At 43.8% G+C, this 288358-nt stretch overlaps 3 protein-coding genes across 4 annotated transcripts in view; 1 reads left to right on the top strand and 2 right to left on the bottom strand.

Annotated features, from left to right (window-relative positions):
- The window catches only part of KIAA1671 (KIAA1671 ortholog), a 195310-nt gene extending 172584 nt beyond the window's left edge, over positions 1-22726 (bottom strand). Inside the window, exon 1 of the mRNA XM_083146381.1 lies at positions 22457-22726. The gene's annotated coding sequence lies outside the window, so the exon portion shown is untranslated. The remainder of the gene's footprint in view (positions 1-22456) is intronic.
- Positions 22727-31696: 8970 nt separating this feature from the next.
- LHFPL7 (LHFPL tetraspan subfamily member 7) lies at positions 31697-47484 on the top strand. The gene is made up of 4 exons (XM_083158386.1): positions 31697-31740; positions 37876-38129; positions 40597-40735; positions 46883-47484. Exons 2-4 carry the CDS (start codon positions 37920-37922, stop codon positions 47140-47142), a joined length of 609 nt encoding a protein of 202 aa, XP_083014512.1. The 5' UTR covers positions 31697-31740; positions 37876-37919; the 3' UTR covers positions 47143-47484.
- A 21436-nt stretch (positions 47485-68920) lies between these two features.
- Positions 68921-240539, bottom strand: SGSM1 (small G protein signaling modulator 1). 2 transcript variants are annotated; one of them, XM_083146360.1, is made up of 25 exons: positions 240417-240539; positions 240268-240311; positions 202344-202419; positions 147336-147498; positions 146218-146370; positions 145355-145422; positions 140429-140574; positions 132695-132826; positions 131233-131357; positions 129352-129419; positions 125895-126058; positions 120835-120964; positions 101456-101594; positions 97441-97505; positions 95997-96142; positions 95182-95310; positions 94001-94183; positions 90701-90772; positions 84848-85441; positions 81353-81477; positions 79969-80051; positions 78246-78355; positions 74632-74728; positions 72847-73014; positions 68921-71893 (listed from the first exon to the last, which is right to left on the bottom strand). In XM_083146360.1, the coding sequence occupies exons 1-25, from the start codon at positions 240430-240432 to the stop codon at positions 71805-71807; spliced, it is 3285 nt and encodes a 1094-aa protein (XP_083002486.1). In that variant the 5' UTR covers positions 240433-240539; the 3' UTR covers positions 68921-71804. The 2 variants fall into 2 exon arrangements, with proteins under 2 accessions (XP_083002486.1, XP_083002495.1); XM_083146369.1 differs by having other exon boundaries at positions 125895-126055.
- Between the last annotated feature and the right edge of the window lie 47819 nt (positions 240540-288358).

The following is a 288358-nucleotide window of genomic DNA, read 5'->3' as shown; positions in this document are numbered from 1 at the left end:
GTTACTACAAGCATCTGAAGTGCCACATTCCAGTAAGTATTCTATCCCTATTCCTCCCCATAGTGGCTTAACACTAAGTGCCCTCAATCACCACCACAACCGCAGCCTAAAAACTAACCTTTCCCAGAGCCTAACCCCAACCCTCCTAGCACCTAACCTTGTGTGTTAACATTTCACATTGTGGTGCTGACATTAGGAATGTCGAAACGGTCAATATCCCCCTCAGACTCTCCACTTCTATACAGAACTTTAAATGGTCTCCCACTTCTTCACCAAACCCAGCAAACTGTCCTTCTAACCTTCTGTTCCTCGTCCTATCTACCCCTCCGGTGTCACCCCTGTCTGCCCCCCGCCCCCCCCCCACACACACACACACACTTTAGAATGTAAGCTCTCACGAGCAGGGACCTCTTATCTCATGTGCTTATCCTTTCTTACTTCAAGAGTCTTCGACTGCACCAAAGCATGATGTTTGCTGCCACCTTGATACTTATGTTTGGACATGCCTGACCTAGGTGCTGTGCAGCTTGGCGGCGTATATGTTCCCTGTGTGAGAACTGTACTGTCCCTGCTTATATTGTTACCTACCTGGCTGCTGCAACGACCAGTGGCGCCACTGATGGCTGCCTAGGTGCTGTGCAGCTCGGCGGGTATGTGTTAACAAATGAATGTAATGCCCCCCCATCCCTGCTCGATGCTGCACTATAATCCACAAAAAATTTCTAGTGTGTGCAAGCACACATGGCCAAAAAGGCCCATACACACTTGGCGACTGAGTTGAAAGACGCTCAAAACTGCCTGTTTGAGCGGCTTTCAGCTCAAAGCCGCCCAGTGTGTATGCTTTGGTAATACCAGATGAGTGGCGTTGAGGATGACTTTGCATAGCTCTGTGCTATGCAAAGCCGTCCTCCCCCCCTCCTTCGGTGCCGGGCAGGGGGAAAGCCACTCAGTGTGTATGCACTCAGCGGCTTTCCCCGCAGCGATGATTGACATCATCGCTGTCCATACACGCTGGGCATAGTTGCCCAGTGTGTATGGACCTATAAAGTTAATTCTGATTCTTCTGATGTTGCAACCATCGAATGATGTTCCTATAATCATCTTCAACTGTAAGTTACAGTTTTCCAGTTTGATTATGTGTAATCTGGGCACTGCGGAACCCTTGTGGCGCCGTATAAATAAAGGATAATAATATTAATAATAATAATAATAATATCAACCATGTGACTGTATTCCATGGGCATTGCTGGAGGATCATGTGGAAAACTGAAAAAAAGTGGGAGTATGTTACTGCATCACAGGGGGAATAGCCCATATTAATACCGATGGTCTAGAACAGTGATGGCTAACCTTGACACTCCAGCTGTTGTTGAACTACACATCCCAGCATGTCCTATAGCACTAATAGGTCTGCATAACTTTGGTCATGTAGAACATAGTTTAAAGATTGTAATGCAAAAATAGAAGCAAGAAAGCACCAGGCTACTATAAAGTACAATCTGTTAGTTGTAAATCCCCCCCCCCCCCCTTCCTGATGTACCACTTATCTATTATACCCCTTTCAAACCAGAAATGTGTGACCAATACGGGAATTAAATTCCCGGGACATGCAGGGTAATATCCCGGGTTGGGACCCATTCACACATGCTTTTGAACAGAGACATCCAGTGTTGGCACCTTTCACACTAAACCTGGGTTTACCCTGCATTTCTATCAGAATATCATTACAAATGGACTTTTTTTTGGGCCCACCAAGAGGTCACGAGAGAGTGAGGGGGGGAGAGAAGGAGGACTGTCTCTGCCTGTATTTCTGATTGTTTGTGCTTTACTGCTGTTTGTCCCAGCAAGTGAGAGCCTGATGCAGCGTCTGACTCTGTCCTCAATAGTGTATAACAGTTCCCTCACCTCCTCATTTGTCCAAGAAATTGCAAGCTTTCAGGGGTTAACACACACTGCTGGGGTCTGTTGTGCCACAGAGGATGCACAGTGTCTCCCTGCAATGCTGTGTGATGCCTCTGGGCATGTCTGAACATCCACAACAACAGGAAGCTGCCCTGCATAGCCAATCAGAATCAGCAGACATGAGCAGAGGCAACACGGGAAAGAAGTATATGTCCCTGCACCATTCAGACAAGCCAGTAGTCCGGGAAGGGCCCCTGCTAGCTAGCAGGGTTGAAATCCAGGCAAATTTGGCCAGGGAACCTTTCACACCAGCAGTAGTCGCAGGTTGTTCCCTTCCCAACCCGGGAATTTAGGCTGATGTGAAAGGGGTATTAGTAGACATTGGGAAATGATGATTCCCCAGTAGATAACGTATAAATGCAGGACAGACAATGACCACAAAAGATGGTGCATTTATTTGTAATGGCTGCTATGATGTTATTCTCAGTGCTAAGCAGTATATAGAATAAAGAATAGTAAACGTATGGCTGAAAAGTTTGGAAACGTGTGACAAGGGTAAAGCTATTTCCTGCAAGCATTGTAGCCTGAAGGTTGATCATACATTATGATCACAACCTCAATTTGACACAGTTTAACATATACTAAAACAGTCACTGTTCCAAATAAGCAACACATTCGTACGGGTTGGGATCATTTGGTCTATTGCATTATGGTAGAAAGTCATTAGGTCGAATCCATTAGGTCGACATGATTCTAGGTCGAAAGGTCATTAGTTCGACATTGTCTATGTCGACATTCACAAGGTCGACATGGGGTTTTTCACTGTTTTTTACCTGAATGTCAACACAGTCGACATGGACACAGTTTAAAGTGCACTGCATCCCCTCGCATCGCTCGCTGCGCTCGCTATGCGTCAGGCACGGTGCCTCGCTACGCTCGGCACACTATTTTATTCTCCCACCACGCCCTAGTGGATGGTAGGGCATGAAATACCGCCTGTCGGCACATGTTGGCTCAAAAAACAGTGAAAAACTCCATGTCGACCTTGTGAATGTCGACATAGACAATGTCGAACTAATGACCGTTTCGAACTAATGACCTGTCGAACTAATGACCTTTCGAACTAGAATCATGTCGACCTTTTCCCATGTCGACCTAGAGTCATGTCGACCTTTTAGCATGTCGACCTAATGGATTCGACCTAATGACTGTCGACCATAATGCAGTAGACCAAATGACCGCATCCCCATTCGTACACCTATAGCAAATCTCCATAGGCATCTGCTAATATTAGCTTACATAGCAGAGTCACATTTCCTCTGGTTCCAGGTCACAAAAAGGTGTGTTAATATTTTACATATACTTCTCAGGCCTGGGGACACAGCAAGCATTAAGCAGTCCCACTCACACCCAGCTGTTACAAAATAAATGGCAAGGACCAGTTGGAGCTGTTCTTGTGGAAGTGAAACACAGACGGATTAGCAGGGAATCGCAGCAACATTGTGTTTTTTAACCTCCACCTACCACCTGTGTCATCAATGGCACCACCAAGTAAAAACTATGCAGAGCAATTACATACATACTGTATTATTTATTTAACACACTTGAAAGGAGATGTGCATCAGCATCTATATCATTGGAAATGAGTTTTAGAGGCCAAAACTATGCTTCTAACCTGATATTTGTACAAATAAAAGAAAATGATAACATATACAATAAATAGGAATGACTATAAAACATTACACTGGCCTCAAATCAGAAAAAGGATCAGTGTCTACTGTACAGTACATAATTCCCATGTACCAGTATAGAGCTCTGCAATTTACCCCTATTCCTCTGCATGTTGTTTCAGATGACCTTTACTCCAATGAGATTAACTGCATTTTTAACAGCCAATGTTGCCATAAAAGTAGAATGATTGGTTTCTTTTGGGCTCACTCCCTTCACTGCACTCTAGAAATTATAATGGATTGGTCAGAAAGATCGATCACGCTCATGATGATGTACAATTTCCCTTGAAATCCCCGGCAGTCCTTGGTGGTTTTTGGACATACAATCTACTCACACTCCATCATACAATCAGTCATACAATCCATCTGCTGTATGATTGTGTACACAAGATGTGCACACAATCTGCATTCAATCCATCTTATGCTGGGCACACACCAGGACGACAAGGGTCCAATCCCATCAATCTAGATCCAATTCCGACCGATTGGATGTAGATTGTGTGGTGATTGGGCCCTTTTCTGTCCTGGTGTGGACCGATACCGATCCGATGCGCGGTCCCGCGGGTCGTTCTTCAGATCCTACCTGCTGCAGGTAGGATCTGAAGAACGACCATACTCCCAGGTGCGGGTCGCCATCGGATCAGACCCGCTCACGGTCGTGCCCCCCCGCGTCATCGTGAGCGGCTCGGAAGAAACACTAACGACCCGCTCACGATGTGCATCGTGAACAGGTCGTCCTGGTGTGTACCCCACATTACAATCAATCAGTCATACAATCCATCTGCTGCATGATTGTGTACACAAGATGTGCACACAATCTGCATACAATTCATCTTACAATCAATTGAGATTGTATGATTGGGTACAATATATCTTTCTGATGTATGGCCACCTATAAAGTAAAAAATAAAAAACCCTTCTAAAAAGTGATTGCAACCAAACATGGGCGTTACTAGAAAGGTAGTCAAAATTAGAGATCTGGGGGTTTGGTATTACTCTGATTTATTCAGTTCTTATCACCAAATGATAATATGAAGTGGTACAGTCTTGCACTATACTGGTTTAAAAATGATGGGTCGAAGTTAAAAGTCCATTACACATATATCCAACTTTATCTCCACATGGATATATGGAGTAATATGCAACAAAAATAAAAATGTGTATTCTGAATGGTGAAAGCACAAAAACTATGGCTAATAGAACAATAAAATTACATGAACAACAATCGGGCGCAATAAGACTACATATGCTCCACCAATCAATCTTTATACCAATTTGTATTGGTTATATATAAAATGTGTTATGGCTGCTCCCAAAGGCAATTCTGGAGATTGCCACTTGGAAATGGCTAATAGAACAGATGTAGACGTTCCACTAACAAGTCACTTACAGGTGTCACCAAAAACTCTCCTCAGCCCTTAATTATAACCCTTTGACATATGTCAAAATGATGAACACAATAATGCTTACATAAGGTGAGTATGTGCAATACACAAACATTTCTTAGTACTTATGTATTATCTGGGCATCAGATTATTGCATTGCATGCAATATAGTGGCATACAATGCAATGCAATGTGATTTTTCATTGTAAAGATCCAATTTTTAATTGTATAGTCAACCATGGGTGATTTCCTACCCCCACTATCCAACTACGCATGGAGTTGATTTTATATAGTGTGGCGAGCGCAGCGAGCCACAAGAGTGGCGAGCGTAGCAAGCCCCGCGAGGGGACGCAGAATACATGTAAAGTTATCCACGTGCGCTCGCCACGCTTCAGGTACGGTGGCTCGCGACGCTCGCCACACTATATAAAATCAACTCCATGCGTAGCTGGATAGTAGGGGTATGAAATCACCCATGCTTGACTATACAATTAAAAATCAGGTCTTTACAATGAAAAATCGCATTGCATTGCATGCCTTAGGTAGTGGCATGCTATGAAAAAATAGGGAGCCTAGATAATACATAAGTACCCATTTCTTTAACTGGATAATAATTTGACATCACACAGGGTACACAGGCACACCACAATAAACAAAACCAGTGATACTCACACTTGGACTTATACGACAACAGCTGATAGACACATACAGGTTTCTTAGCTTCCTATTAGTATGCAAATTCACCAGGGACTTGTGTGAACAGGAAGACATTTCCCAGGATGTAGAAGTTTCAAACCCATTTAAATGAATACCAACAATAAAAAGGGTGGTGGGGGGGGGGGGGGGGGGTGTAATCTCCGTACTATATAGATATTAAAACAGAATCAACATAACAGGAACCAGCAACAAAAAAGAAGCCAGGGCATTTTTGCTGAAATAGTTGTGGACATAACTAGTTATGGAAGGTAGGTGTCCCCCGATCACTCTTTGGACATGTTTCAACCCTATGGTATCTTTGACCTATGAAAGTGGATCAGGGGTATAGTTACTTTCCATAATCAGTTGGGTCCACTACTATTCCAGCGGCAGAAATGTCCTGGCCCCATCTTTGTTGCTGGTTCCTGTTATGTTGATTCTGTTTTAACATCTATCCTGTACAGATTTTTATATTAAGGGTATTCTTTAAAGTGTGTTTGGATCTTCTATCTACACTACGAGAAATCTTTCTCTATTCAAGTAAGTTCCTGGTGAATTTTCATACGAATACAGAACCAAGATTATGGCTAGATTTATGTAAGCCAGGGTGTGTTAATCAGTAAAGGTGCATACACACTACATGATTCACTCCCCCAGCTATATCATTAACAATATCAACGGAGCTCCCCTATATAGTGCATACACACAAAACAATATTGTTCAGTGTCGCCTGGCCGCTAAATATGGTAGGGGGGGATGCAGGGGACAGCCCTGCCAAGCGTTACTCAGAGGGCTGTCCCTAGTGCAGTTAGTTAGGTATGCTAGTAATACATTACACAAAAAAAGTAATCCCCCAGTTAACTAGCATTAAATGCAGAAATGCACTGAACACTAGTTCATACATCTGCCCCATTGTGTCTAAAAAATATATAAAATAAAAAGCAGTGGAAAATACTTTACGAGTAATACCAAGGCTAAAGGTGCCTGTAGTCTCCATTCATTGTAACCATTTTCATATTGTATAACTATGAGCAAGTCAGTGAACACATGGACTCTTAAATGTAGTATAAAGGAAAATAAATCTGTAGTTAAGTGATTCAAGTTCAGAACATGAGGGCCCCCTGAGGTTAGCGGAAGCATAAACTGCTTCAAGACATCAGTAAAATTGTTCTTCATTTTAAGTAAAACAAGTGATGCATAAGTAAGAATTCGCAGTTTACAGTGTTAAACTCATGAAGTTTGGGTAAATGTAAACCAAATCACTTTTACTAGCAATTTTACTACCCTCTCAAGTGACTTACGCCCAATTACTGTGCCGTTACTGAGAGGCAGATTGGTACTTGTGGAGTATCACGGCTCCCACGACCTGCATCGTATGCAGATCGTATGCTAAAAATCGCATCGCATGTGGCATACGATGCAATGTTTTACCGATTTTTGACCATTTTTGCTCAAAAATCGTATGCCATCGCATGGCATCGTATGCCATATGTAGTGGCATACGATGGCATACGATGGCATACGATACAATGTTTTACCGATTTTTGAGCATTTTAGCTCAAAAATCGTATGCGATCGCATCGGATGGCATGCGATGCGATCGCACCCGATTTTGCATTAAAATGCATCAGAATGCATTGACATGTGTATTAAACTTGTGAAATGCCCCCAATGCCATTTTTCATAGTGCACCACCCCCACTATCAACGTCAACCCGAAGCGTGGCGAGCGCAGCGAGCCCGCAAGGGGCGGCGGTACGCGTCCTACGACCTTTTCATACCCCCACTATCCACGTCGGCGTGGAGTTGAGAATAGAATAGTGTGGCGAGCGCAGCGAGCCCGAAGCGTGGCGAGCGGACGCGGATACCTTCACAGCTATACGCGTCCCCTCGCGGGCTTCACAGGTATCCGCGTCCGCTCGCCACACTATTCTATTCTCAACTCCACGCCGACGTGGATAGTGGGGGTATGAAAAGTTCGTAGGACGCATACCGCTGCGCTCGCCACGCTTCGGGTTGACGTTGATAGTGGGGGTGGTGCACTATGAAAAATGGCATTTGGGGCATTTCACTACTTTAATACACATTTCAATGCATTCTGATGCATTTCAGTGCAAAATCGGGTGCCATCGCATCGGATGCCATCCGATGCGATCGCATACAATTTTTGAGCTAAAATGCGCAAAAATCGGTAAAACATCGTATTGCATCGTATGCCATCGTATGCCACTACATATGGCATGCAATGGCATACGATTTTTGAGCAAAAATGCTCAAAAATCGGTAAAACATCGTATCGCTTCGTATGCCACTACATATGGCATACGATGCCATGCGATGGCATACGATTTTTGAGCAAAAATGGTCAAAAATCGGTAAAACATCGTATCGCATGCCATCGTATGCCACTACATATGGCATACGATGCCATGCGATGGCATACGATTTTTGAGCAAAAATGGTCAAAAATCGGTAAAACATCGCATCGTATGCCACTACATATGGCATACGATGCCATACGATGGGAGCCGTGATACTCCACAAGTACCGGCAGATTTATTAAGCTTTGTGAAGTGATAAAGTGACGGGTACTTTATCACCAGCCGATCAGCTCCTACCTGTCATTTTTCAGACAAGCCTGTAACTACACAGTTGAGAGCTGATTGGCCGGTGATAAAGTACCAGCCACTTTATCACTTCACAAGGCTTAATAAATTTGCCCCTGAACGCCACAACAATTTTGTACGTAACAATGCTTTCGATAAGGCATGACTAATAGTGTGTACACACGGTTAGATTTGGCTTCCGATGTTCCCGATATAGGGAACATCGGAAGGCAAACCGCATGCTTTTTTAGGGCTTCTGAGCCCGATGCGCACTCCCCTGTGAGCGCATATCGGCAGCCAGATAGAGAGGGCAGGCAACACTATATAGTGTAAATTGCGCCCCTCTGGCATGCCGTGAGATGGAGTCCCAATGCGATCTGATCGCGTCGGGACTCGCATCTCACGGCAGTATCTGCCATGTGTACACACCTTAAAAATGTACTAAAATATCAATGCAGATTACAGATATGCCCAGTGTCCATTGAAAAGAATAGGCCTTTTAATAATGTGAGTGTGGCCATACCATGACAGGGAATGGGTCATGGGGTCAACAGTAATTATGTCAGCAGTCAATAGATCGACCACTATTTGTCGACAGGCAAAATGTCCACACATGAAAAAGGACGACATGCATTAGGGTGAGGTGGTCAACAGGAGTTTTATGGGGGGGGGGGGGGGGTCTATGTTGACATAAGTCTACATGGACACCATATAAGCTTACTTCTTTGTTCGCCATGCATACCACTTGGCTAGTATAGTGTGAAAAAGAAAACATTTTTGGGTGGGAAAAAAAAAAAATGGGAAAAACCCATGTGGATCTTTTCCATGTCAACCTATCGACCGCATCCCCGTGACAAATCTCTAGTAGAAAAAAACACAAACACACACACACACACACACACACACACAACAAACCACTACTCCCTCCACTTCCAGATCTTTCGGGGCTAATAGACAATAGGTCGGCTCTCTTGCCTTCCTCAACGTATAGGATACATTCATTTGGTAAATGTTGTAGAAGTCTGTTCACTTATCACAAGCATTGTGTGATGGTAAATGCTACAAACTGTTACAGAAATCATGTGGTTATGTATTTTTCCTCACAAGACACAATATAACCCCCAATTAAATCACTGTACGGTCATAAGACTGTGTACAATGGACTAGGAGGGAAAAAACATCTGTTACTGCACACCACACACACTGACCTCTAAGTAATAATACCCAGAAGGCTTGTATATCATTTACAATAGTTCCCATTGATGTAAAAAAAATATTAATGAAAACATCAAAAATCAGGGCAGTAAAGCATTGCCGTCTGGACATGAAATGGTCACTGAAGACCAGATGGCCAGTGTATGACCTAAATAAAACATGCACACCCATGGGCCTGACGCACCCAACTGCAGGCGCTCTCTAGCAGACATTAAATACAGCAGCTGGATATGAATATTCCGTAAACAGGGCTAACCACAGTTACTACTGAGGATACAGAGTCCTGCTGCTCAGTACAATGCAGTATATTCCTTCCAGAGGTCTGTCTACTGCACCCAAATAAAATAGCTTTTATGGATCCACTCCTTAAAGTTAGCACTGGGCTTCTAGGTGTGTACTTCTTATTTGGTATGAATTAGGCCTTGTGCCAATTGACTTCATATTTGAAGCAAAAAAAAAAAAAAAAAAGACCCAGGAATCCAATGACCCCAAACACAAACTTAATGCAGCTTTCCCAACATGGGCTACAGTAAACATATTTAACTCAATTAAAAAATGCACAAGGAGCCCCTTTCACATCGCACTTTTAAAACGGTATATTGCCGTTTTTTTTTCCATTTGAAAACGTTTAAGGCTGCAAAGTGAAAGTGCCAGAGTTGATTTACCGGTTAAAGTTAACCGGTATTTCAACACGGTTAAAAAGCAGAGTCCTACACGTTTTAAAGCCGTTTTTTTGGCAGTTTGAACAGCTCTATTTCTATGGCTTGAAACGTGTCCCTTGGGGGTTAAACGTTTGAATGGTATTAAATGATTTTTAAAACGGTTTTCACCTGCAATGTGAAAGGTCTCAAGGCTCAGACCCGTTTTAAAGTCCCATTTAAGAATACCGTGTCATTACCCATTTCTGCAATGTGAAAGCAGTATTAATGTACTGCCTGCCATCAAGATTCAAAACACTAGCCACATGTCAAATGCTAGTGGCTGCTTGGCCTTACATTAACTTGTGTCCGATTATCAGCCAAGAGATGCTCATGTGGGTAAATATACAGATATAGCTGCTCGTTGCTGCACTAGGGCTGCTCGTGCCGGTTTGTATCATTAATGTCGCATGCGTTTCTACGAGCCGTTGCAGCAAATTAGACTCACGTGTATGGTGACAGAATCGTAACAAATCGACACGTATGCCGCATGTGGTGTTTGCCGCACCAATGTTGAGCGTGGCTACAACTGTATATAGAAAATAAATATTACTGCACATACATAGATAGGATGTGTCGTCATACATCCAGTGTCAATACACCATGCAGCCCAGACATTTTTACAAAAAAAATGCATTTTAGTCACAACCCAATGGTAATAGGCCGCAAGAGGAGATTGTATATTTGTGTGATTGTACATGGAGCAGAATAGAACTTGTATTGGAAAAAAGCTGTATAGACTCAGGGGTATTCAATATCTGATGCTATTTCAGACAGTCAGATATATCTGCCCACACCTATCTCGAACGTCTTTTCCCCCCCATACACGTTCAACTTTAAAAAAAAAAAGTTATATATGCATTGTCGAAAATGGCAGCATGATTATCAAATCTGTGACAGCACATACTATGCCTGTCAATAGTGACCAGCACATACTGTGCCCTGTAGTATGCCAAGCTGATGGTGACCAGAACATACTATGCCTGTCAATGGTGACCAGCGCATACCATATGCCACCGGTGACAGTGAAATGGTTGTCACTTACCTGCCAGCAAAAAGTGACCAAAACTATCTATTAACTAATTTCAAAAACAGATCATAGACAGAAAACAGACAATATTTGGCAAATGCACATTTAGCTGCATGTCTATCCACCCATCTGTGTATATATTTGCCATTAAAGAGGTATCCTTTATTCCTGGAGAACAAAACCAATGCAGAATAGCTCTGTGCATAGAAGTCGTGTATGATTTCTATAAAAGGCAATGCTAGAGGCAATCCATCCTATTATGAACAGAACAAAGTCATTGCTAAAATACACAGAACAATGAATTCTCCAATGTCAAGTTCCTTAAAAAGCAAGGCTTGGGTATAGAGGACAGCGCACTGCATTGTGGGAGCAGCGTGTTGTCTTCCAGCCATACACGAAAGATAAATACAGGGTGGAAAGAGACTGCACGGATCAGTTTCCAACTTCTAGGAATAGAGACTCATTAACCTATGATGTTTAAGATCAATTAAAAATGTCTAAACAGCAATAAAAAGGAAATGGAAACAAATCAATTACTAAATTAACTAATGAAATAAGCATCATTACCATGGAAATAAATCACAGACAGCCAGAGCACTCATCACTAGATAAATGCATTTACAGCCAGTGCAGGCTGAACACCACACATGTACTATTTCATATTTAGAACTCGGACCTGCTGAATTCTTTATGAAAGTATTGTTATTCTTACACTCCCCATTTATACACAATGAGTCCGACTGCAAAGGATTCATTTCCCACATAAACAGTGTGGTCCATACTCCACTGCACAGAGCTGGCAGGGGGAGGGATGGGAATTTCCCTTTTCTGCTGGAAGTTCTATTAAATGTAGATGTTTTTATTTGAGTGTTGTGTTTGTTGGGAGGTTAGGGTTAGGAGTCTGTTCTTATTTTATTTCTCTGTATGACAACGATTAGCTGTGAGCAGGATAGGCACAGTAGGAGTGCCCTGACCTTTGGATGCCACTGATATTTCTGTGCATGGGAATATAGTGCTAGTACTTCCCTAATAAGGGAAAAATGTACACCTTTCCTTATTAATGTTAGTTGTCCAATAGGACTCTACTAGTTGCGCCCCAGTTTCCAGAAGGAGAACGGCAAAATGCATTCACAGGGGGAAAGTTGTGTTTTAATATTTTCACACATTTAAAAACCTATCAGAAGTTGACAAATATAATTAACAAACATTTTTTTTTTACCCAGTTTTGAAATGATTAAAGTCACACAAATGCAATGGAACAAAACTTAAATGTTAAGCTCTTAAGGTTAGATACTTTTTTAAAAAAAAAGCAATATTCCATACACATACCAAGTACACTGATAAAACTATAAAAGGCAAATAAATCCTAAATAATTCATAACGCTAAAAAAATTATCCCAGTGCATTGTGTAGCGACCTTAACATCTCCCTTGGCTAAAATATATGTAGGGGGCCATGTAGTGCACTTACAGTACCTCCTGACGCACAGATTCCCGTTTGCCGCCCCATAGGGCTGTGTTCAAATATCCACAAGTCTGCTGATACCCCCAAACTGACCCGAATGGCGTGAATGGATTACTTCCACAGCTAATGAACTTGGCATTGCATAGTGCGGGAGCAGCTATGATGAGGCAGTCATGAAGCCACGCCCCATCTACAGCCGGTTCCATCTTGTCACACCCCCTTTCCATCCATTAAAACAGGCCAAGCCCCCACAGCTGCTGTGAGGACTTAACAACAACAACAACAACAAGCCATGGTAGTAGGTGAGATTTGTAACACTGGTAATGGTGTAAGGGTAGATGACAGCTAGAAGTTGCTAGGTTGGTACTTTCTCCAAGGATTAGTACATCTGGCCCTAGGAATGGCCTAGTGGAGTTACTAGGTAGTGCAGGCATGCCAAGCGTTGAAACCAAAGTGTTCCATTACTTTCTGGCACAGTGTAGAAGCCGGCACTGCAAACTGACTGGTCTTCGGGGCAGCCCACCTCTCTAAGACCCTTAGTGAAAATAGGGTTCCAGCCCACGAGCATGCTTATGATTCCTTATGTACAGCACATACATAAGGCACGAGAAGAACATGCCCTTACGCTGCGGGTGTCACCTAAGGTAGGGACTCCACTTGGATGGCCAGCTGGTGGCCTTTACATATTGTTACCATTGATGGCAGGTAACCATTCTGTGTGGTGCCATTGGTTTTACCATTGTTGTTTTTGCACACGCTCAGTGGCTGGCTCGGATTTCTTCGCGAGAGCCCGACATCTGTGTCATCAATGAGGCAGGACATTTCATTCCCTGCTCTTGCCAGAAGTGGCAGAGGGCTGTGCGTTAATAGTCTAGCAGCATCACTGTAGACATGAGTAGAAAGAAAATACAAAACCATCAGGCACGTAGCTACCATTGATGACTGGAAACCATATGGTTCTATGTAATCAATGATAAATGTATTTGCCATTGGCCATAGACCATTGATGATTTTTTAAACATTACTTGATGATGGTTCCTACTAGGGACTCGTGAAACATTCAGGTACAGCAGCCAGTGATGTGCTGTCAGGGGAGGCAGAGCCTCACGTGTCATTCTCCAAATTTAACTATAGAAATTATTACAATAATACAAAGAAGATATCTCACTTATACCGCTTTCAGACAGCACTCCGAACACGGCTTATTGCCGTGTTCGCGGGGCCTAAACACGGGTCACGGTGCGGTCTGAAAAGGCCACCACGGGTCGAGCAACACGGGTGTTCAACCCTGGTAATGACCAGGGTTGAACACGGCTATGACCCGTGTCAAGTGCAGTGTGAACGGGTGCCTGGGTCGAGCGACCCGTGTCCCGTTCACAGTATGGAGGAGGCAGCACTGTCAGCTCCAAGTACTGCCTCCTCCCGAGCCCCCGATGACGCGCCGCCGCCCAGCACCGCCCCATGTGATGTCACCGACTCTGCAATATGCCGTGTCGGTGTCGGAACTTTCAGACCGCATTGCCGTGTTGCTCAGGGGATGGGACCCGTGTCCTAATCCCGTGTGCGACACGGCATTTGCAGTCTGAAAGTAGTATTATACAGATCATCTCTGTATTATTTGAATTATTTTTATAGTCAAAACACAGCACCAAATGATATCGTGGTGTAAATCTGTCTCCGATACAAGTCAGTGCCTCCCCAGCCATTGCCCTCACCGCAATGACAGCAGCACGTACATCGGTATACACCAGTGTGGAGAGAGTATCTGGTCACCCAGCCAGCTGTATGCACTGCAGTCTCCTTATAGGGATACAGACTACATCAACATTAATAACATTTGGTTATCTATATTTCATCACATTGTAGATTAGAGGCACAGACTTTTCATTTATTACCCTTTTACACCAAAATCCCTGATCTGACCCGGAATTTGGAACATGCTTCTTATCCAGGTCAGATCTGGGATTTGCCCAATCTACACTGCGGTGTCAACCCAGAATATTCCTGAGCCGGCACCATTTACACTGTCACCTCCAAGGGGGCGGCGCTTGGAGGTGACATTATCTCGAAGCGCTGGGACTGCTGAACGACATGCTGGGACCGCCACGCTGGGGGCAAGCCCAGCAACAAAGTAAGCTGCTGGGCTACCCCCCAGCCTCCGTGGTGAATTGATGCCACTCACAAGCATCCAATCACCTCCTACCTGGCTCCACTGCTGTCTGCACAGTACAGCTGAGGAGGCTGTGTGCGCCCCCTCAGCCCAAACTCCATACTAACCGCAGAAAGCTGCAGTAGGGAGGTTGGGCTCACTCATTGGTGTAAATGGGCCGACACAAGATAACCAGTTACACTGCCCCACCACCCGGGTTTCACTCTGGTCAGGACCTGGGTAGGATTCCGGGGAAATTGGGCCTGGGTTGTTTTCCAGCTACCCCATTTATACCTCTGCTGACCTAAATCAAAGAGGCAAAAACCCAGGTTTTTACGGTGGTTTAAAAAAGGGTATTATTAATCCCCATCAGGCCAGTTCAATTTGTTCCTATTGGAATGACATTAGGCCATATCATTATATTGTACATTGAGGGCCGGAGGGATGAGTAAAATGTGTTCTGTATATCCCTCACTTTAAGGAGATATTGAGTCACAATCAAGATCCTTTTAGAATGTGGAACAGAGGTGGTAGACGCAATTACAGTAGAACAATTTAAACATGCTTGGGATAGGCCTATTGATATCCTTACAAAGAAATAAGGATCAAAGTACGGATTCTTACCCGTTAATACGCTTTCCTCTACTCCACCATGGCAGCTGTACTATGGGTTTTCCCCCTCATTAGGTAGATCTGGAAAGGAAAAAAAGACACAACACTGCCCCTATATAAGGACCGCCCCTACAGAGGCTCAGTGTCTTGATTATCAGCGAGTATGCACTCTTTATACAAATAACTTAAATTAACATCATATATTGCGTCATATATCCCAAGGGAGGGAATAATGCTGCCATGGTGGAGTAGAGGAAAGCGTATTAACGGGTAAGAATCCGTACTTTCCTCTACCTCCCCATGGCAGCTGTACTATGGGTAATACCATAGCAGTGTAGAGTAAAAATTTGGGTGGGGCCGAAATAAGAAAGTCATACCTTATACCACGTAGGTTGTAGTCACCTACATGTATGTCCCTCTAAATTAACGTTCATCCCCTTATTTGGGAGTTGTTTTTTTTTTTTTTTTTTATATTACTGCGCTCAGTATCTTCCTGCCCAGTTTCGCATCACTGGAGGACTCGATATCCAAACTGTAATGTCTAGAGAAGGTGTGGGCTGATGCCCAGCAGGCTGCTTTACATAGTTCCTCTAGAGATGCTGCTCCCTTCCTGGCCCAGGAAGACCCTACTGCTCTAGTGGAATGAGCTTTTAGGCTTTGTGGGACCTCCTTGTTGTTCAGCTTGTATGCTTCTGCTATACATGTCTTGATCCATCTAGCGATGGTTGCTTTTGAGGCTCCGAGTCCTTTATTCTTGCCTTCTGTCACAATGAAGAGCCTTTTTGTTTTCCTCCAGTTCTCAACCCTTTGTAAGTAAATGGTTAGCGCTCTTTTAACATCTAGTTTGTGTAGTCTTCGCTCTTTCTCATTAGCTGGTTTTGCGCAAAAGGACGGTAGTACTATCTCTTGGTTGATGTGAAAAGATGAAACTACCTTAGGCAGGAAGTGAGGATTTGTCCTTAGGACTACTTTGTTTTCATAAAAGTTCAGGAACGGCTCTTCTGCCCAAAGGGCCTGCAGCTCCGACACCCTTCTTGTGGATGTTACTGCCACCAGAAACGCAACTTTGGTTGTTAACCATTTAACTGGTACCTCTTCCAGAGGCTCGAAGGGGCTCTCGGTTAACGCATTTAGCACTAGATTTAGGTCCCATGGTGTAGTTGGGCTACGGAATTCTGGCCTTATCCTCTTGGATGCTTGTATGAATCTTTGTACATACTTGTCCTCTGCAATTTTCCTGTCTAGTATGGCGCCCAGTGCGGACACCTGGACTTTTAGTGTACTAACAGATAGCTTTTTGTCTAAGCCGGACTGGAGGAAGTCCAGTACTGTCGGTATGGCTCTGTGATTTTTCTTCTGGATTAAACAGAATTGTGTGTATGTTTTCCATATTCTGTAATATGTGCCTGATGTTGAGCTTTTCCTGGCCTTTAACAGAGTTCTTACCACTTTCGCTGAGAAGCCCTTGTTTACCAGGGTTCTGGTTTCAGTAACCATGCCGCTAGGTTCCAATCTCTGGGTTGGCGCTGTGTATATCTTCCCTGCCATAGTAGATCTTCTTGGTCTGGTAGTTTCCATGGCCCTGCTACTGCCATCCTGATCAGTTTCTGGAACCAGGCTCTCCTTGGCCATGTGGGCACGACGATTATTACCGTTGCCTTTTCCCTCTGAATTTTGTTCAGTATCCTTGATATGACCGGAAAGGGTGGGAAAACGTACATCAGGCCTTGCTCCCAGTGACACGTCAGTGCGTCCGTGTTCCAGGCTCCTTTTTCCCAGTGTCTGGATACGAACTTTTCCACCTTCCTGTTGTCTCTGGTCGCCATGAGATCTATCTTTGGATGCCCCCATCTCATAGCTATCTCTTCGAATATTCCTTGGGATAATTCCCACTCCCCTGGCTTTATCTGCCTCCTGCTTAGGGCATCTGCTTGCTGGTTCTTTCGTCCCGCTATGAATACTGCTGAGAGGCTGCTCGTCCAGGCTTCCGCCCAGTTCAGCACTAGTGTTGCTGCTGCCATCAATCGGTCTGCTCCTTGTACCTCCCTGCTTGTTGAGGTATGCTACTACAACCGCGTTGTCTGTCCTGATCATTATGTCTCTCTGGTACAGTTGTTGTTGGAAGTGCCGACACGCCTCCCTCACTGCATTCATTTCTCTGATGTTCGAATGAAGTGTTCTTTCTTGTCTTGACCACTCTCCTTGGGCAGCTGCCCCTTCGCATACTGCCCCCCAGCCTGACATGCTGGCATCGGTTGTTAGTAACACTTGCTGTCCTGTGGTGAAAGACTTCCCTTGTCCTAGTCTTCCTCTGGTCATCCACCAGAGCAGATCTTGTTTGGCTCCTTTTGATATTATAATTCTTTGTGTGGTCCGCTTGCTGTCCCCGTCCCACTGAGACAGAAAGCAGTTTTGTATGCCTCTTGTGTGAAGCCTTGCCCAATTTACAGCGTCTGACGCTGCCGACATTAGGCCCAGTAGTCTTAGGCAGTCTGCAGAGCTGACTGTTCTTCTTACCAAGAAGTAGTTTATCTCTTGTTTTAGCTTTGTTATTCTCTCCCGAGTTAGTATTGCCTTCATTGTTCTTGAGTCTATAATGACCCCCAGGTATTTTACCGCTGTCGTGGGCTGAAGCTGGCTTTTGTCTAGATTTATAATCCAGCCATGCTCTTGCAGAAAGTCCATAACTCTGTGAGTGTGGTTTACTGCTTGCTCCTCTGACCGTGCCATCACCAAAAGGTCGTCCAAGTATGCCCATACTGTGACGCCTTCCTCTCTTAGCTTCGCTACCAGTACTACTAGGATCTTGGTGAATGTCCTTGGGGAGGTTGACAGGCCGAATGGCAGAGCCGTGAACTGGTAGGTTACGCCTGATATACGGAATCTTAAGAATTTCTGATGTCCTGGATAGATGGGTATGTGGAGGTAGGCGTCTCTGAGGTCTATCGTGGCCAAGAATGCGTTTCTCTTTATATCTGGGAGTATCGTCCTGAGAGACTCCATCTTGAATTTTTTTGCCACTACGTATGCATTCAGTCTTCTCAGGTCCAGTATAGTCCTGAATCCTCCCGATTGTTTTTTGACCACGAAAAACCTCGATTGCCATCCTGTCATCTCTTGTCCTTTGGGGACCTCCACCACTACTCCTTGTTCTATCATGTTTTTCAGGCTTTGCTTTAGTGCCAGCCTTTCTTCCCTGTCTTTTGGTATGGGTGAGTCTTCCAGCCATACTCCAGGGTCTTGTACAAATTCTATTTTGTATCCTAGTGATACTGCTTCCATCACCCACTTGTCTTTTGTAGATTGGGCCCAAACTGAGTAAAATTTCTTCAGTCTGCCCCCTACCTTTTGCTTGGCGTCATTGTGTTTGTCTGTATCCAAACCTTCCGTCTCTGCCCCTTTGGCCACGAAAGGAGCTTCTTCCGCCGGACCAGGGTCTTCTGTACCCTCTGCCTGGCCTGTATGTTCTTGCCTCCTTGAAGTCTTGGAATTGGGATCTTTGCGATCTATTTGGTGTTTTCTTAAACCCTCTGTCCTGAGGAAGCCACACCGACTTTCCCCCCGAGGTTTTTGAGATGATGTCATCCAAGTTCTTCCCGAATAAGTAATCGCCTTGGAACGGGAGTGCAACCAGTTTGTTTTTGGACTGGGCATCCGCCGACCATGATTTGAGCCACAGTGCCCTCCTGGTTACTGCAGTACTTGCGTTTGATCTGGCTGCCAGTCTGACCGCATCTAATGATGCATCACAGATAAATTCGACGGCAATTTGCACGTTCTGTATTATTTTAAGGAGTTCTGACCTTTTCACTCCGTCCAGTAAGTCGGACTCCAGGTCCTGGCACCAGGATCTCAATACCCTCGAGGTCACTGCTATCGCCGAGGATGATTTTATGGAAGCCCCGGACGTAATGTGCTGCTTACGCAGGCTCATCTCCATCTTTCTTTCCATTGCGTCTTTAAACGCATTGGCGTCTTCAAGAGGCAGAGTGGTTTTCCTTGCCAACCTGGCAATGGCTGAGTCCACTTTGGGAGCCGTCTCCCACTTCTTTACTTGCTCCGTGTCGAAGGGGTACATTTTATTAACCCTAATTGGCACAGCTATTTTCTTGTCTGGGTTAGCCCACTCTTCTTCCACTATGTCTAATAGTGGTTTAGATAGGAGAAAAGACTTGGGTTTTTTCTTTTTATCCTTGAAAAGGAGGTCTTGTAACTTCCCTTCCTCTTGTGGATCCTCAATGCTGAGAGATTTGTTTATTAGGATAAGTAAGTTATTAAGGAGATCTGGATTAAAATCCAGCTCCATTTTCTCTTGCGTCACCTCCCCTTCTTCCACTTCATCCTGAGGGTCAATGGCGAGGCCTTCCCCTGGGTCAGAGTCCTCGGAAGTTGGTTCCCTGGGTCTTTTATGTGACCCCTTCTTCAGATCCTCCTTTGTCACAAAGGTGTCTGCTAGGGAGGTTTTTAGCATGGCGACCAAGTCCGCCATTTGCTCTGGCCTCATTATGGGGGCTTTTCTACAGTTATCACACACTGTGCCCTTGCATTTATCTGGCAGGGTAGCATCACACACCGAGCATTTGGCCACATGTAGTTTTTTATGCTTTTGTTTAAACTCCATTTTCTCCTTGCTTGATTCTGACCTGTAAGCACATAAGTCCTCCCTTAATGGCTGTCCATTTACATGAATCTACTTGCATTTTCCTCCTGGCTTACCCCGATTTTGCTTGCTGCTTTTTATCATCCTCCATAACTGCATGAAACACTGTAGCACAGATATAGTAATCAGTAATCGCCAGATAGTAAGTGCAGTATAGCGCTCCGTTAGCAAGCTAACAGTGGAGCCTTACCCGGTGTCCGTCTGGTTACAGGGATTCTCAGCAGCGTTCCCTGTCAGCTGCGGCGCCCTTTTAAGTGCTGGCGTCCCTCTCTACAGCGATGCACAGCCTGGCGCTCCTTGATGACGTCAGACGCCCCATAAGCGTCTCCGTGCGCGCGCGCGCGCGCCCTCTTATCTTTACTGACGTCAGACGCCGCGCCTGACCTCGTCCCCAGCGCCTCCTGCTCCGGAGCTTGGGAGAGGGGAACGCCGCACAGAATGGCGCTCGCTCCCTGTTTGAGGATACCGCGCTCCAGGCAGCCTACAGGTATCTCTTGCGGGAATTGACATCCATAACCCCCAGCCACGTTTAGCGGTGGGGTTCACCAGACAGGTGTCCCAACTACTCTGGGTAGCGGGTAGCCTTCCATTGCCTAAACCCCTGACTGCACTAGGCAGCGGGGAAGGTAGCAGCAGTGTGGGGTAAGCCTCCTCTACCTGGAAAGGAAAAAAAGACACTGAGCCTCTGTAGGGGCGGTCCTTATATAGGGGCAGTGTTGTGTCTTTTTTTCCTTTCCAGATCTACCTAATGAGGGGGAAAACCCATAGTACAGCTGCCATGGGGAGGTAGAGGAAATATAGTTTCCGGTAACATGTTTAAAAAAAAGGGCCAGACGAGATGGGCCAAGTGGTTCTTATCTGCCATCAAATTCTATGTTTCTATGTAATGTGGGCATGGCCAATGGTTGTAAGGGCAGCAGGTGTGCATTGTGCTCAAAGAGGGAGCATGGTTGCCCAAGCAGGTGGTATAGTCTTGCAGGCATTACTATTAGGAGCATGGAAGCCCAGGTAATACCACTAAAGGGGTTGTGCCTGGATGCTGATGTTACTGATGGGGGCCACTTACAGAGGTGCTGGGCCTCCCCTCAAGCTGTCCATTTAATGTAAATAGATGGCATACAAATGGCATCTATTAGCATCCAGCCTAGCGTGAAGACTTCAAGACATATTGTGCACTAAACTGAATTACAGAGGTGAATATTCTCTGTAAAGCGCTGCGGAATATGTATGAGCTATATAAGAAACTGTTAATTAATAAAAATTACAGATCTATTGATTTATAAATGGACTCTTTAGCAAACACAAGTGGGTTCTCTGCAGTTCTATACAGTGTTCTCAGACCTTAAATATTGTCTTGCATACAAGTACAGAAAGAACTTTTTAATATATTCTAATAAATATACTGTACATCTCACATTACATTAATAAAATTCCTCTAATAGTCTATTGTGTTTCATTTAAGGTCAAAGTGTTTTTCGTTTGATTTTTACAGTGACAACCTGTTACTAACCAGACACCATACATCTACAGGATAGCGCAGACCCCATGTATTTGTTTTATGATGCTGCTGGAGCAAGTGAGGAGGAGCAGAGGAAGCTGCCTAAGGAACAGGACAAGCAAGTAGTTACAGTACCTGCTGGGGCCAGGTAAGTTACAGTACCTGCAGGGGGCGGTGCATTATATTTTATACTATAGGGCACAAGGAGGCACATTATAGTTTATACAAAAAGAGCTGAACAATCAACTCCTTTCCCTTGGTGCTGTGTAATTAAGCTAATTAAAGAAAATATCCAGCTGCCTGCTAGTGAATAAAGCTAGCCAAGCTTAAAAAGTGCCAACCAAACTCTAAACAATCACTGCATTATGATAATCTCCAGTAAAGGTAAAAAATAAGTTACTGAAAATAAATATATTGTGTGAGTGACAACAAAGGCTCAGAAATCGTTTGTAAAAATATTCATCAATAACAAATACACATTAAGCACATAAATATAAGAATAAAATAAGTTTATATGCAATAAAATTAAAAGCTGGGTAATGAATTATGCTGAAGTAAAGCACGAGCATGCATAGGGTTACATGCAGCAAGAGCAGCTGTATTATGTGTAGTTTTGTCCAAACAAGTCTCTAGAATCTGGTTATCTACTAAATATTTGCAGTAGTAAATAACCAGCAATGGCTCCCAGTGCAGGCTAAATAAGCCCCATGCATCTCCCAGGGGCTGCAGCAGAGGTGTTAGTACAAGGAGCAACACCAATGCAAGTCACTGTATTTATCATAGGTAGCTCCCGTACAGTATCAGGTATATACCTTAAAGCGTGGCCACGCTGATGTGAAGGGTGGAATGGAATGCACTACCGAGCCATGGACATCAAAGCCGATAAGGTCAGTATAGATTAATGATCCCCAGCAAAATCCGGAGCTTGGCTGCCTCCGCCTGTAATCACAGCAGCGCTGTCTTCATAGAAGGCTGCAGACATGAGAGTGAGAAGTCCGGGCTCTCCGAGCTGCACACTCACTGGAGAGGGGATCCTGTATTGTACTCCAGAACGCTGGAGACACTGTGGGGCGGGGCTGAAGCGGCGGAAGTGATGTCAACGCGTTTAGTCTCCTAGGCAACAGGAGACTTTACCCTCCCTGCCACTAGCAGTATGGTAGTCCAGTACCATATTTATTCTAATAGCAGGTCCTTTAAACAGTTGGGTAATCCAGTACCATATTTACTCTAATAGTCTTCATTGTTACCCTAGAGGCGTAGATTATGATACCCCATTTACACCAAAGCAATAACCGAGGTTGTTGCCGAGTCAACCCGGGTCAGTGCTTGGTGTAAATGGGGGTAAAAAAAAATAACCCGGGTCCTGTTCCCCAGCAATTCAACACGGGAAATTTTCCGGGTTGAACACGGGTTCAAGGGCAGTGTAATTGGGTAACTCGGGTCATCTGACCCGGGACCCATTTACACCAATGGGGGAGCCCATACCTCCCGACTGCAGCATCCTGGGGGCGAATACAGCCTCCACTGCTGTCTGCTGCATCATGCAGATAGCAGCAGAGCCAGGGAGGAGAATAATGGATGCCTGTGTGTGGCATCCATTCACCTCATGGACGGAGGCTGGAGGCGCACAGAGGCTGGGAACAATCCAGCAGCTTTCCCGGGTTCTGGGCTTGCCCCCTGCTTATTGGTTGGCATTGCAGGTGTCCCAGCTAGCGGATTTCCCGGCATTTGGAGACTGTCATCTCCAAGCACCTGCTCAGGACCCGCCTTCATCAACATCATCTGCCTGGCATTATGTCGGGTGGGGACGCAGTGTAAAAGGCGACAAACACTGGGTCGCACCCAGGTTGGTCCAAAAATTTGGGTGCAACCTGGCATTTTGGTGTAAAAGGGGTATAATTAACCATGAGTTTTCCATTATAAATAATAAGATATGGTAAAGTTAAACCCCGTACACTTTAGATGACCTATGGCACAGTCAATATCATTAACGTTATCGGCCATTAAAATGCAGTGCATACCACAAAATGCGGTGGACTCGCCGCATTTGTAGTGAACCTTGCTGTTTAAGGGAATCCTCGCTGGCCTCTCAACGTGAGGATTTCCATAAAACAATGAATATGGTGAGGGGTTTGATGGTGAGGATGGCTTTTCTTTGGTGAGGAAAAGCCGTCCTCGTCATAAAAACCCTCTCGCCATCGCCATTGAATACCGCCCTAACACTCCATTAATTTACTTTATCTTTTTAATTTGTGTGGTGCCCTGGGATAGTTTGGAAAGGGCAGTTTGAGGGTGAACCCCCATAATGTTAGAGTCCTGTCTGACAAGGTCACCCTAACCAGCGGTGGACAGGCTCATATTATTGATCAATACTATGCCAAGAACCACATATATATTATACATTACAATTTTAATGGTGTATGGTGCACCTGCTATTCTGTTTCAGCGCCCAAGAATACACAGATGGTGCCCGGCCATTGGGAGGGAGGGAGGGACGCTGACGTCAGCAGCAGTCCTGATCTCTCCATGGCCTTCGCAGCACCGAGTAAGTCTAGCTTTACCCGGCGGGTGGGAACATAGGGAAGTTTATTAGATGTGAGTGATTGCAAAGGGATTTCCCCCTATGTGTATGGCTGCGAACAAATTTGCAACTGTGCACAGGCGTGGGAATCCACACTGGCGGGATGGCGTTTACCTGATCGCTGGGCTCCGGATATTCGCAGCCCAATGATCAGGTCCGTCTGAATCAGGCCAATCCATACTGATATTAAATCCACAGGTTTCATCAGCCCCCAATCCCCAAGCCTGTGGATGAGACAATGAGGAATCATACAAAGCAAAGCTACTGCTTATATGGCATTACACCAGGCATGTCCAAACTATGGCCCTCCATCTGTTGTGAAACTACACAACCCAGCATGCCTTGAAATCATTTTAGCTTTCCCTAATATTAGATGGGACTTGTAGTTTCACAAAAGCTGGAGGGCCATAGTTTGGACATGCCTGCATTACACATACTGGCCCTTATTCTGGTTCACTCACAAAGGCAAATTCCTTCTCAAATGGACAAAACCATGTGCACTGCAGGGGGGGCAAAGTTAATTAGATTTGGGAGAGTAATTTTGTTTCTGTGCAGGGTAAATACTGACTGCTTTACTTTTTACACTGTAATATAGATGTAACTTTGAAGTAAAACTCCACCCAAATCTAATTCTCTCTGCACATGTAACATCTGCCCCTCCCCCCCCCCCCTTGCAGTGCACATGGTTTTGACCATCTGCCCTTTGCGAGTGAACCAGAATAAGGGCCATTACCTGTTCTGACAATCCTTGTATTATTATTTTGTTTTACCACTAGATGGTGCTCTAACCTTTCTCCTGGGTAAATCATTCTTTATTGATATCTGAAATTGCAAGACTTCTGTTGTCACAGCCATCCTTATATTTTTTTATTTTTTTTATTTTTCTTGAAGCAAAGCATTGACATATACAGGTACGATGTATAAAAGTGATAAGGTGAGAAAAAAAAAAGATCAGTGAGTACATGAATCATCCATACATTTCTGTTGAAAAAAATACAATAAAAAAATAAAAAAATTTCACAATGTAACCCTGTCTCACTTTCTTGACACCTTAGATATGATTATACCATATGAATCTGAAGATGTACATAGCGCCTATAACTGATAAATTGTGTGAATTACATAAAAAAAAAAGGGAAACAAAAATGGCGCTTATTTGTTTGGCGCTCACACGGCAACACGATGGGAGGATCACCCAGCAGGATACGCATCTCGTACCATTGGGTGAGACGCATGGAATTATGAATCTGTGATTGTGTTGAGATAGGGAGGGTAGCTATGAAGCTCTCCCAGGTGTTAAAGAATGGGGCAGCCCTTTTTTCTCTTTCAAAAATGGTCTCGATCCAATCCATGCGAAAGATAAATGTTAGTTTTTCTTTATACAATTGAAAATTAACAGGAGTTGGTTGGATCCAATAATGCAAGATTTTTTTTTTTTGCTGCTGCACTAATAGCGAGGAGTAATTTTCTACATCCCGGGGCAAATCTCTGACCCCTTGGGAGGATACAGAGAATAGCCCATCAGGGTTGAATGGTATGTAAGTTATTAAATTAGTTTCCGCAGCTCTTCTAACCTGTCTCCAGAATCCTTGGACCACTGGGCACCCCCAAAGGCAGTGATATAAGACAGCCATCCTTATATAATATTGACTTCTGGTGACTTTTGTAGATGACTTTAGATGACTTTAACCCCTTACCGCCGCAGCCTGTTTTTGCCTTCCTGACAGAGCCCTTTTTTTCAAATCTGACATGTATCACTTTATGTGGGGATAACTTTTTATTGCTTTTACTTATCCCAGTGATTTTGAGATTGTTTTCTCGTGACACATTGTACTTCAAGTTAGTGGTAAATTTTGGTCGATACAGTCTGTTTTTTTTTGTGAAAAATACCAAAATGTCGTAAAAAAATTGAACATTTTGCAATTTGCAAAATGTTAAATTTTCTGCTTGTGAGACAAATAATCATACCACTCAAAATAGTTAATAACTAACAAAGACCATATGTGTACTTTATTTTACCATCATTATTTCAACCTCCTTTTAATTTTTTTGGACACTAGGGGGCAGCAGAGACAAAATTATACACAGAACACAGAAAACGCTGCAATTGGCTGTTCACATTTGAACAGCCAATCGCAGCGATCGCCGATGGGGGGGGGCATCGCTGCCCCCCCGGGCTACGAGGGAAGATGTCTGCTGTCAGGGACAGCAGCCATCGTCCCTCTGTCACCGCGTCTACAGACGCGGTGACAGTTTAAAGTCATGACGTACATTTATGCCATGCGTCGGGAAGTACATCCCGGCCATGACGTAAATGTACGTCAAATGTCGGGAAGGGGTTAAAGACCAGCAAGCCAGGTGAGATGCAGGAGATGTAAACACAGATACTGCTGATGACTCTGAATCTAATGAAACCTTTACAACAAAAACAGGTTAATAAGTTTATTGGTCCAGTTAATCTTAAGGCTCCTATACACGTTGCGATGAAAAGCCTGCAATGCGACACGATGCGATGTGCGCTCCCGTGGGCATCGCATTGTACAGTACAAAAAGTATGTGCTGCACATACTTTTTGTACTGCCCACGGATCACATCGCACATCGCATGCTAAACACATGCGTTGCGATACGATCCACCCGATAAAGCATCGCTTTGCACGCTGTTATCACAACATGTATGGGCACCTTTAAGCCACAAATGGTCTCCCTCTGTTGCCCAGGATCTGAGAATAAATATAAGATTGGTCTTAAGGGTACTCTTTACCTAGATGGGCGCCAGCGATTGAAATCGCGGGCGTCGGGGGTAAAAATCGCGGTCATCGCGGTCATCACGGGCATCGCGGGTAAATCTGGATGCCCGTGATGACCGCGATGACCGCGATTTTCCCATAGGGAACAATGTTAAAAAGGCTGATTGTCCGCGATTTTACTGTTAAATGGCTCAATGGACCCGATTTGGCCATAGGAATCAATGTTAAATGGGCCACAGAGCCCATTAACCCTTAAATGTCCCCCCCAATTTTTAACGCCACCCCACGATCCACGCCAACCCGAAGCGTGGCGAGCGCAGCGAGCCCGCGAGGGGCGGCGGTACGCGTCCTCCGACCTTTTCATGCCCTACTATCCACTAGGGCGTGGAGTGAGAATAGAATAGTGTGGCGAGCGCAGCGAGCCACCGAGCCCGAAGCGTGGCGAGCGCAGCGAGCCCCGCGAGGGGACGCGGATACCTTCACAGGTAGACGCATCCCCTCGCGGGCTTCACAGGTGTCGGCGTCGCCACGGACACCTGTGAAGCCCGCGAGGGGACGCGTATAACTGTGAAGGTATCCGCGTCCCCTCGCGGGGCTCGCTGCGCTCGCCACGCTTCGGGCTCGGTGGCTCGCTGCGCTCGCCACACTATTATATTCTCACTCCACGCCCTAGTGGATAGTAGGGCATGAAAAGGTCGGAGGACGCGTACCGCCGCCCCTCGCGGGCTCGCTGCGCTCGCCACGCTTCGGGTTGGCGTGGATCGTGGGGTGGCGTTAAAAATTGGGGGGGACATTTAAGGGTTAATGGGCTCTGTGGCCCATTTAACATTGATTCCTATGGCCAAATCGGGTCCATTGAGCCATTTAACAGTAAAATCGGGTCCATCGCGCCTTTTAACATTGATTCCTATGGTAAATCGGGAGCATCGCGTCGCGGGCATCGCGGGTACATTTATGGCCGGCCGCGACGCGACCGACACGATTTCCATGTTTAACATGGGTTTCAATGGGAAATCGCGGGCATCGCGTCGGTCGCGTCGCGGCCAGACATAAATGTACCCGCGATGACCGCGACGGGCGCCCAACTAAGTAAAGAGTACCGTCTTAAGCCCCATACACACTAGCTGATATTTTAAAAGATTTCGCTCAAAAAGGGCCTTTTGAGCGCTTTGTTTAAAATATCTAGTGTGTTCCAATAGGAAGTCACTGTGAAGCCAGAGCAGTCTCACATGCTGCATCTGTCTTCACTTAGACAGAGAACAGTGGTGGATTTTACATGGGGGGGGGGGATTTGGCCCAGCAGCCCATAGGTAAAAACCGCCACTGGTTATTACTGTATCCTATTTCATAAGTCTAAGATTTTCCCACAGTAATTACCACTGTTTATTTTACTGTTCAATAAATTACAACTTAATTTTATTTCCTGTTTCCTCCATCATTGGTCACACCTTCTGGCTCTGGACTCTGCACCCACATCTGAGGGTATCCACATATGTGGACAAAGCTCTTAAGGGAGCCTATCTTTCAATTCTCTCCAACAAATACCTCAGATGTGACAATGTAATCTTCCCAATACAAAAAAAACTTTATTTCTATTTCACTTTGCTGTCATTTTTATTAGTGGGACTTTTAACAATCCTTGTTTTCAATAATTTTCCATGTTATTGTACAGCATGCTTCTCCCACACCGTGACATCCCAACATCATGTCGAGCACACAGATAGAGGAGAAAAGAGGAAGTGCCGTGGGTGCGGGAGCTGAGTTGAGTAGCGCACAGTCAGAGGAGGTACTGTATGTGGCAATGCAGCTGGTGCGTAAGCTACATTTAATTAAGAAAAGAGCCACATGTGGCTCAAAAGCCACAGGTTGGCCAACCCTGCTCTAGGTTAGTGATGTAGTAATCCCGCCTACTTCTACGCTGGCTCCGCCAATTGTTGATTTGGTGCTGCCCACATAATGGGCAGGATGTACTAAACAAAAAATGCGGTATAAACCCAGTTTTCTGGGTTTTTACTGCATTCTGAAATGTGGGGTTTACACCAGCCCTAGCTGGCGTAAATCCATAGAAGCTTATAGCTTCTCTACTCAGCGCTGCTATGTAAGGGATCTGACACCGATCCCTCCCAGCAAACCCCTCAGCCACCAGCGTCTCTGCACATGAGCATTTGGATTTCCCAGTCAGAAACAAGGAAGTCCTGGCTGTGGCGGGGATCGCAAAGGGCAGCTCTTATCTGGAGAGCTGCCCTTTGCGTTGCTCACCGCAAATGTTAGTACATATGCGGTGATGAGCAGCACAATGGGTGGCGGGAGGTACTGCCGCTGCTTGGTACATACCACCCAAGGCCACTTTCAGAAATTTCCCGGGGCCACTGTTTTTCCCCAACCTGCCCCTGGCAGAGGCAGTCTTGGGATAGACAAAGGATCTACCTTTGAAGTAAGAATCAAATAGGGTTTGAGGTAACAATATGGTTAAAAACGGCGCAGACTAGATGGGCCAGTTTGTTCTCATCAGCACACATTGTCTATTCACAGTGGCCATGCCTCTATAGTGATAAAAATGGGGGGGTGTCTGATGGAATTCCCACAAGGCCACACTCCTCCCATAGACAGGGGCGGATCCAGGATAAAATGTCAGGGGGAGGCACCATGATAAAAGAGTGTTTGGGTGGGGGAGGGGCAGTGTTAGTGGTGCCATTGTACATGTTAAGAGAGCGGCAGAGAGAGGGTGGGTATGGGATTAAAAATAGGCCCTGGCATTTAAAGTATGCATGGCGACAAAAGTGAAGGAAGTAGTTGTGTGCACGCCAAGGGTGCGCTCCGGAAAAGGGGGTGTGGCCACTCAACAGGGTGCGTGTCCTTGAGTGTAGTGTACCATACCATATAAAACTTCAACACATTATGCAACAAAATACTAGACCCCATTATACTTGCCCCTTACACATGATGCCAAATGGATTGAGCCAAAATTCACATAATGCCACATGGATTGAGCCAAAATTCACATAATGCCACACGGATTGAGCCAGAATTCACATAATGCCACACAGATTAAGCCAAAATTCACAATACGCTTCATAAACAGGGACATTGTCTCCCAAAGGCGCGCATTAAACATTTACACCATAATGTCCATTACACGCCATTATGTCCATTACATATTATGCCAAACACCATAATGTCTATTACAAATTATGCTACATAAGTGCTGCTTATCTACATGCTCATTGCCAAGGGTTCCATGCTCATTGCCAGAGGTTCCATGCTCATTGCCATGTGGGATTACATGCTCATTGCCAAGGGGGAATACATGCTCGCGGTAAATGGGGGACAGCCACCGCCAGGCAGAAGTGATAGCCTGACAGTGGCAGAGCCTGGCTGTATTCAGGTCCCGGCTATTTGAAATAATACCCTTTTCACACCAGAAAATGCATTCCCAGGTTGGCCCCTTTTACACCAGCCTAGTCCCTGCATTTTCTGGTGTGAGGGGGAGAGAAAACAACCCCTCCCCCCCTTTAACCAGTTATATCTTCGGAACCAACTGACCCATTTACATGAGACAAGTATCATATTGAAGAACTTTTGAGTGGGCTTTGAATGATTTTGGTCCAGTGAAACTGAAACGTTTGGTTCCAGAATAATCTGCCCTCAAAGAACATGAACAGCCATGAAATTACATTTCAAAAATAAAACAATTGGTTTATCCACAATATCTCTGGAACCGATTGACTGATATGGATCAGTTATATGGATGGTATCATATTGAAGGCCCAGCGATTTGGAATTGAATGAGATCAACCACAAGCTTCTGTGATGCCAGGGGAGGAACTGGCAGCCATCGGAACCGGGTGTGGGTCGGAATTAACGGTCCCATATTATCCTATGGGGAAAAACGTTACAGGTTTGCCAGGCGATATCTCCGGTTCCCAGGGGGCTAGAGACACGGGGCTGGGCTCGTTGGAAAGCCCTGGTCCTCAGCTACAAAAATAATGACAGGGGGCACGTGCCCGGGTGCCCCCCCCTGAATCCGCTAATGCCCATAAAGGCCACTCCCCTTTCAGGAGCAAGCGGTGGTGCCGTGTGCAGTAGTCCCACTTCATGTGCTTAAAAAGATGGGAGGTATGGTGATTGTACAGTATGTTAACAATATGCACCTGCAGATACAATTGATCATTGTATCAGCTGTCACAGTTAAAGAGGTGTAAACATCAAATAATAGGGAGGGGAAAGAGGGGCAGGGAAAGCCACGATTCTTTTTGAAATCCTTTTTATCAGAGCAAACACTTGAAGGTCATTTTCCTCTGTAACAGAAAAGCTAATGGAAAATAGAAAAGTCAACAATGATAAATCAGGAACATAAGAACACTGTTTCTGGGATCAGATGTATTGAGGCATTGTTGTGAATGATACAGAGATGTACGTTGGGTGTGGAGAATTGCAGAGACAAAGCATTGATCATTCTGTAAGTAATATATAATGTGCACAGTTTACTGTATTTGTATATACAATAAATCCATTTCAATATACAAATACCATAAGTATGACTTAACTCTACAGTATAGTCATTTTCAGCTTAATGATCCCTAATGTCATAGAACAGCTGTCACTTAGATATTTGTCAGGATGTCCTGAGTCAGCTTGTAATCATGTAATCTGTAACTTTGCTTTTGTATTTTAACTTTTTCATTTTTGTTTAGTTACCATACTGAACGTACCATACTGAACGTGGAAATAATCAATGCAAATGACAGTTGATGTAACATGTACAGGTAGATGCAGTATTTTCCAATGCTAATGCCATGTGTACAGCTGATAACACATAATATATCTTGCAAAAGATGCAGCAATTTCCCTTTAACTCCTGCATGTTCAAAAGACCAGTAAAAGTGACAAACGACCAGCGTTCCGCACATCAGCATTACAATAGAGCTCACAAACTGTTTGATTTACATGGTTTGTTGTTTAGAACCCATCGTTATCGTTGACATAGTCATCTTATGTGTACTTAGCTAAGCCCTCATTACCCAGCAGGCAAATTACCCAAACCCAAGAACTGCTAATGAAAGATCGAATTATTAACCCTTTGAGTGCCAACTGAATTTGTTGAAATAGGTGTGCAAAATGCCAAGAAACATTTTTATTCATCATAATGACCTGTAATGTCTACCTTAAGTAGGAAATATAAGGTTTTTTTACACAATATTTTTTACTTGGATTTATATAACAAATGAGAGGGACGCTGGCATTTTTAGTGGATATTTTGCGCATCTCTCACACAGATGTTGGCACTCAAAGGGTTAACAAATGAAAGCAGACTGGAGGATCATTGTGGGCAACTGTCCCTAATGTACATGGAGGGTCTCATGTGCTAAGGACATGGCTTACGAAAAGTCTTAATTAACATGAGCTTCAAATGGTTTTAAGATTTAGGTCAATTCATGTTGTTATCATGTGTACATCCTCTGCCCATCTGATCAGCTGCAAATCTCCTCCTCTGAATGGGTAGTTCAGCAAAGCATTGTACTTCTATGTATGTGTGTACCCTTCATTCCATCTACATAACACTGCCGGTTACTTACACCACCTGGCTGCATGCACAACCAAGTCAAGGTATTAATAGGAAAATATATATAATTAGGTGCAGCGTTATTTGTGCGTCTGCCCAGTTTTGCCTCTGTGGTTTGGGGGACAAAAAAAGACTAAACATGTAGAAGTGAAGCTGCCACAAACCCTGAAATACAGACAGACAGTGCTATCAGGCAATTGCGCTGCGCACAGCTTATGTAGCCACAGAAAGGAGTCTCCATCTTATGGGACATTTTACATATATTTATGTCACTTGTATGCTACCCCTACCTTTCCATTACTAGTAATAAGAGGTAAAATATATGCCTTTGTGACATTCCTCTTCCATGTAGAAGAGTGACAAAGATACTATAAAATAAATTACACTAGTTGATACAGTACACTGCGACTGATTCTGTGTCTGAAGTAGCCATGTCCATGTGTTTGTGTATAATGCCTCAGTAATGTCTGTGGCTGCATGTTGGTGACGGGCTGAGTTTGCAGCCGCTTCTGTGACATGTCCATAAAATGGTGCATTTCCTGTTTTCATGAATAGTCACTAGTCATCACCCAAGAATGCCCCATTCATTTCTGAAACTGCATCTCAATCAGCACTGCGACTGCCACCTCACATGTATGCACTTTTATTTTACCAACTGAGGCACACACTTCTATTTAATAATAGAAGTTAACTTATGTATGAAGTATTTGACATTAATCAAGGGTGCTTCTATAAGTAAGGTAACAAGAACACTCCCGTGTGTAATGTTCCATCCGAATTTTTAAACCAGAACAGGTAGACAACTGCTTCCATTCATATCTGTTAGATTGCACCTCGTATCAGTCATGCTGTCTCAAAATCAGTTGGAACTTGTAAGGCTGGCAGAAGCAGAAATCTTATCATACTGCGTTCCTCCAAGTGCACAACAGTAGCTGAAATGAATTGCCAACTTCTTAAGATGTGGTGACAATGTCATGAAAACAGGTTTGGGTTTGATGCCCTGTCTTTGATAAATTAAACTGAAAATGGTTTCTGTGACATGGGGGGAAATTTACCAAAATGGATTCGTAAAAAATAGGTGTATTCGTAGGCATAAATACACCTATTTTTTACACATTTGTATTTTCGGGATTTACAATCCCGAAAATACAACAATTCGTATTCCTAATGATGGGACATTCGTATTTGTTTTTACAAATACGAATGTCTACACCATCGATAGGATACGACAGAAATCACCATTCAAAAAAATGGTGGTTCCTGATGTACTAAGCAGCCGTACTGATAATACGGCTGCTAATTGGTGTAAAACAGCCACCAAAATACGACAGGAAAATACACCTTGATGTTCCTGTCGTATTTGGCAGAAGCCTGCACGGATCAGTCAGATCCGTGCAGGCTGCAGTGTAAAAAAATAGAAAAATTTAAAAAAATAAAAAAAAAATAAAGAAAAACGGCGTGGGGTCCCCCCCACAGCTGAAACCAGCACCAGGCTGAAAGAGCTGGTAATTAAAAATCAGGGAACCCGACAAATAGGGGTTCCCCGATTTTTAACAACCAGCCCCAGGCTCCAGGTCCGGGGCTGGTTTCCAAAATACGGGGGACAAAATGACTAGGGGTCCCCCGTATTTTAAGAACCAGCCCCAGGCCAAACCAGCCAGCAGGGTAATGTCACAGCCGGGGGACACTTATGATATAAGGTCCCGCGGCCAAAACATTAACCCCCTGACCGGTCAGCCTGGCCAGGGGCCCTGGGGGAGTGGAGACCCCCCAATGAAGGGATCCCCCCCCTCCAGGACTTACCTGACCAGGCTGAAGCCTGGTGCTGTCCCCGGTGACCCTGGGCTGTGGTCACCGGGCTGATGGAATGGTGTAAAAAAAAGAATAAACTATTGTTTAATACTGGTGAACTATGAGTCCCAGCAAGCCTCCCCCGCAAGCTGGGACTTGGAGAACCACAAGTCCCAGCCTGCGGGGCATTAATGGGCCCGCTGGCACTTGTAGTTCCACAGTATTAAAAATAGTAAAATAAAACACACTGACACACACTGAAAATAAAACTTTAATACATCCAAAGCCCATACATACTAAAACTTATCTATCTTCATCCCGTGGGTAGCCATGGTCCTGATGTCCTGGTCTTCTGGTCCTGTGTCGTCTTCTGGCTCCATGTCGACCGTCGCTGTCCATGTCGACGTCGCTGTCCGGGTCCGACGAAATCCATGGTGGAAGCTGTGGAAGGAAACCATACTCACCTGTCCCAGGGCAACGTAGTCCAGGGAAGGGGTCTTTGCAAAAAAACAAACCGAGAACGCGAACCAGACCGAACAGCTGAGCCGCACGGTACTCTGTGTACATCGTGCGACTCCGCCCCCGAATTCCGCTATTGGCCGCCTTGCGGCCTAGCGGCTCTGATTGGCCGCTAGGCCGCAAGGCGGCCAATAGCGGCATTCGGGGGTGGAGCCGCACGATGTACACAAACACCGTGCGGCTCAGCTGTTCGGTCTGGTTCGCGTTCTCAGTTTGTTTTTTTGCAAAGACCCCTTCCCTGGACTACGTCGCCCTGGGACAGGTGAGTATAGTTTCCTTCCACAGCTTCCACCATGGATTTCGTCGGACCCGGACACCGACGTCGACATGGACAGCGACGGTCGACATGGAGCCAGAAGATGACACAGGACCAGAAGACCAGGACATTAGGACCAGGGCTACCTACGGGATGAAGATAGGTAAGTATTAGTATGTATGGGCTTTGGATGTATTAAAGTTTTATTTTAAGTGTGTGTCAGTGTTTTATTTTACTATTTTTAATACTGTGGAACTACAAGTGCCAGCGGGCCCTTTAATGCCCTGCAGGCTGGGACTTGTGGTTCTCCAAGTCCCAGCTTGCGGGGGAGGCTTGCTGGGACTCATAGTTCACCAGTATTAAACAATAGTTTATTCTTTTTTTTACACCATTCCATCAGCCCGGTGACCACAGCCCAGGGTCACCGGGGACAGCACCAGGCTTCAGCCTGGCCAGGTAAGTCCTGGAGGGGGGGGACCCCTTCATTGGGGGGGTCCCCACTCCCCCAGGGCCCCTGGCCAGGCTGACCGGTCAGGGGGTTAATGTTTTGGCCGCGGGACCTTATATAATAAGTGTCACCCGGCTGTGACATTACCCTGCTGGCTGGTTTGGCCTGGGGTAGGTTCTTAAAATACGGGGGACCCCTAGTCATTTTGTCCCCTGTATTTTGGGAACCAGCCCCGGACCTGGAGCCTGGGGCTGGTTGTTAAAAATCAGGGAACCCCTATTTGTCAGGTTCCCTGATTTTTAATTACCGTCCCCGGCTCTTTCAGCCTGGTGCTGGTTACAGCTGTGGGGGGGACCCCACGCTGTTTTTATTTTATTTATTTTTTCTATTTTTTTTTACACCTTGCAGTCTGCACGGATTTGACTGATCCGTGCAGACTGTCTGTACGAATTCGTATTAGCAGCCGTATATATGGCCAGCTAATACGAATGGTTACACCATCGGAGGGTTACAAAGCAGTCGTATCTGACTGCTTTGTACATTTCCCTCCGGAACACGACTTTGCATGCGACTGAAACAGTCGTATGCAGTCGTAGGGGAAATACTAATCCGAAAAACTAGGTTTTTCATATTGGTAAATTTCCCCCATGATGTTATCACTGTACTCCTCCACAAGTTGCTCACAATTTCAGCTGCTGATCACAATGTCTGACTGTGTTTCTGCCAGCCTGCCATCTTACAGCTGATGTTGGGACAGTATCCTTACATTGTATAAAGCAAAGTCATTTCTGTCTGTCTGTCCATGGGAGAATGGGAAATAGTGAGAGACAGGAGAGAGGAGGAATGGGTGCCGGACAGTTTCCCGACAGTCGGGATCCCGACAGTCATTACCCCGACATCAGGATCCCAACAGTCAAAACCCTGACACTCGGGGGCCTGACCTCCACCGGCTATTCTCCCTCGTGGGGGTCCAAGACCCCCATAGAGGGAGAATAGGTGTTGAGCCCGCAAGGGGCTTTGTTGCGCTCGCCCCGCTGTCTGAGTCCAGCCAGTCGGGATCCCGACTGTCGGGACCATATACCACACCCGGAGGAATAGTGTGAGACAAGAGAGAGGAGGAATACTGGGAGACAGGAGAGCAGGATGAATAGGGATGTGGAGCATCCGCTGAGCATTCTGAGATGCCAAGGCCACTGTCTCAGGTGCTGTAGCCAGCTAGGTGACATCTTGCAGTGCCAGTGTACTTGTTGGACTACCCCATCACAGCTGCTGTAATTTCAGTGGGCAGGGGAGGGCAAACAAATGTGCACACACACAGTGACAGATACAAACACACTGTACATGGCAAGGGACCTGTCATGCCCTTAACTGAAACCTATATAATGCTGAAGCTTCACAGTCAGGAAGGACAACGTGCAGCAGCCTGGGCAGGGAGAGTGTAGAGTGGAGTCCCCAGCCCAGGCATACCAGTGCCGAGCACATACCATCAGCTCTCTCTGCTTACAACAGCAATTTGGCTTTGGCTGCTGCGGCCGGAGCTCTGTTCTGAGAGCTGACACGGCACCTGACTGCTGTCGTTGATCCCTGGGGCTAGCTGGAATCATCGGAATCATCAGCAATGAAAGGGCCCACAGCGGTGGACATTATTAAGAATACCAGGATGGGATTCTTAAGTAATGTCCTGGGGCACGGGCCTTGGTTCAATGCACTGGCTGCACCGGCTGTAGTTCCACCCCTGTATCCCATGTAAATCTCCAGGGAGCTGTGGGGGCAGAAGCAAATCACAGGCTTTCACAGGGTGGGATTTCACTGTAGCAGGGCGGCGAAAACCTGATTGCCGGGCTCTGCAAATTAGCAGCCATGGGTGGGATTAGGTCTGAATCAGGCCCACACCCATACTTCTAAATAAAATTAAAGTCCCATACATACTGGATGGCCCTCTGGACCACCAACGTAGTGAACGATAATGGTGGTCCTTTGGGTGGGCGATACTGTGCATACACACTGAGCAATATCATTGACGATATCAGTGACATCACCGGGACCCACTGAACATGTGGGTCAATGGCTACATATCCAAAATTGATCTGCATGTCACCACGATGGGGGGGGGGGGGGGCCTTAACGATGCATGTAAGCGAGTATTGTTAACAGTATTGAGTATCCAACACTACCCATTTTTTAAGATATCGTTTCGAGGGCCCTTCAGATTGGGTAGTGTGTATTGGGCTTAATTCTTTATATTGGGAATATATTATTGCATGGGGTTTAATTCTTTATATTGGAAATATATTATTAAATCTATTGTACTTTGTATTTTGCAGGCTATGAAGAACAGTATCATACAGTATTTTGATCCACTGTCCTGATGGTGTCATGTATGGGATCTCTCTGGGCAGCCCTTTCCTTCATCTTAGCCCTCATCTTAGGATTCAGCCTGATGTCTTCTGCTTGGTTTAAAAATGACAACACATCCTTTGGTATTTTTGTTCAGTGCAGCTGGCAAACTCGGTCTCTGTGTAATCAGACCTGCATTGTTTTCAGGACCATGGAGGAAATCCCTGATCTATATTGGAAGGTAAACAGAAATACAAATAAATCAATTATGCCACAACATACTATGCAGCTAAATTGCTTTTAAACTCACCTTGAACAGTGTTTCTCATATCTCTCTTGTATACAGTATGTCTGTTTTTTAGGATGCACAAAAGCATACCTCCCAACTTTACAGCTACGGGAGGAGGGATGCTCTTGTGCGGCCAAAATTGTGGGGGTGTGGCCTATACCCGCAACGCTCCCGCTAAGCTATGTCCCTGTTTTTGCCGCTGTGGGGTCATGCCCAGAGTCTCTATGAGCTGCTAGCTATGCCCCAAGCCCCTCTGGCTGCATGCGCACAGTGTCTATTCACAGGGGACTGGGAGACTCCCAACTACTCCGCCCCCCCCCTCCCCAAATTGGGAACATCCACAAAAAAATGGGACGGCCCTGCATAAAAACGGGACAGTTGGGAGGTATGCAATAGAGCAGCAAAGAACGTTATGTTGAACATGTACTTGCAGTTCTCTACATGTAACTATTACATACAGTAGTTGTATGTACAGATGCAGTAGGTGTAGTGACCCCCTGAAAATGCATCCTTGTTACAGCAGGCCATGTCCATAGTGTGATATTAGTGTATTAGAATGCTTAATATTTGTAGACACTCCCTTACTAATATGTGTAAGCCTGAATCTTCGGTGATGGTCCCTAGGACCAGGGGAATGCTGGGAGGTGGGTGGTCCTGAGGCAGTGTGTCTGGAGGTGGATGGAATAACACAGCACAGCAGTGAACTCACATGTCTCTGTGTCCTTATGACTGGATTTACAAATATATGAACAAAACCATACCCTCCAACAGTACCGTTTTTTTACGGTCTGTACCGGCAAATTAAACATGTACCGAATGTACCGAATTGAGAGCCGGGCAGCGCACAGACCGCTGTGAACGGTCTGTGCGCTGCCCGGCTGGATCTAGTAACGTTTCTGCCCACTGCCTACACTCAATGCAGCGGCAGCATACGTCTCTCGCTGCGCTGGTATCAAGGCATTTCTCCCTAGTCTGGAGTGGACGGCCGCGAGCCAATAGGAGCTTGCGGTCTAGCAGCCGCTCATGATTGGCTGCCTGACCGGGACCTCCTATTGGCTTGCGGCCGCCTAGCGGGAGAATTGAAAATAGTGAGGGACGAGGATGCTGCCGCTGCTTACACTATACAGCCGGGCATCGCACAGACTGCTCTCGGCTGTCATTTTATTAAATTGTGTGCGTCCGGCGGCTCCCCCTTGACAAAGAGCAATTCCCTCCCCCTGCTGCCGCTGCTTTTTGACTATACAGCCGGGCAGCGCAGAGACTGCTCTCTCTGCCCGGCTGTCATTTTATTAAATTGTGTGCGTCCGGCGGCTCCCCCTTGACAACAAGCAATTCCCCCGCTTGACAACAGCATTTTCTCCCCCCTTGGCAACGAGCAATTCCCCCACCCTTTGCAATCAGCATTTAATTCCCCCTTGGCAACATGCCATGCACTCCCTCTTGGCAACAAGCATGAAGCCAAAGCCTCCTTGGCATCAAACATGAAGCCCATGGCATCAAGAAAGAACCCTCTAGCAATGAGCATGTAGGTAAGCAGCATTTATGTGCATTTATTACATAATATGTAATGGGCATTTTGGTTTGTTATTTAGTATGTAATAGGCGTAATAGGCATCATGATGTGTGGCACAATGTGTAATGGGCATTACGGTGTGTGGCCTTATGTGTAATTGGCATTACAGCGTTTACTAAAATGTGTAACGGGCATTACGATGTGTCGTGTAATGACACGCCCCTTTTGTGTGATGTCACGCCCCCTTTCATGTGGCCACGCCCCCTTTCTTAATGTGTACCAATTTCTGCCCTTCAAATGTTGGAGGGTATGCAAAACACATACTGTAGATACTGATGTATCATCATATATCTAGTAGGACTCTCGCTAGCAATGAGCTCCAGGATTTTGGCGCTGAATGTGCAGGAGCGCAGCCACATAGCAGGTACACATCAGACAATGTGTCCCATATGTCGGTCCAATCCATAGGATCAGATGACCTATCAGGGAAATTTACTAAGATCTTGAAATACGGCCGACGTCGGTACATTACTGGCATGGGGATGCCTGCTTGGAACAAAGCAGACCGATCTTCGCTGGAGGCCTTGATGAGTATAATTTCCTTCCACAGTTACCCAAACGGATACTACTGGAGAAGGGGACTGACCTGTGGTAGACCCTATAGGTGAGTATATTGTATGTGTGATTGTAGTGTGAAATAAGGTTCTACTTTACTGGTGTGTGTGTGTGTGTGTGTGTGTGTATTATTTAGCTATTTCCATTGTTGTAGACCACATTTATCTAACACATAAATAGATAAGATGGAAGCATTCGAAACAGGATCTATTCAGTTATTGCATCATGTCTGCTATCATATTATGCAGGTGACCGACACACTTTACAGGTTGATACCTCTCTTCCCTTTAGATCGCAGCTGTGGTACTATTTGCGGGATGGCTGCTGATGAGTTTTGGAGCTTTACTGGTTTTGTCATGGACTATTATACCAGCAGGGCTGTGTCAGAGGAGGGTGTGTTCTCCAGCCAGATATACACAGATCACTGCAGGTATTGACACCCAACATTTACTTTCTATACCTTTATGTCAGAAAAGAATGTGAAGAATACTGACAATACTAAAGTAGTAGGAAGTAGGCATTAGATGTGATATTTACATTGTATCCAGTGCACTTTTGGGGTATTTTTACAAAAGTGAAGATTTTGCCATAGCGGCCAATCATATTATGGCTATTATCGTCTAGAAGGTGCTAGATCAGGGCTGGGCAACACCGGCCCTCCAGATGTTGATGAACTACACATCCCAGCATGCCTTGCATCAGTTTCAGCATGGCCACATAGCAAAACTAATGCAAAGCATCCTGGGATGTGTAGTTCATTAACATCTGGAGGGCCGGTGTTGCCCAACCCTGTGCTAGATGAAGTATAATGTGATTGGTTATTATGGAAAACACCTCATTTGAAAATTCGTTTACTTGCATTAACAATGGCCATATTGTACAAATATGACTAAGGGGCCCATTTACCATGATCGCATTTTCAATGCGATCTGGGCAGAATATTACCGCCCAGGATCGCATTGTAAAATGCAATCATACCGGCGGGATGTATCAAATTTGAGGGCGCAGGGACAGGGCTGCACATGCTGAATATGCGTTGACCCCTGCCGCCGGCCAGGGCAGTGCGTTGTGTAGCCCATAGACTACAATGGGCTATCACCATCTCAGAGTGGCGATAGCCCAGGGATGCGAAGCCGGGCTGGCCGATATTGATACATCGGGCAGCTTCACATCCCCCATAGAAACCTATGGGAGATGTGGCCGGTGGCGGTGCAGGGGGGTCCCCCTTTGATACATTAGGGGTTACTTAATATTTGTGGCTATGATTGATAAATGGGTACCTTAGGCCCACATGACATTACTGAATAGGAATAAACTAACACTGATTTATCAAAGCATTAATTACTTAACTACTGTCAGCAATGCTTGCGTTACCTGGATCACCTAAACTGCAGCAGTAAATGCTAATTTTTACCTAGACACATGTTGCTATATCTGTTCATGCTGGGATGTAGTTGAAACGTGCAGACTCTGCGTCACTCAGCCATATTTGGCTATGGGAGTAATTCAGAGTCAATCGATGCTCTGCAAAATTCTGCCCTGTGCAAGGCTGCAAATGCCTATCTAAAATCACGCTGATCACACTCACCATCGAATGCTTTACCCAGTGAGTGCAGTCGGTGCATAACCCAGGACGTACTTTGCCTGTGTGATAAAGGCTGATCAAGGCTGGAGCCGACGGCTCACTCCCTCCCTGAAAATGCCTGGGCACACCTGCCTTTTTCCTGACACTCCCAAAAATTAGCCAGTTACCACCCCAAAATGCCAACTCCCTGTCAATCAACTTGCGAATGGCTTGGGATCAGAAAAGATGCTGGATTTTGGCGCTGAATGGCCTGGGGCATTCGCGCTACGATAGACATGCAGGGCTGCGATCAGATCTGAATAACCCCAAATATTATAACCTTACACCTATATTATATCTTTCACCTGATTTTAACTTTAGAGTCAGAAGAGACATTTGCAATTTGTATTAAATAATGCATATGGTTATATTTTTATATTTAACTTTTAATTTAAGCACTGCGTAGGTTCCTGATGCAGAAGATCACCATCAGTTGTTTTTGATCCTGAGGTGAAGCATGCACAAGAGATATGAAAATGTATTTTTTACATTAAGGGGATATTTATTAAACTTTCTGACCAATACCCACATGCAGATGATGATAGCCATTGTAGCCTAAAGGCTACACACTACAACATTTATAGGGAAAGGGATCTGCAGGATCCCTCCCGGCAATGGCTGCTGGTACTTGCATGGTCTGATGCAGGGCTAGCTCCGGTGTACACATTGCAGAGATGGGTTACTATTTGTGCATTTGTCCCTGTTCTTGCATTTGTTTTATAATACTGGTTGATTTATATTTTACATGAACTGATAATAAATAGGTCTCTAAAAAACAACTCTGCGTCAAGCCCAATTTTTTTATTTATTTATAGTATTACAAGGTACTGTACATACTTCTCAGGTACAAAGAAAAGAACAAGTAATGTATTAGTAATTACAACACATTCAAAATGATACCAACAATATAACATACCTTCCAATTGTCCTGCTTTAAGCCCCATACACACAAAGCGACTGCAGCCCGTGCTAATCGATGTGCTGTTTGACATGCTGAAGCATGGATTGCTCAGCACACAGCACTGCACATGCTGCTTGCTTAGCAGGGTTTTTGCCTATTGTTAATAGGCAAAACCCTGCGATCTCTGCGGGCGATAGCGACACGCGGGACCACGCATCACCGTCGCTCTGGGCCATCTGACGAAAAAAGTCCAAATCTGAGCTCCCTCAGATCAGATGTGCGGCTGAGTCTCAGATCCATCTGATGAAAAAAATCCTTGGTGCTTCACCAAAGATCCATCTGATCTGAAACTGTCAGGTGTTTATCATCGAATTTGAATCTGAAGTGAATAGAGAGAAAAATGAGTCCATGGTCAGATCAGAGGCAGTACGGATGGTGTAATGGTTAGCATTACTGCCTCACAGTGCTGAGGCCATGGGTTCAATTCCCACCATGGCTCTAACTGTGCGGAGTTTGTATATTCTCCCCATACTTGTTTGGGTTTCATCCGGGCAGCGGAAACCCGCAAACCCCCCCAATCCCCCGCAGACTTACCTATCTCGCTGTTCCCGGCGGCTCCGTTCTTCTGCGAGGACCACCACAAAATGGCCGCCCCCATATAGCACACAGTTCTCTGAAACGGTCTGCTGTATGGGGGCGGCCATTTTGTGGTGGTCCTCAGCAGAAGAACGGAGCCGCCGGGACCAGCACGATAGGTAAGGCTATGGGGGGTTTGCATGGGCGGCGGGGCGGGGGGGGTAGGGGTGCTTGGAGGGGCGGCGGGGGGGCGCCCCCCCCCCTAACGGCGGGGGGGGGGGGGGGGGGGGGCGCCCAAATCGTAGCTACGCCACTGCATCCGTGTACTCCTGTTTCCTACCACAATCCAAAAATATACTGGTAGGATAATTGGCTCCCAACAAAATTAACCCTAGAATGTCTGTGTGTGCGTGTATATGTGGTAGGGAATATAGACTGTAAGCTCCACTGGGGCAGGGACTAATATTCTCTGTAAAGCACTGAGAAATATGCATGTGTTATATAATAAACTGTTAATAATAATAATTAATCAATCAGATAACTGAGATAGTTCAAGGAAAATATAAAGAGATTTGCAGTTTCGGATATGTGAACGTAATGGATAGGGGGGCTTAAGCGATCTAGTCAGATTGCTTAGAAATAGGGTTAAAATTGCCACGTGTGTATGACCCTTTAGGCAGGACAGATTGCCATTTGGGAAAAAAATGTACCAAAAACATACTTTGTGGGTATTTTCTTAAAATATAATGTATATAGTATAAACTGTCAAGGTAAAACAATATGTAAGTGACCTTAAGTGCTGTTTCACACTCTCGGCTAATGCTGGGCGGCGAAACACTGCACGGTCAAAAGCCAAGCCGTGCAGTACGCAGTAGTTAATAATGGACAGGATTGTACCCGGCCGTCCGCTTGCAGCCGGATATCACCACTTGAAAGGACGGCTGTCGGGCTGTGGCCATACGACCATTGTAAACTTCAGTGTACGGCACGGCTTCTTGACCACCCTAAGGGGAATGTCTGCTTAATCTATGCAAGGGGATGCAGTTAAGATCCCGGCGTTCAGAATCCCGACGCCGGAATCCCGACCGCCGAAATGCCGACACATTCTCCCTCCGTGGGTGTCCACGACACCCCTGGAGGGAGAATAAATTAGTGTGCCGAGCGTAGCGAGGCACCGGGCCCGCTGCGTGGCGAGCGCAGCGAGCCCGCAAGGTGGGGCGATCCACGTCCCCCCCTTGTCGGCATTTCGGCTGTCGGGATTCCGGCGTCGGGATTCTGAACGCCGGGATCCCGACCGCCGGGATTCAATACTGAATCCCTATGCAAGTACCTGATCAATCAGCATTACCTGAATCCAACAGGCTAGTCAGGTGGGTGAGACAGGTGTGGGAGAAGTCTTGGAGATGGGAGTGAGTGTAGGCCCACAGAGAGGAGGGGTGCTGTGTGTCAGAGACAATATGCAAAGGGAAAAAGGTGTATTATTTAATTACAAGGTCGGAGATGTATAAAGAGAAGGAGTTGGATGGGGCAGTAAAATATGTGTTAGAGGCAGGGCCGTCTTGACAGCATTGTAGGCCCTGGGCAAGGCAATGCACTGGGGTTACTAAACAATCACGGGAGAAAAAACAGGATAAAATATCATTCTACCGTACAATGAATGGCTGATTGGAGAAAAGCTCCAGCCATCCACCAATCAGCATGCAGATAGCCATTCACTGTCTGGCTGCAGGCTGGGAGTGAGATAGAGAATGCTGCCTTACCCCCCTGATTGTGTGACCACCACCCATCCCTGCTCGAAGGCCCCCAGAATTGTGGGGCAATGTGCACTTACGATAAAGATGTCTCAGGTCAGAGAGAGGGACAGAGGCAGATTTCAGAAATGACATGGCAAAGGAAAAGATGGTGAATAGGTGCAATTCTGTAGGAGACAGGTCTAGCCTCCTGTAGCACTCTGTTTGGAGAAATGTTAGAAAGGCTGGGGATATCTGGGGATTTTGATTTATTTTATGGAAGAATATCAGCAGTGTGGATTGTGCAGTATCTGGATTTGGGGAAATGTCACCAGCACCCAGGTGATAGGGGTGTGTGTGAGATAATGGACAATGGAGGCAGATACTGTAAGTCGGTGAGAGGTTAGGTATAGTTAGTGTAAAGTAGGGATGTTTTAAGAGAGGAGGAGGCCCGTGTGCAGCCTCCTCTGTCCGGGCCCCCTACTCTCTGCTGGCATCAGCGCCATACTGTAGGAGTCACCCTACTGCGCATGCGCAGATCTTGTGAAAAATGGTGCAGTGGACATTTTTCCAGCAGACTCCGTAGCGGCAGCAGCGCGTTGCTGTAGGATCTGAGCACTAGAGCACTTGGACTCTACGGCACATGCGCAGATCTCCGGAAAAATGGTGCAGTGCCAATTTTCTGGGGATTTCAGCAGCACTGCAGCCAGCTATGTGGGACTCCGGAGGGTTAGTATTAAAAAAAATGAGTGTACCTAGGGCTATTTTTCAGTAGGCTCCAGCAGGAACTGAGGCCCTTATTCTAGTTCACTCTTTCTGACAAAATATTTCTTAGATGGACAAAATCATGTGCACTGCAGGTGAGGCAGGTGTTACTTGTGCAGAGATAATTAGATTTGGGTGGGGTTTTACACCTGCCTCAATGGAATGTAAAGTAATCCACGTCCGTTCGCCACACTTCGGGCTCGGTGGCTCGCCACACTATATAAAATCAACTCCACGCCGACGTGGATAGTGGGGGTATGAACTCATAGGAAAAATTAACTAATGCTGTGTACACACGGTACAATTTGACATTCGATTTTGACTATATAGTCAAAATCGAATCAGGATTGAATATACATCGTATTGTGATAGAACATGGTTTTAAGCTTTCTATCCCATGGTTTTAAGCTTTCTATCCCGATTTGTGCTCCCATTCAGCTGAAAACGCAAAATAGACAGTACAGCAATGACTATATAATGCAAAACGAATGTAGATAGCATGAATTGTATGTAAATAGTACAGAGTTAGCAAAGATTGCATAGCAATCGAATCTCACCACGAGTACACACCATAACACAACCAAGTTAACAATTTCACATACATTAAGGTCCATTGATAGAGGCAAAGGGACAGGGGGCATAGCCAGCAGCTCTCAGAGCACTGACAATGCCACCATAATGATGTGAGCATGAGGTGTGACTCGCAGGAGTGCCTTCCCCTTACCGGGAGCATGCCGTTTCGTGCCAAACAGGAACCCTGTGGCTCACCTTTTAAAAGTTAGAGGTATGCTTGGACCCAAAATTTTTCTTTTCCATTTTTAATTGAAGCAAGTGTTGGTAGATTAATCACCTTTGAATCGGGATCACATATAAAGGCAGCAGCACTTTGTTTTGCAAAGTTATCTTTATATTGCAATTGGTCCGGAATATTCCAGAGCCGCTTGTGGCTTATAATGTTGTCTCTCTGTTTACCATTTTCAGTTGCTGTAACAATCCTGGGTCTGCTCCTGTATCCTATCAGCCTGCGATGTACATTTGCAAAGCAGATCTGCGGCTCATCCTTTGAATACAAGAGCGGGGACTGTTCCCTTGGCTGGGGCTATATGATGGCCATTGTCACAGTCATGCTCTCTTGCTTCCTGCCCATCATTGGCTGTTACAATTTAAATGAAATGAAGACAAAAATATTAAGGTCCAAATTAGCCCAGCGTACATTGGCATGTGAGGATCACATGTACTAATGTTTTCATGTACAGCTGCAAGCGGATAATGCACCAGATTGGACAGAGGACAAGGATTAGAATCAGACACGTCCTGAAATTCATGGATTCATGTTGAACATATTTGCTTCCTTTTCTGTTTCCCCATTGTTTTAAATACTGTCGGTAATATTTATAAATGATCTTACACATATAATACATGTATGTATTGTGGTCCTGGTTTATAGCTATAAACACATATGCTGCCGCAACTGTGATCTCCTGGGCAAATATATGAAATTATCTCAGTCACCGGGATCTGTACTGAGCTGGACACTGGCATTGTCTGAGATCATGTGCTTGTGTACAAAAACGCAACTATTGGAAGCACATTATATTGGACCTTCTGTGTAACACCATGATCAGGCAGCATGGCCACAGAAGATAATACACGGACACATTGTAGCTGTGTAAAGAAAGCACTCGCAAGTTAAAATTAGGGATGCCAATCCCGGGGCATTTTTTCAATCCCGGATTTCGGGATTGAAAAATGCTCAATCCCGGGATTCTCGGGATCCCGGGATTGGCATCCGTAAAAGAAAAACATGCCCTGTCCACCCGTTTAATCGACATGGAAGGGGGGGAGTGGACATGGTCGGGCGGGCATCGACAAGGGGTGGGTGGGCGGGCATCGACATGGGGGGTGGGCGGGCATCGACATGGGGGGTGGGCGGGCATCGACATGGGCGGGCGGACAGAGCAGCGCTGCGGGGGGTGCCTGCTGCAGCCCTGCAGATTACCTTACATAGGCGGGCTGGAGTGGAGCACATAGCGCTGCGGACGGTGAAGCTTGCAGGAGGGGAGGTCAGTGCGGCCGGAAGCAGTCACCTGTGATAGGCTGCTGTGGCCTGCGCAGCGTGACAGTCAGAGGTCACGCTGCGCAGGCCGCACGCCGGGGTCGGGAACAGCCGGGCAGCTTCTGAGCGGGTGCTCAGAAGCTGCTCGGCATTAGACTGCGTGTGCGCAGTCTAATCCCGAAATCCCGGGATTGGATACTCCAATCCCGGGATTGAAATCCCGGACATTTTGGGGCCAAATCCCGGGATCCCGCCGATCCCGATCCCGGGATTGGCCACCCTAGTTAAAATGCATCGTTGGTGACTTGGTTTGAGTCACTACTCCTGTTACCTCAACCAATCGCCTTCTGCCTGTCACTTTGTAACTAAGGGTCTCATTCAGAGTCCTCTTACCCCCTTTCCCCATGTATCTTTATGACCCTCTATCACTACAATCTTCTGACCCTCTATCACTACAATCTTGAAATTATGCCTTGATCACAGTAATCAAGGCATAATTTCAAGATTGTAGTCCGGACCAGCCTTACAGCTCCTACCAGCGACCCTGCATGCCATCCAAAGGTCGCCTTGATTCCTTCCTTCATCAACATCTACCCTCATTGGCCATTTGGGACCTATACAACCTACTCCATTGATCCCTTTCCAGTGGACCGGTAATTTGTGCCATCTTGGGCCGACCGCTTAGACACATGGACTGTACCATCAGCATATGGGACTGATCTACCAGGAGTGGTAACTATTACACATTATCCAGTACTGTTTGGCAATAGGAAATAGGAACGGACTCTCCTTTAACTGCTGCTAGTGAGGAAGTGGAACCATCTGTTATTATCAAATTATCGTTTTAACATGTCATATTTGTTTTAGAAAATAATACATTTATTGTAAAGATCATCCAATTATTTAATTTCTCTTTTAAAAGGTACAGCACTGCTTTTCCTTTGTTCTTTTTATGTACTTACCTTACAGGAGTAACTAACCTGGTTTTTTAGCAGCTAGGAGATCACTCATCTCAAGCGCCCCTATAGTCCCAAACTTTTTTAGGTTGGTTCTAGTTCACCCCCTTTTTTTTGTGTTACTATCCCTACTGTGCCTTTGCACTCTCCTAAAGGCTGGTGGCTGCTTATCAGAAGTGAAACAAATGACCAAGAAATGGAAAATCAGGCGCAATGTATTAAATGATGAATTTAGTAAGTGTATGTATATATCTCTCTCAGTCCACAGCTTAAATGGCTGCTCCCAATTAACTAGAAGGCCTGAAATGCCTATCTAGAATTAAAGCAGAAAAGATAAATTAAAATAAAGAGAGCGCGCACTGTGTTGATCTATTAATTTTTACTCAATAAAAAATTATAAATATAATAAACAATACATAATGTTAAAAAATACACAATATTAAAAATGCATATGCAGATACAAATTGATATATAAGCAGCTGACTTGATATTAGCCTGAATATTTAAGAATAATGCCTCTGTTTAATACATGGATCCTTTGAAAAGTCAATCGCAACTTTGTGTGAGAGGATTGGAATTAGATTGATACAATTGCCTTAGTTCTTGTATAAAGACATAAATATTACCCCTTGTAGTCCTCGTCCTTGTGTGATGTTATAGAACTCGTTGAAGGAGTCCGCTACCACCGATAGTGCTCTGATGTTTGTTGAGCTGACACCGGGAGCAGACTCCGTGGCCGGGCGTTTGCTTGTCTGCTGCAACCAGCGTGGCTCCACGATGGAAAGGGGCTGGCGCTGGGAGCTGACAAGCCGCGAAGTTTACCGCTGACGACCAGCGTGGCCCCATCCGGGGCCACGCTGGTCGTCAGCGGTAAACTTCGCGGCTTGTCAGCTCCCAGCGCCAGCCCCTTTCCATCGTGGAGCCACGCTGGTTGCAGCAGACAAGCAAACGCCCGGCCACGGAGTCTGCTCCCGGTGTCAGCTCAACAAACATCAGAGCACTATCGGTGGTAGCGGACTCCTTCAACGAGTTCTATAACATCACACAAGGACGAGGACTACAAGGGGTAATATTTATGTCTTTATACAAGAACTAAGGCAATTGTATCAATCTAATTCCAATCCTCTCACACAAAGTTGCGATTGACTTTTCAAAGGATCCATGTATTAAACAGAGGCATTATTCTTAAATATTCAGGCTAATATCAAGTCAGCTGCTTATATATCAATTTGTATCTGCATATGCATTTTTAATATTGTGTATTTTTTAACATTATGTATTGTTTATTATATTTATAATTTTTTATTGAGTAAAAATTAATAGATCAACACAGTGCGCGCTCTCTTTATTTTAATTTAGCTTATCAGAAGTAGCATGGAGAATAATCTATGAAAAAAAATAGCTGAGCAGTAATGATTTTAGTGAAGAAGTATAAAAAAAAAATCTGTCTGTGTGCTGGGACGATTGATGATTGAACAAGCGTAGCCAGCCAGTGTGAGAATATATAAGAAGCTTGCCCATAGTAAATGCACAGTGCTGCAAAATAGTGCAGCACTGTGTAAGGGGAGAACCATCGGGTCTACTGCTACCATCAATGGTGGAAAGCCATTTGGATCTTCACCATTGATGGTAACACTAGATGACCTCGGCTGGAAAACATAGATGGTCAATGGCCATCACTAACTCACTTATTCTGTACCTTGAGTCAGTAAGTACCACTGTTTATTTATCCTTATTCTGTGACCAGTGATGCTGATGGCAGAGTCTTGACTGCCAGCATCCCAATATTGAGTATGCTGGGAAGGGTAAGGGTTAAGCCATGAGGAGTGGGCGTAATGAGTGTTAGCTTTATGCACTAGGGGGTGGGTTAGGGAGTGGGGTAAAGATTAGGGTTAGTCTGCAGGGAGCGAGACTTAGGGGGGTATTCAAACACAGTCGTGCTCCCGCAGCCATCTCCCGACGGGGGAGATGGCTGCGGGGCCCTATTCAATGCTGTCTTCCCCGACAGCATTGAACAGGGTTTCACCGCAGAACGAGCCCGACAGCATAAGCTGTCGGGCTCGTTCTGCCGAGAAAAGCCGGAAATAGGCGAGCTCCTGGCCGGAGCTCGTCTATTTCCGTCATCAACTCGCGGCCACGCCCCCTTCTCGCCGCTCGGCAGCCGGGACATTGAATCCCGACCGCCGAGCTCCAGTCGAGCCAAGCGAGAACGGGACAGGGGCACGGCTGTCGAGCTTGCTCGACAGCCGTTCCCCTGACATTGAATACCCCCCTTAGAGTCAACAACACTATACAGACCATTAACCCCTTCCCGACATTTGACGTACATTTACGTCATGGTCGGGATGTACTTCCCGACACATGGCATAAATGTACGTCATGACTTTAAAGTGTCACTGCGTCTAGAGACGCAGTGACAGAGGGACGATGTCTGCTGTCCCTGACAGCAGACATGTCCCTGCATGCCCAGGGGGGGCTGCGATGCCGCCCCCCCGTCGGCGATCGCTGTGATTGGCTGTTCAGTGTGAACAGCCATTCACAGCGTTTTCCTGTGTTACCAGCGAATCAGACGCTCGGTAACACAGGTGTCAATCACCGCCGGGCGTCAGGGGGCATGAGGGGGTCATCGGTGACGACGACACCTCACCCCACCTGCCCCCAAGGCTGTGATTGGTCCGTGGGACCCACGGACCAATCACAGCCAAGGCGGGACATTTAAACTAACGGTGACTGCGCTGCAGACGCCATTCCGGTCTGGAATTGCGTGCAGAGCGGTCACCGTGCCTATCTGCCGTGATACTGACCTGATCCTTGCAAATACTTACCTGATCCTTGCAAATACCTTACCTGATCACCTGATCACTGCTTGTAGCGTGCTGGATGCTTCCTGGATCTGACTTCTTGTGACTTCCTGCTGCTGCTGCTGCAGTGTGATAGAGAGATAGAGAGAGATAGAGAGAGATAGAGAGAGATAGAGAGATAGTGACAGAGAGTGCTATATTTTGTGTCTGCTACCCCCCCTTTTTGGGGGTGCAGGTTTTTTTTTTATATATATAACTGTCAGTGCTGCTGCTGCAGTGTCATAGAGTGATAGATAGTGATAGATAGTGAGAGATAGAGAGATAGAGAGATAGTGATAGAGAGTGCTATATTTTGTGTCTGCTACCCCCCCCTTTTTGGGGCTGCAGGGTTTTTTTTTATATATATAACTGTCAGTGCTGCTGCTGCAGTGTCATAGAGTGATAGATAGTGAGAGATAGAGAGATAGATAGAGAGAGATAGATAGAGATAGTGACAGAGAGTGATAGAGAGTGCTATATTTTGTGTCTGCTACCCCCCCCCCCTTTTGTGCTGATCAGTATATCTGTGCTGATCAGCAACTTTTTGGGGGTGCAGGGTTTTTTTTTTATATACAGTATACCTGTCAGTTGCTGCCAGTTGCACTGTCAGTTGCACCAAAGGTTGTGCACCTGCTGCCCCTCACTGGTAATCAGTGTCGCATCAGTGATCACCTTTTTTTTTTTTTGAGGGTGCTGTGGGGTCTTTTTTTAATTTTTTTTTACACACACTGTGATTTTGTGGGTGTCCTGTGGCCACTGTGCGCTGATCAGTGACGTACATCACTGATCAGCTTTTTCGGCACAGGGTTGATCTTTTTTTTTTTTTTTTTGATCAAATTCCTGTTGCCTTTGAGCGCTGTTCAGTGACGGACGTTACTGACCAACATCTGTGCTCAATTTTTGGCGCAGGACCTTTTTTTTTTCTGCACTACATACACACTACACACTACATACTACATTGAAATAAAGTTTGTACCCCCCCTACACTATACACGTGTTGAAACATTTCACTACCAGAAACACAAAAATAAAAATGTCATCCCAAATGTCATCCCAAATGTCATCCCAGTCATCCAGAAGAATGTATTCAGCGGAGGAGGCATATGCCATGCTTGCCTCTGACTCTGACACAGCCAGTGAGGCAAGCGGGGAATTTGAAGGATTCATCTTAAGCTCCTCTTCCTCCTCTAGTGATGAGGGACCCCCTCAAAGACGCCCCCGTAGAGCAGCTGAGACCCCCCCCCCAATAATTGATCTCGTATGGACCCCACCACCAGACAATTTTGAGCCCCAGGTTCCTGAGTTTTTGGCCATCCCAGGAATCCAATTTGATTCCACAGGTCTCAGAGAAATTGACTTTTTCAAATTATTTTTCTCTGATGATTTTATAAATTTAATGGTGGACCAAACTAATTTATATGCCCAGCAGTTTATTGCTCAAAACCCCACGTCATCATTTGCTAGGTGGACCCCTGTAGATGCAGTAGAGATGATGACGTTTTGGGGTCTGGTGTTTCATATGGGCATAGTAAAAAAGCCAGAAATTAGGCAATATTGGAGTACAGATGTTCTGTACAGCACCCCACTTTACCGTATGGCCATGACCCGGACTCGTTTTGAGTTAATCCTTAAATTTTTGCATTACAACGATAATGCACAGTGCCCACCCAGAGATGATCCCACCTTTGACCGGCTATTCAAAGTCAGGCCGGTCATTGATCACTTCAGTGCCAAATTTGAAGAGATGTACATCCCAGATAAATTCATTTGCATAGACGAGTCCCTTATACATTTTAAAGGAAGGGTTAAATTCCGCCAGTACCTTCCCAGTAAGAGGGCAAGGTATGGCATAAAAATGTATAAGCTGTGTGAAAGCACCTCAGGGTACACTCACAGGTTTAGGGTATATGAAGGGAAGGATTCAAGAATTGAACCGCCAGAATGCCCCCCCTCCCTCGTAGGTGTTAGTGGAAAAATTGTCTGGGATTTAGTGCACCCCTTCCTGGATAAAGGTTATCACCTCTATGTGGATAACTTTAACACCAGCATCCCCCTGCTTAAGGCCCTTAGTTCAAGAGGTACAGCAGCTTGCGGTACTGTGCGCAAGGAGGCCTCCCAAAAACGCACATTGCCCAAGTAATGAGAAGGGGTGAAAGCAGGGGAATATGCACCGAAAATATGTTGTTGGTCAAATATAAGGACAAGAGGGATGTCCTTATACTGACAACAATTCACGGAGACAGTACCACCTCCGTCCCTGTACGAGGTACCAGTACCCACACCTCAAAACCTAATTGTATCCTGGATTACAATAGGTACATGGGCAGAGTGGATCTTTCAGATCAGGTACTGAAGCCGTACAGTGCCCTGCGGAAAACAAAAATCTGGTACAAGAAGCTGGCCGTGTATATCATCCAGATGGCACTGTATAACGCTTACGTGCTATTCCGTTCTACCAGCCAGAGGGGGACATTTATGCACTTTCAAGAGGAAGTCATAAAGGGCCTAATATTTGGGAACCAGCAGGCAGAGGGCCCCAGTACTTCTAGTACTGGCCCCCGTATTGTACCAGGGCAGCATTTTCCTGATGAAATCCCCTCCACTGGAAAAAAGGGCAGGACACAAAAAAGGTGCAAAGTTTGCTATAAAAAGGGAATAAGAAAGCAAACTATTTTCCAGTGTGACACTTGCCCCGACAAACCCGGCCTATGTATAAAGGAGTGTTTTAAAAGATACCACACATCTATGGATTATTAGGTTCATAATTTCACCGTGCTTCGGGGGTCTTGCTAATGCCACATAGCACCCACCATTCATTCCACCAGAATCTGAGCCGCAAAATCCAAAAATCACTCCTTCCCTTCTGAGTCCTGCCATGCACCCAACTGGTATTTTTTGGTCACATGTGAGGCATTGCCGTACTCGGGAGAAATTGGGGCACAGATTTTGGGGTGCTTTTTCTCCTTCATACCTTCTGAAAATTAAAAATTTTGAGCCAGAACTGCATTTTTGTGTAAAAAAATGTAATTTTTCATTTTCACTGCCCAGTTGTATCAAAATTGGTGAAACCCCTGGGGGTTTGAAATGTACACTATACCCCTAGATGAATTCCCTCAGAGGTGTAGTTTGCACAATGGGGTCACTTGTGGGGGGGTTCCACTGTATTGGTGCTTTGGGGGTCTTGCTAATGCGACATAGCACCCACCAACATTCCACCAGAATCTGTGCTGCAAAATCCAAATATCACTCCTTCCCTTCTGAGTCCTGCCACTTTTTGGTCACACATGAGGCATTGCCGTACTCGGGAGAAATTGGGGCACAGATTTTGGGGTGCTTTTTCTCCTTCATACCTTCTGAAAATGAAAAATTTTGAGCCAGAACTGCATTTTTGTGTAAAAAAATTTAATTTTTCATTTTCACTGCCCAGTTGTATCAAAATTGGTGAAACCCCTGGGGGTTTGAAATGTACACTATACCCCTAGATGAATTCCCTGAGGGGTGTAGTTTGCACAATGGGGTCACTTGTGGGGGGCTTCCACTGTATTGGTGCTTTGGGGGTCTTGCTAATGCGACATAGCACCCATCAAAATTCCACCAGAATCTGAGCTGCAAAATACAAAAATCACTCCTTCCCTTCTGAGTCCTGCCATGCACCCAAATGGTATTTTTTGGTCACATATGAGGCATTGCCGTACTGGGGAGAAATTGGGGCACAGATTTTGGGGTGCTTTGTCTCCTTCATTCCTTGTGAAAATGAAAAATTTTGAGCCAGAACTGCATTTTTGTGTAAAAAATTAAATTTTTCATTTTCACTGCCCAGTTGTACCACAATTGGTGAAACCCCTGGGGGTTTGAAATGTACATTATACCCCTAGATGAATTCCCAGAGGGGTGTAGTTTGCAAAATGGGGTCACTTGTGGGGGGCTTCCACTGTATTGGTGCTTTGGGGGTCTTGCTAATGCGACATAGCACCCATCAAAATTCCACCAGAATCTGAGCTGCAAAATACAAAAATCACTCCTTCCCTTCTGAGTCCTGCCATGCACCCAAATGGTATTTTTTGGTCACATATGAGGCATTGCCGTACTCGGGAGAAATTGGGGCACAGATTTTGGGGTGCTTTGTCTCCTTCATTCCTTGTGAAAATGAAAAATTTTGAGCCAGAACTGCATTTTTGTGTAAAAAATTTAATTTTTCATTTTCACTGCCCAGTTGTACCACAATTGGTGAAACCCCTGGGGGTTTGAAATGTACATTATACCCCTAGATTAATTCGCAGAGGGGTGTAGTTTGCAAAATGGGGTCACTTGTGGGGGGCTTCCACTGTATTGGTGCTTTGGGGGTCTTGCTAATGCGACATAGCACCCATCAAAATTCCACCAGAATCTGAGCTGCAAAATACAAAAATCACTCCTTCCCTTCTGAGTCCTGCCATGCACCCAAATGGTATTTTTTGGTCACATATGAGGCATTGCCGTACTCGGGAGAAATTGGGGCACAGATTTTGGGGTGCTTTGTCTCCTTCATTCCTTGTGAAAATGAAAAATTTTGAGCCAGAACTGCATTTTTGTGTAAAAAATTTTATTTTTCATTTTCACTGCCCAGTTGTACCACAATTGGTGAAACCCCTGGGGGTTTGAAATGTACATTATACCCCTAGATGAATTCCCAGAGGGGTGTAGTTTGCAAAATGGGGTCACTTGTGGGGGGCTTCCACTGTATTGGTGCTTTGGGGGTCTTGCTAATGCGACATAGCACCCATCAAAATTCCACCAGAATCTGAGCTGCAAAATACAAAAATCACTCCTTCCCTTCTGAGTCCTGCCATGCACCCAAATGGTATTTTTTGGTCACATATGAGGCATTGCCGTACTCGGGAGAAATTGGGGCACAGATTTTGGGGTGCTTTGTCTCCTTCATTCCTTGTGAAAATGAAAAATTTTGAGCCAGAACTGCATTTTTGTGTAAAAAATTTAATTTTTCATTTTCACTGCCCAGTTGTACCACAATTGGTGAAACCCCTGGGGGTTTGAAATGTACATTATACCCCTAGATTAATTCGCAGAGGGGTGTAGTTTGCAAAATGGGGTCACTTGTGGGGGGCTTCCACTGTATTGGTGCTTTGGGGGTCTTGCTAATGCGACATAGCACCCATCAAAATTCCACCAGAATCTGAGCTGCAAAATACAAAAATCACTCCTTCCCTTCTGAGTCCTGCCATGCACCCAAATGGTATTTTTTGGTCACATATAAGGCATTGCCGTACTCGGGAGAAATTGGGGCACAGATTTTGGGGTGCTTTGTCTCCTTCATTCCTTGTGAAAATGAAAAATTTTGAGCCAGAACTGCATTTTTGTGTAAAAAAATGTAATTTTTCATTTGCACAGCCCAGTTGTATCAAAATTGGTGAAACCCCTGGGGGTTTGAAATGTACACTATACCCCTAGATGAATTACCTGAGGGGTGTAGTTTGCAAAATGGGGTCACTTGTGGGGGGCTTCCACTGTATTGGTGCTTTGGGGGTCTTGCTAATGCGACATAGCACCCATCAAAATTCCACCAGAATCTGAGCTGCAAAATACAAAAATCACTCCTTCCCTTCTGAGTCCTGCCATGCACCCAAATGGTATTTTTTGGTCACATATGAGGCATTGCCGTACTGGGGAGAAATTGGGGCACAGATTTTGGGGTGCTTTGTCTCCTTCATTCCTTGTGAAAATGAAAAATTTTGAGCCAGAACTGCATTTTTGTGTAAAAAATTTAATTTTTCATTTTCACTGCCCAGTTGTACCACAATTGGTGAAACCCCTGGGGGTTTGAAATGTACATTATACCCCTAGATGAATTCCCAGAGGGGTGTAGTTTGCAAAATGGGGTCACTTGTGGGGGGCTTCCACTGTATTGGTGCTTTGGGGGTCTTGCTAATGCGACATAGCACCCATCAAAATTCCACCAGAATCTGAGCTGCAAAATACAAAAATCACTCCTTCCCTTCTGAGTCCTGCCATGCACCCAAATGGTATTTTTTGGTCACATATGAGGCATTGCCGTACTGGGGAGAAATTGGGGCACAGATTTTGGGGTGCTTTGTCTCCTTCATTCCTTGTGAAAATGAAAAATTTTGAGCCAGAACTGCATTTTTGTGTAAAAAATTTCATTTTTCATTTTCACTGCCCAGTTGTACCACAATTGGTGAAACCCCTGGGGGTTTGAAATGTACATTATACCCCTAGATGAATTCCCAGAGGGGTGTAGTTTGCAAAATGGGGTCACTTGTGGGGGGCTTCCACTGTATTGGTGCTTTGGGGGTCTTGCTAATGCGACATAGCACCCATCAAAATTCCACCAGAATCTGAGCTGCAAAATACAAAAATCACTCCTTCCCTTCTGAGTCCTGCCATGCACCCAAATGGTATTTTTTGGTCACATATAAGGCATTGCCGTACTCGGGAGAAATTGGGGCACAGATTTTGGGGTGCTTTGTCTCCTTCATTCCTTGTGAAAATGAAAAATTTTGAGCCAGAACTGCAATTTTGTGTAAAAAAAATGTAATTTTTCATTTGCACAGCCCAGTTGTATCAAAATTGGTGAAACCCCTGGGGGTTTGAAATGTACACTATACCCCTAGATGAATTCCCTGAGGGGTGTAGTTTGCAAAATGGGGTCACTTGTGGGGGGGTTCCACTGTATTGGTGCTTGGGGGGTCTTGCTAATGCGACATAGCACCCACCAACATTCCACCAGAATCTGAGCTGCAAAATCCAAAAATCACTCCTTCCCTTCTGAGTCCTGCCATGCACCCAAATGGTATTTTTTGGTCACATGTGAGGCATTGCCGTACTCGGGAGAAATTGGGGCACAGATTTTGCGGTGCTTTGTCTCCTTCATTCCTTGTGAAAATGAAAAATTTTGAGCCAGAACTGCATTTTTGTGTAAAAAATTTAATTTTTCATTTGCACAGCCCAGTTGTATCAAAATTGGTGAAACCCCTGGGGGTGTGAAATGTACATTATACCCCTAGATGAATTCCCTGAGGGGTGTAGTTTGCAAAATGGGGTCACTTGTGGGGGGGTTCCACTGTATTGGTGCTTGGGGGGTCTTGCTAATGCGACATAGCACCCACCAACATTCCACCAGAATCTGAGCTGCAAAATCCAAAAATCACTCCTTCCCTTCTGAGTCCTGCCATGCACCCAAATGGTATTTTTTGGTCACATGTGAGGCATTCCCGTACTCGGGAGAAATTGGGGCACAGATTTTGGGGTGCTTTGTCTCCTTCATTCCTTGTCAAAATGAAAAATTTTGAGCCAGAACTGCATTTTTGTGTAAAAAATTTAATTTTTCATTTTCACTGCCCAGTTGTACCACAATTGGTGAAACCCCTGGGGGTTTGAAATGTACACTATACCCCTAGATGAATTCCCTGAGGGGTGTAGTTTGCAAAATGGGGTCACTTGTGGGGGGGTTCCTAAATTTTAGCATCTTATGGTGCCTAGAATCCTACATGGTGCCTAAAAAATAATCTCATAAAAAGGAGGCTCCAAAATCAAGTAGGTGCTCCTTCTATTATGAAGCCTGTGGTTTGGTCAACGTGCACACTAGGGCCACATATAGGATATTTATGAAAACAAAAGAATTGGGGGAATCAATTTTTAGTCACATTTCTCTAGTAAAATCTACTGTGTTCCTTAGAAAAATGTATTAAAATTGCAAATCTGCAAAAAAAATGAAATTTTGAAATTTCACCTACACTTTGTTTTAATTCCTGTGAAACACCTAAAGGGTTAACAAACTTCCAAAATGCTGTTTTGAATACTGTGAGGGGTGCAGTTTTTGAAATTGCATCATTTATGGGGGTGTCTCACATACAAGTCCCTCAAAGTCACATCAGAACTGAACTGGTCCCTAAAAAAATCAGTGTTTGAAATTTTCTTGAAAATTTGAAAATTTGCTATTCATATTGTAAGCCTCCTAGTGTCCAAAAAAATTAAAAGGAAGTTGAAATAATGATGGAAACATAAAGTAGACATATGGTCTATGTTAGTTATTAACTATTTTGAGTGGTATGATTATTTGTCTCATAAGCAGAAAATTTAACATTTTGCAAATTGCTAAATTTTCCATTTTTTTACGACATTTTGGTATTTTTCACAAAAAAACACAGACTGTATCGACCCAAATTTACCACTAATTTGAAGTACAATGTGTCACGAGAAAACAATCTCAAAATCACTGGGATAAGTAAAAGCAAAAAAAAGTTATCCCCACTTAAGTGATACATGTCAGATTTGAAAAAAAGGGCTCTGTCAGGAAGGCAAAAACATGCTGTGTCAGGAAGGGGTTAAGAGCTAATATTTTCAAATGCGAAAAATACAGTAATTAGAACAATGAAATGGAACCAGGGGAAAGGGAAAAAACCATGTTGGTCTTCTGACCACCGGCATTCAGTCCACTGGTCATCCGTATGCATTCCATATACTGTATATGTAGTAGGCTTGTCATAGGACACCAATGATTTATACAGGGTCTGTGGCTGGGTAAATTAAAGCATGCATTTCACCTAGTTTTAATTAGCCACAGAAACTGTGTAGATGATAGGTGTCCCAGATTCAAGTAACACTGCAGCAAGCCTATGTACAGTATGTGGGTGTATATACATGTTGATTAAATACGGGTAGGTAAAAAAAAAATTGGAGAATTACAGTACATAGCCATCAGGTTGTAGTTTGGAAATAACTAGCCTGAAATGTGTGTCATTCTTTAAGTAAATACAATGTTGGGAAACATGCTTTTAGCTAGTGTCAATTGTTTGCAACAGGTTTGGACCCCACCCATAGCTGTCATGTACATGGGAAGGAATGCAACCACACCTGGCCCAGTCTATCTGGTTACATGACGGTTTCCTGTAACAAAGGGGATACGGCTACTGTACATTGGCCCTTATTCAGATCTGATAACAGTACAAATTTGTTCTCAAAATGGGCAAAACCATGTGCACTGCAGGTGGGGCAGATGTAACATGTGCAGAGAGAGTTTAATTTGGGCGGGTGTGTTTAAACTAAAATCTAAGTTGCAGTGTAAAAATAATGCAGTCAGTATTTACCCTGCACAGAAACAAAATAACTCCCCCAAATCGAATTCTTTCTATACATGTTACATCTGCCATACCTGCAGTGCACATGGTTTTGCCCATTTTGAGAACAAATTTGTACTGCGATCAGATCTGAATAAGGGCCATTGTGTTTCTGTCCAATACTTTCTCCATAATTTTCTGTGCACTGAGGATATATTTTTTGACAAATAAATTATTTTATTTAGATTAATGATATGATTCACATTTATGATGCAGCCATTAATCAGTCACCATGGGCAATGACATCGGGTTCTGATAGCTCAGCCACACCCAGGCTTTGTTGGAATGAGAATATTACAAGCCATAATAAAGAAGCATGTGCCTGTGCCAATTAACAACAAAGAGTTTTATTAGTTTGAAAATACATATACCATGTAGAATATATTTTTTTCATTTGCCTCTCTGAACAACAGTACAGAGAAATTTACATAAAAAATAAAATGTGAATAAAAGGATATAAAAGTTTACCATTGTTGAGTTCTACAGTCACCAAATAGTAAAAGCAATATAAATAATAAATACAAGAATATATAAATACAGGCTACCACATTTTGTATACTTAGAATGCTGCATTACTACTACTATCAAACTTTCCAATTTGATTTTCCATTGGTTTCAGACTGCTGCATTGAGACTGACTGTAGCTAAGTGTCATCTAAGCAGTATACATGTAGCAATACAGATTATATCACACACATGGTAAGTATAGCATTCTTACAAGACCGAGTCAGTAACACGAGAGGTACAGTAGGAGTCACTAAAGGACACTGTACAGTAGCATCACATATCCAACTCTACTTGTGTGTCGCATCTTCCGTGAACACCACGGTATATATAAAGGATTGTGGATGTTCTAATCACAGGCCAGCCTCAGATGTGTAAGATGAACAGGTATACCAGCTGTAACAACTGAGGATCACAATTTTGGGTTTGATTCATAGGGTTGGCATTTATTAGGTCATAGTGTCTAGGGCAACTCCAAAAGGTCGAAATGGAAAAAGAACGATACAAAGAAAATGTTGATGTGAATATGGTCGACACATGAAAAGGTTGACATGACTTTTTTTTTTTTAGGTTTTCTAGGGTGTCAATATTTTTCTTGCAGCATAAGGACCTCCACTTAGTAAATCGATTAGCTTTCCATTTTTTGGGCAAGGTGCTTCTGCTATACAATTCCCAATGCTAGTCCATGTGGATGGTAAAGGATGACTAAGTTAAAAAACAAACAAAAAAAAAACGGTAACCCGTATGTTGATCTAATGCATGTGAACCAATAGTGGTCTACCTATTGGCTGTCAACCTTAACTCCAGATACCCACAATTCCTTATGCTATATGGGTTAGATTTACTAAGTGGAGGAAGTTTTTAAACATCAATCGGAATTAATGCTTAACAAGCCACGCTTTGTATTTACTCCTATTTATTAATCCTCATCTACTGCAGTAAGATAGCAGAGTGTAGACAATGTTATATGTCCTGGTATGGGTTTTCAAATAGCTAAATTATTGGATCATCATGAACTACTATAGGAATCTTGGGCCAGATTGAAATTCGATCTATGGACCAATATATGTAGCTGAAGCTACAACCAAATGGACCAATAGGAAACTGAAAGCTATCTCAGCTGGGACCATTGGCCAGCCTCACTACCTTCCCCTCCATGCTGTGGAAGAGAACACAGGCCAATGTATATTTTAATGTGAAATATTGGTCAGTGGATCACTAGGTCAACAGTCATTTGGTCAGCCATGTATGTGGACATGTGAGAAAGGATGACATGCACTAAGTCAACATGGTCAAAATGTTGACACAAACAAAAGTGCTTTACATTTGCCTTAACAGCACACAAAACAAAACAAGCATAACAGTGCACATCAGTGAAATGCTTGAGAGAACAGGAAAGTCTTTAGTCTATTTTTGAAGGAATCTAAAATGGGGGCCTCTCTCACTGTATGGGGAAGTGTTTCATAGCGTCGGAGACACAAAGCTGAAAGCTCGATCCCCAGATGAGTTCAGGTAGATTTTATGTCCATCACCTGTAGATAGCAGTAATCGAGAGAGGCAGTAAGGATCAAGAAGCTGCTTCAAGTACTTTGGGCTCTGGTCATTAAGGGCTTTGAAAGTCAGCAAGCAAATCTTAAAAACGATTTGCCATCTTGCAGGCTGCCAGTGGAGGGAGTAGGGAATTTGTGTTATGTGGCTGGACCGGGGCTGGTTGTACCATCTGCAAGCAGTGCAATTCTTTTTCTGGGAGACCAAGGTAGAGGGCATTGCAGTAGTCTAGGCATGATTAGTGCAATGCCATGCTATGTCAACCTATTGCTTGTGTCAACATTTTGTCAATGTCATCTTCTTCATGTCGTCCTTTTGACCCTGTCAGGTCAACCTATTAACCTAGACACTACCGACCTAACAACCAGAACAGACATATTAAATATTGGGTGCACCATTTATTTCTGGATTTTCTTAGTACAGTCAAAGTACTTCAATGAACAAGGCATCTCTTATAAATAAGTGTTTAAAATAATATCTAGGTGTATAAAGATTTACTGGAATGTGATGGCCACAAAAAGTTAGGAAGACATACTGTAGTCACGGGCCAGCTGCTGGATAGCCCTGTCTTAACCTTGAATAAGGTTCCTATAGAGCATATTCAAAGTGTCATGTTTACAGAACTCATATTAAGCTGATTTTCTTCTTTAGTTTAAAAAAACAAACAAAAACAAATGGTTCCATAAAAATAAGTTTATACCTAGCAATTTCTGAAGAAAACAAATGTTAAAAACCAACCTTCCAAACATAAACAGCTATCTATGAACAGACTCCCCTTGACCATCAGCAGTGTGTGCCTAGATGAGTTAGGGTGGCATACCTCCCAACAAGACCCATTCCAAGAGGGACAAAACACTTTGTTCCTGGACTTCCCCATATAATGTGTGGTTGTTGTCACCTGTGTTGAACTAGGTAATTTATAAGAAAGGTGACTGTAGTCATACATTAAACAGGAATTCCAGTAACAGAGCATCTTGCCCCTCCTGCAGTGGGTCATGTTGGGAGGGGGTGTGGATTATTAGATAGACAGTGTCCAGAAAGACCGTCAATAGGTCTACCCCAGAAGATCAATAGGGTCAAAATGTTGATATGGGTAAGGTCGACAGGGTCCAAATGTCGACATATACCAATATGGATGGTGAAGTAAAAAAAATCCTGAAAAACTCGTTAACCTTTTAATGTAACTACCTTTTTCGTGTTGACATTGTGGCATTTTGGGCTAGACCTATTGACTGTCTATCTAGACACTGTGGATCAATCAATTGGAACCAGTTGGGAGATGTGGGGTGGGGAAAAGGATTGCATGCACAGTAATATGATTATTCATCATGATGCAAAATGCTGGTGGGCTGTTCCCTCCCCTTCTCCTTGATCCTAGCTCTACACTGAAATCTGAGACAGTGGGGTCCAGGTATGCTCGGCTTTTAAATAGAAGTGCTTTACATATTGTATATGGCACTATGGGGGTTATTCTAGTCCATTCTTTCTGACAAAATCCTTCTTAGATGGACAAAACCATGTGCACTGCAGGGGAGCATATGCAAAATGTGCAGAGAGAATTAGATTTGGGTGGGGTTTTTCTTCAAAGTGAGATCTATATTGAAGTGTAAAATCATGCAGTCAGTATTTTCCCTGCACAGAAACAAAATAACTCACCCAAAGCTAATTCTCTCTGCACATGTTACATCTGCCCCCTGCAGTGCACATGGTTTTGTCCATCTAAGAAGGATTTTGTCAGAAAGAATGAACTAGAATAAACCCCTATACTATGCTGGACATTAGGTTTGTATGCTCAGGACTTTGCTTTAGCTACTGTAAAACTCAATGGGCTTCAGTTAGAAAACGTAATGTTTAAGAAAAAAACGGTACTTATGTAGTATCTGGGCTGCCGATTTCTAAATCGGGTCAGATCGGGAGATCGCATCGCATCGCATGCGACCATGCGATTCGATGCGATGCGATGCGATGACCCGATTTTTCCATAGGAATCAATGTTAAAATGGACTGAGTCCATTTTAACATGGAATTCAATGGGAAAAATGGGTCCTTTTCATACCCCTACTATCCAAGTGGGCATGGAGTTGGATATAAACCTGTGGCGAGCGTAGCGAGCCACCGAGCCCGAAGCGTGGCGAGCGAAGCGAGCCCCGCGAGGGGACGAATACCGTCCCCTCGCGGGGCTCGCTTCGCTCGCCACGCTTCGGGCTCGGTGGCTCGCTACGCTCGCCACAGGTTTATATCCAACTCCATGCCCACTTGGATAGTAGGGGTATGAAAAGGACCCATTTTTCCATAGGAATCATTTTAACATTGATTCCTATGGAAAAATCGGGTCATCGCATCCGATATCGGATGCGATGCGATGCGATGCGATATCGCATCGCATCGCATCTGATTGTATGCCTTAACTTAAGGCATACAATCAAAAAATCGGCAGCCCAGATACTACATAAGTACCAAAAAAAACAAATAAATATTGTGACTACAGCAGCACAGAAGCCTATTTCAGGGTCCTGGTATGCGGTTCGGTCTTCACTAAGTAGAACTCAACAATGGTGACATTTTATAGAAAATTATTCAGTTTCTGAACACTCTTTAAAAGAATAGCACTCTAGAAAACATTAATCATTACCACTTTGAAATGATTCACATAATACCAAGAAAGAAAGTATACAGTATTTATTTTGTTGCATCTCCATGACAGCTACTCTGAGGTATTTTACAATGCTTCTTATGGTAAGTAGGCTATTTTTCTCCTGTGTCATGCACTCTAGTTCACTGGCATTGCAGAGATGAAGCAGTGCATCTGTATGTGCAGTGATCAGTAGTCACCTGTTATTGTGGAATGCCAGAGGAAATGTGTACAACTCACATACACAACGACAGCAAATATGTTTTTGTTATTACTATTCGGGATATTTTATAAAAGTTGAGGAATCTGCAAGCTTCAGCCTAAAGTCAGTGAGCCTTAATGCACATGGCAGGTGTTGAACTTCTTAGATTCTACTTTCACCTGAGGTTCTGGAAAGTCGGGATTGGTGTGTGAGTGGTGATGGGAGGAGTGAGCTGAAGTTTTGCCTAGGTCAGTGGCCCTGACTGTAGGAGGCACGCACAAGATCCAACCGCACAACTCTCTGTGTTCAAATCTGCCATGTTCCCATTATGTCTACAGATATCCATTACTACACAATTAAGGGAATGTTAGTGTAAAGTAATACATAATACTGTGTAAAGAGCAATCTGTGTGCAGTGTGTATTTGTATGTAGGTGAATTTAAAATAATATTCTGTAGCAGACTCCATAGTGGAGAATCCAAAAATGTTTTTGGGCACCTAGAGTAATGGGCGCTCATCAAAGCAATTCAATTGTTGCTCTGAATGGGTGCCATAGCATCTAAAGTCCTGGTTAGGGTGCCCAAAGCATGGGCTTTTCCCACATTGCTTTTCACATGTTAAGATGCTATGGGAAAAAATATAACACCCCATGGCTAATTGCTCCATTTGCGCCCCCTAGTAGTAGAAATTAATCCCTTCTATATATAGTAGTTTTAACACTTGGCAAAACAGACACAAAACTGTCACATGTGAGTGATGCCATTAACATGAAGCACTCACTTTGGGACTGCTTTTATTTCATAGGCTGGACTGCTTCTGAGCTTTATCATGTTGGGATTAACGAAAGGGCACAGCATTGTGGAGGTTTGTGAAGCGGTGTCTATTAGTCATTACCTGCATGATTCATTTATTCCACAATCTCTGCTGCTAGGGTATACCACGCGCTGCAGTTAATGAGTAATCCTGACTGTACGGTCACCTGGGGAAGCTGCAATGTGGTAACTGTGAAACACAGAGAGGGAATGGGGATATACTGCATATCCGTATATCGGTCCTGTATATAAAGTAAGGCATTTCGCTCATCTTGGATGTCATAGCATAATGCAGTACTGCAGCAGCAGCACCTAATTGCTGTGCAAAACAGCAAAATGCATCGCTGTCTCCTATATGGTGCATATATAGGATATCAAGCAATGCACACATTTTACACTTGGGGATGTCTACAGGGCTGGAATGTTGAATATTCTCATGACAAACTGTAACAAGCCAAGCTTGGACTAGATGAAAACGTCCCAGATTTTGTTATGAAGGGTGAGAGTACTAACATTAATTTCAAGCAGTGTTTGCCTATTTGGTCACTTCCACAAAATGGCTTTTTTTCCATACATAAGGAAATAATTAGCCTGTCTGAATTGAATTTCAACCTACTGTAATTAATACAATTAAAATAAAAATATGTGACATCAAAGACAATTAGAATAAAATGTCCCGCCCCCCCCCCCCCCAATCTATGAGTGGGGTAATGAATGAATGAGGTTGGCACAAGCAGAGTTTTAGTAACAAAACAAGAGTGTAACATAATGAAGGCACTGGCCCTAAAGTATTACCAGGCAGAACTCCAAGTACCATGCTCATTCTTCACAACATGCATTTCAGTCAGACCCCAGATCATTCCAAATCTCTCATGCGAGTACGTTCATGTGCACCGGGCACAAAGGAGCAGAAGCAAAATAAATGATGTTGTGGCCTGCATTTTGTAAATGCTCTGTATTGCCAGACTGAAATGTGTTATAGTTACAAGTCTACATTCCCTCTGGAGGTAGAAATGGGTGTTTGGGTAATGAAAGGAACAGTGTTGGGAGAATTCAGTTGTTTCAATTGTTTGGACATAAAATAATTTTTTTTTCAGGCTATTAAAACATAATTTAACTGTTCATTTACTGAAAACAATGAACTAATGTGCTTCTTTTCCTAGCCAGGGTGATGGGAAATTGGCTGTATGTAGTCGCTTCTGTCCCACAGTGCCATGCAAAAGATTGCCCCCCTAACGCATTTTAAAGTAACAGACAGAATGTATCCACTGATGACGTTTTACAGGAAAAAAGTGACAAAAAGTTGCAAATGAAAACACCTGAAACACCTTGCCCCAATATGATTAGGAAGGGGTGAACCAATCCAATTACTGGTGGTAAGCAGAAGCTCATCATTCCCCCTCCAATTAGGCATCTTGCTTATTTTTATACCCCTTTTACACCAGCCTAAATAAATTGTGTTTTTGCATGGGAGTGCGCAGAAAAACGTATTTGCGGGCATTGTAAACACTCCCATATGAAATGTCCCGTGTTGTTAAACAAGGCATTTCAACCCGGGTAGCGAGCCGGTTTGAACACGGGTTCGCTGTGCAGTATTAACAGGTAACCACCTGCTCGCTGTAATGGAAAATGCTCTCATCTCCCAGTGCTGTCTCAGGACCCACCTTTAGTGATGTCACCCGCACAGCATTATGCCGGGTCAGGACCCTGGTGTGAAAGAGGGCATAAGCCTGGTCACACCCGGGTTGGAAACGGGTCTAAAATCCCAGGAGCGACCTGGCTTGTAGGTATAAAATGGGTATTAGTGTGCAATAAAGTGCTGAGGGGTGGGGGAGGTTAATGTCTGCATGTCACCAGAGCAAAGTGTAGGGGGAGCCCTGCAATACTTTCTCCTCTGTACTCCTTTGCGCGTTCCCACTCTGTGCTGAATTGTGATAGGTGGATCATAGCAGGAAGCTGCTTATGATGCCCACTGCAGGGTGTCCTCTATGCTGTAGTGTAGTCAGTATATAGATTAGGTTGGGCCTATGGCTGGGGGAAATTGCCAGTTCAAACATTTTTCAAAATTAGGTAGTGCAGCTTTTCGAGTGAGAAATCGGTGTTGCATGCTAATAGAGTGGGCATCTGTAATCATGGACAAATGTAGCAATATAGCAATGACATTTCACACAAGCAGATGGCAGCATTTATACCTTCTATATTTTATACAGGATTTGAAAATGATAAAGCCATCATTTAAAATGTATATAAAAATATGGGCTCCAATATGGCCTTTATAATGTAACAGCTGTGTGAGAATCCAGCATTGCTCTATTTTACTATGCTGGATTCTCACACAGCTGTACACACAGAACTGCACCTTCCATTGTGTGACCTGTGAGCAGCGCTATCCCCACTCTAGAGAACATTCCGCCATATTGCATAGTTGCCCTAATCCTCAGTGTTTAGGTTTGGCATGTAATATATGGTCATAAAGTTTTACCGTTTTGGCAAAACAATGACCAAAAAAATTGTGCAGAATCTCTGTAGATGCAACAAAATAAATACCTAAAATGATTAAACATAGATAAAGGCAATATATTGAATATATGTTTTGTGATCCAGTCATAAAAACACAGATTTCCTTGGAAAAATAACACCACTTTGTGTTTTCTTCTCTCCACACAAACAAATTTCTCAGAGCACATTTACAAGATATGTCTGCAACAATTAGGAGATAAAATGATTCACGCACTGTTTTTTTACACGGACACACGGAAATGTACAGGAAATAGAATAAATAAATAAATACTTTTAATCCTTGCCATAAGTTATTCAAAAAACACTGATATTTGTGGACACAAAAATGTACGTATCAAACAGCATAGGATAATTATTATGTGGTAGCGTTAGAGCCATGGTTACATTGCTTAACACCTATGACACTAAGCTGCTTTGCTTATAGGACCCTGAAGTCAAAATCCAAAAATTCATACTCCACGGAATTGTCAGTAAAATGAAGAATTAGCCAAGAAATACTTACTGCAGCTACTGAACAAGTTAGCAGACATAGCAAACCAGTCTGTGGGCTGTATATAGTAGTGATGAGAGTGTCAGTGCCTCTTGTGCACATTCACATTACACCTACGCTTTTTTTTGCGAGCATACGTCACATTCAGAACAGAAAAATGAAAACAATGTAAGACAAATTGGTGTGACTGTTCCCATGCCAGGCTTACTATCAATCAGTTAATGGCCATAAATCCTCACTTGGAACAACTCCTGCACATTTTTGTGTTGGAAGATATAACCTAGAACTGATTTTCCGATGACTGAGGAACATAAACTTCGCTGTACAAAAAAACAAACTCACTGACATGTGTAGCATGGTGTTCTGGCTGAAAGCATACTGCGGGACATGAAAGAAGAAAACGGATTTTCACAAATATACAAGGGAAGCTACCATAAAAAAAATCTGTTCACGGTTGTTTTGACTCAGCTGAGTAGTTTGCGGTGTTGCCACATACACATAGCTCTAGTCTATTTACTCTCACTACTACACGGACTCATTTCATTTTGTAAATACATATGTTCTGAGCTTCATTAAATGTGGATCGATACATTAAGAACAGATGCTTTCAGTGGGCAGTATGCTCCATAGGCAAACTGGGGCAGAGGATATAGTGTTTTGAATGCTACATAAATTGAGTCTTCTTCATTACAACTAGTGTGATCCTGGCATTCTGCTTCCTGAGGACGCCGAACAGGATGCCCATTTCATCCGCCACACAAAGTTACCAACATGTCATGTAAACAATTAATTACAAATAGAATGACTTAAATCATTGTTATTACTCTATTTTAGTTATTTATGTACACTTTGCTCTTCAACAGGCTGCTGCCTCAGCATAGGGCCAAATAGGCAAACGCAGGGGATTATGGGTGCCAGGACTTCCCTGCCTGGACCGGACCTCCTGATGAAGGAAGCTGGTGGCAATGCCCTTTCTAATATATCTATTTATAATGTATTCAATGTCTATTGGGTATATATACAAGATACAGTATGTGATATTTTTAGGTGAAAAGCAAGGCTGAAATTGCAATTACCTCTCTTCCACCAAACTAAATGTACAGTAAAAGCATTTTGATCTAGGACCTCTAAAATGAAGCATTGTTTTTAAGGTTTGTCATACGTGTGGATTGCCACCATAAAATAAAAATGCTTGTTTTACTGAAGCCACACTGCAGCTGCTGTTCTGTTGTAGCATAAACAGGAAGAGAATGGATAAGGTCAGGCATGTTATCTTATCCACATAACCGTGAATAACATTGCCCGTTGTATTGTAACCTAACTACACCCTTCCTGCCAAACGGCATCTCGTATAGCTAAGATCTATAGGGCGCTGGTGATATAAGTGTAAACTGTTTGGCAACAGGCTCCCTAAATTTTAGCAACAACTTAATGTATTTTGATGACGCAATCATTCTCAAACTGTATATTCAGAAACATAAGTCAATGTAAAACAATAAATTCGATAAAAAATAAATAATTTCTCTATATATATATTAATATGTTCCTATTCTAAACTCCAATAGATTGTGCCTATAAATCTTCCCTGCAATGATAAAGCTGTGGACAGGCAACACAGAAGCCCCTCCTGGGGGCTTTGCATACATCAATAAGCAGCTGGTCCCTGCAGATAGGGGACTCATCATAATATGGCAATCATTATCATCAGTGAGGGGAAAACAATACAGTGTGCTCTCTTTGTGCGAATGTGCGTTTTGTAAGGAGTTTTGTATCTATGGCCTTTGCAGATCCCTTGCTTGTAGTGTGTTTAATGACAGCACTCAGATGTAACCTCATTACCTCTATGTAAGGTTCGCTAGTGAGCTTACACTCACCAACATTTGCCAGCAGAATACACAATTAGCAAGAAAAAGCAATCTTGTGTTGAGGTCTTTGGTTTACAATAAAGTAACAAGGCCAATGGAAAATAAGGAAACATAAGGATAATTACGGGAAACCCTTTCTTGCTGTAGCTGTTTCCTCTGCTGCTAGAACTGGCTTCAGTTTCTGGCACTTACTTATGTAAATAATCTGGAGATTGAGATATGTTATAACCCTTTCACTGTGGGGACCTGATTGCATTGCTGACAAAATGATTTCCAGGGGTCCATGGCAGTGGAAGTTTTCAGGTATGGTGGATGCGGCTGTGCTTCTCTCCCCAATGGACACTTCATTTGTTCTCAATCAGCGTCTGGACCTTATAGACAAGATCCCGGGCAAGCTTCTGGATATGCTTTATGTTGTGCCTCTCTGCCATCTCTGAAACACAGGCGATAAATAGAAGCGACAGCAAATGCTGATAGACCAAAACATACATGAAAATGACATTTCCTTGGAAATTAATTAAAACTAAACAATGTGAAAAAGGAGTCATCCAATTAAACAAAATACTTCTCAGTTAAGACAACTTTCCCCACATAGTAGAACTGTCAGGGATGTGCATTACGGGTGAGGTATGACTGTCCGACAAGGGGATCCCGATGGTCAGTATCCCGACGTCAGACTCCCGACTGCCGGTGCTCCAACGGGAGCGAGCGCAAAGAAGCCCATTCCAGGCTTGCTCGCCACAGGTTCTGTTCTCCCACTATGAGGTCGTGGACCCCCACAAAGGAGAATAACCCCCATCAGTCGGGATCCCCCCTGTCGGAGCACCGGCAGTTGGGATACTGACCACCTGCATCCCCACTGTTGGGCAGTCATCCTTCACCCGTGCATAACCATATATATATAAAAGGCTAAATCCTCATCCCTTTTTTGAGGTGAAGTACTGCCAGTGACCACTAGAGGCCACTCGACAGACCAAATGACTCCACAGAAAGTGAAACCAAAATGATGTGTTTCAAACTTGCTGGATATGGAGAGAGGCCAGGAGCTGTGAAGAAAGAGATTGGAGATAGGAGCAGATAGGGACTAAGCAGTCATTTTGATGGGATTTCAACTAGTGTTTTAAATAACCCTTCCTTAAACTGGTACTCAGTACAGCTGCAGTTTCCTACAGAAACTAAAAATCTGAACTGACTGTATACCATTTGTGAGCATCAGGAAGAGTCTAGTGTAATATGGCTCTCATAACTCCACTGTCAATAGCTGTAAGGGTGTATTCCATAAATAAGGTGTACCTTGTATTTGAAAAAGCTAATAAACAATAATTAATTTCCCCTTTTAGCCGGATAAAAAAAATAGCCAGAAATAGCCTCATGAAGAACACTTACCATTAAAGAACTTTATTATATCTGTAAAATCCATGTTATTTTCCAGGATAATGTCACGATAAACTTCCACCAGTGCCAAGGCAATGAAGAGGACAAAGTGAGAGGATGACACTTGCTTAGCAGCCCAGATGGTTTCCCATACTGAGAACACATCATCGTACACAAGTTCTGTTAAACAGAGTGATGGGGTTATAAAAAGCAACAAAAACATTATTACCTTATTCTCTAACTTTTATTACATACACAAAACACTTTAAGATTGCCACATATAGTATACAGCATGGGTCTGAGAACTGAGATCTATATGCATTCAGTTTATATGTATCTGGTGTAACCTACTAGCCAAGAAGCCACAACTGGTCAGGAACACTAAACTAATGGGAGGATAACTGCCATGCCTGACAATAAGCCAACCGTTTCCCACTGCATTATTATTATCAGACTGTTTAGTGGCCATACTGCATGTGGGATACAGATGCAGATGGACATAGCATCAGCTCTGCTGCTTCCAATACCAATATATTAATGCAGCAATCAGCATCTGGTATAAGTAGATGCCTCCTGCATGCATGTGTGATATTCTGCAGCATCAGAGGACCTGCAACACCATTGATCGGCTGAGTAACCCATGAGGTTATGAAAATCATCTGCCTCAGCACCATCACTGAGGCCAGGAAATCTCTATTGGAATACGAAGACCATGGCCTCAGGTCTGACAGACGCGCAAAGTACCATACCAAAGATCAGTACAAAGCCATTCTACATAAAATAATGGCAATTTATACACAAATATTTGGCTTTATGGTCCTATTTTGAATATGTTTCTCCTTTAACTGCCCATATTTTATATATTTATAACGTAACAAGGATTAAAAGTATGGGAATGCCATGAACACAGACCTTCGCTTCAGTTACATTTGTTTCTTTTCATCATGCAGAAGTGTTGCAGCGCCATCAAATACTGCACCAGAGACCTATCACTAAAGCGATCATTATATGGTTGCCGATGCATCAATGCATGTGTGAGTGTCATGTCAGGGCCATCACATATTGCACTAGAGATCTAACACTAATGCTATTGTCACATTATTGCCCATGCAGCCTATCCTCAGGAAGTCTTTGCTTAAAGAATCTACTCACAAAGCTGAAGCTAGAACTTTGGGAGCTTCATAACATTTTGAAGGGCCCCAAGCTTTCGATCACTCACATTACCTCCACTTCCTCTGCTGCTGCCCATGGAACAAAACAGTGGAATTCAATTTTGCATATTCAACATTCTAAAGGCTACTATTTCATTGTAGTGACGGCAGTCACCCAACAGGGATGGAGCCTGTTATAATATCTGCTGATGGCGGACAGAAGACAGGGCTCCTGGACAGCAAATACCTGGGGGACCAGACAGGTCTCTTCAGCTGCTGACCGTTACTTACCCTGTAAGGTATAACCGGGTCCATTTATGTGCCAATGGCTGGAAGTGTAATTGATAATTCCCTGTCATATTGATTGGCTGAGTTTGATAGATGGTGAAAAGATAAAGCTTAAAACCTGACTTTGCCTAATTTGTAATTGTCAAAAGAGAATGAATGATTTCAGAGTAATCAACCAACCAGCAATCCTGAGAGCATTTGTTTGAAATAACCAATGTCAAATATGAATAAGAAGGACTAAGATACAACTATGACATGGCCTTGGCAACTTATAGCTGACATAAAACAATGACATAATTATATAATTAAATATATTTACAACCCTACATTTTATACAAATCTCTTGATCACTGCTCACCTCTTTTGAAGTCTAAAAGGAACCAGCGATAACAGAAGTAGAAGTGAGTGTAGTCACCATTTTGGTGCATGAGCTCAAAAAGCTCAGAATCCAAAATCTCATAGGAGAAAATAGAGAAGAAAAAAAAAACAAGTTATAGCCAGCACAATGCCATACTTTACTATTCAAATAACCTTTCAATCTTAAGACGCGTGAGTGCTGATTCTGAGTTGTACACAAAGTAGCTACAGTTGTGGGCAGATGCGGAAGTCTGATTTACTAACTTAAACCAATGTGAGTGCTCATTCAGTTATGTCACACTGAGTGCAAAAGATCCTTGAGAAGCAGGCTTCCCTTCCCCATGCACAACGTCAGAATCACATTGAGCTTTTCATACATGTCTAGGACACATCCATAAGTCAGTGTGGTTATGTGCGATCGCATTCTCACCACCCAGTTACTGCCGTAACTGGTGTAAAAATAAAGCAGTCAGTATTTTCCCTGCACAGAAACAAAATAACTCACCCAAATCTAATTATCTCTGCACATTTTACATCTGCCCCCCTGCAGTGCACATGGTTTTGTCCATCTAAGAAGGATTTTGTCAGAAAGGCCCTGTGTTTGAAAACGGATTGATTGGTTTGATAAATGTCCCCCATGTTCTATAACTGTATGAAATACAGATGCCCAATCAGCCCACGTAATAGTGTGCACAGTACAGATTTCCTTTTGTGGAATCAAATGTAAATGATGCATTTCTAGGACATAATTCTGTGTGCTCCCTCTTTATACTGCCAGCTGTTTTGCAGAATATGTAAAAAAAAAAAACCTGTCAAATTAGTGATTTATGAATCCTGACATTCATTTTTGTTACATATACGAGAAATAATTACAAGTGTTCTTGCACTCACAATTCCGACAAAATGGACCTGATTCAGATGTTGGCACACAAGTGGTGGCATCTATTGACAGTAACTCATCTGCGACTTTATGCAAATGTCCTTCCCTGCTGTACATCTGTATGTCCAAAAGTGCAAGGCCAAAGTATACACCTACAATGTCTATACAGCCTGTACTAATTCATGCTTGTACGCAAATGAAATTTTCAAGGCTAAAGAGCTGCTAATGTTAGGAAGTGAAGCTGGCGGCCAGAAATAAAAAGAGATTTCCAGTGGAGCCATCGCAAACTCATTGGGAACTGCATTCATATTCACAAAAAATCATTGGGGCTAAGGGGTGGTCTATGGCTACGAAGACTGGACAAAGCAGTAGCAATTAATATGCCATGTTTCTGTGCACACAATTTCGCAGCCAGCAGCCGATACAAGTCTTCAAAACGTCCATAACACGCTTGCATTTTCCCTACAACTCCATTAACACTTCCAAAGGTCACTTCCTGTCAATCACTTTTGAAATCCTCATTGCAAACAAGGTCACAGCGGCACCCTCAGGCACGTGCATTGTGATCACAGCACATGTACAGTCTGCCAATACGCCCCATTGTGTGATAATCAGCCATTTCACGCAAACATGAATTAAGCCCACAGTCGACATGGTGAGACGGTTGACAGGTAGAATTTATGCAATACCTTTTCCATGCCACCCTTTTGAATACTGACTTAATGCATGTTCACATTATAGGTCGATCTAATGACGGTCTACCTTTTTCTTCCATCCATTTTGGTGCATCTTTAGAAGCACCATAGAAACTTGTATCTTCCCTATAGCAGACGAAGTTTGTACTCCCATGTGAGATGGCATTATGGGTGAAATTAACTAAGATCAAATGGTAACGAATGCACCTACCTACCGATGTTAAATACAGCCGAAACATGGTGCCCGGCTAGTTTACAATCAGCCCAATTCGGCTGAATTGCCGTTTTTATGAATGGAAACTTCAGCCGAATTCGATACCATCAACAGCATCGACAGAACTCTGACGTACAGATGGAGCCCCTCTCATTGAGGCAGGGGCAGGCGGTAGATTCGCCAGCCACCAGCCCCCGCAAGGGGATGTACGCGCACAAGAAGCACATGCATCCCCTTCAACCGGAGCCCCCCTCCCCCCCCCCCCCCGGGTCTCCGCCGCCTCGTCGCCAGCCCCCACCTCCCCTCTCCCCCCCTAACCCTGCCCGTCTCCCTGAAGGGGAGTTGGGCAGGGTTCCTGTCCCCAGGCAACGGGAAACTGGGACGCGCGTCCCAGTCAGACGTAGCGTCCGCTTATCAGTGGGGGTGGTCTGGCGAGCCCCAGCACTGGATGAGCGGAGCTACATCTGTATATGGCCATAGAGTTCTATCTGATTGGCTAATTTACAATCATTTGTATTGCTGAATTCGGCTACGAATCCTGCAGTAAATACGACGTAAAATAGACCTAATTTTCTAGGTGTATTTAGCTAAAGCCTGCATGGATCAGTCAGAACCATGCAGGCTTCTCTGTGTAAAAATAAGAAAAATAAATAAATAAGAAAAAAACTGCATGAGGTCTCCCCCCACAAGCATAACAAGACCCAGGCTCTTTGAACCGGTCCTGGTTGCAGAAATACAGGGGAAAACAATTGCTGAGGTCCCCCTGTATGTCTATAACCAGCACCAGGCTCTTGGCTCGGTCTAGGTCCCCAAAATATGGGGGGGGGGCAAAAGTAGTAGGTGTCCCTCGTATTTCAGAAACCAGCATCGGGCTCAAACAGCCAGCGGGGTCATGCCACACTTTTTACATTAGGTCCCCTGGCCGATGCTTGAGCAAGCTTACCGTTATGCTGAGACTAGGAGAACCACAAGTCCCAGCATGCAGAAAATGAATGAGCCCGCTGGGACTTGTAGTCCTACTATAGAACCAATACCCCAAGAACATACGCACACACATGCCTGTAAAAATAAAACTTTTATACATACTACATACATTCATTCATACATACTTACCTATAGGGTCCAACATAGGCCTGTCCTCTTGTCCAGTACAATTCAGATCAGTACCTGTGAATAAAAATCATTCTCACCATCCCATCCGGCGACAATTGCGTCCTCATCAGTCAACGTAGCATCCACAGATAAAACAAACAAACCAATACCCGGCTCCAGCGGACTGAGAAGCTGCTTGTTTACACACGCCCATTCCCTAGAATGAGGGAATTGTCTTCCAGGGGAGCTCCACGCCCAATAGGCTTTGCATGGCTCTATAGAAGCCCATGTTATCAATTTAACTGCAGATATATGCAACCAAGATCTCTGTATTATCTGATTATTATGTAGTTATTTTCTCACTCAGTGTGCAATTGGGATACAACATGTTTTTTTTCCTAGATAGAACTACCCCTCCCTTTTGGCACCTGAGTGACACACCTCTGATTGAGCAGCTTACCAACAAAAGTGTTGTGCTACTATGGTGGGAACTGGCAACTCAGGCTGACCACAAGTGCCCTCACTGGAGCGGAATTCAGGCCTGTGTGAACAGGTCTGAATCGCCTTCTTTGTTCCCATTAAGCTGTACCCTTTATACACAATATTGTTGTTGTTTTCTACTTCTTCTTCGCAGAAATAGGTTGTGAAACGGTTGCCCTGGATAATAATGCACTGTAACTCTGTAATGTAAACCACATACTTTCTGTGAGAGCTTGACATAAAAATTCCAGTACCTGTATAAGAGATCGCATGTTGGCAAAGTGTGTATCCATGGCACCTCCGTGAGGGAAGTTCTGGTTCATTCTTTTCATAAGTTCAGTGAAGCAGCTGAATGCCAGGGCCTCTGGGGATGAGATAACAGAGGACATATAAGAAATACATTGGCAATGTGTCTGACTTTCCTATATACAGTAGTAAGGAAATTACCAAGTCTGCACTATAGTATAGAACATTATTACCCAGATCTACATGTAGAGAACATTTAAAGAAGATGAAGCCCGATCATTAGCCAGTAGTCCTCTTTTCACCTGAATTATCAGCCCGATCTGTCGGAAATGGGTGAAAAGGGCCAAATCGGACTAGTATAACCATGGTCCTAAAATAGATTTATTCCAAAATCTAAAGGCCCAAATACAACTCATGCATAAACCAGGTGTGGCACAGAAGATCTACAATGTCTAAGCAGACAGTCATTAGGTCAACACGGTTGACATTCATTAGGTCAACAGGGTGAAAAGTTTGACAGTTGAAATGTAGACAGTTGGTAAGGTCGAAAGGGTCAAACTGTTGACATCACAATGTCAATGCGGAAATGGACGACACATTTTTTGAGGGGAATGTAATTTTGTATGTTTCATCCTGTGTGACCACAATTAGTGGAAAAGTGTTTGCTCAACACGCTTCAGGCAAGGACACTCGCTTCACTACCACATGGATGCCACAGGTTACAATTCCAAGTCATAGTTGGCATGGATCTCAAATCAAGTAAAAGTTGTGAAAACATGTAATAAAAACAAAAAAGTTTGGTTTGAGTAGCTGTGTGTGAACCATTGTCATATTGGCCTTTTGTAACTGTCAAACTAATTCCTGTCGACCACATGGTGTTGAACTTTGAACCGTCAACCTAGACTCGGTTAACTTATCACTGAGATACCACACAAACAGAGTATGCACTTTTGGATGTTTTTCAGACATATTGGAATTTAGGCTAAATGTGTATGTTTGATGGACACTTGAAAGGGCTTTATTGCTCACAATGAAGACTGGGAATAGAATGTCTTATGTATTTAACCCAGGTAATGCAAGAGGTACTTGAAACATTTCATTAACATACAGTAGTTTCCTCTCCCAAACAAGGACACCAATGAATTTGTTACTCTAGCTGTAGGTTTCCGAATGGCTGACAGATATATTTAGGCCAACAGTTAATAAGCTGAAACCATAAGGTCGACATGCACAAGGTTGTCAATGACAAAATGATGATGTGTACAAGGTTGCCATGACAATGGCCGACATATGAAAAGGTGGACATATTCATGTTTTTTCCCAATTTGTTTGTCCATTTTCATAGTTTGCTATGCACGTGGATTCCAATGAGGAATTGTAAAGCTCCTGGCCCGAAGCAAGGCAAACAAAGCGAGCCATGAGCGCGTAAGCAATACACTATTTGGGGTTCCATGTGCTCAGGTGTCGACACAGACACTAAAAAACAAACAAAAAACACATGAAATAGGCATGCCGACCTTTTCATGTATCGACCATTTGACGCTGACAATCTTGTCAACATTTTGACTGTCACCCTAGACATGGTCTGTGAGCTGACCCACACCCTTAGCTGTAAGTAAATGTACATGCTGAGAATAGAAGTAAACTACATTTATGCTGATAATATTCTATTGTTATTTAAGCTCTACATCAGTATATACAGCAGAAAGACCTGATAGAGATATACCATACCATCATCTAGTATCACCAAGAGAGGAGCCAGCAGGTCACACATCCCTTGTACATAACCGATCTCAATGTGCTGCCACACATAGCTGAAACATATGCACAGAGAGTATCAGTACCACAAATGACAGTATTCAGTAGCCAATGGCTGGACAGATAAACAGACATACGGAAAACAACATATAAACATATAGAAGATTTTATGGAAATGTTATTTTAGAAATATATTGTTCAAATGAAGTATTGTATGATAATACAGCTGTATATATTTTGGATTATTACAGTAGGCCAGACAGTGTAACATAGGGGGGTTATTCAGACCTGATCGCACGGCTGCGAATGCACGGAACTCGCTATAATCGAACAACTGCACATGTGTACGGCTCATAGTGCGCATGCGCGAGGCCATTCTGCAAAAAAATACTACAACTAATTCTTTTTTTATCGATGACTGTACGCTGATGGACAGTAAGCCGGCATTTGTGGGTGTTAACCGGCCATTTTCTGGGAGTGTCAGGGAAAACGAAGGCACGCCCAGGCGTTTAAATGGAAGTTGTATCAATGTCACCTCCGACCTCCGGGAGGCAGATGTAACAGGTGCAGAGAGAATTAACTTTGGGTTATTTTGTTTCTGTGCAGGGAAAATACTGACTGCTTTATTTTTACACTGCAATATAGATCTCACTTTGAAGAAAAACCCCACACCCAAATCTAACTCTCTCTGCACATGTTATATCTGTCCCACCTGCAGTGCACATGGTTTTGTCCATTTGAGAAGGCATTTGCCTCTAAGAGTGAACTAGAATAAGGCCCATAGTGCCGCAGAACACTGTGTGCTGTGCGAATTGTCAGTGTTCTCCTGCGTGTGGGTTATTAATCGCAGCCATTCATACCAGAAAGGCCGCACATTTAAACCGCTTAGTGATCTACACACATAAAGCAATTTACATGCGTTTTCAGGCATTTTCTTAGCAATTTAGTAAAATCACTCAAACAATGCCTGAAAGTCGGCCCATTTGTAGGGCCCATAAGTAGTATAGTACTGCATGGTGCCCTAGACGATCAACATTATTTTCACAGCACTAGTAGGACAAAAAAATTCTTATGAATTAATCTGGAACACAATAAAATTAAGTAAACCGTGCCTAACAGTCATCGTTAGGTTCAGTTATGTGGTGGAGGACAGAGTTGTGTGTCTGATTGTCTACATGTTTCATAATTATCACCCACCAGTACTGGTTTTGCCTATTACTTTGACCATAAATAGTCTTATTTTGCCCTGGACCACAAACCTGAGGCACCCCTACAAGAGACTTGGACACCATAACCTGCCTAGGCACAGTTTGGGAACCACTGAGAAAGGCAGAGACTACCTGTATGTAATTCTTACCTGCACATGACATTACGAAGCTTCTCCAGGTTGGTAGGTGTGAAATACCAATAGTTACGGTCACACCTCTGAACATCTTTCTCTATACGGTGCAAGTTGATAGTATACAGGTCCAGTACTTCTTGCTTTATATATATATATATATATAGTTAAGGGGGAAAAAATAAACTTGTTAAAAGAATTATAGTAATGCCAGTAAAACAAAACCTGCATGTAGAGTATAATTAAATGTAAATTCATATGTCCAGAAAACAGTGACATATTTACAGAAATTTGCTCATGCTACTTGTGTACTAAACAGGTCTCACAATGGATTACTGTAGTTTGGGAAGGGTTGGGCAGATGTTTTTGCTCCTGTTGTGACACTTCAATAGGTTACACAACATTTATGAAACCTATGGCAGCATAGCAAAAGACTCATGCAACACCTCCTAATGGAGTGTACAGGTACAATAAGATGGTTAGACTGTCATGTCATTATAAACATGTCACTCCATAAACATGTTGTAAATAAGAGATAAGTTGAATGGGCTGACACCTAAATGCAGCATAAATGACCGTGGACCCTCTGCCCAGACCACACTGTGTCATACTGTAGGTGTGTTATTATCTCCTGTGGGAATCCTGCAGTAAGTCCTTCATAGCAATGTGCATTTTATTTGGAGATTCTACAAATCCAGGATATAGGTTTGGATTGCACTACACTTTAATGGATTTATAAGATATGAATTCGTCCAGGTCCAACCAAACCATTCCAGAATTTTCTGTAAGCAGTAAGAAATAAAGCTGGCAATGGGAATGACATGGTGGAGAGTCACTCGCAAATGACATGGTAGGAGAATGCTCAATGTACTTATCTGTGACATAAGTCAGCAGCCTGCTTATAACACATTGGGGCAGACGTATTAACATTCCTTTAATGTTTGTTATTTTTTTGTTTCCCACTTCTCCTGCCATAACGTGGAGAAGTGGGAACCCTTTTTCCCTTAAGGTATAAACCTCTAGTTAGTGATTAACGCTAATTGTTGTCACCTCTGTTCTGAAGTTCTTGCATGTCTATTTTTAAATCCCCCTTAAGGTCCCCATACACTAGTCCGACTTGTCCTAAGCACAATTCGCACCAGTTTGCCCTTTAGAGACATACGTATGGCAGCTCCCTGGGAGGCTGCTTACGATTTGCCACTTGATGTGCCAAATTATACATGCAATAAATCACATGCGATTTATTGCACGCATAACCCCGGGGAGCTGGCAGGAGCGGGCAGGGGGGGTCCGTGCGACGCGGGGGTACCTGCGGCGCTGTATGTAAGCTGCAGTCTGAGGGGTCCATGCAGTGACGGGGGAAGAGCCAGGGCTATTTTTGTGCAGGCTCCAGCAGGAACTGAGGCCCTTATTCTAGTTCACTCTTTGAGACAAAATATTTCTTAGATGGACAAAACCATGTGCACTGCAGGTGAGGCAGGTGTAAAACCCCACCCAAATCTAATTATCTCTGCACAAGTAACACCTGCCTCACCTGCAGTGCACATGGTTTTGTCCATCTAAGAAATATTTTGTCTGAAAGAGTGAACTAGAATAAGGGCCTCAGTTCCTGCTGGAGCCTGCACAAAAATAGCCCTGGGAAGAGCTGCTGGGTTTGAAAACACTTGCCGCACGCTGATTGGCTGAACTTCAACCAATCAGCGTGTGGCCAGTGTTTTCAAAATCAGAAGCACTTCCCGAGCCGCTGCCCGGCGGATAGCGCTAGTTATTTCTAAGTCACTGCAGGGACCCTGCCAACTTAATACACAGCGCCGCAGGGACCCCTCTGACCACAGCTTGCAGACAGCGCCGCAGGTACCCCTCAGACCGCATGGACCCCCCTGCTGCATATAGGTGTGTGACAGCGGTGCTTCACCGCTGTCATACACCTGGATCAGACCAACACACGTGATGTAGCTGCCACTGATCCCGCTGATGGAGCTGCCGCCACGGGTCCCGCTGATGGAGCTGCCACCGCAGGGCCCCCTTATAGCCCAGCCACCGCTGATGTAGCTGCCGCTGATCCTGCTGATGGAGCTGCCGCCGTGAGTCCCGCTGATAAAGCTGCCACCGCTAGTCCCTCTTATGGAGCAGCCACCACTGGTCCTGCTGATGAAGCCGCCGAAGGTCCCCTTCCTTCTATCTGGAGCAGGGGACCTTCGGCGGCTCCATCAGGGGGACCAGCGGCGGCAGCTCCATCAGTGAGATATGCTGCAACTGCTTCGACCTCCGCCCCGGCAGCTGTTCCCCTGTCCCTCCTGGCTGCTGTAGCTGCTTTCCCTACCCTCCTGGCCGCGTCAGGTGCTTGCTCTCCCCTCTGCCCGCAGCAGCTGTCCCCCGTCCCCCTGCATATAAATCTTTAAGAAAAAAAAAAAAAACGCAACGCCAGCACGGGGCTGGGGAACAGGACAGAGCAGGCTTTATGTCTGGGAAAGCAATACATTGCCGGAGACGTAAAAAATAATATCTAAAAATCAAGAGGACAGCACCTGAACGTGAAGCTCAGGGCTGCCTCAGGGGGACGTTAAAAGCCCCTTTCATACATTTGACTAAAACAAAGAAAAAAAAAACACCTTTTACTGGCGTAAGTGCTGAAAAAGCACATAACGCAGCTTCGTACATCTGCCCCATTGTCCCTGAATAACATTAGCTGTGTCACTGGAACAACTGTACATTTAGTGTGGAACTTCCAGTCATTCCAGTAATACAGAGCCAACATTAGCACTTCTATACTTCACTTTAATAACCACTGCTGATACTTGAGCTACTAAAGATTTATTTCCAAAGGAAAATATGGTACTTACTGTATGTATTATCTGGGCGCCCGATTTTTTCATTGCATCGCATGCAATATAGTGGCATACAATTCATGCGATGCGATTTTTCATTGTAAAGACCCAATTTTTAATTGTATAGTCACCCATGGGTGATTTCATACCCCCACTATCCAACTACGCATGGAGTTGATTTTATATAGTGTGGCGAGCGCAGCGAGCCACCGAGCCCGAAGCGTGGCGAGCGCAGTGAGCCCCGCGAGGGGACGCAGAATACATGTAAAGTTATCCACGTGCGCTTGCCACGCTTCGGGCTCGCTGCGCTCGCCACACTATATAAGATCAGCTCCATGTGTAGTTGGATAGTGGGGGTATGAAATCACCCATGGTTGACTATACAATTAAAAATCAGGTCTTTACAATGAAAAATCGCATTGCATTGCATTGCATGCCTTAAGTAGTGGCATGCAATGAAAAAATCGGGAGCCCAGATAATACATAAGTACCGAAAATATACATGATTATATGTAGTATTTGCATTTAGATAAATCTGGAGAACTGGCTGAGATTGTCAATAAATATAGATATTCTGGTGAAGCAGGACTCTGCAAGCCAATTACAGTATATATGAAATGCTTATTTATAATAAATCCCCATACGGGAGGTAAAATGGAGAACAAAACATTTGTAAGGTACTCACAGAGTATGTCACTCCCGTTGAAGAGACAGGAGACACTTCAGACACAGTTGCATCAATGACAATCAATGAATCATGTTGTGGATAAAGACTTTCCATCTCCGGTTCCTCTGACAAGTTGTCCTCACTCCCCACCAGACTTTCTTTCTCAGCTTCACTGTCTGGCCAAGCTTCCACAGAGAGCACTGCAGTCTCCTTATCAAGCAAAATGTCCTCAGTGCTTTCATTAATTGATAAAAAGTCATCCAAGCTTTCATTGGCTGTTGCTTCTGTGTCCAAGCTATCCTGAATTTTAAGTTCTTCTTCCATTTTTTTGTTATCCACCATACTGTCCAAGCTATTCTGTTTCTTTACACTTGCAGCTCCTGGTTTCATGTGCAGGTAAAGTGCATTTTTATTGGTCTCTATTGAGGCATTGTCATCTGTGCTGAAACTATGTTCTGAATACCCAGAAGTGATAGAAAAGTTCCTGGAGGATGGATGGCCTGAATCTGGAGAACATGTCCCATTAAGTACTGTTCCATTGGGTATCTTTGTTGGTTTATTGTCCTCACTTCTAGTGTCTGCTTGATCTGTTTCTTCCACTGACTCAAAGACCTGCATAGTGAAAATGATGGCATGTTTATCTACTGGATACTTGGTTTAAGGCAGTGGTCAGGGAACAACGGGAAATAACCCCAAATGGGGTAAAAATGAAATTTCTGGGGATAATGGATGGTTGCACTGCTGTGTCTCGGCAGCATGACCGTCCATTACCCCCAGGAATTTCATTTAATTGCATATAGAAACTATCTATAGATTCTATATGCATGCCCGGCTGTGTGTGTTACAGTACTGTAGTGTACACGGATCTGATGCAGTGCATCAGGCCCTTGTGTATAACGCGCTAGTCTGTGTGATGCCCCCGGCCCTGCTTCCAAGCCAACCTACTTTTTCAGTAGAGTTGACTAGTTGCTGCACCATCTCGACAGCGCACAGTGTGTACTGACACTGCGGAGACGAGTTTCTTTGCCTGGTTATGGGCTCCTGTCAAGGTAACCCATCTCTAGTCTAGGGCAGTGGTTCCCAACCCTGGTCCTCAAGTACCCCCAATAGTGCACGTTTTCCAGAGCTCCACACAGAATCACAGGTGACATAATTAGCTACACCTGTGGATCTTTTAAAATGTGTCTGAATAATGAGTGCACCTGCCGGGTGACCTGGAAAACGTGCACTGTTGGGGGTACTTGAGGACCAGGGTTGGGAACCACTGGTCTAGGCACAGACCGTCCCTATATCATCTTGAAATACTGACACATATAATTTCCTGGATGCCAAATTATCAATGGCTATATCCAACACAGCCTGGAAGCCATTGAGGATGATTATGATTACCAAGTATGGCTCTGTGTGATACAAATTTTGTATTGCATACACATACATGGTAATCATCATCATCAATTGCTGCCAGGCTCTGTACCATACTAGCAGGATATATCATCAATTTCTGGGGGTACAGTGTGTATTAAAGTAAAAGTTCCCTGACCCCTGGTTTAAGGTATGTCATGAAGAAATAGAATCGGATCCTTGCAGTTGACAAAAATTGGACTGAACGTTCCATTCCGTTTCAACACATTCCATTGTTTGGGATTTTGTCTTCATAACTACACAATTCAGACTCCAGACTAAAACTGTAACTGTATACTGTGCGCATATAGTGGAGATTAAGGAGGTAAACTAGTGGCTGAGAAGTTGTGTTTACCAGGGTCAATTTGACTCTTGGATATAGGGCCTACAGTCAGGATGGCCAACAATTTAATGCAGTGGAGACAAAGGAAATTTATTAAATAACTTGTGGAAATTGTACAGTAAATAATGGCCACTAAACACAGGGCAATTTCAGGGCAATTAAGATCCAGCATGCTGGATAAATCTGGTTAATCACTAGTCAGGGCCAGTGTTCTCATCGGAGAACACTGGCCCTGATAAAGCACACATCGCTGATGTATCACTGGGCAGCGCTAAGTGATCTTGCTGAGCGATCCTACACTCAGAGCTGGCACCATGCCTGCAAGGCTTGTCTGCTGACTGCTAACGCAGCTCACCCGCCGCTCGCCTGTGCCACTGAGCAGAGCCGTTGCAGTGCAGGTAGGTGCCGGGCTGAAGAAGCTCTCTCCCTCCTCTGCTAGCTCGCTGTCGCCGGCTGCCATCTGTACTCTACTGCCTGTCTCACAGGCAATAGCGTCATGAGCAGAAGCAGCCCCAGCGGTGCCTGAGGCATGGGCAGATTGGGGCAGGAAAGTTTACCTGTGACCCGGCCCTCGTGCAAACTTCAGTGGCTGCCCCCCCACACAATGTGCTGATTCATTTCTATGCAGCTGATCAGCAGCAGCCATAGCAGGGAGAGGCCTGTCATACAGTGCCTGCAGAGATGGCGCACAGTGAGAGAGCCCGCAGTTCTCTCTGCTTCTCTTCTACACTGCTCAGTGTGTCCCAGCTTGGGTGAGCAAGCTCCACCCCTTACTCCCCTCAGGCAGCCGAGTCCCAACATTCCCTGTACCCTACCCTGTCCCAGCCGCATCGGATAGAAAACAATGCCCCCCTTCCCCTCAAGCAACCAACTCTCTCAGCTTTCTCTGTACCCTGCTAGGTCGGAGGAGCAAGCCCCTTCCCCTTCCCCCCTCAGGCAGCTGCCCCAGCTTTCCCTGTGCCCTGTCCTGTCTGTCCCAGTAAAGTCAGGGTAGCAAGCCCTGCCCCCTTCTTCTGCTCAGCCAGTCCCCACTTCCCATCTCCCATGCCCTGTCTAGACCTGAGGATCAAACCCTGCTCTACCCAGCTCTCTCCTGGGTGCCCTGCCTTCTCCTTCCCCTTGTTCTGTTTTGAAGCTCCTTAGGATAGATAGAAAACTTCACCATGGTAAGTTCATGTGGAGGGTTACACAAGAATGTGTGGTACTTATATGTTAGTTAAGCGCCCACTATAGTTAATACGCTCATACCCCCACTATCCATGTCGGCATGGAGTTGATTTGATAAAAGTGTGGCGAGCGCAGTGAGCCACGGAGCCCGAAGCGTGTCGAGCCCCGCGAGGGGATGTGGAAAACTAAGCAAATAGCTTAGTGGGCGCCCAACTAACATAAAAATATCGAATGTGTTATTGTGATGAATGTAGTGCAGTCATGTAATTCAACATATAGGTGGGATGTAGTGTTGTAGTGCAGAGTATATAGTGGATGTAGTGTAATGTAGTGCAGAGTTATAGGGTGGATGTAGTGTAGTGATGTAGTGCGGAGTATAGGGTGGATGTAGTGTAGTGATGTAGTGCGGAGTATAGGGTGGATGTAGTGTAGTAAAGGAGGGCCTACAGTACATCTACAAGGACACCAAGGAATTAGGGCAGCGGGAGTCTTATGAGTACTGATGCTGCAAATGCTACTAATGATTAGTGCTGCTAATAACATTTATATGCTCTGCCAGCCATTGTAGCATTCTCCAGATGAAGTCTATGATATACATAGAATTAGACTCTAATCCTATGTATATCACAGAATTAATCTGGAGCATGCTATTGAGCATGTAGCAGACAACTATTTGCATCAAAAATGAAAGTACCTAGGACAGCATCGGATGGAGGAGCAGTGGCAGGCGGATGAAGGAGCAGGCAGGAGCTGATAGAGGAGCAGCGGCAGGCAGATGAAGGAATAGGCAGGAGCGGACAGAAGAGCAGGGGGCCAGCAGCGGTGCACGGGTAGGGTAGCAGCTGGAACCTGCCGTACTCCAGCGGGAAGACAATGTGACCTATAAATCAGCACAGGCCACACCACATGCTGGACGCAATTTATCTGCGCATTTCTCACGGCACACCAGAGCACAGCTGACGGCACAGCAGTTGGGAACCGCTGCCATATGCTAACAACACTTCTAAAACCAAATTACAATCAAAATATATTGCAAAAATGTGTCCATTTAAAAACAGGTTAGTGAAGATTGAAGATGACAAATATATTTTTAAAAGTTAAAAAAAACGAATCGCATACGTACATTCAAGTACTTTGCTGCCGATTTTCGACCGCTTTTTCACTTTTTCCGGCCGATTTGCATGCTGTTCCATCATTGCACACCCCCGATTTCCATCGTAGTGCATCGCATGCAATATAGTGGCATGTGATGCATGCCATGTGATGCATGTGAAGCGATTTGATTTGTAATTGTACAATCACCCTGATGGGTGCTTACAATGTTAAATGCACCCCCACTATCAACGCCAAACCGAACCGTGGCGAGCGCAGCGAGCCCGCGAGGGGCAGCGGTACGCGTCCTTTCGACCTTTTCATACCCCCACTATCCACGTCGGCGTGGAGTACATCTTAGATAGTGTGGCGAGCGCAGCGAGCCACCGAGCCCGAAGCGTGGCGAGCGCAGCGAGCCCCGCGAGGGGAAGCGGAATACATGTAAAGTAATCCGCGTGCGCTCGCCACGCTTCGGGCACTATCTAGAATCAACTCCACGCCGACGTGGATAGTGGAGGTATGAAAAGGTCGGAGGACGCATACCACCGCCGCTCGCCACGCTTCAGGTTGGCGTTGATAGTGGGGGTGGCGTTAACACTGGGGGTGCATTCAACATTGCAAATCACATCGCATCGCATGCCACTTGCTGGCATGCAATGCTATGCAATATTTAATTGTACAATCAGGTGCATTTTCCCGAAAATCACATCGCATACCATCGCATAGTACCTGGGGTTGTGCAAGGATGGAATAACATGCAAATCGGCCGATAAATCGGATGCGATATCGTATACGATTTAGATGAAATCGGGCGCCGTGATAATAATTTTTTTTTTTACATGTAATACAAGTCTACATTCCTTGATCCATGTGTTTTCGCAAAAGCGACCACGAAAACACTGTAGGTATTTGGGATTTTTTTTGGGCAGGTGAAACAAAATCCCATGTAGTGCTGGCTATCAGGGATAATTGAATAAAACACAAGAGGGTTTAGGGCAGTATTTAATGAGGCTGATTTGCCATGGTCTACGGCAAATGTGTGCTATTTTCGTGCTCTAAGGTGAATCTTTTTACTGAAGAAGTGATTCACCCTATTCGAACAGTGAATGACGGACAATTTTCCGTCTGATGGTCTCCGCAATTCGCTGTGGTTTTTCAATGTGATTCGCCGTGAGTGTATTCAATGATCAGATGGCGAATTGCTTTCTAAGTGATTTTCGCTGTGTGTCACCGTGTAGCAATCGCCATCTTTTTATGGTGAACTGGAATGTGAACTTTTAAAATAAAGTTTAAGTTTATTCAATTTGGTGTAAAAAAATCAGGAATTTTATTATGTGAAGGGGCAGGTTATATATATTTAATAAAAAAATTTTGTTTTACACATAACAGCCAGCAGGGGCCGAGAGCCGCTCATTAGATATTCATATATTCACTTCTCCCGATCATTACATATGCACGATCGGGAGCAGTGCAAGAGGCTCCCTACACCACGTCCCCTGCTAGCTCTCCCGGGGAGCAGCTTCTGCTGCCTTTGTCCCCGGGAGCCCTGCCTCTGCCCCACAGTGTCAGGCACAGGCAGGGAGGCTTCCATCTCCCTGCATGCTGCCATCCCCCGGCTCCCTGCGGCAAATCGCTGTCAGGGGCAGCGGGCCCCTGCAGCATTGAATATGGTGACAGGGAGGGCTGGCAGCGAATGTTCCAGCCCTCCGGAACACGGTGACTGTGCAGCAAATCCTAAACAGGATTCGCTGCACATGAGTTGGGAAACATCATTAATATGGATAAAGAGAGGTTACAAAAACTAGATGTGTTGACTTTAGAGGTCACCTAAGGAGAATGCATTTCTTGTACACGTGCAGTTATGTTACCTGTGTACTTGAGCTGGAGTCACTCTGCAGGCGTGCGTGGTTTTGTCTGTCAGAACTGCAGCTTGGGGAAGACTGTAAAGCAAGAAAGTGGTTCTGCTTTAAATAAATATTATTCTTTTACACTGTACAAGCATCAAGAAAAACAAGAAACACCACACAGAGTTAAACCTTGCAAAAGTGCCTTTGGATTATCAGAAGCTATTCTCACAATGGTAGCAGGATTAGGATCCTTCTGATAGAGGTGGTCTGTTTATAAGAGAAGTGGTTGGCAGAGCGTACGCAACATATCCACTTTCAGTTGAAGGATATCACTAGGTGGTAATGGTACATTCATGTGTAGGCTAATGGTGGGTAAACATTAGACGACTTCCCTTGAACGATTTTCCTTGAACTCCCAGACAAACAATATAGGGCCTAATTCAGCATCAGTTTTTGTAGTTTTGCAAAACTACAAGTACCGCCCAGCACAGGGCAAGTCCGCTCTGCGTCTTTATGATACGGTTGCAAAATTTTGCAATCATGTTGCACACATGCTAATGCTTTGCTGTATAGTGAAGTGCTAGCAACTTATGGGTAGCCCCCTGCCTGCACAGCCTAGCTGCATAGGTACACACCAGGCCACAATGTTGAGGGTAGCAGCAGCCTCGCATGACGTCAATGGCCTAGGCATGCTTGCATTGTGGGACCGCTCCCCCACAACGAAGTGTCTAAGCCCCCGCTACTCAACTGACACTAGTCTGTGGTCGCATTTTTCAGTAGGTAACTGCTGACTCCACATATGGGCATGTGCAGATTAGCAAAAATAGCAGAATACAGATTTTCACGAATCAGCTGGGATTACTGATATATCCCCATAATGCATACACACTGTGCAACTTGCTAAATATATCATCAGTGGCTACATCCAAGAGTATACTGTCATTAACAATATTTAAAATATTCCTGCATATTGAAAAGATCATCAGAAGCAACCAGCGGGAACGCACACCGGCATCATTATAGTGCGCATACACTGGACTATTAAAATTATTTGTCATTCCAAACCAGTTGGAATCAGCCATATAGTTTAAAATGTTGTCTAATGTGTACACAGCTATAGATTCGCCAGAGTGTATGATAGAACTGTGCAGAATTATGAGCATACAAAGATTTCAGCTACAGGGGAGGGTTATGAATTGGGGCCTTCCCATAAATGTGTATAAATATGCATATAAGAGAATTAATGCATTGATATCCATGCACACAATGCGAGTGCAACTCTGAATGGTTCCCTTAATGCCTTTCTGTTTTTTTTTATTCATTAATGTACTTGTCTATGCCCAACACCTATGTACATGTAAGTACAGTATGTAAACATACTTAATAGAGGGACAACTGGCACTGAAGAGCGCATATTGCAAAAAAGGTGTGTGGTCAGTGTCCACCAGTCTTCTTGTTTGTCAACACTATGCCCGTATGTGTCAGCCAGCCTGTATCAGCCTGTGTGTGTTGTGTGTGTACAGTACTATATGTGTGTGTCAGTCACGAATGTCGGTCTACTGTGAACGAGTCAGCACACACTGGCACACTGTTGATTGAGACACTCAGACAAACACTATACCTTATGTGTGACAGTAACTAATAAAGTCAGTGCCCCACCTGCAGTGCACATGGTTTTGCCCATTTTGAGAACAAATTTGTACTGCAATCAGATCTCAATAAGGGCCTATATCTGTGTGTGTGTTGTAATGTCTTACTGAACCACCACACCTCATATGTTACAATGCACCTCAAATGTCATTCCCCCTCGTACCTCACTGCCTGCATGGATTCGGTATGGAATCCCGGCGGTCGGAATCCCGGCGTTCAAAATCCCGACGCTGGAATCCCGACCACCGAAATCCCGACAAGGGGGGGACTGCGGGCTCGCTGCGCTCGCCATGCAGCGGGCCCGGTGCCTCGCTACGCTCGGCAGACTAATTTAATCTCCCTCTATGGGTGTAGCAGAAACCCACGGAGGGAGAAAGTTTTGGGATTTCGGCGAAATTGACTGCATCCCGCCTGCATCACACCTCACATGTCACTGCCAGCATCAAACCCCAATGCCCTTTCACACGTCACTGCCAAAATCACAATTCACTGCCAACATCCTATCTCCCCTACCAGCATCCCATTTCACTATTCCTCCTCACATCCCACTGCCCCCCCCCCCCCCCCCATAGAGTTAACCTGCCACGCACACACACAGGGCCGGCGCCACCACTAGGCAGCCTTAGGCATTTGCCTAGGGCGCCGGCCACTGGAGGGGGGTAATGAGCAGCACAGGAGATAGCAGCAGCAGCAAAGCTCCGAGTCCCGCCGAGGAGAGCAGGAAGTAAGGAGCTGAAAGCAGGTGATTGGGACGAACCCCCACCCCCCCTGGAGCCCGCCCCCCGTGCTGGTCATAGTCACAGTCCGTCCCCCCTGCCGCATCTCCCGCCACCAACTCCCGTCCCCCCTTAAGCGCAGCAGCGTCGGCCGCATGACCCCACCTGGAGCTCGCCCCTGTGCTGGTCATAGTCACCGTCCATCCGTCTGTTCCGCCGCATCTCCCGCCACCAACTCCCGTCCCCCCATTAAGCGCAGCGATGGTGGCCGCATGACCCCCCCAGAAATGCAGCGGCCGCATCACCCCCCCCCCCGGAAAGTGTGAGCGCCGGGGTGCCCCAGACCCCGCCCTCCGACCCTGCTCTGGTGACTGGTACCGGCCGTGTATATATACACACACACACACACGCTCACTTACTCACTGTTTCCCTCCACTTAATTAACCAAGTCTGGCTGGCTGGGTCTGCAACAGCTTCTCCTTTTCCTCTGGGCCAGATGCACTAAGCTTCAAAAGTGATAAAATGGGGAGGGATAAACAGCCAGCCAATCAGCTCTTGCCTGCTATGTCACAGACTGTGTTTGAAAAATGTCAGACAGGAGCTGATTGGTTGGTTGTTTATCACTCTCCATTGTATCACTTGAAGCTTAGTGCATCTGGCCCTCAGTCTCACAACATAGCTCCACCCCCTCCATCCCATGTAGCTCTACCCACTATTCAGGCCCTGTTCACTGACGCTTTCATTGGAATGTGGGGTGTGCAACAGACAGCAGCAGGATAGGGGAGTAGGGGAGAGAGACCAGCACCTCCATGTTTTGCATATTCTGCTGAGCATGTTGTGCCAGCCACACGCGTAAGTTGACCATTTGGTAAAGATATTGTTAGCAAATTATTTCTACTTGACTTAACATATAACACGATGAGTATTTGCTGTAGAGAATAGGTCTGCAGCTGACCTCATTGCTGACTGTGGAGTCTCTGTGCATCATCCTCTGGATCTGGATGTCTAAGCTGACTCCAGAAGAGCACTTGAGTAGAGCAGCTGCATGAGACTCCTTTTCCCTCTGACGCACAATAGCCTCACACCCCAGCCACTCTGCCATGGTTTGCTCGTAGCAGGCACGGATTTGATCATCCACCTATGGTGATTGCAACAGGGAAAAGAAAAAGAACATCAATAGTTTAGACTTAAAAATGACTATTCTAACATTTGAGATGTGAAACACTGCCATCTGTTGTCAGCAAGTGGAAGTACATCTACTACTAGCTTTGGAAGCATTTAATTCAAGCGTGCTTATACTACCATCTGTTGGCAGCAAGTGAAACTACATCTACTGGCTTTGAAGCATTAGCTTTGAGCAGGCTTACTACTATACAGTAGATTTGCCCACACAATATAGAAAATAACTTCTTTGACCCTTTGGAGTGCGAACAACTCTGTGAGAGATGCACAAAATATCCGCTAAAAATGCCATTGTCCCTTACATTTGTTATATAAATAGATTCAAATTAGAAATGTTGTGTAAAAAATGATTAAAAGATTATATTTCCTATATAAAGGTAAACATTACAGGTCATTATGATGAATAAAAATGTTTGCTTGCCATTTTTCACAAAAATTTTGACAAATTCACTCAATGAATAAGTGCTTTAAATTTTGATTCCTTCTTTATACAATTATATTCCTAAATTAATAAGTGTTCACAATATATATCCTAAAAATAGTCCAGTGTGCGTCTGGTGGCGAGCAGGGTGAGGATGGGGAGAATTATAAGATCCTATTCAAAAGACTGGGCGACTGCTGATTGGCTGAGAGAGCTCGGTCGCCCAGTCTTTTGAATAGGATTTTTCAATTCTGCCGCCCCCACCTGCCGCTCCCCAGGATTATATTTGATAAATTGCATGAAAATTATCACATGTAAAAAAATAAATGGCACATCAGATATTAGTGAGCTCTCCCGGGGAGTTGCCGGGGGAGCTCAGGGGAAATGGGGGGCCGACTTGTCCTGACTTTATATGACTCGGAAAGTATTTTTTTTTTTTTACAATTAACCTTTTGTCAAAAAATTGCAATTGATTAAAAGCAGTGCCCCGTGTCAATGTAGGACAATATAAATCTATTCTGAGAAGCACCAACCTCTCTTCTTTCTGCTTCCGTCATCCCAAACTGATAATGTCCAAGGAGAAATGGCCAAACTTCCTTCCTGATCTCATGCTGAATTCCACCATAGTAAACTAGACGTAGCAGCTCCTGCTCTTCAAAGCTCTGATGGAAAGACAACACACAAATGCTTTATTGCACATATTATTTTCAAACAATGTTACAATATACAGCATAGAAATGGAAAATGACTTTGATAGCAAGCATATTGTCAAGATTCTGTATTTCAGATTTAACACTGCTGAATATCCCAAAGTTCAGTATGTCACTAACTTTTGGCTAAAGTTTTGAAAAATGTTTTTGGAGTGTTTGACTTCGTTTATCAATGCTAACATTGTATTAAAAATTTTTTTAAGTAGTCTACAAATATTAGAAAGAAAAAATATTTCAGCAGAGAGGCAACATTTGGATAAAATCAGAGACATCCCAGATGCCTTTATTACATGGTATTCACGTGAGACCTTGGTGATATCCCCCTGTAATAGGTATGGTAGAACTCACCGACAGTCAGGATTCCGACAGTCGTTTCTCTGACATCAGAATCCCGACTGTCAGAATCCCGACAGGGGGGCTGTGCTCGCCACCTTTAAAATTCTTCCTCTATGGGGGTCATGGATCCCCACAAGGGAAAATAGACTTTGTACAGTAAGTTGGGATTCCGACTGTCGGAATTCCGATGTCAGAGTAAAGAGTCATACAGCCCACCCTGAAATATTCAAACAGAATGCACATTATATGCACACAAAATAGGAGTACTGTTTCACATTTTTTAATCAAAATGTATTACTCACTGTACTGTCTTTTAAATACGTTTGCCATACATCCACTGTTAGACCACCAATGGCATTACTCGGAACATCAGGATACACAATTGAATGATTTACCAATGCTGATAAATGTGTTCTCACGGTAGACAGGTGTCTGCAGTAGGCAAGCCCTAGAATATTGAAAATGTAATATCAGCAGGAAATCATATAAATTAACAAAAATAGAGAATACGGAGATGAGCAAAGACATGTATTACAAAAAGCAGGTTATCCAACTCACAATTGGCATCAATCTCTGATGTCCTGAGAAGGTTATATAGACAAATTGCAACTAAGGATTGTAAAAATCTTGCTGTGCTCAGTATACTGTATGTACCCCATTAATATATATATTATATAACTAATATCTGGTAAATGAACCAAAGAAAATTAACACTGGACAATGGAAGGGGAGCATAAATGTTTTTTTATCCAAAATATTGTTATAAATCACCCCAAACTGCTGTTGAGTATTATAAATAGGAAGCTTGATGGATTGAATGGGTTACAAGGAATCAAGTTGTGGAATGCTGTATCCAGTGGGGATGATGAAGAGCTGAACATAAGTCCATTTGCAGAATAATTTTCACACAATTACAGTCCAAGACATACACAATCAGTGCACACGCGTGGTATGTAGAATTTACCAATTTTCAGATGGATCTTTTGTAATAGGCATAAGGCTGGTACAAGTGCTGACAATGGGGTGTCTAGGAGAACATGTGGATAAGGGAGGTCAGGGTCAGCGTGGCCTGCCATGTGGCTGGGTTAATCTCTGTTGACCCGCCCTACTTGAGATCTCCACCCTTTACCATTGGGGCAGTGGGGAGCGCTATGCAGGGGTCGACTGGTGCCTATAGAACTGCCTTTGGCCATAGTACATGTGTCACCTTTTGGTTACTATAGCTACTGCTGTGTGCCTGTAATGCTACGAATGGTGCAGGAACTAAAGAAACCTCAACCTCAGCATTGCCTTCTCAGCTGTGCTCTGACTGGATGAGTGACATATCAGACACAGTCCCTTTGGGAGAGTGATAAAGCTGTGCGGATACTCCTCATCTGCGTGGGGGGCATCACCTCAGATTTACACCGAGTACTGGAGCAGCTACAAGAAGGGGTGAGTGCCATGTACTGCATCTTAAGAATAATGTCCTGTAGTCATACAAGTGTGAGTACAATGTCCTGTAGCCTTAGGAGTAATGTCATGCAACTATGCTGGTGTAAATGCAATGTCCTGCAGCTATTCCCTGGGAGTAATGTGCTGCAACTAAACTGGTGCAAGTACGTTCTGCAACCCTGGGAGCAGTATCCAGCAATCATACTGGTGTTAGGAATACTGTTCATATTTTCCAACTTCCTGGTGGTCTCTTCTAGGTGGGATGCGTCATGGGAAAGTGAGCAAGTTAACGTGATTGTAAAGCATACTTACACCCATAAAAAGCTCTTGAAACAATCTGATACTTCATATTGTCACACAACATTTTAAGAGGAGCTCTGAAAATATAAATAAAAAAATCATGTATTATATAATACAATATGTTATGTTTAGTAATTTTTCTCTGTTAATGTGTTTCTCATTTGTGTTGTTTCATATTGCTTCTGTCCATTTAGCGATAGCTCATGAATCTGCTGCTCCCTACCCCTCTCTTTCGAAGTTTCAAACAGGCATTTAAGACCCACTTTTATCACAGCCTTTCAGCCAGGGTCGGATTTTGGTCTGTGGGGGCCCTGGACAACAAAAGGTCCGTGCAGCGCTAGAGAGGCAGCAGGGTCCCTGTGGCGGATGGGCAGTCAGCGGCGGGGTCCCTGCTGTGGATGGGCAGTCAGGGGCGAGGTCCCTGCTGCAGATGGGCAGTCAGCGGCGAGGTCCCTGCAGCTGATGGGAACTAGTAGTGCTACTAGTTCTCATCTGCCGCAGCGACCCCAGCGATAACTTCCCATCCGCACCATGGGCCCTGCAGCTGACATCATATCCGCCGAAGGAACCCCCTGCCCGCCCCGTGCTGCCCGACCCCGCTGCTTGTCACCCACCTGCCACTGATGCAGAAGTGCCAGTGTGGGGGCCCCAGGGCGACCGTCCCTGCTGCACCGTGGATAATCCGGGACTGCTTTCAGCTCTCATCCCACTGCCAAATGCTCCTTTCTTGCGGTCTCTCCTGTGTGTCACCCCAGCCCTCTCTGTCTGCAAGTTTCCTTTAGATAGTAAGCTCTCATAAGCAGGGCTCTCTCCCCTCATGTGTTTTCCCTTCCTTCACCTATACCGGTAATGGCTAACCTTGACACTCCAGCTGTTGTTGAACTATGCAGCCCAGCATGCCCTGCTACAGTTCTACTATTTGGCCATGCTAAAACTGATGCATTGCATGATGGGATGTGTAATTCAATAATAGCTGGAGTGCCAAGGTTAGCTATCACTGACCTATACCATTCTCTGATTCCTCTATTTACAATGGCACCAAACTTTTGGGTTGTACAAACCTATTGCATATTTTGGTATAATGAATGCTGATGCAACAATGTTCATAAACCTTTTGTATGTCCTGTAAGTCACTTTTTTCATACTTATTTTTATCTGTGGGATGTCCCTTGTGGTGCCATTATAAATGATTATAATAATAAAAAAGAATAATTATAATAATTATAATAATAGTAGTAGAGGTAGTCATTTTGTTTATACATAGCACTTCATAGATAAAAATAAATCTATGCACAAACATTGTTACATTTTTATATTACTTACATGTTTTCCACAATAATCAATCAATGCAGGACACAAGTCGACCTTAAACCATGCAAAAAGTATAGGTAATGCTGCCCATACACTTGTGAGATATTGCATGCAATCATTCGATTTCAACCACATCTGGCCGATAAATCAAATGATTGTATGCATTTTTAAGGGACGTTGCGATGCAATGCGCGGGCACGCTGTTGAATGTCGCGTCTATAGATCTTATGTGCAGCACATAATATCTATCGAATGGCAGGAGTAATCGCATGTGGTTTTTAACCACATGCGATCGCTCGAATGCAATCCACGGGTGGGGAACGCTTTCAGCGGTGTGGGGTTTGGGGAGAGGGGGCCGAAGGGACCGCTGGTGGCGTGGGAGTGGGCGTCATTGTAGCTTAGCATTAACGAGCGACGGGGGTCAGTGGTGGTGGCAGAAGTGTTTAAAACACTGGGAAGCCCTCTGTCCAGAAATTGAGATATCACTGGGATATCTGATAATTCCAATTGTTTCAATTTTTCATCGCCGGATGCAGAGATCACCCACTGTCTTTGGTCCTGTACGATTGTGCAGCTCTTTTGGGATGATGTGCAGTCGTATATTACCAATACTCTACATATTTTGTTTAAGATGACCATGCATTGGGCCCTGTGGAACTATTACCCTCCATCCCTCACCCCCAAACCAAGCCCAGGAAAACGCTTTATCTTAGCCAGGATAGCCACGGCGGCAAAGAAAACCATTTTGTCAAAATGGATACACTCTGACCATATATCATTAACACTCTTTCTGCCTAGATTGTTTTACATCTAACAAATTCATTGGGTGGCTTGTGAGCTTGATGTGGAATCCAGAGCTTCCAAATTCTATGATATCTGGCTGCCCTATATACTTACGCTGACCGCCACAGAACGAGATATATTAGAAAGGCTGTACAAGTGTCCACTTGGTATAATATAATGGTCTTAGAGAAGGGAGCGCCTCCCTTTTAATACATTACAGAAAGGCCCATAATATCATTCCACACTTACTATAGCTTACTGTTTGTACTCTGTTATTGTGGTTCATGCATGCCCATATATTTATGTCATTTATGTCAACTGTACCTGTAACGTGATCTTTATTGACTTGATATGCAGTATCACATTTTTTGTGTTTCGATAAAAAATATGGTACTTGTGTATTATCACGGCGCCCCCGATATTAAGATGCACGACTTTTAATTTCATCGCATGCCATACACCCGATGCACAGCGATGCGATTAAAAAATCATATAGCCCCCTATACGATTTTAAATTGTATAAGCACCCTAATGGGTGCTTACAATGTTAAATGCACCCCCACGCCACCCCCAGTATGAACGGCAACCCGAAGAGTGGCGAGCGCAGCGAGCCCGCGAGGGGCGGCGGTACGCGCCCTCCGACCTTTTCATACCCTCACTATCCACGTCAGCGTGGAGTTGACTTTATACAGTGTGGCGAGCGCAGCGAGCCACCGAGCCCGAAGCGTGGCGAGCGCAGTGCGCCCCGCGAGGGGACGCGTATTACTTTACATGTATTCCGCGTGCGCTCGCCACGCTTTGGGCTCACGTTCATAGTGGGGGTGCATTTAACATTGTAAGCCCCCATTAGGGTGCTTATACAATTTAAAATCGCATCGCATCGTATGGCATTGTATGGCATATACAATGCTATACAATTTTAACATTGTATGACATCGGGGGAAATCTCGTCGCATCGCATACCATCGCATGCCTTATGGTCTGCGATGCGATGGGCGCTGTGATAGTACACAAGTACCAAAAATATATATATATATATATATAAAAAAAGGTTGATAAATACTCATTTTAATTGACCTCTACTGTATTTACGAGTGCCGGATGACTCACTGACAGTCAGCAGCACGACGGTCAGTATACAACGCCAAAATCCAGACTGTTCCACTACCCAACAGTCGCAATTTAGAACCCCATACAGAAAGAACCTGTGGCAAACAAAGGCCCTTATTCTGGTTGGTGCGGCCGGAGCCGCACACGGTGCTCCGGCCGCACAAACCAATCCCCGCCCACGAGACGGATCGCCACGGCCGTCCGTACACGGACGGCTGGCGATCCGCATAAAAATGGTGGGGCGTACGCCTCCACCATGGTGGGAGCTGCCCCCTGCATTCGATGGTCGTCGACCATCGAAGGCAGGGCCGCACGCCACAGCAGCTCCCGCAAGCTGAGACCACACGGACAATCGTCCGTGTGATAGCTTGTATGGGGGCTGAGAGCTGACATCCGGCGACGTCAGCTTTCCGCCCCCGCCCATGAAACGCGGGGCGTATACATAGGGAAATGAGGGTATGAAGCCCCTCACGCCCCTATACGCCCCCTTTGCGGCGGACGAAATACGTCTGCGGCGAATGGGGCTGCACATGCGCAGATTGACCTCTGCGCATGTGCAGACTAAAAACATCGGCGGTACGGCCGCACGCGGGCCGTACCGTCCGATTCAGAATAAGGGCCAAAGAGAGCCAACCCTTCACTGTTGGAATACTGGCTTCCGGGATTCAGTACACACTGACCATTGGCGAGTCATACCACACCTGTATTTACAGCACATAAGAAATTGTTGCTTACATTACATTGATTTATTTTTTTGTTTTTTCGTGTATGATAGCATAGCCTAGTCAAATGGAACTGCCAGGCTTATATCAGACTAATGTACCTCTCATGATTGCAGCCATTGTTTGGACCTCCATCTGAAGACCCACTCTGAGAGCAAGAGGAACAGGAGGACTTGCGTGTACTGGGCTGCCACATGGAGGGCAATCCAACACCTTGAGGATCTATAAAATCCTGAGGCACTAAAGAGAAACAAAAGAAATTAAATCATGTTCCTGTTCTACCACATATTTTCATAATCCCATCTCCACTGAAGCAAATCACTGACTGCAAGTGAACCATCCCAAATGAATAGGAATTCAACCTTGAATGTGCATAGTCCATAACAATTGTATCTGCCAATACAGCTCTATTCATAGTACCTGAGAGGAGGTGAGAAACTAGGAGAGGTATAATTTATGTGCTGGCACAACCAGTAAATGTAACTTAATAGATCACATTTGCACTCCAATTTCGGAGCTAAATATGCCTCATCACACACTGTATTTCTTTATGTACAAATACATTCCGAAATACTGCAATCTTAGGTTTGTTACATACTGTATGTCCCTAGCACTTAACCTAGAACGGTGTCAGATTCATTGGATATTGGAAGAAAGCCCAATTATAACTGTAATACAGTATGTTCATTTAACCTTACAAGAGATATCCTATTACCCCTGCATTTTTTTTGGGGGGGGGGGGCGATAAAACCGCCCGGATATCATGGTTAATGACATGGCATTATGCTGTATCCAATTAGCATCTGGAAATGGACTCATTATCATCCAAAAACACATGAGATCGGGGAGAAGTCCCTGTTCTCATGTGTTATTGTGGCTCCTGGAAGTTGTATATTGGGAATTCCATAACAGTGGATATTGGGGAGAACTTAGGGACACCGGCATCAGGGCTACTAATAAGAAATATTTTATTAGCGCTGAAGTACCGCTAATACAATATCGCTCTATGACACTTTAGGTGAAAAAGTTTGCATAACCATTTACATCTAACATTTTAAATGTCAATGGACAGTGAGATTCCTAATCTACTCTCCTCCAATGCAGATATGATGTAATATGATAACTGAAGAACAAATAAATAAAACTCAGTTTATTAATACTTTAAAGCTGGGAACACAATAGACGACAAAAAACAATTTGGCAATGGCTCGGAACTCTAAATTGTTGAAAATCGCCCAGTGTGCAGGCACTATCTGCGTGCTCCACCTGTCTTTAGTGTTTTCTGGTCATGCAGCTCAGTCCGACAATGTCATTAATGATTTCCAGCAAATCGTGCATAGTATATGCTCTGCGAAACAACAACCAGTATGTCATCCCAAACTGGCTGATGTGGGCATCATATGAAAGGCAGTTTTATGTGAATCATCGTAATGATCTGCAGCATCAGTAGCAATTTGTTATTACAGGTTGAGTATCCCGTATCCAAAATGCTCGGGACCAGGAGAATTTTGGATAACGGACTATTCCGTATTTCGGAATATTTTAATATTTCAATGATGTATTTTGAAGTATCTTGCATTTATGCTGTATAAACACATCAAACCCATAAAATACACACAAATATATTTTATTTGTTCAAAAAACAAGGTTTCAAAACAAGAAACAAAAATTGTGTACTATCTCAGAAATTGAATTTGACTGCCAAGCAATCATTTTCTTGTACATATATAGTGCCAGTTATAGATCATGTCCTCAGTAGTGCCGTTACAAATGTCCCCAGTGAGTTTTTAGCAAAAAAAAATATATATATATATATATATATATATATTTCACTTTATGGAATGTATGGTTTTCGGAATAATTCGGATAACGGATATTCAGATACGGGATACTCAACCTTTATCAGGATACATTCTGCACATCGGTATGTAATGTCCATACCTGCACCCCTCCATTCTCTAATGTACTGCTAATGACATCTAGGTTTAAGCTGCTGACCACCAATGTTTTGTATGCTGCTGACCACCAATGATGCTCGTGACCACCAATGTTTTATGCTGCTGACCACCAATAACACTGCTAATCACCTATGTTTATGCTGCTGACCACCAATGACATAACTGATTGTGTGTTACACCGTCATGTCCATACTTATAATATACCTTTTTTTTTTTTACATTTTGCACTTAGCTTTTCGTGTTATTGTGTTGCCTAAATATTTGGTAAAAGTTAAAAGGTAATCTCTCTGGTATGTAATGTCCCTAATCAACCTTCTGTAATATTGACTAAAGTTTCATTAACATACATGTTACTGCTATTTACTGTATTATCTGGTCTGGTTTAAATTGAAATTAAAAAAGGACAATGACATTTGTGCAATTTAATCTTTCAATGAAGTTTAGGTTAAATATATACCAGTGTTTGTATTCTTTTACTTAAAAACATCCCCCCGAAAAAAAATTGCAATGAGTTACTATATGCACAGTCTTTATTTTACTTTTTGTTTTGCAGATATGGCAATGAAGAAAAATAGGCAACTCTAGACTGGCTTCATTAAGCTTTACAGAGAGAAGTGCCTTTGGAGGGTCAGCAACTACTCCAGCAGCCAAACAAAACAGCGCCCTCCAGGAATTGGGAGATTACAGCAAAGATCAAAACAGTAATGTTAACACAAAAGATCCTGAATTTGAGTACAAAAAGGTCAAAGCTTCAATGACCGCTGGAGTGATGACAAATGAGCTCCACCACACCACCTCACACTCTGGTATTACGACCTTCTACAATTCCCCTTGGACCAGTACACTCAGCACCCAGCTCAGAGCACTTTGGAACCCCAACTGGGAGAAGACGTAGAAACACCGTACAAACACACCATGAAAATTTTTCAAAAATCCATAATAAAAATACAAAATTTGTCAAGTACAGTTTATTTTATGTAGACTTGTACATGTATTCCTCCCTGACCTCTGCGCATTTGTGTAACCCCTGATGCCTCCACAGAAGACCAACAATCAATGTCTTTGGGGTGGTCTGGGTCATCCAGTCTATCTTGTCCACACACAGGTTAAAAGTTGAGTGGAAGACTGCTAAGGATGACAAATGTGTTCTCCACAATATGGTGTGCTCTGGAAAGCCGATACATTTACCTCATCTTTGTCAATCCCCTTTGGGCATATAGCTTCATAAAGTGCTTGTTTAGTGTAAAGGCCTTATCAGCCATATACACAAAATTCATCCCGCGTTCTGTTTCCTCAACCGATGGCAAATTTAGGATTTTGGGGCGTCTGTTTGAAGGACCCATCATCAGAAGAATGGTCATTTTTGCCAATGTCGACAAATAGGAATTTGTAGTTTGCATTGACCAAGGCCATGAGAACAATGCTGAAGTATCCCATGTAGTTGTAGTAATAGCATCCGATGTTGGGTTATCACACGTTACCCATCAATGACTCAGTCAGGGAAGATCCACTGCCATTTAGATTGGTCAGCAATGCTTTTCCATTGCTCCACAGTTGTAGAAAACTAGAAATATATATATTTTTTAAATGCATGAACTACACAAACTTTTTCTGTAAGTTTATTATTTTACAGACTTCAAACTCTATCCTGGACATTAACATTGCCAAGTAAAATGTAATTAAAGTGAGGGTGACAGTTCAATCCAACCCTTGTTGCACACCAAGAAACAACGCAAGTTGCTGACAAAACAGAAAGTGCAACCTACCAGTCAAGCTCAATTAAAAGAACATGTTGAAAAATTCCTGAAAGGACCCCCAGATAAACGGGACATTTTTGACTCACACTTGTGGGTTATTCTGGTCCGTTCGTTTGGACCTCTTCCTTCGCAAGGGGTCCGATGGTTTGGGTGTTCCCCCTGGGCTAAGAATGGATGTTTATGTTAAACATCAATTCGCATCCCCTGCGAACGAGCATGGTGTCCGAAGGGGGAGCGGGCGACCCGGCATTTCCAGGGTGGCGTCTGGTGGACTTGCAAGACTGCGAATTCGCAGCCTTGCTTATCAACCAGAACAAGGTCCTTAGTCTGCAGGCTGCATAATATGGAGAAAAATCAGCAACTTTATTTCAATAGAGTTGTCTATGACCTAGTTGAAAGTAGCTTATGCGTTAGTCAAGCCACAACCCAATATAAATATTGTTTTTTATATACATCGACCCAAATATAAGCCGAGGCACCTAATTTTACCACAAAAAACTGGGAAAGCTTATTGACTCATGTATAAGCCTAGAGTGGGAAATGCAGCAGTTACTGCTAAATTTCCCTGTATAATATTACCAGGACACCACAGGCTGCTCCCCCTGCATAACAACAGGACCCCACAGGCTGCTCCCTTTGCAGAACAGGACATCACAGGCTGCTCCCACTGCATAACAACAGGACACCATAGGCTGCTCCCCATGAATAACAGGACACCACAGGCTGCTCCCCCTGCATAACAACAGGACCCCACAGGCTGCTCCCTTTGCAGAACAGGACATCACAGGCTGCTCCCACTGCATAACAACAGGACACCATAGGCTGCTCCCCATGAATAACAGGACACCACAGGCTGCTCCCCCTGTATGACAGGACTGAGTCAGGACTCCACAGGCTTTGCCATTTCTCCCCTGTACAGACCTGAGGCAGGGTTGATCTCGAAGACGCCGGCTGGCCGGACACTGAGGCTGCAGCAGTGGATGAAGTAATGTGGACCGGGTCCATGGAAAGCACTCACAGGCAGGAAGTAGGGTGCAGTGTTATGCGCTGCTTCCTGGTGTCTCTGGCCCCTCGTCCCTCCTACGACCCGCCCACAGCCACTCTGTAGTGGTCAGGCCTCCTGCACTAGACATGTCCTCAGTGCAGGAGGCCGGTGGGCATGTTCCCTAAGCCACTGACTCCAGTATAAGCCGAGGGGGGCTTTTTCAGCACAAACAATGTGTTACGATGCCTGCCGAGGCACTGGGTGGAACTATAGGAGGGAAAGGTTAGAAGGTCAGGCGTGAGCCCGTAGCTGGGACCGCTGTTCAGGACGGCCACAGCGAAACCTACGCTGACTCTGTTGAGTCCCCCGGGCAGATGGAACACCCCTGCAGGTGCTAGGCTTCGCCTGTAGCCGCCGCATCCGAAGGAGCCGGTTAAGCCTGCTCCAAGCCCGATGCAGCCAGGAGTTAGGTAATGACAAGGGGTGAGCGATCGTCAGGGGGTGAGCGATCGTCAGGGGGTGGCTCAAAAGGATATTCTGACTACAGGACCTAGCTGGAAAAGTACCCCTGACTACCGGCACCAGGCCAAGGACGGGAATAGCGACCCAGTCGCAGACACCAGAGACGAAAATGGGGATAATGGAACTGAGGTACACAAAGGCAAGAGATTCCCCAAAGCAGGGTACAGATGGAAAGGTGTGGACCCCTGCCTAACGGGAACTCGGGAGACAGACAAAGGAAGAACCGGAAAGGACAAAGGAACAGAAGAGACCGGAAAGAACTACGGACCCACGGAACGAGAGAGAAGCCATGGAGGGCTATGGAGGGAAATGCAAAATACCCGGGCTCCACTGGAGGTTTACGTGACCCACGGAAGGATGGAGAAAGTGGATCAACTGCAAGGAAGGCCCAGGAAGGATGGAGCTATCAGCAGCCACGGAAGGATGGGAATGGAAGAAGGTGCAAGCACAGAACTGCAAGGACACAGCTCTTCCAGGAAACAGGAGACCAGGAACCAACTCTCACGGAACAGGATGCTGAGTGCTGATGGCCGAGGACACCAGGGACCAGGAGTTTACAGCAGGAGTTGAGAACTATAACCGTCGTCTGTGCCCAGCTATTTATTTGAATCCGGCGCTGCCTGCGTGCAGCGAGGCGGGCGCGCACCCTGACGCCAGGCGGAAGTTCGGGGACGTTGCCTAGCAACGCCCCGACGCCCGAGTTCAGAGCGAGGCTTGGGACGCTGCCAGGCAATGTCCCCAGCCTCCCTGCTCAGCCGCACATCCGCCGACCGTCCGGGTGCTGGGGGTCCCGGACGGCGGCGCGCAACAGTACCCCCCCCTTGAGGAGGGGTTAACAACCCCTTACCACCGGGCTTATACGGGAATTGTCTGAAAAAAACCCTTTTAAGGTTGGGCGAATGCAAGTCCCTGTCAGGAACCCAGGACCTCTCCTCGGGACCGAACCCCCTCCAATGCACAAGAAACTGCAGAGAACCTCTCACTAGTCTGGAGTCAAGGATCTTTTCTACCAGAAACTGCTGTTGTCCCTGCACAGTCACCGGGGCAGAGCCACTTTTGAACTTGCGAGGGAACTTCTGCGAAAAGACCACGGGTTTCAGCAGCGAAGCGTGAAAGGTATTTGCAATTCTGAGGGACTTAGGTAGAGAGAGACGAAATGCTACCGGATTAACCCTCATGACAATCCTAAAAGGATCGATAAATCGAGGTCCCAATCTCGCCGAGGGTTGGTGAAGCTTGATATTACGGGTAGACAGCCACACCCAGTCACCCACCTTAAGACGGCAAGGACGTCGAGATTTGTCCGCAAATACCTTCTCCTTAAAAGAAGCTTTTTTAAGGGCCCTGTGGACCGTCCTCCAGATGACTCTAAGTCGAGAGGCAGCCGAGGAAGTGGATCTGGGGGCATCAGGTCCCAAAGAGTTGGCCCGCGGATGGAATCCATAAACTGCGAAAAAGGGAGAGGTCTTAGAGGCCGAATGATGTGCGTTGTTATATGCGAATTCGGCTAGCGGTAGAAAATTCGCCCAATCATCTTGCAATTTGGATACAAAACACCTTAAGTATTGTTTGAGAGACTGATTCAGACGCTCCGTTTGGCCGTTGGCCTGCGGATGAAATGCAGAAGTGAGACTGGTCTTCACCTTTAAGGCAGAACAGAACAGTCTCCAAAATTGGGCCACAAATTGTGGACCACGTTCGGAAAATATATCACTGGGTAACCCATGTAACCTAAAGACATTCTGCAAGAACAGAGTGACCAGCTCTCTGGCCGAGGGTAACTGTCTTAAGGCCACAAAGTGTGCCATCTTAGAGAACCTATCAATGACGACCCAGATGACCTGACATTGGGACGAGACCGCGAGCCCTACAATAAAATCCATGGCCAAATGAGACCAAGGTCTAGTAGGTATGGCTAAGGGTACCAATTCTCCTACCGGTCGCGAGCGTGGAACTTTATGTCGAGCACAGTCCAGACAAGACAAAACAAATTATTTGGTGTCTCGCGACATCCCGGGCCAGCAGACAACACGAGAGAGAAGAGCAAGAGTTTTAAACACTCCTGGATGACCTGCAATCCTGGAATCATGACACTCAGCCAGAACTCTGCGTCTTAAAGATGGAGGAACGAATAACTTGTTCTCCGGAGTTTGGGTAGGAGCTTGCCCCTGAGCTTGGCGAAGAAGACCCTCCAACGTCTGACTTACTCCAGCATGAATACAGGATGTTGATATAATGGGTTCTTTGCTAAACCTACTCTCATGTTGGGGAAGAAAACATCGGGACAGAGCGTCCGCTCTAATGTTCTTCGACCCTGGCCTGTAGGAAATAATGAAATTGAAGCGCATGAAGAAGAGAGCCCATCGGGCTTGCCGGGCATTCAGTCTCTTAGCTGATTCGATATCCTGCAGATTCTTATGATCCGTCAAGACGAGAATCTGATGGGCAGCCCCTTCCAGCCAATGTCGCCAATCGTCAAAGGCCCACTTGATGGCGAGTAGCTCCCCACATCATAGTTGGACTCAGCCTAGGAAAACTTCCTGGACATGTAGGCACAAGGGTGTGACTCCAGAGACAGCATCCTTTTGGGACAGAACAGCCCCAGCCCCTACTTCCGAGGCATCCACTTCAACAATGAAAGGCAGGTCGGGATTGGGATGCTTCAGGACTGGGGCCATAATGAAGGCTTGCTTCAGGGTCCTGAAAGCTTGTTCCACCTGAGGGGTCCATACAGAGGGGTCGGCCCCTTTCTTGGTCAGGGCCACCAAAGGCGCCACAATGGAGGAGAACGAATGGATGAAGCGCCTGTAATAATTTGCGAACCCGAAAAATCACTGGACCACCTTAAAGTTAGTGGGCCGGACCCAATCTGTAATGGCTTGCAATTTCTTAGGGTCCATTTGAAACACTCGAGAAGAAATTATGTACCCTAAAAAGGATACCTGGGTTACCTCGAACTCGCATTTTTCGAGTTTCGCGAATAACTGATTCTCCCTCAGTTTCTGTAGGACCAGATGCACTTGGGTTCTATGCGAATCCAAATCCTGCGAAAAAATTAAAATATCGTCTAAATAGACGACCATGAATTTGCCCAAAAATTCACGAAGGACATCGTTAATCAGGTCCTGAAAGACGGCTGGGGCGTTAGAGAGGCCAAATGGCATAACCAAATATTCATAGTGCCCTGTTGGCGTACTAAAAGCCATCTTCCACTCATCCCCTTCCTTGATCCTTATGAGGTTATAGGCCCCCCTCAGATCGATCTTGGTAAAAATGGTTGCGGACCGTAGCTGGTCAAAGAGTACCGCAATCAAGGGGAGAGGATAGGTGTTCTTCACAGTGATTTTATTCAGGGCACGGAAATCAATACAGGGTCTTAATGAACCATCTTTTTTCACCACAAAAAAGAATCCAGCACTGAGAGGAGACCTGGATGGCCGAATGAACCCCTTAGAAAGACTTTCCTGTATGTATTCATCCATAGCCTTAGTCTTGGGAACGGACAAGGCGTACAGTCTGCCCTTGGGCAAGGGAGCATTTGGGATTAGCTGAATGGCACAGTCGTACGGGCGATGTGGCGGCAGACTATCAGCTTTACCCTTAGAGAATACCTCTGAAAAGTCCTGATAAGGAAGGGGAATATTGGAAAGTGAGACTGAACCTAAAGGGAGAGAGGTGTTAAAACAGTGCGCACTACAGTACGGGCTCCAACTAGCAATCTCCCCTAGATTCCAATCAACGACGGGGTTATGTCTCTTCAACCAAGGGAACCCCAAGACTATGGGCACAGATGGGCAAGAGGTTAACAGAAAGGACATCTCCTCTTGATGAAATATGCCGATGGTCAGCCGCAAAGGAGGAGTCTGAAAAGATATGGCTCCGTTGGAGAGGATACTACCGTCTAGACCCCGTAGGGTAATAGGTATGGGGAGCTTAAGGCAGGGAACACCCAAACTCTGGGCTACAGAAAAATCCAAAAAATTTCCGGCCGCACCACTGTCAATAAACACGGAAAAAGTGTCCCCCTGAAAAGAGATGCACCCTGGTACTAATAAAGAGTTGAGAGAGGAAAAAAGCTGGAGGCCTAAGTGAACCCTCTCCTCGTTCACTTGGCCCGGGCTTTTACTGGCCTATTGGGACAATTTCGAAGGATATGTCCCTTGTTCCCACAATAGAGACACAGACCCGAGCCCAGTCGGCGGGCCCTTTCCTCCGGGGTAATGCGGGCCGCCCCAAGCTGCATAGGCTCCTCGCTTTCCTCAGGACCAGTGGGGATATAGGGAATTGGGCGAGTCAGAGAACCCCGTTCAGACCTCCGCTCACGGAGGCGACGGTCGATCTTGATGGATAACTCCATTAACTTATCAAGGGACTTAGGTGCGGGGTACTGAATGAGACAGTCTTTGATATCTTCAGACAAACCACAGCGAAATTGACTTCGCAACGCAGGATCATTCCATCCACAGTCGTTAGACCAGTGACGGAATTCTGTGCAATAGACCTCTGCCGGATCCTTCCCTTGTTTAAGGGCCCGGAGATGAATCTCTGCGGAGGCTTCCCTGTCGGGGTCATCGTATAACAATCCCAGGGAACTAAAAAAGTTGTCAACCTAGGACAAGGCTGGACTATAGGAAGGTAGCCCAAAGGCCCAAGTTTGAGGGTCCCCCTGAAGTAAGGAGATAACTAGACCAACACGCTGAGCTTCAGACCCCGAGGACCGCGGCCAAAGCTGAAAGTACAATTTGCAGCTTTCGCGGAAATTGAAAAAGGTTTTGCGATCCCCAGAGAATCGGTCTGGCAGATTCATCTTAGGTTCTTGAACCCAAGGTTCAGGCGGACGCAACCTCTGCTCTTGTGAAGCTTGTGAAGGTCAAGTCTCGTACCATCTGGGTTAAACCCTGGATCTGGTCCGAAAATGTTTGAGCTGAGGGATTCATTACCACAACATGGAAAAAACCCACAACAACAACAGGAAAGATGGTTATATACACCAACTATATATCCAGTCAGAAGTATTTTTGGGCCGGTTATAATGTTACGATGCCTGCCGAGGCACTGGGTGGAACTATAGGAGGGAAAGGTTAGAAGGTCAGGCGTGAGCCCGTAGCTGGGACCGCTGTTCAGGACGGCCACAGCGAAACCTACGCTGACTCTGTTGAGTCCCCCGGGCAGATGGAACACCCCTGCAGGTGCTAGGCTTCGCCTGTAGCCGCCGCGTCCGAAGGAGCCGGTTAAGCCTGCTCCAAGCCCGATGCAGCCAGGAGTTAGGTAATGACAAGGGGTGAGCGATCATCAGGGGGTGGCTCAAAAGGATATTCTGACTACAGGACCTAGCTGGAAAAGTACCCCTGACTACCGGCACCAAGCCAAGGACGGGAATAGCAACCCAGTCGCAGACACCAGAGATGAAAATGGGGATAACGGAACTGAGGTACACAAAGGCAAGAGATTCCCCAAAGCAGGGTACAGATGGAAAGGGGTGGACCCCTGCCTAACGGGAACTCGGGAGACAGACAAAGGAAGAACCGGAAAGGACAAAGGAACAGAAGAGACCGGAAAGAACTACGGACCCACGGAACGAGAGAGAAGCCACGGAGGGCTATGGAGGGAAATGCAAAATACCCGGGCTCCACTGGAGGACTTACGTGACCCACGGAAGGATGAAGAAAGTGGATCAACTGCAAGGAAGGCCCAGGAAGGATGGAGCTATCAGCAGCCACGGAAGGATGGGAATGGAAGAAGGTGCAAGCACAGAACTGCAGGGACACAGCTCTTCCAGGAAACCAGGAACCAACTCTCACGGAACAGGAGGCTGAGTGCTGATGGCCGAGGACACCAGGGACCGGGAGTTTACAGCAGGAGCTGAGAACTATAACCGGCGTCTGTGCCCAGCAGACGCCGGCTATTTATTTGAATCCGGCGCTGCCTGCGTGTAGCGAGGCGGCCGCGCACCCTGACGCCGGGGCGGAAGTTCGGGGACGTTACCTAGCAACGCCCCGATGCCTGAGTTCAGAGCGAGGCTTGGGACGCTGCCAGGCAACGTCCCCGGCCTCCCTGCTCAGCCGCACATCCGCCGACCGTCCGGGTGCTGGGGGTCCCGGACGGCGGCGCGCAACACAATGTGCTGAAAATCTCGGCTTAAACTTGAGTATATATATTATATATGTATTTAAAAAGTGTTTTATTAAATAAAATGCTTATTTTATAAAAATAGTAAAATGTGCAGTTTTCAAGTTTGTACTTTTAATGAAAAAACACACAAAATGAAAAAGTGGTGTTTTTTTCTTACCTTAAAGTACTCCTGCTTCAGTAAGCTTGAGGGGAGATGAGGGAGTCAAACTTTAGATCTGCCAAGGACTTGCCAGCAGCCTCAGGGTAACCCCAATCTGACCTCAGCAGGTATGGCAGCTTAGAATGATGCTTCCGGATATAGGGAGTCACCAGATGTAGGAACTCCAGGCAGGTGGCCGCAAACATGTGCAGGAAATTGCAGTAATCGTGTACATTTTTCTCCCAACTCTCCATCAGCAGTTGCATGTAAGAGAGATACTCCCTCTGCAGCAGCCACTCCTTTGTCCAGCAGGATCTCAGTCTTCTCCTATACTCAGTTCTCTCCCTAACAGCTAATACCATACCCATGGCATGGCATATGATGTCTTACATCGATAGCGCGATAAAGATCCATCACAGCAAAGCATAAAAGCACTTTCTGAAGGCTAGCAAATAAAGCAGAGCAGTAAAGCAATGTACAGCATTCAGCAGGTATACACCAAACCTCACTAGTCACAGAGCCGAACTCCTAAGTGTTCAAATGGCCGCTGCTTTTTATACCCTCTCTAGAAGGTCCCATCCATTAGAAATTTGTGGAAATCTTTTAGATGTCACCAGATGTTTAGGAAGCAAACAATACATCTTTAACCATTGTAATGATTTGGAAGTCCTGAGCGACTCAGGATATATCGTTTGGTCGGTTGTAAGATTGCACATTGTGTATGCACTAGAACGTTTGTCCGGGTGTTCAAGAGAAATCATTGATGACATCGTCTCATTAGCATATAGTCTAGTGTGGACCCAGCTTTAAAGGGAACTCCTTTCAGCATTTTTTTATTTACACCAAACTATTTATAAATAAATACAACTATATATTATGGTTGAAGAATAAATTTCTATGATTTGCTGCCCTAATAGCAATGACAAATTCCGATACACTGTAATTATAAAAAATCAATACATTAAATTAATGCCAGCTGGCTGGTGAAACAAAATGTATTGATTATCTGTATTTAAAATTGTTTTATTGACAGATCAATTCTTGGAGCACATTATAGGTCAGGGACTGTACACTAACACAGTGATGTGACAATTGGAGGTGATGCAAGTAGAAACATAATCGTATGTATGCTTACAATATATACCAGCAGTAACACAATTTATTTGCTTACAATCTTATTATCACCTGGCAGATATAAATAAATTGAGGAGATCCCAATTAATTTTGTGATTGAGAGCTACACGTCAGATTACTGTGAAAGAAGTGATTTATGTTCAATTAGCCCATCACACCAATCAATTCCTTTAACTTTGATTTGCATATTCACAATGCAAGAGAAGAAAAGAAGCAACACAACCCATATTTACCAAGCAGCAATGGGATTTATAGCAAAAGTACAGTAGTTTAATTGGTACTATACTGTTTATTACATCTACCATTCCAATTTGGTACAGAGGACGCAAATGAGCTGGTAGTCACCATGTTGCCCTTTGTTGAAAACGTAAAGCCAGATTGTATGTAATTAGATCATAACAATGTGTTTTAATAGTAAAAATGTATGTAACAAACATAAAATACTGGATTTTTTTTGGGCAGCAACATATCAATTTTATTTTAATTAATTTTATTTTAATTAAGTTACAATTAATCCAGAAACAAATAAGCATTATATATGGGATTATGTATTCCCTAATGTAAGATTGAATATTAGGAGTGATATATGACCAGATACATGCAGAAGTAACACACAGAGGGGCTTATAGAGAGCATGTGATACTCATAAGCACTAAGGGCCAAATTCAGCTTGGGTTGTAGTTTTGTGAATTTTCGTTTCGGCGGGAAGGGGACAAACACACACGTGCATTCGCCGAGGCAGCGTTAACCTGCCTAGCGAGCAGGTCTGAATCTGGCCTAAAGTTATGTCATCCTGGGCTGGTACCACTTAAGTAGTGAAACCAGCAGCATGGACAGTCAATCATGCCAGTCAGCCCTAGGCAGGTCAGCATGAGGATGTAATGACTAGGCAGGTCAGCATGAGGATGTATTGGCTAGGCAGGTCAGCATGAGGATGTATTGACTAGGCAGGTCAGCATGAGGATGTATTGGCTAGGCAGGTCAGCATGAGGATGTATTGGCTAGGCAGGTCAGCATGAGGATGTATTGGCTAGGCAGGTCAGCATGAGGATGTATTGGCTAGGCAGGTCAGCATGAGAATGTATTGGCTAGGCAGGTCAGCATGAGGATGTATTGGGCTAGGCAGGTCAGCATGAGGATGTATTGGCTAGGCAGGTCAGCATAAGAATGTATTGGCTAGGCAGGTCAGCATGCGGATGTATTGGCTAGGCAGGTCAGCATTAGGATGTATTGGCTAGGCAGGTCAGCATTAGGATGTATTGGCTAGGCAAGTCAGCATGAGGATGTATTGGCTAGGCAGGTCAGCATGAGGATGTATTGGCTAGGCAGGTCAGCATGAGGATGTATTGGCTAGGTAGGTCAGCATGAGGATGTATTGGCTAGGCAGGTCAGCATGAGGATGTATTGGCTAGGCAGGTCAGCATGAGGGTGTATTGGCTAGGCAGGTCAGCATGAGGGTGTATTGACAAGGCAAGTCAGCATGAGGCTGTATTGACTAGGCAGGTCAGCATGAGGATGTATTGGCTAGGCAGGTCAGCATGAGGATGTATTGGCTAGGCAGGTCAGCATGAGAATGTATTGGCTAGGCAGGTCAGCATGAGAATGTATTGGCTAGGCAGGTCAGCATGAGGATGTAATGACTAGGCAGGTCAGCATGAGGATGTATTGGCTAGGCAGGTCAGCATGAGGATGTATTGGCTAGGCAGGTCAGCATGAGAATGTAATGACTACGCAGGTCAGCATGAGGATGTATTGGCTAGGCAGGTCAGCATGAGGATGTATTGGCTAGGCAGGTCAGCATAAGAATGTATTGGCTAGGCAGGTCAGCATGCGGATGTATTGGCTAGGCAGGTCAGCATTAGGATGTATTGGCTAGGCAGGTCAGCATTAGGATGTATTGGCTAGGCAAGTCAGCATGAGGATGTATTGGCTAGGCAGGTCAGCATGAGGATGTATTGGCTAGGCAGGTCAGCATGAGGATGTATTGGCTAGGTAGGTCAGCATGAGGATGTATTGGCTAGGCAGGTCAGCATGAGGATGTATTGGCTAGGCAGGTCAGCATGAGGGTGTATTGGCTAGGCAGGTCAGCATGAGGGTGTATTGACAAGGCAAGTCAGCATGAGGCTGTATTGACTAGGCAGGTCAGCATGAGGATGTATTGGCTAGGCAGGTCAGCATGAGGATGTATTGGCTAGGCAGGTCAGCATGAGAATGTATTGGCTAGGCAGGTCAGCATGAGAATGTATTGGCTAGGCAGGTCAGCATGAGGATGTAATGACTAGGCAGGTCAGCATGAGGATGTATTGGCTAGGCAGGTCAGCATGAGGATGTATTGGCTAGGCAGGTCAGCATGAGAATGTAATGACTACGCAGGTCAGCATGAGGATGTATTGGCTAGGCAGGTCAGCATAAGGATGTATTGGCTAGGCAGGTCAGCATGAGGATGTATTGACTAGGCAGGTCAGCATGAGGATGTATTGGCTAGGCAGGTCAGCATGAGGATGTATTGGCTAGGCAGGTCAGCATGAGGATGTATTGACTAGGCAGGTCAGCATGAGGATGTATTGGCTAGGCAGGTCAGCATGAGGATGTATTGACTAGGCAGGTCAGCATGAGGATGTACTGGCTAGGCAGGTCAGCATGAGGATGTATTGGCTAGGCAGGTCAGCATGAGGATGTATTGGCTAGGCAGGTCAGCATGAGGATGTATTGGCTAGGCAGGTCAGCATGAGGACGTATTTCCTAGGCAGGTCAGCATGAGGACGTATTTCCTAGGCAGGTCAGGTTTGCCTAAAAAAATATCAGGACAAAAAGGTCATGGATGACTGAGAGGCACTCAGGGTGACAGATGGACATGCACTGGGTTAAAGTAGTGCATACACATGGGTGGAAATGCGAAATGCAATATACTCAGTTGAAAGAGGGGCATATACAGGGTGACATACATGAGTTTACAGAGGGGCAGACACAGGGTGCAAGTGGCACATATACACAGGTGACAAATGGGGCAGATACATAAGTGACATTAAGGCAGAAACAGGGTGACCAATAGAAGGGGACAGAGGGGCATACACAGGGTGAGACTGGCACAAATACATACTGTAGGTGTCAGAGTGACATATACATGGGTGACCGAGGGGTATACCAAAGGTGGTGCACTCAAAGTGAATATTGGGACATACCCAGGGTGACAATAGGTCATGCACAGGGTGACAATACAAGTTCCCCATGTGCCCAATCTGGTTTTGCCTGCTGAGCTCCAATATTATTTTACCTCTGCCCCTCTCACTCTATTAGCTGCTGCTTTTTCCTGGCTGCACAGACAGAAAATTCTTCGCTGTTCGTGTCCCGGCAGCCAGGGCCGAGCTGGCAGGGGATTCACAGAATTACAACCCAAGCTGAATAAGGCCCTGAACCCACTAATGTATTATTGCAAACATTATAATCACTAGTTTTCATTATAAGGCTACCAGAAACCATCTTGAATCTCTATGCCTTGTATACAATAACAGTGTGAATTTAGTTACAATTATGAAATGCAAAATCCAATATATATATATATATATATATATATATATATATATATATATATATATATATATATATATATATATATATATATATATCGTGTTAGTTTTAGCAGACGGCAACATGGTGTGTCCAACACATGGATAGGATGCATAGTGTCACAGCAGACCCGGCTTGGTAAGTGTGTGGTGAAGCTTCTCAGCATGTGTTTGCTCCACTGAAGATGGGCTTGTTGGACTCTTGGACCTCACGGGGTAAGTGGAGGTGATGCAAGGTAGGTGTGTGAATGAAGGATGAAAATGACGGCGAACATTAGCTACAAATAAGGGAAGATGGAAACACACAATGAGAGTTACATTCTGTACACAGAGAGGAATTGAGCCCACTATATGGTACAGTCATACTTCTAATAGCACTGGAGTTTAATTAAAGGACAAATCTGCCCCCTTCTACAATTCTGATAAATATGGATTGCATACAGATGTGTCCTCATACATCTTTCCTGCGGTCAAATCAAACAGCTCCTTTTGGCACACAATATACAAGTGTTATATATCAAATTATTACCATTTGTGATTTAGTTTGTATGCCAAGTAGAATAGAAATTGTATTGGAAAAAGCTCCCACTCCTATACTGTAGCACTCTGTGGCCTTTTTTCAGATCTGTTCGCAGTACAAATTTGTTTAGAAAATGGACAAAACCATGTGCACTGCAGGTGGGGCAAATGTAACATGTGCAGAGAGAGTTACATTTGGGTGAGTTATTTTGTTTCTGTGCAGGGTAAATACTGGCTGCATTATTTTAAACTGCAATTTAGATTTCAGTTTCAACACACCCCACCCAACTTTAACTCTCTCGGCACATGTTACATCTGCCTCACCTGCAGTGCACAAGGTTTTGCCCATTTTCCAAACAAATTTGTACTGCGATCAGATCTGAATAAGGGCCAGTGTGAAGACACAAATATCCAAGTGTCATATCAAATTTATCAGCACAGTCTCCTAATTTGTATTGTGAGTAAAGGTGCATACACACTGGGCCTTTTTGCCCAGCATGTATGCAGCACAATGATGGTGAAAATCGCTGGCCTGGAAATTGCTCAGTGCATACACACTAAGCCATTTTCGCCCATCCAAGCAATTTACCTCAGGGTGGATGGCTTTCCATATTAGAATGCTACGAAAGCTGTCCACCCTGTTGCTTATCTGCTTGTAATACCAGCAGATGACCGGGCTGTAGTTAAACTACATCTCTTTCACACATGCACAAACACAGAAGGTGGCAGACTAGCTTTCAAAGTTTTTGCTTCGAGCAGGCTTACTAGTTAAAAATAATAATCAAATTAATGTTAAAAAAACAATTCTTTACTAAATCAATAACATAAACAGACAAATACATAAAATACCCAGGTTCCACGCTTACAGGAACGGAGTAACAACTGACCAGCAAACTGAATAGGAAAGTCGTATTTATACAGATAAGTACACTTTACCAAAGGTACCACCACTGGACGCTGCTCCAGATACCTTCCTCCAGCGCAGGGCCGGATTATAATGGGGGCACAAGGGGTCAGTGCCCCTGGGCCCCCCTCTAGCTGGCTTGGCATGTATTTTTTTAGCTAAAGGTTTTGTGCATGGGAGTGGGGTAGTGCTGCAGCTTCACCTATCTGCCAATGTGACAATGATTAATGGTGTTGAGCATTGGGAGCCAAGTGTGCAGTGCATTACTGGGAGTTGACTAAGTCCCATGACACTTTGCACCAGAGGGCAGAGGCTGAGACGTTTGTGCTGAGCTCTGATTGGTGGAGCTCATTACATGCTTCTCAGGCCCATGGATAACAGCAGCAGCAGCCTAGTCATGGGAGGGTTTTTAATCAGAGGCAGCACTGGGACTGTGAGGTCTCCTACAGAGTAAGGTGCAGAGGGACAAACACAGGCTTTTCATGTGGTATGTATGTATGTATGTATGTATGTATGTATATGTATATATATATATATATATATATCCCCTGAAGTTACCCATTGACCAAGTTTATACTGCCTTTACTTTGTGTTTTGACAGTGTAATATTCCCCCATGCAGTTTGCGGCCAGTAATGACAAGTGCAAGGGGGCCCCCCTGTCTAAAGTGCCCCGGGCCCCCCGAAGGCTTAATCTGGCACTGCTCCAGCGGCTTCAGTCCATCTGCTGCACTAACTAGAGAGGACTCACTATCGGATCGATTGGGTACAGCTCCAGACTCTTTCCTCCAGCGGTGGTATCTTTGGTAAGTGCACCTACCAGTATGAATTCGACTTTCCTTTTTAGTCTGCCCTAACTATTGCTGTTCCTGCTGGAATGGTTATTTTATGTATGTATGTATGTATGTATGTATGTATGTATGTATGTATGTATGTATCTATCTGTTTATGATTTAATAAAGAATTGTTTTTTAACATTCATTTGATTAATATTTTTATTCAAGCGCTGCTATTGTCTTTTTATTTTTATATTTTCTCCGTGGGGGCTGACTATCCCCTCTCTTTTTAGCAGCTGCTTCCTTCATTAGCAGCTCCCTTAGTGCGCCCGAGACCAACCTTGTCCTATCTTGCGCTAAATGTATGAGGATACATCTTATTATTATGTGCCACTATGCATAAGACTCGACCAATATTCATTAATATATCTCCCTTGTACAGGAGACAATGCTAAAGCAATCGAAACGCACATGATCTGACTTTGGGGCTGATTCTGAGTTGGGAGTGAGCAACTTTGCACCTTGATGAAACCATGTTGTACAGTAGGTGGGGCAGGTTTAAATATGCAGAGAGATTTAGATTTGAGAGGGGTGTGTCCTAAATTGTAGAGCAAAAATAAAGCAATTCAGTATTTGTGGGCTACTAGCAAAAGCAGAAAGTATTTACCATGCATGTAAATATGTATTTAATCCTTTTTCATTGCAGTATGGTTATTTCTTTTTTGCTTTGCTACCAACTTAGGATCGGTCCCTTTAAGCCCAAGGACACTTGCATTCATCATTCATTCACGTGCAATCATCTTGAGTGAGCAAATAACCAAATCGCAATGCTATTACTATTTTAGTGTCATTACTAGAAAAATCCCTATTAGTGAAGGGATTAATCAGGATGTGAAGCCAAGCAAGTACAGCATTTACAAAATGACTGCTGGCAGGAAGCCCATTTTGCTTAGCCAATGCTTAATATACTAACTAAAATGTAGTGGAAATGCATTTGGCATACAATATAAGGCAACATTCACTTGCCCTACCTTCTAATAATGATAACATAAAACAAAAACAATCAACATTTCTCTTAGAAGATCCATACCAAATTCAGATTGGCTCCCTGGGAATATTATTCTGAACACATAATCTGTTGCTTCATCTTCTTCTTTATCTGAGGTGGATTCTGACGACCCCTGAGGACTTCTCTTTCTCAGCTTGGGAAACACTTTGCCCTGTGTATTAAGCAGATGAAGTTAGGCAGAATATTTTTCCATGACTTTAGAAGAAAGGGAAATGCTAGGGGTTATTGTACAACATCCAACTGGGGACATTTACAGTAGGACAGCCAGTCTCAGAGAGCATCTCTTATAATCATGTGGTGGACACGTGTATATGCCTGTTGTGTCTAACATAATTTTACCTGAATGCATACAATTCTCTTACAGTCCATATGTACCAAGTCATGTTTAAACACAGCCTATCTACTAAATGTTAAGCAGAACCATCCTATAATTTTAGAGAACTCTCAAATGAGATCACGTTATTCTTTTGATTTAAAATGACACATTCCCTGTATCTCTAATTCCCGCATGTTGCTGTTCTGTTTTGGGGGCGATTCTCTAAGACAGAAATGCATTAAAAACCCTGTTATCTGGGTTTTTACCGCATTTCTGTATGCTCTAACCCCCCTCCGCAGTGGCAGCACTGTGGAAGGAATCACCAGCAAAAGCTGGAGATTCCCTGCAGAAGCCTATGGGCTTCTTACCGCAGCACTGTTTGAGGGATCCGTCACGGATCCCTCCCAGCATGCCCTGCGGCCGGCACGTCATTCTGCGCATGCGCAGATGGACTCCCAGGTCACAGACCGGGAAGTCCAGTGCCGGCACCACATCGCAAGGGACAGCTCTTATCGCAAGAGCTGTCCCTTGCGTTAATAACCGCATATGTTAGAACATATGCCGTTATTAATAATGCGGTGGCTGGCGAAGGGGGGGCGAACAGGGCTGCGGATGTTACAACATCCCCCCCCAGACCAGAATTATATTTTATTTAAAAAATACAGACAGAATAATTGATAACCAGGATCATCATGACCATCATGGTCCGAACATAGCAACTATAGTTTCACGTCACTTGATTCTCTCTACAAACTCTGGGGGGCGCCACAGGGAAAGCATCTGATGCCACCATATCAGGCAAGTGGATAAACAGCTGTTTCCTTTGCACTGATGTAGGATGTGGTATAGAAGGTCAACAACATCAATGCAAATATATATTTTATTCTAGAAGGTGATTTTTGATGACAATCCATTTTTTTACCTTCAAAATTGATAAATGAGGTACCATTTTAAAAATTATGTTCTCAAGGTCTGATGAATTGTTAATTTAGAATTCCACATTATATTGTTTGTTTAAAAATTTGAGTTGAAAATTGAGTTCTTTCCCTGATGCATCGATATGGTACGGCTAAGATGATCAGTTTTGCTCGGCTTCCATTGCACAAACCACCAACCTCGCTATAAAATTATTTGTATTTTATTTGCTTATTGATCATTTGTGCATATGGAAAGCTCTGAGAGTCAAATAAAAAATGAAGACATTTGATAAACAGTGGAAGGAGATAATCTACATAACGTCTACAAATTGCTGAGACAATAGGGTTAAAAACTGCTTCATACTATATGTATACATATATTATTTTAATTTGAAAAATATATTGTAAAGCTTTTTGCTAGCATTTTCAAATACAGAACATTTTAGTAAAAAAAGAATGTGTGCTGATACTGAGATCATTCTATTAATCCATATCTGTTATCAACGACCATCAAATTATTTCTACAGCCCTTGCAGATCTAAAGACACCTCTCTAGTACACACAGTGAGATTCCCTTTTTATTCGACTTAAGATTAGAGTGCTATCCAATCTTTTCTAACTCTGGGGGTTATTCTAGTCCATTCTTTCTGACAAAATCCTTCTTAGATGGACAAAACCATGTGCACTGCAGGTGGGGCAGATGTAACTTGTGCAGAGAGAATTAGATTTGGGTGGGGTTTTTCTTCAAAGTGAGATCTATATTGAAGTGTAAAATCATGCATTCAGTATTTTCCCTGCACAGAAACAAAATAACTCACCCAAATCTAATTCTCTCTGCACATGTTACATCTGCCCCCCTGCAGTGCACATGGTTTTGTCCATCTAAGAAGGATTTTTTCAGAAAGAATGAACTAGAATAAACCCCTCTGTACTTTTTACATACAATCCATACAATCTACATTAGATTTGCACCTTATAGTAATTGCAGCCCTGTCTATCTGAGTTTCGATTTGTACTGTCACGGGAGCGCGCATCGGGATCGCAAGGTAAAAAACCTGCATGTGATCTGTATACAATCTGCATTCGATTTTGACTATATAGCAAAATCGAATGTCAAATCTCACCATGTGTACACAGCTTTAGATTTCTGGGCTGATGTCAGCTGCTCGCCCCCCTCACCCGTGTCACAGGTGAATATCCATGGGAATGCCCATGAAATGCTGGACATTACCATGGGCGTGACCAGGGCCCACCACCCCAAGCCCCCCGCCTGCAATGCTGTGTGCGAGCAGTCAGCGAATAATCAATTCACCGTGCCCGCTGGCAAATGCGGAGTCGCTAAACATCGCTCCCCTGGGCGGACGCCCAGGGAAGCGATCCAACTAGAATAATCCTCTTAAATGCTATGCGGAAACATTCCACTTCTTATGCAGATACACATGAAATAAACAGAAAAAAAAGAAGAAAGAAAAAGTCATAGCTGTCCTAAAAATGAAAGAAAAAAAAAATTCCCGTTGTCTGAGTAAATTGATAAAAAGGCTTCGTTTTAAAATGTCATTTGTCACCTTGTTTGATGAACAAAACTGTTGCTGGTATGTCATTTATTTGAGCTGAAATGTCTCTGAAATTAGTCCTCTGTCAAGTCTGCACAAACACAGCGGGTTCTAAATATGGACAATTTCTGCATAGACATCAGGTCAACAGGCAATATTCACACAAATGTCAACATGTTTAGAATGTCTACACTAGAATGTCACTGTACATTTTTTTGCATATTTTATTCTAATTTTAATATAAAAAGTGTACTTTCAACATTTGGTTCGTGACAGGTTATGTCCACCTTATCCCCCTTGAGCAGCCTGCATGGGATCTTTTCACATGTGATGAATCACATGCAACCCCGTCCCCCGCTATAGGGAGCAAGCCAAATCCAGAGATCATATGTGCAGCAGATATGATCTCTGAATCCGATGCGCATAGGATCAGATGTCAAAACACATCTGATTTGGGCCAGTTTTCATCGTTTAAGTAGGGCCGATCCCTCGGAATCGGATAAAAAAGCAGAAATTGGACTTGGTATTGGATGGAAAGTATGCCTTTTTAACACTATTTGCAATGTTACCAACAAAGATATTAAAGAGCACTGTTCATAGTACAGATCCCTGGGGTAATCCACTGGTAACCTTTCCCTCCTTAGACTGCACTCCATTTACTACAACTACTTCTGTTTCCTATTGTGCAAGATCTTAACCATTCAACCATCTTAGAATCTGTAAACCATTCCCATACTGTACTTTAGAGGTTTTTTTAGCAGTCTGCAACGTGGGACCATGTCAAAGCCTTACTAAAGTCTAAATAAGCTACATCTATGACCCTTTATTATTTTAGTCAGGGAGTCAAAAAAGTCAATAAGATTTGTTTGGTGTGATCACCCCTGAGTAAATCCATGTTGTTTGGGATTCTGTAAGTTGCTCAATTTAAGATACTACACAACTCTTCTGAGGGTGTTTCCATTACTTTCCATACTACTGACATAAGGGCACTGGTCAGTAGTTGCTTGCTTCCATTTTTTAGCAGTGGTTCAACATTCACTATTGTCCAGACCTCTGGAATTGCTCCTGTAGCAAGTGATTGGAGGAAAAAATCTGTAAATGGTGCCATTAACAACCCTTTAAGCTCTTTTAGTATCCTTAGCCTCATAAATTTTTCACCCACATAAGTCTGATATCATGTCACCATTTGTGAGTATCAAGTGTCACCAATTGCTTGAAGTATACTCCATGTAAGGAATTTAGGAATTCACCACTTTCAGTTAAACCTGCAAAGTACACCATCCAGTTTTTAGTCAGGTAGATTATTATCATAATCCTAGTCAAGTAATCCATGTCCGCTTGCCACGCTTCAAGCTCGTTTTCCGTGCCCACTCGCCACGCTACGCTACGGGCTCGGTGGCTCGCCACACTTTATAAAATCAACTCCGCGCCGCCATCGATAACAGGTCAGTAGCACACTTGCCACATCTCCTCGAAGGGCTTACTGCACTCTCCACGCTTCGGGCTGATGTGGACAGTGGGGGTGTGCGAAATCACATTGTGGATCGAATTGTATGCAAATCGCGTGTGATATTTGCATACGATTTGCAAACAATGCGATCAGCAGGGATATGCCGCCATGAAACTACACAAGTACCGTTTTTCTTCTATATTTTGTATTTAAGTAGCATATTTTTCACATACATTGCTACTCCTCCTCCAATTTTTCCCACTGTTTCCTTCCTAAATAAAGTGTACACTAATATAAATATGTCCCAGTCATGATTCTTATTGCACCACAATTCCATAATAGCCACTATATCCTGATCATCCTTTATCACTATCGCACCTCAATTATATAGATTTTGACACCATCTGTGCTTATGCAAGAATATTACAAAAAAATGCACTGTAACGGTGCCCACACACTAGAATGATTTTTGGGCCGATTTGCGATAAATCGGCCGATATATCTTCCAATGTTTACCGATAATCGGTCGAAAATCAGCCGATTATGGTCCGATGCGCTCTCCCGTGGATCTTTAGCTGAATCTTCTGATCTAACGTGCTGCACAAAAGATCAAAAGATTTAACAAAAGATCCATAGGAACGCACACGGGATCTTAAGAAAAATCTTTGGTAAAGATGTGCGCTTGCCTGAAATCTTTTTTCCAGGACGAAAAAAAGATTTCAAGGCTAATTTATGCGCACATCTTACGATCGCAGATCTTTCTAGTGTGTGGGCACCTTTAGTGTTCCCTGAGGACCAAGGCAGGGAATGTCTGCTCTAGAGTGAAGCTACAATATCATAAATACCTTTCCTCTTTGGGACCACAATGGAGGATCAAGCTGTCCATGCGGGAGTAGACCAGTTTCTAAACATGAAAGAAATTGGAGGAGATGTCCACCACGTGGAAACCTGAGAGGAGGTCTCTGTATTCCATCCTGACTGACCAGAACCACAGTGCCTCCACTATCTACTTTTGATGGAAGACAAAAACAAACTTTAGTAACAGCATAACTGTATCATACCAGCAACAGATTAGATATCAGGATTATTTTAATGATACAGTAGGTATATGTTATTACTTCATTTATAAAATAGTGTTTCTTAAGTTGCCCACACACTAGAATTTCCAGCCGATTTTTACAGATACTCGGCCGCAAATTGGACAATATGGATCGGATGCGCGCTCCCGAGGAACTTTTGCTAAATCTTCTGATCTCACATGCTGCATAAAAGATCAGGAGGTTTAGCCAAAGATCCATTGGAACGCACATGGGATCTGAAGATAAATCTCAGGTGAAGATGTGCGCTTGCCTGAAATCTTTTGTCCAGGAAGGACAAAAGATTTCAAGGCTAATTTATGTGCACATCTTAAGATCGCAGATCTTTCTAGTGTGAGGGCACCTTTACACTTTCTTAACCTTTTTGGTTATTACCAAGACGAATACATCTCTTTTAATTAATAATTATTTTGCTTGGGATGCCGTCATTAGGTCGGCAGTCAATTGTTCGAAACATGGAAAAGGGGTGACATGCATTAGGTTGGCGTGGTCAAAAGGTCAACATGGAAAACGGTTGACATGAGTTTTTCATAAACCGAATAGTTAATACTTTTACCATCCCAATAAGCATAGAAGGAAAATAGAACAGCGCCTGAAGCATAGCAAGCGCAGTAAACCATGCACGGGATCGAGGAAGCATAGAGAGCGCAGTTAACCATGCAAGGGGTTGCGGCATGCTTATGCAGTGTCCATGTCGACCTATGTCAACATAGACATTTTTACCATGTCATCCGTTTGTCTGTGTCAACCTTTGGATCATGTCCACCAAATGTATGTTGACCTTTTATCATGTGTCAACTGCCAACCTGGTGGTCAACATAAACACGACAAGCTAATGATCCACACCCTAGGGTAGACAATCAATAGGTCAACACCAAAATGTTGGCATGCATTCTACTCGGCACACTTTACCCTTCCCAATTGGAGAACATGCAGATAGAAAAGCATGAAAAAGTTTCCAGAAATTTGAAAAAATAGTGAAAAACTCAGTTTGCTCTTTTCATATGTCAACCATTACCATGACAACAATTTGATGTGTTGGCCTTTTGTCATTGTCGACTAACTGTATATCAACCTTTTGGTTTTGACCTACTGACTGTCAACCTAGACATGGTCAGTGAGCCATCCGCATACTGTAATGTGACACAGAAAAAATATTAGTGTATAATGGGTTTTGTATTTTTGGAATGTAAAAAATCATTCCAATGCCAATTTTGCAGTGAACTGTGATTAGAAATGACGGTTTTGCAGGATATTTCTTTTACAAATCCCGTGGCTTGTAAATCCCCCAAAATCATGCCAAAAATAAGAGATTTATTCATCGAAGATACACCAAAGTTAGAATGTTATTAGGTAAAGAATGTTTTATTTATATTGGGGAGTGCTACACCAGGCCTTTTTTTACATGCCACTTTGCACCATCCTGAACTAGGGGTCTAAGATCCAAAATCATAATTGCACTGCATTACATTACATTACTGTGATAGGCAGAGAAACATAAATCCCTCCCCGTGTCTTCAAGAGGCGGGAAGTAGTTTGGACGGTGGGACCATTGCAGAAAGGGTAGACAAAGGGTGCAGATGGTGCTGGGGGTCAGTGTATAATGCTGGATACTATTATTTCTTTCTCCAGCCAGTAATTGGCAAGTGTCTTTGGATTTATTTGAATATAAATAACTTTTAAAGTTTAAATCAATGTAAGAACTAAAAGACAGCCGAGATGTGAACTCAAGAGAGGGATCCCTCTAGAATGGATCATGTGAGAAGTCACAGATACTGTAGCTAGATGGCTATCGTGAGGCGACTGCGGCCCCATTGCATTGTCACCCCCTGTAATGGGTCACACTCCTGCACAACCTCACAACTAGTAATGCTGTTAAAAATCACCAGAAAATTAGCGGTAAAAGGTGACTGGGCCACAGGTGTTAATATTCACACAGTGGACTATTTTAAAGTGTTGTAAGGCTCTGTATTAGTAGCGCTTATGACCGGCCCAAGATGACATTACATGACTCCTAATAAATATATCATATTACATACCACTGGGGGACACATGGTAACACATGTCAAAGTTGGTCACGGGGTATTACTCAGAAAGGGGAGAGGGGCATGAGGTAACACATGTCATATGGTAATATATATAGAACAGGGGGATCGATGGACACAGGGTAACACATGTACACGTACTTCAGTGAGGCAATATTTGTATAAGGTACACTAATGTGTGGTGTAACGTCTATAAAGGGCACTATTGTGTGGTGTAATGTGAAGAAGCAGCAATCTGGTGTGGTGTAATGTGAAGAAAAGACACTACTGTGAGGTGCAATGTTAATAAGGGACACTATTTATATCAATGTGAATACAGGATGATATTATGAAATATATTGCACTACTGTGTTGTAATCTGAATAAAGGGTACTATTATGTGACTGCGCCCTTACTCAACAAGACTACTCACTTTTTGGGCATGCTCGTTTTGCACATGCTTTACCATTTTTAAAATGGGGAGTGGACCCTAATGGCTAGTTATGACTTTGGTAATGAGGACTGGTGATGGGTGTTAATCTGTGCTGCTCTGATATGGGTGCTGTGTTGGGAGAGGAGTACAGGGTCAGAGGTGCAACTAGAGGCACTGCTAGAGGCATCAGACAAAATCTTGCCTAGGGCATCAATTGGTAAGGGCCAGATCTGCAATTAAGGATGTGTTTTTTTAACAGTATATAATAAAACAACATCTCCACAAATTATAACAGATGCCTCCACATAATGCTCCTGCTTTTCAACCCCTCCCACTGGTGCCGCCCACATAATAATTTGATGTGCCGTTTCATTTTAAGTAGCAGTGAATCAGCTTCCTGCTTCATCGTCACATGACTGCATCAGGGCACCTGGGGTTTCCCCCTAGGCTCCAATACCACAGCAATTAATTGGTTGGTGAGACAATAAATGGATGCAAAGGATTACAGTACATCAGGTTAGTCTGGGGTGGCAAGTGGTACTGGAACTGAATAGCAATATGTTTTCCACTTATTGAAGCATCCTCAAGTGTAATAGTAACTAAGAGTCATTTATACACAGACAATTACTTATAATTCATCATGAAGAGGCACACAAGAGGCTATTTAAATGACATAGTTAAGAACTAGAAAGCAATGTATATGAAATAATAACTCTGCAATAACAATACAAGTTTGTCAAATACATACCTTGCTGATGGCAATGCAGATACACAATTTCTTCTAGACGAATAGTCATTGCATAGTCCCAGTAAACACTAAACAAAAATATAGGGATTAATGAGAGAAGAAAAAAAAAAAAAAAACAGTATTTTAACAGAATTTAAAACCCCCAACATGTATAACCCTTAAGTGGTATTATTTAGATTAACTGTCTAATATTAAAATGTAATTGCTCTATATAACCTCTTTGCTTTTAGAGAAATTGTATTAAAGTCTGCAAAGAGCCTTTAAATTATATTAATCACTGGAAAAAGCTTTAAGATCCATTAGAGCTGACCCCAAATATTCCCTTTTTTAAATATCAGGATGCTTCTGCATTAATGGTCAAGAAACGTCAGTCATTTCTAAGTCAGCCATTTCTACATTTCTTTTGAAAGCATACATATCATAAAAATCCATTAAATATAATATTCTCTGGGTACAGTATTATATATATCAATAAGCGTATGAATGAAATAAAAACATACTGAGAAACTGGTTTTGCTCTATAAGCCATGGGGGTCGAACCTATCAACCCCGAACGGTGCTGATGATTCACGAGCTGCAAATCATCATGACACCGGGCGCACTTCCTTAGGAGTGCAAGCAATTTTCAGCAAATTCGGCCCTGCGAAGGGTACGAGTTAGGCTTAATTTTGGTGCTGTTTTTAGTGTTAAAATGGCAACTGAACGGCAACTCAAACATTTCAAGGGTTTAATAGGATCGACCCCCTGGAATGGAAAGGTCAGCTCTATATATGGACAAAGGAAAATAAATTTAAATAAGTATAATCGGGTAAGATGTACTAAGCCTTGCAGAGAGGTAACGAAGAGAGAGATAATCTACCAACCAACGCTGCCAATAATAACACCTATAAATATGGAAGTTAGTGGCTGACTGGCTGATACTTTATCTCCACTTTATCACCCTCCAAGGCTTAGTACATCTACCCTATAATGTCCACTTAGAGTATAGAGTACTTCACAAATTGTATTTTGCATTTTTCTAGTTAACATAAATCAATTTATGAAAGAAACTCACATGACATATTTCTTTTAGTAAGAACTAGGAAATAAAAGACAACATAAAGGAAGGCTGTACGGTCTGGCCATAATTCTAGGTAGAGGTCTAACACAGTACATACATCATACCTATAACATTATCAGAAAGTAAGTTTATAATTAAAAACACATGACTTAAGTATTGCCAGAATAAATGGCACCAGATGTGTGGACCACACCCAGGTATCACCCTAAGATGGAGTGACACCCTGCAATGACAGAAGCTGGATGCAACAGTTTGGTAATCTCCTGCAGCACATGGTTCCTGACGCAAAGGAGGAGCCAGTACTACACACTGCCCAGTCTCAGTGGGCAGTCAGTAACTGCTGAGATGCTGGGCATGCCTTTTGGAGTTCTGGAATTAGGTACTGCCATGCTGGGCATCCCGTGAAGACATGCTCCTTCCAAACTAGACTACGCCCACAAATTTGAGGAAGATCACAAGGCCCCTTCATGACAGTGATACCTGGTGTGGCACCCCATTTGGAGTGTCAGTAGTCAGGATGGTGAATGCTTAGCCATTCTCTAAACCAGCAACATAATGGACAATAGGAATTAAATTAGACTGATGGCCAAACATACATTTGCAACTATGTATAGTTCTGGATCTCTTGCCTCCCATTCTTTTTTAAATGAAAAAAGTGATCACAACCAAGTCTACATGGTTCACATAGTACTGCACATATCACTACATCAACTATTTTCAGTTTCACATAATTTTAAACAAATATATCTGACACAAAATGTTAATGACATACTGTAGCTTCTAGCCACAATTCATAAAAGAACCACATAAAATGCAATTACCTTTTCTCATAATCTAAATCTCCCACAGAACCATTCATCAGTTGGTTTGGGGTCCATTTTAAGGTCATGATATCAGCAGTCTGATGAAGTGACAAGTACCCTGGGATGGCTTCCATGTCATCTCTCTAACCATAGAATGAACAAACATAAGGTTATAAAATATTACTACATTTCTCCCTTATATAGAATAAGAAGCATGAGTTAGCTAAATGTACCAATTTTATCGAAAATAAAGGCTTTCCACACTTAATTTCCTTTGTAAAAAAAGAGAAATACTTTTTTGAGGACACTTTTTCTCTTGGAACCGCACCTTTTGCAGTATCCAAGCATTAACATATACCACCACTGAAGCTTCATGGCCCCCTTCCCAGCAAGACGTCTGCAGGAAATTTACTAAGAATGCCAATCCAGATTATGAACGGGTACAACCATAATCGGCCTTGATCGGGCCGAAAATACGGCAAATTTACTATGCTGCCGAGTTCTCAGGATTTGTATTTCCAGATGCCGATGTCATTAGTATTCGGTTGCTGAGTTTCCTGTCAGCCAAAGAAGTACGACCCTAAGGCATCACACAGATAAGTCAGATCTGTGCGATGCTTATCTGTGTAAAAAATGTAAAAAATTAAATTAACAAAAAATATTATGTGTTTGATGAAAAAAAAAAAAGATGGTTCCAGATCACTTACTTAGTCTTCCAAATCCCAATGGGACCATCACCTCAAGCAAAGCAGCATTCCATTGAGTATTCTCCCCTTGGGGCAGATGTATTATAATGTTTGAAAAATAACCCCCCCTTTGCACCGATAAGGAGAGCTGTTATGTTCTGTGTACATATCTCTCCTTATCAGTGACCCCGGCACGTATGCGCACTTTCGAAAAAAAAAAATCATCACTCCCCGGCCGGCTGTAATGGGCATGTGTGGGATCTCTCTATTATCGAGAGATCTTGAGCGCAGCATAGCTAGCACTTAATGCTGGTTAAAACATATACCCTCTATCTCTTATTCCTACCCTAAACCCTCCCTCTAATGCCTAGAACCTATGAGTGTTCCCCTTCTCAGGCCAGTTCACCCGGATACAGGCACGCCAGCCTGAACGCCGATGCCCCCAATACAAGAGGTGCATTTGTGGGACTCCTGAGTGGATCAACTAAATTTAGCGGCCTGCCACTTGCATTATACTACAAACGACCGCCTTATTTACCACATCTGGGAGACATATTCATACCAAAGTACTGTAAGTATACTTTTCAAAGGGAACTTTTATTGCATATTATTCACCATAGGTTTATCCCTCCCTGCTAACTGGGAAGCCAGCATCATACACTAATTAAGAGAGTGGACGTTAGCCTATAAACCAATATCTTTATGTAGCAAAGATATTTATGCCATTGCCCAAATTTTGAATTAAAAAAGAAAAAACGTTTAATGTATTGTATGTTACAAGGAGCTCTACTTACTGGTTGAACCATTACATTATTTTTGCCATAAAGAAGAGTTGCCCTTGAATTTTGATGTAAAGATTCAACATAATCACGTGCTGACATTGATGGCCTGTCATCCATACTTCCACTCGAGTGCCTTTTCTGGATCTGGTTTTGAAACAGAACACATACAGAATTAATACAAGCAGATAGGGGAAACTTGGGTATTAAAGATTGCACAATACTGTCTTGTTTCTTTTACGAGAAGCTAAGCCAATGTTGTTGTTAACTATGTTCAATAGAATGTAGGTAGTTTAATAAGTTATGTAACGAGTTGTGGAGCATTGCCACATTAAGAGGTTGCAGACGGCGCCTCATATTGTTTCACAGGCTGGGGCGAGCCTGAAAGCTTTAGCGCACCTTATGCCCTGATCTTGAAAACCCGGAACCCAGTGGCCAGTTCTGCCCCTGGGCTCCCGGAGGTCCTTGTGTAACTCTGTTGCACAGTACGTTTTTGGAGGACCAGAGGGGCCAGGAAAATATACCTATGCAATATCATTTCATACTCTTGATCAAATACACCATGTACTACAAACTATTGCTCTGCTTCGCTCTCCATGGTTTTCTCTCAAAATCAGTCTCTTCTCTCTCTCTCCCTGAAGCTCAGCCCAGTATACACATTTCTGCCTCCATTATCCACACCCCTCTTATTAACACTCATGAGATTTTTACATATCTCTCTACATTGACAATAACATCCACAAACTGTCGCCAGAAACAACATTCACAAACCACCTGCAGCTACACCTATCTCTCTCTACTGCTTCTATTAGCTGGTGACATTTCGCTTAATCCAGGCCCCAGCTGCCTGCCCCGCTCGCAGGCACCTAACTCTCAGGAACATAGTAATCCAGCTAACCTCATAAACATCAAATGCCTCCCATCATCCCCCAAATCACTAAAATGTGCATTATGGAATGCACGCTCTGTTGGCAACAAATTAACATCCATCAACGACCTCTTCATTTCAAACAACTTCAACCTGCTGGCTATAACAGAAACATGGCTCTCACAATCAGACACAGCCTCCCCTGCAGCCCTGTCACATGGTGCTCTCCACTTCACACACACCCAGGCCTGGTGACAGCAGAGGAGGTGGGGTTGGAATATTACTATCCCAATCCTTCACATACAAAGTTATACCACAGGTTCCATCACTCACATTCACATCATTTGAAGTACATTCCATCAGAACTTACACTCCTTTCTCGCTGCATGTTGCAGCTATCTATCGCCCACCTGGGCAGCCAACACGATTTCTGGAAGATTTTTCTGCCTGGCTCCCTCACTTCCTTTCTGCTGACATCTCAACCATCATCATGGGTGACTTCAACATTGCTATTGATAGCCCAAAATCTGCTGCTCATGCCTCCAAACTACTCTCTCTAACCTCCTCTCTCGGCCTCTCCCAATGGACTGACTCCTCTACTCATCGGGATGGCCACTGTCTTGATCAGATATTCACTAAGCTGTGCTCAGTGTCGGAATTCACCAATTCTCCTTTCCCTCTCTCGGATCACAACCTTATCACCTGCATGCTGCCCTCTAGTACTTCAAAGTACTAGAACTCAAAAACACAGAAATCCTTTAATCCACCTCAAGCCCGCAGAAATATTAATGATATTAATTTTCAAGTACTCTGCTCCTCACTGCAACAACAGCTTGCTCCTATTTCTGCATTCACTACTCCTGAGATGGCGGTATCACACCTAAACCTAACCCTCAAAACAGCCCTGGATGAAGTGGCTCCAGTTACCCACCACACTCCACGTAGGCCTAGACGCCAACCGTGGCACTCTAAATTAACGAGACACCTACAAAATATCTCACGCAAAGCTGAGCGTAAATGGCGTAAATCTCACAGTCCAATGGATTTCTTTACATATAAGAATATCTACCAGTACTATAGTTATGCCCTGGAAACTGCCAAACAAACATATTTCCAAACTCTCATTTCTGCTCAAGCTTCTAACCCAAAACGACTTTTTAATACATTTAAATCCCTTCTTAATCCTCCCTCACCCAAGCCACCAACCACTATCCATGCACAAGATCTTGCTTCCTACTTCAGGGATAAGATTGACAAGATCAGAGATGAATTGGTATGCTCCAACTCAGTTGGTGATATGCTCAATTCCATACCTGAGCCCTCTGAAGCATTTGCTTCATTTGATCCCACAAATGAAGATGAAGTATCTGCACTTTTCTCTGCTTCCCACTCTACTACCTCTCCTCTTGACCCTATACCCTCGCAAATAAGTAAATCTCTGTCTCCTGTGCTCATTCCAATCTTAACTAAAATCTGTAACCTCTCTTTCTCTACTGGTGTCTTTCCTTCATTGTTCAAACAAGCAATTATTACTCCGATTCTGAAAAAAACAGAATTCTGATCCAAGCTCTCTCTCAAACTACAGTCCCATTTCTCAACTTCCATGCACCTCCAAACTACTTGAAAGACTTGCTTATACTCGCCTCACACACTTTCTTAACTCGCACAACTTAATGGACCCGCATCAGTCAGGCTTTCGTGCCCAACACTCCACAGAGACAGCACTGACTAAAGTCGTGTTAGCTAAAAGACTAATCCTGGCTCATTGGATAGGAAGAACTTCCCCTTCTTTAGCGTAGTTGAAGAACTCCATTCTCAAGACTCTATTCTTTGAGCGTCAAGCAACATTAACCGATATAGAAAAGGGGAGTCAAGCGCTTCTATGCCAAATGGGAAATCTATATCCTGACCCTCAGTGCCGAGGTCCAGACGTCCATACAGAAAGTCTTTGAGAACACTATATGGTTTTTGTTACGGCAGATCACCTAGGATCTTGAATGATAGGCTAGTATGGTAAATTTCTGTTGTCTTGTCTCCCCCTGTCTTGTTTACCTACCCTTCCCCCTCCTTCCCACCCACCTTAAATCCTGATAAGATTAGTATTGTAAGTTGTTTTTAAACCATGAGGCTTGAACAAGTATAAACCTATGCTTTTGCATAATTTTTGACTGACTTGCAGGTATCTCTGCGCTGGTCGCAGATACCTTCTCCAACTGAACTTTCAGTGATGAGTGGCTCGGGAGAATTATACAGAAATCACCCGTCTTGTTGCTAGCTCCCAGGACCACACAACCCAACTTTGACGTACTTTAAAGTTTATGTGATAGTACAGTGTATAGATTAAAACTGAAAAGAAGGGAGAAAAAAAAACTGAAAGAAAACACCAAGTCAGCCATATGTGATATTCAATGTTTCTTGCCTTTATTTGATTTGTTGTAACATGCATTGTTTTGAAATACTTTCAAATAAAATGTGTTTAAAAAAAAAAAAAAAGATTGCACAATTAGGGAGACTGCAAACTTCATGAAGTGAAGGTCTTCAAGGACACCTGGCCTAACTAAAGAAGGCGTGATGAAAAAGTGAACAAATACTGTAGAACGCTGCTGATAGTTAAAAACATCTGCACATATATACAGAGGCACACTCTGCATTAACACCCCCAAACCACACAATGCAAAAGGTGTGGCCACAGGGTTTAACTGAAAGGGAACATGTCCTTAAATTACATTTTTGTAACTCCTGTGCATGTTCATCCCTGGAGATGCTGGCTGCCCCCAGAGACAGGGTTGTCTACAGTGCTGGCTCTTTATCTGCAACAGGAGCCAAGTGCTGCAGGAGAGTATTATACTTCAGCACCTAGCTACTGTCACTGCAATAGAGCCGGCACTTTGGAATCGCCCCTTTTGAGGGTGACACCCATGTGCAAGCTGCACTCCCCGCACCAGACTAGTGATGCCACTGCACACATAGAAGAAATATTATTTTAAAGTAATGCTCTTGTGTTTCTGTATAATCGGTTATGTGCATATGTAGAAATACTAGTAGAAGCAGTGCAATACTAAAGGAGAAAATGAGTTATGCACACAGTACATAAAGATCTCTTGATATCTTCCTTCCAGTTCTTCCTGAGCTATGTGACAGTGCCCAAGAAGAAGTACTCTTATGTGCCATTCTTAAAAATTATCTGCTGTGACCACCAACATCACCTGTCATTTTAGAGTAAAGGAATGCTTAACATGTTTGACATTCTGGAGAGCAAAACACAAATGTGACTTAATAAGTCCCCTGAACATGATTTTATGGTAATGCCCCACTGCACTCTACACAGGGCAGCCGAGAGGGGAGCGGGTACTAATTACCTGGGTTCAGGCTTGCTGGAGGGGCCCCATAGGGGCCCTAGTCCGACCCATCCCTTCCCCCACCGCCCCTCCCGGGTAGCAACAGCAGCACACACTTCTACAGCATGTGCTGTGCTGCTGACAGCAGGCTCAGCATGAGTGTCTCACTGACAGCGTGAGAGGTTATGCTGAGCCTGCTGTCAGCACAGCACATGCTGTAGGTGTGTGCTGCTGCTGATATTACAGTTTTTAGAGTTTCCTTTCACCCTCCTCTAAACATTTTGGGGGTGTGGTCTAAGCGTGGGAGGTGCCCACACTTAGGCCATGCCGCCAAAATTTTACCGGGGCCCGGTATTACTCTCGGCTGTCCTGAATTTACATACAGATGGATGGTGATGATGGGGAACATGGTGAAACAAATGATTATAATAATAATAAAAGGTGGCAGAATTATGAAATGGACATGACATGCAGTGAGAAGGACTGAATAGTTTTAAGACCACAACCCACAGGGAGATAAGAATGATTGACATAAAGAAGTGTGAGGATATAATGAATTAAAGATGGAAGCTGGAATGACAGGAAGAGTGGTGATAGTAAACAAGATTAAGAAAGGTTGTACTTCAAATCTTCAAACATGGAAGGGAGTAAGATTTTAAAACAAAGGAAAAAGTGATAATTACTAAGGGCAATGATGAGGATTATGATTAGAGACATTACAGAACCAAAAGCCCTGATTAATATTTCCAGTTCCATTGCTTAAATTACAAATAACATAGTTCAGGAATTATCCCAAGCACTGCGAATATTTAGACACAAATCGTTGTGTCTCATTAGGTCATCAGCCTCTCTATTTCTCCCTATTGCATTTACGATTATTTATATTTTTAATCACCACGAGGAGTAGGCGGCAAAAGACCATGAGAGGACTGTGCAGGATAGTCACAATCAATTAAAAACTGTGTGCTGTGCTGAAAGACTGCCTCTGATATGGCTTGGCTCGAGTAAAAGCCGTTTTCAAGGTTTCACAGAGTAAATGGGGAGAGAAGACATGCTCCAGTCCCAAGTTCAAGTCTTCTGGCCCCCAAGCTCGACAACAAGCTGATAATGGCATGCGTTCCCAAAGCAGCTTTTTTCCGAATTCCCTCAAATGAAGTCTACAACAATAGTGGTGATATCTGAATGCGTGTGAATGGAGTGTAGTGACAACCAGGTGTAAAGCAGCAAATAAGCATAGAATACTATAAAGAAAAGCACTTAAATTAAATTAAAAAGTTATGATTATTCTGAAAAATAGAAAATAGAAAAATAATACAAATTAGATGAAAAAAACAAAGGGTGTGACAAAAATACATATACAATGTTTTAAAAAAAATACTCAGCGATCAATGTATACAGGTGTTTTGGTGACAAGTACCTGCATGTGGCAGGTTCCTGCTGGGGAGGAAATTTAATGTGTTATTAATCCCTTTGCCCTTAATCCCAATCCCGAAATATAATCTCAATAATACTGAAATTGGAGGATTACATATCCGTTTTGGGACTGGTATCCCTAGTTTTAAATACAAAAACAATGTTTACTGTTTCTCATATATTTGATCAGATGCTGTACGGAATAAAGCCTTTTATAGTGCTAAATTGCAGGATATTGGGGTCCAGGTAAATTAGTTCTAAATTTAAAAATATATGAATGTTAGACCCAATATGTCCCTATATTGGGTCTAACATTCAGGGGCAGATGTTTTAAACCTGGTGAAGTGATAAAATGGAAGGTGATAACGCACCAGTCAATCGGCTGTTTTTGAAAAATGACAGCTAGAAGTTGGTTGGCTGGTACGTTCTCACCTTCCACTATATCAATGCTTTATCACCAGGCTTAATACATCTGCCCCACAGTTAGGAATACTCATAGAAGAGTTGACTTGACTTGGCAGGTGCTGTAGCTTATCATTTATTTATAAAGGAGTTTGAACTGTGTCCTATGCATTTTATTTACATATAGAATGTGGCTTTTTTACTGATTGATAGCATTGTGTAGAAGGAAAACTTGTTTTGTCTAGATAAATGTCTTTCCTTACAAGTACCTATGTAAAACAATACTTTCATCGAGCAGCGTGCATTTTGTTTATCATTGTTTGTCTCAATACTCTGGAAAGATGAAGCAAATGCAGAAGAGGGAGAAACCTGGATAACTTAGACCAACTTTGCCTTCAAGCATTGTGTACAGTTTTATCTTTATTAGAAATTAGCTGAATACCTGTGATTCACTACATAATTTCATGTATTTCTGTGCGTTTATCTTTACTTTTGAAGAACTGCCTGGTAAAGTACATTTTTAGCTTTTCATTCAGGCTGGAGAATGGCCATGCAACATACAGCTGGTATTGGAGATCCTCAGATCTACTCCAGCCACTTTCAAACTCTGCCCCTGAGCTTTGTTAATGGTCATAGCATAGCAGACCTAGGGCCAGATGCACCAAGCTTCAAAAGCGATAAAATGGAGAGTGAACAACAACCAACCAATCAGCTCCTGCCTGACATTTTTCAAACACAGGCTGTGACCTAGTCAGACAGGAGCTGATTGGCTGGCTGTTTATCACTCTTCATTTTATCACTTTTGAAGCTTAGTGCATCTGGCCCCTATACTGGTACCTTCAGCCATTTGACCTGAAAGTGGTAGTCTGAAGGGGTTAGAGGGATTCTCAAAATGAAGTTACTTTCTGGTGGATGCCTGTGAATGTTGTTGATTAAATTATGTTTGTGCAGAGTATTCCCCTGCAGCCTAGTATCATTGCACAGTCTTGGTGGATTTAAGAGACATAAAAGCATTATGGGGCACCAACCTTGATATAGAGTTATTCAAACCTGATTGTACAGATTCCAATTTGCAGAGCCCTGCAATCAGGTAATTGCCACCCAGCCATAGTGAATTCCTGGCCTATGCAAGCCTGCAAAATGGTGTGTAAGGCTTGCATATGGTTTGCAAAAATTGTGCCGGTTAATGCATAGATGCAAATCCATTCGCAACTCACTATCAAATGATTTTTCCAGTGTGTACAGTCTGTGCCTAACCCCTATGAACATATAAAGGAACCTTTAAAAGATATTGTTAAAATATTGTTTTTGTTAACATCGACCAGTTGTATTGATTATATCCATCCATAAATCACATATTCCTTTCTCAAACCATTAGAAAGTGCGTCTGTTGCTTACACCAACCATTATTTCTGTAGCTTTCTTTCAAAGGGACAAAAGGTGAGAGAACAAAATCGCTGTTAAGCGCCCAGATCCTACACTTCTATTATTCACTTAAAGATGTTATAAAATGGTGGAGAAGGGTCCTAAGTTTCTATATATAGGAGCAATTAACTGCAAATACAAATTGTTACAAGTAATACAAAGTACAAATCCCTGAAACACAGGAAATACACATCAAATGGAGTCCCTGATGCTTCCAATGAAATTGTTTTATGTCACAGTTTTAGTACCAAGATGATGCTATGTGATATGATTTGTGTCAGAGACAGATATAGGGTGACTCACACAGAGGGCAGGTCTTTTAGTGGGGGAGTCTTGCCGGCAGTGGGAACCATGGATTCGGTGTCTCTGAACCAGCTCATCTGCAGATGGGTCAGTCCAGAAGTGGTCTGCTGTCTTCATTTTTGTATACTCCAAGGCACAGGGACCAACTGTAAAGCATACACAGAGTAAATAAGCTATATCAAGGAGACATATTTTCTGGGTGCCCAATGACTCAACGACAGTCGGGATTACGACGGTCATTTCTCTGACATCGAGATCCCGACTATCAGGAGTCCAACAGCCAGAATCCTGACTTACACAGGCTATTTTCCCTCATGTGGGAGAATAGAATAAGCGGAGAGCGTTAGCTGAAGAGTTATACCAATATAGAAATGGAGATGTTGTGCATAGCAAACAATCAGATTCTAGCTATTATCTTCTAGAAGGTGATAACTTAGGATATAACTGATCTATATGTATATATATATATATATATATATATATATATATATATATATATATATATATATATATATATATAATCAATAATAATAACGACAGTAAAAAACGGATATAATTCACTTAACGTATTTTTATAGATAGCTGAAACATTTAAAATGTGCACGGGGGAGTAAAATTAAAATAAATCCCCCTGCTAGGTGATCTTGATCTATCAAGATTTGGACTGCATGCTCATATGATCAGAGTCGGCGATAGAACGTGCAGGACTGTGCATTGCCATGGGGTGTACACATGGATCGATTTGTGCTTACTTTCTAAACCATATGTGTAGATCGCTTAGAAAATAGACAAAAATCACCCCAAGTGTATGCCCCATAAGAATAACATCCACAAGGATATCTAAACAAACAAAAGTTGAGGAAACAATTATGAAAAATACAAATCGATAAAAAGTACATTTGAATAAATTTTGTATAAGAACATGGAGGCTACAGCAAACCCTTACAGCCATAAGCATCATTGGATAAAACCTTTCACTCTGAAAATCTGGTGGGTTTTCAGGGTATTACTTTACAAATCGCATCCAGGTGTTTTCTCATATGGTTTTAATGTGCAATTTTTTAGACATGTCAAAAATGTGTGATTTTTTTACCATGAAAGTGCTATTTTTACAGCAAAACGCACCCTATTACATCTCGCCCCAGGTGTTACATACTCCTTGAGTGTGCCATACATACTCATCTTTGTTCTTTTTATATATTAAAATGGCAGATTTGTAGATACAAGAGTGGAGAAGAGTCTTTCCTGAATATCTGCAAAATGCTGTGGGGCAAATTTATCTACTGTATAACATGTCGAAAGTGATTGATACTTGCAGCAAGCCAGATAGATACCACAGAGGATGAACAGCCTGGATCAAATAAGGGCTTCATCCATAAAGACTTCTGGAGGGACAAATACTCAAGAGGACACAAATTTCTTGTTAAGCTTATATCAACTGGAAAGCATACACGAGACTATAGGGACCAAAAGTGTGGCAGGTCTTTGATTGCTCAAGGTATAGTAGATGAGAAATCGAGTTGACCCCTACCATAGGACCCAGATCCAGTCATTGCTTATATCTGGTAATAAATACCAAGTGAGCATTTGACTCAGACTGGAAGAATTATAATACTGAAGGAGCACAGCCAGCCCCTGTCCTTCTCCAAAAGGCAGCTTAGCCAAAATATCCTAACATACAATGGGATTTTTACCATTCCAAATATACAGTGTGAAGGGAGCTGAATACATGAGATGGCTGCGACTGGGAGTATTTAAACTTAGGGAGGACATTCATCTTTCTCACATGTATCGGACCCACCCAAAATATTAAATATTTCTTCCAGTGGATTAGCCTGTACTATCAATTTAAAGAAGGGAGGGTAATTCGTTTTATAAATGTGATCATAGGTTTTAGTTATGTGTACCGCTCTGTAGTTCAGAGAGTCTATTTTTGTGAAGTCAAAATTTAATTTGAAGTATTGCGTTTCCTCAAATGCAAAGGAAAATGGGGGATCTTGGACTTCCTATGGTTGATTTCATAAACCAAAAATTCTCCATATCGGGATAGTTCTCTAAAGATATTAGGAAGGGAAGCGAGTGTTTTAGTCAGGGAAAGGAGAACATTGTCAGTGAACAGAGATCATGCATCATGTTTGTGATTGGGAATCACAAACAGTGGTGGCAGTGATGTCCAGGTTATCCCTAATTCTCCTGGCAAGTGATTCCATAACAAGGTGTCTGAATCGTGAATGGCCAAAAAAAACCTGACCAGGGTCTATAAAGTCAGGTAATACAGGAGACCCTTATCTGGCATTGCAATGATTGTGGCCTTGATAGTGTCAGTGTGAAATAAGTTACTATTTAAAACTTGATTAAGCATCTGAGTTAAATTTAGGACTAGGGACTAGGGAAAGTCAGCATAGCATTCACCTCTAAAGTCAGGCCCCCCATTACTGTTTGGCGGTTGATGTGTTTTTTTTCCTACTTTTCACTTATCCAAAATCTGAGCTGCTGAAAACTCAGGTTTATTTACATGTCAAAAATCAAGCATCAATTACTTTGATATTGCGCTGACAGGCCATTCATTAGGTACAATTAATATAGATTTATTTTGTAAAAAGAATGCAAATTTTAATTTAAAAATCTAATAGGGGTAACGGTAGGCTTGTCATTTAGACTCTGAAGTGGGGACAGGTAATTAGATTAGACACTTTTGTTTAGACAAATTCACCTTCAATTTTAGGGCTAATGAATTAACCAGCAAACTTACTGAGAGATTATGATTCTCACACTGGGGCAGATGTATCAAGCCGGGTGAAGAGATAAATGGGGTTATTATGGATGATTTGCAAGGCTGCAAATTCTCAGCCTTGCGAGTCTACCAAACCCCACCACCCATTCGCAAGCGCGATTTGTATGAAGGGCAATGCAAATGTCTGTGGCACAGTAACATCCATTCGCAGGCCAAGGCGAACCTTCCACATCTTTCAATGGTCGCCGATGTGAATCTGCACATGCAGTTTTGATGGCTCAAGATTGATAAAAAGTAAATGTCACTAAGGGGGTTATTCTAGTTCATTCTTTCTGACAAAATCATTCTTAGATGGACAAAACCATGTGCACTGCAGGTGGGGCAGATGTAACATGTGCAGAGAGAGTTAGATTTGGGTGGGGTTTTTCTTCAAAGTGAGATCTATATTGCAGTGTAAAATCATGCAGTCAGTATTTTCCCTGCACAGAAACTAAATAACTCACCCAAATCTAATTCTCTCTGCACATTTTACATCTGCCCCCCTGCAGTGCACATGATTTTGTCCATCTAAGAAGGATTTTGTCAGAAAGAATGAACTAGAATAAACCCCTAAGGTTGATGGTATATGGTAATTACCTATTATCCCATATACAATACTTCTCTCCTTCAATAATGCTCTTATTCCTGACAATAACTGGGCTCAATGGTCTTCACTTACTTTTATGAGAACTGAGCTTACACAGAACTAGCAGAAGGCTGAATCGTGTGCTGACCTAGGTCCTGTGTGTTAAAGGATAGACAGTACCTTGTGTTGCGGGGGCGGCGGCCATGGAATCCCCTATGGCAATGAGCATGGAAACCCCTATGGCAATGAGCATGGAACCCTGGCAAAGAGCATGTAGGTAAGTGGCACCAACAATAGGATTAAATCGCAAACAAATCATGCGATTAATCACGTTTAAAAATTTTAATCATTACGTCAAAATCCTGACAGTCAGGATCCCAACCAACAGGGGCTATTCTCCCTTGTGGGATCCAAAACCCCCATAAAGGCTGACTAATACCTGTGATGAGCGCAATGAGCCACAGAGCCCATCAGGACCATCAGTCAGTCACACCATACCCCAGGACTACGGACCTACGCCCCCTTCCAGCAACACAAGGTACTGTCTGTCCCCTTAACACTTGGGACCTAGGTCAGCACATGCACCAGCCTTCTACTAGTGTTGTGTGTAAGCTCAGTGCTCATACAAGCAAGTGCATACCATTGAGTCCAGTTATTGTCGGGAATAAAAGCATTAATGAAGGAGAGAAGTATTGTATGCTGTATGGATAACAGTTACTTACCATAAACCACCAAACTCAGTGACATTTAGTTTTATCCATCTTGAGCAATCAAAACTGCATGTGCAGATTTACATCTACTGTAAGAAATGTATTGGACTTCCTTGAGATATGAATTCTATGAGGGGTATTCAATGCCGCAGCGAGCGGCCGGCGAGGGGGTTAAACAGCGAGAATTGCAGAAAACCAGCGATCCTCGCTGTTTAACCCCCACGCCGGCCGCTCGCTCTATTAAACGTACTGGGGAAATCCTCGCCGTCACAGGACGGCGAGAATTCCCCAAAACAGCGAGGTCTCGCTGCTTCTGGAGCCGCATACGCCAATTCCCCCTCGCTCAAAAAACGGAGCGAGGGGGAAATGGCGGATGCGGAGGCTGTGTTGAATGCTGTCAGGGTGAGTGGTGACAGCGAGCAGGAAGACCTGCTCGCTGTCACCACTCGCAAACAGCATTGAATACCTGCCTATATGTCACTTAAATTTGGGAGTGTATAAGGAGATCCATGTACATTGAACATCATGTATTGCTTCAGCTAACAAGCTAATATTTAAATTTAAATTGTGTTTTTTTTTTTCTCTCTATGTATATTTTTTTCTACTCTTTATTATGACTTGATACCCCTGGGAGGTCTATGTATGTATTTATTGTTTAATAAATGTATATTTAATTTATTATGCAATTGTCGGCTTGTTTTTTTCTTGTTAAATTAGAGGCTGAAATACCTCCATCCTAGTGGCTGCTGATATAGAAACGTGTGCAAATTCTCCCCACTAGAGCGTTGTAAACTATTTTCCATTTTTTTCATGCAAGTATGTTTGCAAAAATCAATTCCATTTGATACACTATTTACCTAGCAAAGAGGCAAGGATGGGACCTTCCACAGGATCCACTAAAAGGGCTTCTTTTTCATAATATTTGCTAAGAAGATAAATAAAAAGATAGCATTGGTTACACACATTGTAAAGAAGCAATTGCTTAATCATCAATGCACCAAATTCATAGTTAGTATTTATGTAAAATCCATTTAATATTACATTGTAGCAGTTCAAAACTTTGGCCTGGGGAACCCAATAGCCAGCCTTTCATACAGGATATTTTGGATTTGCCATAGATGCATTCAGTAGAACTTTTTAGTTTTATCAGACTAAAGACTTAGCTTCATGTTCATTATATGATACATTATATTATAATGCAGGGTCATTTTTGATTAATTTTGCTTATAGAAGCAAAATCGAATAGATATCGAATCGAAAATGACCCTGAATAGAAGCGTGTTAACTGCCTTTGATGCACATGTGATCCCGATGCACTGCCCTGCAGCATCAGGATCGAAAGCAGAAAGACTTGTTTGGCAAGTCTATTTCTGCTTTGAGTTTGGAAGATTGAAGGCAGTATAATGCTGTTCTAAGCAGCATCCCCCTTTCCCCGCACACTGTCCTCCCGCTGCCCTACTTCCCTCCTGTTCGATTCCGGCAACCCACCAAGTTACGACGGCCGGTCAATATCAAATCGGCGGAAGGGTCTGTTTGCCCCATTACATTTATTTAAATCTTGCCTATTCAGCTGTCTCACATATGAAGGAAATTAAACAATAACATGTTTTGCAACATGATACAAATAATATAAACTCAGCAGATCTGAGCAATTAGATCAAGAGAGTAACATGATGTTGACATTATCTATTTCCTTACATAGATGCAGATTAACACACACCTGCAATTTTCCACTAGGTACAGAACAATCTTATCTAATACTTTTTCGATGAGAGCTGTACGTATCCATAGATGCTTAATAGCCTGTGGAGATAGATTGGGAAGTCTCTGTATTTTACGCACACTGTCCTGGACACCTTGCATCTGATTTCTCCTGCAGATAAAGATCAGACAGAACAGTGAGAGTGATAACAGTGATGACTAGATATAGATAAGGAGCATTGGGGCAGATGTATTAAGCCTTAACAAGAGATAAATGCAAGGGTGATAAGGAGAGATAAACGTCCAGCCAATCAGTTCCTTACTGACTTTTTTCAAACACAGCCTGTAACATGGCAGTTAGCAGGTGATTGGCTGGGCGTTTATCTCTCCTTATCACCCTTGCATTTATCTCTTGTTAAAGCTTAATACATCTGCCCCATTGTGACATACACTTAATTTATTGCTACAGCAGTAACCTACTTGTAGCAAATTATAATGGCCATCCCTTAAGATGGGAACACACAACAACGATCTCTGTGCAATATGTAACTGCTGGATAAATTGGAACTACATATTGGCCAGATAGTTCAGTGTATACCCGCGATTGCGCTCTCCTGCAAATCGAAGGTGCCATCTTTTGGTTGACCATGGTGTGTGGCCAACCAAAACATATTGTGTAAATGCCATGCTGCAGAATGCAGCATGGAATAGTACATAGTACATCACTGCGTCATCTAATGCATTTTGCAATTGCATATGCATGCATGATGCAGGGTCTAGTCACATCTTGTATTGGATGAGAGCATATTGTTCTGATATGTACCCAGCAATAAATACTTATACTTTTGTTAAATCTGTGCACTTTGAACAAAAAAAAAAGTATAAATTAATACCTTCCACAAAGCCATATTCGTTAAAATCACACTGATTTTTAAATAAGGTAGGCTTCCGTATTTTCAGTCAAAGTTATATTGAGCAAAAACAGCAGAAGTTAATTGGAAAACTACTGCCATTACTGCATTGTTAGGACTCATAAATAAGAGCACATGGATTTTACAAGCAATTGACCAATGCCATTCAAGTTTTATTAGATTATCATCATAATGTCAAAATGAAAAATGAATAAAAGGGTCTTACTTGTTCTCTAATAGTTGTTCAATGTCTTGCACCTTTCTGCAAAGTTCATCTGCGAGAGGAAAGTTCTTTCCCACTTTCATAAATAAGGCAGCGATTTTGTTGCTGCGTAAGAAACCAGCAGCCCTACGTCTTAGCCCATGAAGTACACAAGCTTCCACTGCAGCTGTAAGGAGACAAAAGAAAGAGTTTTCAGTAGCTTTTATATACTTCTTTATTACACCCAGCGATATGGCTCTCCTCATGTCATGTTATTTACCTTTTAACGCTTTATAAAGAGTATAGTTTTGTAACATCGCTAACTGTAATTACCGTTCGTTCATTTTTATACAGAAATGTATAAAAAAAAGCAAGTGAACATTTAGTGAAGTTAAACAGAAACCAATATGTGTTTAAACATCAGTCATCATAATACTGAGTCCATATGTTAACATTCTCCATAATAAAAACAAACTGAAGCACATACTTCATATTCCTAAACGCCTAGATGTTTATACCCACACAGGAAGAAGTATGATGATTCAGAGTACATTGCTTTGTTATGATTCATTCATATATCTATATTATTATTTCGGAAACGGAACAAGGGACAACAGTATATTTAATGTGAACGCAAACAATGATTGCCGCTTTAAAAAAAAAAACCTGGAGATTTCTTACCGAATCTCTCACTTTCTGAATCTCTCATCCTATTACATTTTCCCCTAAGAGTCTTCATGCATTTTGAAGCAAACAGTGGCATCTAAGCTAATGTTAATGCATAATAATTAATGAATAAATACATAAAGATAGTGGAGGAGTGTAGACGACTCTCATTGTGGTGAGCACATTGGTATACTAATTGAGGGTTCACATGCTCATGTACTGAAACTGACACAAAAAACTTGCGTACACCCTTAGCATGTGTCAATCTTTTGTCACTGTTGACTTCCGAATTGACTGTGAGCTATACCACAACCATGCCCAGTATGTCCTAGGAACTCAATAGTCTTGATATGTAAGACATGTCTCCAATTTAGAGTAGAGACTAGTTTGCAGTAGTCTTCTTAGAACAGTTTAGACATGAGACGTGTTCTTGACCATTTTGATAGCATACAACCAACTTGACTTTATGACTTTAACTGGGAAGTCGCTGGATTCCAAATGGCATCATTAAATATAAAAAAAAAAAACTGTAACCAGTTCTGCAAGCTTTCTTCTACTTGTATCCAGACCACATGTGTATCAAATAATACACACAGTAAAGATCAAGTTTTGGTGAATGGTTATGCAGGTCTGGAAATAGTGTCAATGTGTCACTGGTACTGTAATTGTCTTGTGGTGGTATGTCTGGAGTAGGGCTGGGCAACACCGGCCCTCCAGATGTTGATGAACTACATATCCCAGCATGCCTTGCATCAGTTTCAGCATGTCCACATAGCAAAACTAATGCAAAGTATCCTGGGATGTGTAGTTCACTAACATCTGGAGGGCCGGTGTTGCCCAGCCCTGGTCTGGAGGCTTGACTGCACAGGCTGCTTGTATTTAATCTAGACGTCCCTGCATTGCAGTTTGCTGAGCTTATAATGAATGTACTGCTTAAATGAAGGCCACTTTCATACTGTAATATGGCCATTCTGTTGGGCATTGACCATTTTATTGCTTAATTATTGTGACACGGTTGATGAGAATATTTTCCATTGTTGATGTTGCTGGATTATTTAGGCTGTAACCAATGTACTTTAAGTGAAAGTTCTTCCATCAATTGCTTGCAAGGTACAGACAAGGACTAATAAGACTTTGGTACATATGGAGTCAATTAGATTAACATGGTACAGGCATGGAAGAGAAAGTGAAAGTTTACCGGTAGACATGGAGTCAGACTAGCAAGGTACACACAAGGGGCATGGAGAACTAGGCTTCAGTTCACAGAGAGTTTATCCAACAAAAGAAAGCAAAAATTAACTGGAAACAAGGGATTTAGACGATAACAGATACATTCTGCCAGCAGGCAGGCTTCTATAATTATCAAGCACTGTAAACTGGTCTAACATCCCCTAAATAGGATCATGGCTGTCTGATGGCAGCATCCTGAAGGTGTAAGTAGTAATTGCAGGGGCTGTTCATATGCCAGGTCTTCCTTGCTCTGTGGAGGTACACTGTGCTTCGTCCACCCTACCAAACTCAGATGACAGAAGCCAGTGACTGTGTAATATGCCAGAGTTCCCCCTGCCTGAACCAGGCAGTCCACCAGAGCAGAAGGCAGCTGGCTGGCACTTCCTTAAATGAACAGCCCCAGGGACTATTCCAGCACCACTCTTCCCACATGGTACGATTTAGTGTGCTAGATGGTGCACTACCTAGAGAGTTTTGAATAGTATGCTAGGTAGTGCACTATATCGTACCATGTGTATGACGTATGATGCGCACTCCCTAAGGTCATATGGGAGTGAGCTGCTTGGATGAACATGCAACTCAATTCGGTCTAGAAAGCATAAGATAGTATAGTGTAGTATAGCTGTGACGTCATATCGTATACAATATCGTATGCACATTGTACTTTATTTTAAGCACAAATCGTATGCTTTTGACCACCGGGATGTTCCTGGGAAATAGTACATGATATTGTATTAACCATAAATCGTACAGTATGTAAGATCTAACTAATAAAAAATAAGATGACTATTTGATTAAAAAGTTAAGTGAACAAACAAACAAACAAAAAAGACTGCTGTCATAGGGCAGATAAACACGTCAGTGACTACATGGGATCATTTTACTAAGATTGGAGATCTATTGAATATTGGATATCGCTCACAACTACATTCGATGTATTATCTTCTAGAAGGTGCTAAATAAATAAGAAAATTCTGATTGGTTGCTATTGGCAACATCTCCCCTTCAATAGAATTCCCATCTTAGAAAAGTTACCCCAATGTGTCAGGTGCCACACCCTCGAAACACAAAGCAGAAAGAAGTATGTTAAGCGACACGGAGTTGCAACATTGACCAATATCACATTCATCAAATACAGACGGATCCGGGATCTCCTTTGCAGGGGATGGCGATGGCGACGCCATCTGCCATCCCCCGCCACCTGTTTTTGTGAAAGGGGACGCACATGCACGAGATGCGCTCACGTCCCCTGCCCACGGCTTCCCCCGGGTGACCGCCTCCCGGCACCCCCCCTAAACCTGTCCGTCTTCCTGAAGCGGAGACGGACAGGTTTCCGTCCCCCCGGCGCACGGACACTGAGACGCACACGCGTCTGTCAGATGGCGAGCCGGGCTGATGGCGAGAAGAGCCCGGCCCCATCTGTATGCAGTTTCCTACAAGATCTGTGGGTCAATACACATGCCCAATGAGGCCGCCTTACATATGACCATAGATAAGGGTATCCAAGAAAATCAGCTGCATGTTCAATGTCAGCATGAGAGTGGCGCTTGTTCTAAATTAGGATACACCGACTATACATTGCTAATTATCCTCTTTTACTGCCTAAAATTCTCCCACATACTCCACTGACTGCATTCATACAGGGTTGCTTAAACTATATAATTAATTGAATGCCTTTTAGTAAACTAACCGTCTCTAGTGGAAATTTACACTGATATACGTCTGGATCTGTGTCATTAAGGCTACAGATTTATTAATAAGTACCTTGTTTTTAGCTTTCTCTGTTCTACTGTACATGAAGCACAATGCTATGTGATGTTTTATATACAGTACATTTTACATCTTGTTGATGTAGGTTCTTGAGCTATGAATGCAGTGCTAGCAGTATATACTGTAGTTACACCATCGTATTATCACATTTATGGATATTTTGATTATTATTTCTATAGCGCCCACATTTAAAATAAATAAATAAATAAATATATATATATATATATATATATATATTACAATTCTATACCTAGAAGTCTCCCAAATATTGCTTTAACATAGTTGACATAGTTTTTAAACATACAGTAGTGTTCTATGGTAAAAAAAAATATGGGAAAGTATATAGTATATTTTTATCATTATATACTCTCTTCCAAAATGTAATTTTATGTGTTTACATACAGTGGGTGAGATGTAATTGGGTGCGCTGTAATAGGGTTCAAATTATGGTACAATTTGTACGTTTTGACCTGTTGAAAAAAATCACACATTCAAATCGCATCCAGCTGTTTTATCATTGGCTGAGCGTAGTCCCGGTGACAGAGGTCAGTGGAAATCCTTAACGTCACTCCCATGAGAGCACCAGAAGAGTAACAGTTCTGTCGGAGGAACATTGATGGGGTACGTATGAGTATGTGTTACTTTTATGTGTCTGTCTCTCTTTTTTTTACATTGTTTTCAGAGTACAACTACAAGTTTACTTGGCCCCAATAATACCCTGGATGCTGGGACCACATGCTCAAATAAAGCTCTAAACCAGGTACAAACTTATTTCCAGTATAGCTATAGGGCCTTATTCAAATCTGATTGCGGTACAAATTTGTTCTCAAAATGGGCAAAACCATGTGCACTGCAGGTGGGGCAGATGTAACATGTGCAGAGGGAGTTACATGTGGGTGGGGTGTGTTGAAACTGAAATCTAAATTGCAGTGTAAAAATAATGCAGCCAGTATTTATCCTGCACAGAAATAAAATAACTCACACAAATCCAACTCTCTCTATACATGTTACATCTGCCCCACCTGCAGTGCACATGGTTTTGCCCATTTTAAGAACAAATTTGTACTGCGATCAGATCTGAATAAGGCCCATAATGTATCAACAGTTGCCAGGTGCTTTAAATAATTTGTGCATCTCTGTGAGAGATGAACAAATTATCACTGACATTGTTTACCATAAATTCAAATGAAACATGTGTAATAAAAAAAATATAATTCCTATAGAAGGTAAACATCACAGGTCATTATGATGATTTAAAATGTTTGCTTGATGTTTTTATACCTATTTTGGCAGATTCACTTGTCACTCAAAGGGTTAAGAGACTGGTTGTTCGAGTAGGACTTGCATTAAAATGGGGTTCTTTGGTAATGGGCTGCAAGATTAAATGCATTGATCAATTCAAGAACTAAAACCCCCTTATTTATTTTTGGTACTTGTTTCCTAGCACGGCGCCAGAGATTTTTATCTTAAGCATCGGGACCTAAAAAAATTGCGTTGATCGCATCGCATGCAACCAAATCGCATGCGATGCGATGGACGAGATTTTTACATAGGAATCAATGTAAAATGGTCCCTGAGACCCAATTTTACATTGGGCCCAATGTAAAAAGTCCCCGAAACCCCAATTTCAATTGCATACCACCCCTCATGGGTGAAATGGCCCCCCATTGTTAACGCCACCCCACGATGAACGCCAACCCGAAGCGTGGTGAGTGAAGCGAGCCCGCGAGGGGCGGCAGTACGCGTCCTCCGACCTTTTCATACCCCCACTATCCACGTCGGCATGGAGTTGATCATATAAAGTGTGGCGAGCGCAGCGAGCCACCAAACCCGAAGCGTGGCGAGCGCAGTGAGCCCCGCGAGGGGACGCGCAGAACTTCACAGGTATACGGCTGCGCTTGCCACACTTCGGGCTCGGTGGCTTGCTGCACTCGCCACACTTTATAAGAATCAACTCCGCGCCGACGTGGATAGTGGGGGTATGAAAAGGTCGGAGGACGCGTGCCGCTGCGCTCGCCACGCTTCGGGTTGGCGTCAACAGTGGGGTGGCGTTAACAATGGGGGGACATTTCACATACTTAAAACCCATGACGGTGCATATACAACGAAAAATTGGGCCCATTGGCCCATTTCCCATTGTTCCCTATGTAAAATCGCTTTGATCGCTTATAATGGCATGCGATCGACGCGATCAACGCAATTTTAACATTGAAAGGTAACTTAACATTGAGCCCTATCTAAAATCGCGTTGATCGCGTCGGTCGCATGCCATTATAATGGCATGCGATGGACGCGATCAACGCGATTTTCTCTTTGCCGGTAATAAAGCCACTTAATTAACAGAAAATCGCGTCCATCGCATACCTTAAGTTACCTTAACTTAAGGTATGCGATCTACCACGATGGGCGCCGTGCTAGGAAACAAGTACCTTATTTTTTATTTGTGTATTATGGTCAGTGTTTCTTTATATATAGAAATAGATATAGAGCGTGCTAGATGACCACCACCTCCTTCACGTGAAATTACACAATTGATGCTCAATGTAAAATTTATTAAAGAATATACATGGCTTCCATTGTTGAATTATTTCAGGATGGCAATAGACCTGACACGTTTCGTCACAAATTACTTCATCGGGGAGCCGGTAGCACTACGTCAACCGTAGAACAAAAAACTTAATGAACATGGTTTTAGTGTCGTCACTTTTTGTTAGTGAACTTCTTTAACGGCTGGAAGCGAGATATTTATCCAGCAATAACAAGAAAAAAATCTTAGATGCCAAGGTTCAATAGGTATAAACCAGGTATAACAATCCAGATGGAGTACTTCCAATGTCTGAGGCACTGCAGATTTTGTGTAAGGTACGGACAAATTTTGGATATGTTTTTTAGATGGTGTAGCCAGGTGCCACGATGCCCGGAGCAAGGGCATGTTTCGTGTCCCCCCTTCCCTCAGATTTGTAGTAGGTAGGGCTCTTGCACAGCGATAAGGGTGCACGACCTAATATTATACCACAATGTAATGCCCATTGCACATTTGTGCGAACTTTGTAATACCCATTACACATAAAGCCACATGCCATAATGCCAATTACACATAAGGCCACACATGAAGCCCATTACATTCTATATAACAAACCATAAAGCCCATTATATACTATATTGCTCATTGTCAAGGGGGACTGAAATTGCTCGTTGCCAAGGGGGAATAAAATAGCTTGTTGCCAAAGGGGACTGAATCCTGCTGCAGGCCGCTCCCCCTCCCGCCCAACTCGCCCGTTCCCTGCTGTCCATCGCTATTTTCAATTCAAGTCTCCCACTGTACCACTAGCCAATAGGTGCTCGCAGTCCAGCAGCCACCAATGCTGCTTCTGATTGGCTAGCGGTCCAGCGTGAGACGTGAATTGAAAATAGTGGTGGACAGCCAGGCACAGCGGGGATCAGGCGAGCTGGGCGGGCGAGCTGGCATCAGAGTTTGTGGAGCATGGCTCAGGCATCCTGTGATCTTTTGGCGCCCAGAGCTCGTGCTCCACTGGCTCCACCTTGCTATGCCCCTGTGGTGGGGAGAGTGATTTAAATGTATTAAAAAGTCACTTGGGGTTGTTGGCATGAGAAGAGATGAGAGATTGAAAATATGTCTGTTTAGAAGTGTCCAGAGACTTACGCTAGGAGTGGTAGGTAGTCCTAAATGTGAGGAAGTCACTGGAATTTGGAGATTTACGCCACTGATGTTCAAGGTGTCTTGGTAATTTAGAGTGCCACGGTTGGCATGTAAGCCATTGTGAGGAGTAGGCAAGTGTAGAAATGGGTGAAAGCAGTTTTGCAGAGCGGTAGAAAGTTGTTAAAAATTAATAGTGTTAGTATTTCTGCGGGTTAGAGGAGGCTTGCATGGTTGAAGGCAACTAGCAACCCATCCGCCATATATTTTCATGCTTTACCAGCAACGTCTACTCAGAATCGCTCGCCATGCAAGGGTACGTGCAACACTTATTTACACCAGAATCAATTACCTTGTGTTAACCAATGGACTTTACTCAATAAAAGAATATATTGGGGCAAATACAGGATTTTGTCAGATGACCATCAAAACCCAAATTAGCCAAATTAAACCAGAATTAGCGAGCCACGGATTTCTAAAAGTGGAGAAATGCAGAACAGGACTGAGCAGTTGATTGGGCAAATCAGCCAGTTGATGTATGGGCCCATTAAATTTGACCTATGTCCATTGTATTACTTTTCCTGGCCTACTGTACATATTGGGCAAGTGTTCAAGATTTACACTACTGTTATTTTTCTTTGGCACTTAAGAAAATTAAAACTATCCTCAAAACCTTATACTATTATTGCTTAAAAAGAAAATACACTCATTAATCCCTGACTACTCTATTTTGGCAAGGATCTAAAAAAATATGTTACTTATAAAATGTAATCTTAAAGTTTTAAGTTATTTTTAAACAATTTTAAAGAGGACACTGTATAACAATTTATACAATTAATTCATGAATGTTTACTGCAAAATACAGTATTTCCGTGATTATTTTGGTGGAGACTGTGACCACATAATTGACATGACTATGTATGCTATAACAGGGCTGGTAAAGGCATTAGAGGTAGTTTACACATCCCCAAAACAAATGCAGATTCACACTGCTGTATGTACACTTTGATAAAAAAAAAAAGAAAAAAGGACTGATACCAACTTAGCTAGATTCAACTCCATTTTTGTAGAAACATGAACAGAAAATATTCCTTTCATTGGATTAATGGTTATATTTAGATAGTAGTGGACCAGTCAAATAAATACATACTTATATATGGCTTGAGGCATTAATCTTTATTGTTGTATTTTCATGTAAGTAATACAAGTAATATTTAACTTGTTAAAATTTGGATGACTGGATTAGGTTATAGGTATAATTACATATATATATGTATAATTACATATAGGGGGTTATTCGGATTCACTCGAAAAGGCACAATAACTCTCTAATGAACAAAACCATGTGCACTGCAGGTGGGGCTGATGTTACATGTGCAGAGAGAGTTAGATTTGGGTTGGGGAGTGTACTTCAAACTGTTATCTATATTGCAGTATAAAAATAAAGCAGTCAGTATTTACGCTGCACAGAAACAATAAAACACCCAAATCTAACTCTGCACATGTTACATCAGCCCCACCTGCAGTGCACATGGTTTTGTCCATTACAGAGTGATTGTGCCTTTCCGAGCGAAAGCGAATAACTCCCATAGTCTGAACCCCTTCTTCAAAACATGTAAGTGGCAAATTACCAATACACTTTAATGTACTGCACATCAATGGCCACCCAAAAGAGAAACATGTTTGGTGCTTTAAGGGAGACAATTCTCTTTATTAACTGTGTTCTCAAGCCTAGAATGCAGGTTGATGTACAGTTTTTTACTATTTTAAATGATTGATTTTAAAAGAATCTTGGATAATCACATTTAAAAAGAGGATCTACATGTGCGTAGGTCATTTGAGGGATTGAGAGTGGCTCTTTTTTTTGTGTTTATATAGAGCAACAACAATGATAATGATTTTACTTGTTTTGTTGCCTGTGGTTCTAAAATGCAATTGATGCATGACCACTACAGGATACACCACTGATTTTCAATACAAATACTAATCTCTCACAACACACACTTTTATGTAATTGTATTTCTTAGTTTTATCTTAAGCTGGGGTATTTATAGACCCATGAAAAGGTATAATGGTAACTGAATAAGACTGTTCTGAAAAACAGGCCTTAGGACAATTTAATCAAGTCAAGCAGTAAACCTAATACATTTCAATAAATTTAGACACAGTAGGCTGGCGCAACGCTGCAAGGCTTGCAGTTACATAAAGACATTTATTGTACAGAATCCCAGGCTATAAAAAACTTAGCTCTCCTGCAATCAATCTTGAATTTATTTTTTTGCTAATAATATAGGGGCTAATTTAAAGGGCGGTATTCAATGCTGCTGGCGAGGGGGTGCCTGCGGCGAGGGTGGCTTGATTTCAGCGAGGAACGCTGAACACAAGCCACCCTCGCCGTTTAACCCCCACGCCGGCCACTCGCCCTATTCAACGTTCCGGGGGACTTTTTCGCCATCCTCTGACAGGGAGGATTCCCCCGAACAGCGAGCCTGCTGAATTTAGCCGCCAGCTTCACCGTTTTGATGTCAGCACTCAACTTTCCACCTCGCTGGTTGGTCGACCTAAAGATGGTCAACAGTCATTAGGTCGACACAAGCATTACGTCTACATGGTCTAGGTAACCGGGTTTTTTTTAGCTGACGTGCCGACAAGCGGTATTTCATGCTCTACCATCCACTAGGGTGTGGATAGAGTGCCGAGCATAGCGAGCCATGCAGTGCACTTAAAACAGTGTCCATGTGAACTGTCGACATTCGGTTAAAACAACAGTGAAAAACCCCATGTCGACCTTTTGACTGTCGACCTAGACCATGTCTAGACAGTGAGAGGTAAATTTACGAAGATGAGAGTTCTATTGAAGATTTATTTATTTATTAACAGTTTCTTATATAGCACACACATATTACGCAGCGCTTAACAGGGAATATTTGAACATTCACATGAGTCCCTGTCCCAGTGGAGCTTACACTCTATATTCCCTACCACATGTACGTGCACACACAGACATTGTAGGGTTAATTTTGTTAGGAACCAAATAACCGACCAGTATATTTTTGGATTGTGGGAGGAAACCGGAGTACCCGGAGGAAACCCACGCAAGTACGGGGAGAACATACAAACTCCACACAGTTGGTCCATGTTGGGAATCAAACCCATGATTGCCGTGAGGCAGTAATGCTAACCATTACACCATCCGTACTGAAGATGGGATGTTGCCCATTACAACCAATCAGATTCGATCTATTATCTTCTAGAAGGTGCTAACTAAGAAGTAGAATCTGATTGGTTGCTATAGGAAACAACCCATCTTCAATAGAACGCATTTCTTAATAAATTTACCCTTGAGTGTGGGACAGAGGGTTAGGATGAGAGATGGCTGTGTTTGATGAAGGTGTCGATCTTGGGAGTCTGATGGGGAGAGTTAGGGAATTCCAAATATAGGAAATGGACTGTGCGACATTTTGGAAGTAGTAGTTGGAGGAAGTAATCAGTTGGGAAGATAGTCTGTATGCATTTGTGGAGCAATGAGGATCAGATATGTAAAGGGAGATCAGGTCAGAGATGTAAATGGGAGAGGAATAGGTGCGGGCCTTATAAGTGAGTTTGAGAAGCTTGAATTGGATTCTGAAGGGGAAGAGGAGCGAGTGTAAGGAAGGCAGATGTAGTATGTTTGTAGAGGAAGTTGAGCTGGGCAGCAGCAATGAGGATAGATTGGAGGGGAGAGACCCAGTTGTCAGGAAGGTAGAATAGGTCTAGATTACAGTAATCTAACTTGGGGATGACCAGCAAGTGAATGAGGGTCTTCATAGCATTCATGGTGGCAGATGTATTAAGCCTTGCGAATAGATCACTGTTAAAGCTTGTACTTGCACTGTCTGTTTGGAAAATGACCAGCTGTACCTCTAATGACCTCACCTCTCCTGCTCTTCCATTGATAGTAGGTGTCCTCTTTCTCTATACATCCCCTCTGGGTGAGCTTATGTGCTCACTCAACTTCCACTATCACATCTATGCTGATAACAGTGAAATCTACCTCTCCTCTCCTGATCTCTCTCCCTCTATCCTCACTCATATCTCTAACTGTCTCTCTGCTGTCTACTCTTGGATGACCCAGCGCTTTTTTAGACTTAAAATATCAAAGACTAAGCTGTCATCTTCCCACCCTCCTGCATAAAACCTGACCATCGCTTATCCTTACCTACTGTTTATGCCCACTTCTTTACCTTCTGTGTCACCCCTGTCTGTCCCTCCCCTTTAGAATGTAAGCTCTCACGAGCAGGGCCCTCTCTCCTCATGTGCCTTTCTTAGAATATATAAACCTCTGCCACCCTGATGATTGCTTCAGTGTCCTGTCCCCTGATGCAACTATCCATATTAACCATGTGCTTGTCCTAAACTGTCTTGTACTGTAATTTGTTATGTGTTTTTGATTATAACTATGCTCTGTAAAGCGCTGCGGAATATGTATGCGCTATATAAGAAACTGTTAATAAATAAATAAATAGATAAACTGGAGATAAAGTGGAGTTAAAGTGGATGGAGATAACGCACCAGCCAATCAGCTGTGTTTAAAATATGACAGTTGGGAGTTGATTGGCTGGTGCGGTATCTCTTTCCACTTTATCTCCAGTTTATTTCTTCGCCAGGCTTAATAAATCTGCCCCATGTTGACAATGGGTCTGAGGATAGGGAGAAGTCAGGGATTACTCCAAGATAACGTACTTGGGGGCTAGAGAAGATAGTTGCACCAACAATAGATATTGAAAATGGAGGAGGCGAGGTTATGGGGGAGAGTGGGAATACGATCAACTCAGTCTAAGAGGGGACGATATTTCTGATACTCAAAAATATTGGCCAAGACCTATTCACTCTCGCTCTTTGAAAGGCTGAATATGCATTCGCAGAAACAGCAGCTACATTTGAGAATAAGCAGCCATTTCCACGGAAAAAGATGTGGATTCAATCTATGTCTTTTCAGACTTTTGGGGGAAAAAATGAATGAATAGATTGAATCTATTCTGCACAAAAAAATGGATAATTTTTCCAAAGATTGTAAATATTGGATGGGATTCAATATCCCCATTAGACAAGTTAAGTTTAAGAAAAAACTGGGACATAAAAAATAGATAGCAGAGACGCCGTTAGAGACATTAGTGAGGTTGATAGGTCAGGGGTGGAATGCTAGACTTAAGTATCAAGAGCATAGAGTTGATATTGGAAGTCAAAATAGCTAATGAGCTTACCTAAAGAGGACATACTGTATAGGGGCAGATGTTATAACTCCTAAAAAGGAGATAAACACAAGAGTGATAAAGGTCCAGCCAATCAGTTCCCAACTGTCATGTTATAGGCGGTGTTTAAAAATGACAGTTAGAAGATGATTGGCTGGATGTTTACCACTCTTTATCACCATTGCATTTATCTATTTTAAGGCTTAATACATCTTCCCCATAAGAGAGAGAAGTGAAGAGGTCCCTTATACCTCTTTTCAGCAAAATACCAGGTTGACTCAACATTTGGCTCACAGTTTCAAACTGGCTCAGACCTGGGACAGGCCCTTTCAACCGTGGCACTCATAAGATATATTAAGGATAGGCGCTGTTGACACTGCACAGAAGCCAGGATTCGCAGTGAGCCCTGTGAGTCTGCTAGTTGTGCTGGAGTTATTAGTACATGTTATTATTAAAATTATTATTATTATTATTATTATTATTATTATTATTACAGAGTGCTTTTTTTTTTTGGTTTGGTTTTGGGTTAATATTTTTGTTTACAAAAAGTAATCAGAAAGAAAGGGTTTATATGCTGTAAGCCATGCTGCCTGTCCTGGTGTATGTCTCTGTGCTGGGGTATGTTGGTTCTGAATTGGATAGGAATGTTAATGGGCTTTGGTACTTATTTTTTTTTTCCAAAAGTGCACATTTAGTTAACATTGTTTAATGTATTTCTACAGGTGTAGCATGTGTCTTGTGGCTTTAAAAGTCTCAGTGCCTACAGTAATTGTAATAGAACACCAGGACAACGGTGACATTAGTCATTTTATTTCAGCCATAATACAGAATAACAAAATTGGGAACCATGCTTATTATTTACATTTTTTTTCTATATTTAATTGTGACTGCATCTGCAGTATTGGTTGGAATTTTAGTGCCTTCATGACCTTTAAACCATATAAGTTACATTTTCAGATATGAGTCATAAAGAATAAATACATTATCCATTAATCTTGTCATTTTACTCCAGTTCTGTTTAAAAACAATATCAAGCACTAAATGATGTTCTATCCCTATCCCTGCCCCCGTATATGATTCAGTCTACACAATATACGCCTGACACCCATCATATCTCTAAACATCTAGAGAAAATGGAAACAGGTAAAGACGAAATAGAATATCTGTTGGCCCACACTTCAGGGGATATTAAGATGTAAAGGTGTGTACACATTATAGGATTGGCGCCAGGAGCAATACCGTTAACTACTGTATATCGTCATTGCTCCCAATTGATCTAGCACACACACATTGAATGATATTTAGTGATGTCAAACAGCCCCTCACTGAACATGTATGTTCAGACGACGGGACGGGATGGGATGGGGGGACACGGAGTTGTTCTATACATGTTCATAGTTAACAATATAGTTATTAGCATAGGCTTGAATAAAGAGCTTTTGATAAGCAGACCAAGGTACAGTAATCTTGATAATAGAATAGTCTCTGTAGTAATGTTTGTTCAGATGGTGTAATGGTTGATGTAATGGTTAGCATTACTGTCTCACAGCACTGAGGCCATGGGTTCCATTCCCACCATGGCCCTAACAGTGCGGAGTTTGTATATTCTCCCTGTACTTGCGTGGGAATGTCTGTGTGTGCGTGTACATGTGATAGGGAATATAGACTGTAAGCTCCACTGGGGCAGGGACTGATGTGAATGTTCAAATATTCGGTACTTGTGAGTTATCTGGGCGCCCGATTTTTTGATTGTATGCCTTAAGTTAAGGCATACAATCAGATGCGATGCGATGCGATATCGCATCGCATCGCATGCGACCATCGGATGCGATGACCCGATTTTTCCATAGGAATCAATGTTAAAATGATTCCTATGGAAAAAGGGGTCCTTTTCATACCCCTACTATCCAAGTGGGCATGGAGTTGGATATAAACCTGTGGCGAGCGTAGCGAGCCACCGAGCCCGAAGCGTGGCGAGCGTAGCGAGCCCCGCGAGGGGACGGTATTCTGTGTCCGCTCGCCACGCTTCGGGCTCGGTGGCTCGCTACAGGTTTATATCCAACTCCATGCCCACTTGGATAGTAGGGGTATGAAAAGAACCCCTTTTTCCCATTGAATTCCATGTTAAAATGGACTCAGTCCATTTTAACATTGATTCCTATGGAAAAATCGGGTCATCGCATCGCATCGCATCGCATCCGATGGTCGCATGCGATGCGATGCGATGTGCCCGATCCGACCCGATTTCGAAATCGGGCGCCCAGATAACTCACAAGTACCAAATATTCTTTGTAAAGTGCTCTGGAATATGTGTGCACTATATAAGAAACTGTTATAAATAAAGAAGATCTGGAGTGTAGGTAACACAGAAATACTGTACACTGGGAATAGAGTACCTGCAGATATTGCAGAATAAAGGTGCCCATACACCAGCGATGTATTGGGGCAATCGCCCGATCAAGAAAATTAACGTGTAAATATCCTGATCACACATTTGTTTACATGCTTAATATCCGAAAGGAGGGAGGGGGGAGGGTTTTTGTCAATCGCACAAGACTAAATTGATATGTTAACGGACCCCTAAATTAATCCTTTATGTCTAAATCCATAGGTTGTAGGGACAGGGGTGTGCTACCATAGGACAAGGCAAATTTGAGCACAAAAAGAGAGAGAAAAGGAGCGTCCTTATATAGGTACACATCAGAAAAAAATAAATTTGACCTTTATTCTAAAAGGCTGCGAAAATATTAAAAAGACAATAACTTTCAACGTACAAGGGTGGGGTTGCACACATTAAAACAAAGGTGGCAGGCAGATGTTGCTTAATAATAGTTTATTATAAACGTGTATCGTGATTGTACAGTGTGAGGCTACCCAGGTCTGTGCGGTGGATCGTGATCTGCATGAGATCCAATCACTCCCTGCTACCAGAACCTAATATCGGGTTCCCAGAAGGACTGGGTTAGAAGACCTCTAGTCGCTCAAGGTGTCAGAACTCCTGCAGAGCGTGACAGAATGTCTGATCACCGTTGGTGAAAAGGACACTAACGCCATAGTATAGTAGGGTAGATCACACTCAGAAGTAGCTATGACTGGTCTCACTATTAAGGGGTGTCTCTCTCTGTGTGTATATTAGAGAAACCTCGACCCCAAGAGACCAATTAGTAAATAGCAGTTAGTATTACAAACAGGTCTAGCTACTGGTGATGTCTCTGGAGTGGGGTGTCTCCCTGTATTAGGATCAGAGAGACCTCAGCCCCAAGAGACCGTCCAAGAAATGGGGTATCAGCAGGTGTCAGAAACCCAAGTGCAGGGTATTCTTTCTGGAGCACGCATGTGAGTTCGAGCCCTTATAAGGGCTTCCAAGACACACTGTAGGTATATCTAATCAAAATGCAATATATGAAAAATAACAAACAGCAACAAACTGCCTGCGCACCGCTAGCCGGCACGCGCTTCGCAGTTAAGCTTCCTCAGCCTTTTAGAATAATATAATAAAGGTTACATTTTATTTTTTCTGAGGTGCACCTATATAAGGACAGTCCTTTTCTCTCTCTTTTTGTGCTCATGCTTAATATTCCCAATCAACTGATGGATTGCTGATAATTGATGACCGGTGATTGGCATATCAGGTTGATTAAACAGTGGGTCGGGAGATCATGCCCACAGGGATATAGTCACATTAATAGTGAATTCAAGTAACCAACTGTAATCTGAGATGGCACAAGTGTATGATCAACAGGCAGATGGAATTCAAGCAAATCTAACATGCAAGGTGAAGGGGAGAGGCAATCTTAGGTCAAAACAAATTGAGAAATACACATGAAGGCCAGAGGGAGGCTGAATTCATAATAAGTCAATAAACAGTCCAGGTCATAACGGGGATCATACAGTAACGTAAGATCTCAAGGACACAGAACAGACGACAGGTAATCCATAGGACACACAATGATCTGCACGGAGCAGAGAGGGAGGCAGAAGCTCAGCTGGTTCTATTACCAAGAGCAGTAGTGTGTTTAACTGGTGCAGTACTGTACAACAGAAAACAGGGCAGCAGAATTTCAGAATTAGCATTAGTACTTTACTGGTATGGGTCATTGGGACAACCGAATTCAGGTGGACATGCATTGGGTCAACCACTGAAGGACGACAGGCCTTAGGTCAACACCTGAAATAGGTTGACATGCAGGGCCGATGCTAGGGTGTTCGGCGCCCTCCTGCCAACTTTAATTTTGCATCCTCCCATACTTTACAAAGGGACAGCACACACCGAAAAAAGATGTGTACATACTGTACATAATGCCCACACCAGCTGCCAACAGGAGTAGTGCTGTTTATACTTAACGCCCACACCAGTGGCGTAACTCCCGGAGGCAATGGAGACGTTTGCCGCCGGGCGTTAGCCATCAGGGGGGGCACAAGAGCAGGCACCAGGACCATAATAAGAGTCCCAGGAGCCTGTGCCCACCACAGACATTCTCATTGGATCTATTACGAGCTGATCTGCGCTGCTGCGCTCCCTACTAGTCCCTACTGACAGCACTCTGTCTGCACACACAGTGCACTGACAGCGTGTAAAAGCGCTAGCCGGGACAGCTGAGTGACGGCTCAGCTGTCCAATGATACACAGCCTGCGGCACCCTGATTGTTGAGCCTGCGGCACCCTGATTGGTTGGTGCGCAGGCTGGAGAAAGGAGGCAGGATCCCTGAGACGGAGTGTAACCTGCTGCTTGGTAGATGCTGTGGGGAACATAGACGCTCCCACTCTCCATTTGTGTGCTGGAATTAAAGTATGTGGCTGTGCAGGGCTATCTTTTTTTAATGTTAGATACAGTAAGATCTTAATAACATATGTATAGATATATGTATGTATGTGTGTGTGTATATATATATATATATATATATATATATATGTGTGTGTATACACGCATATATATATATATATATACATACAGTACACACATGTATGTGTATGTATATATATACATACATATATCTATACATATGTGTATACAAAGATAGATGATATATGTGTGTGTATATCTATCTATCTATATATACATATATATATAATGAGCCCAACTGATGGCGATTTATCTGGCACCCGACCGAAACATAGCGTATATGGTGGCCAGAAATGCTGTATGTGTGTGTAAGGGGGGGCACCATTAAGTATACCGCCTCCGGGCACCTTGTATGAACTTAAGCCACTGGCCCACACCAGTTGCCAACAGTAGTAGCGCAACTTATACATAATGCCCACACCAGTTGCTGACAGTAGTAGCACTGCTTATACATAAAGCCCACATCAGTTGCCAACTGTAATAATGCTGCTTACATGTAAAGCCAACACCAGTTACTACAGTAGTAGCGCTGCTATAAATAAAGCCCACACCAGTAACCAACAGTAGTAGCGCTGCTTATAAATAACATCCCCACCAGCTACCGACAGTAGTAGCGCTACCTATACATATGCCCACACCAGTTGCCGACATTAGAAGTGCTGCCTATACATATGCCCACATCAGTTACTGACAGTAGTAGTGCTACCTATACACATGCCCACACCAGTTGCCGACAGTAGTAGTGCTGCCCATAAATATGCCCACACAAGTTGCCGACAGTAGTAGGCTCACATTTTACTAACCTAGTTCAGAGCACTTAGGGCTGGTAGCTCATCCTCTCCTGCTGCCTATTTTTCACCAGTCAGGCTCCCTGTAGCTCAGGCCCCCATCTCCCATGTAGACCTGCCCCGTTTAGCCCCATCCCTTTTCGGCCCCTGCCGCTGATTAGGTGTTTAGGAGTCGGGAGGAAGCCGCTGCCTTTTATGCAGTGAGACAGGCGCAGCAGCAGCCGGCAGCCACAGAGGACAACAGGGGTAGAACAGGGTGAACGCCTCTACTGCCCGACGCCTCCATGCTGTGCATCCTCTGCTGAGGTGGTAGCAAAGTCCCTGTCAAAATGGCTAAGGCCAACAGCGTTGGAAGGTACACAAACACAAGGTCGACGGTCAAAAGGTCAACATCAGTTTTTCAAATTTTTTGTCCCAAATGTCGACATAGTCAACATGGACCATCAAAATGCACCGCTGTGCTCGCCATGCTTCGGGCACGGTGCCTTGCTACACACGGCACATTATTCTATTCTCCCTCCACGCCCTTGTGGATGGTAGGGAATGAAATACTGCCTGTCAGCAAAAATGTCAAAAACTCATGTTGACCTTTTGACTGTCGACCTTGCCATTGTCAACCTAAAGCTTGTGTTGACATTAGCCAAGTCGACCTATTTCAGCTGTTAACCTAAGGCCTGTCAACCTTCAGTTGTCGACCCAATACATGTTGACCTTAATAGGGTCGACCTAAGGACCGCATTGCCTATAGTAATATCAAGTCCAAACAGAGATGAGCTACCAGAAATTCTCATATTTATAGTGACCTTCTAATCATAGGGGGAGATTTACTAAGATGGGAGGTATATTTCACATGGGAGTTCCATCTCAGTCGCATGGTTAAAATATTATGGGGGAAATGTACTTTGACCTGCTTAACCATATGACTATGACTATAGCAAATTAATGTCTTAGAAGTTGATATAATAAATTCTAGGACACAATGAGAGATCAAATATTGTTAAATATATTTAAAACATGATGAAAAACATGTACTGTTATAGCAAAGACATTGCAGAAAAGCAGTGTGTAAAATTGTAATGGTGTTTAATTAATGCCCTCTACAGGTAAGGCCAATAACCTGTGGTATATTAGCCCCATGGAGATTAGTTAACCACAGTAAAGTACCGTGGGTAATTGACGATTGGTCAAAGTGTATTATATATTACAAAAGTTTGAGAAGAAAATTGGAAAAAATAATCTTATTCTCTGTATCCAAAATATTGCATTATATATAATTTTTATATATATATATATATATATATATATATATATTTATTATATACACACATATACATACATACATACATACATACACACACACACACACACACATACATATATATATATATATATATATATATATATATCATATACACATACATACAGTCATTAGTTATTAATGGCTAGGTTTGTAAAACATAAAAATTTAATTTAAAATGAAGAACTCACTAAACCAGATGTGTTCTTATTTTATCTGAAGGTAGTTTCAAATAAAATAATCATTTTTTTTAATGACTAACATACAGTACAGTACATATGGCCTTGCTGATGGCATCTGTCAAAGCAGCATTGTTTTAACAGCACTGGGGCCTTTAAATAGAATTTTCCCAGTAACCATATTTTGAAAAGAAGCTCTACATTGATTATAATGGGGCACCCTTGAAATTGTGAAGATCTACAGCCTCCTCCAATAAAGGTTCTTGACAATGACAATCCCTTATCCAAAATGCTCGGGACCAAAAGCATTTTGGATAACTGATTATTCTGTATTCAAAATATTTTTATTTTTCAGTGATGTATCTTGCAATTACTGTATGTTATATAAACACATCAAATACACACAAATGTTTATTTTTTGTGTGCATGAAACAAGGTTTCAAAACATTAAACAAAGTTTGTGCACAATCTCAGACACTGAATTTCAAAGGCCAAGCAATAATGTTCTTGCACATATTTAGTGCCAGTTAAATACAGTATCATGTCCCCAAGTAGTGCCAGCTACAGATGTCCCCAGTAGTGCCAGTTACATATCATGTCCCCAGTAGTGCCAGTTACATATCATGTCCCCAGTGGTGCTGTTATAGATGTCCCCAGTAGTGCCAGTTACATATCATGTCCCCAGTAGTGCCAGCTACAAATGTCCCAGTAGTGCTTATAGCAAAAAATAAAATAAAAATACATTCTGGAATGTATGGTTTTTGGAATAATTTGAATAACGGATATTTGGATAAGGGATACTCAACCTGTATTCTATAGTTTCTTGTAGGCATCACATACAGAGGTGGATCTAGACCTCATGGGGCCCTAGACAAGATACCTCCAGTCAACAATCCATAGCACTATATATTTGCTGCGTATTGCAGGTGGCATCGATAGAGTACCTTGGTGTGTGCACAGTCTACTGATAAACACTCAGCTTCGCGAACATGAGCTTTGCGTACAAATATTAATCAGTCACATTTATAGTAAACTGCACACATACAGTGGATGAACCCATTTTGTGTGTCCGAACATTTTTTTATCCTATCGAAAAACATCAAAGGGACTTTGGGAGTATGGACAGGTGCATGTGACGTCATACCTTCATATAGTAGTCATGCAATGCTCCTCTGGGAACATTTTGGATGGATAGGATATCTTTATGGGGCCCTTTGGGATTTCATGGGCCCTAGCCAGACGACATCGGAATGAATCGCTACCAGTGAGAATTGCTGGTACACACTGGCAATATGTTAATGAAGAACAATCCTTTATTAGCATGAATTAGCTAGCTAGCAATCTTGGTAGGTTTGATGTGCAGCACATCATAACGGACATCATCGCATGCGAACGCAGGAGCGCGCATATTGCCAGTACACGCTGAGCAACGTAGGTGATCTGCCCTTCCGGGAGGCATATTGCTTAATGTGTAATCAGCTTATGAAACATAGCTCAATACTGCTAAAACTAAATAGGTCTATGAATTCATACAATATATTATGTAAAGTACTAAAAGAAACACATTTAAGTCCTACTTTAAGTAGCTTGGTTTTAAAAGGAAAAGCCCATTTCTAACACTCCTGGTTACTTGGCACTCTTGTGCATGCTAAGACTAGAAATGTCATGGCTTTAGTCTCTCATTATCACAACTCTTGCATTTAATTGCTTAGTTTGTTTCCTGCCTCCTCTAATATTTCCAGTGCTCCAGTAAATCCCATCAGCAAACAGGATTAGCTGTACACATGCTGCACTGTTTAACAAGGCATGGAAATGTTTTAATTTATAATGCTTTTCAGTAAGATTCAATGTAACATCTGATCCATGATTGGTTTGTTTTTCTTTTGTACCTGGATCAGCATCGATCATCCTTGGAAACACAACAAAAGACAAACTAACAATTGAATTTATTTTTAAATGTTTAAATGTTCCAAGGACTGTTCAATCATTGCAAAGTGGTATTCGGATTTAAAATCGGTCCCCTGTGCGTTTGCATGGGGGACCATATTTAGTGTATGCACAGATGTAGATATGTGCATGTGCAGACTCTTGGTGCAAGAGAGCACGGCAAACTGCATGTTCGCCGTCCCGCTCGCACCTAGCAGTGTGGGCGGTGGGCAGAGGGCATAGCCCATGGGAACACCCAGCATTTCATGGCCGTTCCCATGAAAACGCTTGGCGTTCCCATGGTAATGGCTCAGTGACGAGGGTGAGGGCAGCTGACATTGCGTCAGTGTGATAGAGCACAGGGTGAGAGATTACATCAGTGTGATAGAGAGCAGGCCACAGGGTGAGGAAGTGTGTCCATGTGATAGAATGTAGGCCATGGGAAAAAATGGACAGTTCGGTAATTATTTTGGATTGGTGCTTTGATGAAATCATGGATACCGGGGGCGTGGCCTGGCCGTGTAGACTGCTGGACACGTTTTACAGGAGCTCCCGCAGTTCTACTCTAGAATTTAACCCCAGACTTCATTCACAAAAAAAAAAAAAAAACTCACACAGGGGCCCTTACCCTGCACCCACCCTCCGGAACAGAGCTGACGGTGCTGCGGAGCCGGGAAGGGGAGAAATCCCTCTCGGCAGGCTGCGGCCCTCTCCTCCCCCTGAAGCAGCGTCCAGGAGTGGACTCCACATACCCGCCAGCCGAAATACGTGGAAGAGGCATCGCGGACGGCGGGACGAGGGAGTGAGACCGGAGGTAAGATTGTTGTGCCCCGGGTCTCCCCCGCACGTCCCAGACCTAATTCAGCGGCGCCGGAGCCAGGGACAGAGCGAAGAGGCTCCCCGCTCGAAGCCGCGGCGGCCATCTTAGTTACTGGCGGGCGGCAGACTCCGGCGCAGGCTCCTGTTCTAACAGGGAGAGCCTCGCTGGAGGGAAGCAGGGGACCCCCCAGCCCACCAGACAAGGCACCACTCTACCCAGCAGACCTAGGGGACGGGGGGCATCTGCAGGCTCCCTCTCCCCCATATAGAATAAGGGCGGCCGCCATCTTGGATTGAGATAAGCATACAGCAGGCAGTTCTCCACAGCCGCAGCTGCTGCTCCTGGCACACAAATCTCCCCCTGAGACTCGTGGGGACCACATAGAAAGCCTATTAATAGAGACTGCTAAATAAAACTAGCATACCTACTCTCTATACATAACTTGCTGACAAATAAAGCTAGCTATACACAACTATCTTCTGGACACTTACAGAGTGGTACATTGGAAGCATTACCTGCATATCTGTCCTAAAACAAGCTGCATATTAAATCTCACTGCGGGACCTATGTTTCCACCTCAGAGCTGATTTTCATCTGTCACAGGGCGCAGCTTGGACCGACTCACGAGGGGGGGGCCTCCGACTGCCCCTTGCCCCACCCACCCCTTTACCACACATTGACGGTGACCAGAGCCACCACACAAAGCCTCGGGTGGCTAGGAGCGGACACGGAGCTTCCAAATAATATATTATCTAAATCCAGCAGTTTGAGTGTCTTTTGAAAATGTTTCTCTCCTATCACACCCGACATTAGGGAGGTGTTAAAATGACCGACTGATGACGTCCACATAGGCCACGGGGGAGCCTTGACACGACAATGGCCCGCTGTTATTTTTAACACAAGACCTGAAGAGCTGAGCCTGTTTTTACCATCTGATCTTAAAGTCACATACATTTAAGTCGGTGCTCATGGTGAAAAACGCTAAGAAAAAATCTAAGACCAAACCGGAAGGAACACCTAAATCCGCGGACTGCCACACATCAGATCTACGCCAGTATTTACTACCCTCCAATACAAATCCCTCGAATACAACAGAAACCCCTTCCTCGTCGACCTCACCCTCTCAGTCAGACGAGATGTCTCTGCCGGAAGGCACCCTATCTCAGGACACTACTTCATTGGCTACAGAGGTTAGGGAGATTCTGGCGCATGTCAAAACACTACCTACGAAGCAGGACTTTTCAAACCTGGAGTCCAGCCTACTTGCTACTATCAAACACGAAGTATCTGTCCTTCAGAGAGACATGTCTTCACTTGAGTCAAGAGTAGATACTCTAGAGAGACACGAATCTCCAACTACAGCTATCTTGGCCAAGTTCAAGGACGTGATCTCCCACCAAACATCTGATATCACCTTCCTTAAAGCCCGCATAGAAGATATGGACAATCGGGGCAGAAGAAATAACATCAGGGTCAGAGGTTTATCAGAAGATATACACCAGTCTAATCTCACAGATGTCCTTACAAAAATCTTTGGGGAAATCCTGGGCTTAGACCCAAACACAGCCATTACCTTCGATAGAGCACACCGTGCCCTGAGACCTAGGGGCCTCCCACCAGACCGACCTCGAGATGTTATCTGTAGACTGCATTACTACACCCAAAAAGAAGAAATTCTACATAAATCTCGCCTATTAGAAGGGATCGAATTCCAAGGAGACAGGATCCAAATATTTCCCGACCTGGCGTGGTCGACATTACAGCAGAGAAGAACCTTAAAACCGCTTACAGATACCCTGCGAAAATTAGGCCTGAAATATAGATGGGGATTCCCATTCTCTTTGCAGGTGACCCACAATGGTAAATCTACCTCTATATCCAAACCAGCTGATCTTCCAACTTTTTTCACTACACTTGGCATCCAACCTGTGCCACTTCCGGATTGGGACTCTTTTCACCAATGCCCTGACCTACCTACTATCGATACGCACGACGATGCTTGGCAACAAGCACGTCCACCACGACTCGGGAGGTCCCATACGACCCCCTCTCGTACAACGGAACCACCATGAACATTTGCTATTGCAAGATCAACCCTTTTTCTAGGCTATTGCCCCTTGGTTCATGAAAAGTGGTAATATACCTTTTTTCTCCGCTTAAAGACTTATGGGTTCTGTTGACTCAATGTTTAGTATTCTGATAGATATTTCTAATTTTACATTTATCGTTGTACTTTGTCTGCTCATATAGAAGCGACAGATAGATGGCTGATTTTCTATACTTGTATTGATACTTAGCTCTTTAATGGTATTTCCAATTAGAATTACCTAGTATGTTATTTCCATATGCGATTTGATAGATGAATATAGATATTGGCGGTGGGCGGTTGTTGTTTTTGGCTCCCCGCTAATCCCCCGTTGAGCTGCACAAGTCTTCTCCATGGGACGGGAGGATGCAGGCATCCCCCCTTGTCCCATTTGCAGCTGTTCTTCTTTTACACGTGTACACGTACGTTATATATTTCCAATGTTCTATGCTACATATCTTATTATGTGGCATCCTCCTCTTCCTTTTTTCCACCTATTTCCTCACTTCTATTCCTCTTCCTATCTATATGGCCTTGAGCTTAGTAAGAGTTGCCTTGATCCAAACTGGCAATGGGTATTAATGATCTACATATAATCACCCTTAACGTTAAGGGCTTAAACATCCCAGAAAAACGTTCTGGGTTACTTAAGTGGCTCAGAGACGAGAAAGTAGATATCGCGCTCATTCAGGAAACACATTTTAAAAAAGGGAATGTCCCCTCTCTCAAATGTCACTACTACCCCCATGTCTTTACAGCAAACAATCCAACAGGGAAATCACTGGGAGTGGGAATCTTGATAGCTAGACATATACCTATCCTGAATGTATCCTCTCATATTATCCTAGAGGGCAGAGCGCTGTTAGTCAAGTGTGACATTAACTCCCAACGTTTCTCTTTCATGAACATCTACGCCCCAAACACGAAACAACCATTATTTATCTCATCAGCCTTAGATAAAGCAGACACTCTTCTCGAGGGAGTGACGGTAGTGGGGGGAGACTTAAACTGGACTCTTGATCCCTTTCTAGATTCCTCCAAAAAAGTGTCTTATAGACCGGAACGGGAATATAGGAGGGTGAGACGCACCTTGCTGGATCACCAGTTGATTGACTCTTGGAGACTGACCCACCCCTCAGACTTAGATTATACATACTTCTCTCACCCCCATCAATCCTACTCGAGGTTAGATTATCTATTCCTCGGCCACCGACATTTACACCTGATTGCAAACACCTCGATAGGTCAAATTACATGGTCCGACCATGCCCCAGTCCACTTAACCCTGCTTTTTCCTACACAGACCACACGCTCATGGAACTGGCGTTTCAATGACACTCTCTTACAGGATGTAACGTACAAAGCTCAGCTAGATAAAGCCATTGATTCCTATATCTCTGATAATGACAACACTGAAGCCTCCAGAATCTCCATTTGGGAGGCACATAAATGCGTGCTACGTGGAGTGTGTATTCAGTTAGGCTCTATGCGGAAAAAACAAAAATGCAAACAAAGGGACGACCTCCTAACCCAGATTAAAAGACTAGAAACTCTCCATAAGAAATCACAATCCCCCCAACATTATATAGATCTTGAATTGGCCCGTTCTTCTCTAAATAAACTGCTCAATGACAACATAAAATTCTCATATCGCAAATGTCGTAGCCGATATTATCAATGGGGCAACAAACCTGGCAAATTACTAGCCAAAGCCCTGAGAGAACAACGAGCCCTCACCTTTATACACGCTATAAAAGATGATGGAGGCCATACACACCACGACACCTCCCAGATAGCCAAAATCTTCCAAGCATACTACGCAAATTTATACAACCTCTCAGGGTCTGGGGGAAGAACAGACACAATAGCTCATAGTTCTGCGGTAGCTGAATACTTAAAAACGATTAACTTCCCCACATTACCCAAAGACGAAGCAGATGCCTTAGATGCCCCCTTTACCCTTGAGGAGGTAGAGAAAGCCATAGATTCATCTACTAATGGGAAAAGTCCGGGCCCTGACGGGTTCACTATAGCCTACTATAAAGCCTATAAAAACAAATTGGCTTCCCTACTTACACGTGCCTTTAATGAGATCTCAGCGGAGTCACATTTCTCCCCACACTCGCTGGAGGCACATATCACGGTCCTGCCTAAAGAAGGCAAAGATCCTAGCCTATGCCCAAGTTATAGACCAATCTCTTTATTAAATATAGACATAAAAATTTTCGCCAAACTGATCGCAAACCGCCTGAAATTGCTACTACCTGACTTAATCCATGGTGACCAGGTTGGCTTTGTTATAGGCCGAGAGGCCAGAGACAACACTGTCAAAGTGATTAATATGATTCACTACGCCTCTCTGTCTACACAACCATCAGTCGTTATCACGACAGACGCCGAAAAGGCGTTCGATAGAGTAGATTGGGGATTTATGACAGGGGTACTAAAACACCTAGGATTAGGCAAGACCTGCCTTCATAGAATCCTATCCTTATACACCTCACCATATGCCCGCATTAAAATCAATGGGTCTCTATCTGACCCCTTCTCAATTACTAATGGTACGAGACAGGGCTGCCCCCTGTCCCCCCTCCTATTTGTTCTATGTATAGAAGCATTAGCCAGGAGTATCAGAGCAAACCCAAACATCACAGGTCTTATGGTAAAAGGTAAAGAATATAAGCTAGCTATGTTCGCTGATGACCTACTAGCCCTCATCACCAATCCATCGACCTCCCTACCAAATCTGATATCAGAATTTAACAAATTTGGAGCCCTGTCTAATTTTAAAATAAATTATTCTAAATCTATCGCAATGAACTTAAATACACCCACCAATATCCTTCTAAATCTGAAAAATAGTTTCCCATTCACTTGGCAGGATTGCAAAATAAAATATTTAGGTGTAACGATCCCAAATGACTTATCTAAATTATTCACATTAAATTTTATCCCTTTGCTGAACACACTGCGCTTAGACTTTCAGAAGTGGTGGAAACTGCATCTGTCATGGTTCGGCAGAATAAACGTAATTAAAATGAATGCTCTGCCAAGAATCCTATTCTTCTTGCAAACATTGCCAATACACATTCCAGCTACATGGTTCCGCTCAATCCAAAATCTAATTAAAGCCTTTGTTTGGGACCGCTCCACCCCACGCTTTAAACACGATATCTTATTCATGAGAAAACACCAAGGAGGCCAACAACTCCCACATATCCCAAATTACTATGATGCAATAATTTTACACAGAATAATAGACTGGACAAGGGCCAAGAGTGATAAACAATGGGTCCTTCTAGAGGAAGCTAGCTTCCAACAGTATATAGAAGTCGCGCCCTGGCTACCCTCATTGCCGAAAATCTCCCACCCAACAGTCACCCCTACACTCAAAAGATGGGATAGGTTACGAGATAATTCACTCATAACCTCAAGAATCTCCCCCCTTACCCCCTTCATTTGTAACCCAGAATTTACCCCTGGACTTGACAGATTAACTTTTGAACGATGGACAGATTGTGGGCTCTTCAGACTGGGCCAACTGGTGAGCGATGGTGAGGTGCGGTCATTCTCTGACATCCAGTCACTATGGAGCATTCCAAACTCAGATTTTTGGAAGTATCTCCAGGTGCGTCACTTTCTTGTCTCTTCTAGAAAGTCCTCCAGTACCAAAAGAAAACTCACTCTCTTCGAGAAGTTATGTATTTCACCCCAGACTCCTACGCACACTATCTCACAAGTATATGCGATCATTATGGATAACTTTGCTGCTAAACCGCCCTCCTTTACAATCTCCTGGGAGAAAGATATGCAAGCGCTAGATATACAAACAAATTGGGATACAATTTTACGTAATACACAGTGCAGTTCCTTGTGCCTACACACACTAGAAAACCTTTATAAACTTATATATAGATGGTACAGAACCCCATATATTCTCAATAAAATGTTTCCTGCGGAGTCCAACCTTTGTTGGAGATGTAAGTCTGCTCCCGGCACTTTTGTTCACATCTGGTGGGAGTGCCCCCACATTTCTACCTTTTGGACTGAGGTATTTAAGTGCTCGGAATTAATACTGGGGGATACAGTACCCAAAGACCCGGGATTTTGGCTACTAAACCTTATCCAAATAGACGCACACACTTATAAGCACTCATTACTTAGACATTTTAATAATGCAGCCAAAGCCATTATCCCTACCTTATGGAAGTCTCCTATACCTCCCTCGATGAAGCAATGGTTAAAGAAAATTGACTACTTCTTAGATATGGAAGATCTGATTTCCTTCTCCTCAGGCCAACCCACTGCCCCACTAGAGACAAATCAACTATGGCATAATTTCAAACTTTCACCCATTTACAGGTCATATATGTCCTCATAACCTTTTCTTCTTACTCTTCTTTACTTTTTTCCTCCCTTTCCTTTCCTTCCTCCACCCTTGTAACTTATCTATTGACTTAATCGTAATGTAGACATGTTACCAATGTCAACTTAAGGACTGAATGTTATGACCAATGTTGTTGTCTACTGCTTCAATAAAAACAGTTTACGCAAAAAAAGAAATCATGGATACCCAAAGGGTGCCTTAAACCGAAAAAGTTTGGGAACCACTGTCTTAATAAATTTACAACATTTGTTGATCTAAATAAATTTATTAGAAAAATGTTTGTTAAAAAATTCTTCCTAGGGGGCGTGGCCTGGCAAGCAACCCATCCGGACACGCTGAGACGGAGCTCCGGAGCTGGGTCACTTGAAAAGTTTATTTCTAGCCCTCAGATCCGCCTTGTGTTTGCCCCGGCACCCCATCCACGCTTCCTAACACCCCGACAACAGCTGACAGGAGTCGCGGAACCGGGGAGTGCTTTTTAGCGCTCCCGCAGGTTGCGGCCTAGTCAGAGGACGGAAGCCGGGGCCTCAATTACAGCACTGCCGGCGGAACGGAACTTGAGATACCGCCGCAGAGGATACAGAGCGCGTGCAGCGGCGACACCAGAGCCCGGAGATCCCCTACCTGTAGAAGCCTCTCCACAGACTCCCACTCCAGACCGGATAGCAGGTGAGAGAGATCGGCACACACGCGCCGTCAAGCCGGAGCGTGCTCGCTCCAGGGGACACCAGCAAGGCTACAGACCCGACTCCCACACCCACCGCGCATCCAGCAGACTTACCAGGTGGGACCAGCACACAGCGGGTGACAGAGGGGAGGCAGAAGCAGTCTCCACCGGGCAGCGCAGCAGGGAGGTCGACGCTAGTTCCCTGTATACGCCATCTTGCAGCCTCAGACCCCCTGACGCCAAAGGGCCTGCTCACCCCCCTGGATACCTTTCCCAATAAACTGCTCCCAGCAAACTCCTGCATCCAAGCCGCTTACCTATCCCCCAGCTCACACTAAAGGAGAAGCAAGGGCAAATCAAGCCACTAGAGCTTACAGCCCGGGACCTCCAGAGGGGAATCACCCCTAAGCTGTCCCTGCCCAGCGGACCCCCCTATTGCAGCACCACCTCCCAAAAGCACTCCTTCAACCCTCTGATCAAAACATTAGGCTCTGCCATATAAGACTGCTCAATAGAGGTTGTGTCCTCTCTATTTCTTCTTATTTTTCTGTGTATTTGCCCGCACAGACATCACTGCACCCAGAAAGCAAGCTTGTTTGGCTCTCTAGAGGCTGCAGAGATCTCATCTGCTATACAAGACTGCCCTCTAGTGTCCCTAGGTGCTAACTACAATTATTGATTCAGCAGGACCATCCACGGCCAAAGTAAAGACATTATACCTTAACTTGCCAATACGCCAAAGAAGTGCAAGCCGACCTGTCACCACTGACCTACAATAGCACACACTGCGTCCGCAGGAGAGAGAGGGTCAAAGCTCCCCAAATATGATACATTCTTGATGAGGATGTCCCCTTGAAGCCAGGCCCCCGGGAGTCACCGCCCAATGTGATGAACGGCTTTAATGTGAGTGCATCCTAAGATTCCCCCCCTGGATCCGAGACCCCCCCTCCCCTTTTTTCTTTCCTTCCCCAAGCTGTTGGGCTAACTATGGTCAAAGGCCGAAAGACTCTTCAGAAAAGCACCACTCCTCATCCCAAAGAAAACATGTCTCAGGCTGATATGAGACCGTTCCTACAAGCCACCCCATCCCAACAAGCAGATGACTCGCCAACCCCTACATCTTCTGCAACACCACCGGTCTTCCAGGCTTCCTTGCTAACAGCGGAACTAGCCGAAATTAGAAATACCCTGTCCTACATGAAAACCCTCCCAACAAAGCAGGACATCCAGGACACTGTCCGCCAAGAAATTGCCGCTGTCCGACAGGACCTGTCCCAGCTATCACATCGCACAACAGCCCTAGAGGTATCACAGGAAGAAACGTACACATTCTGCAATTCTCTCACAGAGACTCTAGCTGCCCAATCCGCAGAGATCCGTTCTCTACAAATGCACCTGACAGATTTGGACAACAGGGGGAGAAGAAACAACCTCCGCCTGCGGGGACTGCCTGAAGAAGTCACTCAGGAAAAGCTGCCAGACGCACTCACTAAGATCTTTAACGAGATCCTCGGGAATGACCCCTCAGAATCTATTCTTCTAGACAGAGCACATCGGGCGCTGAGACCTAGAGGATCGCCGTTGGATCGTCCACGTGACGTGATCTGTCGTCTACATTATTACTCACAAAAGGAGAATATTGTACGCAAGATACGGCAGCTAGATGGTATAGACTTCAACGGCTCTACCGTACAAATTTATCAAGATTTGTCCTGGCATACACTCCAGCAAAGGAAGGCGCTAAGACCACTCACCTCCGAACTCCGTAAGCGACAGCTGAAATATAAATGGGGCTTCCCCTTCAACCTACAAGTAACCTCCGCCGGTAAACATCATGTTCTAAACTCCTTCTCCGATCTCCCGACGTTCTGCACGGCTTTGGGCCTACCAGCTCTCGACATTCCCAACTGGGAGTTCAGCCATCCGGACCTCCCCCCCCTTCGGCAGCGGGGACAAGACCAACCCTGGCAAGAAACCCGCCATGCCAGAAAGAAACAAGGCCAGGGTTCAACACCCGTCGACCTCGGATCCACCTGAAGGCTACAAGCCCACTTTGGCTAAGACACTATTCAATTTCCTGATCGTACCCAGGACTGGTGATTATAATGTTATGTTACGAGGTTATTACAGTCTAATGATAAATTAGATTAACATATATCACTAGACAGCTATCTTTTATGTGTACGTCTAGAAGGAGAGAGTTTACTCTTCCCTACCAGTACCGTTTCAAGTACTTATCCACAGGGTTTACACATGTTTAATATGCTTCTTTTTTCCCTCTTTCTTTGTTGCACTTACATTCTTAATTACATCTCCCTAGGGAGTGACTACGCACTGTTTAAGAGCGGTGACTCCCCATACCCCACACCCGCCTTAGGCTCTTTATGCCTTCTGAGACAGTGGCGGTCTTTACCGCTAGCTGCCTCACAGCGGGATTTTATTTTGTTCTCTGTTTTTTCTCTATGTTATTGTTGTGGTTTAGAATGTTTAAATGTTCTTTTCTCCCTCTCCCCACCTCTCCCTACCCCTCTTCCCTGACCTTCCACAATACTATGCAGACCAAATCTGTCCCCAACAATTATGACTACACCAGGTAAATTGAAGATCCTCTCCATTAACGCCAAAGGCCTTAACACCCCAGAGAAAAGGAGCAGTTTGCTTAGGACCCTCTGGGCGGCAAGAGCAGACGTTGCCATGATCCAAGAAACACACTTTAGATCATCCACTAAGAACCCATCTCTCTCCAACCATCGCTTTCCCACTGCCTACTATTGCAACACCCCTGGCAGCAAATCTAAGGGAGTGGCAATACTGTTTTCTAGGCATCTCCAGCTCTCTGATGTGTTAATCCAGAAGCCAGCCCCCGGCAGGGTACTTCTTCTAAAATGTAAAATATCTGCCCAACCCTACACTTTCGTTGTGGTCTACGCCCCTAATCAAGACCAGCACACATTTTTCAGCACACACTTGACACACTTAGATTCCTTATTAGAAGGCACGACAATTCTAGGAGGGGACCTCAACTGGACCCTGAATCCAACCATTGACACCTCCACTAACTCTAGCAGATTCACTGCCCGGAAATATGCCAAAGTTCAAAAAATTTTCCATGACCTCCAACTGGCCGACACCTGGAGAACTCTCAACCCTTCTGGCAGAGACTACTCGTTTTACTCCCATCCCCATCAGACCTATTCCAGATTAGATTACATATTCCTCAGTCATAAACACCTGCCCCTACTACTAGACGCCTCAGTAGGCTCCATCACCTGGTCGGACCATGCCCCAATCTCAATAACATTAGAAATCCCCCAACAGACCCCTGGCCAATGGACGTGGAGACTTAACGAGCTACTACTCCAGGATAGCTACTGCAAATCAGAGCTAGACAAAACACTGCTAGAATATTTCAACTTGAACGACACCGCAGACATATCCGCGATCACTTTATGGGAGGCGCATAAATGTGTCATCAGGGGTAAATTGATACAGCTGGGCACGTATAGGAAAAAACAAAAAGCTGCAAAGGTAACTGCACTACTAGAAAACATTCATAAGCTTGAAACCCTGCATAAGTCAGGGTCTTCTCCATCACTCCTAACGGAACTAGTTGAATCCCGCAACGAATTAAATACTCTCCTTGCCGAACGTACCAAACTAGAATTACGTAAATGTAAGAGCAAGTATTACCAGTGGGGTAATAAGCCGGGTCGCCTGCTCGCACAAGCCCTCAGAGCGCAAAGATCCGCCTCCTTTATCAATAAGATGAAGAAGGACGCAGATACTTTTTGCTTCAAAACCCCTGAGATTGCGTCATGTTTTAATAACTACTACTCCTCACTTTACAATCTGCACAAAACCCCCACAGCAACAGAACATATACAGAAAATGCTCCAAGCGAAGGAATACTTGACCTCAGTCGCTTTCCCAACCCTTTCCCCTAATGATAGAGACCTACTAGAGGAACCGTTCTCCCAGATAGAGATAGAGTCGGCCATATCATCCCTACCTTTAGGCAAAAGCCCTGGCCCAGACGGCTTTACAGCAATTTACTATAAGACCTTCAAAGAAATACTTACCCCTAAATTATTAGGGGCCTTTAACACCATCTCGGCAGAATCTCATTTCTCCAAACAATCTCTAGAAGCACACATAACAGTGATCCCGAAACCTGGGAAGGACCCCGCAGTGTGCTCCAGTTACAGACCCATCTCACTCCTCAATGTGGATATCAAATTGTATGCAAAGCTAATGGCGAACAGGCTAAACAGATTCCTCCCCGCTCTGATCCAAAATGATCAGGTGGGATTTGTTCCGGGCCGCGAGGCAAAGGACAATACCACCAAGGTACTAAATTTAATACACTTGGCCTCTCGCCACAAAATCCCCACCATTCTTATCTCTACGGATGCCGAGAAGGCGTTTGATAGGGTGAGCTGGGACTTTATGCGGTCTGTACTGGAGTACATTGGACTGGGGACAAAGGCCCTCCACAGAGTCCTAGCCCTATATCATATGCCCACAGCAAGAGTTAGGACCAATGGCCTCCTATCAGATCCCTTCCCTATTAATAACGGAACAAGACAAGGCTGTCCCCTCTCGCCATTGATTTTTGTGCTGTGCATGGAGGCCCTGGCTAGAGCGATAAGAGCCAACGCAAACATTTCTGGCATACGAGTAGGTGAGACAGATTACAAACTAGCACTATTTGCGGACGATCTATTGGCGATAATCACACAACCCGCAACGTCACTCCCTCATTTTATGCAGGAGCTCGAACGTTTTGGTTCCCTCTCCAATTTTAAAGTTAACATGTCCAAATCCAGCATTCTCAACATATCAATTCCTCCACTATCAGTCTCCCAGCTCAAAAACTCCTTCCCATTCACATGGCAACCATCCCACATTACATATCTAGGCATCAAACTACCCAGCGACTTATCCCGACTATACACATTAAACTACCAGCCCCTTCTCAGAACCCTCCGCGCAGATTACAGCAGATGGCATAACAAACAACTATCCTGGCTGGGGAGAATAAATGTCACCAAAATGAATTCCCTACCCAAGCTACTTTATATACTCCAGACCCTCCCAATCTCTGTCCCGAACACATGGTTTAATTCTATTCGGACCCTGACCCAGCAATTTATCTGGCAACGTAAGAAACCTAGAATTAAACGAGAGGTCCTAACAAGAAGTACTGAAAAGGGGGGATTCCGTTTGCCAGATATTAAGAAATACTATTATGCTATTCATTTAAATAGAGTACTGGACTGGACGAGGAATCGCAGAAATAGGCAATGGGTGGAACTCGAAGGAGTTTGTGTTAACCAATACCCCGAAATATTCCCCTGGCTCCCTGCATTACCCAAACCACCCCCCTCTCACCCAACCATTCCTCCTACACTACACACGTGGAAACTCCTACGCCGAAACCCACTCATCTCCTCAGACTTTGGCCCACTAACTTCATTTTTATTCAACCCGGACTTTAAACCCGGTCTAAGCACACATGATTTCTCCCACTGGGCACTAGAGGGACTCTTTAGAGTAGGCCAGATGATGTTGGGCTCAAGCATACGTCCCTTCTCAGACATACAAACAAGATGGAATGTTCCATCGAGAGATTTCTGGAAATTCCTACAGGTCAGACACTTCATACAAACAGGCTCAAGAACCCCCCCCTCATCCCGCGAACTGACGGCCTTTGAAAGACTCTGTATTTCTACCTGCGACACCACCCACACAATCTCATCGCTCTACAAGCTTCTTCGAGACCTAAACGATGACACTAACTCATCATTTACCCGGGCGTGGGAAAAAGACCTCCACCTAAAGATATCTGAGAAGGAATGGGAATCAATTTTCACAAGGGCCCATACTAGCTCTATATGCATTCAAACCAGAGAAACACAATACAAATTAGTTATGAGATGGTATAGACACCCCTCCATCTTACACATCATGAACCCAAGTACCCCAGCAACCTGCTGGAGATGCAAGAAGTCCACTGGCTCCCTCATACACATATGGTGGGAGTGCCCGCTAATCACACCCTTTTGGACTGATGTGATAGAGACTTCACAGAAAATTCTCCATACCTCTATCCCAGCGACTCCCGCCTTTTGGCTACTGAACCTTTCCACCACACCACTCTCCTCCTATAGAACTTCCCTGATCAGACATCTCGGCAATGCAGCGAGAGCAAGCATACCAGCTTTATGGAAATCCATAATTCCACCCACACGTAAATCTTGGTTCACCAAAATTGAATATTATATGTCTATGGAGGACGTTCTGCTCTCTTCGGTAGATAAACACTCCGAATTTGCAGCCACATGGTTCCCCTGGATAGAGTATAAAGCCTCACAGGAATACAAGGCCCTCTTTCTGTAAATACAACTCCTGGACTAACCCTAAGCCACATTAGCTTAGGAAGCAATGACAGCACATCGTTTGGGAAAGGTCGATCCCCCCACTTCTCTCTTCCCTTTCTCTGTCCCTCCCCCCCCCCCCCCCTCTACATGTAGTTGCCTCATAGAATTTATTTTACGAATTGTACTGAATAGTCACAATGCAACCTCCTCAGCATAACTCATGTTATGGTTTATGTAATAATGTTTGGAGAAGCTATTATCGGCGAATACGCCTTTATATAGAGGAGATAATGGACCATCTCGCTGCATCGAGATTTGTTGGCTGTTCACATGCCTTAACACATGTTTCCTATGTTATTTTTTCATTGAAATTCAATAAAAAATGATTATACAAAAAAAAAAAAAATTCTTCCTAAAGTAAGAATTGGAGAGCACAGATGCGATTGCAGAAAATATACAAAACACACCTTTTAAACCCAAATCTCTCTTTCACCCAGCACATATGAAGGGCCATTTTTTTAGAAACTTACTTAAAACTTGAAACAGAATATTAATAAAATCCAAAATAAGGTACAAAATTGTAACTTCTCTTTTAAAGAAAGACAAGCTCTAGAGGCCTTAAAGGACAATGAAGAATTGGTAATAAAACCAGCTGACAAGAGGGGAAGGGGTAATCATCAGCTCTAAAATAGCATATTCGTTTTAAGACAGCTGGACGACAGGTGTACCTACCATAAATTATGGTCAGATCCAACTATGGACATTGTGGATAAAACTAATGAACCTATTAAATAAATATAAGGATAAAGGTGTCTTTGACGATAATCAATCTAAATGTTTAAACATTACAGAACCAGTAACCCCGGTACTTTATATCTTACCCAAGGTACAAAAAAATCCATCTAACCCCCCTGGAAGACCCATTGCCTCTGGGATTGGTTCAGTGACAGCCAAACTCTCTGAATATATAGATTACCACTTACAATCCTTAATGATGACCAAATCGGACACACCTTAAAGACACGGGAGATATCCTAAAAAATTAGGAGAAAGTAATGGGAGAATGATTGGCTGTTGATCGCAGATGTAAATTTTTTGTATACCGTCAAAGGACATGAAGATGGAATAAAAGCGGTATCAGACTTTTTAGAAAAATGCCTTTTAGCAAAGGAGTTACAGAAATTTATCATTGAAGGAGTACATTTTATAATGTCCAACAACTACTTTGTTTTCAATGAGGTTTTTTTTTTATCTACAAAAAATAGGCACTGCTATGGGCACCAGGTTTGCTCTGAGTTATGCAAATATTATTATGGGGTATTGGGAGAATGAAGCAATATGGAACAATAATCACTATTTCAGAGGACTTAAAGGCAGGTAGGCAATGGGCGGTATTCAATGTCCTGAATCGTTGGTCACAGTGATTCAGATTTAACATTCGCCTGCCAATCGCCGTTTTTTTGCTGTGAATCACCATGCATGGGGATTCGTGGGGAGTCGCCGAGTCACCCTATTCAACGTGGCTGAGAATCGCCGCCCCTAACGGCGATTCTCAGCCAAACCGGCGTTTCCCTATACAGCCTCATTAATGTAGTCAGTTGGTTAAAAAATTGCAGAAAAATGCCAGAAAAATGCAAATTACCCTGGACAAACGCTTCCCATACAGCAGACGGCAAACGCTGGGTAATCTGCTCAATGGCCAAACGAAGGAGTGAGGTGGGGAGGAGAATCATGGGTAAGTGAGGTGCACCATGGGTAAGAGCAGTGCTTTGTGGGTGAAAAAAAAAATACCTGAAAAAATTAAATATATATTTGTATAGCACTTCTACGACCGTGACATCACACAAGGGCAGCAAATAATAATACATTAGACTTGCATAGTTAAATAGAACCCTTAAAACCAATTATTTCACATGTTCCTATAAAAGTTCACCAGAAAAAGATGACGAGGGACACTCGGTGAGGAACGGCGATATGTAACAAGAAAAAGGAATCGCCACCTTCTCATTGAATACACTTTTGGCGATTCCCCTCAACTACCGTCGATTCCCCATGAAAAATCCTAGAGACAAAAAACGGCGATTTGTAGAGAATAACATTTGGCGATTGGTGCTTCATTCACCGGTCGTCATCGGCGATTACAGCTCATTGAATAGGGTGATTCGCATTTGGAGCTCCAAAAATCACCGTCAGACACGAAACAAACACAGAATCGCCATAAAACTTGGCGATTCTGGCTCATTGAATACCGCCCAATGTAACAAAGCAATGAAGAAGGAAAGTCATATGCTTGGTTGCATAGGGAGAGGTATCAGCAGTAGAAAGTAAGACATAATAATGCCACTGTATAGGTCATTGGTATGACCTCATCTAGAGGACTGTGTCCAGTTCTGGAGGCCATATCTCCAGAAGGATATAAATACATTAGAGACTGTACAAAGAAGGGCACCTAAAATGGTGCATAGCCTACATCACAAAACGTACCAGGAAAGACTAAGAGATCTTAATATGTATACCTTGGAGCAGAGAAGGGAAAGGGGGGACATGATAGAAACTTTCAAATATATCAAGGGCTTTAACAAGGTACAGGTGGGAGACATTCTTCACAGGAGGAGGAGCAGCAGAACAAGAGGACATGCACTGAAACTAGAGGGAGGAAGATTCAGGGGAAATTTGAGGAAGAATTACTTCACAGAAAGAGTAGCAGATAAGTGGAATAGCAACCCATCAGAGGTGGTAGAGGCAAATACAGTAGTACAATTTAAACATGCTTGGGATAGACATATTGATATCCTTACAAAAAAATAAGGATCAAATATAGTTTGAGGTATGTTTAAAAAATGGGGCAGACTTGATGGGCCAAGTAGTTCTTCTCTCCCGTCAAATTCTATGTAATAATACCTTTGGAGCGAAACTGGTGTCCTGGCACAGATATATTGACAATGTCTTTTTTATATGGAAAGGGGATGCCATTCAGGAATTTTATACTTATTTAAATAATAACAATGTCAATATTGAATTTTCCTTTGAGGCCAGTAAAAAAACAAAAGTATCTGTATTAAAAATAATATTATAAAAACCAGAAACCTTATAATACCACAGACTCTGGAACATACATAAAATCGGACAGCTTCCACAAGCCAAATTGGCTACAATCCATACCGTGAAGTCAACTGTGCTGAATTAAGCGCAATTGCACTGATCCAGATGTTTATGTAAATCAAGCTAAAAACTTGAAAGAAAAATATGTAGCATCAGGCTATAATTTGGAAATAATTAAAGAAGCAGCAAATATCGTGAAAGACATACTTAGAGAAAATTTATTGAAGGGAAAAGAAGATATTTTTTTCGAAAGAACAAGGATCTTGCACCAGTCACTCCAGAACTCCTTCCTTCTGGTGACGATGCTAGACCTAGTGTCGTCACCTGAAGGAATGAGTTCAGAGAGAGTGTAACCAGCTCCTACATTTTAGGTGTTTTATCACCTTCTCTATGCCTTGTTGATTGCGGTATTTCCTGCTGCCTTCTGTGGTACGTGACCCTACCCTTTGTTTGGCTGTATTGTGCTGAATGAAATCAATCCTTTAACGGATAAAAGCACTATGAAGCGCCTGTTTTCATTGACTTTCTAGAAATCACCTGCAGGACCCAGGAATACCCTTTTGGGTGGAAAACAGAGCTGCAGGGTTATATATCTGAGTGCTGGCTTTTACCTTTGACAGGACTGACCTTTGCTGGCACAAACGCTGTGGAACAATAAGTTCCTTATTATTTCTACTATATTTACTGTGCACTTTTTCATATATAGATATATATATATATATCTATATATATATAAAACAAATGGGGTGACCCCTTTCTGCGCTTGTGTAGTGAGAGCAGCACCTCTGAAGGGTCCTCTGTTAGGCAAGACCCAGACAATAGAAATGGAAAAAGAGGGGGGTTTCAGAGGGCGTTTATTTTTAAACAACAAGTTCAGATAGGAATTATCTGTTTAATATAAAATATGCAGCAATAAAAAAACATATCATGGTATGACAAATATACAAATGGTGAACAAGTATAAATAAATGCTGCTTAATTCAGAATCTTGATAAAAAAAGAAGATATCCCAACGCGTTTCGTCATGTCATGACTTCATCAGGGGCAGACATTGCAACCGGCAGTAACTGTAAATTATAACAGTACATACAATCAATAATAAATCTATAATCATATTACAAATAAAGATAACAAAGAACAAGAGATGGAGATGGAGGAGGAGAAGCAATAACCAAGATGGATGTATCACCCATGATTCACAAACAGAATGATATCCCAGAACACCATGTGATGGTTTATAATAATTCACATACCAAGGAGTGTCCTATACAAAAAGTATCTGGATACGGGTATTCTAGTCCGGTGTGTTTCCAATAATCTATAAATTTTGTAAGTGTTACAGACCATCACAAACTGATCAATGTACTAATAAGAACACACTTCATTGAAAACAGAGTTTTACATACCAGAAAACTATCAATGATCCTTAAATCACATAAGATTCAAAAAGGTTTTGCAGGATGTACGGTATCATCAAAATCTGATGGTGGAATCAACGGAGTTTTAGTATACAATAACAGCCCAGAGGGATATGCCAGTTCAATTCATAGGTTGGTTCCATAACTTAAATGTACTTACTTTCAATGGAGATCTGAGATATATATATATATATATATATATATATATATATATATATATATATATGTTCGAGCATAGCTATGGAAACTTGGTACACAAATGACTTAGAATCTGGAAAAAAAAATTTGTAGGGGTAATACCCCCCAGCACCCCCGTGGGGGTCCCTGGGGTCCAAAAAGGGGACTTGCCACTAGATAAAGTGGGTCAGGGAAGCAAGGTATGACAAAGTTGCATAATATAGAGGGGGTAGAGGAAATTGATTCAGATTAGGTTCCCGGCCACTTAGATCTCAATCCTTACCCGGGGGCCGAAACAGTGGTTCAGCCACTATACAAAGTGGGTCAGGGAAGCAAGATATGGCAGAGTTGCATAACATAAAGTGGGTAGAGGACATGGGGTTTCAGGAAAAAAATGTGCTTAGATGCGGGAGTCACACCATGGGCATGGCGATAGGTTAAGCTTAAAAACAAAAGAAGGATAAAGTGCAAGTAATGCTAATTGTACACCCAAACCTCAGCTAGTTACTAAATGCTGCTCACCCCTGTTTTCATCTTCATCATCCGCCATTTAACCATTTATTCTGTTTTTCCAGGCACAGGAGCATCTTCTTTCACAGTCTGCATATTAGATTTGCCTTGAATGTACCTGTTCATCCCTGTTTAGCCCATCTACAGTAGTTGCAGGCATGTTTAAGAGGCAGAATCATACATATTCACAGAAGCATGTAAAAACTGGTAGCATATTTCTCATTAAAACACATTGATTCACCAAATTAAATCTAACCGAGCAGTAAGTTGGTTGAAAGGAAATTGTTAGACCTAAACATGACCCCTCTCCACACAGGAGTGGGGTGTGATTATGTGATAGCACTGTTTGCTTCACTAGGGGAGTATGCAGTATCTAGGAGGCTGACCGGCTCTTCCGGGAGTTCAGATCAACAAAAACCAGGAGTCTCCAAAACAGTAGGCAAATACTAGGAGACCACTGTTAACCAAAAATACATTCATATTATTTTTATTTGAACCTTTAATTCTGCTGTATTTTCTCTGTACTGCAAGCAATATGTTTGTTTCAAATTATTCAAACTGCAATAAATAAACTAGCAAATAAAGAGAACACAGTATTGATTGATCCCCGTTCTACTAGGTAGTACAAAATTAATTTTATACAGCTTCCTTGTATTTCACTTGTTGCTGATTTTCTGTCATTTATTATGGTATTCAAATATATGTAGCAGCACAGGGCAGAGTTTTCACACACACAGTACTAACAATGTCTTCATGAACAAATTCATAAATGATCATAAAGGAGGTGTAGCACTGGGGATTTCTTCTATCTGCAATTCTCAGGGTGTGTTTACTATATATTATACAGGTTTTAAAATCATACTACCAGATTACTGCGATCTGTAGTTGAAGGTCTTTACCTAGATCTCCCATACTTCATCTGGGGGTCGAGCTTTGAGCCATGTGGATCCGAATCAGACTCTATGGAATTCACATCCCCGCACAGATCAAGAGGCCCCAAACTCTAGAAAGATTCTAAAACCAACTCAAGACTTTCCTGTTTACTAAAGCATTGCCGTAATTCCTTAAGTATCTCCATGCTCTCTCCTGTGCTGCATTACGTTCAGTCTATCTGTTAAGCGCCTTGAGTCCTACTGGAGAAAGAGAGCCATATAAAGAAAATTATTATTTTACTTCTGCATTTTAATATGTACTGCAAATGTGAAAAATCTGTGTAAGCAAAGACCTGCCCCAGGCAGAAGTACCGGACTTTAGAATATACAAATATGCTGACTAAATAATATACTGTGAAATAACTGTGCTGTATACTAAATTTTCATTTTACCAAATCTACATTCATACAAATACTCCTAATACTGAACTATGTATGCTGTTGTACTAATCGTTATCATTATCTTCCACCTTCTTGAATGTTAAAGAAGTGTATAAAACAAATTATGCCCAGGTTTTCATAGTGTCAGCGTTTAAGAATATTCATACTTAGTCAGCAAGGGCTTTCCAATAAAAATGCTAATACATCTTATCCAGAAGGACAGTAACCATTGAGCTTCTCAACTTACACAGAAGATCTGCGTAACTGGGAATGCCAGAGGCAGTGCACAGTCTCCAGAGATGGAAAGGAGTGGGACGCATTCTGTCAAGGTTATTGTTGCTCACATGAGATACAGTATTGAACAATAATATGTTCACAATTACAGTGAAGCCAGGAAACACATCCACATAGCGAATAAAGTGCTATATATATGTATATATATGTATGTATATATATATATATATATATATATATATATATATATATAATCAGTGTACAGCGGGTGGCACTCAAGAAAATAACGACGTCGTTATTTTCGGGAGTGCCACCCGCTGTACACCGATATATTGGAGCGAGCCCTTGCCTTTCTTCCCCTGGGAGGGCACCCGGCTTTGTTTTGCTGCTATTTGGAGTGCCGGCCATCCCCTGGAAATCTGATATATATATATATATATATACACATACATATACATACATACATATACAGAGTCCAGAGTGGGCAGCACACCGTTAATAATGCGTAAATGCTGGTGAACTTGGGAACTCTCACATACAATTCGGTCAGGCGGCACTCGAAGAAACTCCACACCACACGGTGTGGTGTGGAGTTTCTTCGAGTGCCGCCTGACGGAATTGTGTGTATGTATATATATATATATATATATATATATATATATATTTTTTTTTTATGTAAAAAGATAGCGGCGACCAATAATTGTAGATGAAATAATTTAGATAAAAATAGAATATTTAATGGGATGACAATAAAAGGGTATGACAATGGTAAAAAAACAGGTATATATAAATGGACACAAATTGTACGATAAAAAAAGTTAGTGGTAAAGGTATAAAAGGTATAAAAGAAGGTATATAAAAAAAATCAAACTGATTTTGCAGTGTAAATGATTGCCGAAATGGATATTTCTTACTAAAGCAGCAATCATTTACACTGCAAAACCAGTTTGATCTTTCATCCTATTAAATTTCACCCATGGTCTCACAAGGGATCTCTGAGGTAGCGGTCCTGCTGCTGGGTTGTTGCCCTCCGACGGCCTCCTCCACGTCTCCTGATGTACTGGCCTGTCTCCTGGTAGCGCCTCCATGCTCTGGACACTACGCTGACAGACATAGCAAATCTTCTTGCCACAGCTCGCATTGATGTGCCATCCTGGATGAGCTGCACTACCTGAGCCACTTGTGTGGGTTGTAGACTCCGTATCATGCTACCACTAGAGTGAAAGCACCACCAACTTTCAAAAGTGACCAAAACATCAGCCAGAAAGCATAGGAGGTGATAAGTGGTCTGTGGTCATCACCTGTAGCCAGGGTCGTGAGGCACGGGCCTAGGGGCGGCACCTATTCTGGGCGGCACGGCAGGCTGCCTGTGAGGGAATCCCACTGCACCCTCTTGAATTTCTTTAAGTCCCCTCCCCTGCAGAGGCTGTGGTCTCCTTCTCATTCCTACCGCATATGTACGGGAGACCCCCGGCGCCGCCAGCAGCGCATTAGCTCTAGCGCTGATCTTAAGGCACAGCAGTGGGAACTGTCCTCGGCGACTACCCCCGTCCCCGTGAGAGATCCAGTGGGGGGAAATTACTTGGCTCCCAGGTCCCCCATCCACAAATCCCCGCATAGTGGCTCCCCCCTTCGGCGCCGGACTCAAACCGGGGCCGCCGACTGCCGCGTTGATCCTCAGAACCAGCGGGGAGGAGGGGTAACGAATTGTCGGCTCTCTGTCACTTAACATGAATCCCCGCGCAGATAATGGCGGCTTCCCCAGACCCAGCCCCACCGGCGGCGCTTATCATCAGACCCAGCAAGGAGGGATGACTCAGTGGCTTCCCCCCTCCCCCAGCGTGCATCATGGAGGAGATAAAAGCAGGAGCTGAGGAGCTGCATTGTGCGTGGGACTGGACAGACAAGTGATCCCCAGGTCAGTGCTTCCATCCCCTGTCCCCAGCCCAGTGCTTCCATCTAACCAACCGTCCCCCAGCCCAGTGCCCCATCTAACCAAACATGCTCTGTCTCCAGCCTATTGCCCCCCATTTCACCACCCATCCCATATCCAGCCCAATGCCCCCCATCTAACCAAACATCCCCAGCTTCCAGCCCCATCTAACCAACCATCCGCCACCCCCAGCCCAGTGCCCCCTAATATAACCAACTATCCACTGTCCCCATCCCAGTGTCTGTCACCATGCCCCCCTTAGCTCTCCGATCAGCTACCCAATCAGACCTTAACCATTACCCAACCAGTCCGGTCCTGCCTTCTACTGTCATATCCCTCCCCATTTACTATTCTAATCCCATAGCCCCCCCCCCCCTTCATTCTGGCGGAGTGCTGGGGGGCCCCTTTCAAAATTTCGCTCCAGTCCAGTCCTGGCCAGGCAGCAGCAGCATGGTCGAGCGGGCAGTGGCGAACGACGCTGCCGCTCGTCACTCGACGCTGCCTGCTCACTAGCCATGCACATGAAAATCACAGTCGGTCTCGCGGTGTGCCTGGGAGGATCCGCTGCTCACTGGCTCAGGCTCACTGCTGCCCTGCGCCCATTGACTATTCTATACACACAGCCTATTGGTTGCTGTTTATAGAATGGGCAGGGACAGCTGCGGAGCCAAACGGTGTGCCCGTCCCTGGCAATGCGTTGACAGTGAAGGTAATCCTCCCCCTCCTGGACTCCCTCCCTCCGGGTTCATCCAGTGGGCAGTGGCAGTCCAGACTGCGAAAAAAAAAATAAGGGGGCGACCAAAAATTTTGTGCCTAGGGGCGGCCTGACACCTAAATTCGCCCCTGCCTGTAGCCCAACTCCTTTATTGGGGGTGTCTTGCTAATTACCTATAATTTCCACCTGTTGTCTATTCCATTTGCACAACAGCATGCAAAATTGATTGTCAGTGTTGCTTCCTAAGTGGACAGTTTGATTTCACAGAAGCGTGACTGATTTAGAGTTACATTGTGTTGTTTAAGGGTTTCCATTTTTTTCAAGCAATATATCTATCTATCTATCTATATACACACACACACACACACACACACACACACACACACACATCGATTTACTAATTACAGTACAATGGCACCTGTCAGGGGGTGGGATACATTAGGAAGTGAACTGTCATTTCTCACAGTTGATGTGTTAGAAGTACAGGTCAAATGGGCAAGCACAAGGATCAGAGCATCTGTGTTTCACAGAAATTATCGGACAAGCACTGTTTAAGAGAGGGCAGTATGAAAAGTAGATATCTGAACATTTTCTGTGTATCAACAATCAGAATGTCAACATTGCCCAAATGTTGATACTGCAAGAATGTCCATAGCCAACCCTAAATATAACCCTAACCACAGACCATATTATTGTCCACAGAAAGTATTGATTTTATTTTCTGCTGTGTCCACTTCATTGTAAACCATTTAAGAATTAAACAGAGAATATACAGTATTAGTCATCGATAGAGAGAGAGAGAGAGAGAGAGAGAGAGAGAGAGAGAGAGATAGAGATATATATCAAATCCAAATATTGAACTCAGGGACTTCTACATTACTTGCCAGGTGCCCTTTATAGGTTGACGGCAGCACTCTGGACTCAATAAGATTCCATCACTATGATATTACCATAAGCGACGTTTCAGTCATTTATTGACTTTTTTTCAAGCATAGCAACTCGAAAAAAGCCAATAAATGGCTGAAATGTTGCTTATGGCGATATAAGAGTACTTCTAATCAGGTTTTGTTTATCGCTTTAGTTTTTAATAACGTATACCAACAAATGAAGATTGGAAAACAGTTAAAACATATATAGTCAAACTATAATAACAGATAATGACCCAATAATATCGGAGGACGGAGGGTGCTGCAATTGCGTAAATAAAAAGTGCTTAATAAAAATCCCCACTGCAGGCTCTCCCAGCAGAATGACCGATTTGTACATAAAGTGGCCTGGGCCATTTCAGTCCATTCCTGGTGCTCTTCAATCCTGGCACACGTATGCATGTCACATTTAATGTGAATGGCGCAAGTAGTGGGAGCAATTAGGCAATCACGAATATGTGTGCAATGACCTAATATCGGGCTCCAGTTTTATAATAATAAACACACACACTTATTCCAGTTTGCCTAGAAACTGTTAAACTTATTAACAATATATGACAAATGAATGGTTGAAGTCAGCACTACTGTCACACACTTTTAAATCACTTTGATACAATTATTTTAATAACACATATAACAAACACATAACATAAAACATTTTTTGGTCTTTCGGTTTTCCTTATTTCATGTACAATTAGTTTCTTCTACTAAAAGTTTGGAGTTGTATATTCATCCACACTTGCCTACACAGCACATGCAACAGGACTGGCTGACATGCTCCACCAGTGTAGACATTAGGGATAGCCATCGACCATCGATGATTCTAAATCATCAATGGTTTATGGCTGATGTCAAATACTTCCATACCTCCATCGATGGCACAGCAAAACCGATGTTTTGCTGTTGGTTTTTTTTTCCCAAAGTCCCGGGACACCGAGCATAGACCCACTCCTGACACCCATGAAGCCCCGCCGCCCGTGTTTTGATTGGCCCACAGGCCAATCATTCAAATTAAATGGACAACCATTCATAGTTAAAAAATATTGATGGTCATTGCATATTTTAACACGATTGATGGCCATCCCTAGTACACAGCTGGTGCCTGACGTGCAGCTCCACCTGCTTGTAAACCCTATAGATTGTAAGCTTGTAGCAGGGCCCTCTTACCTCCAAGTCTGTCTGTTGTTACCCAGTTTGATCTATAACTGTCTACAATCATCCTGTCATCATCGCATCTGAACTGATGTATGTACTGAATAGAAGGGGATTGACTTGCAAAGACGCAGGTCACAAAAAAGCAAAATGTGCACATTTTGCTTTTTTGTGACCTGCGTCTTTGCAAGTCAATCCCCTTCTATTCAGTTGTATTCTCTGAATGTTTGGGCGCACCACCAATTGACTAGGAGATTTTTCGTCAATAGTTTCAAATATTTGTCTTTCAAATTAGTCTAACATAATTACTTGATATGAACCATAGTCTGTGCGGATCCACCCTCCACTTACATTACTGATGTATGTACTGTCTGGATATACTACTGGGCAATAGGGTATCTGAGAGTGTGAAAGTTTCTGTGGCAATGGGAGAAGGCTAGGCAATGAGCAGTAATGAGCATAGTAAAAATAAAAAATAAATTTTCTGTGCCTGAGTGTGTGATATGTGCAGCAGCTCTGTGAAGGTTAATGGAAAATAAAATTTGATTAAGCCAAAATTTGGGTGAAATCTAACTATCCCTTACTATATGCAGGAACTGTGGATTTTCCATCAAGGTGCGACACCTGCTCCGGGGCTGTGTCCGGCAACATCTGGTGTCAGCAGTCCGTACTTACAGTCTCTGCTTTCTTCCTCCAATGTGTTTAATGCAGTATGCATTTAGGGGGTATTCAATGTTTGGCGTGTGTTTGACATCACAAGCTGTCGGGCTCGTTCTGCTGAGAAAAGCCGGAAATAGGCGAGCTCCCGGCCGGAGCTCGTCTATTTCCGCCCTCAACTCACGGCCACGACCCTTTCTTTACGCTCGGCGGCCGGGACATTGAATCTCGACCGCCGAGCTCCAGTTGAGCAAAGCGAGAACGGGACAGAGGCACGGCTGTCGAGCTTGCTCGACAGCCGTGCCCCTGACATTGAATACCCCCTTAATCTGGATGTGATCATTGGTGTGGGGTATCCATTTATTTAATAAGTTTCATCAAGCTTTATTGACTTTTTTTGTTATTAAGAATGGAACCAGTTTCCAGGAACTGATGTCAGATATGGCAACAAGAAAGCGCCCTTCTTTTATATAGGTATTGCATAAAAATGTAACAAATATGTCAAATGTTATTTAAATATGAGTGTTTACGAAAAAAATATTTTTTATGTCAAAATATATATTAACCCTATACCCTGTATTAAACTAATTAATTTGCAGTGTGTTAAGATGGTATATCCATTTTGTTTTGTTTTGTAATAAAAACATCATAAAATCGCCACTTTTCCCAGTGTCTAATTACTCTCTGTATTCACATAAATGTGAGAAATGAGGGGTCTTTATTATGGTACCATTCAAGGCAAAAAATATATTGTCCGGAGCCCAGAAATTGCACATAGTCAAAAAAAAAAAAGTTTTAAACATTTGTTACAATGATTTTAATAGGTATTGCATTTCAATAATTTAAACATCAATATCACATACATGTTGAGTATCCCTTATTCAAATAGCCGTTACCTGAGATAGTGCACAAACTTTGTTTCAAGTTTTAAAACCTAGTTTCATGCACAAATAAAATATATTGGTGTGTATTTCATGTGTTTGATGTGCTTATACAACATAAATCTAAGATACATCATAGAAATATAAAAATATTTCGAAATACGGAATAATCCGTTCTCCAAAATACTTCTGGTCCGAGCATTTTGGATAAGGTATACTCGATCTGTATAGCGCTGTGGTGTTATCAAACTTCATCATGCTGTAATGTGTACCTAACCAACCCACCACACTCCAACATATTCCATAGCTGCCTCACAATCACCTGCATACCCAAGCCCTGTCCAATCCCTCTGACACAAACACCTCATCAACCTCAGATTTATACAAATATACCCTCCTGCCCCAGCCATCCCCCTGTCACATGTGTACATTCCCTAGCCACCTCACTTTCACACATATACTCCAGCCACCTCAAAATGATACATAAATACCCAATGGCCTAGCCACATTCCTATAACACACATATACCTAGCCCTACGCCAGCAACCCAATTTTAACATCTATTTCCCTGTCCTGCCTCTGCCACCTTAGTAATAAAAATAATGATTGTTTTTGTACATCTCTCTTTCTCCAATAGGATTTGCACATGGACAGCCTGACTTCCTGATGGAAGGGGGATTTTATTAACTTTGCAGGGCAGTGGGACACTCCACACTGAACTGTGAGTTTCCCGCTGCATGCAGCATTGTAGGTAACTATGATGTAAACCATAACCTATATCTATGTGGCAGACTAACAGAAAGATAATTATTAATATGGTAATTGCCTTATTTCCTTAAAATTGCTTCTACAGGCTATTTATAATATTGTATGTCTGCAGTTTGTCACAAACTACTGTACCTATTTTTTCTGTAACTTATTAAAATCTTTAGATCTTTTTCTAGCATAACCATGCTATTTGTGTTTATTAGTGCCATCTGACATCCAAAATAAAATACATAACCCATGTACAGTAGGTGAGAAAACTCCTGCTATCTGTGGTTAGAGTCATACCTTGATCACTAAAATGACCACAGGCAACCGTGGCACTGACAATTACTGCATGATGGTCATAGCATAGTGTTTCTGTACTACTGTACATGCAGTATCTGGAAATGTGGCTGTGTTAGTTAGAAATGGGCTGCTGCAGTACCAAAGACGTTTTATAATTACATGCATAATAATTGTATGTCATAATTAAGACAGCTTTGTACAGTGAATGGTGTTTGATTGCATAAACATTTATCATAACTATCTTACTATACAGTGTCAGCAATACTTTTTAATAAGTACTGGAAACAAAGTGGATTTACTTTGAAAAGTCAATCATACGGTAAATAACATTTACTAAAGCCATAATTACCCAATGCACTAAACAGTTTTTTCCCTACCATATCAGGATAAAGTTACTGCTGTATGTGAACACATGAGTATGATAAGTTTTACCCTTATTGGACTGCGCTGTGATCCCAAGTCCTGCACTCAACAATAAAGAGACAAAACTATAAAAGACTGCTTTAAAACTGTCCGTCAAGACAAATTTTGCATGGTATGCCATTCTGCTAGCTATAATACAGAGAAAGTAAAAGCAAAATGTTCATTCATCATTGTACTCTATTTTATCTACAATTCTGCCTCAATTATTTGTAAGAACCTTCAATATGTACTATGTCACTTGCGTTATTTTATGTTTCTATTTGTTATACAGGTTGAGTATCCCGTATCCAAAATGCTCGGGACCAGGAGAATTTTGGATAACGGATTATTCCGTATTTCGGAATATTTTAATATTTCAATTATGTATTTTGAAGTATCTTGCATGTTTGCTGTATAAACACATAAAATACACACAAATATATTTTATTACCACATAAAATACACACAAATATATTTTATTTGTTCAAAAAACAAGGTTTCAAAACATGAAACAAAATTTGTGTACTATCTCAGATATTGAATTTGAATGCCAAGCAATCATTTTCTTGCACATATATAGTGCCAGTTACATATCATGTCACCAGTAGTGCTGTTACAAATGTCCCCAGTGAGTTTTTAGCAAAAAAAATTTTTTTTTTTCACTTTCTGGAATGTATGGTTTTCGGAATAATTCGGATAACGGATACTCGGATACGGGATACTCAACCTGTATGTTGTATGTATAGCATTATAAAATTTCAATAAAAATGATTGAATAAAAAAAAAAAAAGGCAACATGTTCATTCACTGTAGGCCTGATTCAGATACTGTATGGTCGCAATTTCTATATTTTTGCAGTTAAGAGAATATCGGGAGACTGCGCTTGCATTTTAGGCGCAATGCACATGTCAGGAGATTGAGTTGCGATCAAACGTGACTACGTTTGCAGTGTGGAATTATTAGCAGGGGATTGACACACTTGGATCATTTTGTGGAAGGAACCATTTTGAGGGTGTGCATCTGCTTACACTCGAATAACACACCTAGCATGGTTCCACCATCACTGTTCCTAAGCTAATTCTATTTGAAGAGAGTGGTCAACAATGTGAAAAGTTCTTAACAATTCTTACAGTAAGTGAGTACTGGCCTGAACCCTAATTAGCCTTAGAACAGAAAATTATAAGACTACTATCGCTCTTAGAGCAGCTACTCAGACACCTATCAAAAACAAGGTCGCCAAACCTCTTAGCCAATGAGTATACAAAAAAAATGGGGGAGATAGTCTCTCAGTTGCGCTCTTACCATCCAAAAAAAATCTACCCAATGGTTAGGATGCAATCCTTTTCCAATTCTTTTTTCCTTTCCAAAAGATTTTCCAAAGAGTTTATAACATATGGGAATAGGAAAAAAGAGAGGACCATAGTGTAACCAATTTCACACGAACGGATATTCATATCAATCCATAAGGAATCACCCTTCTTCCACTATGGGTGGTGGGGAATTCTTTCTTTTACTGGAGCACCGCAGTGATACTGAGAAGATATTTCTCTTAAACGAAGCTTAAGGTGTGTACACACGGTAAGATATAGTGCACAATCTAGCTAGTTTTGAATAGCATGCTAGATAGTGCACTATATCTTACCGTGTGTACGCACTATCCGATGTACGATGCACGCTCCCGCCAGTCGTCTGGCAGAGAGCTGCTCGGGTGAGCATGCAACTCAAAGCATAAGATAGTATAGTGTAGTACAGCTGTGACGTCATATCGTATATGACATCTTATGCACATTGTACATTATTTTAAGCACAAATCGGTACTTTGTAGTATCACGGCTCCCACGATGGGCATCGTATACGTAAAAATCGCATTGCAACGCATGCCATCGCATGCAATACGATGGGATGCGATGCCATTTTTCACAGAAATCATAAACATGTGTTAAAATCATGTTAAATGCACCCCAAAGGGCATTTGTTACTGTACCACCCCCACTATGAACGCCAACCCGAAGCGTGGCGAGCGCAGCGAGCCCGCGAGGGGCGGCGGTACGCGTCCTACAACCTTTTCATACCCCCACTATCCACGTCGGCGTGGAGTTGAGAATAGAAAGTGTGGCGAGCCCGAAGCGTGGCGAGCGCAGCGAGGGGACACTGATAGCTGTGAATCCCGCGAGGGGACACGGATACCTGTGAAGGTATCCGCGTCCCCTCGCCACACTTTCTATTCTCAACTCCACGCCGACGTGGATAGTGGGGGTATGAAAAGGTCGTAGGACGCGTACCGCCGCCCCTCGCAGGCTCGCTGCGCTCGGGTGGTACAGTGTAAAAAAAGACATTTGGGGTGCATTTAACATGTTTGCTAATAATTTAAATGCATTTGTGATCAAAATCGCATGCTATGCGATGCGATTTTTAAATGAAATGCATAAAAAAAACGGCAAAATCGCATCGCATGCCACTACATATGGCATGCAATGGCATGCGATGGGAGCCGTGATAGTATACAAGTACCCACAAATCTTATGCTTTTGACCACTGGGACTTTCCTGGGAAATAGTATACAATATCGTACGGAACATAAATTGTACCGTGTGTACGCACCTTTCCATTCATACGTGTTCTACCATACACATAAAGGTATATTTTATAACGAGCCTCACACCATTCAGACCAATAGAACGATATTGCTCACACGTCTGCTTACTTGATCCAAATTGTGTATCCTCATATCTCGGTTTCTTTCATAAAGTCCATAATCCAAAAAACATTCTCTTCAGACTAGGTAATTTTTAAGAACAATTTATAAAAAAAAACCAATATAAAAATAGGTATCACACCAGATGGTACAAGTTGCAAGAACACAAGGGTGATCAGTGAACCCGGACACGCTCACCCTTCCTAGTCACAATCTTATAGTGTGTCCCTTCAAAAAATACCAACGCGTTTTGACATATATCCTGTCTTTTTCAAGGTGTACCTAATTATCCTGAATCCGGAATAACCTGTTAATTACCACGGCTGTTTTACAGGACATCAATGGGTACCAGAATGTATCCCACTTGCTTCACAGAGGCACGCCACTACTGTAAGCAGAGAAACACTGACTTTTTTACAACTTACAGTTAATACTGTAGTGCAGGGGTTCCCAAAGTTTTTGAATCATGGTACCCCAAAGCATCAGAAATGTTTTCGCGGCACCCTTAGGCTAAAGGTTTCTCATTGAGAAAATCAGAAACAAATATTAAGTTCTAAAAAAACGGTACTTGTTTCCTAGCACGGCCACAATCGCAGGCATCGAGGGTCATTTATAATGGTATGCGAAGCGACCGACGCGATGCCCGCGATTTGCCATTGAAATGCATTAAAAAGGTCAAAATCGCGTCGGACGCATTGCATGCAGCCAAAAAAAAAGCATGCAATGCTACCGACGCGATGACCGCAATTTTGCATAGGGAACAATGTAAAATGCCTCAATTGACCCAATTAAACATAGGGAACAATGTTAAATGGCCCACAGACCCCAAAAATCCCCCCTGAAGTGTGAAATGGCCCCCCAAAAAAATTGTTAACGCCACCCCACGATCAACGTGAACCCGAAGCGTGGCGAGCGCAGCGAGCCCGCAAGGGGCGGCGGTACGTGTCCTCCGACCTTTTCATACCCCTACTATCCACGTCGGCATGGAGTTGAGAATAGAAAGTGTGGCGAGCGCAGCGAGCCACCGAGCCCGAAGCACGGCGAGCCCCGCGAGGGGACGCGGATACCTGTGAAGCCCGCGAGGGGACGCGGATACCTGTGAAGGTATCCGCGTCCCCTTGAGGCGCTCGCCACACTTTTTATTCTCAACTCCACGCCGACGTGGATAGTGGGGGTATGAAAAGGTCGGAGGACACGTACCGCCGCCCCACGCGCGCTCGCCACGCTTCGGGTTGACGTTGATCGTGGGGTGGCGTTAACAATTTTTTGGGGGGCCATTTCACACTTAAGGGGGGATTTTTGGGGTCTGTGGGCCATTTAACATTGTTCCCTATGTTTAATTGGGTCAATTAAGGCATTTTACATTGTTCCCTATGTAAAATCGCGGGCATCGCGTCAGTCGCATCGCATGCGATTTTTTGGCCGCATGCGATGCGACCGATGCGATTTTTTTACCTGCGATACCAGAGATCCAAATCGTTGTGGCCGTGCTAGGAAACAAGTACCAAAAAAACTATTTGTGTTTATATCTCATCTTTAGGATCAGTAATGTGGTAATGGACAGGAATTGCTCCTGTTTGGCCACAATTTGACTATTATAATGGACATAAAATACATGAATTGGTCCTGGACCACCAACCCAGGGCACCCCTGCAAGTCCCCCAAGGCACCTCAGGGTGCCACGGCACACAGTTTGGGAACCACTGCTGTAGTGTGTTCAGTAATCATTACCTTAGTACTGCAATATTCATATAACTTGCACTGGCAAGTTCCCTTTGTATTTTAAACATTTATGTATTTTTCATTGAAATGTGTGATGTAACAAGCATTATCTATTCTAAGAAAATTTATTTAATCAATATGAAATCAATAAAAAAAAATTCGACCTTAAGGAATTGACCCCAAAGTGTTATTTATAGTCACTGTAAGAACTTACCACAAAAAGAGATGATATGGCTGCTGTCTTCATGGACGAATTTTCTGGTAACAGCTTCTTCCATGATTTGTTTTACCTACAAACACAGCACAAGAGAAAAGTTACTGCATAAAGTAAGCCAATGATTGTTCTAGAATAATTGCTTTAACCACAACCATATTTCTTAATGTCAAATTCATAAAAAAAAAAAAGTACAGTGCAGCATAGAGGACACAAAATAAAGTTAACATAAATTGCTTGATGTAACACAAAATTGTAACAGACTGGGTGTGCACTATACAAAACATCAGACAATTGGGTACTTATGTATTATCTGGACTCCCATGTTAAATGCACCCCATTTTTTCATACCGCTACTATCCAACTACGTATGGAGTTGATTTTATATAGTGTGGTGAGCGCATCGATCCACAGTGCCCAAAGTGTGGCGAGCGCAGCGAGCCCCGCGAGGAGACGCAGTCTCATAAGAAAAACGGGAGCCCAGATATTACATAAGTACCGACAATTGTATTGCAATCCACAATGGTACTTATTCTAGTTCACTCTTAATTCCTTCTCAAATGGACAAAACCATGTGCACTGCAGGTAGGGCAGATGTAACATGTGCAGTGAGAATTAGATTTGGATGAGGTTTTTCTTCAAAGTGAGATCTATATTGTAGTGTAGAAATAAAGAAGTCTGTATTTTCCCTGCACGGAAACAAAATAACTCACCCAAATCTAATTCTATCTGCACCTGTTACATCTGCCCCCTGCAGTGCACATGTTTTGTCCATCTGAGAAGGAATTTGCCTCTAAGAGTGAACTAGAATAAGGCCCAACGTAACTCAATGACCATTGTATAATGTGTACCCTCAAATCTTCCAATTCCCCTTTAATGAATTGAGTGGTTGTATCGTACCAATGGATGTTGATAAGGAGTTACACAGTTAACTCCTCTCTTCCACATATATATACCTCCATGTGTAAAGGTGCAATTATGGGCTTGATATCACCTACATTTTGTTTTCTGCATTGCAGACGAATTCGGTCTGGTGATCACCTGGCAAATGCTAATGGAAACCTAAAAGCTACTAATTATTCAGGAGCTTATTATACACTGATGTCAATAATCCGAACCAAGTTTGTACAGTGTTCTAATATTTGATGAGCTGCCGAGTATATATGTATGTCTGAGGTGAAATACGGTCACTTAATTAAAAGCACACAGAAAAGATAAGCTAAATAAAAATGTTTCTCTGTCATTTCAACACAAGGATGACAACAATAGATAACAGACAACAATTATATGAAAATATAAAAAACTAGAAGTTCCAATTAATTGGCTATTTATACTAATAATAAGAGAGGTGGATATAAAAGGACAACTACTAATATTATTTTGCAGCAATGTTGAATTCAAAAAATGTCCCCTTTATAAAAGTACATGGACGATGATTTTAAATCACATACATGTCCGTAGGCAGAATACTGAAAATGAAGATCATTTCTCCTCTGCCGGAGATATGTGAATATTTAGTAAATACACAGTTACTACTCCTTAAATTTGGTGGAATTTGATTCATGTCTCCCTGTGCTGGGACTTATCTGTGAGTAAGAATTGCAGTTGTTTTTCATACACTCCGCTGTCAGGAGTGAGGCTCAGTGTTCACCGTCTCCCATAGAGGGTAGGACTGCAGCAGCTATATACTTTGCGGTGCATGCCGCACATGAATGGTATCCCTTGTGTCAATGTTGGTGAGGTCAGCTGGAACTACCCCTCATGGATGTGCCTCTGCAGCGGCGGACTGTGCTCATTCCATTGAGATCAGTCTACATAATGCCAGATATATAATGGGGGAAATTTACTAAAGGAAATTTGTAAAAAAAAAATAGGTGTATTTGTATCCAGAAATACACTTATTTTTGACATTTACTATCCCGAAAATACAGCCATTCGTATTCGTATTGATAGCACATCAATGCGAATACGAATTGCCATATATTCGGGATAGTAAATGTCAAAAATAAGTGTATTTCTGGATACAAATACACCTATTTTTTTACAAATTTCCTTTAGTAAATTTCCCCCATAGTGTGAAAACTTCCTTGTCATGTAGCCGTGGTTAGGGGATAAATATACTGTAGTTGCTCCACAAATATTGTGGTCCATATAATTTCTCTGAAGCATTTTGCTCCTAACTTGGGGAGCTTTATCATAGACTCTGGGGCCCATTCATCAATGATCGCATCTACAATGCGCTGCAGTTAGCCCTTAATTACACTGCTTCAAAGATATAAATAGATAGATAGACTAATATACTGTATAAAAGATCTTTATTTCATCATGCAGTCAACATTATATGTCTCCAAAGGCTCTCTTTGTATGTAAGCCAAGGTCAGAGATTTCATATGCTTATCTGCATTTCTGACAAAGAACATTTTCTCCTCATTTAGTGGCTCCCATATTTTGCTTATTCTTAGGAACTGAAGGTTTATGTGACGTGGTCGCACAGACAGGAAGTAGATGGATGTGAAGCATAGTTGCCTACCCACCTGCATTCTGCAGGAAACTCCCTAAAATTGCAGCAATCTCCCTCTCTCCTTCATTAGTCTAGCAATCTCCCTCATTTCACCTAGCCCACATTACACTGTCACATTTTTGGGGAAAAAAGGAATGACAGATAGGTACAGTTACATTGAATCATCAGCACCATTTCCTGGCACTTTACAAAGTATAGTAGCTCTCACTAACTGCTTTGGGGCTCATCTATATTTGTATATAAGTCATTTTATAAGATTCCTCTCAGATGTAGCAGTACACACCCACAATTCTAGATGCCTCGTTGACAATCTATTTTCACAATCTCTCCATATATGGAACTAGACACATCCTTTGGTTGGAGCAAGACACACACCCTCAATGGGCGCACTTTGCAAATTTCTATTATCGACTATTTTCTCCCTAAAACTAGTTTTCAAAAGTAGGCAAATATGATGTGACGTGGTCGCACAGACTGGAAGTAGGTGGATGTGACACAGGCACCTATTTAACACATACTAACACTTTACATGTATGTCCCCTTCATCTTGCTTGGTGCGGCTCAGGCTCCCCGTATACACCTTATTATTTTGTTTCTGGTTCCTCCGTGCAACACGGAGCACATTCAATTTGGTGCCTTAACCCGCTGAGGTCATCACACTGATTTCTGCTACTGCACCATAACTGCTTCTCTGTATACCTTACTGGTCAGCTCCTGTAGTTAGACCCCTACCAGCAGTAACATTATCGCTCTGATTCCAGGAAGTGGAATCAGTGCTGGTGCACCCTGAAAGAGGTCATCCCAGCCTCTGTGCAGAGACATGGAGCAGCTGCAGCTGGACTCTTCCCCAACCCCTGCTAATGTGATACCCCAGCAGTACTGTTGTCAGCTCTAATGCTGATCTTGTAGTGCTCACTTATAGAGACTGCTGCAGAGTCAAACTATGCAGCCTGGCCCCTGATATGAGAAACTGTGCTGGCGCCGTATGCTCCGCCCTCTCATCAAAGTGGCTAACAATAAGCGGGGCCTACCAGTGTTTACACCGGCTCTCCGGTGGCCCTGTTCAAGCCATTTGGTGCTTCAAGGAAGGCTGTTAACTGGGTGGTATCCACAGAAGATTACAATCTTGCTTTGTGGTGATTTGTGGCAAAGATTTGTGACCATATTGGACTTCTCAGGACTAGGGAGGCAGTATCACACCAGCAATGACTGAATGGGCTAAAATATTTCCTTCTACTTGTGACCGTAAGAAAGCAAATGTTTCCCAAGAATTTTCATAGTAAAATCTCTCCTGAGTCTAGGCAAATGACTGCAAGTCTGAGGGTGGAGAGGGTAAAGGGGAGAAAATAATTGCATAAAGCAATAGTAAAGTAGATTCAGTCCAAGTTAACAGACAGGGTGTGTGAGGGATGATCCATATAGCCACAATGTGAAGAGTGTTTTGAAAACTAATCATAAAGAAAAAAGATAGAAAAAAAAGATTGTCCTCCCTCAACTGTGTTGGAAGGTTTGGTAAGGGTACCTCAGCAAGTGAGAGTGTAAATGAAAAAATAACTGTTCAGAAATGAGAACTGCAAATGTCTATAACTGGCCATTATGGTGTATGGCATATGGTGTGTGGCTTAGGCATACCTCCCAACTTTTGTAGAAGCCGGGGAGGGACAGGGTGCCCGCCGGCACCGCGCGACGATTTTTCGGGGGCATGGCCTATAATCGTGCCGCTACCGCCGCTGTGCCTGCAAGAATAGAGGCTGTGCGCATGCGCACAGCCTCTATTCACGGACTACAGGGGGGGGGGCAATCTCAACTGCCCCCGCCGCGGGACACTGCCGGCGGCGGGAGGGATGCGGGAATGTCCCAAAATACCGGGACATTCCTGCGATAAGCGGGACAGTTGGGAGGTATGGCTTAGGGCAGTATTCAATGCTCCCGATTCACCTTTTTTTTCCAGTGAATCGGGCTGTTTTTACTCCTTGCAGTGAATCTTTTTCATTGAAAATCAGATTCACCCTATTCAATGTTCACGGTTCGCCGAAAGCAAACAGTGAATGCCGGACAATTCTTTGTTTTTCAATGGGGTTTTTACTGGGATTCTCCAAGAGTGTATTCAATGCTAGGATGGAAAACTGCTTTCAGCATGATTTTCGCCATGATTCACCATTTTGCATTCGACATCTTTTTAAGGCGAACTGAAAAGTGTTCTTTTAAAATAAAGGCTTTTTTGGTACTTGTGTGCACGGTGCCCATTACGTAGCTAGCATAGCGTCCCTGTCAGAATCAGCGCAGTGTTCACGCAGCCAGCATAGTCAGTCAGAAGTAGCGTAGTGTTTCCACGGCCAGCGTAGTCAGCATCCCTGTCAGATTCAGCTTAGTGTTCCAGCGGCCAGCGTAGTCAGTCAGCGTTACGCAGTTACCCTAGTCAGTCAGAGGTGAAGTGATTGCATTATTTCTGATGCTATTAATTATTGTACTTTGTTAAGTTGCTTTCTTATTATTATTATTATTATTATTATTATTATTAACTAAAATCCAGTTACCAATTAACACATGTCGTCATTACTGTCTCAGATGTATGATATGGCAGGTGTGAATGTGTTGCTGAAATACCCCCACTATCCGCGGCGAGCGCAGTGAGCCCCGCGAGGGGACACGTTATGCGTCCTACTAACCTTTTCATACACCCACTATCCACGTCGGTGTGGAGTTAATTTTATAAAGTGTGGCGAGCGCAGCGATCCACCGAGCCCGAAGCATGGCAAGCGCAGTGAACCCCGCAAGGGGACGCGGATTACTTTACATGTATTCCACATCCGCTCGCCACGCTTTGGGCTATGTGGCTCGCTGCGCTCGCCAGACTTTAGAAAATAAACTCCACTCCGACAAAGGGGTAGGAGAAGGTCGGGAGGACATTTAACGCGTGCGCTCGCCACGCTTCAGGCTGGCATGGATAGTGTGGGTTTCAAATGGAGGCATTTGCCAGTATGTAACATGGAGCACTGGCAAATGCCTCCTTTATTGTGCATCAGACGCACTTGTGTCCGCATAACCCCCTTTGTGCAGGTTACGCACGTCCTACCGAACCCCCTAACCACGTCTCCCTGAAGTGGACATGGGCAGGGTTGCCGTACCCTGCCGCATTAATTACTGAGATACAGGCACGTCTGAGACGCACCTGCATCTCAGACAGCTGGTGGGCCTCTCTGCCGGCGCCTGCATGATCCCATCTCAGCCGACATCCGCCAGCGCAGGGGATCTGGCGGTTACTGGAGCTGTGTGAGAGGCGCTCACTAGGATTGCCCTGGATGCCGGGGACAGAGCCATGGACACCGGGGACAGAGCCGGGCTGCCGCGGAGTCACTACGCTAGGCAGCCATTGCCCTGCCGCGGAGTCACTGCGCTAACTACGCTAGGCAGCCGTTGGGCTACGCTGACAGCGTAGCTTAGCCTACGTTGAAAACGTACTGTAGCCGGGGGCCGTGCTATTACATAGGTACCGCTTTTTTTTGTGTCAATAATCAGATTTTTTTTTCTGTGAAGGGGCATGCCATTTTTATTGATGTGCTTGTGTATTTTTTACATATTTTTTTTTACACATACGCCAGTAGGGGGCCGGGGGCCAGGAGCCGCTCATTAGATATTCATGTATTCACTTCACACTGCTCCCGCTCATTACATAAGTATGAGCGGGAGCAGTGCAGCGGCTCCCTACCCGTGTCCCCTGCCAGCTCTCCAGGGGGGAGAGGGGGAAAACAGCTTCTGCTGCCTGTGTCCCTGGGAGCCCTCCTTCCCCCCTACTCGTTCTGGGGCAGGCAGGGGGGCTTCCATCTCCCTGCCTGCCACCGTCCCCCGGGTCCCAGCGGCGTTCACCGCAGGGGTTAAAATTCGCTGCTCCGGCCCTCCGGAACCCTGCGAATGTGCAGCGAATCCTAAACAGGATTTGCTGTACATCGCGTAATTTATCATTGAATACTGCCTAGTGTGTAATGGGCATTACAGTGTGTGACATATTATGTAATGGGCATTATGTTGTATGGTATATTGTTTAATAGGCATTACGGTGTGTGTCATATTGTGTAAAATGCACTTAAGGCATATGACATTGTGTAACTCGCATTAGGGTGTGCGGCATAATGTGTAAGGGGCATACTTTAAAGAGGAAACTTGAAAATAATGTAAGGGGCATGAATCTGAACTTTCTGTGGTGGTCATTTGTCTAGGCATAGAGGACAAAACTGGAGTGTACTGTAAGATAGTCTTTTTCTGCAAAGCCACACTCCATTTTGTGTGGTGATCCTGGTGCATACGTCACCAACCTGTGTTTCCGACCCTGGTTATTTGTGCGATATGAAAGGGGAATAAGAGATACTTTTTGTAGCATTATTTTGTTTGAAAAGCGTTCCAAGACATGCTTACTCTGCAGATTTTTCTCATATCATCAGATCAAGCACTGAAGTGAAAAAAAGAGAACTGCTCAACCCAAACAAGGGAGAACAACTTTTGAAAGCTTGTCTTAAAAATTAACCGTAAGGCAATGTGAATGCTGAAGCGAAGGTAATTTGCCCTTGCTTCAAGGGAGATGAGATCTGTTTATCAACGAATATCAAAACTACACTACAGCATTGTGGAATATACTGCTATAATAAGTCACTCAATGATCTTGTAAACTTCAGTACTTTCCACTGTCTGTTAACAATTGTGCTGCAGTAAAAAATTATGTGATTTAAGCAGGCAAATCTGATCCTCCCCAAAAAGTACATCATTTACATTATGTGGTAGAGACAAAATGACACTCTAAAAATGTAGACATAATATTAGACATAAATCAGTCTTTCTAGATTTGCTATTGAAACATGTTAAACAAAGATTATTATCCTAAATGAAAGCAAGGAGTAATATTTTATCTACATGCTTTATTACACATAATTGACTTAAAATTCCCTATAGGCTACAGAAGCCCTCATGAAACAAGGACATCTTAAAATAATTTTGAAAATTGTGATATACAGTATAAGTGAAATACAGTAAACAAGTAAAGTCATCAAACTATTTAAGTAACAGAATATCAGAGGGTTATGCTCAGCCTTAGGGGAAGATTCAATAAGCCTGGAGGCGTGAAGTGCGGTTCTGCACATCTCTGGTTATACGTCAATAAATCTTGCCTTCTTCCTAATTTAAACCTATACGGTACACACGAAGAAATAAAAAGCTATGTTTCCCTGCCCACATAACTCACTACCCTTGTGCCACCTGACAACACCCCCCCCCCCCCCCCCCATCATTCTCCTAAAACGGCTACCGCATTCATTACGGTCAGGTACTTTGGAATAATAATTATGAAAATGTATATTTAATTTGTGTCAGCAAAGGGTTCTTTACAGTGGGTCTAGGCTCCTCTGTATGTGTGTGCCTGCCATTCTGGTCAGCACAAATCTGACTAAGATGGTCCAATCCCTAGTGATCCGGGTACACCAGCCAATTTTGATTCATACCAATAGATGTGCTTTCTCTTCAAAGCGGTGGTAATCAGAATAATGTCATGCCATAAAAGGAAGTATGATGGATTTAGCACCACAACATCTTAGCAACAAGTTTAACTTCGTATTATAATTGTTCTCTGAAAAATGTAGTTCATTATCAAATATGAATCACTCTGCTGGTTTGAGCAAAATATTAATCTATCTTTTATAGTGGGATAGAAAAGTAGTGCTAAACACATAAATTGGATTGTTAAATAGATTCTACATTAACGTTTTTAATCAATATCATTTTAAAAAAAGTATAATTTGTTTACTCCTACTGACAGCAAGAATCAATAATATTCTATTAACAGGAAATATTAACCTTTCTGGGTTATTGCTCTTTTATAATTATGTAACTATTGAACAACAGACACTACATTGTACATTGTATACCTTTGTGTTTTTTTTTTTGGTGTAGATGTTGCTGAAGCTGCATCTATTTGCGGTGTGTGTTTTGGTCATAGCTGTGCTCATCTCCTAATTATTTTTCTTCCCCTAGCTCTGTGTGAGCTTCACTTGTGCAAAAATGTTAATTGTATAAGTGGCAATCCAGACCTGATCATAGGGCATACTTTGCTTTCAAATAGACATAAGCATATGCAATGAAGTTACGACAAATGTAAAGGCCCCCAAACACCATTAAGATTTGGTCCGATTCTGATGGATCGGGGCAATAAATGGGAACAAATCTCATGTGTTTGACATCCCAACAACCCAATGCTCAGTGCGTGTGCAACAGATCGGATTTATTGCTTGTAAAAAAACTACTGGGAGCTGGCAGCAAAGGGTAGCGGGATCCAAGCGGTGGCAGGAGGCTGGTAGCGGCACTTGCCAGGCAGCGGAACGGGAAGCGGCTACTGAATTTAAAAATATTTTCAAAAGACTGGCCGACCTGTTATTGACTGAGAGAATTCTCTCAGCCAATCAACATCCTCCCATATGACTGGCTGAGAGAAATCAGCATCCGGCCAGTCTTTTCAAAATATTTTTTCAAATTCAGTAGCCACTGCCTGCTCCGCCATACAGCTAGCGCCGCTACTAGCTCCCCGCCTACCCCAGTGCTCAGACCCCACTGCTGCACCTACAGTGGTGCTTCACCGCACATACAGATCCGACCCAACACATCGCGGGTGCTAAAAAAGCACCCACAATGTGCCATTGATGGTTCTGATCCGACAGATTGAACCTGCAGCAGGTGGTTTAAAGCATTTTGTTTAAAACATTGAGAAGTAAGTTTTGTACACCTGTAAAAATAAAAATAATGCAAGTGTAGCATTACAAAAAAAAAAAAAAAAAAATTATTTCACCACGAGAAAATGAGTCATTCTTACATCAGCAGTACTCAGCTATAACTGTACACTGAGACACAAATGACAAGGAATTAAAAACAAAACCCTGCTCACAGGAAGATATGCATTTCAGGCAGACAATGGAGAAAAAGATGCCCAATGAATGACTCACTCATATTATTACAAAAGACAAAATGTATCCCTGCTATGAGTCTGCACACCAGGATCATGTTACAGATGATCTACACTTTTATTAGGATCAAATAATAAAAATAATCTGAAAAAGAGCCCTCAAAAGGTAAGAACAGTCTGCATGTGCAGTGCTAGACAAGAACGGTACATGATATATGACATATTTATCCATCAAAGCTACTAGTTGTTGTATTGAAAGTTCCATATGATCATATAGCAATATAGAATACACAGTGGCAAATGCAGGATTTTTTGAGGGGGGTGGGTGGGGGGTGGTTTCAAATGTAATCCAATATCTCCCACTCTGCAAGGCATCGGAGTAAGTACAGGAGTCTGGGGGAGGGTAACAGCCCTGAAAATTGGTCTATTTATACAATGGATACTGTATGGAATACAGTATTAATATTTAACAGTACAGATGGTCTTTATTATAGGCTGTTTCTAACTGTTGCTAAATTTACTGTAAATAAGATACGTGGTCAGGGAAAGGTTAATTATCTCATAATAAGTAAATACACAGAACCAGTACTGCACTTTCTAAGCTCACAATCTCCCACTTCATGGTAAGGCTCCTGTCTCTTCCTCCTGGCAGCTGCTCTCCATTGTGATGTTTGAGGGCTCATATCCACACATACAGTAAATGTGGTAGAAGAAGCTGGTACACTAGGCATGTGCAGCAGCTTTGCTCTGTCCCTTACACTGCATGATGTGGTGTCAGCTCTATTTTTCATACTATATACCAGTGCTATTGTTGTCACAATATAAGGCACTTGCCAAGAGGAGGGGGTTTCCGGGCAACCAGAAACCCCCACTGCGTTTTCCTATGAAACACAATACTTTCAGTTACATGCAAAATACAAAAACATCCTAATCCAACTCTGCCAACAATTACCTATTTGACATACAAATGTTTCCCCATACACCTATCCCTTTTGAGCCATATGGTGTGAGACACTTGGCCTGATTCCAGTGCATCCTCAATGTTGCTACTTATTCCACAATGCTAGTTTTACGCGTGGCACAATAAACATGGCAATCTGGCACAACTGGAGGACAGATTTAAGTGGACACAACACAATTTCCATTAGCTAAAATGCACCAAACTGCAGAAATAAAATGGTCTCTTCTAGATAAGTGTATTTGTATTTGTGGTTTAGTAAATTTTCTAATTTGTTAGTAGTTATTTGTTATTTTTTTTAATCTTGAAATAAAAGGTTGGATAGGAACAAGCATAGCCTTAACTCAGGCAGCTACAGCAACAATAACTCCTAAAGACACTTCTAGCAGAATAACTAGAATATTGGGAGCAATATTCTGTTTCACAGCACTTTATTGGCTTTGATTCCCTAAGTAACATAGCTGAAATGTTCAGTAGACCCAGTTTTGTGAACCACTATAGCAGACATTACCATAAATTGCCAGATTTTTGTTCCAACCAGATACATCTCTACATGTGTACCCACAGGATATTCTGAGGAGGATTTGAGGACTTCAACCTAAATTCATGCATTTCTGCTGTGAATAGGGTCTGGACACCGAAACGTTTGGTACATCTATCCCCAACCAACTCTTGAGGTCCAAAGTACATATGGACAGGTGCTATCAATACTGGCTTGGTGGCAAAAGCTTTCTGTTGGCATTGGGACAGATATAGTTCAGTGGTGTGTGGCCGCAATAGTCCTGAAGCTCCTAAGAGAGGTGAAGGGGACTTCTGAGGACAAATCTAGGTGCATAGCAGAAAACTAGCATCTACAAAATGTTGGTAGGACATGCTGAAGTGTAAATCATAGATTTTCTGTTACAGATAAGAAATAAATTAAAATTAAATCATATAGTACACCAGTGGTTCTCAACCCTGGTCCTCAAGTACCCCCCAACAGTGCATGTTTTCAAGGTCCCCTGGTGGGTGCAAAAGTGCACTCAGTATTCAGACACATTTTAAAAGATCCAAAGGTGGAGATAATTAATTATTTTGTGATTCTGTGGGGAGACCTGCAAAAACATGCACTGTTGAGTGTACTTGAGGAACAAGGTTGTGAACCACTGATATTCACCATCTGTTTAATAACATAATAAGCTAATAGGTACAAAAGACCTTATGTCTGGTTACTTCGCATATTCAGCAAGGACAAGGCGATGAATATAGGTATTAAACTGTTATTACATTTTTGTTGATTTACTTTTCCAATCTGTACTTCAATATATACTGTACTGTAATAAAGCAATAAAAACCAGTGTGAGCTACGAGTCATATTTGTTACTGTGAAATTTGAATAGTTTTATTTTTAAATTACCACCGAATAAATGTTTTTTTCTTTATATATGAAAGCAAGGCATCATAAAAAAAGCCTCAGCCGTTATATTAGGATATTGCAATGGTATAGTTAGTGTAACTTTTGTGCTGTACTAATTGGAATATATATATATCTATCTATCTATCTATATTGATATAGAGATATCTATCTATCTATCTTGATATAGAGATATCTATCTATCTATATCTCCTCAGCAGGGACCGACACTCTCCTCACACCAAATGATAAATGCTGCGGTGCCTTCCAAGGACTGTGGGGTCCCGAATATGTGTAGATGCGGGCAGCACTCAACGCAGACTCAGTAAGGAATATTAAAAAGCCTTTATTCCAACGGCGTTTCGGGGTATAGCACCCCCGTTTTGTGGAATAAGGCTTTTTAATATTCCTTACTGAGTCTGCGTAGGGTGAGGCCTACTTTGTATAATAGAAATCTCTTTTCTGGCCATTTGTCAGAGAATATGAATGATAACTCACAAACTTTTGTTTCACTCATGCTCATGGTTAGTACTTGGGTGAAGCCATTTATTGTCAAACAACTGTGTTTACTCTTTTTAAATCATGACAACAGAAACTACCCAAATTACCTGATCAAAAGTTTACATACCCCAGTTCTTAATACCGTGTATTGCCCCCCTTTAACCAATGACAGCTTGAAGTCTTTTGTGGTAGTTGTGGATGAGGCTCTTTATTTTCTCAGAAGGTAAAGCTGCCCATTCTTCATGGCAAAAAGCCTCTAGTTCCTGTAAATTCTTGTGCGGTCTTGAATGAACTGCACGTTTGAGATCTCCCCAGAGTAGCTCAATGATATTGAGGTCAGGACACTGAAATGGCCACTCCAGAACCTTCACTTTGTTCTGCTGTAGCCAATGTCAGGTCGACTTGCCCTTGTGTTTTGGATTATTGTCATGTTGGAACGTCAAAGTACGTCCCATGCGCAGCTTCCGGGCTGAAGAATTCAAATTTTCCTCCAGTATTTTCTGATAACATGCTGCATTCATCTTGCCATCAATTTTGACCACGTTTCCAGTGCCTTTGTAGCTCACAAATCAGCGATCCACCTCCGTGTTTCACAGTAGGAATGGTGTACCTTTCTTTATAGGTGCTGTTGACTCGATTGAAAGTTCAATTTTGGTCTCATCACTCCAAATGACTTTGTTCCAGAAGTTTTGAGGCTTGTCTCTGTGCTGTTTGGAGTATTGTAAGTAGAATGCTTTGTGGCATTTGAGTAGTAATGGCTTTCTTCTGGCGACTCGACCATGAAGCCCATTTTTCTTCAAATGCCTCTTTATTGTGCATTTTGAAACAACCACACCACTTTTTTTTCACTTTGTATGCAGAGTTAAAGACTCAGTCGCACACAAATATATCACATTAATCAACAGTTCCCACAATGCATTTCTAAAAAGGGGTGTTTGTTGTAACTCAAAGATGTATGAGGACATATATGTATGTTTAGTATCAATGCGCACAATCAATCTTTGTGTTTGTAGTTAAGTTTAGAAAATACCACAAATGAAACACACCCAGGGGAAACAACAAAGGGCCTAATTCAGTATCAAATGCAAATTGGAAAAAATCGCTATAAGGCGAGTTCCAGCAATTTGTGCATGTGTTTTTATCGTGGAAACGCAGTGCTGCTGGGGCGTGGTCCAGTCAAGGCGTGTGCGGACCATTTCCAGGTTGGGCCACAGTGGCTGTGTGACGTCACATGCAGTCGCTGCAACCAGAAACATGGCAGCCCTGCTCCTGGCTGTGCAGCTACGCTACGCAGCCAGGGGGCGACCCTTAGTATGCAAAGTGCTTGCATAATAGGGATGACATTTTGAGAAGGGTTTCCGATTATTCATCAAAACCTTACTGATAACCCTTTCAGACAGAAAATCCCCAAAAACCCGGGTAATTCCCGTGTCAACCCCTTTCACACAGAAGCCTAATTTTTTTGCAATATACTGTGTGTCATAAGAAAAGGACAGTTTTAAAGGCACACAGTGATGAGGTCATGAAAAGTGGGTGGTGGTGCTCACTGCATTGCATTAACCATGGCATGACAAGCATATGTTGTAAAAATGTTTTATTGTTTTTATATATTGGTAGGTACATGTTACCTCACATGGCTGTCAGTATATTTGCAGTGTTTGAGTACACTGTGGCATCTTTGACTGTCCTAGTTTGCGGACTCTCCTCCTCCCCTCTCACTACCAGCAGCTCTCATCTCTTGCTCCTTCTAGTGGGCCATGCTATCCTTTCTTCAGCTTCCTAATGACCTCAGAGCCCAGTCCCAGTGCCATGCCCTCCAAGCCAATCAGAGAGGCCCATCTTCACAACCAATCAGCAAGCACCCCACCAGGAGTGCCAATCAGTGCCTAAGAATGTGTAATAATCCCAAAAACCCGGGTTGCCCCCTTTTAGACAGCTGGCGACCTGGGTTTTTGGGATTCAGACCCCCGAAAAACCCTGGTAAATTCCAGGGTTGAAGCCCTGGTATTTTAGACCCGGGTTGATCCTCCTGGACCAGGGTAATTCCTGGGTCTTTTTTTCTGACTGAAAGGGGTATGAATTTAGGCCTAATGATAGTAAAAATTCCTGGGTGCAGCAGCTTACCTGAGACAATATTCCAGTAAATCTTTGAAACAACCCTGTCCTTGGTATGATTGCACAGCTCAATACCACTGTGTTCTGTCACTGCATTCACACATTTTTTACTGTTTATTATGTGGGTGGTAGGGCATAGAGCTGATCTAAGGTACAGCCACACCTTACTGCCAAATATATACAAATAAGCAGCACCCACATATTTGACACTCTCACATTTTCATTTAAAACGTTTTATAAACATCACAGCTTATTGTACAGTAGAATTTATTTCTTGTCCTCAAAGTGGGGAATTAAATGTGTTTGGAAATATAATCACAGTTTGCATTTGAAAACACAGAAGTTATTTTGTCTCCACCAAATATACAATTCTGTTAATCCATTATTTCCAATATATTTATTTTTGATGTCAGAATGTCAAACACCAGAATGTCTGCACTTACATCATGATGACATTTGTCATGTCGACAATAAAGCTTTGCATGAAATTCTCTTTTAGTGCTAGCATAGTAACAGAACATAGCAGATGAGGTTAATCATGAGTCCATCAAGTTCAACCTACATATTTGATCTCCCGCAGTGCACAGCCTATATTTATAAATTCAGAAATTTGTAATGACACAGGTGAAGTTACTGTTTTAAACCAGAATCTACAATTACCCAAAATGGCAGACCTATTGCTCTCTGGGAACACTGTTATATGTTATAATTAATGGTCATAACCCTGGATACTTTTTTCTGCTAAAATGTCTAACACTTTCTTAAAAGTGTCAATTGAGTACACCATCACAACCTTCTCTGGCAGAGTACTTCAAATCTTAACTGCCCTTACTGTAAAGAAACCTTTCCTTCACTTGGTATGAAACTTCCTCTCCTCTAGCCTCAGGGGGTGACCTGTTTACAGACCTCTTGGCAAACTGTTTACTTGACAGATCTCTCTCAATGTCTTAGTATTTATTAAACATATAACCTCTTAGACGCCTCTTAGCTAACATTACCATTACCGTGGAGATGAACCACACCGCGTCACCTCCAATTCAATCTGCATCATCATCAGCGTCTCCTTGTGCTTGTTGCCCTACCAGAAATCCACTGGGAGCTACCCATGCTGTCCTCAGACATCAGCGATCATCTGCCAGACACTGACATGGGTGGCGGAAGCAGGGGCATTTATCTTAGAGGTGTTAGCAGGAACCATGGAAACAGTACACAGCCAGAGGTCAGACACAGAGCAACCCAAATGCTGACCGCACACTACTCTTTCGCTCCTCCTTAATATAAACACATGCACACCACTCACTTCCACTCTACTTGTAAGTATTGTGGATATTTTAAATTGAGAGGAGGGGGTACTTCTTATGGGACCACTGCTCTAGACACTTAATCATTTTTGTTGCTCTTCGCTGAACCTTTTAACCCCTTCCCGACATTTGACGTACATGTACGTCATGGTCGGGAAGTACTTCCCGACATTTGAGGTACATGTACGTCATGGCTTCTAACTGTCACTGCGTCTATAGACGCGGTGACAGTTAAGAGATGTCTGCTGTCCCTGACAGCAGACATCCCCCCTCGCCGCCCAGGGGGGGCAGGGGTGCCCCCCCGGTCGGCGATCGCTGTGATTGGCTGTTCAAATCTGAACAGCCAATCACAGCGTTTCCTGTGTTACCGGCGGCTAAGCCGCTCGGTAACACAGAAAACGGTGGTGATCGGTGCAGCACCGATCACCACCGAGCGGCAGCACCCCCCTCCCACCCACCCGGCACTCACCCGGCAGCTCCAGGGGAACAGCAGGCTCACCCGGCTCCCCCAACAGCATCAGCGCACGCAGCGCTTCCCCCCTCCCACCCCCCCCCCCCCCCCCCGCAAGCTGCAGCAGCAGCAGTAAATATGGGTTATAATGAAAACTGGGTTATAATGAAATATATATATATATATATGTGTGTGTATGTGTATATATATATATATATACACATATATGTATGTGTATATATGTATATATATATACACACATTTATATGTATATATATATATATATATACACATATATATATGTGTATATATATATATATATATATATATATATATATGTGTATATATATGTGTATATGTATGTATGTATGTATGTATGTATGTATGTATGTATGTATGTATGTATATATATATATTCACTTTATTAAGAGGTACTTTAAACCTTCAGTATTTAAGTCACTGAGAAATATGTTAATTTTTAGGTCTGGAATCACAGTCATTCCCCCCCGTTGTCTATTGGAGGAGCAATAAGCACTTTATTCCTATTATAGGAAAGAAAAAGGTATATATATTACCTTATAGCTCAATCACAGGGTTCAAATTATTGTTTTTTTCACACCACCACCTGCTTTCTTTTTGTTCTATTTTCTTCTGTAGTAATTGGGTCTATCAGTAAAACCATGTATGCAATTTATGTAAAAATGAATATGAATTTGTTATTAAAATGTGTATAATTGTATTTTAGAATTTTATGATGTTACCCCTGATGAAGTCGTTCTAGACGAAACGCGTTGGGATACTTCTCACGGTTTTGCCGATGAAAAAGTTGACATCAATAAACAAAGAAATTGGATGAATTCTTCTGGTCTGTTTTACTGATCTATGACCACCATACATATGGACTTTATTTATTATTTTTAAGGCGCCATACCACAATTGTGCTTTCATTCATATATATATATATATATATATATATATATATATATATATATATATATATATATATATATATATATATATATATATATATATATATATATATATATGCTTCCAGACAGATATTCCCGACATATGACGTATATATACGTCATGGTCGGGAGGTACTTCCCGACCGAAGACGTATATATACGTCATGGTTTTATAAACTGTCACCGCGTCTATAGACGCGGTGACAGTTTGGAGATGTCTGCTGTCCCTGACAGCAGACATCCCCCCTCGCGGCGATCGCTGCGATTGGCTGTTCAAATGTGAACAGCCAATTGCAGCGTTTTCTGTGTTACCGGCGGCTAAGCCACTCGGTAACACAGTGATCGGTGGTGACCGGTGCTGTTAAGTACAGCACCGATCACCACCGATCGCCAGCCCCCCCCCCTCCCACCCGGCAGCCCCCCTCCCTCCCACCCACCCGGCTGCCGCAGCGCCAGCACCCCTCCCAACCCCCCACCAGCCGCAGCGTCAGCCCCCCTCCCAAAGCTGGTGACCAAAATGGGGTCACATGTGGGGGGGTTCCACTGTATTGGTGCTTCGGGGGTCTTGCTAATGCGACATAGCACCCACCATTCATTCCACCACCAAAAATCACTCCTTCCCTTCTGAGTCCTGCCATGCACCCAAATGGTATTTTTGGGTCACATATGAGGCATTGCCGTACTGGGGAGAAATTGGGGCACAGATTTTGGGGTGCTTTGTCTCCTTCATTCCTTGCGAAAATGAAAAATTTTGAGCCAGAACTGCATTTTTGTGTAAAAAAATTACATTTTTTTACACAAAAATGCAGATCTGGCTCAAAATTTTTCATTTTCACAAGGAATGAAGGAGACAAAGCACCCCAAAATCTGTGCCCCAATTTCTCCCGAGTATGGCAATGCCTCACATGTGACCAAAAAATACCAGTTGGGTGCATGGCAGGACTCAGAAGGGAAGGAGTGATTTTTGGATTTTGCAGCACAGATTCTGGTTGAATGACCCCTGAAGCACCCATACAGTGGAACCCCCCCACAAGTGACCCCATTTTGCAAACTACACCCTTCAGGGAATTCATCAGGGGGTATAGTGTACATTTCAAACCCCCAGGGGTTTCACCAATTTTGATACAACTGAGCTGTGAAAATGAAAAATTATTTTTTTTAATTTTCACAGCCCAGTTGTATCAAAATTGGTGAAACCCCTGGGGGTTTGAAATGTACACTATACCCCTAAATGAATTCCCTGAAGGGTGTAGTTTGCAAAATGGGGTGACTTGTGGGGGAGGTTCCTAACTTTTAGCATCTTATGGTGCCTAGAAACCTACATGGTGCCTAAAAAAAAATCTCATAAAAAGGAGGCTCCAAAATCAAGTAGGTGCTCCTTCTATTATGAAGCCTGTGGTTTGGTCAACGTGCACACTAGGGCCACATATAGGATATTTATGAAAACAAAAGAATTGGGGGAATCAATTTTTAGTCGCATTTCTCTAGTAAAATCTACTGTGTTCGTTAGAAAAACGTATAAAAATTGAAACTCTGCAAAAAAAAAGAAATTTTGAAATTTCACCTACACTTTGTTTTAATTCCTGTGAAACACCTAAAGGGTTAACAAACTTCCAAAATGCTGTTTTGAATACTGTGAGGGGTGCAGTTTTTGAAATGGCATCATTTATGGGGGTGTCTCACATACAAGTCCCTCAAAGTCACATCAGAACTGAACTGGTCCCTAAAAAAATCAGTGTTTGAAATTTTCTTGAAAATTTGAGAATTTGCTATTCATATTTGAAGCCTCCTAGTGTCCCAAAAAATTAAAAGGAAGTTGAAATAATGATGTCAACATAAAGTAGACATATGGTCTATGTTAGTTATTAACTATTTTGAGTGGTATGATTATTTGTCTCACAAGCAGAAAATTTAACATTTTGCAAATTGCTAAATTTTCCATTTTCTTACGACATTTTGGTATTTTTCACAAAAAAACACAGACTGCATCGACCCAAATTTACCACTAATTTGAAGTACAATGTGTCACGAAAAAACAATCTCAAAATCACTGGGATAAGTAAAAGCAAAAAAAAGTTATCCCCACTTAAGTGAGACATGTCAGATTTGAAAAAAAGGGCTCTGTCAGGAACGCAAAAACTGGCTCTGTCAGGAAGGGGTTAAAGTTCTAAGCTGTCTTTTTTATGGAGCGGTGCCCAGAACTCTACATTGTATTCTAGAGGCGGCTGTACCATCCATTTTCTATGCATGCTAGTACTTTATTGGCCTTTGCTGCTGCTCCTAGACATTAAGCACTGTACTTAAGTCTACTGTCAATGAGAACCCTCAAATCAATTCCTCTACATTTTCCCAATTTAATTTATAGATTGCATGCTTGTTTCTGGTACCAAAACGCATAACCTTAGCTAATCCTAGTCTAACTCTAACCTTAATTGTTACAGTGCACTAGAGCACGGACCTCACTTACTGGTTTCAGTGATTTTGGTAGCCTGGGTCTGAGGCAGGTCCAGTGCAGGCTGGTTCTGGTAGGGTGCAGCAGTAGAAGTGTCCTATGGCACCAGTTGCTGGGGCTCTTCTACTCTGCGGCGAGCAGTAGTTCCTGCAACCAGCCATGGCTCCCAAGAAACATGCACACCGCCCTGCTTGTGATTTAAAGGGGAAGGTGCAACAAACATGATGTCACCTTTATTGCTAAAGTTTAATTTAAGTGCACAGTGCCAGTGTATAGGCTCCAATACCCAACTCCTCCCTCTAGACTTGTGCTTTCACTGAGTGATCTTCATTACTTGAATCCTAATTTTTTTTTTGTCCCAATTCCTGCCTATTTCTAATCACTAATTTTCCATCTGGTCCCAACCCGGTCTGACAACAGTGTGTATATACGTCTCATGGAGTATTATTTCCTACTCCAGTGAATACCAATGCACTTAAGAGCTCAGACAAAAGGAGACCTGCATAGTGGATGCAGTCCAAACATCCTTGCAGTGACCTCTGGTAAAAATCACCACCCTGTTAGACCTCTGGTTAAAACCCCACCACATTAGACTCCGGGTGAAAACCCCCACCACATTAAACATGCGCCTGTTTTGGGTCTCAGCCAATCCTAAAGTAGAGGTCAGTATCTATCATGCATCCATGAGCAGCGATACTAATCTTATCCTAGCCCTAAATCAGGTGCTAACTTTGTCAATAAAAAGCAATTTCTGGAAAAGAATAGGACTTTAAATTTGCAAACATCCATAAAGCAGCAACCAGTCATCTATGACTATTCTTACTAGTTATAGAGCACAGGTATTAAGTTATCACCTTAAAACAGGGTTTCTGTTTGCACTTCTCTGATAAAAATAGATTAGGAATTACAGCTATCGGCATACCTATGACACTGGTGGGACTACTATCCCATTCTCTGTTTTAGTGGAGAAATTTCAACTTCATAAAAATCGCCAATTCTAGATGTATTTGCAGGCGAGGCATTTTGTGCAATTACACAATCAACTGCTTTTGATACATTGTTATGTCCAGACCTAATTCTCTCCCTATTGTTACCTTATAATGTACTGGGATATGGAAATTAAATACAGTACTTATAGTCCTCCTTGGTCGTCTTGAACAAAGACAAATTAAGATTTCCTTTGGAATCCAAATGGTCGAGGGGCATTACCTTCTCCCATTTCTCATATTTAAAAAAAAAATTATTTTAACTTGAAATACCTACAGTCTTGCGATTTACAGGAAACACATCTTAAATGTATTAATAGGGACTATATCTCACAACAGCAGAGAAGCCATTTTATACCGGGTGACCAGGGGCTGTACCCTAAACGTTGCACTAGCGGAGCAACCTTGTATCATAATTTTAGGGAATATGGCTGTATTAGATTATTTTGGCGCTAACTACTAGGTTACCTGAATTTTTTGTTTGTAGTAAATTTAGCCTATGACCCTATCCCATGCTTATTTCTCTGTTTTAACCAGTGGAATCTAGACCACAATAAAAGGTATTATACTATTACAGACAGTTATCACATAAGACAAGAAACTTATTTTGCCTCACTGGATAGCTCGTAGAGCCCCTCTTTGATGGACCTAAAAGAAAGAGAGTCCTATTGAACATGTTACTTTTTTAGCGACAAGCATCTCTCCAGAGGTTTTTAGTTAAGCGCTCTCCTTAGTATGTGTAAATGAGTGACGCAATACTGATGGTGTGCAATCAATGGATGTTTTTATTTCTATAAATGCAAATACATGTACATAAGAAGTAATAAGTAAGGGTGAACCTTGGATGAGCCCCGTGGGGGAATTGGGGTGCCAGCAGGTCCCTTTCTACCATAAGCCTAGCAGGCTTATGTCTCATACAGGTGGGGACAATGTTAAGGCTGCTGTTGATAAGCCCTTGCGGGTGTAAGGGGTCAGCAGAACCCTTTTTCCATAAACCAGCAGGCTTATGTCTTATGCGAGCAGATGGGAATGAGATGGGGTGGTGAGTGGGGCAAATGGGTGGGAGTACAGTCCAGAGCAAACAGCAGCAGAAGGGGGGGCTGGAGGCAAAGTCACTTGTTGGTAGTTTGGGTGTTGCTGGGTGGCGGCGTCCCGCTCCCAGGATTCTTACCCCAGTGATGCTCTTGCAGAGTGTTGCGCAGCGGTGCTTGTGCTGAAGTGCTGAACTGCGGGTGCCACTCCGCGGTGAGGGACGCTCACCCGGCTGGCTTGAGTAGTGTGTAGCCGCTCTGATGGAAGTGCGGCCTGCTCGGACGCTACTTCCGGGTAGTCGCGCTGACGCGAAGTCGCGATGATGTCACCGGCACCGAGCGCTCGACTCCGGCTGGAGGAGAGTGCGTGTCTGTGCAGTGGATGCTGCAGTTGAAGCTGTAGGTGTGAGCTTGAAGTGTCCAACGCGTTTCAGCCACTAGGGCCTTTATCAAGGATAAAGGCCCTAGTGGCTGAAACGCGTTGGACACTTCAAGCTCACACCTACAGCTTCAACTGCAGCATCCACTGCACAGACACGCGACTTCGCGTCAGCGCGACTACCCGGAAGTAGCGTCCGAGCAGGCCGCACTTCCATCAGAGCGGCTACACACTACTCAAGCCAGCCGGGTGAGCGTCCCTCACCGCGGAGTGGCACCCGCAGTTCAGCACTTCAGCACAAGCACCGCTGCGCAACACTCTGCAAGAGCATCACTGGGGTAAGAATCCTGGGAGCGGGACGCCGCCACCCAGCAACACCCAAACTACCAACAAGTGACTTTGCCTCCAGCCCCCCCTTCTGCTGCTGTTTGCTCTGGACTGTACTCCCACCCATTTGCCCCACTCACCACCCCATCTCATTCCCATCTGCTCGCATAAGACATAAGCCTGCTGGTTTATGGAAAAAGGGTTCTGCTGACCCCTTACACCCGCAAGGGCTTATCAACAGCAGCCTTAACATTGTCCCCACCTGTATGAGACATAAGCCTGCTAGGCTTATGGTAGAAAGGGACCTGCTGGCACCCCAATTCCCCCACGGGGCTCATCCAAGGTTCACCCTTACTTATTACTTCTTATGTACATGTATTTGCATTTATAGAAATAAAAACATCCATTGATTGCACACCATCAGTATTGCGTCACTCATTTACACATACTAAGGAGAGCGCTTAACTAAAAACCTCTGATTTATACTATTTTGAGCACGGACCACTCAGTTAAGCAGCCCCACATACAAAAGGCTAATAAGCGCTGTAACCACCCCTATTATCTAAAGCATCTCTCCAGGGCATAGAAAAAGGGGTGGCAAAATGGGACGTCTTTCTAACTAGATGAGAATAACCAAACATATGTAAAGCTTTTTGAAAATACTAGTTGTTTTTTGCTGCGCAGAATCACACTATCCACTGAGCCCCCTGCTAAATGAACCTTCATGGGTGCTGCAAAGAGCTGATTCCTTAGCTTTGTGCTCCTACAATTGAATGGGATTGATTTCTACGTCATTAAATTGATTTCTGACCAAATCACCTTGTTACTGTCTGGTTCGTTAGGTCTTGCTTCCTTCCCCTCCTTGTCCACTATTTTATCTTGATTACTTGAGAAGTGTTTACATTATTTAAAAGGGTTATTGTTTTTGTGAAGCTAATCAAAGTGTTTTCCGCTTCTCTCTATTGTGTCATCTTGGTGGCTGATTTCCAGTAACATGAGCCTTAACAACACATACTTGTATTGTATAGACAATCTTATTTCAAAATGTATTTTCTCCATATTTTCTAATGGATGTCGGAATTCTCATTTGCCTTATTTTATTAGGTCTCAGCCCTTTGTTGACAGTGTATTTTTCTATATTGCCGACAACAATAAAATATATTGACTTGTTAAATTCCTAAAACCATAAAACCGTGAATTCAGTGGCAATAAAAAAGGTTCCAATAATAGTTTCTTAATGCTTAGTAAGAGGCAGTTTTCTGTGAATTTCATCATATTACTTAAGGAAGGCATGTCCAAACTATGGCCCTCCAGCTGTTGTGAAACTACAAGTCCCATCATGCCTTGCCACAGTTTTGCTATTAGGGAATGCTAAAACTATGGGTAGGCATGCTGGGGTGTGTAGTTTCACAACAGCTGGAGAGCCACAGTTTGGATATGACTGACTTAGGGTATGGTTGCCCGTTAATTGCCTATGTTTCACTACCCCCAATGGATAGTGCCAGAGAAGAAGTGTTTTTGCTACCAAAGGCATGAGACTGCTTTAAAATTGCTTTGTAACTATGGAGGTTATTCCGACCTCATCAATGTGGGCTGATTTAGCAGCGGATTGCGACCACCCTGCGATTAGATAGCCACTGCCCAGTCTGAGTGAAATCCCGCCCCAGGCAATCCTGGGAATTTCTTAGCAGGTCTTGTGAAAATGAGCTGAAATGGGGATTTGCATTGATTATTCCAGTGTGTGCAGTCAATTTAGGAGTTCATTCTGATCGACCCACAAAACTGAGATATTCGCAGCTTTGCGGGTCATCAAAATGCTGCCCGACATCCACACGAGCGTCGACCACAGCTGTTCGATAAATCAAATTTTTGTATGCATGCACATTTTATGTACCATACAACGCGATGCCTGTGCATGCCAGTCGAACCTCATGTCTCATGAGCTTATGTTCTGCATACAATATTTATGGAATTGTACGTGTGGTCGAATGCCGTTTTATACGCATTAAATTTTTCTAACTGCAACGTTCGATTCCTGAAGATTTCTTGCTCACTTCCTGACCACTCCTCTTCCACCCACTGTGCACATGACTGGAGAGGAAGCACACTGCTGGGCTCCCAAGCTGCAGAGGAAAAGGTAGGCAGGCTACACCACTGGCCACCAATGAGTATGCGGTTTACCATCACTGCCCACCATTATACTGGCCCACTGCCCAAAATGCTGCCCCACTGCAAGCTGCTGGTCGCACCCTGTCCACCATTATGCTGCCCCATGTGCCCACCATTATACAGGCTCACTATACACTATTAAGTCGCAGTAACCTGCACATCAATGTAATCAAAAACACATTTCACCAAATTTAACAAGACTAGAATGCAAATGCACTATAAAAATTTTTTAACAATAATGCAACTTTTCTCATATTGATTGTCTTTTTTATTTTTTATTTCTTCAGTTGTTACATGAGCGTTGACATTTTTAATATGACTTTATCAGCCTATACCGGGAGGAGGAGTGTCTGTGACTTACGTCATCTCCAGACTATAGCAACTAGCAGAAGAGGGAGGCTGCCTATAACTGCCTGGTGGAGTACAGACCAACCTACTTTGCTGCCTTGGTGACCTGGGTGCGCAAGAAAAATCGCCAACATACGGACAATCTTCATCATAGAAAACCGCAAACTCGAGGAGTCCAAGAGGTCGGGGGCTGGTGCAGACAATGTCTACGTGCCACAGCTGTGGTATTTCAAAGAACTGAACTTCCTCTTGGAGAAGCGGTTACCGATGGAGTCCATAGTCACCATGGCAGAGTCCGAAGCGGGAAGGATTTGGAGGAGGACAGTGGGGTAAGTTGTTTTGTAAAAAAACTGTTTATCTGATGGCTTCCGTCTACCATACCACAGCTCCCTCCCCATTGTAAAAAGCATTGTAGCTTTACCGGACATGTTTGGCCCTTGCAGTGCCGCGTAAGGTTAATGCAGGAGCTGACACTGAGGTAATCTGCACTAGCTCCACTGGCTGGTTCGGGTCTTCTGGTCCTTTTGGGAGCAAAGGCATTCTGCTGGTGGCCTTGTGTTGAAGCATGTTGTGCAGTAAACAGCATGCTGTTACTGCATAGTTAATTTTGTCCATCCTCATGTTGATGGAAGATCATGAACTGGTTGCTGAGAATTCTAAATATATTCTCAACAACCCAGCGGGCCCTAGAAAGGCGGTAATTGAATATGCTCCTCTCGTGGTTCAGGACTCTTTGCGGGTAGGGCTTCATTATATGCAGTGCAAAGGCCTCGTCTGCCACAAACACAAATCCCCGGCCATTCTTTGTCCGCTCAGCAGGTGGAAGATGAAGATGAATGGAGTTGTTGGTGAGCCTTTAGCAGAAAAGGGTATTCCTTTAAGACCCACCATCTGAGCATCGGACACTTTTCCCAACATCCAGGAAAAAAAATTCATAGTGTGCGTTGACCACCGCCATGAGAACAATGCTGAAGTTGCCCTTGTAATTAAAGTAGTCGGAGCTGCTGTTGGTGGGTTTGGTGATACGTACATGTTTCCTATCTATGGCACCGCTACAGTTTGATAAATTCCAGTGACTGTCAAATTCCTCTGCTATGGCTTGCCATTCTTCCACGCTTGTAGAGAACTGTAAAAAAAAAAAAAAAAATGTTTTAAAATGTAACAAATGTGTTTTTTTTTTCCACTACAGTCACAAGACCTACTACAGACACCTGAAGACCTTAGCCAAACCCCTGGCTACAAGACACATCAGTCGAGGAATCAAGATCTTCACCGCAACAGCGCGGAAGGAGGAAGTCACAGAAACTAAATTTGTGGAAGATCCGCTACTATTAGAGGCACGCTTACAACTGCACTGGAAACTGGATGAATTTGATGACTTTGCGACGTATGTGGTCAAAACCATGCGGAAACTTCCCCAGCAACAGCAAATAGAGTGCCAGTGCCTGGTGTCAGAGGTTTTGTACAAGACACTCACAGGCCAAGTGACACACGATTGGAACATTCATGGGCCACAACCGCAAGAATCTGCTCCTCATGTCCCTTTTACTTACAGCACACCACCTGCCACCTAGCCTTCCACCAGTACCCATCCTCATCAGCAGCCCACTTACCATTCTGGTTATGTACAATCACCGGCATCCACTTACCAGCCTCCTCCTCAGACCTCTCCTCAAAACAACCACCCTGTCCATTACCGTCAACCCCCACACCCATCCACCCACCCTTTCACCACTATGCAGTCTCCTCCTCAAATCCAATCCCCTCCCTGATTCAGCTACCCTTCCCAAGCCAACCACACCTAAACTGTCCCCTACGCAATTTATAGTGAGACAGGGATCAGCAGGAGGTGGAGAAGTCTCTTAAATGTAGGGTGATTTTAATAAAGTCTCTAATATTGCAACTGAAATGTAAAACCCCTATTTAAAGTTACATTTTTGTAAAGCTTGTAAAAGTTTGGCCATGTTGGCTGTATATTTACAAAACCATATTTATTTTAAGATACCTATTTCTTGGTTCACAAATGTATGCATGCCCTGATATATTGCAGCAAATGTGCTGCATTCTGCTACTATGATGTTGATTGTCCCTGCTACCATGTGGACAATGCACACATGCAGCAAGGGGCAGCAGAATGCACCACATCTGTTGGTATTTTGAATTGCTGTTGCACTGGGTATATATTTAAAATTTGGCCTTGTTGACCAAATATTCTTTGATATATCTACCATTTTTTATATGGTTCATAAATGCATGCCCTGATTTATTGCAGCAGATGTGCTGCACTCTGCTACTCTGGCGTTGAGTGCGAAGGACAGGTGGATGGTATCAGGGACCTATCTTCCTACCCCAAGCTGCATGTGTGCATTGCACCAAATCTGTTGTTATATTGTTTGCTAAAGTTCAGCCATGTTGGCCACATATTTATAAGAAAGTGATGTTAAAACATAAATAAAAAAAAAAATATATATATATATATATATATATATTTTTTTTTTTTTAAATAAAATATTTTCTTAAAATGGCAAACAATGTGTGGTGTCATTTTCTTACCTTACAATACTTGTACTGAAACACCTTGATAATGGCCTTGCAGGCTTCACGGATGATGTGTTGCAAAGCCTGTGCAGAGATGTCTGTCCCGTACTTGAGGTCCTCAAACGACTGCCCAGTAGCCAGGTCCCGCAGGGTAGCCAGGAGCCTCTCCCGAGCAGAGATAGGAACCCGCCACCTGGTCTCCCGCTTCTCAATATAGGGAGTCACCAGACTCAGCAACTCCTGGGAGGTGTCGTCATACATACACAGCTAGTTGTGGATATCATCAGGATTGTTTTGGCATATATGAGCCACGAAGGGCATGTAGGAGCAATTAGGCCTTTACAGTATCCAGACCCTCGTCCAGCAGTCCTCTCTCTCCTGCTGAGCTGTGCTCTCTCCCAGTCTCCCTTCACCTTGAGCACAGTGTAGCACATCAGAGCCGGATAGAATCCATCTCTACACATAGCAGGATAGAAGCACTTTGAAATGCAAGCAGTGCACAGTAGCTAGCAGGTATAAACCAAACCTCTCTAGACACAAAGCAAACAGGAGTGCAGGGAGTTTAAAATGGCTGCCTGTTTATATATCCCCCAGATGACCCAGCCTTCTATTTAAAATTTTAAGACTGGTTTGATAATCTGGTGCGTTTTTTACAGCATTTGATGCAATCGCATTCGATCCAGCCCGAGTTTTTTATCGCAAGGGGCATTCGATAAATTGCATGATTGTATGCACAATTGTACGCTAAAAAAAGCATTTTCTATGAGATTTATCGAAAGGTGAGCTTCAAGGGAAATAAGTGTATGGGTAGCATTACATTGCAACATGACTCTTCCAAGTGCAAAGTTACTTGCTTTTCTCCAAACTCACAATCAGCCACTATCTGGAACGTGAAAGATCTCCTGGACTGTGCGGAAGAGAGTTTGAATTTCCTGCTGGACTTCTAGGTGAGTAGGCTACATCCCTGTAATACTTTACTGAAGTGGGTAGTGACCTGAAGACTCAATTTGCAGTGAATAACATTAACGTGCCACTAATCCCAGCAGGAGAATGGGACACAATGGTACAAATCACGTTGCTACTCCCTCTGCACTTGCCACTTCGATATCCTGTCTTGGATCTCCCTAAATAGAATACCATAAGGTAGACAAGCATGATCTTAAGAAAAAAAAAGTGAACACACTGAAGTTCACATGTTCAGGTGTAAACCATGAATTTTAAATACACCGTTCATGGCAGAAGTTAAATGTCAATGCAGTGCCGTAAAAAAATGTAAGTGTTACCTCCCCAGGCTATTACATGTAGCTATAACCCTTCCCACATCTTTAAGACCATGTCCTAATGGATCTGACACAGTGAAAAAAAAAAGTGGAGACTACATTGCTGTGACATCACAGCCCTCCTCCTGCTTATGAATCAGCCAATTCCCACTGTGCCTCTCTGCTATTTAGTCTATCTGTCAGTAACTGTGGTTCTTCATAATATGCCAACCTGCGGCAGAACAATGAATGAGAACGGTTGACCTATTTTGTCTGAACCATTCTGTAATGTTGTGTATATTATTCATGTAAGAAATACACAGCTTTTTTTTTTTTTATATATATATATTAATGTCAAATAGCGGCTGTACTTGCTTGCTAATTATCCGTGACCAATCCACAATAATGACAGAAATGTTCATGTGCACTACATAACCACTTCGGGTGTGTTTTTAAGAAAGAAAAGGTCAAAGGAAAGTCCTCCTTATTTTCCTGTTACCCAACTAATCCAATAAACAAAAACATTTTTTAGTTTCTACTCGTTCTGTCAAAATAATTGTTTCATGTAACAATAGTGAATAAATAATATCTACTTTAAGCAGCCTATGTGCATGCTATGATCCTGATTCAAATGCGGTCGCAATGCTGGTGTAGCAGCGATCTTTAATAGTGATGGAATAGCGACAAACAGCAACAAAGGTAAAGCAGCTGCCCAAAAATGAAAAGAGTCGCCCACCGAAGCTACTGCAACTTGCTAAGCAAATCTAAGCTCCATCGCACCCGCAATTTAGATGCCAGGAACATAAACTCCTCGAGTGTCTCCAAGGCTGTGCAGGATGTGCAGTGGGACTGCAACGTTGGTGCAATGTTTATGTGTACAAGACTTCATGGCAATCACTCGGATTCCTCGTATGCAAATATCTCATGCGATTTGCATACGATCTCCTGGGAAGTGCCGCCGTGAAACTAAACAAGTACCCACTTATGTTAGCTTGTACACAGCTTGCCAATATTCACACAGTTGCGGTATAATTGAAACTTTATCAGAATCTAGCTCTTTTAGCTGGATTTAGTGTTAATAGGTAAAATTGCGACATTAGTATACATAAAAAATGTGCATATACACCTATGTTTCAGCTGCAGTATTTTTGATATCTTAAGATACTGCTTTGGTTTAGAGTTAGCACTACCTCCATACAGATGGAGCCTTCTTCATCTAGCCTTCTCTGGAGAGCCATGGCTCACCAAGGTTTATTATCATCTACTGTTCTCAGCTGCAATAAAATACATAGAACAATACAGTAGGGGATTATCAGAGGATTACAGTCTGACAGTTCTGGCTCACTTAATTCTATTAAAGGGCTAGCGCAATAGAAGCAGTAACCAAAAGCTAGTTTGTACTATGGGCCCAATTTAGGTTGGCTAATAAATCTTAACATCACATGCAGCTGCTGCGATCCAAAATATGGCCGCCCCGCAAATAGCTGCACAGCCAGGGTGCTACACTAATGCTGGCCATACATCAGAAAGATCGATCTTAAGATCGATTGCGCTCATGATTGTGTCCAATTCCCCTTCAATTCCCCGGCAGTCCTTGGTGGTTTATGGACACACAATCTGCATACAATCCATCTTACAATCAATTGAGATTGTATGATTGGGTACAATATCTTTCTGATGTATGGCCACCTTTAGGGGAGAATTCAAATGTTGTATTGTGCCAGATGTCCCGTCTACAGTAACGGGAGATTATGGGGCGGGATTCAAATAGTGATTTTTATCACGACTATTGCGCCCATTAAGGTCGGGTTTATGAACGCAAAGCACCTAAACCCGACCAAACTAATGGGCGCGAAAAGAAAAGTCCCATATGGGCACCTAAACGGGTAACTTTTACTAGTCTGTTAGCTGACTCCCCCGGGGGTAGCGAGCTGAAGAGCTGTGTGAACACCTGTCGGCAGTAACACTTGAATACTGCCGGCATGTGCATGGGTGTTGGGACGGGTGACCAACATTTGAACTCCCCCTTAATGTGAGACAAGGAAGCGCTCGCGCAATAGCAATGCAAGTACAAAAGTTTGCGCTGGATGCACAAAAGGCCTGCACTTGAGCATAACTAATTATGTGCATGTGCAGGCCTTAACCATTGGTCCCCTGTGCTAATGCGCGGGTGACCGAACAGACTGCAAGGAGGGTCATAGTGCATACACACTAAACGAGATTAAGATTTTGTCATTCCGAGTTGTCAGAATCGGCAAAATTGATAATTTTTTCATCAAGCGTGTAACCCCTCTTTACTATGTTTTGTACATTTTATTACACTTGTACAGAAGAGTACAAATTAATTACTTCCACTGCAAATGCACCGGCCATTAAGTAATTATTTTAGCATATAACCATTATCACAACTAGAATGCATATTTCTCAACAGTATAGATAGTAAAACGCAGTGCACATTTTCATCTACAACTAAAAGAATAAGAGTATATCATTAAAGATTTTCCATCTTCCTGAAAAAAGTATAGAGTACAGTAGAGAAAGGGGTCTGATACAATATAATTTCAGGAGGTCTATACTGTACTGGGTTTCAATATAATTTGCAGACAAGCAAAATATAGATGGTCAAAATACCAACAAACATTGTCAGACAGTCAAAATACAGATGTGTTTAAAATGCCGACATGGTCAAAATGTCGGCATGTCACAAAGTTGACTTTTTGTGTCTAGGTCAACATGTACACCTTATAAATGTACCGCATGTCTTCGCTTGGCTCGCTGAGCTCGACATGCTTCAGACACAGTGCTTCGCTGCGCTTGGTACACTATTATAATCTAACTCTATGCCAACTTTGCGCATGAAGTAAGAACAAGTTAGTTTTAAAGAAAGATCATGAAAAACTAATTTTGACATGTCGATGTATTACTCTTGGTGGGTTTTGCTGGGGCAGGACAAACTCTCCCCAGCAAAACCCACCACAGAACATAGCCCCCCCCCCCCCCTCCGGCATATGTATGCCAGAGCTCTCCTGCTGCTGCCCCAGTCACAGCAGTGACCACAGGTAATAGGCTAAGGGATGTTCGCTAAAGCTCGGGAGGATTCAGGCGCCTAACTCCTGAGCACTCCCAAGTCCCCCTGAACATCCCGAGCCTGCCACCCGCTCCCTGCAACTAATGGCGGTGAGGGCAGCAGCAAGGGAGCTCCGGCGTACGATCGCCGGAGCAGAGCGGTGAGGGGTAACGCCGGGAGGGGAGGTGGGGGTGCCCGGACCGGTGATGCACCAGTGGTGCAAAGCTGCAGGCACCTCTGGCACACACCTTGATATTAGTGGTATGCCCGGAAATTTTCCAGGACAGCCCGCTGCGGCAGCGCAGCTGAGCCTGGAAAATTTCCAGGCATACCAATCAAGTGGTTAAATGTCAACAATATGACTATCTGCATTTTGACCATGTCGGCATAATGCATGTCATCATTTTGAACATGTTCGTATTTTAACAGTCTGTCAATGGTTGTCAGTATTTTGATCGTCTGTAAATTGACTGAATCACACGGTATGCTCTTCTTCTTTAAGTCATAAACTACCCAGAATCTGGTGCCATCAAAATGAATTCAGAATGTATTATATAAATAGCACGGTCACATTATATTTATTACCACTACATATAAAGCAGTTGCCAGTGTAAAATATTTTTAAATTCTAAACAAGCTACTGTATTTCCAATTGAAAAAGCAAATGTAAGCTTTGTATACTAAAGCCTATACTTGAGTACATCTGCTTACTGTCAATTTTTAAATTTGTAAAAACATATTGTGTCTTTCCAATTTAAGGATGGTAGTCAAGGCAACGAGAAGTCTGTCTTTTCACACTACACATTTACCAAAGGAGCAGCATACAAAGGAATATGTCTTCCTGGCACTCACAGAGCATCTCATGTAATTGTTTTCCAATCTGACTGTGAATATACAAGCATAGCATTATTTAATACTCTGTTAAATGTCTATCTTGTTCAGCAATACGTTTACTTAATGCAAGTGTCTAAACACCGAAAATGTAATTATAATGTAAATTCAAATAGCTGGAAGTAATTTGTTTTTCAGACTCATATACAGCATCATATACAGTGCTGCAAGCATAACCAAGTAGCTACAGAGCCCAATGTTGTCTTTTCCTTAATTTTACATTTGCTCTTTGTACAGCATTAAAATGTGCTAGAAGGAACGTATGCTGTCCACTGAAATTGATGTGTAAAGCCTGTTTTTGTATATTGTGAATTGTGGAGCATAAAACAGCCACTACATCAGCTAACACCTTATCATAAAGTTGTATATTAGTTGGCAGGGGGAATATATTGTAAATTAATATCCACAATGGATTCATGTGTACTGCATGATTATATTTTGGTTTAGTTTAACAGTCTACTATTATCTATATACAGAAGAATGAACAACACTGGGTAAACAGGCATTATATTCACCAACCATGCTTTATTGTTGAATCAGTCAACCATGTTGTGTTACTGTTCCAGTGAAATGGTAAGTCATTAGCCATGTTGACAGCTAAGTTGTACACAGAGAGCAGCCATCCTTTACATTTTGAAACATCTATCTCAGTAATAGTGCACATCAGCTTTTCCCTGGCATCTCCATCACTTTCATGCAAGACATTTTATATTTGGTGTTCAGGAAATAATTCAGTGCACACCTGTCGTCACGCACATATTACATAAGCACATTTTGGAGGCTGTGTGTGTACAGCACACTGAAGGATAAATGGGCCTAATTCAGACTCAATTGCAGGGCAAATTTGTTCTCAAAATGGGCAAAATTAAGTGAACTGCAGGTGGGGCAAATAGAACATGTGCAGAGCACCCTGGGGATTTTCGCCCATTTAGCGACTTTCCCCAGGACGCTATGGAAAGCCGTTCACTCCATCACTCATCTGCTGATGAGAGGCCCGGGCCAGCGATTATGCGGGAGCGCACATCAGCGCTCAATGCTGCCCCGTACACCCTGGGTGGCTTTCATGCTCAAAGCAGCTCAGGCGAGTAAACTGGGCCGTTTTCTGCTCAAAGTCGCCCAGTGTGTATGGGCCTTTAGATTTGAATGGGGTGTGTTCAAAGTGAAATCTAAATTTCAGTGTAAAAATAAAGCAGCTCACCCATATCTAACTCTCTTTCTGCAAAAAAGTTTGTCCTGTGATCAGGTCTGAATTAGGCCCAATATTAGAACAACTTGGGGGAAAAAAAGTTCTTTCTGGCTTTTACAAAGCTACAATAAATGACAGTAGATTGTCCGATGACAATGGAGTAGGAAATAAGTAATAATGGTGGGTAATTTATTAAGATGAATTACAAAAAAAAAATAAAAATACGTTCACTGTCTTTACATTGTGGCCATCTCCTACATCAGTCCCCTCTTCTGTCGGTCTACGTTTTAACTGTAGTTTTATAAGTTCTTATTACACTAAAATTTGGCCACGTTTGAGAATCCCATTATTTATGCTGGTCTCCTTAGCTTTTTGTTCCCACACTGGAGCAGATCTCACTGTGATATTTACGTTCCTCTGTATGGGGCAGATGTATTAAGCCTGGTGAAGAGATAAAGTGGAGATAAAGTAGAAGGTTATAACACACCAGCCAATCAGCTATGTTTGAAATATGACAGTTAGGAGTTGATTGGCTGGTGCATTATCACCTTCCACTTTATCTCTTCACCAGGCTTAATACATCTGACCATATGGGGTAGATTTATTAAGCTCGTGAAGTAATAAAGTGTCTGGTTTTTACCACCAGACAATCAACTCCTACCTGTCATCTTTCAAACCAAGCCTGTAACTACACACTTAGGAGCTGATTGGCGGTGATAAAAACCATACAATTTATCACTTCACTGAGCTTAATAAATCTGTATTTTTGACTGACTTCTTAATATAACAAATTATAATATAAAAAGAAAACATAAGATTTTGTTTTTAGAGGGGATGATTCAACCCATTGCCTTTTGTGAAACTACAAATCTCAGAATATCATAGCATATGACAAAAGGACCCACACAAAACCATTACTAGCAAAATCAGCCGAAAAAAAAAAAAAAAGTAAATATTTAGTTCAAACAATAAATATAACTTATACCCCTTTCACACTGCAGCTCTTAACCGGTATATTGCCGTTTTTTTAGCCTTTTAAAACGGTTAGAGCTGCAATGTGAAAGCGCCAGTCTGCATTTACCGGTTACAAATAACCGGTACTTGTAAACGGGTAAAAAGCAGAGTCCTACACGGTTCAGAGACTTTTTTTATGCAGTGTGAATGGCTCTGAACCGGTTTATAGGACTCAGGCAGTAGCTATGAGAGCGCAGTGCATATGTAATGAACCGCTCATTACATATATGCATATGTAATGAGCCATCTTATAGCTACTGTCTGTCCTTCTTCCACACTGCAAACCTGCTTGAGACCCGGTATTTATGTGCAGTGTGAAAGGGGTTTAAAGCGGTAATATACTGTTTTAAATACTGGGTTTCAAACGTTTAGGCAATGTGAAAGCAGCATTACAGGTATTAAAGTGAAAACAAATCAGTTTTGAACTGTACCTTAAATATTTATTTCATATATTGATAGCATTTACGCAGAGCTTGCCACAGATTTGTAAATAATTATAAAACTAACCAATTACCAGCCTGACAAAATAAAAAAAAAATAAAAAGTAAATATCAGTGCTGGTAGCTGTGCATGCCCGAATGGAGCAAAACATGAATTGCTTCATTGGGTGCCAACTAGTGGCCACCGGCATGCATAACACTTGAATTCCCTCATAGAGGTAAAGAGAAGTGTTACATTGTATTATGTAGGATTTGATCATCACTGTTTTGTTTAAAAAGTTTGTATGCACTGAGCAATTTTCCCCTTCATCGCTGTGCACACATGCTGGGCAAAGACACAGAGTGAGTGTGCACCTTTAGAATGCAAATACATATGGCATAACCCAGACATGAATATCACAAAACAGTGAATATTGCACAAAACATATGATGTGCATCACTCACACTCATACCCACCAAAGTCTTGCCTCTTGGGCTGGCACTGTTTACATTGCACACGGGTGCAATGTCTTTTGGCTGGCACTTGGGGAAGACGTACTCTCCAAACATGGGGAAAAAAAGGTAGATTAGGACCCCTGGGGCGTGGCCACAGCACTGAGCCCACACACCCTTTTCCGGAATGCACTTCTACCTGCATAGCAGCGCTGATCATGTGAGCCGTGTCCCCCAACCACTTGCAGGACACTTTGGTTGTGGAGGGATGGGCTGTAAGCGTGCGGTAAACAGGTCCTGGGTCAGATTGACTGTTAACACTGACCATTAACTCAGGTCATACTGGTGTCCAACCCTGGTCATTTTTTTTTCTACCTCTTTTCCACTGAGCAAAAATCCAGCTTGATATGCGTTCATGTGCAAGGTTTTCAAGCCAGTGGAAAAAGGGGTAATAGTTTGTGTCAACTACAAATGTGTCCTCATACATCTAGCCTCAATACAACATGCAGCACGAGATGTCAGGCACAAATAAACGGCAAAGTCCTCTGCGCATCTGCTATGGTCGGGCACCATGATGTGGCTAGGATGCATGAGCAGACTGTGCTGCTTAAATTTACACATGACACGTGTATATAGTGTGTGACTGAGTTTGTATACAGAGCAGAACAGAATAAGTATTGAAAAATTCCTGCTGTTGCTATATTTTAGCACTTTGTGTACAGATTCAGAGACTCAGTTGCTCACAGGTATACTGTACAATCATGTTTCGTGTACCAAGTTTAACAACAGCCATCTCATGTCCTAATCATATTGTGTTGCAATTAAGAAGCACGAATATAAAAAAAATTAAAAAAAAATAAAGACACTGGACACTAGAAGATTCTGATGTGACCTGGTATACCAAGACGGGCTGCTTGGCATAACTGCGATAAAGATGAAGGACACATATGTAAATTCACTCTTTATGAACACTACAGGGTAAATTCAGTTATGTCCTGTGAGACATTCTCACAGAATCTGCACAATGAATTGTACTTGTATTTGCAAAACAATTCCAAACTCGCACTGCAGTTTCTGAAAAAAATACACTTTTTTTTGCACAGGGAAAATTTGTTTTCTCTAAAAAAAAAAAAAAAAAAAATTATAATTTTTTTTCGGTATAATTCTCTACAAACATTTTTCCGTACCTCATAATATTGTAAATACTTTGATTTGCTGTAAAATACTAGCTAGCTATCATCTGTACACCATTATAAAAATAAAATAATAAGCCATTCAACATTGTTTAAGATCCTCCAGTATTTTCCTTATGGCCACTAACAGCCTCCTGTATGATGGCCTATGGTTTGTCAGTTGTAATGTTTTGGGGTTTAAATTGCATTTCGTTTCTCAGTTGTGTACATTCAAGTGAGGCAGGCAAGTTTATGAAGAGAACTCAATTTCACAAACTTGCTTTTAATTGACCTGACCCACTGACATAGGTACTGTAGAAATAAACAAAACATTACCAATGGCTGTCACACGGTTGGAAATTGCTTTTATAAGATCACAAATGAAAAATCAAAATAAATGTATCTTATTACACGAGATTCAAACATGATATAAAGATACCTACTGTTTATACTGCTGTCTAAAGTACAGTTAACGTTTTAGGGTGTTGTGTGATAGGTGTTGATGACTGATCCTTAACAATTGTGACATTGACACAACACTCTCATGGCTGACAATTCGAGATACATATATGTGAAGGCACACGCACTCCCCGTCCAACTACATGTGACACGGATGTAAATGTACAAATGTTCCAGGGAGTAAAAGGTATAACATCTCTTAACCTAATCAGTATGCTACATACTGTGAAGGGGGGAAATATCAGCAAGTCACAGATCTGTTACTGATGACTCCAGAATATGCTATATTATGTATGTCATTGTTATGGATGAGCTGCCAACATCACAGGGGGCCACTGTCAAAACCAATGAATGAAAATGGTATCATGCATTGTGCTGTGCTAGCAGTGACAAGGCGTGCACTGCTTCTGCCCAGAGCCCATTGCACCCATTGGGACAGCTGTGTGGCACTGTACTACAGCGACACAAGTGACCAGAAGCTGCCAGCTGTGTACATGTAACACACCCTCCGAGCCTGCTCGCATACACCCAGAACACAGCACTTGCACACGTCAGGGAGCCCTAAACACATATCATGCTGAATGGTAATGGAGATCAGAGGAAGATGCAGCCGCGGGGTCACCTACCTCCTTCTTGACAGTCTTCAGCAGCCGCTGCCTGGTCTCTGCCTCTGTGGAAAATAAGCTCACGGTTACTGGCATGCATAGAGCCGGCCTGTGTGCAAGGCGAGGGTGAGGGCACTGGATGTACGGGTGACTTTGATGTCTGCGCTCACCTGTCCCCGTTGCCATGTTTGCACCTTCCTCGTTCCTGTCCTCCGCAGACTCGGCTCTGTCTATAGAGGCTCGGCAGCTGCTGCCCAAGCGTGTGCACGCTGGCTCCCGTGACGTCAGTGCGCGGCCCAGCTGCCACCCGGGATCGTGCGTTTCCGCGTCCACACAAGCAGCAGCTGCAGCTAGCTACTGTACCTGTTTTTTCACATCACGTCGAACCGATTTGTGGAGGGAATATTCCAGTTATCAGTTAAAAACATTTAGAATTAGTATAATTTATTTATATTAATCATTTTACTAAATTAACTTATTTTAAAACGAATGTTATATCATTATAGGTCACAAGTGAATGATTCTACAGGTATTTTGCAATTATATTGCTTTTGTTTAAATAAACCTAATGGCGTATTTGCTTAATCTTGAGAAATTAGCTCTAATTATACAACCTTTATTTGTCAAGCTGTGTGTACTGTACATGGAAACAGCGTAAGCTGTGATAATGATTCATGTCGTTAGTGATTTTATTGATTTTAGGTACAGGTGCACTAAAGCTTGGTACACACTGAGCGATATGCATCCCAATCGGGCGTGTTTGACTGACATATATCACCTATATCACTCAGCATGTACTCTCAGTATGAGCAACCCTGCGGTCACATGCTACAATGTCAGGATTGATGTGCTGCACATCAATCCTAGCGATATCATCTGCATCCTGTAGTATGCTAATGATAGACAGAACATGATATTTGCATACTTCATTAACATCGCTCCAATGTATACAGGCAATCTGGGCTGACGGACATCGGAACAAATGCAGAGGCTGTGTACACAGCTTAAGCCTTGGAGATTTAGGGGCGCATTTATCATTAATGTGCGATGCCGGCGTGGTGATATCACCGGCCATCGCATTGCGGTTCCTTCTAATACCGCCTGGATGTATCATTTTGAGGGCGCAGGGACAGGGCTCCGAAAGGAGCCCATCCCTGCAAAGCCCTGACCCGGAAGCCAGGGGGTCTGCGCATGCGCGGTTATGCGCTGACCCTCGCCGACCCCTGTGACCACACTGCACCTCTAGGCAGTGCAATTCCGTAACCATAGGCTACAATGGGCTATCGCCATATCAGAATGGCGATAGCCCAGGGATGCGAAGCCGGGCTGCCCGATGTTGATACATCGGGCAGCTTCGCATCCCCGATAGAAATCTATAGGGGATGCGGCCGCTGGCAGTGCAGGGGGGATCACAGCAGGGATCGGAGATTCCTGCTGCGGTCCCCCTTTGATACATTTGGGGGACACTTAATATTTGCGGCTAACCCCCGAAAACTGGTGTTTTCGGGGATTTAGCCGCAAATATGGTTGGATAAATGGTAAAAAGTACCAGTCAATCAGCTTCTAACTGCCATGTTACAGTCTAATTAATTCCCCCCAGGTCTAGTGGTGCTGTGGCAAAACATCACTCAGTCTATTGGTCCAGACAGCTGGATATAGCATGCCTGACAGAATATGCAATGCTTCACTACAGTGATATGTGCTCCTGACATCTCATTGTTGTTGACAATATAATTTTCTGTTTATTTTGGTTATTTTCATAACCATGATTTGTTTGACCAAAGTAATAGGTGCAATGTAAAAAGTCAATTTGGTCACCTAAATGGGTCACTGTTGCTCATTTCTGCTTGCCACTTCAGCCGATCACACCTGAACGAAGCAACAATTGAATACAGTAGCTCCGATGGGTACCATCTACTAGCTGCTGGCAGCACAAATAAATCCCACCCACAGAGGATAGCAGGATTATACACCATCTCCATAAAAAAATAAGAATAAATTACATTTGAAGTAACTGGCACAGAAAAAGCTCCTTATGTGATTGCGATCCGATCGCGACCCACACCCACTACAATGGTTGTTTCTAAGATCATACCCGCATCGGATCGGGATTGCATCGAAAGTGCAGCGAAATGGCCCAAAAACATGGCCGATTTACATACAATCGGACGAGATTGTATCTAAATTGACTCATTTTGGGCCATATCGTCCTGGTGTGTACCCCACATTAGACATACATTTCTTTATTTTCAGCATCACTGTATACACACTGTAATATATGTATATATAATACTATTATCATTTATTTATATGGCACCACAAAGGTTCTGCAGGCGCCTAACAATACACAAATGAGCAAAAACAGATAATGAATAACAGCACAAGACAATTTAGGACAAATACATGGTATAAATACATGGTAAATATGGATAGTTGCATCAGGGGACAGGACACTGACACAATCATCAGGGTGGCAGAGGCTTTTATATACTAACAAAAGCACATGAGGAGAGAGGGTCCTGCTTGTGATGGTTAGATGGGAGGGTTAGACAGACAGGGGTGACACAGAAGGGAAAGCAGTGAGCATAAAAATAATATATATACACTGTATATATACACATACATACATACATATTAAATTCATACATTTATCAGAAAAACGTTAATGTTCCAATAGCACAGTGATCCATGTAAAATACTTATCAGTCCAGATGCTAGTAGACAGTACCTGAAGACAGCAACATTATCAATTCCACACCTTTGTCCTAAAAAGCTGTTTCAGTAGTCATCTACCTTTAGCAAAGGGCATAAACTTCATTATGGATCAATGAGGATATATATAACAAGAATCTCACCTGAGTGTGATTATAATAATCAGGTGTCTGGTAAACAGGTAACCTTGCTCCATCCCCAGCATGCAGACACATGGCGTCGGCGTCCCGCATGCACAGCGCTCTGTACAACCTCCGCCTGAGTTATGCTGCTCTGCCGCTGCAGCAGGAAGTGCCTGCTGGCTGAAGCAGCATGAAGCTTCCTGGTGGCTAATCACTCTTGTATGGGGCCATCCAATTATAGTGCAGGAGCTGGTGGACAGTGCCGCAGATGGGGGGGAGGTATCCGAATTGGAATATGGTCATTTGGTCTACAGTATGTTGGTCGACAAGCATTGGGTCGACACCATTAGGTCGACATGGTTCTAGGTCAACATGCGTCAAGGTCGACATGGTTCTAGGTCGACACAAGCATTAGGTCGACATGGTCTAGGTTGACAGTCAAAAGGTTGACATGGGGTTTCTCACTGTCTTTTGAGCCAACATGTGCCGACAGGCGGTATTTCATGCCCTACCATCCACTAGGGTGTCGTGTGAGAATAAAATAGTGTGCCGAGTGCAGGGAGGCACCGTGCCTGAAGCATCATGAGAGCAGCAAACGAGCAACGCAAGGGGATGCTTTGCACTTCAAACTGTGTCCATGTCGACATTCGGGTAAAAAAACTGTGAAAAAAAACAATGTCGACCTTTTGACTGTTGACCTAGACCATGTCACCCTAATGATTGTGTCGACCTAACGACCTGTCGACCTAAAGCCATGTCGACCTTGACCCATGTCAACCTATATCCATGTCGAACTAATGGTTGACGACCAACATACTGTAGAGCAAATGATCCCAACCCATCCCAATGCCCGAGGTGGAAAGCTTGAGCTTTGGGCCCCTAGGATTACGGGACTCTTGGGCAAGTGCCCATCAAGCATTAAGATGGCCCTGGCAGGAGATGAGCATTTACCAGCAGGAGAATATGCTGGCAAAGATGGTCGCTGAGTAGGAGAGAGCAGTAAGTGAGTTTTGAGGAGAAGAGGACTATGACAAGAGCTACATTTTTACCACCCGCATTTAAGGGTAGTGGAAATGCTCGCTAACTGGGTTATTTGATCTTCACTGATTGGTGCTGCTGGGGCACTGGTGAGTGATGTCATCACTCAGAGCCAAACAGACAGTGCAAATGGTAGGTAGGACTGCATTCTGTGCACATATGCTGCATGTCTGTCCTCCTGACTTTCCCCTGCTGCGTCACCTTCCACATTGCCTACAGCACCACAGGCTGCCCCAGCGCACACTGCTGTTCAGCCTGCAGCACAACATCAACATAGCTGCCAGCAATTGATCTAATGCTGAAGTCAAGGAGCTGCTGCTGCTCATTAGGGCAGAGGAGGAAATCAAGTGCAAGGTGACTGGTACCGTAAAAAATATCGCCCAGATGCTGGGGTCTAGGGCGATACACTGCTCTCACCAGCAAGTATTTGACAAATTAAAATCACTGAAGAGGCAGTTCACCAAGTTCTCTGATCAGAACAGGAAAAAAAGTGGTGCTGCACGTGTCGACTGGGTCCGTCCACTACGATCTATGCTGCAGTGCATTCAGCAACATGGCTGTGACTAAACCTGTGGCACTGTCATCCTCATTGGCCAGCCAGATGCAGAGTAGCCAGGAGCCACCTGGCACACAGTCCACCATGGCAATGTCACCTTGCTGTCCAACCTCTCCGCTCCTGATTTCAGAATGATGGTGATAAAGAGTACAGTAGACTCGATAGATCTCTCTTGTCCGACACCGCACAGTCCACTTTGGAGGGGGAGTCCGAGACAATAACAGAGCGGCTGACCCAAAGACAAACACCACAACTGCGGTCAAATAGTACGTAAAAAATCTAAAATGCTACAAACATTTTTCCCAGTAATCTAAACGGTATATGTTGCAGAGTGCCGCTAGTGTGCAGGTGGGATAGGGCCACAAGCACAAGTATGCAAACACCTCTGCTATTTTAGCCTATTCTTTTATTGATAGTGTTTTTGTTTGTCCGACTTGCAGTTTACAATGTGCCGCCAAGGAACAGCTGGGGAAATGGACTCTGACATGTAGGCCAAGGAGGATATTTGGGTGGAGAAGTTCTAAGAGAATGAAAGACAGCTGCAGCACTGATCTTGGATCAATTAAAGGACATGCAGGACAGACAATTGCCCTTCTTGGAATGGATATTTGCTTGTGGGTATATGCCTCATCCACATTATGCACATGCTCCACTGGTCCCAGCATACCCGGCACACCAGAAGTATGGATATGACCAATTCAGTAGAGGACCAACTTCCTACGCCCCTAGCACTTTGCCTGACCACCAGCCATCCCCAATATAGGGGGGTATTCAATGTCAGGGTCACGGCAGTTGAGCTTGCTCGACCGCCGTGACCCAGTCCCGTTCTCGGTCAGCTCGACCGAGAACACGCAGGCGGGATTCAATGTCCCGCCTGCCGGGGAGCGAAAAGGGGGCGTGGCCGCGAGTTGCGGCCGGGAAGAGGCGAGCTGCAGCCGGCAGCTCGTCACTTCCCGGCTGTTCTCGGCAGAACGAGCCCGACAGCTAGTGATGTCGGGCTCGTTCTGCCGAGATACTCTGCTCAATGCTGTCGGGGAAGACAGCATTGAATAGTGCCCGGCGTGTATCTTCCGGATGGGAGGTGCTCGCCGGAGATTGAATATCCCCCATAGAGGACTCAGTAGCTGCGCCCCCACCACAGCTACTAGCTATGCCCCCACCACTAATGCTAGCTACGCCCCAAGCACTTCCACTACCTACACCCCCAGCACTGGTGCTAACTACACCCCAATCACTTCCACTAGCTACACCCCCCTCAACTGGTGCCAATGCCCCATTAAACCCAGAAGTCATTGAGTATAGGGGGAAACAGGGCAGCTTGCCCACAAGTAAATAACTAAAGGAAAAGAACCAAGCTCCACTGGAGCACTTACGTGACCTGTAATGACTCAGCGACAGGAACATGCCAACCAGCTGCACAAAATGGAAAAGTGCGGGCTGGGAAGAGTAGACAGAACTGGACATGACCGGAACGCTGACCAGGACAGAACCAGGAGAAGACCAGGATAGGACCAAGACAGGACAGCAGTGAGGCCAGGATGTACTGCACGAACAATATCACCGGCGGGGCTGAGCTGGGCGAGATCCCTTAAAAGGGATGCCCTGGCCAATCAGCCCCAGCCGTGAGACCAGCCCCCTGTGATTACTATTGTAATCAGGTGGCTGAGTGTGTGCCGCCCAGCTTACCCCCCCCCCCCCCATTGCTAGAAAACCGGCGGGCGGCACTGAGGAACTTCCTCGACCTGCATCCCCCGGGCGGGCGGAAGTGACGCGCCACGGCTGGGCAGACATGACACGACAGGACCCGGTGTCGACGGGTGGAAGTGTCCGGGCAGCCCTGCTCCAGGAGCGCCACTCTGCTGTGGCAGTGCCGCAGCAGTGGCAGCTACAGACGCGGCAACCGTGTCCGCGCTGCTGACAGGTAGCTGGTATATCTTGATCACCTGGGGCCCGTAATAGTGTCCGAATTCATCAGCCATACACTTTGCCGGTTAGACTTGGAGATTTATAGGGATGGGGCAACCATTTACAAGGCCAAACCATGCCTTATACATGACTGCCCCTTTCCAAAATCTTACAACTTCAGCCTGCATCCCACATGGCTGCTGAACTCTGACACTGCTATTACATCCAGCCCCTGGTCTGCTCAGCCGTCTTGTGGACACAGTTTGGTTAACCCTACACCTTGCACTTACAATTTTATAGGCACTTGTTTTTTAACATGTTTACATGCATTTTCTTCATGTGTATGTACACCAAAGGCTCAGGTATATGGCAAACATTTTACCAAAATGTTTTACGTCTTGTGTGGAGATATTTTTTAAAGTTTCAATATTGAATTTTTGGGAATAAAATGAAAAAAAAAAAAATTTTTTTCAAAGAAATTAGTGTGTAGTAGTACTCTTCTTTAATGTGGCAATCTTTTTTTAAATGGTGGCCCTTTGGGTGTAATGGTGGCCCTGTTTTGTGACCTCCCCCTTGGTAAAAGCCCTTTTAAAAGACCCTTTCTTATGTAATCTATAGGAAAAAACAGGGTTAAGTGTAAACAGACACCCCCCCCCCCATTACATTCACATTGCAAAGCAAATTGCCAGACCAAGCATTTCTTCCCGGTAATTTGCCTTTCAACAGCAGTCCTTTTCTAGTGTGAAAGGGTCAACTTGGGCCTACAGGTACATACCAGGTCTTCAGAACTGCTTTATAATGGGATTGGGATTCACAATAGAAAAGAACCCGTGTTGAAAGGCAAATTACCAGTTAGAAATGCTTGCTCCGGTAATTTGCTTCATTATGTCGTTTTTGTGCAGGGTAAATACCGCCTGCTTTATTCTTCCCAAATTTATTGTGCCTCGCTATCGCTCGGCGATTAATATCCAGCAGGCTAATCGGTCAGTGCCAGTGTTCTCACCGGAGAACTCCGTCCCTGACCGATCACTCAGCACATAGCTTTGGCACATGGCTGAAACGTTCTGAGTGATCTACTGTAGCATCTCTCAGAACGCTTCAGTATCTCCCCGTGTGTAGACCCATTAACTCTCTCTGCACATTTTACATCTGCCCCACTTGTAGTGCAGCATGGTTTTGGCCATTTGAGAAAGATTTTGCTTTTGCAATCAACTCTGAATAAGGCCCTAAGTTCCTGTGAAAGTGATAGTAAAGGGATATAAGGAAAATGATATGTGATAAGACTTACATATGTACAGTAGGTGCTACATATATACAAAACAAACTAAAGGGGTGATGGAGGTGTACTACTGTATATTGTTCTACAGTTTATTGTTTAATTAACAGCTTAACCAGACTTCCGGTTACAGTGACTCCATGTGCAGCGGGTAGGAAAAGATGCTCCACTATTACAGCTGCCCTTCTCACCTCTTATAAGGCCTTGTACCTCTCATAACAACTCACCAACCGCTGCTGCCTTCCTGCCGCTGTATGGACAAGTACTTTGTAGCGATGCCCAGTTCAAAGAGCCATGCACAGCAAGACAGTGAGAAGAAGGACTGTGAATCCAAGATGGCACCGGGTGCCGCCGCCAGCGTGTCTCTCTCCGCTTCTCCATCTCAAAGCCAGCATGCCTCTAAGGAAAGCAGCCTACACGAGCCACACAGATACACCCCTTGCTCCATGCCTCTCTCATGTCTGTTCAGATAGCAACTGCATTACCAGACCCAGCAGCCCCTGTAACGTATGGGGATCTGATCACAGCAGTGAGGGCAGCCATCAGCCCTTTTCTTAAGGAACATACTGCAGATATCAATAAACAACTGGCCGAGATTCAGCAGTGTGTGCTGGTAGCTAAACACATGGTGGGAGAACAAAATTCAAGACCTGGAGAAAGGTCCATATGCAATCATTTACATCTCATTGGACTCCCAGAATCAGTTAAGGGGCAAGTCCTCTATGATTTTTTCAAAATCACCCTACCTAATATAGGTTATACAAGGCGAGGAAAAATTTCTCAACCATGTGCTCCTCAAGAGTGGTGTAAATTTGCTCTGCTGTGCCCAGCGAGACTGAGATCTTTGATAGTACATCTTTCAAGGACTTCTTATCTCCCTGTGACACTGAAGCCTACCTCCGCGAGCTTTCAGGAACCTCTCCCACTCCCTTTCACATGTCAGATTGTGACTGATGCTGCCAAAATTGATCATCTTCTTTGGTTTATCTTGGCAGATTTACAAATTGACCGCTTTTCTGGAAAGTCATGGTTTATGTTTATCTCAACTTGTCCCCTGCTCCTGCACCTATATTTGCAATTCCCCCTCCACCACGAAGAGTTCCTATCTGTTAATGGTTATACGAAATGTTAGGTTTTGCTGTTTTCCGCTGCACTGTCACTTATATTTTATTGTGTTGGTATTATTAAGTTCTTACTAGTATGCTGTTTTCCATATTTATTGCTATCATGGGTGGCTGGCCTTAGGAGCCAGTCTTCTCATATGTTACGTTAGGTTTACACAACCTACTGCCCTTTTCGTATGCTTCGGAAGTACAGTTATACTCTGTTGAAGCTTGTTCCCCCTTGTCCTCCTCACTCTCTCATTCTGTCCTAGCTGTCCCTGTCCCAATCGCGTACGATCCCAGAAATTATGGACACAGACACAGGCTCAATGTTTAACTGATTGTCCTTATGCAAAACATCCATTGGCAGACATACATCACCGGATGTCAGCTTCCTGCCCTGAGTGACCTGAGAGTCACTTTTTATATGCGTGCACGCACCACATCTTTCGATATTCGTCAACCATCAACAGATGTGGGAGGTTCCCCCTGGCCTGCGAATGAATGTTTATGTAAAACATCCATTCGCATGCCGGGCAAACAAACCCACTGTACGAAGGGGGGCAGGTGTACCATTATTCGCAGGGCGGGTTCTGGTTGACTCGCAAGGGTGCGAATTCGCATTTGAGTGAGTCAACCAGAATAACCACCTCTGTATGCATTTTAGTGAATATCCCTGGAATTCTCTTTCTCTATATCAGTGGTTCCCAACCCTGGTCCTCAAGTACCCACAACAGTGCACGTTTTCCAGGTCACCTGCAGGTGCACTCATTATTCAGTCACATTTTAAAAGATCCACAGGTGGAGCTAATTATTTTGCCTGTGATTCTGTGTGGAGAACTGGAAAATGTGCACTGTTGGGGGTACTTGAGGACTAGGGTTGGGAACCACTGCTCTATATCATTCATGTACACTATATTCCAGTCATGTTGTTTATTTCTTTATACATGTGACATACTTACATCCAAGTCTTGTACCTAATTATTAATTTGTAATATTTGAAAACTCAGTAAATATATTTGAAAAGAAAGACAGCTTAACCAGGTATTATTGCAAGAGAAATACTTAAATCTACTTCTGTCACCACACCTACAGCTGTTAATTGCAACTATACTATACAATCCTTTCACCCACTTTCACTCTTAAAAACAGACAATTTTTTTCTCATAATATTTTTATTGCATTAACAACAGGGAGAATGATTACATCAAGTTGTTTCAAACAAGTCAAACAACTTGTGAAGCTCTGCTACAGATTTTGTTTTCATTAATCTACTGTATTAAGAATAAAATGCAAGTAGATTAGTAAATTTAACTCTTTATGACCTGTTGCTTATTTCCTGTAGAGACCCCAATAATATGATTTGCTCATTTAGACCCAATGTCCATCATATAGATGTGGCCACGTACATCTATTCTCCATGTGCACAAGGAGCTTATGCTGATTAAAATGTTATGCAGCTTCCCTATATGTTTGACTGCATCTGCATATTAAATTCTATGTTATTGTTTTTTACTTGAAAACGCTGTAACAAAGCATTTCATATGCAGAAACAGCCACAGTTGCACACAGCATATAGGCATGCTGCATATCATTTTAGTCAGCAAGATGCTTGTGTGTCCTATTTGTATCGCGTTGCAAATAAGATGCATTTTAAATGAAAAAAGTTGCAAAAAATATTTTATTTGTTTGTCCTATCAAGTCGTATTTTTGGGGGGTTACCCCTGCGCTGTCAGTCAGGGCACATATAAGAATTTTGGGGTGGTCTAAGGTGTATATCTCAAGTCGTGCCACGGAATTGCGCAAGGAGGCTAAATGTGCATGGACACATCTGTCCTGATGAAGGCCTAAAGGTGCCCATTCACGTCCCGATGTGGGCGGGCGTGCGTTTTGAGCTTAAATAGCACACATCGCATTGCATGCCTTGTGCATGCGTTGTGCATGCAATGCGATGCGATGAAAAGCAAGTACAAAAAGTATGTGCAGCACATAATTTTTGTACTGTGCGATGAGGTGCCGCGGGAGCGCGCACCTCAAAGCACTGATCACACCGCCTGCATCGGTACATGTATGGGCACCTTAAGGCAACTACTCCGCATATATCGTAGATAATTAGTGGGTATGCTAATGCTAATGAAAGGATTCATGCATAATGGTTGCTACTTGAATAAATAAGATGGAGAAATGTAGAATCTTTGTACGGACATGGATAATTTGAGATTTAATCAATCAGAAAGAAGTGGCCAAGGATTGGGGTAGGGTGGTTGAATAAAGACCCAGGAGTAGAAAAGAAGGGCTACAGTAAATGCCTGGGCAACTTTTCATATTTATTTGGTGGATGAGAATGATGCAGACAGACACAGTAGAGAAAATGAGAGTTGGTTGAAAACGCATTCATATGGCGATAATTGAGATATGAGCATCAAATTCAAGTCAATCTACATTTATGAAATGTCATTGTTAGGACCTGGGGATCCATGGGTCGGTGCAAATCCGGTGACCGCACGGGTTCCCAGGTGTCCAGTACCTGAGTGCGGGTCCACCTGGGAGGTCAGGCACGGGCAGCATCCGTTGGCTTCTGCTGGGAAATCTGTGCGCTGGATGTGTTGCTAGGCAACCCGTCCGGCGCACTACTTCCAACACTAGGCAGAACTGCCGACTGGCTGTCTGGCATCCAGGGGTGCCGAGAGGGGGGGGGGGGGGAGCCTGTCAGGGGGGCCCTGTTCTGGAAAAAAAATTGGTGGCGAGTCCGCTGGGTCTGAGTGCTCCGGAGTCAGCTGTTCAGCAGCAGCATTGGGAGTGCAGATGTGGGCGGACGTGGGGGCAGCAGCATAACAGAGGTCCTTCTGAGTGTTGTTCCGCTCTCCGACTCCAGGGCCTGCCACGTGACTTGGGAGTTTACCGTGGCTCAGCAAAAGGAGGATACTTAGAGTAGGTAGTCCCTGGGTGCTGGGAGAAACTGGGTCAGAGAGAGGCCACCTCCCGCGGGAGTACCACCCACTCAGCAGAATCCAGCCCGCCCCGCTCCCCACATTCCCATCCCAGCCGCCACCAGCAGCAGCAGGTGCCAGTGCCATGTCTCCAGCTCAGCAATCCCAGACCTGCTTCCCCACCCATTTCCAGGTCACTGTGTTCCAAGGTGGAAGGTGAGTGGCTGGTTGCTCTGTTTCTGCTGCCTCCCTGCATGCTGCTGGGGCTGAGATCCGACTCTGGAAGTCAGCATGTAACCCCTGAAAGAGCATGTACTGTAACTCCATGACAACGAGCATGTTAACCACTGGCAAAGCATGTAGCACCTGGCAAAGCAGGTTAATCCCATGGCAATGAGCATTTTAACCCGCTAATATGCGATGATATGTAATAGGTATTACGGTGTATGGCATAATGTGTTCTTCCCACTATAGTGTGTGGCATAACGTGTAATGAGCATTATGGCATGTGATATAATATGTAATGGGTGTGTGACATGTGTAATAAGCATTACATGTACATTTTTGTCCCTGTATCCACCTTGTAAGCAGTGACATAACAACAGGTCCGCAGAGGAGCACCATCTGGGGGGGCCCCAGGAAGTTGTTGTACCGGGGCCCAGGATTTCTCTTGGCGGCCCTGCTGGCAACCAAAGGACGCTTGGCGGCGTGGCAATTAGTCCTGGCTGTTACTAAGCAGCCAGGATGCCAGTGCATTCACACCCAGCCAGGCAGAGCCGGCCCTTGCCAATAATGGGGCAGATGTATTAAGCCTTAAAAAGAGATTAATTCAAGTGTGATAAGGAGAGATAAACGTCCAGTCCACTTCAGCTCCTTACTTACCTTTTTCAAACACAGCCTGTAACATGACAGTTGGCAGGTGATTGGCTGGACGTTTATCTCTTCTTATCACCCTTGCATTTATCTCTTGTTAATGCTTAATACATCTGCCCCTTTATGCCCTAGGCAAAATTTTGGCTGGTGCCCCCTAGCACTGCCGCTACAGATGTAGCCAGCTCTATCAAAGACACAATGTGCACACACATGCCTCTGTTATATATTCTTATTTGAGGTTTGTGCCCCCTCTTATATTTTTATTTTCTTTTTGTGCCCCTCATATTTTTATTAAATGTTTGTGCCCACTCATATATTTTTATTTTATTTTTGTGACACTCATATTTTTATTTTATGGCCCCCCGTTACATTTTAAAGTGATTTAGTGCCTGCCCCCCCTCCCCTTCCTGTCTGACTCAGAGTCTCAGAGCAGCAACAGGCAGCCTTGTGATGGGCTGCCTGTTGCTATGGCTACTGGAAGAGACCAGTCCCTGGCCAGAATGGATGCAGACGTGCAGGGCGCTGCTGCATCTATCCATACCATGTCCGACCAACAAACACACTGCTTAGCCCGGCCGTCTGGCTTCTACCTTATACCCCCCCCCCCCCTGCTCGTGTCCGCAGCGCACATGTAAAAAAAAATCCGTCCAGACAGCGGCGCGGGCGCCTGTAAACCCTTGGGCCCCGGTACAGTGGACTGTTTACACCGGCGGTGGTTACAGCTCTGCTTGGAACCCGGGCAGCAGCAGATGAGTCCCTGCAGAACTGTCTCTGCTCCTGCCTTGTTGGTATCAGCAATGGGTGCAACTCCCTGGATCGTAACAGTATCACTGGCCCCCAAAAAGGGGAATTAGTGAGTGGATATAAAATTCCCAATATGAATCCTGCACAGCAGATCCAGGGTTTAACCCAGATGATGCAAGACCTCTCCATTCGGGTGTCAGTTCAGGCGGGGATTGCTCGTTCTTCCCCGAACACTGCCCCTGAACCCAAGATGAACCTCCTGGATCAGTTCTCAGGTAATCTGAGTTTTTTTTATTTTAAAGAGTCCTGTAAATTATATTTTCAGTTAAGACCCCGGTCCTCAGGAACCCAGGCCCAGCAGTTTGGGATTATTATTTTGTTACTTCAGGGTGATCCCCAAACTTGGGCTTTTGGTTTAAGAGCTGAGGATGAGACTTTACAGTCAGAGGATCATTTCTTTAAGCCACTCGGGTTGTTGTATGATGATACAGATAGAGAGGCTGCAGCTGAGAGCCATTTAAGAGTCCTCAAACAAGGAAGAAATCCAGCTGAAGTATACTGTATGGAATTCCGTTGTTGGTCCAATGACTGCAGATGGAATGATCCGGCGCTGCGGAGCCAGTTCAGACTCGGGTTATCAGAACAAATTAAAGACAGTCTGTTTCCGTACCCGGTACCCAGTACACTGGATAAGCTCATGGAGCTCGTAATTAAGATTGACAGACGTCTTTGGGAACGTAGGGCAGAAAGAGGTTCTGCTTCCATGTCAACTCAGGTGTTTTCACCTCTGCAGAACAGATGGATGATCCCATGGAAGTGGGTCTGTCTAGGGTGTCCCCTAGAGGGGGGTTTCGAAAGAAAGACTTTGGGGTCTGTTTTTTCTGCAATGAAAAAGGTCACACGGAATTGTCATAAGCATCAGGAAAACTCTCGGACCAAGTGAAAAAAGAGGAGGTTCACTTGGGTCTTCAGTTTGTCTCCTCCCGGAACTGGTTGGTTCCAGCCAAGATTTCTTTTAATTTCTTAGACATTTTCCTGGCTCAGCCATTAGGAATCCCTCACTTTAGGATTGACAAACGTATCTCCATCCGAGGTTTGAATGGCAACTCCTTAACCAATGGCATGGTTTTGTATCAAACAACATCGATCCAATTAACCATAGGGGTGTTACATGTTGAAAAGATAATTTTATATCTCACTCACTGTCCATTAGTTCCATTGGTTTTGGGTCATCCTTGGCTCGTTAAGCATCGTCCCATCATTAACTGGCAAACGGGGGAGATTAGTAGTTGGGATTCTAATTGCTTCAAACAATGTCTCGAACGTCCGATTTGAGTAGCCACAGTTATTAGTGAGAGTATTCCGAAAGGTGTATTGGGATTATGCAGATGTATTTTCCAAAGGAAGGGCTGACACCCTCCCTCTACACCGTCCTTATGACTGTGCTATCACCCTAATTCCAGACTCTCAGTGGCCTAAGGCTAGATTATACGCACATTTTGGGCTTGAGACCAAATCCATGGAAGAGTATGTTACAGATAGTCTCAAGAAAGGCATTATTCGGCCCTCCAAGTCTCCTCTCAGCGCAGGTTTTTTCTTTGTAGGGAAAAGGATGGGTCTTTGAGGCCCTGCATTGAGTTTCAGGCACTGAACAAGATTTCAGTTAAAAACACTTTCCCTCCTCCCCTAATTTCCATGCTTTTTGATCAGCTTCAGAAAGTGATCTTGTCAGGTCATTATGAAAATGTAGTAATGATCTTCGGGTTATCAAATGCCCCAGCCGTCTTTCAGGATTCTATCAACCATGTCCTTCGAGATTTCCTGGGAAAATTTGTGGTAGTATACTTAGATGATATTCTAATTTTCTCTTCTGTTTCTCAACATCATGCTCATGTTCGTCAGGTTTTACAGAAGTTGCGTGAGAATAAGTGGTATGCTAAATTGGAGAAATGTGAGTTTTGTGTTTAGGAGGTAGCCTTCTTAGGTTACATTATTTCTCCCAAAGGGATTTCTATGGAAACCAAGACGCTTAGTGCCATTTGAGAGTGGGAGCGGCCTGTGAATCTTAAAGCGGTCCAAAGATTCTTAGGGTTCGCCAACTACTATCGGCCCTTTATCCACTCTTTTGCCGAGTTAGTGGCAGCCATTGTGGCAATCACTAAGAAGGGAGCCGATCCCGCTAAGTGGTCACCACAGGCAGAACAGTCTTTTCAGCTTCTTAAACAGACGTTTGTGTCAGCCCCGGGTTCTTTGTCACCCCAACTAAGACTTGCAGTTTATTGTTGAGGTGGATGAGTCTTTGCTGTTACTAAGTAGCCAGGACGCCGCTGCATTCGCACCCAGCCAGGTGCCGGCATTAGTGGAGAGGGGTCAGTCAGCTGCCGTTGCTCTCATTGACCTGGGACTTCCATTTAAGGAGGCCTGGCAAGACCCCAGATGCTGGTGATAGATCTGCTGTTCCTAACTGCAGGATTGTCTTCAGAGACGTTCCACTGGTCATCGCTCATGCACGCTGCCTCCCATCGTGGTCACCTGCGGACGGCTGCCACCACCGCTCCACCTGGAGTCCGTGAGTTATCCGAATTGTTCGGGTAATCGTCGTCGTTCTTGCATGGTTTCATTTATTGTGCACTTGGGCATTTTCTTTGTTTGTGGTTGTTAGGGGCTAATCCCTGTGGGAGTGTGCAGGGAAAAATCTCACGTTTGCGACATGGTCGCCTTATTTACGTTTGCAACAGGGTGGCTATATTTACGGTTGCGACAGGGTCGCTTGACTTACATTTGCGACAGGGTCGCTGGATTTATGTTTGCAACAGGGTCGCTTGATTTACGTTTGCGACAGGGTCACAGCATTACGTTTTGCGAAGAGGTCTTTGCATTAGCTAGAGGGACTCTGTATTTACATTAATCTACTGCTTTATCTCCTGGTGTTGGACTTCCTTAGTTAGCTCTCCTCTTGCTCTCTTCCAGGAGCTTCCAGGTCCTTGTCCCACGTAAGACCAGGTGGCACCGCAGTTGGGTTGGACCTAATTCACCCCATCAGACGTGGCTTATTGGTGAAGTCTAGCACTGCAGGACCTGGTAGCTCTAAGGGAGACGCAATAGAGTCAGGGTATATAATATATATATATATATATTATACTGTATATATATGCTATATCTAGGTGCAGGGTGCGGCACACCAAAAAACTAGCATAAGATAGAAAGCACAGAGCGGCACACCAGTGAAAAACTATAGTGTTAATAAATATTAGCACTAGGATGCAGGTCCTGAAATGCCACATGGAGTAGTCTGGGGTTGCTCCAAGGTAGCTAGCTCTTAGTTTGGATATATCAAGTAAGGAGCCATTATCATGTAGCTTTGTGCTGATTAATCATAGACCCAATTTAGGGTAATGGTGGTGTGGGGTGCGGTACTGAGTAAGTAAAACAAGACATTTTTTCCCGAGCTCACTGAATAGTATTAGTAACCATTCTTGAACACTACATGATAATAGAATTCAGAGATATTGGTTACATATACCTGCGCAGGTGTATGATATGTCCCCAAGCCACATCAAGGCTTCTCTGTATATTGGGGGTCCCTACACCCTTACATTCAATAAACACTTTTACTTTCCACACTAACACTATTTCTTTAACCCCTTCCCGACATTTGACGTACATTTACGTCATGGTCGGGATGTACTTCCCGACACATGGCATAAATGTACGTCATGCCATTAAACTGTCACCGCGTCTATAGACGCGGTGACAGAGGGACGATGTCTGCTGTCCCTGACAGCAGACATCTTCCCTCATTGCCCAGGGGGGGCAGCGATGCCCCCACCCATCGGCGATCGCTGTGATTGGCTGTTCAATGTGAACAGCCAATTACAGCGTTTTCTGTGTACCGGCGAATAACGTTCGCCGGTGACACAGGGATCGGTGGTGATTGGTGCTGTTAAGTACAGCACCAATCACCACCGGGTGTAAGGGTGTCACTGGTGGTCACCCCACCTCACCCCACCTGCCCCCAAAGGCTGTGATTGGTCCGTCGGACCGACGGACCAATCACAGCCATTACACCTCAAATGAAATAACGGAGACAGCCCTGCAGCCGCCATTCCGGTCAGGAACAGCGTGCAGAGCGGTCTCCGTGCCCATCTGTGCCTATACTGACCTGATCAGCGTTGGTGGCATCCGTGCTGCCAGCTCCTGCTGTGACTTCCTGGTGCTTGTGCTGCTGGTGCTGCTGCTGCTGCTGCAGCAGCGTCATTGTGTCAGAGATTTAAATTGTGTGATATAATTTTGTATCTGCTGCCCCCTGCTGCCCCCCTTTTGTGCTGATCAGTGTAAACTAACTGATCAGCATTTTTTTGGGGTGCAGGTTTTTTTTTTTATATATATACCCTGTCAGGTTGCACCCACAGTTGTGTGCCTGCTGCCCCTCACTGCTAATCAGTGTTGCATCACTGATCAGCAGTTTTTTTTTGAGGGTGCTGTGGGTTTTTTTTTTTTTTAAATGTTTACACCCACGGTGATTTTGTGGGTGTCCTGTGGCCGCAGAGCGCTGATCAGTGACGTACATCACTGATCAGCATTTTTGATCTAATTTTTTTTTTTTGGGGATCAAATTCCTGTTGTCTTTAACTCATCAGAAGTTTTTTTTAATTTTTTTTTTTTTTGGAGGGTGCTGTGGAGTCTTTTTTTAAAAAAATGTTTACACCCACGGTGCTTTTGTGGGTGTCCTGTGCCCGCTGAGCGCTGATCAGTGACGGACGTTACTGACCAACATCTGTGCTCAATTTTTGGCGCAGGAGCTTTTTTTTTTTTCTTTTAACTTACACGTGTTAAAGCACTACATACACACTACATACCCCCCGTGTTGAAATAAAGTTTGTACCCCCCCCTACACTATACACGCCTACACAAAAATAATAAAAATGTCCCAATCATCGCAAAGACTGTTTTCAGCGGAGGAGGCATATGCCCTTATTGCCTCTGACACTGACACAGCTAGTGAAGAAAGCGATGAATTTGCATTCGTCTTAAGCTCCTCTTCCTCCTCTAGTGATGAGGGACCCCCTCAAAGACGCCCCCGTAGAGCAGCTGAGACCCCCCCCCCAATGATTGATCTCGTATGGACCCCACCACCAGACAATTTTGAGCCCCAGGTTCCTGAGTTTTTGGCCAACCCAGGAATCCTATTTGATACTACAGGCCTCAAAGAAATTGACTTTTTCAAAGTCTTTTTCTCTGATGATTTTATAAATTTAATGGTGGACCAAAGTAATTTATATGCCCAGCAGTTTATTGCCCAAAACCCCACGTCATCATTTGCTAGGTGGACCCCTGTAGATGCAGTAGAGATGATGACGTTTTGGGGTCTGGTGTTACATATGGGCATAGTTAAAAAGCCAGAAATTAGGCAATATTGGAGTACAGATGTTCTGTACAGCACCCCACTTCATCGTATGGCCATGACCCGGACTCGTTTTGAGACGATCCTTAAATTTTTGCATTACAACGATAATGCACAGTGCCCACCCAGAGATGATCCCACCTTTGACCGGCTATTCAAAGTCAGGCCGGTCATTGATCATTTCAGCGCCAAATTTGCTGAGATGTACATCCCCCAAAAATTCATTTGTGTAGACGAGTCACTTATACATTTTAAAGGAAGGGTTAAATTCCGCCAGTACCTTCCCAATAAGAGGGCAAGGTATGGCATAAAAATGTATAAGCTGTGCGAAAGTACCTCAGGGTACACCCACAGGTTTAGGGTATATGAAGGGAAGGACACAAGAATTGAACCGCCAGAATGCCCCCCCCCTCCCTCGTAGGTGTTAGTGGAAAGATTGTCTGGGATTTAGTGCACCCCTTCCTGGATAAGGGTTATCACCTCTATGTGGATAACTTTTACACCAGCATCCCCCTGTTTAAGGCCCTTGTTTCAAGAGGTACAGCAGCTTGTGGTACTGTGCGCAAGAACCAAAGAGGCCTCCCAAAAACGCATGTTGCCCAATTACTGAGAAAGGGTGAAAGCAGGGGAATATGCACCGAAAATATGTTGTTGGTCAAATATAAGGACAAGAGGGATGTCCTTATACTGACAACAATTCACGGAGACAGTACCACCTCCGTCCCTGTACGAGGTACCAGTACCCACACCTCAAAACCTATTTGTATCCTAGATTACAATAAGTACATGGGCGGAGTGGATCTTTCAGATCAGGTACTGAAGCCGTACAGTGCCCTGCGGAAAACAAAAATATGGTATAAGAAGCTGGCCGTGTATATCATCCAGATGGCACTGTATAACGCTTACGTACTATTCCGTTCTACCAGCCAGACGGGGACATTTATGCACTTTCAAGAAGAAGTCATAAAGGGCCTAATATTTGGGAACCAGCAGGCAGAGGGCCCCAGTACTTCTAGTACTGGCCCCAGTACTTCTAGTACTGGCCCCCGTATTGTATCAGGGCAGCATTTTCCTAACGAAATCCCCTCCACTGGAAAAAAGGGCAGGACACAAAAAAGGTGCAAAGTTTGCAAGGGAATACGAAAGCAAACTATTTTCCACTGTGAAACTTGCCCCGACAAACCCGGCCTATGTATGAAGGAGTGCTTTAAAATATACCACACATCTATGGATTATTAGGTTCATCATTTCACCGTGCTTCGGGGGTCTTGCTAATGCGACATAGCACCCACCATTCATTCCACCAGAATGTGTGCTGCAAAATCCAAATATCACTCCTTCCCTTCTGAGTCCTGCCATGCACCCAAATGGTATTTTTTGGTCACATATGAGGCATTGCCGTACTCGGGAGAAATTGTGGCACAGATTTTGGGGTGCTTTGTCTCCTTCATTCCTTGTGAAAATGAAAAATTTTGAGCCAGAACTGCATTTTTGTGTAAAAAATTTAATTTTTCATTTTCACAGCCCAGTTGTACCAAAATTGGTGAAACCCCTGGGGGTTTGAAATGTACACTATACCCCTAGATGAATTCCCTGAGGGGTGTAGTTTGCAAAATGGGGTCACTTGTGGGGGGGTTCCACTGTATTGGTGCTTCGGGGGTCTTGCTAATGCGACATAGCACCCACCATTCATTCCACCAGAATCTGTGCTGCAAAATCCAAATATCACTCCTTCCCTTCTGAGTCCTGCTATTTTTTGGTCACATATGAGGCATTGCCGTACTCGGGAGAAATTGGGGCACAGATTTTGGGGTGCTTTGTCTCCTTCATTCCTTGTGAAAATGAAAAATTTTGAGCCAGAACTGCATTTTTGTGTAAATAAAATGTAATTTTTCATTTTCACAGCCCAGTTGTACCAAAATTGGTGAAACCCCTGGGGGTTTGAAATGTACACTATACCCCTAGATGAATTCCCTGAGGGGTGTAGTTTGCAAAATGGGGTCACTTGTGGGGGGTTCCACTGTATTGGTGCCCTCGGGGGTCTTGCTAATGCGACATAGCACCCACCATTCATTCCACCAGAATGTGTGCTGCAAAATCCAAATATCACTCCTTCCCTTCTGAGTCCTGCCATGCACCCAAATGGTATTTTTTGGTCACATATGAGGCATTGCCGTACTCGGGAGAAATTGGGGCACAGATTTTGGGGTGCTTTGTCTCCTTCATTCCTTGTGAAAATGAAAAATTTTGAGCCAGAACTGCATTTTTGTGTAAAAAATGTAATTTTTCATTTTCACAGCCCAGTTGTACCACAATTGGTGAAACCCCTGGGGGTTTGAAATGTACACTATACCCCTAGATGAATTCCCTGAGGGGTGTAGTTTGCAAAATGGGGTCACTTGTGGGGGGGTTCCACTGTATTGGTGCTTCGGGGGTCTTGCTAATGCGACATAGCACCCACCATTTATTCCACCAGAATCTATGCTGCAAAATCCAAATATCACTCCTTCCCTTCTGAGTCCTGCCATGCACCCAAATGGTATTTTTTGGTCACATATGAGGCATTGCCGTACTCGGGAGAAATTGGGGCACAGATTTTGGGGTGCTTTGTCTCCTTCATTCCTTCTGAAAATGAAAAATTCTGAGCCAGAACTGCATTTTTTGTGTAAAAAAATGTAATTTTTCATTTTCACAGCCCAGTTGTACCAAAATTGGTGAAACCCCTGGGGGTTTGAAATGTACACTATACCCCTAGATGAATTCCCTAAGGGGTGTAGTTTGCAAAATGGGGTCACTTGTGGGGGGGTTCCACTGTATTGGTGCTTCGGGGGTCTTGCTAATGCGACATAGCACCCACCATTCATTCCACCAGAATGTGTGCTGCAAAATCTAAATATCACTCCTTCCCTTCTGAGTCCTGCCATGCACCCAAATGGTATTTTTTGGTCACATATGAGGCATTTCCGTACTCGGGAGAAATTGGGGCACAGATTTTGGGGTGCTTTGTCTCCTTCATTCCTTGTGAAAATGAAAAATTTTGAGCCAGAACTGCATTTTTGTGTAAAAAATGTAATTTTTCATTTTCACAGCCCAGTTGTACCACAATTGGTGAAACCCCATGGGGGTTTGAAATGTACACTATACCCCTAGATGAATTCCCTAAGGGGTGTAGTTTACAAAATGGGGTCACTTGTGGGGGGGTTCCACTGTATTGGTGCTTCGGGGGTCTTGCTAATGCGACATAGCACCCACCATTCATTCCACCAGAATGTGTGCTGCAAAATCCAAATATCACTCCTTCCCTTCTGAGTCCTGCCATGCACCCAAATGGTATTTTCTGGTCACATATGAGGCATTGCCGTACTCGGGAGAAATTGGGGCACAGATTTTGGGGTGCTTTGTCTCCTTCATTCCTTGTGAAAATGAAAAATTTTGAGCCAGAACTGCATTTTTGTGTAAAAAATGTAATTTTTCATTTTCACAGCCCAGTTGTACCACAATTGGTGAAACCCCTGGGGGTTTGAAATGTACACTATACCCCTAGATGAATTCCCTGAGGGGTGTAGTTTGCAAAATGGGGTCACTTGTGGGGGGGTTCCACTGTATTGGTGCTTCGGGGGTCTTGCTAATGCGACATAGCACCCACCATTCATTCCACCAGAATCTGTGCTGCAAAATCCAAATATCACTCCTTCCCTTCTGAGTCCTGCCATGCACCCAAATGGTATTTTTTGGTCACATATGAGGCATTGGCGTACTCGGGAGAAATTGGGGCACAGATTTTGGGGTGCTTTGTCTCCTTCATTCCTTGTGAAAATGAAAAATTTTGAGCCAGAACTGCATTTTTGTGTAAAAAATGTAATTTTTCATTTTCACAGCCCAGTTGTACCACAATTGGTGAAACCCCTGGGGGTTTGAAATGTACACTATACCCCTAGATGAATTCCCTGAGGGGTGTAGTTTGCAAAATGGGGTCACTTGTGGGGGGGTTCCACTGTATTGGTGCTTCGGGGGTCTTGCTAATGCGACATAGCACCCACCATTCATTCCACCAGAATCTATGCTGCAAAATCCAAATATCACTCCTTCCCTTCTGAGTCCTGCCATGCACCCAAATGGTATTTTTTGGTCACATATGAGGCATTGCCGTACTCGGGAGAAATTGGGGCACAGATTTTGGGGTGCTTTGTCTCCTTCATTCCTTCTGAAAATGAAAAATTCTGAGCCAGAACTGCATTTTTTGTGTAAAAAAATGTAATTTTTCATTTTCACAGCCCAGTTGTACCAAAATTGGTGAAACCCCTGGGGGTTTGAAATGTACACTATACCCCTAGATGAATTCCCTAAGGGGTGTAGTTTGCAAAATGGGGTCACTTGTGGGGGGGTTCCACTGTATTGGTGCTTCGGGGGTCTTGCTAATGCGACATAGCACCCACCATTCATTCCACCAGAATGTGTGCTGCAAAATCTAAATATCACTCCTTCCCTTCTGAGTCCTGCCATGCACCCAAATGGTATTTTTTGGTCACATATGAGGCATTGCCGTACTCGGGAGAAATTGGGGCACAGATTTTGGGGTGCTTTGTCTCCTTCATTCCTTGTGAAAATGAAAAATTTTGAGCCAGAACTGCATTTTTGTGTAAAAAATTAAATTTTTCATTTTCACAGCCCAGTTGTACCACAATTGGTGAAACCCCTGGGGGTTTGAAATGTACACTATACCCCTAGATGAATTCCCTGAGGGGTGTAGTTTGCAAAATGGGGTCACTTGTGGGGGGGTTCCACTGTATTGGTGCTTCGGGGGTCTTGCTAATGCGACATAGCACCCACCATTCATTCCACCAGAATCTGTGCTGCAAAATCCAAATATCACTCCTTCCCTTCTGAGTCCTGCCATGCACCCAAATGGTATTTTTTGGTCACATATGAGGCATTGGCGTACTCGGGAGAAATTGGGGCACAGATTTTGGGGTGCTTTGTCTCCTTCATTCCTTGTGAAAATGAAAAATTTTGAGCCAGAACTGCATTTTTGTGTAAAAAATGTAATTTTTCATTTTCACAGCCCAGTTGTACCAAAATTGGTGAAACCCCTGGGGGTTTGAAATGTACACTATACCCCTAGATGAATTCCCTGAGGGGTGTAGTTTGCAAAATGGGGTCACTTGTGGGGGGGTTCCTAACTTTTAGCATCTTATGGTGCCTAGAAACCTACATGGTGCCTAAAAAATAATCTCATAAAAAGGAGGCTCCAAAATCAAGTAGGTGCTCCTTCTATTATGAAGCCTGTGGTTTGGGCCACATATAGGATATTTATGAAAACAAAAGAATTGGGGGAATCAATTTTTAGTCACATTTCTCTAGTAAAATCTACTGTGTTCCTTAGAAAAATGTATTAAAATTGAAAATCTGCTAAAAAAATGAAATTTTGAAATTTCACCTACACTTTGTTTTAATTCCTGTGAAACACCTAAAGGGTTAACAAACTTCCAAAATGCTGTTTTGAATACTGTGAGGGGTGCAGTTTTTGAAATGGCATCATTTATGGGGGTGTCTCACATACAAGTCCCTCAAAGTCACATCAGAACTGAACTGGTCCCTAAAAAAATCAGTGTTTGAAATTTTCTTGAAAATTTGAGAATTTGCTATTCATATTTTAAGCCTCCTAGTGTCCAAAAAAAAATAAAAGGAGGTTGAAATACTGATGGAAACATAAAGTATACATGTGGTCTATGTTAGTTATTAACTATTTTGAGTGGTATGATTATTTGTCTCACAAGCAGAAAATTTAACATTTTGCAAATTGCTAAATTTTCAATTTTTTTACGACATTTTGGTATTTTTCACAAAAAAACACAGACTGTATCGACCAAAATTTACCACTAACTGGAAGTACAATGTGTCACGAGAAAACAAACTCAAAATCACTGGGATAAGTAAAAGCAAAAAAAAGTTATCCCCACTTAAGTGATACATGTCAGATTTGAAAAAAAGGGCTCTGTCAGGAAGGCAAAAACAGGCTGCGTCGGTAAGGGGTTAATATTTTAATTACACTTCATTTTTTTTTCTCTCTCTCTCTCTCGCTCGCTTCGGCTTCTTATGACTAATATTTATTAACACTATAGTTTTTCACTGGTGTCTCGCTCTGTGCTTTCTAGCTTATGCTAGTTTTTTGGGGTGCCGCACCCTGCACCTAGATATAGCGCTATGGACCCCCAATATACAGAGAAGCCTTGACGTGGCTTGAGGGCATATCATACACCTGCGCAGGTATATGTAACCAATATCTCTGAATTCTATTATCATGTAGTGTTCAAGATTGGTTACTAATACCATTCAGTGTGCCGGGGAAACCATGTCTTTTTTTTTTTACTTACACATTATTAACCCCTCCCTTGCATGTACCTGAGTGGTATTACTGAACTAATTGAGGATCTACCACTATCCATATGTATAAAGTAATAATATACATGAATTCAGGTGTTATTTGAATGGGTTGTCAGTGCTCCCTTAGGGCAGACTAAGGACCCGATTCAGACCTAGAGCCCCCCCAAATCGGTCCATGCCCATGTTCAAGGCTGCTTACAGATGTGCATGGGTACACATCCATTCACAATTGGCCGCACAGAGGGGAAATACTTTGATGGTTACTTACCATCAAAGTATTTCTCCTACTACTTCTGCTACTCACAGCCGCGTCACCCACGAGTCACTTGGCGGCTGCTAGGATTTAAGCAAACTTGGGGCGGGCACCATTGTCATGCGCCTGCCCCTAGGAGGCAAAGGAATGCCACCCCCCCCCCCACCCACACACACACACACCTGTTAATCAGGCTGCGAGTGCCTTGGCATGGATGACATTTGCCATAAGCGCTCACTGTCAGGCTCTGAACATGCGCATTACAAAAATGCACATGTACAGCAGGCAACATCGACAGTGGCAGAATTCAGAACTGTGATTGCAGTTCTGAATCGGGCCCTAAGTACTGACAACAAGTGGAGAAAAGAAGACTCTTTGCAAATGGTATATTGTAATTTTTAAATTGTAACTTTAACATCAAAAGGATTTTCATTTATCCAAAAAGCAAATATAAAATGACTGTACAAATAAAGGTAATTTATAAACAAATCCACACACAATAAATATTAATCACTTCTGTGTGGTGAAAGATAAAGGCAGGTATTCAATGCTGTGGGCGAGTGGTGACAGCGAGCAGGGCTTCCTGCTCGCTGTCACCACTCACCCTGTCAGTATTCAACGCAGCCCCCTCATACGCCAATTCCCCCTCGCTCTATTTTTTGAGCGAGGGGAAATTGGCATATGCGGCTCCTGAACCAGCGAGACGCGCGGCTAAATACAGCGAGTTTCCTGCATTAGCCGTTTTGGGGATTTCCCCAGAACATTGAATAGAGCGAGCAGCCTGCGCGGGGGTTAAACAGCGATGATCGCTGGTTTTCTGCAATCCTCGCTGTTTAACCCCCTCGCTGGCCGCTCGCCGCGGTATCGAATACACCCCAAAATGTATATTTGTATCAGGATTGTATTACCCGCACAAGACCCTATTATTAGTGTGTTAATTGCACATGTTAATGGGAGCTTCAGCACAGTAAGTATCAATCAGCAATTTCCCCAGTAGTTTTGGGCGGGGGTGCGGGGGGGGGGGGGAGTTGGGGGGGATAAATAGTGAAAAGTCTCCTGCTGTTGCACAGCAATTCTCAGTATCTTGGAGTGACAAAACAATGGGCCTTATTCTAGTCCACTCTTTCTGACAAAATCCTTCTTAGATGAACAAAACCATGTGCACTGCAGGTGGGGCAGATGTAACTTGTGCAGAGAGAATTAGATTTGGGTGGGGTTTTACTTCAAAGTGAGATCTATATTGCAGTGTAAAAATAAAGCAGCCAGTATTTACCCTGCACAGAAACAAAATTACTCACCCAAATCTAATTCTCTCTGCACATTTTATATCTGCCCCCCCTGCAGTGCACATGGTTTTGTCCATCTAAGAAGGATTTTGTCAGAAAGAGTGAACTAGAATAACCACCAATGTAACAATTTCCAAGCAGCAACTGAATATAGTCAGTCTCATGGTGTGTACACACGGTAGATGTGCCTTAAGATCCTATCCACGATCTGATCAGATAGGATTGTGGAGAGGATTTTAAGGCACATCCGATTTGCATCCTATCTTGACTATATAGTGCAGATCTGCAATATATAGACAAGGCAGCCAAGACTTTCTGGCTTCCGATACGTGAACGCGCATCGGGATCGGATCGGGATCGCAAGGGTTAAAACCCTTGCAATCTGCATCCGATGTTGATCCGATGCCGATCCGATGTTGACTATATCGTCAACATCGGAAAGGAAATCGGACTGTGTGTACACAGCATCAGAGTAATAAAATGTATATACTGTACAAAATGTATATAGAATTTGCAGCAGATATATTGCTCATAAGATACATTTGTTTCTGAAGTCTCAGTTTTCTCTGAGGATCAGATGCTTTAAATTGCTACCACTAAGTGGAGATCAGATGCAATTTGTGTGTGTGTGCTCCACACCTCAGAAATAAAGCTTAATGCAAGAATTATTGTATGTGGATTTTTTACACACGAAAAGTTTGTAATTTTGTTTGAAATTTGTTGTTTGTTTTTTGGATAAATAAAAATTCTTCTTAACCATTGAAGTAAAAGTTAAGTTTTAATGATTACAATATACCATTTGAGAACCCTTAGCAAAGAGTCTTCATGTCTCCCATGTTCTCAGTGTAGTAGTGTACGATATATACCTATATTTTAATCAGCCATTCTGACACTGAAAGAGAGCATTAAATGTAAAGAGCACCCAAGTAAATTTGTATCAATACAGAAATGGAACACAACAAACTGAATAGATTGTGAGACTTGCAAATGAGAGCTCCAATATGAAAAGAGTATAAATCTGCAGATGGCAGTAGAGATACAGAATTGCTCTATGAATATGCAAAGTAAATTAAACAAACCAGCTCAATAGTAGATTGTTACCACTAGATGGCAGGATGACAATATACATGCAAAACAGTGTGCCAACTGCCTATGAAATATAGGTTAAGTGAATAATACTGAATGAAAGATGTACACAATGTAAATAATACAATCTATAGAAAGACAAAGTTGAATTATCTAAGTCACGTGAAGTAATAGGTGTAGCGTGGAAATGTGTGAGAAAAACACGATGGTAAGCAGTCTTATACAAGCCTGATAGATGACTGGAGCGAGAGGTCCACTTGTATGCTGCTAAAACACTTTCCACGCACTTAATATTTTTTTATGTATTCCGTTGTGCTGTAATATGGTTCTGAAAGCTATCCAGTTAGCCAGCACTGGTGCACACCTCAGCACACTGCACTAAAAGTCAGCAAAATGAAGCAGACAGCTCATTTAAATAAAAATAAACTAAAGTCCCAGATTTTAGTTTCACATTAGCCCCTGTTTATAGACAATAATGAGGGGAGTAGAAGAAAAGTAAAATTAGGCTAAGAATGGCTGGAATGTAAAACAGGGGAAGCATAGGGGAAGGGAGGAGAGATTAGGAAAGTATGCATCGAAAATGGGTATCACAAACAGATTTATAAAAAGAACATGGTCCACGAGGGCAGGGCTGCCATCACAAATTGTGGGGCCCGGGACTCACAGAATGGGCAGGTCCCCCATAGGGGGAAAGGTGGGGTGCTAAAGCGTAAGTGATCATAGTGGGAATTTGGAAGTGGAGGTATGGACATCTTATACCCCTAGACATCTAAAGCTTTTTGATTAAATTAATTTAGTTAACTTTAACATATATAAACCATATACTATGATATCCAACCCATGTTCCATATTTCCCATGTCCATCTGCCTCCCTATTTCTATTTTATTTTACATTTGCTTAATGTCTCATGTCACTGCTATTCCTTACTTCTTGCACCTCTCAATTATCATTTAATATTTGGACTAATTCCCCGAAAACAGACATTTTTAAGGGATAGCAACAAATATTAAATGTCCCCCAAATTAAAGAAGGAGGGACCGCCGAAGTTATCTCCGATATCTGCTACGGTCCCTCCATTGCCAACAACAGCTGTATGCCCCATAGGATTCTATAGGGATGCGATGCTGCCAGATTTAGCAATATTCGGAATGCAAAGCATTCCAGAAATTGGCCCCTGCAGCTACCATCATCTGAAATGGTGGTAGCCCATTGTAGCCTTTGGGACCCACCCCAGAAGTGGCTGATGTGCATCGCTGTCTGGCTGACTGCACATGAGCAGTTTTACTGATAGCCGGCAGAGCACATCACACCACATCTGTGTCAGCTCAGCAATACATGCCATTGCAGGGTGGTAGGATTCATAATAAATGGGCCCCCATAGCCTTTATCCCTCTTTAAAGCTGCACTTATCACTTCCTCCACCAATCTCACACACAGGTTCCTCTCACTCCCTCCAACCACCTGGAACCCCTGTACCCTTTTCTTTCATCCCTATACTATACCTTACACTTTCTCCTTCCCTCCTCCCACTCTGTAAACCTCTCAATGCCTCATTTCATTCCTCTCTCCTATATCTTACACTCTCTCTCTCCCTCCCTCTTATCCTTTGCACCTTAACTTTCACTACCTCCTTTCATCTCTCAGAACATCACCTTACAGTACAATTTTGCATGACTGCAGCACCTGGAGCATCTGATACGCTTCTGCGTCTGAGTAACTATTGCGGCAGGGTACAGCAACCCTGCCGACAGGGTTAGGGGTTCGGTAGCGTGTGCATCTCCTGCACAAAGAGGGGGTGCGGACACAAGTGCATCCCATGCACAATAAAGGAGGCATTTGCCAGTGCTCCATGTTACATACTGGCAAATGCTTCCATTTGAAATTCCCACTATCCACGCCAGCCTAAAGCGTGCCGAGCAGATGCATTACGCGTCCTCCCGACCTTTTCATACCCCCACTGTCCATGTCAGCATGGAGCTGATTTTATAAAGTGTGGCGAGCGCAGCGAGCCACCGAGCCCAAAGCGTGGCGAGTGGACATAGCGAGCGAATACATGTAAAGTAATCCGCGTCCCCTGCGCTCACGGCGCTTCGGGCTCGGTGGCTCGCTGCGCTCGCCTCACTTTATAAGACCAACTCCACGCTGACGTGGATAGTGGGGGTATGAAAATGTCAGGAGGACGCTGCGCTTGCCACGCTTCGGGCTGGCGTGGATAGTGGGGGTGTTTCAGGAACACATTCGCACCTGCCATATCATACATCTGACACAGTAATGACGACATGTGTTAACTGGTAACTGGATTTTAGTTAATAATAATAATAAAAGAAAGCAACTTAACAAAGTACAATAATATTGAAATTATCAATAAGAAAGAAAAAAATGAAACTGTTATTCTTCTGATTTTGCTTTGACAGAAACTGCAGCAGAAGCAGATGTAGTTGTGTCTACATCTGTGTCGTCTGCTTTGTCAGCCTGTGGGAGCAGAGTTAAGGCATAAATTATATGCTGGAAAGCGTTTTCTGTGGCAATAGTCAAATGATCCCCAAAGGCATTCGATGTTTTGGGTGTGAACCCCAGTGTAGCGGTGGTTCTCCTGTGCATGGTGGTACCCTGCCTGCTCCAGCTGCTCGGTGTTATATGCACGCCAGCAATCCGAGTATATAGTTGTCCCCGGATCAATGTATTTGTTGATGGCGGCCATCAGGGTGCTGGCGTCATGTCTTTCTACAGGTGTCACGAATCACTCACCGGTGTCTCTGGAAATGCCTCCGAAGAGCCACTGTTCAGACAGCATGCGTTCCACATGCGTTCCACTGTACAAAGAGGCTATCGTCCACCTTAACTATTTTCCCTGGACTGCCCATCCGGCGTTGGGGCTGTGACATTAGGTCCACGGTGCAGGCTCCTGCATAAGGTTGTTATACTGCACGGTGTTTTTTTTCTAAATGGAGAGATGACACTCACAAAACGTGATGTGGGTTAGCTCCTCCGCCCAACAAAGCACGAAGAGTATGAGCGTCATGAACGTGAGATGGCATCCACGAAACAACTGTGCGGCCCGGATGCTAACCTTTTTTGCCACAGCTTCTTATGTGGCAGCGCCACATCCGCTCCTTCACATTGAGTTGCATTGGATGGCCATTAGGAAACGTTTTGGTCTCAGGGAGAATGTGGTGAAGCTGCAAGAAATTCACCAACCCCTCCTTCGTCTGCGGCAGGTTAAAAATGGTTAATTTGTCGGCAGCCATAACTGATACAATGTACTGCGTACTGCTAACTGACTACGCTGGCCACGGGAACAGTACGCTGGCTCTGACAAGGATGCTGGCTACGTTAAGCGGCCGTGGGAGCGCTACACTGATTCTGACAGGGACGCTCGCGGAAACACTACGCTACTGCTCGTGGAAACACTATGCTACTTTTAACTACACTGGCTGCGGGAACACTTCGCTCATTCTGACTGGGACGCTACGCTGACTACGTAACTGCCGTCGTGAAACTACACAAGTACCTTTTTTTTTAGTAACCCCAACTGGTCTGCAGAGTACCCCCAAGGGTACAAGAACCCCAGGTTGGGAACCACTGTATTACAACATGACTGTGTCCCAATGTAAAATTTAATAGAATAGCAAATATCGTTAATCTGTGATTTTGGTACTTGTGTATTATAGCAGCGCCCCTGATGTTGGTCGTACAATGTTTTTATCGAATACACCCAATGGCATGCGATGTGATGCAACGCGATTTTGCCCCCTATACGATTAAAAATTATATAAGCACCCTAAAGGTGCTTATATAATTTTTAATCGTATAGGGGGCACCGCGAGGGGCGGCGGTATGCGTCCTACGACCTTTACATACCCCCACTATCCACGTCGGCCTGGAGTTGAGAATATAAAGTGTGGCGAGTGCAGCGAGCCACCGAGCCCGAAGCGTGGTGAGCGCAGCGAGCCCTGCGAGGGGATGCGGATACCTTCACAGGTACCCGCATCCCCTCGCTGCGCTCGCCACACTTCGGGTTCACGTTTATAGTGGGGGGTGGCGTGGGGGTGCATTTAACATTGTAAGCACCCATTTGGGTGCTTATACAACTTTTAATCGCATCGCATTGTATGGCATTGCATGCCATATACAATGTCATACAATTTTAAAATTGGATGACATTGTACAACATCGCGCGATATCGCATCGCATCGCATACCATCGCATGCCTTTTGGTATGCGATGCGATGGGCGCCGCTATAATACACAAGTACCGTGATTTTTGTTACTTGGCTAATTCGCATGCACACCATTTTGGAATAGGTGACTGTGTTCTAAGGGCTGGCAACAGCTGACGATGTGGTATTGGGAGGGTGGCGATGGGGTGGTGCAGTCTGGACAGCGAAAATGTGTCCGGGCCATTTGCGGGATGGGTCGCAGCAGCCACTGAGTTCCAAAACATGACAGCACTGCGTCTTTCTTCACAGGGAGCTACCATAGAAATATGAGCACATGGCCCCAGACATGCCAGAGATAGTTGTAATTTTGCGAAAAAACCTCAAAACCACAACTGATGCTGAATTAGGCCCATGGTTTGATGAGTTCTGTGTGGAAGAACTTGACTGGTCCACACAAAGCGCTGACCTGAACCCCATCAAGCCCCTTGGGGATGAACTGTAATGGAGATTGTGAGGCAGGACTTTTCATCCAACATCAGTGCCTAACCTCAAAAATGCTCTACAGAATGAAGAGAAAAGAAAAGTGGAAGCTGTTATAGCTGCAAAAGGGGGACCAACTGCATATTAAAGTATAGGTATTTTAATGCAAAGGAGGTTATTTAGACCTGATTGCTGTTGTGTGAATTCGCAAGCCGATGGGTGATCAAACGACTGCGTAGGCATACGGATCATAGCGTGCATGCGTGAGGCCACAAATAAATATCAGAGGTTTCTTTTTGCAATCCCTTTGCAACTTGACTGACAGGAATCCGCTGTTTGTGGGTGGTAAGCTGTTGTTTTCTTGGAGTGTCAGAAAAAAACTCCGGCGTTTTCAGGGAGGGTCTGTGATGTCAGCTCCAGCCTCAGTGGCGTAACAATGGAGGGTGCAGGGGATGCAGTTGCTATGGGGCCCGGCGGCTCGGGGGGCCCGAGGCCAAGCCAGCAATCCCCTGCACCCTTAACTTTTTAAAATAATGCCACAGGCAGTGGCAGAAATCAGATAGCAGAGCCGCAGCTGCTGCCTTGTGCCACAGTCACTCACTGTATGAGGTGGACGGTCCAGCCATTAGAATCCTGCCTCTCTCTTCTGACTCCTTCCCCCCTCTTCTGGGGAACGTCAGTGACCAGCCCCGGAGCGCGCTGGAATACAGCTTCCGGGGCTAACAGGAGAGACCGTGGCAGTGCAGTATTGGAGACCCGGTGGTGCTGTGGAGACCAGGCGTTGTGAGGCACAGCGGAGATTGGGTGGTGTGCAATGTTCCCTCTAATTTTATGAAGGCTGTGTGCGGCAAAAGATTTTGGCTGTGCAACTTTGGACGGAAATTTTTATTTTTGTGCCTCACTTCTATATATAACTGGAAAACGGCGTTCAGCATTTGTGTTAACTTTTCTTCAAAATTATATTAAACATTCAAAACATTTAAACATTCAAAACACAGCACATGATGTAGTTAATGGGTGAAACATACATTAATTTAGTCCGCAACAGCAAAAAGTTTACCACGGCTGCTTTGTGCGCTCTGTTGTAATGTCTGTGCGCATGCTCGGCGAGTTGTGTGCGCGCGCACACGCGCACAGCTTAGAGGGAACACTGGTGGTGCGGTGTACAGACCCAGCATGGTTCTGCCAGCGGTAATGTAATCTTCCCATGGGAGACGGGGGCGGAAGGATCTTTACTGGGAGGGGTTGATAATAAATATCTACAAAGCAGCACATGTACTGGGAGGGGGGGGGGTGTTGATGATTAAAAGACACACAGCGGCATCTGTACAGTCTCCCTCTTCGTGCTCATGCTGTCTCTCTTGCCCTGTCTCTCTCCTACACCCTCTCTGACAGTCTATCTCCCCAATTCTACCTGACACTCTCTTTCTCAAACCTATCTGTAACCCTGTCTCTCCCAAACAATCTTTAATCTTTCAATCCTACTCGCGCTTCCTCTCTTGATCCCCCTCTCTTTCTCCCACCCTCTTTTTCAATGAAGCTCCCTCCCCCTTTCTCTCTACCCGACACCTTACTCTTTCTTTTTTTTCTGCCTACCCCCCCCCCCCCCAAATGGGCATTGTAGTGACAATGGAGGGGGGGGGGGGGCCTTCCAAGATTTTGCAATGGGGCCCACATTGTTCTAGTTACGCCCCTGTCCAGCCTCAATCAGCCTGTCTCTGTTGCAGAGTTGTGGAAGATTCAGAGTTATGCAAACTTGCACAGACTGCAAAAAGGAATCAAAGGTGAGTTGCTAATGGATTTGCAGCTGGACGGTGATTGGCAATACTTTCACCAGTCATTTGCAGACTTGCACAGGGTGGGTTTTCACTATCTGGGTGTACCTCTGGTCGCAGACCTCTGTAAATTTGCATAGCAGTTACCAGGACTGAATAAGCCCCAATGTCAGTGACTATTCGTATAATGGTGCCTTCCAGTGGGACATGAGTTACTAATAATATAATCGGAAGTAGGCAGCTCTCAGGGCAGCTGGTAATAAACTGGATGCCAGTCCTACATAATATTATTACCAGCCGCCTTGAGTGCCGCTGACTTTTGATTACATATACAGTATATCTATATGATACAACATATGTTTGACACTCTAATCCTTGTATCCGTAGTTATCTTTTCTTTGTGCCCTCTGAAATAGGTAGTATATTGCAGTCAAGGCATAGCACTCAAAAGCTTATAATAAGAATATGCTGTGCGAGTGCTCAATTCTATGTTTCGGTTTTATTTATTACTAGTAAGCCTTCCTAAAGAAAAGTCTCTAGTTCCAACCCCCCCCCCCCCAACATTAATCATACATTTTGTTTCCTACATGTTCATTACCAATGTATCATATGCCAATAAATAGATGAATAAATAAATAGATCACAAAAACTACCATCAAAATTTCTGCCTCCTTTCTGATTTCCAATAGCTGGCAGCAGGTGGGAGATGCGGTGGGAGGCAGGTAGCAGGCGGATGGCAGGCACCAACGGGCAGTGGGGGGGGGTGAAGTCCTGCGCTAGCTAGCTGGGACCCTGGCTCATTCTGCAGCATGTGTGCCAGCATCTCCCTGTTATGGCTGCCACAGCAGGAAAGGAGCAGTGCCGCGGCTGCCAATCCGACAACCCGCCAGCCCATCCTGTACACAGAAGCCAATAGCTTGGTTTTTTTAATTGTTTACAAAAAGGTGTTGTTTTATTCATACTTTACTCTCCAATTGGGCTTACCACGAGAGTATAACAGTGTGCCAAGCATAGTGCGGCACCATGCCCGACGCAAGCGTGGTGTACTTATACAGTGTCCAAATTGACTTATGTTGACAGAGGCACCAAAAACCATTAAAAAACTCATGTCAACCTTTTGCTTGTGTTGACATTTTGACCATAACGACCTAATGCAATACCCTGTATCATAAGCTTTTGAGTGCAGCACCTGCCTTTCTTGATTGCTACATTATATATAGACTTAGGGGGAATTTAACTAAGAATCCGAATACAAAAAATTGTATTCGTATTCTTGATACGAATGACTATTGATACGTCGTATGCAAAGTCATGTTCCGGAAGGGAATTTACAAAGCAGTCAAATACGACTTCTTTGTAACCCTCCGATGTTGTATTATTTCGTATTAACGGACATATATACGGCCGCTAATACGAAATAACTTACCAGCCTGGTCAGGTAAGTCCTGGAAGGGGGGACCCCTTAATTGGGGGGGGGGTCCCCACTCCCCCAGGGTCCCTGGCCAGGATGACTGGTCAGTAGGGATGAATGTTTTGGCCGCGGGACCTTATATAATAAGTGTCCCCCGGCTGTGGCATTACCCTGCTGGCTGGTTTTGCCTGGGGCTGGTTCTTAAAATACAGGGGGACCCCTAGTCATTTTGTCCCCCATATTTTGGGAACCAGTCCCGGACCTGGAGTCTGGGGCTGGTTTTAAAAAACCGGGGAACCCCTATTTGTCGGGTTTCCTCATTTTTTATTACCGGCCCGGCTCTTTCAGCCTGGTGCTGGTTACGGCTGTGGGGGGGACCCCACGCTGTTTTTATTTTATTTATATATTTCTCTATTTTCTAACACTGAAGCCTGCACGGACCTGACTATGACTGGAAAATAAAGTGTATTTTCCTGCCGTATATTTGCGGCCGTTTTACACTAATTAGTGGCCCTATTTTTAATACGGCCGCTTAGTAAATCAGGAACCACCATTCTTTTGAATGGTGATTCCTGGCGTATTCTATCGATGGTGTATTCATTCGTATTTGTAAATACAAATACGAATGTCCCATCAATATGAATACGAAAATTCGTATTTTTGGCATAGTAAATGCCAAAAATTCGTATACGCCAAAAAAAATTGTATTTTCGGATGAAAATACAATTTTCTTTCATGAATTTTTGTTAGAAAATTTCCCCCTTAGTGCTGTGTTTGCTAGTTTTCTTTTTTGACTTTTTCAGTTTTCGGGGCAGAGTATTGTGGCACACTGTTTGATGCTAATTCCCCAACCGTCAGTGTGCTTCAATTAAATGCTGACTAAAAAAGAGACTTAAGCAGCATGAACACTGTGCATGTAAATTTCCGTTCATTTCAGCAGTTTATGTCCTGCAGCACTAAATTGACAGATCTTAAAGTAATTCAAACCACACTACATTTAAGGTAGTAAATGCAGTAGTAGGGAAATAGGCTGTATATTTTCCATATACATTCATGAATCTATCATTTATATGCAGCTGTTTTGGTAGGTGGTGAAATAAAAAATATTTGTTTATCATTGTTAAAATGTTTCAGTTCTGAAGCCAATATGAAATGTCAAAGTAATATCTACTTAAAAGATTAATGATATGGAGAGGCATCTTACTTTGCATTCCTTCCTCTCCTTTTTTATTGTTGCCATTCCCTGTTTCTGCTTTTCAACATTTTTTTCTTCCACTACTTGAAAATCTTAATCTTCAATGTGTGATTATACTGTGTGTTCATTTCGGGATACGTCAAAGATACTGTACCAATGTTTTAAGCAGCAGCAATGAAAAGCCAGGGCCATCTTTCCCACTTGACTGGGTGGTAAACTGCCTGAAGGGACCCCACAAGCATAGGGGCCCCATAGTAGTATTGAAAAAAAAAATGTTGCTTATGGCAATCCCATTAGCGCTGGCCAACATTCCTCCTCCTCCAGTATTCGGACTGAATGTCGGGCATGATGTCTTCACGCCTGATGCTGGGTACACACCAAAACTATTTGGATTGGATGCAAATCGCATGCAAATCGGATCGTACGATTTGCATACGATTTGCATACGATTTGCATACGATCCAATCCCCTCTGTATTCAGATGAATGGATCTTTTACAGATCCTACCTGCAGCAGGTAGGATCGGATTAGGATCCAATTCAGATCCAACCAAACGATTTTGACCAAATCTGCATCCAATCTGCATCCTAACAGTCAGAATTGGATCCAGATTGATGGGATTGTGCCAAAATCGTTTTGGTGTGTACCCAGCATTACATTATCAGTGAGGAGCACAAAGAGAGACAGGTTAGTAGGTATGGGCCCCACTGCACTACTGTGGCCAGGAGCCCATCATGCTGTTAAGATGGTCCAGTGGAAAGCAGTTCCACTCTCATCTTTTTTTATAGATTCCTCTTTGGGAGAAGCTTTGAGAATAGATGCAGCTGGGAGTGCTATGGGGGCTGATCATCTCCTGGGTTCAATCTGATGCTCACGGGACCGCGCATCCGGTCTGAGGGGATGTCAAACACATGACATTTGGGCCGATTTCTCAGCCCGATCCGTAGGGATTGGGTGAAAATGGCCCAAATTGTAAGTCTCAGAATGATTGAACCTCTTGTGTTTGAAATTAGCAGTACCTTTGTTTCCTAAATGAGTGCTAAATCCTAGCCTTTAGGGCCTCTTCCTATTTAGTAAAGCCTCCTCCTGGTGATGACTTTATTAGGAAGTTACCTTTATTAGATGACTCCTGCAATGCTTCCATAAATAAAGCTTAAGCATACCTAATTCTCATGGACAGGTATTGTCTGCTGATCACCCACATCCTCACACATCCAGTCTTTGTAAGAGCCAACTCATGCATGTACTGCCAGACAACTTACCTTGGCAATCTGTAATACTACTCCTGCAGCTGCCAAGCAATGTCCATAGTTTCTCTCAGCTGCCCAGGTGACCCGTCTTTAATAAATTACAGATAATATTTTTTTGTAATGCTGTGAAGAAAGCAATCCCAAAAAATCTTGCTGAGTTCAGATTACACTCATTTCACAAAAATTGTGACTTTATTGGTTGCATACTGATAAAACAGAAATATATCAACATGCATATTTCTCTAGCAACTCATCAATAAATCTGTTATATTATATTTATTATTTACTTAAAAGCTGCCAGGCAATGTCAATAGGTAGCTGAACTTAGTTCATCTGGCCCAAAGTGGAAATAAAGTGAAAGGAGATAAAGTACCAGCCAATCAACTCCCAACTGTTAATTTCAAACAGTTCATTGGCTGGTGCTTTATCTCCTTTCACTTTATCTCCAGTTTATCTCTTCTCAAGGCTTAATACATCTTCTCCACTGGCGCCAGTCCTGGTGGCATCCAAGTACCGGTCCGGTAGGTGCATATCGAGGCTACAGTAATGGGATATCCCTGCAAGAGTTCACTTTTCTTTTGCTTGAAGATAGATCAACTGAAAAGAAAAAAACCTGTATAGTAGGAGCATTTTTGGTGGACAAAGTAAGATTGCTTCAGGGCCGGCAAAACCCGCTCAGCAGAGGATGCAAAGCTCTCCCTGCTCTGCATCCTGCTTGATGTCATGCTGCTGCCGCTGCTGGCTGGAGCTGTGCCTGTCACACTGTGTATTGTAACAGGTAGCAGTGCCAGCAGCTGATGATGATGATGAACTTTGCACAGCTGGGTGCGTGCATGGGTTAGGGCAAGCCGAAGAGAGGAGCGATCAGCAGAGGGAGGCTCCAGATGGAGTTACTGCTGACTGCAGTACTTCCAAGTAGGGCTGCCGGCAGGGGTTGCTGTGGGTACATCTGTCCCAGGCCCTGGCCCGGGCAGCTGCTCACTGCGACAGTGGCACGGTGCCACCCCCATCCCTATGTCCACACACCTCCTCCCCCATTTGGCAGAACCCCAGCCAGGCATGCACAATACACTGTGCAGCCTGTAGAGTTCCGAGCATAGGACACAGAGGGGCTCGGCGCTCTGCAGGCTGCACTGTGCCGTGTGCGCTCCCGAGGAGATGCACGCAGAGAGTGGTGCCATGCAGGAACAAGGGCGATGCCACGCTGCTGTAATGGTACTGGGGGGGGCAGGGGGGGATTGCCCGGGACTGAAGGCCAGATTCGGGGGGGGGGGGGGAGGGACCCGGACTGAAGGTCAGTCCCAGGCTCCAAGATTTCTAGTGGTGGCCCTGCTTCCAGGAGCCTCTGCAGTGCACTATCTCCAGAGGATCCGTAGAGAGAGAGAGAGACAGCCCTCGAACTATTGAATAAGTCTATCTAGAAAAAAGTGGTCTCAACACTTGGTTGAGATGACCAGAGCGCTAGTTTCAGGAGTGGTTTCCCTAAAAAGCAGCTGCTAAAAAAGGGGATGTTCAGTCCCCTGGGAATACACAAAAAGAACAAGGAATTGATAGCAGCGCTCAAATGATAGCGTGGGTGAATCAATTGCAGTTTAAAAATAAATTTTAATAAAACATAATTAACAATATACAACTAATGGCAATAGCAGCAAGGGTCTCCTCATCCTGTAAATAATGAATAGTAATGAACCAATTGTAACCTGCACTGTCCATGTTAGGCAATAGTCCCAATCTTGGATGGAGTCCACACGGCAATGATCCTGAATACTGTTCGAGGGAGTGGCTGATGTATGGCTGCAGCCCACCTTCAACCTCACAGTGCAATGTCCTGGAGGCTGCCTGAGGGAGTGGCTTGTTGTTTGTAGCCCACCTACCACCTCACAGCAGACGGTATCCAAATGTTCCAGGAGGATTTAGCCAGGGGTCAACCAATGATTTATAGAATCCAAGTGGTCCAAGTGGTCAGAACAATGAGCAGGTAGATCCAGTAATGGTGGTCAGGAATCAGGAGAAAACACCAACGCGTTTCACTGGGCTAAACGCCAGCTTTTTCACCGCTGGGATCCCGCCTGTTAAGGTTTTCGCCTGGGCTCTGGGTGATACGACAGCTGGCAGGAGGAAAAAGGTCAGGCGTGAGCCCGCAGCTGGGACCGCTGTTTAGAACGGCCACAGCGAAACCTACACTGACTCTGTTGAGTCCCCCGGGCAGATGGAATACCCCTGCAAGTGCTAGGCTTCGCCTGTAGCCGCCGCGTTCGACAGAGCCAGTTAGGCCGGCTCTGACCCCGATGCAGCCAGGTGTTAGGTAATGACAAGGGGTGAGCAATCGCCAGGGGGTAGCTCAAAAGGATGATCTGGCTAAAGGACCTAGCTGGAAAAAGACCCCTGACTACCGGCACCAGGCCAAGGACGGGAGTTGCGACCCAGTCGCAGACACAAGAGATACAATAGGGAATCTCGGAACAGGGGCACACCAAGACAAGTGATTCCCCAAACCGGTTGCAGATGGAAAGGGAAACACCCCTGCCTGATGGAAGCTAGGGCGACAGACAATAACAAAACAGGAGGAACAGCTGGAAAAATGACACAAAGGAATAACGACGGACCCACAGCGGGGAACAGCCACGGCGGGCAAATGAATAATAAAAGATAGAACCACCGGGCTCCAAAGGAGCACTTACGTGACCCACAGGGAGAAGAGGGAAGTGGATCAGGCGCAGGCTCTGGCCCAGGACTGGATGACACACCAAGCAGACTTGGAAGCAGGAAACCAGGAGAGCACTGGAATTTCCAAAGGAGAACAGCAGGAACCAGAAAGCTCCGGGGTCCGGGTATACAGGCTGATGCTACAGTGAGCAATGAGCTGCAGAGGATAAATCCTGAGATCCAAACAGCAGACGGAACAGGGAACCAGGTAGCGAAGCTGAGAGCTGACAGAGTTCTCTCCACAGGAAGCAGGAACTAAACATAGGTTAACAGGAAGCTAGAAGCTGACAGGAACTGAAGCTATCACTGGCAAAGTACTGCAGGTGAGCCTGCCCTATAAAGGGCTCAGGTGATTAATTACACCTGAAGATTCAGGGAGCTCCCAGGCTAGTGCTTAACGAGCTGATTACCTCACAGCCTAGTGAATAATTAGCTGCCAGGATACTGAGCCGATGTGGCACATAGCTACCACTGGAGGCCACCAGTGAGTCAACTGCTGAACACAAAACCAAAGCAGACTGAACCATAAATCCAGATTCCCAACAGTACCCCCCCCCCCCCTTGAGGAGGGGTCAATAGACCCCAAAATTCCAGACTTCCAAGAAAAACAATCATCTGGATTTTGGAGAAGGGATGAACAAAAACCAAACACAAGCCAAAACCAGGGCTTGTCTCAGTGCCCCCCCTAGAGGGTGACCACAGGGCACAACCAAAAAGACAAACAAGATGATCCAGGAAAGCGGAAAAATATTAATGCTTCTTCTTTTTCTTTTTCCTAGATTTAGATGGAATCAGCAGTTTAAGGCCCCACACATTATCGGATCTGATGGTACCTTCTATCAAATCACAGCTATGGGTTACCAAATCAGAAACAGAGTTGAAGTCTCGATCTGAGGAGATCATGAGAGTCTTTTTAACAGATGGAATCTCAGAAAGGGAAGAATGTCTTAATTGGCCAAAGGCAGAACTCTTATTGGATTCCCCAGACCCAGAATTACAGGTACCAGATGTGTCTAAAAAATTTTTGTCAGGAGTCAGCGAGACAAAACCAATAGCTAAACTCCTGGATTCCGGACCAAGCGATGAGGCAGAAGAATGAACAAACAGAGACTGTGAGTCTCCAGAAGCCAGGTCCTTAAGCCCCTGGCTTATGCTGGGCACCACATTTCCAGGAGCTGGTGGAACCCCATCCTTCTTTTTGGGACTGAACTTCTTAATAACTGCATCACAGAAAGAAGATAGATCTCGAATACAAGGGTCACCAGAATTGATCCGCTCGTAGGCCCATGTCTGAGGTCTACCCCTAAAGGCCGAAATGAGGAGGTATATAATATTAGTCCAAGTGACCCCTGAAGCTGGTCCTGATTCAAAAAAGGAAGTATAGTGTTTAACCAGGGCAATAAAATGGGCAAGATCTCCATCAAAAATGATGGACGTAGTGTGACGAAACCAGGCCACGCCCCTTTCCGTCATATGTTGTTCTCCCGCCTCTTTCTGCGCTTCAGCAAAGAGAATTGCAAAATGCCGGCGATAACCGGATATTATCACTGACTGTATTCATATCTGAGCTGTGTTCCCCAGACTGCTGTATACAGGGGACATCACAGGGCGGTATGTCGGACAATAATAGGATGTTATACTGAATAATCCAAACAGGTTATTCCATTAGGCTGAGTATGTGTGCTACTGGAGGGAAATATTCCCTCATGTTATGTAAATGACTGTAATATGTTCCCAAAGCTTTGTATACTGTATCCCATACTGTTACATATGCATATGAAGGCAAGAAGATAGTTTTCTGGGCACAGGAGAAACTGGGAGGGAGGATCAGCGTTGCCCGTGGTTACGTCACTGCCTCCAGGTCCTGTTCTTAGTAAACTGCGATGGTATCATGAATAAGGGATTTGTGACTATGAAGTTAATTATGGCAGTCTTCCCAAATGCGTATTACTTAAATATTGTAACTGTATATGTGGAGACAAATGGTCCTGTTAGAAGTGACCAAATGCTTAGATTAGAATCTGGTCAGTTTGTGTATAGTTTTTGGCTCAGGGATCAAAGGCCTCTTTATAGGCTGTTTAGTAACAAAGACAACAGGTAGTGGCAGAGACATACACTTCCCCCCCAAATAACAAGAAGCTAAGGTATGGATAACACCAGGGTCACTCTCCAGAGAAGAGATCTGTTCACATGAAGGTGTGAAACCCCTCACATACACAAGCTTCAAAGCCAGATGAATGGAGTGAGTTAATCAGCCCCTGGACAGGTAATAGGAGACCCTGTTACATTCATGCAACTGCACCCAGCATAGGAAGGGTTAAGAATTGCTGAGGGAGGGGGAGAGGGGTGCTTTTGGGATGTAAGTGGGTTTTTGCAGGGAGAGAGGCAGAGAAGTGACTGAGCGTCAGCGCTGGGAGTTGTGGACTGGCGTGTCCTGCCCATCTGAGCTAATCTGAAGGTAGCGTGGTAAGGTTCTGATAACGTGACTAATACTGATGGCCTTTCTGTATATAATGTATATAGACTGTAATTGCTGATTTTACATGTATAACCCGTGTGTAAAATAAAGGTAATACTTTTGTACCTTTGCTATTGTGTATTCCTGTGCGATCTTTGGAACTCGGAGTGATCGTGGGGCTCTGCGTAAGGCATAAGTCGCGCTGCGCTGCTGCATGATCCCGGGATCATCACAATTGGTGGCAAGCAGTGGGGATCGCACACCCAAAGGAGGGAGAGCTAGGGGCTCGTATCTTGATGCGACCAGGCTCTGGAAACACAATAGCCAGTAATTGGCCAGTATTAGCTCATGTTTGAGGGACCTGGTAACCATTGTTCCTAACAAGGATGCCGGGGAGAAGAAAAAGTATAATTTGTGAGGGCATTAAGCGAGGGAAGAATTCCGCTTAAGTGCCGGCTTGTCCAGGGGACAATCCCTGCAAGCGAGGGAACGGTGGAGTGTGCCGTGGCCCAGAAACGGAAGCTGACGTAAGGGGGTCCAGCAAGTGACGCTGACCAAGCTCTACGAGTGCAGCCCGTGTGGAGAATGGCTCCAGGAAAAGGACAGAGACGTCCAAAGAGAGGCAAGAAGTGCTCCAAGTCGCCCAGAGCAGTGAGGCTCATAGATGAGGAATCGTCATGGAGTTGTCTGGCTGAGGAATGGGACTGGAGAAGCCCATCCACGCTGATGCAGCCCCTCTGGGAGGATTGGGAAGCAGCATATCGGTGGATTAATGTATGGACAGGAGCTACTACAGCGGAGAAAGCAGCTTACCTGACCGATGAATTTGAGCAGTATGTATCTGAGGCTGCTGCAGGAAACCTGCTGCATACGGTGGCGTGGAAGGCTTTTGTCACAGAAGTAAGTAACGCCACGCATCAGCTAATGCATAGAAGCCGGATCGCTGCCGCCAGCGTGCCAGCACCGGGTAACGTGGGTCCTGGGAAGGAGCCCGCGAAGAGAACTCAAAGGGAGGAGGAGTTGATGGTGCCACCGGGGTGGATGACCGAGGGGTCCACTACCGAGAACCCAGGGGGGGAGGCAGAGGAACTGTGGCCTGCAGAATCTGGAGCTCCATTAGCGAGAATGAGTCTGGAGGACCTAACTGACGAATGGAGGCTACGATGCAGCACACCCCCTGAAGGCCGCTCACACTGCACTCTCATCCGATGGGTGTACGAGCAACAAGAGGACCCGCTACATGCATTCAGCGTGTATAGGAACTATGTCCTGTGTCCAGGAGAACTGAGAAGTGTCCAGGAGCAGTTACAGTGTCTCCTGCACTGTTATGATAATGCAGAGAGGGTCGCCCTGGCACAGGGACAGCTGAATTCTCCAGAGTGGCTGGACCAGTGTCAGAGGGTGGAGGCAGAGGAACAGCGGCTGCTGCGGCTAATGCATCCTCAGAGAGCCACAGAACTAGATCCCCCACTGACACAGGGAGAACTCACAGAACTGTTCCCATTCAGTGAGTTGGGAAATGAGGAACTAGCTGTGGAGTGTCCCTGTGATATCGCACCAGGGACCCCGGACTCTAAAGGAGCCCTAACATCATGGACTGTGATTGTGGCAGATGGATATCGGGAAGGGGATATTTATTCCCCCTGCATTGTGCCAAGTAGTGTGGCGGAGCTGGGCACTGTGGCCCCACATGGGGATGATGGGCTGGTGCACACGGAGCCCGTGATAGATGGAGCAGTGCCAGTATACAGTGCAGGGGCTGCCCCAGAGACTAGCCCCAGAGCAGAGCAGATTTCGGAGGCTGGGACTGTGATGGCTGAGTCCTCGCCACAGGAGGTACAAAGCAGTGGTCAGCCACTGCTCCAAGCAGCTTGCCAAAGGATGGGGGTGCACCCAAAAATGGCACCCCAGGAAGAATGGCAGTACATCTTTCCTTTTGCATATGTGGGAGATGGAGACTTTGAAACTTGCGGCCAGGGGGTCTGCAATGATTGTGCCCCAGCAGAGGAGGCAGTAATTCTCCCCTACATGACCACCAGCGGCCCAGCGAATGAGGGCATCTTGCCCCAGGATCCCCAGCATATTCAGCAGGGGGAGATGGAAGGAAATGTGTCTGGTGTGTGCTCTGCCACTCTTCCACCCCAGGAGGATTATAAAGGACTGTTTCCACTTAGCCATCAGAGCCAGGAGGATCTGAAGTCAAAGGGCAGGTACGTGACCGGGGAGCGACCAGGGACCGGGGTGCCAGAGCAGGGAGTAGAGGCTGGGGTGCAGCGCTTCTGTGAGTCCCCTGCAAGAGTGACTGACTGTAAATATGTGCCCGGGGAGCCGCTGCAGCAAACAGGCAGCCAAGCAAGCAAACATGGAGGGGATGGTCAGAGGCATAGCTCATCACCCCCCTGCGCCTCAGAGGAAGACACCTCACCACCCAGCATGGCACGAGCAAGAGAATGTGAGTTTGCACCTGGGGCTGTGTGGGAGATGCCAGCAGTGCTGCTGTACAATGCCACCCCACCAGTCCCTCTCATAGCCAGGCTGGGGAAGCAGTGCACCCTGGGGAAGATGGAAGTTTGCCCAGGGGAGGCCCAGCAGTTATTGTTCAAAGGGCTGGGGGAGGTGCTTGACCCGAGAGGGGGGATTGTGGGTAAATCAGGGGGAGACTTGCGGATACCCCCTGCTTCTCTGCGGCCATTGTGTGAAGGAGAATCCTCAGGACCGCTGCCTGCTGCTGAGGGCAGGTGGGGGCTGGGTGTGCTCAGGCCCTGGGAGGTGGGGGAGAAGGATCCCACCAGCAAGGCCCTTCAAGCATCACGTAAGGGTCCAGAGGACCATCTAGAACTGGGGGAGGTGTTTGTGGGGGCTTTTGAGGGAAGAGCCGGAGAAGGATTGCGGATACCCCCTGCTCTTCTGCAGCCATGGTGTGAAGGAGAATTCCCTAGGCCACTGCCTACTGCTGAGGGCAGGTGGGGGCAAAGTGTGCTGAGGCCCTGCAAGGTGGATGAACAGACATGGATGGAAGGTTGCCCAGGGGAGGCCCAGCAGCTTCAGGGGCTGGGGGAGGTTTCGGACCCAAGTGGGGTGGATGTGAAGGCGTTTGTGGGAGGGACATTGTTGGTACCCGCCGCTCCTCTGCAGCCAACATCAGTACTGTTGTTAAGAGCGGCCAGGTTCCCTGATGCTGGTCTGCGTGCGCAGATCGGGCCCCTCCCAGTTGCGCCAGAGGCGGAGGGAGGGGGAACAACCAAAAGGGAAGGCGAGGAGGAAACATTCCCACCTGCCAGTGGAAAACCCTGTACCAGGAGTACTGGAGGTTGTGCGCCAAACTGTGAATGGCTAAGCCCAGGAGGGCCAGGGATAAGCAATACGCAGGGACATTGTGTAGCCGTGAATCGCAGCGGCGGTAAACAACAGGGGTGCTGTGTGACGAAACCAGGCCACGCCCCTTTCCGTCATATGTTGTTCTCCCGCCTCTTTCTGCGCTTCAGCAAAGAGAATTGCAAAATGCCGGCGATAACCGGATATTATCACTGACTGTATTCATATCTGAGCTGTGTTCCCCAGACTGCTGTATACAGGGGACATCACAGGGCGGTATGTCGGACAATAATAGGATGTTATACTGAATAATCCAAACAGGTTATTCCATTAGGCTGAGTATGTGTGCTACTGGAGGGAAATATTCCCTCATGTTATGTAAATGACTGTAATATGTTCCCAAAGCTTTGTATACTGTATCCCATACTGTTACATATGCATATGAAGGCAAGAAGATAGTTTTCTGGGCACAGGAGAAACTGGGAGGGAGGATCAGCGTTGCCCGTGGTTACGTCACTGCCTCCAGGTCCTGTTCTTAGTAAACTGCGATGGTATCATGAATAAGGGATTTGTGACTATGAAGTTAATTATGGCAGTCTTCCCAAATGCGTATTACTTAAATATTGTAACTGTATATGTGGAGACAAATGGTCCTGTTAGAAGTGACCAAATGCTTAGATTAGAATCTGGTCAGTTTGTGTATAGTTTTTGGCTCAGGGATCAAAGGCCTCTTTATAGGCTGTTTAGTAACAAAGACAACAGGTAGTGGCAGAGACATACACTTCCCCCCCAAATAACAAGAAGCTAAGGTATGGATAACACCAGGGTCACTCTCCAGAGAAGAGATCTGTTCACATGAAGGTGTGAAACCCCTCACATACACAAGCTTCAAAGCCAGATGAATGGAGTGAGTTAATCAGCCCCTGGACAGGTAATAGGAGACCCTGTTACATTCATGCAACTGCACCCAGCATAGGAAGGGTTAAGAATTGCTGAGGGAGGGGGAGAGGGGTGCTTTTGGGATGTAAGTGGGTTTTTGCAGGGAGAGAGGCAGAGAAGTGACTGAGCGTCAGCGCTGGGAGTTGTGGACTGGCGTGTCCTGCCCATCTGAGCTAATCTGAAGGTAGCGTGGTAAGGTTCTGATAACGTGACTAATACTGATGGCCTTTCTGTATATAATGTATATAGACTGTAATTGCTGATTTTACATGTATAACCCGTGTGTAAAATAAAGGTAATACTTTTGTACCTTTGCTATTGTGTATTCCTGTGCGATCTTTGGAACTCGGAGTGATCGTGGGGCTCTGCGTAAGGCATAAGTCGCGCTGCGCTGCTGCATGATCCCGGGATCATCACACGTAGGGACATCCACCTCTGGGACCTCAAAACTGGAATTCTCTATGGGAACAACAACCTTTGGGTCTAAGATTTCTGAAGCCTCCCGAGAAGCTGGCAAGACAGAAATGCTCACTGGGTTTGCGGCCCTCAAGACCCTTGCTGAGGCTGTGGTCTTTGGGACCTTAGACAAGGATATGGCCACCCCTTCCGGGGACACAGCTTCTATAATACCACTTGAGGCTAGATGGATTGAGCCCCCCTCAGGGATCGGACAGACAGAGTCCCCTTCCGGGACCAGACAGACAGAGTCCCCTTCCGGGACCAGACAGACAGAGTCCCCTTCCGGGACCA

Source organism: Crinia signifera, chromosome 1 (genome assembly GCF_055691185.1).
Source record: "Crinia signifera chromosome 1, ASM5569118v1, whole genome shotgun sequence".
Classification (NCBI taxonomy): domain Eukaryota; kingdom Metazoa; phylum Chordata; class Amphibia; order Anura; family Myobatrachidae; genus Crinia; species Crinia signifera.
Note: the sequence above shows the minus strand (reverse complement) of the source record. Positions and strands in the feature narration are given on the sequence as shown.

Excerpts from the sequence above, each read along its gene's own strand:
- LHFPL7 (XM_083158386.1), top strand. The coding sequence starts at position 37,920 with ATGGTGTCATGTATGGGATCTCTCTGGGCAGCCCTTTCCTTCATCTTA. Across the intron at positions 38,130-40,596 it reads TCCCTGATCTATATTGGAAG|ATCGCAGCTGTGGTACTATT; the intron begins GTAAACAGAAAT and ends TCTTCCCTTTAG. Across the intron at positions 40,736-46,882 it reads ATATACACAGATCACTGCAG|TTGCTGTAACAATCCTGGGT; the intron begins GTATTGACACCC and ends TACCATTTTCAG.
- SGSM1 (XM_083146360.1), bottom strand. Across the intron at positions 90,773-94,000 it reads ACTCCACAGTCAGCAATGAG|TCTTCCCCAAGCTGCAGTTC; the intron begins GTCAGCTGCAGA and ends CTTGCTTTACAG. Across the intron at positions 74,729-78,245 it reads ACATGCGATCTCTTATACAG|ATTTTGGATTCTGAGCTTTT; the intron begins GTACTGGAATTT and ends TTCTCCTATGAG.